The 236,143-nt window shown below is 44.1% G+C and overlaps 3 protein-coding genes, 3 non-coding genes and 1 pseudogene across 9 annotated transcripts; 3 read left to right on the forward strand and 4 right to left on the reverse strand.

Moving 5' to 3' along the window:
* Positions 1 to 24,628: 24,628 nt before the first annotated feature.
* Positions 24,629 to 120,106, reverse strand: NOL10 (nucleolar protein 10). Of its 2 annotated transcripts, XM_045549036.1 has the most exons (21): positions 119,947 to 120,106; positions 115,002 to 115,047; positions 111,030 to 111,128; positions 110,201 to 110,278; positions 108,627 to 108,664; positions 106,846 to 106,982; positions 105,256 to 105,321; positions 102,597 to 102,657; positions 98,623 to 98,708; positions 93,579 to 93,657; positions 92,289 to 92,438; positions 90,866 to 90,932; positions 83,163 to 83,215; positions 56,134 to 56,260; positions 51,884 to 51,963; positions 51,630 to 51,728; positions 49,952 to 50,041; positions 41,770 to 41,943; positions 41,239 to 41,486; positions 29,828 to 29,930; positions 24,629 to 25,662 (listed from the first exon to the last, which is right to left on the reverse strand). In XM_045549036.1, exons 1-21 carry the CDS (start codon positions 120,010 to 120,012, stop codon positions 25,543 to 25,545), a joined length of 2,067 nt encoding a protein of 688 aa, XP_045404992.1. In that variant the 5' UTR covers positions 120,013 to 120,106; the 3' UTR covers positions 24,629 to 25,542. The 2 variants fall into 2 exon arrangements, with proteins under 2 accessions (XP_045404992.1, XP_045404994.1); XM_045549038.1 differs by lacking the exon at positions 115,002 to 115,047 and having other exon boundaries at positions 119,947 to 119,963.
* LOC123636423 lies at positions 54,218 to 55,022 on the forward strand (annotated as a pseudogene).
* An 11,446-nt stretch (positions 120,107 to 131,552) lies between the features above and the next one.
* On the forward strand, positions 131,553 to 131,688 carry LOC123637630. Its single transcript, XR_006734985.1, has one exon. It is a non-coding gene; the product is annotated as a small nucleolar RNA SNORA21 (small nucleolar RNA).
* Positions 131,689 to 135,793: 4,105 nt separating this feature from the next.
* Positions 135,794 to 135,897, reverse strand: LOC123637655. Its single transcript, XR_006735004.1, has one exon. It is a non-coding gene; the product is annotated as a small nucleolar RNA U13 (small nucleolar RNA).
* Positions 135,898 to 138,404: 2,507 nt separating this feature from the next.
* ATP6V1C2 (ATPase H+ transporting V1 subunit C2) lies at positions 138,405 to 185,219 on the forward strand. Of its 3 annotated transcripts, XM_045549040.1 has the most exons (14): positions 138,405 to 138,541; positions 139,138 to 139,292; positions 141,140 to 141,207; positions 158,660 to 158,745; positions 166,093 to 166,187; positions 170,218 to 170,309; positions 172,846 to 172,944; positions 173,186 to 173,254; positions 175,082 to 175,174; positions 175,281 to 175,374; positions 177,798 to 177,935; positions 178,769 to 178,866; positions 184,518 to 184,650; positions 184,940 to 185,219. In XM_045549040.1, the coding sequence occupies exons 2-14, from the start codon at positions 139,164 to 139,166 to the stop codon at positions 185,027 to 185,029; spliced, it is 1,284 nt and encodes a 427-aa protein (XP_045404996.1). In that variant the 5' UTR covers positions 138,405 to 138,541; positions 139,138 to 139,163; the 3' UTR covers positions 185,030 to 185,219. The 3 variants fall into 3 exon arrangements, with proteins under 3 accessions (XP_045404996.1, XP_045404995.1, XP_045404997.1); XM_045549041.1 differs by lacking the exon at positions 177,798 to 177,935 and having other exon boundaries at positions 138,406 to 138,541; XM_045549039.1 differs by lacking the exons at positions 184,518 to 184,650; positions 184,940 to 185,219 and having other exon boundaries at positions 177,798 to 178,860.
* Positions 185,220 to 185,629: 410 nt separating this feature from the next.
* PDIA6 (protein disulfide isomerase family A member 6) lies at positions 185,630 to 208,713 on the reverse strand. Its single transcript, XM_045549042.1, has 13 exons — positions 208,578 to 208,713; positions 202,776 to 202,917; positions 198,985 to 199,042; positions 198,079 to 198,205; positions 194,916 to 195,022; positions 193,498 to 193,628; positions 193,005 to 193,119; positions 192,354 to 192,494; positions 191,768 to 191,852; positions 191,563 to 191,635; positions 189,432 to 189,590; positions 186,703 to 186,799; positions 185,630 to 186,100 (listed from the first exon to the last, which is right to left on the reverse strand). Exons 1-13 carry the CDS (start codon positions 208,594 to 208,596, stop codon positions 186,032 to 186,034), a joined length of 1,323 nt encoding a protein of 440 aa, XP_045404998.1. The 5' UTR covers positions 208,597 to 208,713; the 3' UTR covers positions 185,630 to 186,031.
* A 2,564-nt stretch (positions 208,714 to 211,277) lies between these two features.
* On the reverse strand, positions 211,278 to 211,337 carry LOC123637615. Its single transcript, XR_006734969.1, has one exon. It is a non-coding gene; the product is annotated as a U7 small nuclear RNA (small nuclear RNA).
* Positions 211,338 to 236,143: the final 24,806 nt, after the last annotated feature.

A 236,143-nucleotide genomic window follows, 5' to 3' on the forward strand; every position in this document is an offset into this window, starting at 1 on the left:
TTCAGAGAAAGTTGACCTTACGGCTCCCAGAGCTACTGTCCTGTTTTATTCCTATCCCTATGCATTTCCTCGAGAAGGGTGGTTTCTTTCTGCTCTGAAGAGAGGGGGCTTCTTGCAGCTGTGGTTTCCCCCACGTCGGCCAACCTCAGTGCCCGAGGCCTGACCGTGTCGGCCACTCCGCCAGGACGGCCCCGTCCCGCGGACACAGAGGCCCTAGTCGGAGGCCTGCTCTGCCCACCCTGGGCTGCCCGGCCACTGGCGGCCAACCCCAGCCCTTCCCTCCTGGACGGCCTTCCTCTCCCAAACTGCGGGACTCTGCCCCGCCACGTGGCTTCGCTCAGATGCCTGATGTGCAAGGAATGCTTCAAGCAGCAGCGGCTTCGGGGGACTTCCTATCTGGGCAGATTAGATCTGAGAGGTGATGTAAGCCTGACCTGTGACCAGCAGAAATCAGGTCAAAAGTGAGCTCGGCATCCCTCAGAAAAGGCCTGTCTGGAACCTAAAAGAGGGAGTTTTCAGAGTGAAAAAAAGGAAGTATTGTTGGAGACAGCGGGAAATCACTGTATGGATTTTGTCACTCTCTGGGTAACAGGACTTTAAAAAGCTAGATCGAATCAAACCAAAACCCTTACTATCGTGCTAGATGCTAAAAAGAATACAAAGAAATGTGAACTGCGGACTCTCCCTGCAAGGCTATGTGAGGTCACGGATGGTGCTGTCATTGGACACATGAATTACCAGATTGGGCGTCCTGTCGTGCCCAAGGCGTTCAGGCCATGGCCTCCTGGCACTGGCCCCAAATCCCCAGGTCGGGCTCCTCCCGGCTTTCAGCGCCTCCTCCTTGGGGTGCAGGCCCCACCCTCGTGGCCCGAGGTGGCTGCTGGCACGTGGGCCATCACGTCGACATGCTCCCTCCTGCAGGAACAGTGACTCCCAGAGGTGGCACAGGCCGCTCCCGCTCACACGTCCTGGTCCGGAACTGCGTGCGTTCAAGGGAGGCGCCATTCGGGACAGGTGCTTCCACTCGCGATTTCAGTCGGAAGAAGGGAGAAGAGAAGCTGGGACACAGTGCGCATCCTGGAGTAGCAAACAGCGCACTGCAGTCAGCCTAAGGGAGACGTCGAGGTTTTGGAGGCAGCCGGCATCGGGGAGAAACTGTGCCGCGTCCAGGTTCCTTGATTGGACCCGTGTGCCCCACTTCCAAAGACGCGTAGGACCTCAGCTCTGAAGCCGTCCAAGTCCACGTGTCCCTGCACCTTCTGTCTGAGCAGACCCGGCCACAGGCGCTCATCCCCCTCCCAGGCAGTTTTACATTTCTGTGACGGAGATGGTTCTTCTCTAGCTTGAACTTCAACCTGCTCTCAACTTCTACCCAGTATTAATTTTTTTAATTTTTTTTTTCTTTTGAGACAGTCTTGCTCTGCCACCCTGGCTAGAGTGCAGTGGTATCATCATAGCTCACTGCAACCTCCAACTCCTGGGCTCAAGCGATCCTCCTGCCTCAGCCTCCTGAGTAGCTGGGACTACAGGCATGCGCCACCACACCCAGCTGATTTTTCCATATTTTGTAGACATGGGGTCTTGCTCTTGCTCAGGCTGGTCTCAAACTCCTGACCTCAAGGGATCCTCCCGCCTCAGCCTCCCAAAGTGCCGGGATTACAGGACACCACGTCCAGCCTACCCAGTAATTAAATGCAGCAACTCTGGTGCCCCACTCTGTGCCAGGTGGGGAGGATTAAGAAGGGAATTCCCATCCTAATGCCCTGCTAAATTGGGTTGCAGCAGATGATGGCGAACAGCAAACCAACAGGTCGTTATGATCCACCAGGTGTGCATGAAGTGTGCACAAATAGGTTGTTATACAATCCGTGCTGGACTGCGTGTGCTGTGGTGAGGGGCAGGCGCCCCAAGACGTGGAGGACAGGCCAGGGACTGTGGGGGTGAAGCCGCTGAGAGGCTGGGGCTGGATCCTAAGGCTCCAAACACCTTTAGCAATAGACCCCCTTGCCCAGCACCCAGGAGGGCAGCTCTGTTGGGGGGCCCATCTCTGCCCAGCCTCCTGGCGCCACAGTCCCCTGCCCCCACGCTGCCCGGGCCTAGGGCACAGCTCGGCACAGGCTGCTGCTGGCAGCGGGGGCCCCACAGCCCCCTCGAGTGCTGCCGCCCTGTGTGCTGTCAGACCCAACAGCACTCCAGGCCCCCTGACCCCCAGTGTCGCTGCAGAGAGGAGGCCCTGACCCCCGGCTGCACCTGAGGCCCAGCCACGCACTGCAGGCAGGCGGTTTGCCCGCACCCTGCCGGCTTTTTCCATATTTACTCCTGAACTTTCCTTCAAACAATTCAGAGGAAATACTCGACCCCAGCTGGCCAGGATGCACGTGTCTGCAGCCTTTTTCCAGGGAGGGAGCCCCTCGAGGGCTGCTGGTCACGGGAAGGGAACCCCACCCCGGCGATCAAGGAAGCAATAATCCGCATCACTGGCTCCACGGCTGATCCACTCTCCGGGTCGTGAAAGGGAGACGTCGCAGGCCTCCTTCACGTCGGGGGGCCGCGGGTGCCGGGGCTGCCCCTGCTCTGTCCAGCGAACAGGCTCCAAAGTGGTCTGTGCCCAGGCCAGGCCCACGGCATGGGCGTCCCTTGGGCACATGCACGGCTCCCCTTGCCCCCGTCTCTGGGTGGGGTTTGGGCTCTCGTGCAGGGACCTTCTTTTCTAGCCCGATCTATAAGGCCAGCTCCATCAGCCAGGCAGGGCTTTCCCTCCACCACGCCCCGCGAGCCCCTGGGCCCAGCGGGGAAGGTGGGCAGAGCAGAAGCCCCTGCTCCACCGCCCAGCACCACCCCGACAAGCCAGGCGGCTCTGCCGGAACACTGGAGGGCTGAAAGCACAGAAATTAATCATCTCACAGTCCTGGAGGCCGGAGATCCAGGTGTGGCAGGGCTGGTTCCTCCTGGGGCCCTGAGGGAGAATCCGCTCCAGGCCTCCCCCAGCTTCAGTGGTTTGCGGCCATCCTCTGCCTCCCTTGGCTCCTAGAGGCATCTCTCTAAGCCTTCACCTTCACGCGGCCACGTCCCTGCGTGCTTGTGTCCAAATTCACACTGCTTGTGAGGATACCAGTGTTGTTGGATTAGGGCCACCCTATAACCTTGTCTAACCTGATTACTCTACAAAGACCCCATCTCCAAATCAGGTCACATTCTGAGGTCCTGGGGCTTAGGACTCAAGGTGTGGCAGGGACACAGTCCAACCCTCCACACCAGCCCAGCTCTGGGCTCCCACTACCGTGGCTTCCCCTGCCATAATTAGGACGCATTTAATAAAAAGTATTCTTTACCTGAAATTCAGAACTAACTACCATCTGTGTTTTTTTTCAAACTGGCAACTCCACTCTAAGCAAATTCCTCCTGAACGGAAAGACGATGATGAAAGATTAATCACAGGATGTCCTTACATAGCACATTCCTCCCAAGGCAAGGACAAAACTCTGCCACACAAAGGTGGCCAGCCCATGTCTGTTCTAAACTTAGGACCAGAGCAGTGAGGGTCAGTTTGGAGAGAGTTCCAGAAACACCAGAACCCCCTCTGGGTTTGGGATGAGCCAGGGGTGAGCAAGAGGGTCCTAGTGCGACGGCCCCACCTCCGAGCGCCGTCCCAGCACTTTCTGTGAAGCAGGACAACGTGGGCAAGTCATCGCCCTCCCTGAGCCTCCGTTTCCTCACCTGCAAACCTGGTGTCTGGGCAGCGCTGTGTGCCCCAGGACCCCTCCCGCTACCCCCCTGCCTGGGACAGGGTCCTGAGCTTTAGGGCCAGAGACGTCCGTGTTCTGGGGTTAGCAGGAGGTCAGGCCTGCTCATCCGCAGCCAGGCAACAGGGAGGGACTGTGGGGACGCAGAGAAGAGGGACGAGTGGCGTGAGTGTTGGGGGGCCAGGCTTGCTCCAGCCAGAGTGTGAGAGGGGCCCTTGGGTGCACCCGCCAGGCCCGCCTGGGGCCTCCCACACCTCCCACGGCTCCACAGGCGAGAAGGCGCCGTGGGCCGCCGTGGCCCCGCCGGCATGTGGAGCTTTGTCTACTGAGAGAGTCGGAGGGAACCTGAAGACCAGATCCATGACTTTATTCCATGTTCTTGAAATCGGCTTTCTGTTGTGGTGAACACCCCTGGGGATAATGGCAGGAAAGTCATTCAGAGTATCAGATGCAGCTAAAATCCACCCATAAAATCTTCTACGTCAAAGACCTGCGCTCCCCACAGCTGGGATGTTAAACTGTGCTGTGTGTCTCACGGACTCTGCACCAATTAGACCAGGGGCAAGTAGCAGGTCCAAGCAGAAGCTCACGGAAGGACACCATCTGGGCACCTGTGTCCCATGCCCAGGTCTCCTCTGCCCTGGTCTGCTAGTGACTCGGGGCTGAACGGGACAGAGCTGGCATTCGCTGCTGGTGGCCACAGTGCCCTCATGGTACCCTCGTGCTGGACCGGGCCCTTCACGTCTGGCTTGTGTCTGCCCTCAGACGTGCAGCTCATTACCTCACCCTGCTCAGCTCCTGCCAGTCTAAAGTGTTCACCCACAGAATAGCTCAAACCCAAGCAGTGACAATGAAGTTCAAAATTCCTAGAGCTTGACTGGGTGGCAAACACTCACTCGGTGAGGAATTGGGATGTGTGCATGATTTGCAGAATCTGACGAAGTCAGTTGTGTGTGACTCAGTGGGCAAGTCTGCTGTGTCCTTCAAATGCATCACACGCTGTGTAACAACGCCAGCGTGAGTCTCTTTCTCCTTCAAGAACTCTGGTTTAGAGAACTCACTGCCTCCCTAATGCAACTGCATCCCCAGAGCTCATGAAGCATCACAGGCAAAATTCCCAGCCCTAGACCCAGCCCACTAGTAGGGGCTTCGGGAGTCTTCTGGAATGTTCCTTTGGGAATGGAAGAAAGAGGAACCTCCTCAGAGGCTGGTTTTGTTATATTTTTGTTTCCAAGCTTTTCATGTGGTGCTGCAAAGAAGGTCTTCTGTTATTCAAGCACATTGCAACTAACTGAAGTAAGCAGTACTAAAATCGTAGGCCACACCGAATCAGAACTCCCCACTAATAGGGATTTGACACCTGCACACAGTTCTTAGGAGGGAAATGGCCTTGCACAGCGAAGAAAGCCGTGTTCAGAAGGGCAGCCTCCAGCAGCCAGAGCAGCAAGTCCTTGCAGGAGGCAGCCAGCTGCCTAATTAATTCCTCAGGGATCTGCCACACTGTCCTCAGGTCAGGGAAGTGCCACCTGCTGCCAGGCCCGGGGCCAGGGAGCCCGCTGGGACTTCACTGCTGAATGAGCAGGTCCCAGACTTGAGGACTCAACTTGCTTTCCCATGGGGAGACAGAGGAGCCCATGACCCCCGGCACAGGCCTCTGTGAACACGGGAGGGCAGTTCTAGGCACTGGGGGGACAGCTGTCCTCAGCATCCTCCTAGAGTCCCATCCAGTGACTCCTGAGTTCAGAATGAGAACCCAGGGCACCAGCCACGCCCAGCCCGTTTCTACTCCCAGACAGGACTCACCACAGCCAAGGAACTCACGACTTTTCAAAAGATTTTGCCAGAAGGAGAAAGGGTGACTTTCCCCTTGGCTGGCTGGCATCCTGCTGCAGTGACGACACCCTGCTGGAATCACTCTGACACGTCCGGATGGAGCGTGGAGTTGGCATGACGTGGCATGGCGTAGTCACTGGTGACGCTATGAGGATGTCAGCTTCCCATTACAATGATCAGGGAGGCTTTGGGCAAAGCCACAGTAACGAAAAGCCTGGAGATCACAGTGGCGTAAAGGAGCGTTTTGTTCTCTCACATAACAATCTGTGAGGAAGTAGTGCGAGCTCGTGTGTGGCTAAGCTCCGGGCAGTCACTCAGGGGCCCAGACTCCTTCCATCCTGTGGCTCTGCTATGTCCCGCAGTGCTGTCTGCGTGGGCACCATGTGTGCGGTCCAGATCTCAGGAGGGAAAGTGGGTGGGATGGCACAGTGACTGACCTTCAATCCGTTCACATAGATTCTGCCACGTGCCATTGGCGGGAAGTTGTCACACCTGACTGCTGGGGGGCTCCAGGATGCAGCCTTGGGGTGCGTTGTGCACCCAACTACACCAGGGGTGCTCTGTTGCTCCACAGAATAAGAAGAGGAAGGCTCCGCACATCTAGTGGTCACCCCCACACCGGGCAGCGTGGGGTGGAGTCAAACATGAGCAGACCCCACACTGGCCTGACCAACCCAGCTCTGACCCTGACTCTGACAACCTGGACGAATAGCCTCTGAGCCCCCACTTCTGCAAAGCTAGGGGTGACGCCGTCTGCCCTAAGGGCCGAGGAGGGTTCTACATGTGGGAAAGCGCTGTCACACTGCCTGGAATATTCTAGATGCTCCACAGTGATACAACTTATTATGGAGCCTGCGGTTGATCCTCACAGCCTCTTAAATTGTGCAGTGAGTCCAACCGAAAGAAGACGTATCGAGTGCACGTGAACGCCTGAACCCTAGGATCCTCCATAAGCCTCAGACCACTTGGAAAGACGGCGCCATGGCTGCAAGATTGTCTGTGATCACGTAGTTTAGAAGTGCTTTTATACATGTGTCTCATCACCCCATATTATCCCGTTTTTGGAGGTGCAGAAGCAGGCTCTGCAAGGTTGTGTGACCTGCCTAGGGTCACAGAGCGGAACATCTGACTCCAAGTCCAGGGCCTTTTCCCTCCCTCAAGGCTGCCTGCGAAGTCCACACCCAAATCCAGCAAATGCTTCTGCCCAGGGGGACTCTCTCCACACTGGCATCAATCTCAGGCCCCCTGAATCAGTAGCTTTGGCCCTGAGGTATGAATGGCTGTGTAGCAGCCTCAGCCCTTGCTTGTGGGTGCAGGGCAGTGGCAGCCCCCCGTGCCCAGAGCCAGCGAGAGGTCCCGGCTGGGAGAAGAGAGCTTCTCACTTACTGGGGAGCTCTCCCTTGTGCCATCAAGTCCAGCTCGGCCTTCTGAAATTACTGGGGTCACCAGAAGATAACTGTGGGCAGAGTTTCCTTGGCTGGAGCAAAGAGTCCTGGTCAGACAGCCCGAGGGTCTGCTGGCTTTGGTGGCATGCCTACACCTCTGGCATGGCCAGTGGAGCCTGTCCCTTGGGCTGTGAGGTCCAACTCAGGCCCTGGCATGTGGCTGTAGATGCCTCCAGATCCTGCTTCGCAGGGAGCAGGCGTTAGAGGCCAGAGATGTGAGAGACCCTGGATGAAGGACTTCCCCCCTCTCACCTGTTACTTCATCCCCCTCCATTTCCAGTCTAGTCTCGAGACCCCTGGTTAACCCTGGTAAGGGACACCCCCTTTCCTGGAGCATGGAGTGACAAAGAAGAGCCCTTCCTGGCCCAGCCCACACACTTGAATTTCTACTTCCAGACATGTATGCACAGACACATAAAAATCAAATGGGAGAATAAGATGTTATTATCCAGAATATGTAAAGAGCTCCTGTAACTCAACAACAACAAAAACAACCCAATTAAAAAATGACCAAAGGGCTTAAATGAACATTTCTGCAAAGATGATATACAAGTGGCCAATAGGCACATGAACAGATACTCCCTGGCAACACTTATTAGGGAAACGCACATCAAAGCCACTGAGGGATACCACTTCACGCCCGCTAGGATGCTATTATCAAAAATGATAATGATAATGATAATAATTTTTAAAAAGCAAAAAGTAACCAAGTATCAGCAAGGATATGGAGAAATTGGACCCTCTGTGCATTGCTGGTGGGATGGAAGATGGAGTGGCCGAGGTGGAAGGCGGTTAGGTGGTTCCTCAAAAAAGTTACACAGAGAATCACCAACTAACATAGCAATGTCACTCCCAGGTGTAGATCCCAAAGAACTGAAAAGGGGGACTCCAACAGACAGGGCACAGCCATGCTCACAGCAGCATTATTCACAACAGCCAAAAGGTGGAAACGACCCAAGTTTCCGTTGACAGATGAGTGGATAAACAGAGTGGCACCTACACACAGCAGAACATTATTCAGTCATAGAAAAGACTGGACTTCTAATACCTGGCACCACACTGATGAGCCTTAAAGCACTATGTTAAATGAAATAACCCAGACACAAAAGGACATTTTGTGACTCCACTTTACACGAGGTACCTAGAACAGGCAAATTCAAAGAGACGGAAAGAACAACAGAGGTTACCAGGGGCTGCGGGAGGGGAATGGGGAGTTCAGGGTTAACGGTAGGGAGTTTCAGTCGGGGAAGATGAAAAAGCTCTGGAGAGGGACAGTGACGATGGCTGCACAGCAATGTGAAAGTGATTAATGCCACCAAATTGTACCCTTGAAACTGGTTACAAGAGCAGGGGAGTTCTCCCCGTGGAAGGGACAGGCCACTGTCCCTGGTCTAATGGAAGGCCATTTCAGCTATGCCGACGCCCCGTGGGCAGTGTGGAGCTTGCCGGGGCCTGGGCTGGGTCCCGGTGTCGTGATGGGGCCGGAGGCTGGTGCCCGGGCCTCTCGGGGCACCCACTGCTCTGACAGCTGCCGCTCCCTTAGGTGCTGGCTTCACGCATGGAAACCACATACGGGCCGGGGAGGGAAATGCAAGTTGAGTCATGTGCAGGATGTGCAAACCCGGGCAGGACCTCCAAACTTGGCAACCTCGGTGGAAATGATTTTCTTTTTTTTAGACTCTCATGTAACCTAGACACTCAGCTGGGACTCCGTTTCCTATTTCAAGACTTTTCCAAACAGTCGTGCCTTGGAGGACCTTCGTGAACACACGTTCAGGGAAGGAACAGGCTGCCCGGGCCTGCCGCTCCAATTCCCCGGGCTCCCAACGCTGGAGTGTTTGGACAGGAAAACGGTAGCGCAGCACAACAGACGGCAGGAAGCGGCGTGGGCCGCAGAAGCTGCTCTCGGGATTTGACCTCTGGCAGTTAAAAAATAGCAAAGGAGAACGTGAATGGAGGGGGTCTTCTGGGCCGCTAGACCCATGAGGCTCCGCTGGCAGCGCAGTGAGGCAGCCGGGGCAGCCTCCCGCTCACTCGGGCCTGAGGCCTCCACTGCCCTTCTGCCACCACCTGGGGACAAGCACTACAGGCTCCTTCGCGCCTTCACACTCCCCCGGGCACGTGGGGACCCAGGGAGCCCCCCTCGGGGAGGCCCGGAGCCGGAGCCGCAAGGCCCGCACGTCCACTCAGAGCTCTCAGTGCCCGTTTTCCTCCTGCCCCCTTTCCCGTGCAGCACTGCCGAGGCTCAGATGCCACTTGTCTGCCCAGGGCCATCTCCAGATGGGACATCTGATCGCTCTGTCTGGAGACATCTGCGTTTCCTTCACCCTGTGTGGTTGGGAGGCCGCCCCCCGCCCTTCTTCCCGGGTCTCCCTGTGTGAGTGCTGGGACCCCCACCTGGGACGGAGGCCTTGGGCTTCCTTCACCTCAGCAAACCATGCACCGTTTGGCCTTATCTCGTGTCCTTTTGTTTTAATGGACTTCATTTTTTCCAACACTTTTAGATTTACAGAAAAATTGAGACGATAGTACAGGGAGTTCCCATAAACCCCACGTCCAGCTTCCCTTGTAGTAACAGCACAGTTGGGTTGGCACACCGGTGACAATTAGCAAACCAAAGTCGATATGTTGCCAAGCCCACTGTTTGCCTCCGATTTCCTTGGCTTTTACCTCGGGTCCTCCTTCTGCTCCAGGACCCCCTGCTGGCTACCACATCCCATTTAGGGTTGTGGCTCCTCAGGCTACTTGGGCTGGGACAGTTCCTCATTTTTTTTGTCACCCTCTTTAGACTGGGGATTCTTCAAGGGCACAAGTAAGTCTCATCACCCCCTCAAGTCTTCTCATCGCACCTGAAATAGTGCTTTGCCCATCCCCGCTGCTCGGAGGGGATGAGGGAATTGAGTTCGGCCATCGGCTCCAATAAACTGTGACATTGAGCAATCAAACAGGGCCGTCTCCAGAGAGAGGGGTTCTGGGGGAATTTCACTTTCTTTTGTTACATTTCTGTAATTCTGTTTAAGTCTTTTTAAATAATCAGCATGTATTTCTCTTCTAGTTAGAAAAATCAAACCAGATCAAGCTGTGGGCTGGGGCCTGACAGCTCCATGAGCATTAACACCCCCTGGGCTTCCCTCAGCCCTGGAGCTGGCAAATTGTCACCCCCGACATGTGAAGAGGCTGGTGCCCGGTGAGATGAAGTGACCTCAGATGACACAGTGGCACAGGACAGGCCGGAGGACGGGTTCGCTGGCTCCTTCCTGTCTGGACTCATCAAGGTATCAGAGAAGATCAAGGACTTCAAAGCCATCTGGCGTAAGTGCAAGCAACACACGCACGTGACCAGGTTCCTCCCGTGGCATTTCAGGCACACGGGCCAGGCCGAGGCTGTGGAGGGAGCTGCTGTTGGAAGGAGCAGCTCTCCCGGGCAGTCAAGAGGGTGCGGCAAGCCGGGGGGAGGAGGCTTAACTCTTCAGACAGCTGCTGGACCCCGTCAGTCGGCAAAGGGGAAAGAGACAGATCCAGCTCAAGGTGTCTAACCCGTGCCACACCTGCTCCGTGCCGGGTCTCCGGGGACATCGCCCAGAGGATCCACCATGTTGCCCACAGTCACAGGCTGGTACCCGATGCCCCAGGAATCCCAGGTCTGCTGACCCCAAAGCCCCTGCCCCTTCCTCTGCACCGCCTGCCTCTAGAGAACACTTAGCTCCCAGGCTGTGATTTCATTGCACGGAAGCTAAAGCAGAAGTTGGAGGCAGGAAATACCCGGGATGCAGAGAGCCGGGGGGTGGCGGGTGTGGGGGGACCCTCTGCCATCCAGGGCAGAGCTGCCTCCAGCCGTCTGGGGCTGGGGCTCCCATGTCTTCCAATTTTTCAAGAGATGCTGGCAATTTGGACTCTCATGTGAAGTACCTCAATTTTAAAATTTTAGCAACTGAGACAAAAACCAGTGCATGGGCCAAGCCAAACAGGTCTGTGCCTGGCTTTGCCCACTTGCGAGCTCCCAGCTGGACACAGTAAGGCCAGCTGCTGCCTTGAACTAATTCTGAGCGACAAGGAGGAGCCTGGGGGAGGCCTGGGACACACGGGTAGGCCCTGCAGACCAAGGGAACCACGGAGACCCGAGGGCCTGGAGCCTGGGGAGGTGGCCGTAGGTCAGCAGACCACGGTGGGCCGAGGAGCTGACCTGCGGGTCTTCCCAGAACACTCCACGTGCAGGGTAACTCCCGCCTCCCACACAGATTTTGGGGTGGCTGCTGTCACCTTCCAGAGGAAGATAAATGGCCTAAGATAAAAAGGAAGCTGGTCCAGGAACAATATCCAACGATGACATCACAAGTGGTCTTGTGGGCAAGAGACGATGACCACACCAAGCCAACCCGCCCAGCAGTCCCGGGGACTTCCTGGTGCTCCTGCTTCGAAGGGACTGCGGAAATGCACAGAGACAAGATGTGGGTTGGGCCTGACCTCAAAGTGTAACGTGAATTTAGGAAACTGGAGTAGAAAAGTTAAAGCCCCACATGAGGAAGGATGAAGGAATAATGTTACTTTTTTTGTTACACACAAAGCAAGAAAGGAACTGGAATCGCGCCCATGTCTGGGAATGGGTGGTTTGCGCTAATGAGGAAGAAAAAGCAAACGCCCCCACACCCATGGCTCTGGCTCCTGCCCTCTCCCGGGGAGGTGGCAGGTATGAGCAGGGGCCAGTAGGGAGTGGGTGCTCGGTCCTGCCTCAGGGAGGCAGGCGGTGCCTGCTGGGTGCTGGCGTGTCCAAGGCTCCCCTGTCCTGTGTCATCCTAGAGGCCCTCCCTCCCCACCCACCTGCTCCACTCCGGAGGCCGTCGACCTCACTGGGCAGGTCCTTCCTCAGTGGACAGAGGGGCTTGCTCCTGGAGCCATGGAAAGCTGGGGTGGCGGTGGGGGGCCATTCCTGGGACCCAGTGTGCTGATGAGGGCTGGGACACGCCGGCTGTGTCTTAGTGGCCACCTGAGGACTCCCCAGGCCGAGGGCAAACCGCGTGGCCTGCCTGCCGCTCACCAATCCTTGAGGAAAAGCGGATATGCTGGTTTTTCTTTGCGTGGTGCTTTACCCGACTGCGTTAGAGGTGAAGACCCTACTTGCTAGGCCCAACCCTGAGGGAAAATAATTATTTTCCAGCAGAAATGTCTTAAATGATTCTCCAAAGATCCCTCCTGCTCCCTCTCTGCAAGAGGGACGCCCTCCAGGGGAAGAGGAGCCGGCAGGTCTGGGACAAGAGACGATGAGCGCTGGGGCCTCCCGATCCCGCTGCCCCCAACTGCGCTGTCTCCCCTCTCAGCACCTTCTTCAGGCCTCTCGCTGCTGCCTCAGTTTCTTCTCAGCGGCAAGAAGCCTCTGCTGGGACTGCGGGCTGGCCTCAGCCAGTTTTCTCCCCTGCTCCAGGGCAGCCCAGAGTCTGGTTGAGGGGCCCTGCTGCCACCGCTGTGCCCAAGCTGGAACGTGCTCCACGGGGAGGGCCAGGGCCGGCCGTCAGCCTCTCTGCCTCAATCCTGGTCTGCACTCCCCACCAGTTGTCCCCACTGGGACTCGGTTTCCTTGGCCATAACCCCCTCCGTAGGCTGGTGTCAGGTTTCCAGCACACGACTTCCTGCTTGGTGCCCAACGACTTTGGTCCCGAGCTGCCTTGTCCCTCCTGTGCCCCCTGTGTCCCCTCAGTAGCTGCTCCGTATTTTATCATTCAAAGCCCAATCCTCCTGAGTGGAGTCCCTCCTAACAATGCGTGGCAGGTCCCTAAGAGCTTGGTTGTCCAGCTAGTGGAAGTGAGGCTGTACCTCCACATATGGGTCTGTGGTTCCCAGTGCCTGCCCTGTGCGAGCACCTTGCGGGGGACTCCGGAGCCCCTCTTCTGGAGAGAATAGCAGAGGGGGCGAGCTGGCCACACGCAGGGCTCCCCGGCTGGCCCCGCCCCCACGCCTGTGGCCACGTGCCTGGCATCAGCGCACCATGGCGTCAAAGAGGAGCGTGCATTAGCCGCCTGGTTGGCGAGAACTGTGGGTCTCGGGTTACGGAGAGAGGAGTGACCACCTCAGGTGAGGCTCTGAGTCTCTGGATCTGAGGCTGATGATGCCAACGAACTTTAAGATGCCTCATCTGATGCCACTGTTCTGGAACGTTCCACATAGTGGCTCATTTAATTCCCCCAACAACCTGGGAGGCAGGAACTGTTGTTACTCCCATCCTCTCATCCTACTGTCAGGAGGCTGAGGCCCAACGGGGGAAGAACTCTGCCCTGGGTCAGGGAGCCAGCAAGCAGGACCTCGATCTGCACCCGAGGGTCAGGTGGGGTGTGGGGAACATCGGTGTGACTGGGCCACGTCTGCAGACTAATGCAGCTGGTGGCCTCATCCGACCCACTGAAGGCCTGATCATGACGAGAGGCGGAGAAGACAGGATTCTGTCTGTTGTCCCGCTGCGACATTGGTCTTTCCCACCTTCAGACATCAGCCTTCTCGGGCCTCAAACCTCCTGCCTTCGGACTGGAACTCACCCTGCCAGCTCACCTGGGTCTCCACCTGCCAGCTGCAGATCTGGAGACTCCTCAGCCCCCGTAACTGTGTGAGCCAATTCCTTATAACAAGTTTCTTTCTATACCGTGTACCCCACTGGTCCCGTGTCTCTGGAGAACCCTGGTTCAATCCGCGCTGCCAGTGCCGCTGCTGGGCCTCCCTTCCACGCAGCCATCAAGCACCCAGAGCCTGCGGGGGCCAGGCACTGCGAGCTTATTAATTCGACAGCTTATTAAGTGCTCACTGTGTGCCCAGGAGGAGCGGCCATCCGGCTCTTGCCAGGGCCGCGTATGAGAGGCAGAAGGTCAGGGTCGCAGCAGTGGTCACCGCCCTGCTGGTGAGGTGCCGGGCAGCTCTCGATGACAACGAAAACCAGCAAAATCAAATTGACTTGTTATTGTGAGATCTACTGTGAGATTATGGCCGCACCTTTTACACATGTGCTTTTCAAACAAACCTGTTGTCATGGTAACCCTCTTAAAACAAGATGTGACCTGGCTTAAAGACCCTGAGAGCTCATTCCAGTGGTGCTTGGTATTAGCTACGCCTGAGGAGTCGAAAGGAGCTCACTCATTAAGCTCCACAAACATTCTCTGAAGTCTTTAGGGGACAGCCACTATTAAACCCATTTTACAGACGTAGACACCAAGGCACAGATGGGCTACGTGACTTGGCTACTAACTGGCAGCTTTGCCACAAGCAAGTCCGGGCCAGACCCAGGTCTCCTCTTGTTTCCTTCTGTTGTCTTTACTAATGGGACTCTCTCCTGCGTTTTGGAAGCCCTTCGTCATTAAAGCCTTAGAGTTTCCCACTGCTGGGTCTGGGAGCCCAGATTCTGCCGCTGTCCCCGTGCAGCAGAGGTGAGCGGAAGGCACAGAGGCGGCGGCTATCGGGTTCAGGGAGTGGGAAGGTCTGCGCAGAGTGCTCCAGAGACTTGGATGTCAAGAACCAAGACCGCAGAGCCACATGAAGGGCCCAGGTGGCCCACAGCTCGCTCTGACGCCACTGACACCAAGCCGCACCTGTCCCCATCACAGGAGAATCGTATGCTCCGTGCCGGCCACGGTAGCCGACAGCACCTTCCTGAGCACCCAGGTGAACCTGCCTGTGCTGCAGCCCCACGGTTCTCAGATGGGGGCCCCAGACCAGTAGCAGCATCTGTGACGTTAGAGATGCAAATCTTCTGGCCCTGCTTCAGACTCACTGAATCAGAAACTCTGCTTTGCAAGCCCTCCAGGGCCTTCGGATGCACCTCTAGTATCTCTGTCTAGAACCTTCCTCCAATATCCTAGTCATTCTCTTCCCTCCTCCAGGCTTTTCTCAAGCAAGTCTCACCTTCTCATGGGCCTCTCCTGACCCAGCCGATTCCGTCCAGTCCCGGCCCCACCCTCCCTGCTCCCCTTCCTGTCCACATGGCACTCATCCCCCCATGTTTACTGGAACTTTCTGTCTGCCCTACGAAACGGAAACGTAAGCTCCACAAGCGCAGGGCCCTTTGCTTAGTCGCATGCACAGATAAACAGCGGCTGAACGAACCACAACTTGTGGGTAGGGGGTGGCGGGGACAGGCTTTGTTCTGAGCACTTGGAACTCCGCCAGCGACACACAGATGGCACAGGCTGTTTGGGAGGTGGCTCTGGAACGCCGGAGACAGAGGATAGCCCGTAGGGAAGAAGAGTGAACGGTTTAAAGACGGAATCCTAGAGCATGTTCGCACCTGCATGGGTGAGGGTGAGTAGCCGGCAGAGACCAAGGATGCCAAGGACAGGAAGGAAATGGAGAGTGTCAAGTGCCACCGCGGAGGCTAGTGAGCTGGAGTCTGAGAGTTGGCAAGACTGGGAGATGAGCTTCCTGTCCCAAGAGCGGAGTGGAGGAGGGGCCTGGAGGTGGGTCCCAATAAGGCCAGGAGTGACCGTGCACGTGGCCGGACAGGGAGTGGGGCACCAGGAGAAAAAGCAAACCTGCTCTGCAGAACCCGGGAAGGCAGAGCTAGCAAGGGCGGGAGGCAGAGAGCGGAGGGGTGGGGAGGAAGGTCTCGGCGCCCCAAACCTCTCTCACAGGTCATCTGAGATGGGACAGAAGACCCTGAGTGCCGGCGCTGGCCAGGGAGCTGAAACGGATGTGATGGGGCAAGTCCAACCAGGCAGGTGTCTCAGCCAGCTGAACTCCAAGACCCCTTCCCATCCCAAGAGGCTGGGACGCACGGCTTTGTGCCGCATTGGAAAGAAACCCAAGGCTGCTAGAAAAAACAGTTGTCCTTGCTTCCGCCCTACAACTTTGAAGTTCCATCTGGGTTTACAAAATAGTCACAAACGGTCTGGAACCGACGACAGTCAGAGAATAATAATTTCCTCTCGCACTAAGATGTGAGTATGGGAACTCCCGCTGGGCAGGAAGCCCGGTGGGGACCGGGGCGTTGCCCCACCTGCAGGGGAGGTGCGCACCAGGACACCATGCCAGCACGGCCACTGGTGACCGTGGCCCTCCTGAAATGCTTGCTTTAGGCCACCCCATCTCCACGGGCAAGGACTGAACATTTTCTAATAAATTTCCATTCACCGAGTATGTGCTCGAGATGAACATCAGATGTTTTGAGTACCAGTTCCCTAAATAGAATAGTCCCTTCAAATATTAACTGCTAGGTTTTTTATTGCATTCAATTTGGAAAATTTACATGTGAATAAAAAATTAATTTTAAAAATAAAAATTATTAGGACTGGAATTTTCCCCATGAGTTCAAAGAGATGTATAGTGTCCTAAACCAAGTACCATAGAAGCCTAAATATAGGGAAACTCCAAATATAACGCAAGTCCATGTTTTCCCAAGGGGAAGAAAAAAGATTATGCCAGCTTCATGTATAATCTCTTCTAGGGATGTCAAAGAAATATTTCCTCATAGTGTTTATGATTTATACTTTAAAAATTACTTATTCTAACACCTTGCTGTCTTCTCCCAAAGTTTTGAGAATTCAGTCACTTCAAGACATAACATATTCATTTACTTAGGAATTTTTTTTTTTTTTACTAAAATACATTTACTTTTAGTATCTCAAATGCAAAAGAGAGATGTCTTGTGCTGGATATGAAAAGTAGACTAGTCTTTTATCAAGAGTAAAATAAAGTTATGTAATGGCCATCATCTAAATTGCTTAAAAATAATGACAGCATAAATTCTAGGATTTTGTTTTAACTTTGTGGCTATATGGGTAAAACTAGGTTTGAAAATCATTTCAAAAACCAAATTAATGAAATAAAAAATCCAGTTTTAAAAAATTCATTAGTTAATTAATTAATTGAGAGATGGAGGTCTGCCTGTTGCCCAGGCTGGAGTGAGTGCAGTAGCACAATCAGAGCTCACTGCAGCCTCAAATTCCTGGGCTCAAGTGATTCACCTGCCTTGGCCTCCTGAGTAGCTGGCACTACAGGTACCTACCAACATGCTAGGCTAATTAAAAAAAAAAAATTTAAAGACAGGGTCTTGCTATGTTGCCCAGGCTGATGAACTCCTAGCCTCAGGGGATCCTCCTGCCTCAGCCTCCTGAGTAACTAGGATGACAGGTGCGAGCCACTGTGCCTGGCTCCAGACAGGATTTTAATGCATTGAAAGTACACCTAAGAAAGAACCACAAAATCTTTTAAATTTTCCTACAAATACAACTATTCTTCCATAAAACCTATTTTACATTTAATTTATATTGAAGATAGAGCTTTGAAAAAAAGAGTAAAAAACTCGTGTGTTCAGTGAAAAAAAAATTCTCATGAAACTCCAGCAAAATGTTTCACTGCACAATTTATCACATTACAAGGAATAGCAACAATTATATGTTTGGGGGACAAATTTCAGTGGGCTTTGTGAACATACTCCTGGTGAGCAAGAGCACCACCAATACGTTAGCCTAGTGGGCAGTGGCTCTAACTCAGGTGGGAGCCATTATTAGTGGCAGTGAAACCAATTTAATGGGTGTGAACTTTATTGGGGGCAGGGCTGAGGAGTAAGAACCGGAGGATAGAAGAGAAAATTCCAGAGCACTTTATATGCTGCAAGGTACCATTTTCTAACACCTTTGATACACCTGTGTTCTGGGTCACGATGCCACATGTGGGACAAAGTAAAATACAATGGAAAACACTAAGGTAGAATTTTGGAACCCAGAGAGGCCATAAAACCAGGAGAAAAGAAAAAGCAGAACCCAGGCTTCTCACCTGCATGTCCTGTGCTTTTTGACGCAAAGGCAGCAACGAGGTACCTCCCGGGATGGTCACAGGGCGGGGAGGTGACGCAACCAGGACGCAGGCTCGCGGCCAAGAGCGAGCCCCGCGTGTAAGAACGTTCAGGGGAAGCTGCGTGGGGGAAGGAGGCTCACCTGCCCATGGCCCTGCTGCCCGCGTCAGCGAGAAACCAGAAGCAATGAGAAGAGAACGCCCACCCACTTCCCTCACCGCATTTGCCCACCTACCACCCACCTATCTGAATTCGCCTGTGTGCTCCGCCTCCCCCTCTGCGCTCTGCCCCCGTGTCCATGTGAGGCCATCTGTGCAACGCATCCCCTCCCTCTTTGGCTAGTGTGTTCGTTTAAAAATACGTCCACAGATTCTTTCTGGGGTTGCCAACCTAGCAAATAATACAGGTCATCCACTAAATTTGCATTTCAGATAAACAATAATAATTTTTTAGTCTAAGTATATCCCATGTAATATTGGGACATAGCTACACAAATAAGCTATTTGTGAATCTTTATCTGGGTGTCCTGTGTTTTATCTGGCTACCCTACTCTGACATGCTACTCAAGCGATGGCACCTAAGTCCCCTCTCTGTAATCCCAGTGTTTTGGGAGGCCGAGTCAGGGGATCGCTTGAGGACAGGAGTTTGAGACCAGCCTGGCAACCTAGTAAGACCCTGTCTCTACCAAAAAAAATTTTTTTTAACTTTACCAAAAAAAAAAAAAAGGAAAAGGTAAGTTATGATGCGCAGCTTCCGATACTAGGTCATAAAAGACACTGTGAGGCCGGGCGCGGTGGCTCACGCCTGTAATCCTAGCACTCTGGGAGGCCGAGCCGGGCGGATCGCTTGAGGTCAGAAGTTTGAGACCAGCCTGAGCGAGACCCCGTCTCTACTAAAAATAGAAATAAAAATTATCTGGACAACTAAAAATATATATAGAAAAAATTAGCTGGGCATGGTGGCGCATGCCTGTAGTCCCAGCTACTTGGGAGGCTGAGGCAGTAGGATCGCTTAAGCCCAGGGGTTTGAGGTTGCTGTGAGCTAGGCTGACGCCACGGCACTCACTCTAGCCCGGGCAACAGAGCGAGACTCTGTCTCAAAAAAAAAAAAAAAAAGACACTGTGGCTTCCATCTTAGCCTCTCTCACTGTCTGGATGGATTGCTCGGGGGGAAGTCAGCTGCCATGTCATGAAGACACTTAAGCAGCCCCATGGAGGGTCTCATGTGGCAAGGAACTGAGACCTCCTGCCGGCAGGCACATGTGGGAACTCGGAAGGGGGATCTTCCTTTAGACAACTGTATCCTTGGCCAGTGTCTTGCTTGTACCCTCAGGAGAGGACTTGAGTCAGAATCACGCAGCTAAACTGCTCCTGAGCTCCTGGTCCACTGCAACTGCCAGGTAACTCCACTTGTCGTGGGGCGATGGATGACTACAGCACCCACCTGTGGCTACCACTGCAGTGACTGTCCTCCCCTCTCCGGCATCAGCACCTCTCCCCTTTCCTGATCAAGTGAGAACCACCCCTCTGGTATAAAGTTTAATATCCTCTGGTATCAAATCCAAAACTCAATCTCCAGTCCCCATCTAACATGATTCAATTATCCATTTAATAAATAAATACTTATTAAGTAGCTTCCATGTGCCAGGCATTGTCTCAGATGTTGGATATCCAGCCGTGAACAAAACAGACCGTAAAACCACATCCTGGCAATGCCTGAGTTATACTCAGTGTGGCACAGGGCTGGGGGACTGCACCAAACAAGGAAGTAAGCCACCGTGACTATTTATGGGTGAAACAACATGATGTCTGGGATCAAATATTTTAAAATAATGGGAGGCACTTAAAAGAGGGAACCACATTAGCTGCTGGTAATTATTGAAGCTGGTGCTGGGTACACGGATGCTCATTAAAATCTTCTCTACTTTGTTGTATGTTTGACAGTTTTCGTAACAACTTGTTTTTTAAAAAGCACATTGTTGAGCACCACTTGCAATCCAGGTGACAGAGCCTGTTGGGTGTGGGCCGTGACAATTTAAACAGGGTGGGCAGACGAAGTGAGAGTGACAGGCTAGGGAAGAGCAGTCCACACAGAGGGAAGTGCAACTGCAAAGGCCTTGGCTCAGAGTGTTCTAGAAACAGCAAAGGGAGTGTGCAGATGATGGGCAGGAAAGGGGAGAGCGCTAGAAGGGGCTGGCTGGGTCACACTGTGCCTCGTAGTCTGTTGGCAGGATGTGGCTGTTACTCTTGAGAGAGAACGCATGCCCCTGGAGGGTGCTGAGAAGAGGAACATTCCCTAAATCCAATCTAAAATAAGCTTGCTCTAGTCAAATGGGTCCCTGAACCCCTGAACCTGCTTCTGCCGTGGTCTTCCAGGTGCCAGTCAAGGACAACTCCATCCCTGCACTGCTAAGGCCAGCACGCCAAGCCACGCTGGACTCTGCTCCTTCCCGCCTCCTCACCTGTCACTCTCACCTGCAAAACCTGCTGGGCCCAACCCTGTGACCCCCGGGGCCAGCCCACCACCTTGCCAGGATGCGAGGACACTTCCTAAGTGCTTTCCTGCTTTGCCCAGGCCCCACACAGCCTCCTTCTCCCAGCAGGTGGAGAATAAATGAGGCGGGTCATTCACAAGAGATCGGAAACCCACACAAGAGTCTTAGGAACTTTAATAATTTCAATTGCAGGCAAAATAAAATACTCAATAATGGTCCTTAAAAGAATGTTATTAAGATTAGCTCAAGAACGTTATATTTCTTTCTCCTGACAAATGATAACACAGAAGCCAAATCTCTATTCTAACTAGAATTGCATTTCTCTCTCAAACTCCGTGTAACAAAGATGAAAGAAAATATGTTTCCACCATTTTACTACATACAGATGTTTTATAAAGTTACTATGTTCATTTTAAAAACCACCTGGGTTATACTTATTATAGAAATGATTTTTAAAAGATTCTTTTCTTTGATTTTTAGGTCAAACCATAAATAGGCAAAGAGTTAAATTACAGGTCAGCCATATAATGAAATACTCTGAAGTTTCTATTAGGTTATTAAGTAAGAAATGTCCAATGTCCTAAAGTACTAAGTTTGACAATTGATATCGCTGACATTTCATTTTGACACTTCTTGTCTTATGTTTATTGTGACGGCACATCCTCAGACTTTTGAATAAACGTTTTGGTTTGTGATTATCTTCCAAAATTTTTTAGTGCAATTTTTGTGAAACCATGGATGTCAAATATTCATGTTATTTTCGAATATGAGTTCCATCGGGGAACCGATGCAGCACAGCAAGCTCAAAATGTCAACGAAGTGTTTGGGAACGATGTGGCTAATGAACACACAGCACATCGATGGTTTGAGAAGTTGCAGTGTGGTGATTTTAATCTTGAAAATGAGCCACGTGGGCAACCTGAGACCAAGGTGGATAATGATGAGCTGAAAGCTGTGGAGGAAGTGCATCCATCTCAGCCTACACATGAATTAGCAGCAAGGTTTGATGTTACTATTCCAAAAATATCAGACCATTTGAAACAAATCGGCAAGGTGAAGAAGCTGGATAGATGGGTACCGCATGGATTAAATGAGCATCAGAACAGAAATCTTCTCGAAGTTGCCTTTCTTTGCTGTCGTGACATAAAGGTGAACCATTTCTACACTGTATTGTTATGTGTGATGAAAAATGGATTCTTTTTGACAAAAGCAAGCAGTCAGCACAATGGTTGGATAAAGACGGAGTGCTGAAACCAGTCCAAAACCGAATATTCATCAAAAAAAGCTAATGCTGTCTGTTTGGTGGTCCAGCGCTGGTATTATCCACTACGGCTTCATGAAACTTGGTAAATCGATTACAGCAGATGTCTGCGGCAACCAGTTGGATGACATGATGAAGATGCTTGAGATTAAGCAGCCGAGATAGGTCAATAGAGACAGTCGAATCCTCCTGGAAGACAACACTCGACCACATGTCACAAAAACTACGTTGCTCAAACTACAGAGGCTAAAGGTGGAAACTCTGCCATCCACTGTATTCACCAGACCTTGCACCAACTGACTACCACTTTTTCCAGGCTTTGAACCACTTCTTGTAAGGAAAATATTCAATTCTCAACAAGCTGTAGAAAATACTTTTTGTGATTTCATTGCCACCCGCTCTCCAGGCTTCTTTGCAGCTGGCATAAACAAGCTATCGTTAAGACGGCAAAACTGTGTCGACAGTTTAGTTGTGTACTTTGATTAATTGCTCTGCTTCTTGTTTGAGATATAATAAACTACACTTTTGATGCAAAACTGGATGTTTCATATTTAATGACCTAATACAAAACAATGAGGTAGGCCGGGCATGCTGGCTCATGCCTGTAACCCTAACACTCTGGGAGGCCAAGGCAGGAGGATCCCTCGAGCCCAGGAGTTGGAGGTTGTAGTGAGCTATGATGACGCCACTGCATCACTGCTCTAGCTGGGGCGACAGAGCGAGACTTTGCTTAAAAAAAAAAAAAAAAAAAAAGGAGGGGGTAGATCTTCCTATATATGTACAGACTTGGGGAAATGTCTATTATATTATTAATTATAAAAATCAAGTTCAGAACAGAATAGTGTAATCCCATTTGCATGATCAAAACAGATGTGTATATTGTCCACAGAAGAGAAAAATATTTGAAAAGATATGCCTTATACTGTTATGAGTTATCTTAGGGAAGCAGATGGGAATGGTTTTGTTATGATGGGTACATGTCATTTTGATAAAACAATTCTTTTTCAGTGACACTTTCTATTCAAGTGTCACATGCACACAGGTGTATGAGTCACGAGCAGTGCAGGCGCGGTCAGAGTGCGCCTGTCGGTGGAACCACTGCCAGGCGGGATCCTAAATTCCATCACATCTCTCCCAACCAGGTTTCCCTCTCTCCAAAAGCCACCACTAGCCTAACTGCCAAAAACTACTTCAGAAAACAAATACCTGAGCATTAGGTCTGGGCTGTCAGAGCCCAGGGCATGTGGGCAGGAGAAGCGAAGCGGAAAACGGTAACTCAGCAACCCCCAGCACGTCCCGACGTAAGTCCCCGTCCCCACCAGCTGGGGCTGTGCTGCTCACACTGGTCCATGAACACCCTGGGGGCACATTCCGGTAGAGACCCAGGAGAACCAAGGCCGTTTCCTATGGCTAGGGAGTAATAAATATATTACGCAAACAAAAATCATGGAGTATGAAACTTGTATAAAAATTTAAAGCAGGAAACTTCAAAGAAATCTGGGCATTGTAGCAGATGCTTCAGAATCATCGCCCTGAAGGCGTGGGTCTGTTTTAAGGGCTAAACAGAAAAATCGTGGCCAGGAGAGAGACCAGCGGAGTCTGGAAGATTTGTGCAGCTGTCTGGTCAGCAAATTTTCTTCACTGTCGATCACAGACTCAGCACAGTCCCTCCATCTGCCCTTTTAGGAATTCTCCAGAAGAAAACAGAGGGGAAGCTCTGTTCTTGAAAAACTTCAATTAAAGAAGCTTCATTGAGTATTCATGAGCCTCACACAGCGCTAGGTGCTGTACCAGACGTAAGTGCTTCATTTAATCCTCACACAAACCAAGTATTAGGTTGACTTTACAGGAGGAAACGAGACTCAAAGAGGTAGGTAGTCAAAAGATACAGAACTGGTAGGAAATAGAGCCGGGATTCAACCCTGGGTCAGCGTGGCTCCAAACCCAAGCCCTTTCCACCATATCCCCATCCCCTGGTGTCCAGAACTGATCCTGTCTCTCCTCCTCCACCTGTTGATGGTCTGGCTTCCTGCTTTTTTAAGACCCCAGTTTCACAGAGCAAATGAACTCCCTCCCCTAACCTGGAGCGCTGCCTGTGGAATCTGACACCATGGCATCCCGGCTCCCCCTAGAATGAGGTGGTCCCCCAAAGGAAGGAAGGAAAAGAGGGGCCTGGGAAAGCCAGGTGCAACTGTGGAAGAGCCTGACCTCAGGAAACGGGTCTAAGGCATAATCACTCAAGCCCTGGGGACAAATTCTAGCCAGCGGAGTGTCCCTCTCTGGCTTCTAAAACTCTCCATGCCTGAAGGCGGCAGCATGGAAACAGAAGGGGATGCAACAGGAAGCCAAAGCCCCTTCCTTTGAGAAGTGGTGGTCAATGAACAGGAGTTTAGGGGTAAGGAGCTGAAAAGGGAAAGCTCTTGGTAGCGGGGACCGAAACAGTTGGGGACTCTCTGGTACCACAGCACAAGTGCGGCGGCTGCCCAAGTAACAGGAGCTCTCTGTGATGTCTGAACCACACAGACATGCCCCCCCCCATCCTACATGCCGCACACGCTTTGTTCCTAGAAGCAGCCTTCACCTCTCAGACCACAGAAGTGGACACGTGGCCAGCGCTGTTCTCTGCCTGGGGTGCAAGCCAGTCTGCACAGAAGCAGGGCAGGAAAGATATCAAGAAAAAAGAGAAGGGGAGACTAGAAGAGATAAGGAACAATACTGAAACAGGAAGAAGAAAGCAAAAGAGAGTCAGAGAGAGAGGGAGGGAGAGAGGGGGAGGGGGAGGGGCAGGGAGATTGGGGGAGGGAGAGGGATATCTCACTATATTTGGAACCCCTGATCTGGCTGTTCCTAAGGCCAGTCACATGTTCCAAAGCACAGTTATGTTACCTAATGCATTCTGCCTTTTGGCTCACAGCACTCCAAATTAGATTCTATCATTTATAGTCCAAAGCCTTACTATTCCAATTATACATAAAGTAACTTAAAAAATCTGTAAAAGTGCCTCCAAAACCACGTTAATGTCCAAAAAAGTAAGGGGACCAAAGTTATTTTTCAAATTCAAGGAATGGGTCTTTTTCAAAGAAGCCATTCAAATGGAAGTATTTATTTATTTTAATAAATGTTTTTTCTACCAGTTTATCTCTAATTGCACTTAAGAAACAGAACGAAGCCCTGTATTTAACCTTGGGCCAAGCCAGAGGCTGCCTTCCATTCCTTGTTTCTTGTTAGTACAGGTTGGGTATCCCTTATCCAAAATATCTGAGACCAGAATTGTTTCAGGCTTCAGAATTTTTTGGATTTGGGAATATTTAATTTTATTTACTGGCTGAGCACCCCGAATCTGAAAATCTGAAATCTGAAATGCTACAATGAGCATTTGCTTTCAGTGTCACGTCAGCACTCAAAAAGTTTTACATGTTCGGATTTGGGATGCTCAGTCTGTTCCATTAAATTATATTCTCTTGGTATAAAAATATTTTTTAAAAAATCCCAAACTAATACATAAACAAGCTGACACATGTATCAACATATACTTATAAATACAAACATGGCCAATACATAGACACCAAATAAAATAGAGATGATATTTTTGGGTGGCTTAATCGTGAATGGGAGCAGGCATTGCAAGAAGAAAGTTCTCAGAACATGATAAATCTTCATTTTTAGCACAGGATAAACCTTTCATTTCATGGTGCACATTTCACAATATTAAACAGACAACAACCACCTGGTTTACTTGATTAAAATTGGGAGAAAAAGGACAATGCTTATAGAGAGCAACAACTTACAACAGCACCCCTGGGGCCATGTTGGCAGATGCCCAGTTTCAAAGTCCAATCCATACGGCGTGGGGACAGGTTACTAACTCTTTACCTCTGTGTGCAAGAATTTACGTGGGACTTTAAAAATGTGCATTCCCTTGTTAGTGCTTAATACCCTAATGATGACCAATCTGGGGGAGATGTGCTCCTTCCTAATCACATGTGGGATCTCGTCCACGTTCAATGAAATGGTCGTCCTCTTCTATGTCTTGATTTCAGGTGACCAGCTGAACGACGGAGTTTTTTCCTTTCTTGTCGATGTAGTTTCTCGGCCTCCTGTTGCTTCTTCTGCTGTTCAGACTAAAAGAGAAAATTAAATGAGTACAAGGAAAGAGACAGAAAATTCCAGTATCTGTTTTCTTGGTAATGCCAACAGTACTACCACCAATCTCAGGCTTGCTGCTCGGAGAAATGCTACCCACAGGCCCCAGGGCACATGGTCGGGCCGCCTGGACTCTGCTATGACAAATGCTGCCCTGGCAGAAACAGGAGGACAGAGACCAACTTTCGTCATCAGTTTAAAAGTAGAAACTCTAAACCCCTGGGCAAGCAAGGGGAGAAGTGCCCTGATAGACCAGTCTGACTACAAAGTAGGAGACTGGTTTTTCAACCAACACACCAACTCCTGGGCTCCAGCGATACTGCTACCCTCAGCCTCCTGAGTAGCTGGGGCTGCAGGCACGCACCACCACACCTGGCTTAGTTTTTAAAACACATCTGATGGTTTTGAAAATGCAAACTCCTGAATGTGAAGCTCAAAAGAAACTCTTAGCTGGAGGAACTGCAGACGGTCAGCTGAGAAAGCGTTGTCAGGGGCCTGCGTGTAAACAGCTGGAACCACCCGGATGGGCGTCTGTGGAACCTGCTGCACGGCCCTCTGCACTCCGACACACCTGAAAATATGCATTTGTGTTTTACTCTTGAAGAAAAAGTCTCCACATGCACCCCCTGTGGGTATTACCCAATCTTTTTTAAAAATAAAGACTTGGGGGTGAAGAATAGTGGGAAAGGAAAGCAATTTGTAACGCCAAAAAAGGATGAATTCCTCCTCTAGGAAGCCAGCATGCAGCACAGAGCAGGCATTCAACATGCATGTATTAATGAAAAACTCAGAGGAGAAATACAGCCCCCCCCCCCGCCCCCGGCTGACCAAATGACATCAAGGTCCGTGTAGAGGGAACCAATATTGGTTGTTTAATATTTGCTTTCTTCATGTTACCAAGGATCCCTAAAAAAGTGTTTCTTCACGTAATTTTGGAAAATGATATGCTAAATTAAGATAAAAAGGGTGCCCTGGAGCTTTTAAGTTGAAGTACTTCAGTGAGCCTTTGATATGGACATCAGTCCAAGCTATTTCCCTTGCCTATCTGATGGCAAAAGCAATCTTCCCTGGTCTTTATGTACACCTCCTGCCACACACTTTGGGAAGCTCTGTCAGGCCTTCTTCCAAGGTAGGAGCTCAGGGAAGAGCGTGTAAGCAGCAGCTACCGTTCTGCAAACAAACCTCCAGGCAGAGAAAGCGCCACCATTAGCCTCTCTCCAAAGGTTGCATTTGGAAGACCTGCCACCATGTGACTGGTTCATTACAATTTATGGGCCCATTAGCTCTTCTCCAAGTCCTTCCTGCCTCCTTGCTGTCCCTATTCCTGGCCACCTTTACTGCAGTCTACAGCAATCCCATCACAGAGACGGAGGACAGACGCAAGCTAGTACGCTGCATCAGCAGCACCCTCGATGAGGAACTGTACTCAATGATATTTTAAAATCAGATTTGGAACCTAATCCAGTTTTACCAGTACATGATTTTAAATAATATTAAAGCATTGATATTTTTCCCCTGTGAATTTTATTGAAATTTTATTAATAGAAGGTACATAGGAAAATATAGGAAAAACTCAAGATTTTACCTGAATATAACACACAGTATAAAAAGAAATTTCTATAAGCAAATAAACAAGTCCCTAAATAAGTAAAACTTACTTAAAACTTACTTAAGTAAAACTGAGATTTGTTAAGTAAAAGTCTTAGTCAAGTGATAAAATACATAAATCAAACATTAATTGATACATTCCCCAAAACAGTTTCAAAGCCTCTGCTTGATTCAGCTATAAGGCCATTTTAAGCAATTCTTAGTGCTTTTTCTTTAAACAAAAATACAATTTCAGAGCCTTCTTATTTTCATTTTACCACAAATTATAAACTGATATTCAATCAGTACCTTGCAATTTAAAAAACAGCACGAAGAGGCTGTGTGTACTTTCACACGACTGCAGAGCAGACGCCCACCCCTAGCAGGGAGAGGGGCTCTCAGGCTGAGGCAGTCACTGGGCTGCCGACCTGGCGACCCCTCAGGGCTGTGTTGCTCCTGCCTCACACTTGACAGGACTTGGATTTCAGAGGGAATCCAGGAATGTTTTAAGGTACACAGAGAATTTATAAGAAACTAGAAATAGGCATACTAAGTTCCTCTGAATGCATATCCAGTTTTGGCTGATTTAAATGATAAATTTAAGAGGGCACATCTGCTCTAAACAGAGACAGATTTAACTGAAAAGCTTTTTGCACTAAGAATAAAAAAATTTGTATCATTTGATAAGCCTCCTGGATGCAGGTAGGGAAAATTTTTGAAGAATCAGAGATGAATGGGCAAAGGATATGAATAAATATTTCTCCAAAGAAGATATCCAAATGTCATGTGATAAGCACATGACAAGATGCTCAACATTAGGGAACTGCAAATCAGAACCATAATGAAATACCACTTTACAGCCACCAGAATAGCTATAATAAAAAAGACAAACAATAACAAGTGTTGGTGAGGATGTAGAAAGATTGAAACCTTCATACACTGCTGGTGGGAATATAAATAAATGGTGCCTCTGCTTTGGAAAATAGTCTGACAGTTCCTTAAAAAGTTAAACAGTTACCATAGGACCCAGCAATTCTATTTTCAGGTATATACCCAAGAGAAATGAAAGCATACGTGCATGCAAAAACTCACACATGAATTTTCATGCAGTGTTATTCTTCTTAGTGCCCCCACAAAAGGAAACAATGCAAGTGCCCATCAGCAAATGAACACATAAACAAAATACAGTCTATATCCATACAATGGAGTATATTGAGCCATAAAAAGGAATGTGGTTCGGAACACGAATAAACCTTGAAAACATGCTAAGTGAAAGAAGCTAGTTGCAAAAGAAACACATTGTATGACTCCATTTATATAAAATGACCAGAATAGGCAAAACTATAGAGACAGAAAGCAGATTACTGGCTGCCAGGGGATAGGAGGACGAGAGTAGCAGATGACTGCTAATGGATACAGGGGTTTTTTTTTCAGGTGATGAAAATATTCTGGAATTAATGTGATGGCTATACCTCTTAATGAATATACTAAAATCTGAATTGCATACTTTAAAAGGGTAAACTTTATGGTATGTGAATTATATCTCAATTTTAAAAAGGAATCAGAGATGAAATTTTTGTCATTCTTTTTTACCTGCTGACTATATTGAAGAGGATCAATTGTGAAGAGAAAAATTTTTTGCAAAATAAAACCATACTGTTTAACTCATTAGTTAATAACAAATATTTAAGTAGCTTATTCCTCTTACAATGTGCAATAGGCATTATTACAGGTAGTTAAAGAAATGGATATTATAAATCTGCAGTCCCCAGCCCCCGGTCTGCAGACTGGTACTGGTCCGCAACCTGTTAGGGACTGGGCCACAGAGCTCCACACCAGCCACCACCCACCCCTTGCCCTGTTCCGTGGAAAAATTGTCTTCCATGAAACTTAGGAACTGGGGGGCCACACAGCAGGAGGTGAGCAGCAGGCGAGCGAGTGAGGCTTCATCTGTATTTATAGCTGCTCCCCACTGCTCGCATCACTGCCTGGCCCCCACAACCCCCGCCCCGGATAAACTGTCTTCCATGAAACTGGTTCCTGCTACCAAAAAGGTTGGGGACCACTGTTATAAATCAATTTAGAATAGGATGACCACTGGCAGAGTAATTTGCCTTCCTGAAAGAATAGGGTCCGGGCAAGCTGGATATGAATGTCATGAGTTATTAGAACTTGCCGATTTCTGGCTTCCAAGTCCATATAAGCGTGAGCTATTCTTTTCTATCCTGAGATGGTCAGGACTTCTGCTTTACAGGGCTGTACCTCAGGCCACACAGTGACCCAGAAACCACAGTTGCTGGTTTATCAACAGTAGAGCCAACTCTAGGGTCACTGAGGCCCTGCCTGCCTGGGGACACCAATAACATTCCGGGCTCTGCTCTGGTCAAGCACTGTACTCCCAACCCAGCAGGGGCTCAGGCTGCAGGGAAGATGCTAGAATAGGGAACATAGCATCCTCAAAAGGAGAAAAGCTTGGAAAGGCGACTCTGAGGCTAGACACACACACAACACTAATTGAAAGCCTATTTTTCTTTTGTGAATTAAAAAACAACTTACCTTCTTTAACGTGAATGTCAATTGTTTGCTGCCAACAGTGGTGTCTGATACACTCAATGTACCATTTTTTGCTTCAATTTTCAAACGATCTTCAAGGGTTTTGCTGTAGAAAATTTAAAAGAATAACACATTAATTAGTATTATGTTTTAATCTAACCATTTGAAACAAGTTTTTTTTTTTTTTTGAGACAGAGTCTTACTCTGTTCCCCCAGGTAGAATGCGGTGGCATCATCATAGCTCACTGCAGCCTCAAACTCCTGGGCTCAAGCAATCTTCCTGCCTCAGTGTCCCGAGTAGTTGGGACTATAGGAATGCGCCATGACATCTGGCTAATTTTTCTATTTTTAGTAGAGATGGGGTCTCGCTCTTGCTCAGGCTGGTCTTGAACTCCTGAGCTCAAGTGATCCTCCCACCTTGGCCTCCCAGAGTGCTAGGATTATAGCTGTGAGCCACTACACCTGGCCTGAAACAAGTTTTAAATATTAATAGAAATGATCACATGAAGAAAAACTGTTTACATGTGTGGTAAACAGAAAATACTCCTTTAACACAAAGAACGAGGTGCACTCAAGTAGTCATTACTCATACTCAATAGACATACTGCAAAAACAATGACTGGCAAAACACCCACTAATTTAACATTTTAAGTGGCAGTACCAAAGATTTCGATAGTTGCTATTTATCTTTCTAAATCACATTTCTGAAGGCAAATGCTAGAAACAATATATTTCTGAAGCCTGTCATTCATCGTAATGGTCAGTGGCATTGATGGTTCTAAAGCATTTTGTAGTTTAACTATGTACAAGTCAGGTAGGTGAGTATTTTAGCAATTCATCCACCTTCTACAAAGGAATGAATACAAATTAAGTCCTGGTCAAGCCACAGAGAAGAGCTACGATAATTCCGATTTTTCCTTCACTCAGCCTTAACTCTGTTGACTACAAGTCACTATCCCACAGTGAGAACAACCTGAAACATGAATCCACCTGATTACACTGAGAGGAAACAAAAGCAACTACATACTTCGGTTAAATTCTAACTGATTCAGCCCTAGTCACTGCTATCTCTCCAGGTGTCCTTCCCTCCAATTTCTTACTTGAATTACTCTTTCTGACATACTTTATCCCAAATTTAAATCCATTTTTTTTTTTTTTTCTTTTTTTGACACAGAGTTCTTACTCTGTCTCCCGGGCTAGAGTGCAGTGGCATCATCATAGCTCACTGCAACCTCAAACTTTTGGGCTCAAGTGATCCTCCTGCCTCAGCCTCGAGAGTAGCTGGGACTACAGGCACTCACCACCACTCCCAGCTGATTTTTCTATTTTTTGTAGAGAAGGGGTTTTGCTCTTGCTCAGGCTGGTCTTGAACTCCTGGGTTCAAGCAATCCTCCCACCTTGGCCTCCAGAGTGTTAGGACTGTAGGTATGAGCCACCGCACCTGACCCATTTCATTCTTTGATCATACTTTTTCTAGGGTCTCTTTATATAATCTGTGTCTACATTAGTAGTTTGCTGTGCCCTGGCAATTCATTATCATTAAGATTGTGTACAATTAACACAATCTTGCCCCTGCTTTCCAATAATTTGAATTTTGTATCAGTTAGATAATAATTCATTGCATGTTGTTATAATGTTTTATTATAGATCAGAACTTTGGCCCTTTTTGTTAACTTGGTTTAGAGGTAAATAAACTAAATTAAGCCTAAAGGTATATACTTTCAGTAAGTTTACATAATTACTCTAACTTTTCTAGAAATAGCTAAAGCAACAGATTTATAGCCCTGTGGTGAGACTGAGAGGGGAGAGGAGAGGGAAGAAAAAAAGAAAGAATATGATTGTCTCTTATATTCTGCTCCCTTCTCAAAAAACAAAAAACAAAAAAAGAGTACTTCCATCTCCTACTTTCCTTGTATTATACCAAGACAAATTCAGTGTACTCTTTTAAAGTTAGTATTAAAAAATCTGACTGAAGAAAAAGGCTGAATTGTGTGAAAGGATCTTCTTTTCCCTGAAATATGATTTTTGTAAGTAATTACTGATTAGAACATAGCTCCTAAATGATCCCTAAGACAAAGTGATGCTCCTTTGAACTTCTGAAGCTCATGTTTGATGTTCACAGCATGAGAGATTTATCTCCAGTTCATAACTACTAGTAATGTACTAAATAAATATACCTTCTTTATATAATTTGAGACATAAAGTGGTTAGCATAAATGTGGCACTCTTTTCTAAGCAATAACGTTATTAAGAAGCACTTTTAAAGTACTTTCCATCTTCAAAGTTCTTTACAGACCAACTAATTAATCCTTTTAACATCCCTGAGACAGAAGTATTTATCCTCCATAGATGGCAAAAGGGGAGGCAGGATGTTAAATGACCTGCCTCAGGCCACATAAGGATTCAAGTCTAAAACCAGGATTCCAATTTAAGAATTTTTGGGTTCCAGGCGGGTGTCAGACCATACTTGACTTAGAAAGTTTTATTCAGGAAACTTGTCCATTAAGTATTCTAAATGACAAGCTTCCAAATGATGAACCAAATGAAATTAAAATTTAGTTTAGCTTTTTTTAAAAATAAGAATTCAAAAGTGAAATGCAGACTGTCTCTAGCCTGTATGTAAATTATGTTACCCTAAGCAAATTCCTCAACCTGTTCATTTCATTCTTGTTCTTTCCTTTCATAGCTATAAACTCTGAGGTTTTACAGTTAACAGGAATTCTGAATAACTATGGAGCCACTGAGACAAGATGGTACACAGAAAATACTAATTTGGGAAGAAAAAGACTTTTCAAGTAAATTGTGGGAAATTACTACTCTTTTAAGAATGACCTTATTTCCTCCATGATAGGGCATATAAATCCTGGTTTTCTCTCAATGTACTTTCCACGTGCACTTGTAAAAACTTGTTCTGTCTAGGTTACTTGGAAAGACAAGCTGAGTTTGAGAACGAGCCATGGCAGGAGATCAGACACAGACAGGGACTGTGTGTAGAGATTTCTACATTAAAGAAGTTCCACTTCCCTCCCTTTGAAAGTGAGTTTACTGAACATGGCTGCTACCCAGCAGCTCCACAGCCTGATTCTCGAGTGTGACTGTGGTCAGAGATGACTTAAGAAGTAGACGTTGCCTGAGATCACCTGAAAACTCCTACTGAACAGAAAAGCAAAATGCAGAAAGCCACGCTGCACGTCCCTCTCAGTGTGTTTCCTCCAGGATGCTGGCCTGCGGCAGGGAAGACAGAGGAGGACGGCTCCCCCTCCTGCCCTGTCCTACTTCTCATCTTTTCCCCATCTAGGGTTTAGGTCTGTTGGCTGTGGGGAACCTTCTCAATGATAGTAGAGTTAGGAATTTTTGGGAAAAATCTAATTGGGACAAGACAGACCAAAAAAGTCCCCAAATTTGTGGTGATTGCTATGAAAATAAACTTTTAAAAAGTTGAAAAGTGAGTGGAATTACTAAGTATAGGATGGAGAGGGCTCTCAAAGGAAGAACCTTACTATAAAAAAGAAAAGTAGGCATACACTGTAGGGGGAAAGATCAAATTAGATATTTATTAGATGCCCCAGGAAAGCTGATCAATTTACTTCTTTGAGGTTTTAAAATATATCCACATGTACACTTCTTTAAATAAAAATATTAAATATTTAAATAAAATAAATGCTCCTCAAATGATAGTTTTTTTAATCACTTCACATGGAAGGGGAAGTAGGAGAGTGAAAGAAATATACATAAAGGTATGTGCTTTAGTACAGAATTTAGAAGAAATTAACTCTAAAGGAGTCGCCCTTCCGTAGTCTATGCCAAAGGGAATAAATATAAAGAAAATGGAAAAATAGAATCCACAGATGAATGATGAATTTTAAATATCTTTAAAATTTAATTTTAAGCACTTTGTTTTAAATAACTTTGACAAATATTTACATATACCGTGAAGGTTATTTAAAACTTTATTTTAATGCTCTCAGTTTGTATATGTTGCTTCAAAGGCCCTATTTCAGGAGAGAGAAAAATTCAAGCAACTGTGAAATCTGATACCTCATCTATCAGCAAAACTAGGATTTAGAAAGACTCCTAATATCCGCTGTTGATGCAAATGTGGGGAAACAGGAGCTCTGTTCAGAGCGCAAAGTGCTCAAGCCCTTTTGGAGGGCAAGTTTACACACCGTTGATCCAGCCAATTTCTTTACTAGGAGTATATTCTAAAGAAATACTTGCACATTTGTACACATTTGTACTGTGAAAAAGGTAAGAGAAAAACAAGAAACAAACTTAACATGCACAATTAGGGGAATAGTTACATAAATTATTGTACATCCACCTTATGAAATATTTATGTGACCATAAGGTAGACCTATTGTACTTACAAAGAAAAACTTCCATGACTTACTACTATTAAATGAAAAGAGCAAGTTAAGCAATGTGATTAGTATGATTCATTCATGTTAGAGAAAGGAAAGCTACAACTTTAGGTATGTCAGTATGGACACATACAGGAGAGAACGCATGTCTAAAAGGCTGGAAATCTGGTGCACGCACAGCCACGAGCTCAGGAAGGGAATGTGGGGGCCTGGATACCTAAGCATTGCAATGACATGACTACACAGCATTGAGCACATATTACTTGAGAAATAAAAGATTCTACTTTTTTAAAGTGTATATGTGGACTTAAATTACTTTCGAAATTAGATTTTTAACATGTTTGTATTAAAACACAGTCGCATTACTTCAGCTCTTATCCATTATTGGTGAAGAAAATGAACTGAAGAGTAAAAATGTGCCGCATTAATTCACAAAGTGGATAATGTTGTAGACATTAGAAGAGCTACTAAACTGCTGGTGAGGAAGATGAGTTCCTCAAAGGCAGGAGCTGTCTTAGAAATCTTTGAATTTCCAGGACCTACCACAGGGTAGGCACTTCAAAGGATGCTTTCATAAAGTGAACTGAAGGGGCCACCCAGCAGCTAGTATTTATTACCCAAGAAGAGAAGATATTTTCGTCTGCTGAAATTTAGAGAGTTCTCATTCTAAGGACTCTCTTCCTCCACTGTTCACCAACACAGACACCTCCAACACTGTGCCTTGCGGGCCACGCTGCCCCAGATACCAGCGGAGGCTGACGTGCCTAGATGCCTAACTGAGGCCAGCAAGCTTGAACATCCCGATCTTTCTACCTATAAACATAATTATCTCCATGCATCCTGACTTTCTTCTCTCAGGTCTTTGAAGGTGTGTACCTCGTCCTTTCTGAGGCTATCTCCTTAGCTTGTCTCTGGACCCCACTGCCACTTGATTCCTTACCAAATTCTACTTTGTCAACTGACTTGATTCTCCCATTTCCTTACTGCCCCCTTTCTGCAGTTCACTCTGCCTCGTAACAAATCACATCTCCAAAACCTTTCCCATCAAGTTATTGGAATCAACCACTTCCTTTCACTGCAGAACTTCTTAAAAGAATCATCTACACTAGTTGTTCACAATATTTTTTATCTCCTATTCATGCATCTATGTATTGCGGCCAGACATTTGGTCGGATTGTCTGGAAAACTAGTCCCAATAAGACAATCCTCACATCGGCCTTTTTCCAACCTTCATGCCTGGACCTCTCTGCTCCCATGGAGGCTGGCACCACTCCATTCTCTGAGACCCTCTCCACGTTTGGCTCTTTCCGGTCCCCCAACTCTGACAACTCTGTAGCATTTTGACTACCCATCTTCTCCTGTGTCTGCCCTTTAACTCAGAATTCTTAGCCCTAGGTGATCAGTAGATCTGTGACATTTCTAAAATTCTGTGCATGACTTTGTAGGCATTTGTATTTTTCTAAAGAGAGGTATATGGTTCTTGTTCAAAGACTCAAGAAAGATATTTTTCTCCATGGTTCCATTCTTAGTCCTCACCTTACTTTATATAATCATGGTAAATATCATGGTAAATCTCGTTTTATTTCATGGTTTCAGCTGTGCAATAAAAGCTGGTACCTCTCAGAGCCACATCTCTGGCCTCCTCTTCATGGGCCCCAATCGGCACGCCATTGGTCTACCGAACATGACCAAGACGACATGTAGGCTCTCGATTTAATGTGCTCAAAATGCAGCTCATTATTTTTAGCCTTCAACCTATTTTTCACTCTGTATTTTTACCTCCAACATTGCTAAACATCTGAACATCATCCCTGATGGTTCCTTTCTCCCTTTGAGATTACTAGCCACCATTTTCCTTTCTCACTCTTAGGCTAGTGGATAGTTTGGCTCCAAGTCTGTTTGCCTCTCTACCCGCCGTCCAGCCTCCCAGCCCTTTGACCTGGGCTACTGCAACCGTTTGTGAGCTGCTCTCTGGGTGTCCAGTTTCGCCCCACATTGTCTTTCTAGAACGGAGATGTTTTGTTAACAGGTTTCTGGGAAACAGGGACTTTTAATGCCTATGTGTCCTTATTTTTATTTTCTACAACAAATGTACTACTTTCATTACAAAAGTATTTCCAATATTGGGGGAGAGATTGGAATAGATTTGATAGTGTTAATCTTAGCTTTAAAATCTTCTGTGGCTTTCGGGTGCTTGCTTGGGGGATGCACCTCTCAAGCCACGCCTGCCACTGTCCCTGCTGTAGAAGGGCACACCCCTACCCCACGGCCTTCCTCCTGTGCTCACACCGCACCTCTGCCAAGAGTGCCATCCTTCCCACTCTGCTCTCAGTGCTCAGCTCTGCATCTTTCCAATGACCAGTTTTCAGATGACCCCTACGAAAACTGCCTTAAATTCCCCCCAATGAGCCCCTTCCTTCTTACGTTCCTTTCCCACAAGTGCCGCAGGCACGTGGGCTGCGCCTTTCCCTCCCAAACCTGGGGTCTAGAATGGCACTCTCCTCACACCAGGCACTCAGTGCATGCTTTATGAATGAATGGGTGGGTGGAAAGATGATAAGTGGAAGAATAAATTCACAAATAAAGTTAGCATGCTGTAAAACTTGAAAACACATGTTGACAGACACACGTTTATCTAAAACCACATGACCATGCCAAGCAAAGACGACAACTCACTCAAGTATTATGCTTCCATTCACTATTTACTTTTCCCTTCATAGAAACAGTTTTAAAGCTGGGCAAGTCCACCAAGTGAACATTTAAACATAATACACTCAATTTTGATGTTGTCTTTTGTTGATTGCTTTGTGGTAACTTGCAGAACAAACATAAAAAGTCACTTTAGTTCTCTCAAGGATAATGGTTCGATGCTTTATTAAATAATATTAAGATACTGCAAGTTCAGGATTTGCCAAAATAATTTAGTCATGACTGGAATACGCAGTTTATGCCAAAATGCTAGCAAACTGTAGGCTATTCATACCAAAGGGTTATTATTTTAAACAACAGGATTCTTATTTTAAGCTCATATAAGTATTATCACTTATATAGTTCTTCTCAAAAAGTATGATTAACTTAGCGGTGTTTAACTCAGAATATTTAACTGCAGTTGTATTAGCCTTGCTACTGTTTATTCTTAAACATAAATTTTTATCCCTTCTGTTTCATACTTCCATTTGCTGCTACAGCCCTCAGGCAGAAGGAAGAATGTTAGTGAGATTAGTCAGACCTCCCAGCCACAAACCATGGCCTCCTATTACCATGGTTATACTCAAAGCAGCTGCTCCCAGATTTTCTTGATCAATGGGTTATGGGGGAAATGAGTTCTTTATCAGCAGACCTTGAAGGAGTAACTTCCTGAGTTGACTGATGTGTAGTCATGGCAGAGAAGATTCTCACTTTCAACAAGTATTTATCAAGTACCTACTCTGTTCCAAGTACTCTTCAGGAGCTAAAGTAGCAAATAAAGCAAGACAAAAACAGCAGATACTCTAACAAAAAAACTCATTCCACAGAACCAGAACACTGGAAACAAGTAGACTTCTCTCTACTTCTGAGTAGGACTCCGAATAAAATATCTAAGCATATGAGCAGTATAAAAAGTGAGATGGCACCCACTGCTGATGGGAAAGGAAAATCATCCCGCCTCTTTGGAAATAGCCAGTTTGCAAGTTTCTGAAAAGGCTGACCAGCAATTCCCTCCTAGATATATAGCCAGAATAAATGAACACACATGCCTGGGCAAAAATGTATAAACAAATGTTCATAGCAGCATTATTCATAATAGACAAAAAGTGGAAACAATCCAGATGTCCATCAACTGATAAATGGATAAATCAACTGTGGTATCTCCATACACTGGAATATTATTTGGCAATAAAAACAAATAAAATAGGTTGGTCTGAGTGCAGGGGTGTTTACAACTAATTGATCACAACCAGTTGCAGATTCCTTTGTTCCTTTTCCACCCCCACTGCTGGGAAGGGAAGGGAAGGGAAAGGAAGGGAAGGGGAGGGGAGGGGGAGGGAAAGGGGGAAGGGGGGAAGGGGACGAAGGAAGGGAGGAGAGGAGAGGAGAGAAGAGAGAAAAGAGAAAAGAAAAACCATAACTGTCCCTCAGTATCTGTAGGGATTGATTCCAGGACCTCTGTTGGATACCAAAATCCATGGATGCTCAAGTCCCTTATATAAAATGGTGTAATATTTCTATATAACCTGCGCTCATCCTCCCATATACTTTAAAACATCCCTACATTACTTTTAATATCTAATACATGTAAATGCTTGTAAATAGTTGTTATACTGTATTGTTTAGGGAATAATGACAAGAAAAAAGTCTGTACTTGTTCAATACAGTTACAATTTTTTAAAAAATATTTTCAATCCATATTGGTTGAATCCATGGATGAGGAACTCACAGATACAGAGGGCCAACCGTACTGATATGTGCTACAATGTGGATGAACATTGCCAGGTGTGGTAGCTCATGCCTGCAATCCCAACACTTTGGGAGGCCAAGGGGGGAGGACTACTTGAGGCCAGGAGTTCAAGACCAGCCTGAGCAACACGGTGAGACCACTATCTCTTCAAAAAATAGAAAAATCAGCCAGGTGTGGTGATACATACCTGTAGTCCCACCTACTTGGGAGGCTGAAGCAGGAGGATCATTTGAGCCCAGGAGTTTGAGGTTGCAGTGAGCTATGCTGATGCCACTGCACTCTAACAGGGGCAACAGAGTAAGATTCTATCTCAAAAACAAACAAAAAAACCCCAAAACCCCACAAAAAATAACAAAAAACATGGATAAACATTAAAAACTCTGTGCTAAGTAAAAGAAGCCAGACGCAAAAGGCCACACATTGTATAATTCTACTTAGATGTCAGAAGAGGCAAATCTATACATAGAGAAAAGTAGATTAGTGGTCGCCTTAGGCTGGGAGATGGGGTGGGGTAAATGGAGAGTGGCTGCTAATGATGGGGTTTCTTTTTGGTGTGATCAAAATGTTAGCAAATTGTGGTAATGCTTGCACAACTCTGAGAATATAATAAAAGCCAATAAATTATATGCTATAAGTAGGTGAATTGTATGTTATATGAATTATCTCAAGAAAAGTCATTTTAAAAAAGTAAGATTGGTAGGTAAAGAAAACATCTTCAAAAGATATCAAGAATATTATAGCTGACTCTTGAACAATAGTTTAAACTGCATGAGTTCACTTATATGCAGATTATATGACAGTGACACGGAATATGCCCACCTTTCCTGCCTCCCTTTCCACTTCCCCTGCCTCCTCCTCCTCCTCTGCCAGCCCTGAGACAGCAAGACCCACCCCTCCTCTTCCTCCTCGTCCTCAGACTACTCAAGGTGAGAACAAGGATGAAGACCTTTATGATGACCCACTTCCACTTAATGAAAAGTAAATATATTTTCTCTTCCTTATGATTTTCTTAATAATATTCCCTTTTCTCTAACTTACTTTACTGTATGACTATAGTAGATAATACATATAACTTACAAAATGTGTTAATTGAATGTTGACTGTTAAGACTTCCAGTCAACCACAGGCTATTTGTAGTTAACTTTCTGGGGAGTCAAGTTATACGAGGACTTTTGACTGCTTAGAGGGGGCAAGTGTCAGTGCCCCAACCCCTGAGTTGTTCAAGGGTCAACTGTTCTAGCTTCTTTACTAACATCTCTTTTGTTAGTGAATGAGAACCAGAATTTTGAGATGCTTCTGGATTCTAAACTGAAGGATTCACTCTTCATCTGCTGTCCCACGTATTCGCTAGAAGCTGGTGAAATAAAGATGAGTAAGAACATATCCCGACTCCAGAAACAATTCAGCTTGTTCACTGATGTCCTCCCAACCTTCTTCCTCCCCCTACTTCTGAAAAAACACCTTTTCTTGAATGGAAAGTGGGGGCTGGAGAAGCACAAGGTACAGAAATGGTACTGACCCCAGCCTAAGCCCTCATCTGTCCTGCCTGCTCCTCCCCTCCACCCCCAGTCCGCTCCCCTTGGCTCCACAGACATTCAAGCTATTCTCTCAAGACATCTCCTGTGACCACCTACCACATTCAAATCTTGCACACCAATACTTTGCCTGGAAATTCTCAAAGCAGAAACTTAAATAATTTAGAGCTTATACACAATTTGGACTTGAATATCTAGTTTGCTCCTTACTCAGATGCTTGACAACTGAAAATTGTTGAAATAATATCACTTTTTTTTGCGGAAGGTTGATGTTTTTGGTGGTAAATATTTATGATATAAAATTTACCACTTTAACCATTTTTACATGGACAGTTCAATAGCATTAAGTACATTCACATAGTTGTGCAACCATCACTACCAACTACCACCAGAATATTTTCATAACTCCAAACTGAAACTGTATCCATTAAACACTAACTCCTTACTCCCTCTCCTCCAGCCCCTGGCAACCACTACGCTACTTCCTGTCTCTCTATATCTGACTAATCTAAAATACCACTCTTTTTGTTGCTGAATGATCCTTGAGTCAATGACAAAAAGGCTTAACATTTCTGGCAAATTTTCCAAGTGATTTTTTCAATAATCAGGTAAATTGAGATGGGGTAAACATAACAGAGATCCTAATTTTTAAAAATAACTTTTTGTGACAAGACAAAGAGTTTGTTATCTCTTAACTACCATTGTCCAAAAGGCTTCAAACCACTGATCTGTTGGGCACAGAATAAAATAAATATGTATAGGTTAGGGAGCTCCATGGGGAAAAATCCAGGACAACAGAAAAGCGTGTGGCCTTTGCAGTTTCAAAGCGTTCTAAAGTATACTCACCACACTCACAGGACTACACCTGTATTTTTCTGCATGTAAACTCTACCTCAGGCCTGCTGGGTGCTTGCCTTGCACCACCTCCTGCATGGCCTTCCCTGCCCCTTCCCTCTTCCACTTCTTCCCTGCAGCCCCTACCATCCAAAGATGACAGAAATGTCATCTTTAGGGCCATGTGCCAACAAGAAGCACGGGCTCAACCACATGCCAACTTGTCACTAAGGCAGTGCTACTCACTTCATCAGCTTCTGCTTCATGGCAGAATCTTTGAAGCTTCTGAACTCTTCTCCTGCTTTGATCTCATAAAACTGGGGTGTTAGGACCGTCTGCTGGTCCTCCTTGAGTCGTTCCTGTCGCTTCACTTTTTCCTCCTGCTGGATAAGTCTGCGCTGCTTCCTGACCTCTTCAACCCAGTCTTTTTCATCATCTGAACTCTCTGAACTTTCCGCATCACTTGGTTTTCCTTCCAGTTCTTCCTCTTCTTCCTGAAAATAAAAATAGTAAGAAGCAGCTCCTTTCCCCCAACCAAACACTGGCTCATTATTTTCTTTTAAGTAGCATTAGCCATGAGAGTACGTGACAGCTGCTCCATCCCACTGCGTGCACTAGAAGGAATGCCCTTAGTTAAATACAACATACTCCTAAGCTGAATGACAATAATATGCAGTTATTACATCTCAAGTAAAATCAAAGATTCTTCTAAATTACACAGAAAACTTAATATTGAAGAAAACAGCAGTAAATTCTAAACAATAAGGAGTACATTACTTTTTCACGAAGTTCTTGTTGCTCTAAGAGTCTTAGTTTCTTCTTCCTTTTCTCACTAATTTTTGAAACAAGTGGATTCAAAAGCCTAAATTCTTCACTCTCTTCATCTACTTGGAAGTCAGGGTTCTCAAACATAACTTTAAATCGATCATCGGTGAGAATATTAGGAAGACTCTACAAGAAAAAGAGGAAAAAATATGTAAAAATTTAAGTTAATATCTGAATAAAATCTGACCAGAAAGATGGCTTAAAAACTTTCATCCTATTATAAATTAATAAGCTGCATCAGGCATAAATTAACAATTCATTATGAAATTTCTTTAGAACCAGTTTCTAGAACTTTCTAATTGCCCCTGGGTTTTGTCTCCCACCAACAAAACAAATCTACTAGTCTACTTTGCAGATGAACTACATTACTTGGTCATTACACACACTGAGCTAAGGATGAGCCTTTTTGGCTAACTTTATGCTTAACACATTAGAAAGAATTTTCTTTAACATATTTAATGCAAAAAACACATTTCAAGAATATATCTGAAGGTATGATGACGTTAACAAAAACACAAAACAAAACAAAAAAACCCATAATTTTTTCAAACATGGCTTTTAAAGCATAGCTATTATACTAAATTAAAATAAGTGATTCTTTTAACTTTGTACCCCAAAACTGGGAGCAGCATAGATAGATAATAAGTCAATAATTAACATGGTAGGGTAGAGAGGAGCTGGTGGTATAAGTTTATTGACTTCAACTGAGTTATTTGGAAACATAAGGGATGTTTCCATCCATTATGACAGCTTCATCAATTTTTTTCCCCAGGCCATTTAATTGTTCTCAAAGGACATAGTGTATCCTTCATGTAATAAAACTCTGGCTATTGGGACCCATTTGGATAGCTCAGGACTGACACCAAATTCCTTTTTACTTGTACCATTTTTGAACAGAAAGTTTACTAAAAATGTATTGTAAAGTTATCTGTTCACTTAAACAGATGACAGAGAATCTTACATACTTAGGACTCTCTATTGTTCCTTATCTGCTACTGGCTTGGACACCAGACAAAACAACCTACTTAGAATGGTTTATAAATCAAAGTAAACAGCCTGAACATAGCTGGAAAAAGCTAACACGTTTGTGATGGACTCTGGCTCTACTGAACAGACCTGATTTTACTGTTTCTCCACTACTGAAAGTAAATAAGGTTGCAGACAGTTGACTTCTGAATACTGTATTTGTGTGACAGATCTATACAAAAATTTAGTAAATCTTAAGACATTAAGGAACTTGGCCTGTTTATTACTTATTTGTACCTAAAAATCAATTAACCTGTAACTAAAATTCTATGAAATATTGAACTCAACAGGTCTTCTCTGATTAAATATCACTTCTAAGACAGACTCAGAACCAAAGAAGAAAGAAAGATAAGATCTAGTTGTTGATCTTCATCTAGTAAGGAAGGAAAAAAACACTGCAATCAAGCAGGCTACCAGGAACCTTGTGAAGGCTGCTCGACAAAGTTTAAGGTGCCACAAGAGCAGAGGCAAAGTCATCCCAATAAGGGACATCCCAGGAAGGGCATGTGGACACAGCATATGGGATGAAGCTTGAAAGATGTGTAGGTTTCAACAGGTAGAAATCCGAAGAAAGAACATTTCCAGCTGACTAGGGAGTGGTGAACAATCTAATGGCATAAGAATAATGGTGTATTTAATAATTTGCAAAATCATTTTTTGATCAGGCCAGATTGCAAAGGATTTTAAATGCCCTGACTGTCATTCTGAAGGCAAAGGGAAACCACTAGAGGGTGGTGGGAGGGAGAAGGGGAGATGGATGATGAACAGAAGTGGGCTTCAAGGCTTTCCAGTGACAAGAGCTGTGGCTAGTGATCTGGCCCATAAATACACACAAACACATGCTCAACACTTACCATTAAAATGTGGAAAACATCTTTAAGCACTGTTCATACCATAGCCCTTCCTCAAAGAATCATATGTTTATCTGAGTGAGATGCTTATTAATATTAATATTGTCCCAACATAGTAACATACATGAGGAATGCTTGCCATTTTAAACAAATTAATTCTTTCAATGTAGTGGTACCTGTGAATTAAGTTGGTACAGTCTTCTGAGTAAAGATGGTGGCCTGAACATAAGCATTTCCTTCTCATCTCTCTTTAAACCACCACAACAATAGAAAAGGGGCTTTTAAAAAAGGACACAAACCCTTAAGAATGAGGAAGAAGGGAAAGAGGCAATAAAAATTTGGAAGCAAGAAAGGAAGTCTACATAAAATTCCACCCCAGCTCTAGAAAGCCCAGCCCCCTGCCCTTTCCCACTGGAGGAGGGAGACGGGGAGGCGCCCGGCAGGGGACCCCGTCCTGCAAAGCAAGGGAAGTGTGTGGTAGCAAGGAGAGGAAGCGGAGGCTGGCACTCGAGGCTCAGGTGCACCCCACTGTTCCTCGGACCCCCAAGCTCTTGTGACCTAGAGAGGTCAGTTCTCAGAATGCTGGTAGCCAGGCCTTCACCTAACTAGCCAGGTGATGGCCTGAAAGATAAATGATATCTGGAGCTTCCCCAAATAGACAGTTTGGCCAAGTCACCACACAGACACTGAGGGACCCTGTCCCTCCCTACCTCAGTTTTCATTCAGCTTTTTAACATCTGTACTCTTTACTATGAATAAATAACCAAGGATCACGGCAAGAAAAACTTATTAAAGTTTTTTTCAAGAAAATTCCCTAGCACCAAGACCTAAGTTTCTAGACCAAAAGGAGCCACCAGCACAGGGGCCAGCGTTCCAGACTGAAAATGGACCCACAGCACAGCACAGCCATCCCACGTAAGATTGCCCCGGACACTTCCTCTTTCTGGGCTTACTCTCCTATTTTAGAGGAGCAAATCCTCTGGTAACTTCCTGAGGAAGAACAGCATGTAATGGTAACTGGCTGTTGTTGAGAACTAGCACGTTTGAAAATATCTTTACCAAGCCTTCGCACTGCCTGACTGCTTGTCTAGATTGCAAAATACTAGGTTAGAAACAATATTCCTTTAAGAAACTGAAGGTTCTTAAAATTCTTTGTCCAACTTGGGGTGAAGTGCAGTGAATCCTCGGGATAATGGTAATGGGAGACTCCAGGATTTGAAGGTGACCAGTTCAGAAGGGAACAGGGCAGAAAGGTCTAGAATCAACTTCTTCAGGAAGGCAAATAAGTATAAAGTCTGATCTATATAAATATCTCAAAACAAGACTTAGACAACTGGTAAAGAATAGGGGGTTGGTTAGTGATAACTACATGGAAAACAAAAGAGACAATTATTAACTCGAGGGGAAACAAAAGGTTGTGCATGAAATGCAGTCACAGATTACTACTGACTCTGACTTGGCCGTAAACAGCATTCGCCTGGTCATAACCATGTAAATGTTGAATACTGACTTAACCAAAATTACAATATAGCTTTCTTGGGAGTGAATGTTATCAAAAGACAATGCCTAACACTAAAACGTCACGAAGAAGTACTACAGGCAATATTAAGAAAGAGTTTTATAACAATCAGCTAAAAAGGCAAAAGTAGTTGTCTCAGAAGAGGTAAAAATGGGGTAAGAGGTAGGAGGAAAAGAAGGACTATGGGATAGCCTACATTCCTAACAAACCTTGAAGAAATGTTTAGTTTTTAAAACTAGGTATGTATAACTATAATTTTTAGAAGCCCAAATTTTTAATTGGTACTAAAAAAGCTTTAAAAATAATATTTTGGACATTAAAACTGATCTAATGCAACCCAGAGTATCTGTATATAATTATACCCTTTCCCTAAAGAGATGACTGATAATTTAAAATAAGCTCTTACTAGTATTTAATAATTCTCTTCCATGTTATTCTAGTCACAGAATACCCATGGCCTAGAGATTGCACACACAGTCCTGCCTGAGCTGCTGCAGAATCCAAGAGAAGTACATTCATACAAGACTTTAAGGCAACAGTGAAAAACTAGCAGGAACGACTAATGCAGAAAATGATATGGCTCTAACTAAAACTTAAATCCTTACAAGTCAAATGGATCACAGGTGCCTGTGCCTCTCAAAGCTGTTTGTGTACACTGGGAGCTCAATATGTATTTTTTTGAAAAAATAAATGAAATAATCCTCAATTAGAATTAATACCACCAAATTTCTGAGTTTGAATAATGTCCAGATAATACTTGTTGACATTATGTGATGGCTCACTTCCCATTGCAAGTTCCACTTCAACTGTACAGTAAACATCTTATTAGACTTTTACTATGTTATCAGTGGTAGCAATATTTAGGAACACATTTCACTGTCTGTCTCCACTAATTTTAGTTGCTGCCAAAGCAGAACATAACTGCAAGATACTAACTTTCAAATCAGGAGATATCAAAGCTAGTAAAGCTCCTGAGGTTTTGAGGAGCTCAGTTCAAAGGCAAGACTAATGACCTGTTGATGACTATAACAATTCTTTCAAGTATTCTTTACAATTATAATGAAGGATTCTTTCATTAATTCATGAATGATTTTTAAGGTCTTCATTTTATATAAGCTAAAACTGTTAAGCAACAAATTATACACATTTTTTCTAAGAACAACCTCAGATTTTCAGAAGACCATCTATAAGTATTTCTGGAATGAAATGGAACTCAGAATACGGCCTGATTTGAGCCACCAAAAAGCAACGTAGGGGCACATTTTACATATACTACTCTCTAGCAGAATTCTGTTATCAGGTGACATGGCTACAAAGATAGCACTTCCAGCTATGAACAGCTGGAGAGAAACTGCTGTTTGATGGAAGACGACAAGAATTTCCACAGTTCTTATTCCTGCACTTGCAGAACAGAACGCGGCCTGGAAGTTCTGTACAGGATGACCCACAAATAGGTTCTAAAATAAATAAATAAATACTATCTTGATAATTAGAGACTATGTAGCAGGCAAAAACGAATGTCAATGGAACACAGAATTGACTGGAGATAACAAAGGCAAGTCCTTGATTTGTTCAGAGCCAACAGGAATGAGGAACTATGGTGTAGTTAAGTAACACCAGATGCCCTAATAACACAGTTCAAATTTCAGTTACCTCTGTTCATGAACTGTTGAGTATTTGCATAAAGTACAACTCTGTTGCTAGCTCTTCAGTCCACAAATACCTAGGTAAATAACATCACGGTCAGTGGCCAATCATATCACTTCTTTCAAAGCCTGTCACTGACTGGTCACTGTGCATGATGCAGTGTGATATCCATCCTGTTCGGTTCACACAGACAGGAAGCATGTCTGTGTTGTGTTGCCTCTTTATATCCCAAAGATAAACTTGTGACATTTAACAAAAAATGGACAATTAACAAAGATCTAGCCAATAAGGATGAAACTGCATTAAAAAAAATCAATCAAATTTAAAGAGAGTTATAGAAGCAAGAGCTGACTGTGGGACTGTGGATGTTGCCACTGGCTGGGACTCTAGATCTGCAGTCAGAAGATTATGTGACAGTAAATATTTTGAAATAAGTGAGGAAAGCAGTTATGACAAAAAGGAGGACAATGTCCCAGTAGAAGTGGCACTGGCAAAAAACCTCACTTTAAAGCAACTCCAAGACATTTCATGATATCAAAAGGGCAAAGGATAATACACCGGAAGCTCATCCAAACTTAGGAAGGAGTAAGACATTTTGCTGGGGCAAAGAAAAATGTTGGCTCCTTATCTTCAGTTTAGGGTAAGAAGAAAGTGGGTACTGTTCCAAATACTCTTACATGTCCCTCCCCCCCACCAAAAAAGCACTCGATTATGCTTTGCTTCTAATATTTTGAATTACAGTATATGAAATAGATACTAGTTTTTCTATTTTTTCATTTCATTACATTTATAATGGACAGTAAGAGAGCTTTTAATGTTTAACAAAAATGTTTAAAGGCACGGAACGATGGCAATTTTTCCCACAGACTATGCCGATCACTTTGCATTTGTTTAGCTTGCAAGGTCATCTGTACCACCCTGTACTACCGTGTACTCTACATCTTCTCTGGCTGCCCCCAACCTCAACAAAAGTCTATTAAAGAAAAGGGGGTCAAGGAAAAGAGACTTCTGCATCTTTATTATAATCATCTTTATAATCTGGCATACCATGCTGCACAAAGTACCAAAATTAAATTTTAACTTCAGTGCCCTACCCTCTATGCTAGATGATAAGGACTCATGCATGAAGCACAGCTGGGAATTCATATACCTGCAGCCTAAATTAACTCTGTTCTCTACCTATGGAAGCTTTAAGGCATGTAAATCCGAAGATCACTTCCAATTACTCTGTAAAGTGACATTATGAAGCTGAAAAGTTACTTCCCTAATCATCCTTAGCCTTGGCTAACAAGAAGATCAATGTGAGTAGTCTGAGGAGAAAGTCAACATAGCAGGGGCACTTGCATTTTACATATTTGGAGATATACAGTGGTGTAAATTAGTACAGTGCACAGCCATAGCACACAGATATAAATTCAAATATTAATAAGCTTAAGTAATTATTTCAACATTGGCATACTATTCATGTCACAAAAATGGAAACATAAAAACCATCTATCCATTTACTTAAGGAAGGCTTCCAAAAATTAAGATTTAAATAATATATTAAAAGAATGTAATAGAGCAGGACAAGGGAATGCACAGGCTGAAGAAGCAGAGGACAGCAAGAGGGAGCAGCGAGTCTGACGCCATTCAGAAATCACAGCATGGAGTGCCCACATCCAGTCTTTGCATGTTATAGATGAGAAAACTGTGACCCAGTGAAGCTGATGAATCACCCAAGATTACACAACCAGTGAGCAGAAGAGCCAGAAACAAGATTCTTTAGCTGAAGTCCCTGAGTATTGATGAAGAGAGCAAAACAAAAGTAAGCACAAAAAGAGCTCAATTATCTCATATTCACTTACCTGGCTAAAATCCAGAGGACACAAAAAGAATGAGCAAACAAAAAGCCTCCCGAGAGCACCGCATGACTGACCCAAAGCTACACGGTTTGCCCCTTACTCAAAGAGTTAGGTCTCGCAGGCTCCCGCAGAGAGATCAGATAGTTACAATGCATTCCAGTATATAATCAAGCTAGGCTATCTGTCTGCATGCCCGATCTAAGCAGATGGGAAAACAGGATTGGGAAGGACCCAGGAAGTCTTCACATACCTGGAAGAATTAGAAAAATCTCATCTCTGGATGATATCAGCTAAACAAAGCGCTAACCCTTATTTATCTTATGACTGATCTTTGTTTATTTCCAAACTGGTAAAGGACAAGCAGCAGTTACATCAGCCTACGCACTCTCTGTAACACCAAGTCTAAATAAAGATAGGTTACTTCTGGAGTTACAAACAAATCTTGTTAGTACCAAGAGAAACAATAATCTAGATATTTAACAATGAAAGATTAAGTAAATTATAATATATCCATAAGATAGAACATGCAGCGATAAAAAATATTTACAAAGACTTTTTAGTGGCCGGACATGGTGGCTCACGCCTGTAATCCTAGCACTCTGGGAGGCTGAGGGGGGAGGATCACTCAAGGTCAGGAATTCGAGATCAGCCTAAACAAGAGCGAGACCCCGTCTCTACTAAAAATAGAAAAAAATTAGCTGGACAACTAAAAATATACAGAAAATATTAGCTGGGCACGGTGGTGCATGCCTGTAGTCCCAGCTACTCTGGAGGCTGAGGGAGAAGGATCGCTTGAGCCCAGGAGTTTGAGGTTGCTGTGAGCTAGGCTGACGCCACGGCACTCTATTCTGGGCAACAGAGTGAGATTCTGTCTCCAAAAAAAAAAAGACTTTTTAACAAAATGGGAAACCACCCTTGTTACTGTCTAGAACCAGAATAAATATTTTACATATATAAGACTATCTTGCCATTATAGTTTTTAACTTTAAGAGAAAGAAGACAGAAAGGAAATTCATTAAAATATTAATGATGTTTTCTCTGGGTATAGGAGTCATATAGGTGGCTTTCTTCTTGATATTCTTTTCTATTTTCCAAACTTCCCATATTGAGCATATACTACCTTATAAACAGAAAAAACAAACAAAAAACAAAACTACCTGTGTTTTTAAAGTAAAAAGAAACAATCAGATACAAGTTACTACCGAGCAAATTTATCAATATTTTCTGAGGTATTTATAAAATCTTACCTTAACTTTCTTTTTCCATGTAGATTTTTGCTTCTCCTCTTCTTCCTCAATTAATTTAAGTGCCAGCTCTTTGTTAACTTTTGGCAATTTCTAATACAGAGAGAGGGAAAAAAAGCTGTACTAAGAATCTACATTTTACTTTTAAAAGTTAACAGCTCTGTAAGGAGTATAATTTCATAAATAAGATATAGCTAATTCTTATTTTTTAAACTTCATTATTCCCAGAGTAGGAAATACAGGTGATGCTATCCGGTGGACCTCGTGGCAATTGTGGCTTACTGCTGGGGAGGACGTGCCCCGACCCAGGCAGTCCCAGCGTACTGACAGGCAAGTTGGGAAAGGCTGTATTTGGGCCACATCAGCCACGGAGGGTCTAGGACCCTCTCTCTAATTGACAGGAGACAAATGAGTCTGGTATTGTAGCTTCTGACTGGGGTTACAGGGAACTGCTAAAATGTGACCAATAATGCTAACCACACTATTTCCTGCGCCTGAACACTAAATTTCTAAAGGGAATCCTAGCTGTGAGTTTGACAACTCTCAGGATAAAGTTATAAGCTATCTGTTGTCCTTTTCCACTTAAGTATTTTATGTCCCACGGTACAGTAAGTAAAATACAACTTTGACAAGCACCATAAAGCACTGGGGCAAAAGGGTTCCACAGCCCAGCCTAGCCCAGCCCTTCCTTGGCAACACATACATATTCATTACTTTTAAGAACTTTTAAGAGTTAGTCCAGAAAAGGGAAAAAGTACTGAGGGTAATTGCTGAAAACCATCACTAGTCTTCTGTACCGAAACAGTATACACATATACATATAAAACATATATATATATACATATATATATAAATTTTTTTAAACTAATGTTCAGTTATAAATATTGGCATCATTTGGTGATTAAACTTAATCAACAGGGGCAGCCAGGGAGAGACAGCAGGCAGGAGAAGGGGCGGGACTAGCTCTTCCCTGTTTGATCACTGCTTGGGTCGGCATCACATAGCACCAGTTCTTCGCCCTGAAGCAACAGGTGGTCCTGGTACACTGGTGGATGCTGGTTTGCAGTTTCCAGCACTTCCAGGAACACCCTCGTTATGCCTCAAAGTCCGCAGCACCAGCCTGTGGCCTCCCCTCAGAAGTCTGGGTCCCAGCTCCATCGGTTCCCCCTCATTTCCATTCCCCTGCCCTGAAGTGGTGGCTGCTTCCTGCAGTTAACCTCTCTTACCCACTGGTTTTGTTTTTTCAGTTCTCCATAGCGGGTTAATAATTCTTTACACTGAATTCTCTCTACTAATGCAACTGGTATAGTTTGTTTCCTGACAGTCTAATGACCATTTCCCATGATCCAAACAGAGAGCCTGAGATACGTGCAAAGGTCAGTAAGAAATGCAGATTAGCAAAGCCCTAACACTCCCAAAACTGAAAACCCATTTAAAATGCCATCATGTTTTCTTGGTGGTAGTGATCATATCAGTCATTGTAGCCTAATTTCCAACAATACCATTACCATAAAGTTCATAGTGATAAAGCTAACAAACAAAATATACCAAAAATATTAGTAAAAGACATAAATTAAAAATGGAAAGCCAAGAAATGAATGGTAGATTTCTTTGGAATAATACACAAAATGAAAATCAAGTACTCTTCTTTGGTAAATTCACTGGTAAGTATAATATTTACCTTTAATTGGACTCTCTGTGCACGTGTTTCTTCTATCTTCTGCCGTATTTTATCTTTCCTATATTCTTCATAAGCAAATGGATTTACCATCAATTTCACCTTTTCAAAATGAAAAAAATAAAAAAAGAATGGTATTTATCAAAATCATTTTCATATACACCGTGACTATTATGCCAAAGAATAGACAGATCCCTTACAAATCGTAAGTATGTTTTATGAAAGTGCAAATAGAGAAGAAATGGCTTTGTATTTACCTTGTGATAGAGTCTTATGTCCATGAAAAATCCATGCATATATGCCCTGAGAAAAGGTGATCCAATGAGATGTGTGAGCCCTGGGAAAAGTTAATCAGAAGAGGCAGGTCCTTATGGAATCTTAATTAACATTTAAGAGTTTTTCTTAGACAAAAATTTGATTTTAATAAGATTTCACTTCTGAGTAAAACTTTAAGGATTAGAAGACTTACTAATCTTCAACATCTATGGAGAATATTTAAACTACTTCAGCAGTATCATCCTTACTTATTTTAAATGTAATACTAAGCATAAAAACGATGAAAAAGTCTTTAGGAATTATGACAGACTGGTAAAGAGAGCTCCTTATATCCTTTGAGTGGTTCTCAGATTTTTGGTTTCCACAAACCAATTCCATTTAAAAAATAATACTGAGGATCAATAATAAATTGCCAAATTTTATATTGCCAAGTAGGAATAGGGAGAAAGGCAGGAGGAGAAACACTGTTATAGCCCATAATCTCCAAAAACAAAGGACACTGTCAGAACAATAATGTAGTTAAGAACACAGTCTTTTTTAGAAAGAGCAGCTGACAAATTTCTACCAACATAGATAAACATACCCAGGCACATGAACACCAACATTATACACACATATACTCTTCATCGTGGACTAATGAAAGGTTCACTGCCAATCAGGGTAATACCTTTCATAGGGTTTCCTAGTCTTAATAGATTACACTTAGAATTTGTGGTGCTGGTGGTCACATGAGAATGCTCTGCCTACATCACAGGAATTATATAATAATTGCAAATATTTACATTGGAAAAAATTATGAATCATGTGATATATTCCCATGAAGAGCATTTATGGTATAATATTAAGTGACTGTCTTCCTAAGGAAAACATTACTCTGATTTCCAAATTTTAGAAATATGTATCCATCTAGACCAGAAAATCAGATATTAGGCAAAAATCACATAGTAGTACAAAATAGTACATACATTATAGAAAAACATAAAAAACGCAAAATTAAGTTTAGGATAACCTCATAATTAAAAGACTCGGTCAGAAATATACTTTCATAGAATTCGTTAGGTTAATCAAACCATAGGGTTTGGGCTTTCACAGTGGGGTCTCAAGGAGGGCTGACCCTTAATGAAACCTACCAATACACAACAATCCAAATTTATGAACTCACACATGTTTATTATCTAATCATCCCTCAAAATAATTGGTCTGATTAACTATCAAATTATAAAATACATATACTGGTGATAGCAAAAATAATTTTTGTTTCCTCTACTAATGTCACAGAATTATTCCCAGTTAGGTCATAAATAAAGACCAAGCAGAAAGCTTTTCACAGCAAAATAATCCTAAACAAAAATCTGACCACAGCAGCAGTTCCCACAGTTAGTTCCACAAAACACCTGTGCCCAGAGATCTTCTGAGGAAAAAAAGGTTCTATGGTCAAGTAAGTTTGGGAAATGTTTCATCCTTTCCTCCTCTACCTGGAGATTCATAATATATGGTTATAGTAAAGGCTCCAAAAAGTCCATAAGTAAACAAATTGATTTAACTTTGCTTAACCTAGAATTTCCCAAACTTATTTGCCACAAATCTCTTAAAATAATAGTTAACATTCACTTGCTCCAATTTAGACACTGTACAATTTTTCAGGTGTTATCTGGTTCATTCTCTAAGCAACTCTATGAGTAGGTACCAATATTATTCCCATTTTACAGATGAGGAAACCAAGGCTTAAAGAGGTTAAGTAAATTTGCAGTCACGCAGATATTAAGAGGCAGAGGTAGGATGTAAACCCGTGCCAGTCTACCGCTAATGCCCACGATACTAGACACTGCGCCATCCACGCGGTCCTTCCACAGAAGGAACATTCCAAGGAACACATTGCGGGAAACACAAAGCCACAAAATCTGTGAAAGGCCACACCTGGGAAGAGTCAGAACTTGCAAATATTCAATACTACTAATCCTGCACTAAAAATAATCTCACTTCTACTTCTAAGATAACCTATTTAGGTTTTATATAAGATGGGGAAATGATAACCAATGGCTTATTTAATATTAAAAGACATTAACAATACACATAAAAATGTTTTCTAACATAACTGGTATTTTGTTGAATATTACATCTACTTCTACAGTTTTAAAAGTGAATGGTATATTTTAACAAGATGTATCTTAAATTCTATACCTGCTTTCCTCACCTAAAATAAACATAGTAAAGAGACTGAAAAAGCACCCACAATGTACTAAACATGGTAATTTTTTAAAAATCCGCAAAATAACAACTTTTTCTATTCAATTTAAGAATGTAGGCTCCAGCCGCCCAAGATGCTGAAAGGAAAGGCAGCCAAGGGCAATAAGGTGGCTCCGGCCCCTGCCGTTGTGAAGATGGAGGAGGCCAAGAAGGTGGTGAATCCCCTGTTTGAGAAAAGGCCGAAGAACTTTGGCACTGGACAGGACATCCAGCCTAAAAGGGACATCACCTGCTTTGTCAAATGGCCCCCACTACATCCAGCTGTGGTGGCAAAGAGCTACCCTCTATAAGCAGCTGAAAGTGCCTCCTGTGATTAACCAGTTCACCCAGGCCTTGGACCACCAAACAGCTACTCAGATGCTTAGGCTGGCCCACAAGTACAGACCAGAGACAAAGCAAGAGAAGCAGCAGCAACTGCTGCTGGCCCAGGCTCAGAAGAAAGCTGCCAGCAAAGGGGATGTCCCGACTAAGAGATCACCTGTCCTTGGAGCAGGGGTTAACACTGTCACCACCTTGGTGGAGAACAAGAAGGCTCAGCTGGTGGTGACTGCACATGACGTGGATCCCACTGAGCTGGTGGTCTTCCTGCCTTCTCTGTGTCGGAAGATGGGGGTCCCTTACTGCATTATCAAGGGGAAGGCCAGGCGGGGGTGTCCAGTCCACAGGAAGACCTGCACCACTGTCACCTTCACGCAGGTTAACTTGGAAGACAAAGGAGCTCTGGCTAAGCTGGTGGAAGTTATCAGGACCAATTACAACGACAGATAGGATGAGATCTGTCCTCACTGGGGAGACGATGTCCTGGGTCCGCCATCTGTGGCTCACATTGCCAAGCTGGAAAAGGCAAATGCTAAAGAACTTATTTGCCACTAAACTGGGCTAAATGTACGCTGTTAAGTTTTCTGTACATAAAAATAAAAATTATCCTTCAAAAAAAAAAAAAGAATGTAGGTGAGTGTGACACAAGCATATTATAAAAATTACGTTGGAGATGTTTAAGAAGGCACTCAGTAGGAAGCTCCTACTTCACTCTATTTCATTCACAAGTCATCTTTTAAAGGCTAAATTCAGTTCCTTTCTTTATAAACACATTAAAATTTAAATGACTGTTCTGGTGGTAAATGGCAGAAAATAATTCTGCCTGGATTAACTGCTATGAGACAGATATATGTTAAAAATAAAGTTTAAGAACCACTCAATCTATTACATGATTCTATTTTCCTTTAATATTCAACTGCTGTTACATATCTATTTGTTCCATACTCTGTTTATCCTACAGAAGAGTGCTAGGCCAGCAGGATAGATGTGCTCTTCCCAGGGGCTAGTATGGCTGGGGAAGCGCTTGAACTCTGGGTTTAAATCCCAGCTTTCAAGTTTACTACCATTGAAGCCTTTGGCAAGTTACTTTCATCTTTCTGTGCCTCAGTTTCCTTATCTATAAAATAGAATCACAGTAGTACCCACTCCATAGGGATGTGAGAATTAAATGAGTTATATGTAGAATGCTTAGAAGATCGCCTGCACACATAAGTTTTTGCTATTCTTATAAGACATTTCTTGGCTTGTGACCTTTAAACATAAAGTAACTATTATATTTGAAGACTCAACCGATGGGTTCTAAGTTTTGGATTGGGTCTTCTATAAGCAAACTGGTCTCTGAGGTATTTTCAAAACCTGATTATACTTAAACAGCATTTGAAAAAAAAAATCAATGCTTTGTTGACAAATATTTTTTCTATACATAGCTAGCATTCTAAAAGAAATTATTTCTCATTTAAAATACAAAAAACTTCAGTAGGTTAAATTTACCTGAACCTTTCTCTAAGCAGAGATTACAAATCTGACAATTTATAGTATGTTTAATATCTGATTTGGCATAAAGGGAAGTCTGGAATATCAGATAAACATGGCATAGCCCATTCTAATGTTCAAAACTCCAAAAAAAGTAGAAATAATTTTATAAACATTTTATTATATTTTTTACCTAAATTTTCAAGGTCTTTCTTGGTGACAAATTTGTAATCATCATAAACTGTGCTTTCTGGATTCTCTTCTAATTCTTCTGTCAAGTTGTCCAAGAAAGAACACCACCTAGGAGCAGGACCCAAAACCTGTTGGTGTTTATTAAAAGGTTAGCAAATGTACATTCTCACCATGTCATCTAAATCTTAGTTATCTTACAACCAGATTTCCTTAAATATAACTTTTAAATCCTTGTTTCTGTTATAAGTATTAAAAAATAAATGCAATATGTATAATGAACAAATATAAAATGCAAGGGAATAAACAAAGTAGGAAGAATTTAGGCTTGTTAGAGAATATTATCTCACTTAGTCTGCGATACAAAAGAATTAAAGTTCTTAGATTAGAACTATCAAAATACAGATAAAAAATTCAGGTACTTATAATAACATTCATCCATTAACTCCCTTATATAGCACTAGAATTCTACAAAAGCATATCTGGTCCATGAGATTGCTATCCATAACGAACAATAGCCCAAAATAATAAAAGTTACCTTCTTTCAAGGTTTTCCAACTAATTACTTGATAATTACATCCCATTCTATATGGTCTACTTAATTCATCTAACTTATTAAAAATTAAAATTCTATAGTTAAGAATATTATATTATATTATTGAAAATAGTTAAGAGTAGATTTCAAGTACTCCCACCATAAAATATAACTACTATGTAAGATAATGCAAATGTTAATTAGCACGATTTAGCAATTCCACAATGTATGCATATTTTAAAACATCATGTTGTACAAGATAAGAATATACAATTTTTATTTGTCCATTTAAAACTATTAATTTTTTAAACTTCTGTGTATAGAATTCTTCAGACTTAACCTAAAATGGGTGGCCAGGACCCACAAGTTATCCCAATGAAAGACTGAGGAATAGAAGACTGAACAGAATTTATAATCAACTAATAAAATATGAACAGTTAAGTTTATAATCCAAAATATTGTGGTTGCTTTGTACTTTTTTGCTGTTGATACAAATCTTTCCCAACATGATGCCACACCCACTGAGGTCAGTGCTAATTCCAGAGGAAACCTGCCCATTCAGTGGAGAAGATACGCTACTGAAACTCTCCTGTAAGCTGGAGGCTTTCCGACATGAAAACACTGAGCTCAGACAAAATGGAACTTCCAATGACGACTTAACCTGTTTATTTCAGTAGCAATTAACTATACAGGGAAAAAAGAACCCAAATCATAATGGAAATTATTAGGTATAGCTTAAACTTTTTGGAGAAGGGAAGGTAGGAGGAAAAGAGTTATGACAAAGAAAAACAGCCCCTGTTAACACCCTCTTCAATTAAAAAAACAAAGTAGATGTTATATATTGCCATACTAATTCAGTTATATTATTTTGCCTGATTGAATAAAAAAGGGTGATTTCCTTCCCCCCTCCAACAAAGCTATGGGGCTCATAAACATCAAAAACAATTCTTAATGAGCATAAAATGAGTCTTATAGCCAAGTTTCATATTAGCACAATCTATATAACTTTTAAAAAGCAAAAGTAAAGGTTTTGATATACTAAGTGGTTTGACTAACCATAAGATACAAACTTTCAAGAAATGCAAGGTATTTTTAAAAATTCAATGTAGAATACTTTTTAAAGGAACTGCTATGATTTTAAGCAACTTCAGGACAGCAGCTTGAAGTCAGCAAATATTTATATTAAATACTACTACATAGAAAGCACTGTGCTAAAACCAAAGCCATTGACCATGATCTCCCTGAAGAAGTTCAAAATCTAGCTGGAGCAGAAAGGCATGTACACACACATGGTCATGTAAAGCAATGAACTCAGGTTGTGCTGAGTTCAAAGGGAAGATGGATGGAAAAACAGGGAAGGCTGAGACACTGAATAAGCATATTTGAAAGGACTTTCCGTTTGGAATGAACACATGAGCAACCTAGGAAAATCATGGGGCATTTTCTGAGGCTGAGAGTTTAGGCGCTTGAGTCACAAATCTGCGAATGCACAGCTCTACCTTATAATGGTGTGCTACCTAAAACAGCAATCTTTTCTTCTTTTAGTCAAGATGGAAAGCACACTACTACTGCTTTTCTAGAATATAACATCTAAGGTATTGTCCTCTTGGGAGGGGAGGGACTTCATCTGTTTTGTTAATTGCTTAATTTCCAACCTAGAACAGTCCCTGCCACGTAGTCAATGGTATGTAAATAAACCTATTCACACATAAAACACATACAAATTTCATGTGCACAAGCTACTAAAACTTAAAGTTTCTCTTTGGCAAAAGTATTTTTTAAATGGTCTGATTTCCCTTATTCAAATAAAAAACACTCAAATTCCTTACCATAAAACTATTGTATATAAGAATATTTTTTGGCAAAAGTCAGATCTATTTTGACTCCTATGCAAGGGGGCCCTGGTTACCCAAAAGACCTCAAAATAAAGTACTTCCATCTTTAAATCAATCATAAACATGGGCTTCAAAGACAATAAAAAGATTATACTGTGCACACTAACTTTTGAAGGTGAGGGACAGGAATACGAAAATATCAGGCCAGATCTTAATGTACTTTCACACAGTCCACTTGTATAATACAATATTCCACAACACTCTTTTTGATTATCTGGATTCTAATTTAGTTGTTTTAAATTACCTCTCAGGGGATGGAACTAGCTATGGTAAACAATCTCTGCAATCAGATTCACGGCCATTAAATTTTATAGTAGAAAATATTTCCATCAAAAACAAAATTAAATCTAGTGGTTGACTTTATTAATCACATTTCCCCAGTTGCTTTTTGGAGAAAAAAACATGAGAACCATCATAACAAAGTTGAAATTACTGATTTACACTGGTATGAATTGCAGGTTTCATCCACATTAGAGCTTTTCTCAGAGGCTGAACATTAAGTTGCAAAAACAATGGTTGGTTTAAACAAGAAAGGGGGCTTAACCATGTGCCACAGCTCTGTGACATACCTACAATAACCATAATTTGATGTAGCAAATTTCCTTGCTGCCTTTGTAGCCATAACATATGTTAAACCCCACCTAATCCTTAAAAATATATTATTTCCTAAATTTCAGGTTTTACAACTTGAAGAAAACATCCTTTTTAACCACAGATGGACTATTACTACTAAATCGGGTTTTCTGTATTGTTGTCATACTGCTATATTCTGTACTTTAATCAAAACGGATTATTGCTTGTTTATCTACTTTCATGCAAGTTTTGAGTTTTGTTTCAGAAAACTGGTGAAGGCTGTTCTACTTTAAACTTTTAGTATCTGTTAATGACTTTTCGCTTTTAATTTATAAGAATTTCTTAAAGTCACAGGTCAGTAAAAGTAGAAAACTGAAATGTGATTTACCAGATTGCTAGAAAGAAATAATGTGGATCCCTTAGCAACTTCAATGATAATCAGCCAATCTAATTGGATACTTGGTCCTCCAAAATATGAAAGAATCTTTATCTATCAACATGTTTCGAGAAGGCCTCAACTCCAATGCAGCCAAGTATCCTGCCTGTTCCAATCCATTTGGTCAGAAGAACCAGTTTTAAAGGATATGAAAATACATGCCACACGCCCCAAGACTATCACTGCTTCTGTGATTACAACCTGCCTTTAAGATATTAATTATAAATGCTTAATTTTAAAACTCAAAATTCTTATATATTCCAGTAATGGACTACAAGTTGAGAAGAAAATGGATGAATATTAAAATTCTTAAAGAGCTGACAGATATTCCTTCCCCAACTCCACTTTTGCAAAATCACTGTGATACATCCCAAAGCTCTGTTAACACAGAAAAAGGATTGAGGATTACTGGATGGATGGTTTTAACAGAACAAGGATGACTAAAAAAACACAGTACTATTAATATCATAGACAAAGAACCAAGATGTACTAACTCAGTATAAATGCCACCATTTTTTCCACTTATAATACAATTGAGTATGACAAAATAATTTCATTATTTTACCTACTATTGATATGAAAGAAAATAACTGATAACATAGAACAGGCACAGAGTTTGAAATTATTATCTTGACTTTTCAACTAATGATTTAAAAGATAATTTAAAAAGTTTTAGCAACTGAGAAAATTCTTAATTACTCCACTTGTTAAAACTGTATAAACAAATAAAAAATAACTCTGAACCAAAATGGGTTTATGTATGCATGGGAAACTATAACTGATATATACATATAGAAATATATAATATAGAGCACAAATAGAAAATATATAATATATCCAAGCACATGCAGTCAATTTTTAAAATACTCTTTTATAAAATGCTCAGAATGCATTACAGTACACAGTGAGAAATAAGATATATTTTTAAAATGATAATTGGAAAGAAAATGATGATAGTGTAAGAAAGTATCCAGAGCTGAGTGTGGTGGCACACACCTATAGTCCCAGCACTTTGGGAGGCTGAGGAGGGAGGATCACTTGAGCCCAGGAGTTAGAGACTAGCCTGGGCAACATAGCAAGACCCCGTCTCACAAAAAAGAACAAAGAAAGAAAGTGTTGCATGGAAAAAGGACATAAGTATATTCTTTTCAATTTCAGGAGATAAAACTTGAACCATTAAATTAAGGACTTAGATTTTACTTTCATTTTCATTCATCACATATTTATTATGTTCCAGGTACAGTATACCCTATAAAAATAGGTAGCATAATGAAACCAAAAGGAAAAGAGTTGTTTCAAATACAGCAATACTTATGTCAAAGGACGAGATAATGCTTAATTTCTTCAACCTCTTTTTATTCAAAAAGTTAAGTGAGTATTTACTAAAAGTTAAGTGTTAAATGTCAAACATAAGTAAAATAAAGTGTGGAAAGCAATCAAGTACTGTTGTACAACAGGATTAGTGCCATAATAGGAAAATTTTTTAATGGTTCTGGGAAGCCCTGTATCTGCCGAGGCAGATCAAGACAGCTTTAGGAGCATCTGAGCTAGGCCTTGAAAAACTCTGAGACGTTACGATTTTATAATTAGTGAAGCTTAACTGCCATATTAAATAGGCAGAACTTAATGCTATACAAAATTAATATATTTCACTCATTATTAATTACTCAGAAAATGCTCGGTTAGAAGATTTATCAATTTTACCTTTTAGTAATGTTATACTATTACAATCCTAACAACCCAAGCTAAATTTTTTTCTATGTTATAACGACACCATTAAACAGGTAAGAACTACATTTACTGACTAGCAACAATGGGAAGTTTGAATATAAAATAGTTTTAAAACCTAGCAACCATATAAATTATCTAGTTATATTGCTATACAACTCTTCTCAGGACATTCTAAAAGCAGATATAAATATTAGTTCTGGAACTAGAGCAATAAAAACAGTAACAACAACAACAACAACAATAATAATAATAATAGCACTAGCAATGAGTACTCTAAGAGGTAGAGGGTTTTATACTCCATTAGAATTTAAACCCAGGTCTAACCAGAAATCTGTTATTCTTATTGTGAAGCCATTAAGTCTTTAACAGACAAAACTGGGGCCAGAGTGTGGAACACAGAATTTTTTGCATTTTAAAAAGGTAATATAGTATGTATACTGTGTATTATGTAAAATCTTTATTGAGGTCTGGGTCAGCAGCCTACGATCAAATATATTAACACATCTGCAGCAAAACCCACACATATTCACACCAGTGATCTGGGATAAATAGACTAGGAAGAGTATCATTTCACCACAGGTTTGAGTCCTAATGAATCAGGCCAGCCAAGGTTCGCCAACAATGAGTGATAAACAAATTTTCAAGGCTTTTTTGATTTTAAAATTGCAGATAAGAGATGACAGAGCTATACTATAATGTAAATATACATACTATATGTAGCTATATACAGTAAATATATACTAAATATAGCTATACTATAATGTAAATATCACTGACTACTATTATGATTAAGGATAATTTTTCAAACTGTATAACCTGCATCTCTAGTGGGAGAACAGGATTTTGCTAATTAATAAGACCAACTCTGCAATCATAAATTCAAAGAAAATTTCCTTTTCCAACTTTTCCTCCATTACTGGTTGAAAGGCCCCACTAGTACCAGCATACATTTTCAGATTCTGACAGCTGAGGCTTAATAATAAACAATCATAAGCCTAAAATAAGAGAAACAACTGGGTGAGCCAAAGGGAGTGGCCATGTCTTTAAGTATGTAATTGCATTTGCAACATAATGAGCTGCCTAATTGCATATCCAAGTTTACATGCATTTGCGTGAGTAATTATGAGTCATTTAAAGGTACTCTACTTGTAGTGTTTTGTTCCTAAAAATCAGATTAGCAAAGGAGCAATTTAATTTCAACATTTTAAAAGATTTATTTTTCAAAAATTATCTGCCATGATTCAAGGGCTAAGGTAGATAGCACACCCTAAGCAAACATTTAAATGCAAAATTAAAACAAATATTAAGAACTACAGAGAGCTTTCAGTTAATAATGGCACCCCATCCTCTCTCAAGCTGTGGGAACCTCAGCTCCCTTTCCTTGGCTCCCAGAATGCCAGAAGCCAAACGTATGTTGTTGGGCTTCTACTCTAGCCAGCTTGAGCCCCTAACACCTCAGAAAGAAATCAGGGGGGTTCTCTGGAGAAAATGAAAGGTGCCAGAAGACAGACTTCAAGATATTATTATCTGGGAATAGTCATTAGCTGAAAAAACTACCAGTGGACAAGACCATCTTAGTGCCTCATTACTAAACAAGAGTAGGTTGCCAAAGTCCACCATTCACATACGCAATTAAGATATTGTCAGGCACTTTCCCCTTTACTGTGGATACACAGTGAACAAAACAAACAAGAATCCCTACCCTCAAAGAGCTTACCTTCCAGAAAGGGGAAACAACAAACACAGGAAGGGCATATAGAGTAGACAGATGGAAACAATGCTGTGGGGAAACAAGCTGAGAAGGGTAACGGGGAATAGAGGGGAAGGGGAGAAGGGATGGACACAGTCCTGAAGGAAAGGAGGGAGTGACTCACGAAAATACCCACCAACTGCACAGGCCTTGAGGGCAGAACTGCTTGGCATGTTTGGGGATCAATGAAAAGACCAGCCCAGTATGGCCTGAACAGATGGAGTAGGGAAGAGCAGGGGGATGGGTCACGCAGGGTCTTACAGGGCACTGCAGGACTTCTCCTTGAAGCCACTGGAGAACTTTGAGCAAAGGAATGACATGATCTGACATGCGTTGTTTATAAGGATCACTCTGGCAAAGGCTGGGAGATTTACTTGTTCCAAGAATTTAAGGAAATCTCTGTTCAACCATCGGCTGACAATTAAGCAAACCAAGCAGGGACTTCGGGGCCACACATAACAAAGAATCAGATTTTAAAGAATTAGTCCCGGAAGAGTCACTAAACAAACCAACAACAGCAAACGCTGAGGGTGGGGGTCGGGAAGGGACTGAGTTCCACAATTTCCAAACTACGACATTTAAAGCATCCAGTTTTCAACAAAAAGTTACAAGACATGCAAAGAAACAAGAAAAGCATGGACCATACACAGGGAGAAAAAGCAGTCAACAGAACCCATCTTTAAGAGAAAGGTTCTTTTAGTAACTCTAAACCTACTAGATAATGACATTCATCAACTGATGAATGATGAACAAGATGTGATATATCCATACAATGGAATATCACTCAGCAACAAAAAGGAATAAAGTACTAATACACAATACAACAGGGATGAACCATGGACACTTGCTAAGTGAAAAACAGACCACATATGGTATGACTCTGTTTATATGAAATGTCCAGAAAAGGCAAAGCTATAGAGACAGAAAGTGGATCAGAGGTTGCCTGGGACTGGGGGGAAGGGAGGAGAAAGGAGAATAACTGCTATGGGGCTTCCCCTTAGCGTGATGAAATAAATATCTTGGAATTAAATCGTGGTGATCATTGTATAACTCTGAATATACTAAAATCCACTGAATACACACTAAAAGGATAAACTTCATGGTAATGTGAACTGTATCTTAATAAAGCTATTATTTTTAAAAAACCTAATTAAGGATCACACACAGCATTAGATTATTATGTCTCTTGAGTTTCCTTTAATCTAGAAGAGTCCCTGCCACCTTTATGCCTTTCAGGATGTGGACGTTTTCTAAGAGTTCAGGCTGCAGATTTGTAGAGGTCCCACCGCCTTCCTCTGCTGACTGTTTCTCATAATGAGATCCAGTCAAATGTCTGTGGTAAGAGTCACAGGGTGATGCTGTGCCACAACAACACAAAACTGTTTCTACATTAAGCATTTAGCTTTGCAATGATTAGTATTTGTGAAGTCATGTGTTTATAGCATTTTATTTTCATGCATCTTTATACTTTTATATTTTTTCATTATTTTTTGAATTTGGAGTATAAAATAAGGTTCCAGAAAAGGAGGCCCCCAAAAAATTTGTCTAGGAACCATCTCCCAGGAGCCATTTCTTAAATGGGCTTAAATTCCTGATGAAAGCTACCCTGGTCTATAGGAAGAGAGACCTGAAAAATGAAGAAATATTTCTCACCCTCCACCAATACACCCACAAATAAATTGTAAAGACAAATTTGAGGATGGGGCACACTTCACTTCTTTTCAAAAGGAAATGACAGAAAATTACCTTTTAGCAAACTTATCTGAAAAGAACATGTATATGGATGTACTATCTTGTTTTCTTATTTTCACTAAATGAAAAGATATACAAAATCAATTCATTTCTTTTCCCTTTTAAACTTTTAACTTGTTTCCTTATTTCACCAAATGAAAAGCTATACAAAATCAATTCACTTCCTTTTTAAACTTTTCTTTGAAGAGCAACTTAGCAGCATTCAGAACATGCAAGCTTGGTGAAAAACAGATATTCCTACTAAATTTAGGAATAAAGGAAATGAAACTACTCTCAAAAGAATCACTGTAGTTTGAGCAAAAATTTTATTCAAAACCATGAAATTCCTTCATAAAACAAATCTCTTAAGGTTCTCTCTTAAGTTTTCAAAACTGGATTTACTTAACCTAAGTTATTCTAATTTGAGGTAGAATGAAAAGCTTTACATTTCTGTCTGCTTTTCATGAAAAATTACAAATGGTATTTTAACAACAGCATGAAAAAAATTCTCAGCTTACATTTTCCTTTAATTCTCAAGGAAATAAAAAAAAGAAAATCTTAACAGTGCCTCAATCTTCTTCAAAGTCCACTGGTAACTCAATGAGAAAAACAGATGTTTCTTTTAAGGCTTCCCATTCATTTTTTCCTGAAGAGCCTGGCCTTGCACCCTGGCTACAAACTGACATTTGATGTTTATCAACTACTACACTTGAAATTCTAGTGCAGTTTCCTCGCGTTCACATACAGAATTTGCAATAACAATGACTATAAGTAACGTTAAAGTCCTCTACTTTCAGCCTTTTCCTCTCTCAATTTCCTAACTATGCTAAAACGTTAACCTTGCACACATGCACACACACCCCCTCCATGGGTGCTAAGGGCACCAGGCCAATTTTATTACATGAGAATGTATTTATCTCTTTGATCACACACCTGGTAATGAGCACTCCTCAAGAACGTGTTTTGTCATTTTATTCCTGCCAAGAGTTACACAGATGGTTCAGTGTGTTATCCTTGGTTAGCACATCAGTGGTTTCCTGGTTCTACCCTATTTCCTTGCAGGCAAAGGTGTTTATTAACAATTTTCAACATATTCTTAATTCTGAAGTCTACATAAAAACTAAGGGTACCAAAATATTTAAAAATACCCAGGAAGGAAAACTTGGCAGAAACAAAGGAAGAGTAAAACTTTAAAAAATTATATGGACGTATTTTCTCAAGGTTCTACACCTTAACAGTGCTATTCTAGCAAGGTCAAAAAATATTTTGACACTGTTTCACAGTTACTGATTACCTCCAGAGCGGTCATGCATGGAAAAGGAAATCCTGACGCACACATTTTAAATACGATTTCCCATATGTCCCTCAAGTAAAGCCCAAGGAGAGCACGATACAGGCACAGCAAAAGGGCATAAAAGAATTCAATTTGGACTCAACTGAATAAAATGGAGCACCATAAAAGTACTTAAGTCATTTTTTAAAGTCCTAGATGGAATGTCTATTTCAGAGTCTTAAATATGCACATTTCCCTCTGAGGTGATAAACAGCATTCCCAGACACATCACAATATTACTGTTTTCATTAAGATACATGACTTGTGGGTATACAGGGCTGGGGGAGGAAACTGGTGTATGTATACTATTAATCTTCTTTTAGTGAAGTCTTAACTAGATCCCAAAGACTTCATGTAAAATCTAACCATCTTCAAAAAGACTATGAAGAGATTTAGAAGAAAAACCATATACATAACGAAATCTTTAAACTCAGGATGAAAGGAAAGTGATGACATTTGATGGGGATGGTGATAAAAGATAAAGACCAACTGCTATAGCTGAAACAAAAATTTAACTTTGGGCTAAGTGGCAACCAAGGCAAAACGAGATGCACAATCAGGCAGAAGGATACCATTTACTTGATAAAGGGAAATACACTGATATGTCTAGAAGGAGAAATTCTCTCTTGGAGCTAAACTCAAGGAGCTCATAGACCTTCAAAGGAATTCAGCAATGAAAAATATTTCTTTGAGACGTTTACAAAAGAAACTTTAGGCCAGGCACAGTGGTTCACGCCTGTAATCCTAGCACTCTGGGAGGCCGAGGTGGGAGGATTACTTGCGCTCAGGAATTGGAGCCTGAGCAAGAAGAGAGACCCGTATCTACTAAAAATAGAAAAATTAGCCCGGTGTCATGGCACTTGCCTTGAGCCCAGGAGTTTGAGGTTGCAGTGAGCTATGATGATGCCACTGCACTCTACCCAGAGCGACAGAGTGAGACTCCATGGTAAAAAAAAAAAAAGAAAAGAAAGAAACTTCATATCAGTGCTCAACATCAAAGAAACACCATTAAACTGTAATTTATGAAGGCCAAAGTAACGTGGTCGAAGGAAGTAGCTTGATGACCTCATTTAGCTCTGGAATAATTTAGAGCTATGCTGTCCAATAAGTTAGCCACTAGCTATATGTGGCTATTTAAATTGAAATTAAATTAAATTAAAAATTCAATCCCTTAAGTACACTAACCACATTTCAAGTGCTCAAAAACTACACATGGCTAGTGGCTACCGTATAGGACACAGCAGATCCAGAACATTTCCATCATCACAGAAATGCAGGTGGTATGCTTTGGTTTACAGCAGCGGTCCCCCCAACCTTTTTGGTACCAGGGATCGGTTTCATGGAAGACAATTTTTCCACAGATGGGTGCAGGTGGAGCGGGGAGGTGGAGCTCAGGCAGTGATGCAAGCAATGAGGAGTAGGGGGAACAGAGTGGCTATAAATACAGATGAAGCTTTGCTTGCTGTGTGGGAAACCCCCCCTTTCATGGAAGACACTTTTTCCATGGACCAGGAGAGGGCTGGAGCTCAGGTGGTGGTGCATGGCCAGATTCCTAACAGGCCACGGACCAAGGGTTAGGGACCTCAGGTTTATAGAACTGGACAGCACTAGTTTAAAGAATTGAAAAATATGGGTGGTAAATATCTGTGATAGGAAACTATGTAAATAAATTATGATATGTCTATACAACAAAACACTACACATCTATTATAAAAGAATGAGTTTGATTTACAGATGTATATGTGCTGACCAGAATGATATATTGTTAAGTGGCAAAAAATACCTTTCAGAATAGTATCATAATGAGACCTTGATTCTGTTCAAATAAACAGACACACTAGTGTGTGTGTCCATTGTATGTGACTTGACTGCAAAGACTGTGCACTGATGTGTTAGCAATGGTAATGGGAGGGGTGCTTATAAAGGAATTTTCTAGGTTATGCATTTTTACAATGCTTAATTTTTTTTAATTAGAGCATGTTTTTCTAAAGCAAAAAAATAAATAAATAAGTAACACCCCCCAAAGGATACAAGCACACATAAAGATATAGATACCAAGTGGTTATCAAATCCCTACACTATCAAACTGAAACATCTATTATTTCAAATACTCTTTGTTGAAGAAGCAGAGACCCAGTCTGTAATTCAGGATTGAGGCTATCAGTACTTGTACTGCTGACTGAAAAGAGACCTTCAGAGTGTAGATAATAAAGATGATTTTTTTTTTCTCCAGAAAATTCAAGAACCTAACTCTCAATCTTTGCTCCTTTCCACGGAGATGAACAAAAAAAACAAAAGATTAAGACTCCCTCCCAGGAAGCAGTTTAACTCATATCTATGGGAGAGAGAATTTCAAGAATGTTCAACATTCCCAAAACTGAATTTAGCATCAATCTGCCTTATCTCTGTGAATGGTGTCACTGTTCATACTGCCCACTTCCTCCCTCCTTGCCTACTGTCTAATACAGACTCTCATTATTTTTCTTAATCAATTACAATATATCCTATCCCCTGCTTCCAAAGCCACCCCCCACTCTACAGGCAGAATAATCTGACACATATACCTGATCTCACTCTTTCCAAAGGTATGCCACTCCACTTAAAATTAAAAGCAAAAATTTTAACGTGGTACAAAAGGTTTGGTTTTAGGCCCCGATACCTCTCCAATCTTATCTCTTGCCCCTCACCAACCCCTGAAAAACCCAGGCTCCTCTCAAACAGACTGAACTGATGAAGGCTCATGTCTTCTTTCAATTCCCTCTCATAGAATGATCTCCCTTTCTTTCCACCTTCATTGGCTAATTCCTACATGCCCTTCAAAATTCAACTCGAACTTCATTACCCCCTCTGTTGCTCTTACTTAAGGCAAGGTGACTTTTTTAATCTCTTATAAGATCTTGTATAGATCTTATTACCTGTATTATCTGTTCCCTGGCTAGACTATAAATTCCTAGGCAGCAAGGTCAACATCTTAAAGTGTCTTTGCTATCCCAGGCCTTAGTGCAGGTACATGAAATATACCTACTAAGTGTTTGTGTAATGAACACTTCTGCCCCTCAAAATACTCGGAACTAATAACTAATTAACACAGACTATCTAGTTAAGCCCGCAATGACAAAAAACACAGGGTGTCATTTTCCTGATTGGCCAATACAAAAATAAATGATACTTGCAAATTAAAACAACAATGAGATACTGTATCACTATATACCTATTAGAATGGCTAAAATGCAAAACAATGGTAACACCAAATGCCAACAAGGATATGGAACAAAAAGAACTCTCTCATTCATGACTGCTGGAAATACAAAATGGTATAGACACTTTAGAGGGCAGCTTGGCAATTTCTCACAAAACTAAACATATTGTTACCATATGATACAGCAATCAGACTCCTTAGCATTTACCCAAACAAGGTGAAAACTTATGTGCACACAAAAACATGCAATGAAAGTTTAGAGCAGCTTTATTCATAACTGCCCAAGCTGGAAATAACCAAGATGTCCTTCAATAGGTGAATGGATAAACAAACATGTGGTACAGTAAACAAACTTGTGGGCAGTAAAAAGGCCAGTGATTGCCAGGTGCCTGGGGGACAGAGGGAGGGAGGAATGAATAGGTGCAGCACAGGAGATTTTTAGGGCAGGGAAACTATTCTGTATGACATTATAATGGTGGATACCAGTCATTATACATTTGTCAAAAACCATAGAATGTACAACACCAAGAGTGAACCTTAATACAAATTATCGACTTTGGGTGATAATGATGTATCAATGTGGGTTCATGGTACATATCACTCTGTTGTAAAATGCTGATGGTGGGGGAGGGTGAAGGGGAGGGTCTTGGGCACTCTGTACTTTCCACTCAACTTTGCTGTAAACCAAAAACTGCTCTAAAAATCACGCCTGTAATCCTAGCACTCTGGGAGGCCGAGGTGCATGGATCTTCTGAGCTCAGGAGTTCGAGACCAGCCTGAGCAAGAGCCAGACCCTGTCTCTACTGAAAAATAGAAAGAAATTATCTGGCCAACTAAAATATATATAGAAAAAATTAGCCAGGCATGGTGGCGCATGCCTGTAGTCCCAGCTACTCAGGAGGCTGAGGCAGTTAAGATTGCTTAAGCTCAGGAGTTTGAGGTTGCTGTGAGCTAGGCTGATGCCACGGCACTCACTCTAGCCCAGGCAACAAAGCGAGACTCTGTCTCAAAAAAAAAAAAGTCCACTGAATGATCGGATGATGTAACCCCGTGCAAACATGTAAGAAACATGGATAGGCGTACCTAACCTTTCTTTCAACATGTCTCACTACTGTCATTTATATATTATTTGTTTTCCAACCAAGAATCAAAAAAAGCATGGGGGAAAAGCTGATAACATGGAAGCAAAGAGATGGGTAGATAAAGAATTTGTTATATTTCTCTCTATTTTTATGTATATTTTGAAATTTTTTCATAATATATTTTTTAAAATAAAGAATCAATAATATTCATTCCTTTAAACCAGAATAAATTTAATGAGAGCCTATTAAGTATGAGACACAGTTCCAGGCATTAAGGATACAGCAAAAAGTGCAACATATAAAGTTCCTGCCTCATGGAGTTTATATCCTAGTAAATGGGGATCAGAAGACAAACTTTCCTGGGATTTGAGAACACTGAAGCAAAGAAAAGACAATGTAAGCCTAGAATTTTCTCATCATTGTCTATATAAGCTGGGCATTTAAAAAAGAACTTAGGCCAAACTCCTTGTATAACCTGTCTTCTATTTTTAAGGAAAAAACTAAAACAAAAAACCACATGACTCAAACATCATTGGTATGAACACTATATTCTATCACTGCCACCTAAGTGACCACACCACCAGGACACTGAAAAAACAGCTTTACTTCCCACTCTATCTTGTGCAAAACAAGGATGGCAAAGAGATCAACTTGGTAAAAGCACCAAGGAGGGAAGAGCCAGAACTGGTAGACAAGGCCTTTGGTCAATACTGGATTCAAACCAGCATCTGAATAGGAAGTCATCATTTATTTTCAAGAAAATGGGCATGCCAGATGTGTAACTGTTTAAGCAAAAACAAGTAGCAATGTATGTCATATGTTCATCAAATATTTCCGTGTGGAAATTACATGAATTTTTACCCAATCAGAATTGAAATCAACTTTTGAAAATGTGACAGGATGCTCAAAAAATTACTTCCTGATTGTCACACATTAATGCTTCTGTATCTCTGCTATTCTTGTGACCCAATAAATTGTGATGGGAAATGGAGAGGATGTCCTTTGTTGAGAAAAATGCACAGATACTGTTACTACCTGAAAGTGTTTAGATTAAAATAGGAAGTCCAGATTTCCCCTTTGTAAAGGCACAAACAACCTGTTTGTGCTACAAAAGAATATGTATTAGCCACCTGACATTTGTGCCTTACTTCCCATTTCAGTAATGAATATAACTCTTCCACTGACCTGCTGGGTTCTGCCCATAAATGTGTCACATTTTCCCCATAAAATTAGGTCTTTCACCTTTTCTTATAGGCTTTATCATTAAAATACCTTTCTTGGAGACTAAAATTAGGCATATGCCCCATTTATATTATTATGAATCAAGACATCTAAAAAATATTTATCCTTGAACCCAAGTTTGAACTCAAAGTTAATCATGTTTTTCATTCAAACTGGTCTTTTTCTTCCTTTTAGCAGCTCTGAAAGGTGAGTGCTTCACTTCCTCACACAGTCTGATAGCTCTTCCCACACTCTCAATAATGAAAAATTTCTTCTTCAGCCCAATACCCCATTGTTTCTGTATCTCACATTAGGTACCTTTCTTTCAAGAGCTTATTCTTTTCCTAGATCCTAAAAACATGCCTTCTCTAGATGGTGCCTGAAAACACAATTCCTAAACTCTTTTCTGAGCTTTCTCCAACTCATTATCACTAACAATATTTCTGATGAACACACTAGAAATCCTAAGACAGCCCCACCTCATTGTATCTCCTTGTATTTCTCTCCCCGTTCACGTGTGGAACCACTGCCAACATTCTAAATATTTATTCCTCTTAGAGTTGACCAAAACCTACAGAACTTTTTTTTTTTTTTAGAAATGCTGCTGCTAATCCCTGTCTCATCCATTCTGAACTTGCTGTATTTTAAAAACCTTTCCCTTCTCCTACTCCATCCATTGCATTTAATGTTTCTGAAGTCGAACTTCATTGGTTTAACCTCTTACATAGAGATCAGGTTCTAAAGTTAAGCAGACAGGACTAAATGGAATACAATCAAAATTAAACTTGAAAAGCCCTTAATATTTTCCTCTGATGTCTAAATAGGACCAGATATAGTGAATGGCTGGCATCTAGTGGCTGCGTTGTACAAAAAAATCCCGTATCTTAAATTACCAGAATCATACTCAGTGTGGCATCTCTATGAGAGGTATTCAGACACAACAGATTTAAGCAGCCTTTTTCAAACAGCATTCCTCATTTCAACCACAGAACACAAAAAATAATTAACTATTTTCTCAAACTTCCAACAATGACACACAACTAACACCATCCTAAATGCATAGGAGAGAAGGTAATTGATCACATACAGTGGATGCTTTCTGGAATCAGGGATGAGTTCTCTCAGTCAAGAAAGGCTCTTTCATCTCAAGTGCAGTCTGGGGAATATGCCCACGGAATGGAATGGATGACCACGTAACTGAACCTGCTCAGGAGCATGAGCATGCACTCCCATCCCCACATACACCTCCCTCTCTCCTCCCCACTTGGTCTTCAGCCCCCAACATTTTAAAGGGCTTTTATTTAAATTTATGTAAGGTAAATGAGCTCCTTATAGAATTTCATTATAAATCCAATCAATAGCTGCTAAAGTATTCCCAAATGCAAAGGAAATGTAACAAAAATGTTGGCAAGAATGTCTCTGGTGAGACTGTAATTGGTTTTTTCACATTTTTTCTTACACATTTAAAAAAATAATTATATATTACCTATATATTCATAGATAAAATCTACTTCTTAATAATTTCTAAGAGTTTAAAATAACACAGGGAAATATTAAGTGGAAAAAAAGCAACATATAAAACCATATCAACGATGTTTCCGATTAAACGTTGAAAAAAAAATAGCAAAATGTTTGTCTTTAGGTAGTGGAGAGGTGTTTGAGTTTTCTTCTGCTTGTCTTTACTTCCCATTATTTTCTATAAAGAGTGCTCTTTGATGATATCACTTGGGGAAATGGACTTCACTTTTAAAAATCAGATTTCTTATTTTAGCAACCAGATGTTATCATTGCTTTCTGTTTCAATAGTTAACAGCAAAACCAACGGCATCAATAGTTTTGTCTCAACTTGTATTTTATATGATCTATTAACAGACTGAACAATCCTAAATCGTATTTCTGAAATCATTTTCCTTGCTCACATTTAAGATTTTGTCACAACCTTTTCAGTGTATCTTTATTTTGCTAAACACGATATTCCTTCTAAAAGCTACATAACACTAAAAGCCCAGACTTTATCAACCACAACATATATCCATGTAACACAACTCCACCTATACCACCTAAATCTACTGAAATAAAAGAAAAAAAAGCTAAATAAAAGTCCATGCCCATGTAACGCCATAATTTTTATTCAAATACTTTGCCACTGGACTCCTTGGATTCTGCTCATTGCAAGAAATAGGCTGAACATGAGAAATGATTGAATAAGTATGTCCATTCCATACAACTAACTTACAATATCATTCTTCTTTTGTTGTTCAAGAAACTAGGGCTCAGAGAAAACAACTCACTCACATTCAAGGTAACAAAATTTGTAAGTGGCAAAGCTACTATTCAAACTCAAGTCCAACAAATTCCAAAGTCTAAATTCTTTCTACTATGCAATGTGGAACGAAGAAATGCCTTCTAGCACCACCTCTGCCACTAATTTGTCATTTCACCTTGAACAATAACTGGATTCCTCAGCTATAAATTAAAGGCTGGACTAGATAACCTCAAAGATCCCTTCCAGCTCTAATGGCCTATGCTCCAAAGCTTCCCCCCCCCTTCCTTTAAAGCACACTGAAAAATCCTTCAGTGAGGACAAGATTTTAGCAACTACTGTCCTGTTTATGTTCTGTCTTGAACATCCTTTGTATGCTGGCAAATTCTCTGGGATAGTTTTCTTTGCATCTGGCACTATCTTCCCAAACCAAGAGAATATACTGCTGCCAGAACTATAAAATGGCAATTTCTAACAAAATTATTTGTTGTTATGTCTAATGGCTCTCCCTTAAATGTGCATTTTAGATGAAAATATGATCAATCATTTTTAGGATTCCACATGGACACTAATATTATATATTCAGGGCCATTTCAACATATACTAGGGGGCCAAAGAGATCTCTCATCTGGGGAATTCTCTAGAATATCAAATTAGTAAACATAAATGAGCCTCTAGTGTTGGCTTTGAATTGAAATAGATCAACTGGACCAGTCCCAGTCCACATTCAAACCCAAATCTTAGGGAGAAGCATATATAGCATTTCCAGCAACTCTAGTTAAAAAGCACAGGTACACATAGGAAGAAAAATAAAAGGCATTACTTCCAACCTTTAAAACAGGTAAGTCCATTGTACCCTATTTGCAAAGCCAACTTTTGCACAAATCCCAAAAAGCTACAAAAAAGCTAAATGCCCCTGTATTCATATTCTCCTTTCAAGTTTAATTAATCTATCCTCATAAAAGAATCACTATTAAATCTTTTGGACAAGGCATTACTTTTAGAAATCTGTCAGTACTCCCAAACACAATTATTACATCATACCAAGATTTTCAGATTAGAAGGCACTGTAAGAGCCAAAGAACTGATGCTAATACTACTGTATAAAAATTACATTCTGGCAGTTACGAACCATATTCTCTGCTTTTGCATTTCAATAGTGACAACAACAAAAGGCAAATGCAAAATTCCAATCTGGTATAAGGACAGTTAAAAGGTAATGCAAACCAGCCATTGTCAAAGTATATAACCATTGGCTGGGTGCAGTGGCTCATGCCTGTAATCTTAACACTTTGGGAGGCTGAGGGGGGAAGATTGCTTGAGGCCAAGAGTTTGAGACCGGCCTGGGCAACATAGTGATACCCTCATCTCTACAAAAATTAAAATTAAAACACTAGCTAGGCATGGTGTCATGCACCTGTAGTGCTAGCTACGAGGGAGGCAGAGGTAGGAGGATCCCTTGGCCCAGGAGTTTGAAACCACAGTGAACTATGATCATACTATTGTACTCCACCCTGAGCAAGAGAGAACGATCCTGTACCTCCACCCCCTCAAAAAAGTATACAACCATTTCTAAGATTCCCCAAATTACAGTAATCAGGATACTCACACATATCTGCTCGTAAGTTTTCAACTTCTATTCAGTGGGTGCCTACAGTGTGATGGGCACTGTTTTTAGGTAGGGAGACATAACAGGGAAAAAGAAAAAATAATGTCCCTGTGTCCATGTCTTATATTATGATGGGGAAAGATTCACATAAAGAAGTAAATAAATAAATGTAGGGAAAATATTTTAGGGCTGGCAGGCCATATGGTCTCTGTCGCTGCCACTCAATTCTGCCATTATAGTCAGGAAGCTGCCATAGACAATACATAAGTGAACGGGCACACTGTGTTCAAATAAAATTTTATTTACAAAAACAGGCAGCTAGTGTTTAGTTTGCCAAACCCCTGGTCTACAGCACATCCTTCAAGATTATCTGATTTTGACTTTATGGAATCTATTTTACAACTCTGCGATTTGTAGGTAACCAAAAACAATGCAAAATAATTGCCAGTTGACATACAAATGAATTTTGTCTGGTAGACAGTTAAACCTTCATACCTTTGGAAAAGCCCATTTTGTATCCATTTGCACATTCTCAATTCAACACAACTTTATTCCATGTAAATTTATGCTTTTTTAGACTTCTCCTGCGATCTGGTTATATATAACATGTACCTGGTTCCCTTATTTAATTAATGGGTTAAATTACAATTTTTAACATGTATTCATTCTGTATCTATATGAAAGTCATGATTTGGCTGTTTTGGAAAATTATTCTTTAACAGTTTTGGAGGTCTCACTAAGATATCCGATGGATTCACATGCACAGCCAAGAAAACTTCCTCACCAGAGTGCATTGCACTTGGGATGCTCAAATCCAGGCAGTTTTCCTTGGCTGCCAGAGGTGAATCCAAGGGGCAGTAGAATTTGGCTGTCTCTGTTTAATATTAAATTTCTTCTGATAATTTTGTGTTTTGGTTAACATACAGCTGATAAGTTATTCCCCATTTATGGAAGCCATGGCTGGGAATTTGGTTTTATGGTCTGACCATTTGCTGACCTCTGTAAATGGATTAATGGTTTGTAGAGATCCATTCTCTGTTGGGTGAGAGAAAACAGAGAATCTGGTTCTTTAGTCTTTTTTTGCTTGTCCATCTCGTAGGAATTATTAAGCTAGGAGAAGATGTGCCACTAGACATCTAAGCGGAGAAGCCACGTAGACTGATGGATACACAACTCTGTAGCTCAGAGGGAAGGCAGGAGAGAGAAAACTGGACGTCATCAACACACAGCTGTCTATAAAGGTGAGGGATAAATGAGCTCTCTAGGGAGAGAATATAGACTGGGAAGAGACAAGGACTAAGCCCCAGGGCTCACTAACATGGGGTAGGGGGAGCCACGCCCCAAGCCATGGGACACACCATCAGAAGGAGTCAGCAAAGACTGAGAAAGGCCAACTAGACGACAAGAGGAAAACCAGGAAGATGTGTGTGCTAGAAGCTGGGCACAGAGTTGTGAGGAGGCCTGATTAACTGTGTTTCTAAATGGTAGCATTTAGATAAAGTAGAGTAATCTACTTGGGAGATAAAGTAGAGTAATCTGTACACGAAATGGAAGTTAAAGGAGAAAAGGATCCTATTTGTACAACTGACTGTCCAGGAAAGGCAGTACAGGTTGAGTATCCCTTTTCCAAAATGCTTGAGACCAGAAGTGTTTTAGATTTTGGAATATTTGCATAAACATAATGAGAATCGTGGGAATGAGACCCAAATCTAAACATGAAGTTCATTTATGTTTCCTCTGTACCTTATACACATAGCCTGAAGGTAATTTTATACCTTTAAAATTCTTATATGTTTTATAATTTTTTGCATGAAATAAAGTTTGTATAATATCCTTACTGAATAAATAAAAGCGCTTTTTGGTCTCCTACATTTACTTTTACAACATAGGAAAGACAAAATAAAAATATTAATAGACAAAAGAGCAAAGAAGTCATCCACCTAAGAAATTTAGGCAGCTATTTCTAAGATATTGTCAAATCTAATGTTAAACTAAAACAAGATATAATTTGGATAGCTGATAAAATGTAATATCTGCTTAATGTAGGTAAAGAGTAAGGCTATATTCTTAAGCCTTTGGAAAATTATGCCAAAACACACCAGAACAGTAATATTTAAAATAACTGAACTTGACTGAAAAAGGATATCATTTATGAAGAAGGCCACACAGGGATGATCAAAAAGTATCCATAAATACCTCTATAACAGACAATCTGACACAGTAGTTGAGTTTAGAATTAGACTAACAAATTCAATTCACCACAGAGAGACCAGTAAAAGTTGTACATAAATTTCTTTGTTTTTATCAGAAAAGCCCCTAGAGAAAAAAATACTGATAAAAAGACTAGAAATCTACTTTTATTTCTTTAGTGAACAAAAAAATCTGACAGACTGCAGATATCCATATATTTACTGCAAAATTTTTCATGCCCCTTCTCTAAAACTGACTTCCAAATGCTGCAATTATTTAAAAAGTGCCTCCTTGACCACCCCCAAAACTGCAGCACTTGCTGGCCAGTGGTCTCCGCAGGTACTGCAGCACAGACATGTGCCATAAACTGGTGGCTAAACCCCGTGGGAGGCAGAAGTAAATGAACACAATGGTATCAGAAGATCCTGGCTCAGCCATAAACCTTCTGGGGTGATGTGATAACTCACTGCAGTTGAGAGACTTAAAGACATTCACTAAACTGAACTTTTTACTATATTCCACAAAATTTGGCTACTAATAAAACGTCTGTGCATTTTCTTTGGCTCTGCATGCCTCTGTGAGGATGTGTTATGTGTTTTATAACTAAGTGAAGCAAGTACTCTTAAGGTTTTATGCTTCTTAACATGTAGTCTTCTCTATTTGCAAAGACAGAGTTTTGCGGGTTTTATGAATTACGCTGGATAAGTTAAGTGATATTTCCTAATAGAAACAGAAGCCCTAGCTCTTTCTGCCATCTTTCCGTGTCGCCATAATGGTGCCCATAAACGTCCTGGCTGATGCTCTTAAGAGCATCAACAATGCCGAAAAGAGAGGCAAACGTCAGGTTCTTATAAGGCCGTGCTCCAAAGTCATCGTCCGGTTTCTAACTGTGATGATGAAGCATGATTACATTGGCGAATTTGAAATCACTGATGATCACAGAGCTGAGAAAATTGTTGTGAACCTCACAGGCCGGTTAAACAAGTGTGGAGTGATCAGCCCCAGATCTGATGTGCAACTCAAAGATCTAGAAAAATGGCAGAATAATCTGCTCCCATCCCGCCAGTTTGGTTTCATTGTACTGACAACTTCAGCTGGCATCATGGACCATGAAGAAGCAAGACGAAAACACACAGGAGGGAAAATTCTGGGATTCTTTTTCTAGGGATGTAATACATACTTATAAATAAAATGTCTTGGTGGAAAAAAAAAAAAGAAACAGAAGCCCTAGTGCGGGGTAGATATGATCCTTTGTGTTTTTAACTCTGCCCCATTTGCAGGCTCCTAGAGTACCTCCCAAATTTAAATTAAATAGCAATGTTAAAATACTTAACCAATGTGTTTTGATTTTAAATAATCAAAACATTTTGATAGAAATAATATAGGAGTTTTTTCCTAGAAAATGTTTTAAAATAAAATACCTAACTGCCAATATTGAAAGCTGAGTTCAGTGACACTGTATATAATCTTTACAACAACTTCAATCTACATGTTAAAAGAAACAATACAAACAAAACACACACCCTTAAGTAACTGAATCAATTTTATTCTTCTATATCAAATAGCTTCCTAAATGAATAATATATTTTCCTCCTTCACTTTTCCTCAAGTTTACACATCCATATTACAAAGCATGCAGGCAACCAACTACCCAGTAGTGAGCGGCTGCAGGAGCTCACCATACACTAGGGGCTTGGTGCTCAGGAACGTTTCCAACAGAAACAATATTAACCACACTGGCTGGGTTTCGGGTTGGGTGCCATAGGGGACTTGGATTCCCTCTGGAGTCTACACAGTTGCCAAGGGTGTTAATTATAAAGAACTAACCTAAGATTAAATTACGTTTCAGAGGAAAACCAAACTTGAAAAATTATTCCTGGCATTAGTCTCTGAAGCTGCAGATGAATTAGACCCTGAAGCAAGCAAACAAACATATAATAGAACTGGGTTTCTGAGAGGGAACAAAAGGCAAGTACTGAGAAAATGGGACAAAGACTAGAGAAAACCCACCTGGTCTCAAAGGATGAGAGAGCTACAGAGATATCTAAGTGGCAGAGGGTGGTGTAAATCAGGAACTAAAGATTTCAAGTATTCAAGAAAGATGGTATCAAACAGAAAGGCAAAAATTAATAAGCTAAAAGAATATTAAGCTGTCTTCATCTTCGGAACAGCCCCAAAGGGAGGAAAAAAGAATTTTCATACTTGATTTATAAGAAATTAATACAAGTCACAGTCTAGACCTCCTAAACTTGGTACGGATCACATATTAAACACACCCATCTCTAGTTCTATAGGCCTCAAATGAACCTGCCAAATATTAGCTTAGTAAGTTTGATAAAATCTTATGAAAAAATGGCAGGCTTTCAGATGTGTGGGCTCTCTTTGCTTTGAAGAAGTATTACCAAGAGCAGGTTCCACGTAAAGGCAGGTGGCACTATAAAATATCACTCATGGGAAGGCAGCAGGGCAGAAAGGTCAGGAAGGAACTAAACGCTTAGCTTAGCAAGAGTAACTGCTCACACCGTCCCCACATGCAGTCACCTGGCGAAAGGCTCTGTGGATTTTTTTCACAGCTTTCTGTTAGATCTCAGTTACAAAGTTGAAATTAAACAGATCTTCTTAAAGATAAGCTAATATTTGTCAAGAAAGCAATTCCTCATGACCTGGCTATCATCTGGCTCCTCTTGCTCATGCTAATTAAAGCCCCCATTATTTAGAACAAAAAAGCCCACCCTAAGAAATAAAGACCCCTGAGAATCAGAAGTGAATAATGGGTCTCCTATAGTTCTAAGATAATACAAATGTCATAAACCAGACAGTGAAATATAACGAAGGTAACTAAAAATATCTTAGGTAATTTTTAATACCTTGTAATTAACAGTCCTAAGGTTAATTGAAGAAAACAGGATATAAATTCATATATAAAATGACTTCACATTCATAATATTATAAATATAACTGAAAGACAAAACATCCCAATATTAACAGTAGTTATAATATTATCAAGAAGGGATAGGTGGTTTTTTATTTTCTTATACTTTGTAACACACTTAGAATACAAATTTGTGTACATTGTATACATAATCAAAAAAGTTGTGAGTCTGTTTCTTTAAAAGGCCATTTTATAAAATGCAGAAAATACCAAAGGGAAAATAATTTCTAACATTTCCCACCTCTTCCCGGACTTGGAATGACATCGTCATCCATAGTTGCCTAAGCAGAAACCAGGGGTGTCATCCTGGGTTCTTTCTTCTTCCTTCCTCCTCACATCCAAGCAGTTACCAAGTCTGTCTCACAACTTAACCACCCTCCATCCTCACTGCCACCATCTTCACACCAGCCCCTACAACAGCCTTACTGCAATAGTCTTCAGAACTGCTCCCACCCCACGATGAAGCTCTCCGGCCTGCAGTTCCTTCTCTATTTCCTCCTCCGTCTGCACTCCATCTCAGAGTGTTTCTCACCCTTCCACTAGTTGGTTCTATCTACTTTTGACATGGGGAAGGGATCTAAGATCCAAGGCATCAATGGGCAGTTGCTGAAGATCAAAACACAGTAAGTAATCCCAAGAGGAAGATGAAAGAGACCTCTCTCGGGACATAAAGGTTAGGGAGGCAAGGTAAGCTGATTTGTTCTGCTCTTTTGACAACGTTCCCCAAAGGGGCAGAAACTGGGAGAAGCCTATACAGTGCTGCTCTGAGGGAAGATACTTCTGGTGTTCTATACCAGTCTTTCCCAGTGAACACCTCTGAGACACACCACTGGGCAGTTGGAGGATAACAAACTCGCTGAAACTACTGCCTGCCAGATTGGATGATCCCAGAACTCAAAAGAGGAGGCCTGGCACAGGCAACGCAGGCACTATCATCTATCTGTAGAGTGCCACAGTCTGTTCTTGTTGATTCTGGATTAGATCCTACCTAATCCAATCGCCTTGTGGCAGCAAAAAGAATCTTTCCAAAATGTAAACCTGATCCTATCACTCTCCTGGCTATGGCTCTGCCAGGACTCCCTGTCCTACATTCCCATACCTGACTCATGAGACCCTTCCTGATCTGGCTCTTAAACCCCAGACCCCATACTCAGCCACCTGAGTTGATTTCTCCCTAGGCTCTGCACACGCTGTTCCCTTTACTGTCAAGATCCTTTTCCCATTCTGCACGCCACCCCACCCCACCCCGTCATCCAGGCTACATAACCACTGCTCAGGCCCCTCCTTGGAAGTCACTCTCTCAGCACCCCTCACACTTCCCACCAGCTCTCAGCCACACTGGGTGCAAGGTGTTCCCTCCTATGTGCTCTCAAAGTTCCCTTCCCTACTCCTGTCATGGCATTCACCACATTGAATTGAAATCACCTACTTTCTTGTTTTATTCCCTAACGGTAACTCCTCGCAGCAAGGGGTAGTGCCCTGGACACTTATACTGCCAGCATACAGCACAGTGCCTGACATACAGTTGATACAATCCGTAATATTTATTCAACAAATGAATACAAGGAAAGATGGATGAACTGAAAGGAATATAGAAGCAGCATCTGTGAGAGTCTGGAACAAGGACTGGAAAAGGAACAAATGGCAACTTAGGAAAACTACAATGATTCCTACTTGAATGGCCTTCATTTCACTATCAATCAAAAGAAATATCTCAAAGCAGTTTCAACAACATACCAGTTTCCTGACACCACAGAAAGTCAACAGTGAGCAGAACCCTTTGTTTTGGAAATACACACATAGCTGAGCTATTTCAAAAGGACTATCATAAATAGGAAGAATTTTCATAACTGGAGGCTGACAGTGGTTATGGAGAGTTCACCTCCCTCAAGCTCTTATCTTCAATGCCCCTCACCTGACTCTCCTCCTCAAAGCTCAGATAAGGGAGATGTTTACTGATTATAAAGTAATCCAATGCCAACTGTACACTATGTATTTTTCTGTTTAGGAGATTACATTTCTCTGTTTCTTTCCTGTTATAAACTAAAAGGCAAAGGTGGTGAAGCTTCTGGCTATATAAGAAAAGAAGAATTCTCTAAGGAGGAAAAAAAAGAATAGATTGTAAACTACACGTCATACTGATCATGTAGATCTGAAATGGTTTCTTTCATATGTAACTTAAAAGAAACAAACTACAGTGAGATGACTGGAAGAGAGCATCAGACTTCTATTTTAGAATCAGACTGCTTGATCACTAATAGCTGAAAGTTTAAGATTCTGAAACACTTGGAAACAAAAAACAAACGTAAATCTGAAGAATAAATACTAATTTCTAACACCTATTTTAACAATGGTACTAAATAGTTACCAATAAAACATTGCCATAAAAGAAAGCATTATTTTACTGGCTCCAGGACTCAACCTATAAGTGAGTCCACTGTGTATAATTTACATAGCCACATGTAGACCCAAAGTCTCTAAATACACCCAGTTTAAAAACAAAGTATCTCTGCTTGTCCTATTTTTATTATAACTCTTATTTGTATTACTTACTGGAATGTAATAGATGCCCATCTTGGGGGTTTCATTGGCAGTAAGAAGCATTCCTAAAAATAAAACACAATGAAAAAGGTAAACACATAGGGGGGAAAAAGTATCCTTTCTATTTGTTTTACATTTTGAAATGCCTGAGGTACTCAGTACATGGTGTACAGGAGAAGAGCCCAGCCTGGAAGCTGGGCGCCCCAGGAGGCAGGTCCTGAGCTCTGGTCCGTGACTCTCTAGATGGGGGACCTCAAGCTTGAGAAAGGCCAACCTCCCCACCTGTGAAATGACCAGGTTGTACTAGTTAAGTAAATGAGCAGGCAGTTTCCACCATAAGGTGCTCAGGTCTACGTAAAGTTTGCCATCATTTTTAGGGGGAAAGTTTTAATCTTCAAACACATAGATAAAATGTAGTTTCAGTGCATAATTTATTAGAATAATAATGAAGAAGTTAAGAAAGGCTTCCTTCTGTTAATCAGGAATCAGAGAAACAAGTTAAAGCATTTCCCACAAAATGTCACAGCAAATTCCTTACTTTGGCATTAAACATAAATGACTATGGGAAATGCTATGTGGAGCTACACCAGAAAGATCTACGGGGACCGACCATAAGAGCCCTGACTATACCATTCGCTCTCCCACAAAGGAATTTTTAACTAACTGAACCAACGGGGTGAGTAATAATGTAGTCTCCTTGGGACGGGCATTATAAGAAAGCAAAACTGAAGGAAGCAGTAACTCTCTGGCATTCAATACAGGATCCCCTTTAACCCCAGGAGCAACAGTAACCTCTCCTTGGGACCGGCATTATAAGAAAGCAAAACTGAAGGAAGCAGTAACTCTCTGGCATTCAATACAGGATCCCCTTTTAACCCCAGGAGCAACAGTAACCTATAAATTCATTATTCTTTGGTACTAAATAATTTAGTCCCAAAGCATTCAAATATCGCAATCTTGTTCTCTTTTCTTTGCCACTTTTGCAACACACTCCCCCTTCAAGTTTTCAGAAGCAGCTCCAATGTGGCAATACGCAGCTACCAAGACTCCTCATAGCTTCTCTCCAGATTGCTGTACCTCAAATAAAACTGAGGTCAGCAAACATTTAGCTAGTCCTTTGTAATACACATTATCTTAGTGAAAGTGTGACAACCTTCTAAAATAAGAAATATTATCTCTATTTTACTGATCAGAAAAACAAAGCTCAAAGGGACGAGTGAGAGAATGTTACAGCTAAAAGTCAAACTCAAGAGCTCTTATTTTTAAAGACTGTTGCAGACCAACCAAATTATATTCATTTTAAAAATCTATTTCCAAAATACAGTAAAGGAACCCACAGAGGGAAGACATTTAGATTATCAGATCACATAATCATAATTAAATACACCAAATGTTAAGGACAATGATTTGATTGTTTAAGGAAAACAATTTTTGTTGCCCTTCCTTTTATACAAAAGCTTCTAAAAGTGGTAATATTTGATGCTGTTACAGAAATGAAATGCTGAGTGAATAAAGCGAATTACCCCTCAAGCAGAAAGCAGAGATTCAATGATATCTTACCAAAACCACGCCTTGCCTATAACTCAAAAGCATGAGCTAGCCCTGAACTGGGACCAACGGGTCACCAAAAATACATATACACCCCTGCCCCATAAAAACATCTAAAAGTACTTAATGAAGCCTTAAAAAAGCAAGAATACAAGTCTAAATTAAATCAAAACAAAAATCAGAGCTATTTTTCATAGCTTGTAGCCCATAAAACCTTTCCTCTCAGCACTTTCCCTGACCCTGGGCACAGCATGTTCACTGAGGTCTACATGGGAGGAAATGACATCTACTGATTGTGCCTCCCAGGCTTCTGCTAACAGCACTGCCCAACTTTCTCCAAGAGCCTTCAGACATTATTAAGGAAGAAGTTTTGGGGATAAATGCAACATGTTACAACTAAAAAGAAGGTTCCTGAAGACATCTCCTAAGCCTGTCTCCACTGGTTCAGTGCTGAACACTGAATATTCAACAATGAACCACAACCACACCTACCAAAGGAACCGTAGAAAGGGCTCGAATCTAATTACACAAAAGAATTCAAACTGGACCCAGCTCGATTGTTTCCTACAATGGAGTAGGACCTCACTTGGCCATATATGGCCAATGATACAAGCTGATCTGCTACCATACTAAAGTGGGGAGGGTTAGGGCTGAAAACAATTATAAATGAGAAAAATAACAAACCTCACAAAGCCCAACGAGTATCAGAAGTTTCTAACAAGTAGAAACAGAAAAGTCAAACCAGTGAAAGAAAGACTTAGTTCAGCAGAAATATATAGGCAAGAGAAGAACACAGTGTGAGCACTGCACCAGGTACTTTATAGCCTCAGAAAGTTAACTCATTTGCTCAAGGTCACCACACAGCCAATAACGAGAGTAGCTGACAGTGTATTGACTCCAAAGCCCATGTAATATGGGACACTAAGACTCCAATAACTAAGATAAAATCAGAAGACTTCTTGCACAATCAAATAGTAAACCACTAAAAAGGGTCAGTATAAATACCATATAGCAACATTAAAATGATTTTAATATAATGTCAAACTTAAAAGCAAAAGACAATTGTATGCATAGCGTGAGGACAATTTAAAACATATGAACACAGGATGAATACAATAAGAATTTCTCTAATAAAAATAGTAATAGTTCTTGTAAAGAGATTGTGGCATGATGGAAGGTTTTGTCCTTTAAATTTCCTTTAATATTGGTGTTTATTATTGTTTCCACAATAAAAATGCAAATTTTTAAAGAGATAGAAAAGATAGCACCTAGAGTCAAAAGAACGTGCCTCCAAAATAAAACAGTACCGTACAATGTGCAGTATACAGTGTGCTATGTAGTATAATAATACAGTGAGAGAATTTGATAAAACACTACCTTCCCTAGAAACATGCACCTATCACTACTCGTCTGCGTGTGCTTCAGGGGGGTAAAGGACTCACTGAAGCTCACAACACAAAATCAGTGCTCTGCAGCAGTACTACTCAAAGCGTGCTCCCAGGGCCAGTCTGCAAAACCAGGCCAGGAAATAAGTGCAACAATTGAAAGGAAGCATTTTAGAAACCTGTATAGTAATTCAACATTGCAGTGACATCCAAATATGTGATCATTTTTATGGTATTTTACAAAAGTATCAATCTGCAGTGGATCAGAAATTTAAAAACAAAGAAAAAAAACAAAACAAAATCCTGGTCCTTCACCAGACACGTTTGAGAAGCACTGCACTAAAACGTATAGTATCAGTCAGTGCCTTGAACAGCTCAGGAGACAGGCTGTGTGCACAGAACTGTGCCAGAGGGGACTGGCAGGGACGCTCCTGCTCTATGTTGAACTTTGGACAGAAGTATGGGGCATGTGAGCTTACTACACAAGGCACCAAGGACATTTACAGATGACTCCAACAGTTGTTTTCCGTGTCTTTGGAGGATACTGATAAAGAAAAGGCTGCTTCACACTGAACAGCACAGGCAATCTCCAATCACCGACAACGGAGGTGAGAAAGCTGAGGCTGGATAATTGCCCTCATTAAGCCTCAATTAGGTCTTTCTGAAGCCCAATGCCCACCTTCTTTTCTTTCTATCAATGGTTCTGAAACCACTGATGCTGATTCCACATGTCTGGAGTGGGACTCAGACACACGTAAGCTTTACAAGCTCCCTGTGCCGTGACTCTGATGCACACCAGTCATAGAGTCACGCCGCCTCTGCAGGTGCCCCGACCTGCACGGGAGCAGCTGCTCGACGTACAGATGCTATACAGGCAGCAGGATGAGCAACAGGAGCAGGGCCGGGAAATAAGCCAGAAAGGCGGGACCATTTCTCAATATTCTGAGCAGTCTTAGTATTAGAAAAACATTACAAAACAAAAATCATGATTAGACTTTAATTACTACAAAATGAGTAAGTGAGAAGAAAAAGAAAGTAGAAGGTTTCAGCTTTTCTAAAATATGATTAAGCCCATAATGATTAAGCACAAAACATAAAGAAGAGAGTTGAGGGAAAAAGGTGTGGGAAAGCAAAGAAAAGAGCACATGAACGCACCACACTCAGATCCAAGCCACAGAGAAGCAGCAAGATATTTGTCTCACTGTGCTTGCTATATTATGAGATAAATTATTGGGCTATCTTTTGTATGTTTGATTAACCTCTTCTAAGTTATTTGACAGTAACAGTCATTCCTCTGTCCAAAAAATTGCTCTTAAAATTGTTATTTTTCAGAAAACTGTACTTTGTAATGAAGACTTTACTTTGTAATGATCTGATGAGATGAGATCCGAGAACCCAGCAGCTGACACATTACTCTTGTCCGAAATATTTAACCTAAACCAAATTAAGACTTTAGACTTAACTTCTATTTTAGGAAAAATACAATGTGGAGGAACAAGTTAAACACCACCATGAGAAACAATCACACAGATCCAGGATGAGGGACATTCTACAAGACTACTGGCCTGATCTTAGAAAAGTCAATGTTGTAGAGAAAGAAAAAAACAGATGGGGGAACTACTTTGGATTGAAAGAAACTAAAGATATACAATAGCTAAATATAACAGCCTTAATTATATCCTCGTTCAAAAAAACAGGCTAAAAAAAGGCCTTTGGGGGACAATTGGGGAAATCTGAAAATGGATGGGATACAAAATAATACTAGGAAAAGGTTGCAATTTTTATTAGGTGCAATAAGGGTCTCTGGTTAAGAGAAGAATGTCTTTCTTCTCACAAGTGCTACACTCGGTGCAGGAGAAGTGCTACCATGTCTACAGCTGGCAGTGCAGCCTGGTATGAACAGCAGCCCACAGGGTTGGCACCTGCTTCAGCGGGTGTCTCTTCGTTCTTGGTGACAATGAAGACTGAGGCAGCCAACTAGCCTCAGTAATCCCTACTCCACTGAACCAGGCCCAAGCACTATTAACACCTTGTATCTTACCAGCATCCTAAACCACTACAGATTCTCCGGTACTGTCCAACGAAAATATGTGAGCCACATACGTGGTTTAAAATATTTTAGTAGCCACATTAAAAAAATTAAAAGAAACAGGTGAAATTAATTTTAATATATTTTATTAACCCAATATATCCAAAATATTTTCATTTCAACATGTAATTGATATAAAAAAATTATTAATGATCTACTTCACATTAACAATGGCAATGAAATCCAGTGTGTATCTCATACTTACAGTACACCTCAATGGCCATGTGTGGCTAGTGGCACCAAATTGGACAGCACCAGACAAGAAAGTATTTCGCCACCACTGCACCTTCACTCCTACCTCAACTCTACCTGCTTCACTCACCTTTCTACTTAGCCCAGACCCCAATGTAGGTCATTTCAATACCTCAACTAGGACCCAATCTAAAATTTATTCATGAACTCAACAGAATTTGACCTCACCCCCATGATTACGATAAAATCCTCTCAACTATCACAGGTGAAATGTGAATTACAAGGTTCAGATCTTCTCATCTTCCTCGGGAGAGTAGCATGTAACTAGAATGAGCAAGGGCTCCTGAGTCAGGAAGGCTGGATTCCAACTGTGGCTCTGCCACACAGCTGGGTCACCAACCCTGAACAAATTGCCCAGTTTTTCTGACCTCTTATGAGGTAAGAAAGGCCGGGCACAGAGGTTCACACCTGTTATCCTAGCACTTTGGGAGGCTGAGGCAGGAGGATCACTTGAGGTTAGGAGTTTGAGACCAGCCTAAGCAAGAGTGAGACCCCGTCTCTACATAAATAGAAAAAATAGCCAGCAGTGGTGGCGCATGCCTGTAGTCTCAGCTACTCTGGAGGCTGAGGCAGAAGAATCGATTGAGCCCAGGAGTTTGAGGCTGCAGTGAGCTATGATGACACCATTGCACTCTAGCTCAGGTGACAGAGTGAGACACTGCCTCAAAAAAAAAAAAAGTTAAGGAAAAAAACAGAGAGAAAGGAAAAAGAAAAAAATGGTGGGCCACTGACTACACAGAGTAACAAAAAGATTAAATGATAAATTTATATTACAGCATCCATCATCCAGATTGATAACACAGTGGCATTCAACAAATCTTAGTTCTTTCCTGCCCTAACTTCTACAACACTTAATACTTGCTGAGTAATGCCCACCGAATCTCTCCTGTACTTCAAAAACTGTGGGTCCTTTTACTGTTGTTCCGTCCATTCCCATGGGGTTTCTCAGCTCCTCCCCCACACTCTCCCCCAAAAGGAACCAGCTCTTGCTTACTTCTTGTCTCACTCCAAGCTTTCCCCATTGGTAATCTCATTCACTCCCACTGTTTATGGGATAATCTCTGTTTACAAGTCTCAAAACCTTCTATCTGCATACCTGCTTATCTCGAGACCACATTTCTACTGTATACAAGACAGGGCTCCCAAGTGCAAGTATGTGGGCCAGTTCAGGGCTTGCTACACGAGAATCCCTTGAGCAGCGTATTAAAATACACACTTCTGGGTCCTCTCCACAGAAACTCTGAGTCAGTATACCTGGGATGAGGTCAAGGAATCTGGCCTTTAAAAGCTGTCCAGGTGATTCTGATGGGCAGCCAGGTGAGACCCTCTGCTGCACACTGCCACTGTCCCATCACCTCCTAATACTCAAATGTTAGAAAAAGAATAATCTTTCATCTCTTGCTTGTGCTCCCATCTCAACTCAGAATATCAATCGGTTCCTAGTCATTTTACTTCAAAACCAACCTAGCCTTTCCACAGTAGATAAACCCGCCTTCTGGAAAACAGTCTGGACTTGTCCTCTCTGACCACAAACGGAGCCCAGAGGAGCCAGCACATCATGCCCAGACCTCCCTCAGCTGCCACTCTCTGCACCCCAGCCAGCCTCCCCAGAGCCACCGGAGCACAGGAACATGAGGGTCCTCCCCGTCCCCAAACAAATCCTACATGCCCATCCTTTCTACTAGTCTGACACTGTTCTCTCATGCGAATCACCTCAGACCCCAACTCCGTTTAGCCAAATCTCACTCAGCACTCCATGCACGATGCAAATCAGTCCTCTTGACACTATCCTCTGGGTGCTCCAGGTGAAACCACTCCAACATGTTGCCACAGTGCTGTCTGTATATATATGACAAGACTCTTCATGCTTTGCCTTGTATCCTTCTATCAAAATGATCTGTGTACGTCTGTCCTCAGGGTACACTGCTTGAGCATAGGAACTGTTCTCATCCTTATCTCATACCTTGAAATTCTTCATAGATTTGCCTTGAATGTATCGTTAAATTCGGAAATCTATCATGTAATTTGCTGAACAGCATATACCACAGAATATACCAAAACCCATGGCTTCATGAGCCAACTGTGTACCATCAGGCAACTCCAGCCTTTTCCAAATCCTTATCCTTAATTTCCACACACTATTACTAACCACATAAAAGAGCACACTAAAATAGCATTTTGCCTGCCACCTACCTGTATATTGTTACCAGTTTCTACTAATAGCTGGGTGGGCTGAGGACTGACTGAGTCACTAAGAGTGCCATTTTCTGAATCATCCACACGACTTCCTGCTCTTAATTCTTCCAAGTAAGTAAAATACCCAAGAATTGTCCTGACCAAGCCAAACTCTATCTTAAGAAATAAAATGAACTTAAAACCCAAAAACGTATAGCCTAGATTTGTCTCACTGAATGATCATTCACTACAGAATGCATGCATACCTGAGTTGGGGTAGAGACAAACATCATTAAGGTCATGTTCTGGCTCCAAAGAAGTAAATATTTTCCCCTAAAATAGTAAGCAAAAATGAATTATTGAAATAGTTAAAGGACAACAACTTTTGGCAATGTCATATAAAGAAAATAAACTGGAAACAACTCAATAACCAACTGCTGTGTAAAGACCCTGTCTCCATAAAAAAAAAAAAAAAAATTTAGCTGGGCTTGGTGCAGTAAACTATAATGACACCATACAGTCTAGCCTGGGTGACAGAGTGAGACTCTGTCTCTAAAACAAACAAACAAACAAACAAAAAGTAATGGTCCAGGAAGCCAGAGATTACGACAGGTGGCTGAACTATGACGGGGCTGTCTGGGCACCTGTGCCCACAGCACAAGCAGCCCCTGTGGAAAAGACTAGTGTTTGCCCTTAAGCAATTAACACTGAGGCCAGTGGATCTTCCATTCAACTTCACCTCAAATATGAATTTTTTTAAAAGTGACCCTTTTTTAAAAAAAAATGAAAGATGCTGAGTTTCTAATTAACTAAACGCAAAGAACTCTTAAAAGTAGTTCGTAAGTCTTAAATGCCATCCTGGATGCAATCTTCCCATTCATCTGATGAACTCATCTTTTACTGTTCTCTCAAAATACTTGGGTTTTAAAGTGAAAAATGAAAAGCAGAAGGCAAATTAAAATCAGCAATAGAGGATTTTATTACCTTTCAAATATCACTTGGAGTTGAGGGGAGAAAATATCAAAAAATATTCTTAGGAAAATATTGCTTAAAAAAATTGTTAGAAATTATTATAAAGGTATCATTCCTGAAATCTAGTTGTTTGAGGTGGGGAAAAGGTATGAAATTGAGAAGTATACTACTGATATGGAAATGTAGTTAGTAACTCATAACTTTTCTAGAGTTGTGAGAGAGCCTCAAAATCTAGGGGAATTTCTCATGGATCAACTTTTTTTAACAATTTTTTTTTTAAGAGACAGAGTCTTGTGGTGTTGCCCAGACTGGATGGAGAACAGTGGCTACTCACAGGTGTGATCATGGTGCATTGCAGCCTTGAACTGCTGGGCTCAAGTGAGAATTGACTTTTCTAAACGGTGATTTTTCTCTCTCCCTAACTTAACATCTAAAATGCATGCCAGCTGTAGCAAATCAGGGAAACATTTTAACAAAGAAAGTAATAATGACACTTTAACTAAATATGGATATTATCTATACTGAAGTAACTGACCTCCTACTAAGTTCCCAAATGGACACTCAGTTTCTTTCTCAAGAACCCCCATAATCCAAAAAAGGCAACAAAAAGAAACGGAATATATGAAAGAAAAATGAAAAAAAATGAAGAAAAAAGAAAAGGAACATTAGGAACATATTCAGATAAAGAAAGAAATAATTTCCACAAAAAATACATACTGAGTTCTTATTCCACATTTTGATAATTCGAGAGTCTGCAGACAAAATCAAATCTAAGGAATCCTGGAAATGAACTGATTTAATGGGTAGCTCGTACTGGTGATCCTTAACTAGCAATGGCTTATCAGATCGAAGGTCATATAATAAAACCTAAAAGAAAAAAAAAAAGTTATTTCCGTTTAAACAATATAAATAGAAACATTTAAAAGTTAGAATGACGACAGCCATTTGCTTCATTACCTTTTTATGAACACAATGAATACCCTTACTCAGGGTGCTAAGATCCTAAAGTAGGCCAGCAGTACTCTAGAAAAATCTCTCAAATTACCCTTAGAGTGCAAAGTTTTATGAATTCACCCTGACAGTAATTAATTTTTAAGCACACTAAGTTTGAGAAGTACTGAGCTATACTAAGAAAAGAACAAAAAGAAAGCCCATAAGAATTTGTTTCATTTGTAAATTTAACAAATATATACTGAGGCCTATTACATACCAGGCCTGTCATAGCAGATGATGGAAATGAGAATGAAAGGCATAATGAGGAACAGTCCTGGCAGGTTCAAAACAAAAGGTGGTGGCAAGGCTACGACATCTCGGGAGAAGGAGGAATCTCTTCTGTCCCTGTCACTGGAGGCAAGGAAGCTGGGGAAGTTGGGTCTCAGTCTCAGGTGACAGATGTAGTAAATGATTACGAAGTAGTCAATCTACTAGAGGCAGAGTCTCAGACCTCTTGAGACTGAGAAACATGTGGACTCTGCCTTGAAGGAAAGAAGGGAAGAAAGAAGTACTCCTAGGCCAGCATCACTAATGCTGGCCACTCACTGCATGGGATGGGGTTAATGGTACTATGTCAAAAAAGGTTCCTCAAATACATAAATTTTTGAAAACATTTACTAAACACATTTCTTGTCTGCAGGAATTCCTCAGAGCCTTCAATATGTACCGAAACCCACTGTGAATCTGTAAGAGTAGGAGTCTGACAGAATTACAAACTTGCCTGATGACAGAATTCTGTTCCATACACAAAGAAAAATGTTCCAAACCACTATCAAGAGAACGCCTGAGGCCTACCTCACTGTAGCTCCAGCTCCAAAGCATCTCAGACCAACCACTAAGATAAGAGTCAAGATTTCTCAAGGTGCCAGAAGAATCCAGCAGTCTGGAGTACCCTCCCCACTCTGACCCAAACTGTAATGCCTCATTTTCTGTTTTCACAGTATGTTTCTCACGACACATACATGCCTCTCAACAGCAACTTACATGTGAAGTTTCCAAATTAAACATATTTACCTGCCCTGTGGATGTTCCAACTGCCATGGTCAAGGCACCATTAAATTTCAAAGCAGAGATTGTTGGTAAACTGTTTATCCTGAAAGGCAAAATATTCATGCTCTATGAATATATGGCCAAATCTCCTTTCAAGTAACAAGTTCATTACTAATCTTCACTTCAAATCTAACAGGAAAAATCATATTTGTAGCCTTCTAGAATGTTTAAAAGGTAATTATATTCAAACTTTCATAATCAAAATTTTAAAATGTTTTATACACAAATATAATCTACCTTTATCTTCCATTTTAATTAAGCTAGGATAAAACATTTACAGAAACACCTGCTTTTTTACTTAAGAGGAAACAATTTTATATTTGTACATGGGTATATTCATTTCCATTTTAAAATCAGCCATTCCCAGCTAAAATAAAAGACTAATCTCCAAATGAGGACCCTAGAACCTTTCAAAGTACCAAAGGCAGAACGAATGGTATGGCCATGACATTAGAATATGCCCCTCATCTACCAACCAAGAGCAGCAGCATGGGGTAGGGAACCTGCAGCCTCTGATTTCAAGATTGTTCTTTTTTAAGCACCAAAGGAGGCAAGACAAGCTTCATCTTTCTCTGCTGCGCCCCTTTTAATAAAGGATTTGTTACGTAAAATTTGGATTTAGTCAAAAAGCCCCATTTAAGGATCAGGAAGGCCACATGTTTCCCTACGGCCTGAGGTTCCCACCCCTCTGTTGGCATCATCAGGTCTCTTCTGCCACCTAAAGCCTCAACCTGTAACTACCCCGAAGCATCGGTCCTGAACCCGGAGACCTCATATCCACATCATTTTTAGTCATTTAATCTTCAAAATGAACTTTATAATCATTTTTCAATAGTGATATATCAGGACTGTCCGGAAAGTATCCATCCATTGTTAACATAACGAGAACGGTTACATGGCTGGATACTTTCCCAACAGCCCTCATATTTTTTCTACTTATTCAAATTTTGTTTCTTAATAAAATTTTGTCATTTTCTTCATATATGTACTTACTAAGTTTATCCCTCAGTATTTTACAATTTTTGTTGTTATGAGAACTGTTTTCCATTGGATCTTTCTAACTGGATATTGCTGGTAAATGCCAAAGCCATTGGTTTTTGCACATTTTGTAACCCATTTATTTAACTCTCATATTAATTCTTAGAGGTTAACAGTTGATTCTACTGAGTTTCTTGGGCAGACAATCATGTCATCTCCAAATAATGAGGGCTTGCCTGCCCTACTCAATATTTACACTTAATTCTTTCCCATATTGTATTGGCCCCACCTTCCTGAACTTTGTAAAATAACAGAAGTGACAGCTTATAAGTTATGTAGGAAAAAAAATAAAGCTAAGCATAAAAAAGTGAACAAGTAAAATCACCTGAAATTGAATTAGTAAGAAAAACTATGTTTAACATTTTGGTATACATCCAAATTTTTTCCTACAACTGCTTACATGTTCATTGTTTTTCTTACAAAAATGTGATAAAACTCTACAGGCAACAGTATGATTTGCTATTCCACTTAAAGGCATATGTGCAGGGGAGATAAAATGGCAGGGAGGGCAGGGGAAGGTATATTTGGAATATCTTTCCTGAGTAATAAATAAGCTTCTGCAACATAATTCTTAAAGGCTGAACAGTATGTATGCCATTAATGGATATGTTTTCGTCTGTAAAATATAATACAATAACAGTTCCTACAGCAAGGGGTTGTTATATTAAATAAGTTAGTGTATGTAAAGTATTATCTGTTAGCTACTATTTCTACTAAGCTTTATTAGACAATATCCTCAGGCTCTAACACTTTAATTGTTATTATATTTTAGAGATGGGGTCTTGTTATGATGCCCCAGCTATTCTTGAACTCAGGGCCTGAAGTGATTCTCCCATCTCAGCCTCCTGAGTAGCTGGGATTACAGATGTGAGCCACCACACCCAGCTTACTTTAATACTATTATTTTTGGGGCCTGGCACGGTGGCTCACGCCTATAATCCTAGCACTCTGGGAGGCCACGGCGGGAGGATCGCTCGACATCAGGAGTTCGAGACCAGCCTGAGCAAGAGTGAGACCCCATCTCTACTAAAAAATAGAAAGAAATTATCTGGACAATTAAAAATATATAGAAAAAATTAGCCGGGCATGGTGGCAGATGCCTGTAGTCCCAGCGACTCAGGAGGCTGAGGCAGAAGGATTGCTTAAGCCCAGGAGTTTGAGGTTGCTGTGAGCTCGGCTGATGCCATGGCACTCTAGCCAGGGCAAAAGAGCAAGACTCTGTACCAAAAAAAAAAAATACTATTATTTTTTAATTTCTCTTTTTTTAAGGTACCCATCATGAATGAATGAATGAATGAATTTATTTATTTTTTTAGAGACAGGGTCTCACTCTGTCGCCTGGGCTGAAGTGCAGTGGCACAATCATAGCTCACTGCAACCTCAAGCTCCTGAGCTCAAGCAATCCTCCCACCTGAGCCTCCCAAATAGCTAGTACCACAGGCGTGAGCTATCACACCTGGCTCTGACTTTAAGATTATTAACAATGCTGTGATGGATGGCCTGGGCTGAGGACAGTTGAGAGAATGTACACTCTAAGCATGTGGGTAGCCATTTAAACTGATGTTAGTTTTCTGTAAGACAATTTAGCAATGTAACAAAAGCCTTAAAAACATGTATGCTGCTTAACATAGAAATTCAGGTTCTAAAAATTTTTCCTCAGAATATAATCATAAAATTTTAAATGGACATCTAATAATGAAAACTACAACTCCTTCAAGCACCAATAGGGGTCTGGTTACCTAAATTACATCTTGTTTGTACACAGAAGCCATTTTTACTCGCTTTTGTATTTCTGAAACTGCTGAGCATCTTTTCTATACTAAGTATAAATCATTATTTTAAAATAATAAAATCATTTTTTAAAAAATAAACAAAATAAATACCATCATGACAGCTGGAAAATGACCCACCTCCAAGGACAGAAGAGCCACTAAAAAATGTTTGTGAATCAATATTCTATTTAAAAAAATTCAATAGAATAAAAAGTCTCAAGTTTCTAAAGACCACAGTTGAAATTATTTTTTTCACATTTCTTCCTTAAATTTTCTACAATGTCACTTCTATTGTAGTAACTAAATTTAAAGTAGAAGTAGCCTTAAAACATACTGCAAATGACTCCTGCCAGCCTGTTTTTCCTAAGTGACTTCTCCAAGATGAGAAAATTAATGACGGAACTTGTACCAGACCCAAGTCTATTTTAATTCAAAGACAAGTCAATGTTTAAGAATAGAAGAAAATTAACCTCTCTGCTTCCTAGGAAGTGGATAAATATCTTTCACTTACAACTGATTTCCTACTTTATAAAAATAAGCAGGCTTCTGATTCATTTTCTTTCATGCCAATATGATATTGATATATGATATGCATTTTCCATTGGCTTATTCTATTAGCAAATGTAGAATGAGTGAAATTTACAATTTAAAATTTTAATTTTAATTAAAAGTTTAATATACTACCATGACTAATGAAGTTGTTTGTTAGTATTACTTTAATAAAACTCAGTACTAGGCCAGTCACAATGGCTCATACCTATAATCCCAGCACTCTGGGGGGACTGAGGCGAGTGAATTGCTTTAGCCTAAAGAGTTTGAGCCTAGCTTGGGCAACTTTGCAAGAATCTGTCTCTACAAAAAAAATTTAAAAACTTAGCCAGGAGTGGTGGTGTGTACCTGTAGTCCTACCTACTTAGGAGGCTGAGCCAGGAGGATCACTTAGGCCCAGGAGTTTTAAGTTATAGTGAGCTATGATCATACCACTGTACTCCAGCCTGGGTGACAGAGCAAGACCCTGTCTAAAAAAATCAAAACAAACTCAGTAATAATCAGGAGAAAAACTGTCCTCTGTTCACATTAAATATCATGATTAAAAGATGAAAAAACCATATTTATTCTTTATTTACCACATAGAAAAAAATGCAGACATCTTTCTAATTCAGTGATTCTTAATTTTTTTTCTAGGTCAAGGATGCTTCACATAAACTATTTTTTAAAGGAAAGAACTATGAATTCCTCTCTCCCCCACAAAAATACACACAAAATTTTATAATGATTCACGGAAGAAGGTTCACAGCCTGTTAGCCATTAAACATTCCATCTCATCTATGATAAGACTATGACCAACTGCAATGAGTACATGCTGATAAAATCACAGTACTATGAATATCCAGAGTCCGGAGAGAAGACATTCCAGAACTGACTGCAGCAAATAATCCCATATCAAGGATTTATCTAAGAGACTGGTATGTCCGTCTATGTGTCAACAAGAGCACAGAAAAATTTCTGAAGGAGATGTACAAAATTGTGAAATAACAACCACTCTGGTGAATGGGAAAGAGTGGACTTTTACTTAATTCAAGCCTCTACTTTGTTTCAGAGGTTTTCATACCCCAACTAGTATTATTTTTCTAATTGTTAGGCAAACAGGAATAAGAAAAAAATCAAAAACACTTGCTTCATTCAGCCTTAGAATTCAAAGCACACCTTTCTGCCTGTTAACTGGAGTGGTGGACTCCTGGTTCTACCACCAGATCCTACAAAATTGGAATACAAATTCCTGCAGTGCATTTGTTTTAACAAAATTCCACAGCAAGTAAAGAAATAAGGCATTCTATATAGCATACTTTAGAAAGAAATTCTACCTGGCTTACCTACTAGAGAGCTTTTACAGAAGATTTTTATGTGAAACAATCACAGAAAGTATAACTTCAATATAAACCTTAAGAGTTTTATCCTTTAGCAATTTATTTTAATTGAGTATTGATACATTTACTTAAATTAAAAGTTGATGAACTTAGCCAGGCATGGCGGCACACATCTGTGGTCCCAGAGAACTTGGGTGCTTAAGGCAGGAGGATCGCTTGAGCCCAGGAGGTTGCAGTAAGCTATGATTGCTCCACTGCATTCCAGCCCAGGAGATACAGCGATACTCTGACTCTAAAAAAGAAAAAAGTTGATGAACAATTTCTACTTACTCTGAATCTGCTGTGACACTACTTAATGCGCAGTCTAGTAAGCCAACTCTACTTCGAGTTCTCGGGTCCCAGCACTCCACTCGACCCTAAGCAAACAAAAAATAATTTTAAATAAAAGCTGCTACTAGAAAAATTTCAAACACATACAAAAATAAGCCTTATTGACATTGATTATCTCATAGGAAACAAAAATTTAACTTTTTACCTTATTCCCTCTTTAGTATTGTTTAAGTGTTTTACCATGAGCTAAATTATTTCATAATTAAAAAAAGAAAAAAAAACAAAGTAATAAAAAGGTCCCAAATGCAATGCATGATCCCTCAATGGACTCTGGACCCTGGATTGAAAGATATTTTGATATAACTGGGAAATTTTAAATATTTAAATATTATTGTATCAATATTAGGTATTTAATATATAACATTATTGCTGGGCATGGTGGCTCAAGTGTATAATCCCAGCACTTTGAGAGACCAAGGTAGGAGGATCACTTGAGGCCAGGAGTTGGAGACCAGCCTGAACAACATAGTGAGACCCCCATCTCTACAAAAAAATTAAAAGTTAGCTAGATATGGTGGCGCATGCCTGTAGTCCCAGCTACTTGGGAGGCTGAGGCAGGAGGCTCACTCGAGTCCAGGAGTTGAAGGTTGTAGTGAGCTATAATTACACCACTGCACTCCAGCACAGCCTAGGCGACAGTGAGACCCTGCCACTTAAAAAAAAAAAAAAATTATTGTATCAATATTAAATTTCTTAGTAATGATAATGGTACTAAGATTTAATAGGAGAGAGTCCTTTTTTTTAAGAAATCCATTTTGAAGTATTTAGGGATGAAATGCTATAATATCAGCAACTTATTTTCAAATGTTTCCAAAACACATTTTTTATATATACACACATACACATTTTTATAAAAAAAGAAAGAAAGCAAATGTGCAAAACATATATAAGTGATTATTGAACTCTTCCAACGATGTGAATTTTTTAAAATAAAAGGCTGGGGCAAAATTTTTAAAATGAAAAAAAGAACTGCAAACAACAGAGCAAGGGAACAACTACAGTACATCCATTTAACAGAACATTGGCCATTACAAAGAATGATGCAGACAAATGTGTACTAGAATCATGTCCACAAAAAAGCAATTTATTTTTTTTAAAAAGTATGATACCATTTGTCTTTTTAAAAAAATGTTTGTATAAACAGAGGAAACTCTGAGAGGATACAGAACAAATGATTAATAGTTTTTACCTACGCAAACAGGAGAACAGGGCATAAGGGAATTACACATCTCTCACTTTGTACCCTTCTCTATCATTTGATCTTGTAATGATAAAAGAATTACACAAAGATTTTTAAAATTTGTTTAATATATTAACCACCTTAAAAGCAAAACCTTGAATATATTTATGGAGGTTTTGGTCTCATTAATCTTTTAATATTATTACAAATATGTATGTGGCATAGATGAATAAAGGAAGAGAAATCTTATAAAACGTGCAGTAGGTAATTTCAAATGGCCTCGTCTTCTATGTCTTTTCAAAATAAGTTAATAGACTTTATGGACATAAAAAAGAAAAGTCGCATTCCAAAACCAAAAATGGGTACACAGATAAATCCCAGAGTACACACAAAATAGTTTTTTAAGCACGCTTATTTTTTATTACAGAAATTTGAATGTTTCTACTATTGCAAAACCTCCACTCAATGCACTTCAAAAAGCACAAAATACAAACACTTACTGCCTGAGTTTGACAACAATATTATAACTGTCATAGAAGGAACCAAAATCTGACATATAGTATCAAAATTAATGTGAAAATGAATTTTTTTAAGTCTGATCTGACTATGCTTATCAAATTGCAAGCCCCTGAAAATTAAGGAATTTCAGGAAGCCCAGCCTTTGGATAGCCCTAGCTACTTCCCCCTCAACATGTCCCAGGGTTGGTCTTGAAACAGCTACTAATGCCCATTCTAAACATCACTTCTCTTGGAGAGCACATTTCCAATATCTAGCCTGGACTGCTCTGTAAGGACTCTATTTAAAAACTATTTTCTCACCAGCTGTGGGGCTTACCCCTGTAATCACCACAGTTAGGAAGGCCAAGACAGGAGGATCGCTTGAGGCCAGGAGTTCCAGACCAGCCTGGGCAACATAGCGAGACCTCATCTCTACAAAAAATTTAAAAATTAGCTAAGTACGGTGGTGTGTACTTGTATGTAGTCCCAGCTACTCAGGAGGCTAAACCAAGAGAATCACTTGAACCTAGGAGTTCCAGGCTACAGTGAGCTACGCTTATGCCACTACACTCCAGCCTGGGTGACTATCTTAAAAAAAAAATTTTTTTTTTTCACAAGGAAACTGTTTAGAAATTTCCCCTTGGTAATCTCAAGTAAAATGATTACCAAGGGACTCCTTCATTGGTCTGATGTAGACATAATGATATTATAACACATTCAATATAATTTTATATATGTTAGATCAACCTCATGTGTCCCATTTCAAATCTTAAATCTCTTGACATAAAAATAATGAGTAAAAAAACCTTAATTTCATCCATATGAAATTGGTTTAATAAATTATAGTACATTCAAACAGTAGAATCCTATCCATCAATTAAAAAAATTAGTTTAGGCTGGGCGCGGTGGCTCATGCCTGTAATCCTAGCACTCTGGGAGGCCGAGGCGGGTGGATTGCTCGAGGTCAGGAGTTCGAGACCAGCTTGAGCAAGAGCGAGACCCCATCTCTACTAAAAATAGAAAGAAATTATATGGCCAACTAAAAATCTATATAGAAAAAATTAGCCGGGCATAGTGGCGCATGCCTGTAGTCCCAGCTACTCGGGAGGCTGAGGCAGTAGGATCGCTTAAGCCCAGGAGTCTGAGGTTGCTGTGAGCTAGGCTGACGCCACGGCACTCATTCTAGCCTGGGCAACAAAGCGAGACTCTGTCTCAAAAAAAAAAAAAAAAAATAGTTTAGCAGGGCAAGTAATTATTAGTACCAACATACAAAGATGTACATTATATACTGTTATATTTAAAAAAAAGCAGATGGAGAACTATGGTAGACTATAATTCATTTTTATAAAAAACTTTAAAAAATACATATGTATACATATGTATATTTATATGTAATACTTAGGAAAAAATCTAAAAGGATACTACCGAAACCATTAAAGAGTTACCTCTAAGGTATAGAATTTGGTGACTAGAAGGTACAACAGGACATCTTTTTTTTATCATATGCTTCTGACAAATCTGCATTTTATTTTTACTATGAGTATTAATATAATTATTGTAAGCGGAAAAATGCAAATCTAAAAAAATTCTTGACATGTATAAATGACTGATTCAAAGATATTTTAGTTTAAAAGAAAAATGTGTATGTTCACTTCGACATTTATGGAATGCTACTGCACTGGATGTACAAATCACTATCCTGTACACTATTAGAGTTTATACTGTTTTCATATAGGTGATTTAATGTGATTCTCACCCACACCTCTATAAAGTTGGCAAGGTAAGTAGTATTATCGCCATTTCACCTGTTAGGAAACTAAGCCTCAGGGAAAGTAACTAATTCACAGTCATAAAACTAATCTAATAGGTGAGAGAGTTGAGACTCCGAGGCATATTGCCTCCCATTAAGAACAAGCGGGGCTGTCTGCAGGGGTCCCCTGGATATGGCAATCCAGGAGTAATGGTGGGCTGTGCTCAGCTACTTACATCTTCCTGTCTAGTTCCCGAGGGCAACATAAATGTGTGCCAAATCTGATGCACAGGGGAAACAGTCTGTAGCAGTAGAATAACCAGGTCTTTGTGTGGACAGGTAAGTTTTCCATACAAAAAGCAAACCAGAGACTATCGTCTCCTTATCATCCTGCTTTAAGGAATCAAGCAAACCTATCTTTAAATAAAAACTCCATTATCAAATGTAAAACAAATAATCTTTTTAAAAAAGTCAATGCATACATACCTCTACTGTTCCTGTGGCAAACAAGCCATGAACCGAATTTATGTCACAAACATTATTCTCCCTAATACAGTAAAGCAATAAGAGAGAAAGTATTAGTTAGCATCTAATTTAGGAGGGAATGGGGTATTAAATAAACTTTCTAAGTAAACAGTCAACCCAAATTCTATGGAGAAACAAGACATGCAGATTCTCTCTCACTAATCTGCAAATGAAAAACACCAAAGCATGAAAGGATTAATCATGTGGCTCACAGTCACCAGAGTTTCTGATCCCCAGGGTGACACTCTACCTGCTAGGTGACAAACAAGGAAGTACTTCCTTCTGAAATACTACTCCACCACCATGAGAAGAAAGGGACAGTGCATTTTTTCAATATATTGTCTTCCAAGGAAATGAAACATTCTTAAAAGAATGCAGGCTATAGCTATGACCATCTTGAGACTTGACAAGCTTGAGCTGAATAGCTGATCTCAGTTTTCTTTCTCTGTAAAATAGATATTTCACTTACCTCTTGGGGTTATTGTGAGGATTAAATGAAAAAAACTGCAAAATGTTCAGCAGTGTCCAGAGTATAGAAGACACTTGATAAATAATAGCTGTTATTATAAATAGGAAATTATTCAGCTAAAGAGCAGATTTTATTATGTAATAATGCATTGTGAAGTTACTGCAAGTTTTTTAAAGGAAATAAAAGTATTTCAAGCCAACATGAAACAAAAAAAAATCTCAAGCGTTTCCTTGATTTTTATATGTTCTTCCAACCTTTAAAAATCCTCTCAAAGCAACAAGGAAAATTCAATAAACTTTTTTTTTTTTCTTTTTTTGAGACAGAGTCTCACTCTGTTGCCCAGGCTAGAGTGCCGTGGCATCAGCCTAGCTCACAGCAACCTCAAACTCCTGAGCTCAAGCGATCCTATTGCCTCAGCCTCCCAAGTCGCTGGGACTACAGGCATGTGCCACCATGCCCAGCTAATTTTTTCTATATATTTTTAGTTGTCCAGATAATTTCTTTCTATTTTTTAGTAGAGACGGGGTCTTGCTCTTGCTCAGGCTGATCTCGAATTCCTGACCTTGAATGATCCTCCTGCCTGGGCCTCCCAGAGTGCTAGGATTACAGCTGTGAGCCACCACGCCCAGCCTCAATAAACTTTATCTACACAGATCAGAAGTAATCCAGCTTCCATATTTACGAATTGTATAGCCTTGGGCAAACTACTTCACCAGAGCCTCAGCTGCCCTATGTGTTAAAGGGTATTTAGCACAAAAATCTGTTGTAAGTCTAAAATGAGTTAATAGAAGTAAAATGGCTGAATAATGCCTGGCACACAGTAAGTGCTTTCACTATTATCATTATTATTAATATTTGTTATATGATGGTATTGATGACAAGATACGTTCCTAAAGAATTTCTCGGCGGACCAAAGTGGCTCACATCCATAATCCTAGCTTCAGGATTCCTAATCCTGTTTCATAATCCAGCTTCATAATCCTAATTCAGAGGCTGAGGTGGGGGGATCACTTGAGGCCAGAAGTTCAAGACCAGCCTGAACAACATAGTGAGACACCATTTCTACAAAAAATAGAGAAAAAAAAAAGTAGCTGAGCATGGTGGTACAAGCCTGTAGTCCTAGCTACTCAGGAGGCTGAGGTGGGAGGATTGCTCGAGAGTAGGAATATGAAATTGCAGTGAGCTATGGTGACACCGCTGCACTGTAGCTCAGCAACAGAGCAAGACCCTGTCTCAAAACAAAAACAAAAAGAATTTCTTTTTGAATAAAACATAAATGTAGACCATAATGTAGGTCTAAAAAGGAAAGCAAAAAACCTTAAAGGGGGCTGGGCCCAGTGGCTCAAACCTATATAATCTCAGCAATTTTGGTGGCTGAAGAAGGCAGATGACTAGAGCCCAAGAGTTTGAAGCTGCAGTAAGCTATGATTTCACCACTGCACTCCAGCCTGGGTAACAAAGTGAGACCCCATCTCAAAAACAAAACAAAACCTTAAAGATCTGCTAGCACAAACATAAAAAATAAACATTTAAAAATGGCACTCAGGCCAGGCATAATGGCTCACGTCTGTAATCCTACCACTCTGGGAGGCTGAGGTGGGAGGACTGCTTGAGCTCAGGAGTTCAAGACCAGCCTGAGCAACATCAAGACCCCATCTCTACTAAAAATAGAAAAAATTAGCCAGGCGTGGTGATGCGTGCCTGTAGTCCCAGCTGCTCAAGAGGATTGCTTGAGCGTAGGAGTTTGAGGTTGCTATGAGCTAGGCTGATGCCACAGCACTCTAGTCTGGGCAACAGAACAAGACTGTGTCTCAAAAAAACATAAAAAATAAAAATGGCACTCCAAGTTAATTCAAAATTTCTCCACAGGAGAAAATATCATAAAACAAGACCATGAATAAAATTTAATGAACATTGCAAATAATAAACTGAGTATTTTTAAAGTGACTTTTAAAAATTTGGGGTATTTTTTTAATTTTTAAGAAATAACCAGGTCTTTCATTGAATTTTTTTGCTTAAGAAAAAATTTAACAGTATTCTTTTTAACTAAGTTGCCCAGAGTTCTGCTTAAATGCAATACTGTATGCTATATCGTAACAAATTGAGCATCTGGCTCCATCTCCTGGTCAAAATAAATACAGCAATACTCACGCAGCATCAGTCTGTAGAGGATTCAGGTATCGTCCTTGTTCCAAATTTAACCTATAAACTTCAGAACTGAAAAGTAATAAAGAAAGTTAAAAATTTGATAAACTGGCCAGGCGAGGTGGCTCACACCTGTAATCTTAGCACTCTGGGATGCCAAGGCGGGAAGATGGCTTGAGGTAAGGAGTTTGAAACCAGCCTGAGCAACAGCAAGACCCCGTCTCTACCAAAAATAGAAAAAATTAGCCAGGCGCGGTGATGTGCACCTGTAGTTCCAGCTACTCAGGAGCCTGAGGCTGGAGGATTGCTTGACCCCAAGAATTGGAGGTTGCAGTGAGCTATGATGACTCCACTGCACTCCAGACTGTGTGACAGAGTGAGACTGTGAGACTCTGTCTCAAAAAAAAAAAAAAAAAAAAAACTGGCAAATACAATGAAATTTTAAATAAATATAAATTTTAGAAATATATATATATATATATATATATCACTCATACGCCATTACTTCCCTTTGTAAAACTGATGCAAAAATTTATTCTAAACCTAAAAAATATTCTCCTTATTTGTGAATTTATTCATACATAAAAGTGATTTAAATCACTCATGTGCCAAGGAAATACTATGAAGTCATTAAGCAATTATTTACAAATAACATGGAGAATGTGAGATCCAAAAGCATATATAACACATCTACATATGTATATAAGACTACAAGGAAATAATAAAATGCTAATAAGGATTCTCTCTGGGTGGCATAATGATGGATGAATTTTTTCTTCTTTATATTTTTCTATATTTTCCCAATTTTCTAAAATGAATATGTATTATTTTTATAATCATAAAAAAGGTAGCATTTAAGAATAAAAAGTTTTAGAATACCATGCAACTGGGCTAAGAAACTGACATCACCACCAATATTCCCCTACTAGGTTATCTGTGTATCTCTCCAGATTTAGAGCACCATGCTAACAGAAGCCAGAGATGTAATCCCTACATGAGTCAACCACTTAGGAACTATACCCTTTAAGCAACTTAAAGGCAGGGATCATGTATTACTCTTTAAAGCCCTCTCCCCAATTTTTTTTTAACTAGAGTCCATAACCACATATGACCTTAATCACAAAATGATCCAGATAAAAATTCATCACTGATATTGAACAAACTTAAAGCAGGAGCTATAAGTTATGGGATGTAAACAGAAATCTGGGAAATAACAGGAAAATAAAATAATGTTATGTCCCATACATTGTGGCAACTGGGCTATACTGAACAGGCTGATACATTCCCCATCAGTATTTCCTGATTTAAGCACTGTGACACGTAACTATCACAAATATTTTTAACATCAGAAAAGATTTTATTAAACAAGTGTTAAAATAGTACAATAATACCACTTAGAAATAAAATACATCGATATGTAGAAAATAGGAAATTTATCCCTTGTTGTCTAAGGTTTTTTTTTTATAATAGCCACATATCAGCTTTTTATTAAAGCAAGCTATCTAAATAGACAAAATGTACAAGAAATTTAAGAATAGAACCTGATTGTTTTAGGAGGATGGGAAGGAGAAAGCAAAAAGTAATTAGATCCAATACCTTGCACCAACGAAGTACAAGTCACAGGATGGATAGTGGTAAGAGAAATCTCTCCCAAACTTGGGTATTCTGGTTTTGTAGTAAAAACCTGATTGTGAGTGAAATTCAATATATCTATCATTATGTAAGAAGACAATCTGAAAACAAAACAAAAAATTTGTTTGTTTGGATTTCTAGATAAAGGGTTTATTTCATCATCACTAGAACAGGCAAAGCAAGAAAAACTCTGATCTCACCTTCACTTTCTCTCAACACACATACTCTCCACCGTGATTAAGAATCAAAACTCTTCATTGGTTCCTTAACACCTCCTTGCATCCTGATAGCTTTTCTGCAAATCTTACCTTCTAACTGGAAGACTTGAAGCAAACCTTTCATTTACCTGGCACCAATACTTCATAAATAGAGCCGTGTACAGGTGTACAGTAACCTCAATGAGCAATTTCCTATTTCACTTAGAAACACATTTTAATAACCCCACAACTATACAAGGTTTGATAAACTCCTTGTATAAATCTAACTTTAAGCCAGGCACAGTAGCACATGCCTGTAGTCCCAGCTACTTGAAAGGTTGAGGTGGGAGGATCACTTGAGCCTAAGAGTTTGAGATCAGCCTGGGCAACATAGCAAGACCCCATCTCTATGAATAAATAAATAAAATTAACTTTACTGTACCTGCAAAAAGTATCTTAAAAATTTACAGATGCTATTTAAAGGCAAATTTATCAATATTTAGAGAAAATACATTCTAAAATTACATTGTCCCCAAACAGATGATAAATGACCACCATAGGCAAAAGGATAAACTGTAACTTATAGTTTCCAAAACTGAGGACGATATATATAGCCATGTTAGCTATGAAAATTCAATTTTCCTTCCTGTCAAAGATATTTGACATCACTAAAAACTTTTCATTTTAAATTGAATAAAGATTTTACTGACAATTTTATAGCTACTGAAAACAACCATAAAAGTTGAAAGTTGAACTAATGACATTAAGAAAAGAAACATATCTATTTAACTGTATTTTGAACTGATTCAAAACATGCCACAACCCCTTCCAGGGTTAAGAAAATTAAATAAGTTGGGCACAGCAGCTCACGGCTGTAATCCTAGCACTTTGGGAGGCTGAAGTGGGAGGACTGCTTGAGGCCAAGAGTTTAAGACCAGCCTGGGCAACATAGCGATACCCCATATTGTAAAAAATAGAAAAATTAGCTTGGTGTTGTGACACACACACCTGTAGTCCCAGTTAATTAGGAGGCTGAGATAAGAGGATCACTTCAGTCTAGGAGTTTGAGGTTGCAGTGAGCAATGATGACATCACTGCACTCTACCCAGGGCGACAAAGTAAGACTCTGTCTCAAAAAGAAAAAAAAAAAAGAAAGAAAGAAAGAAAGAAAGAAAATGAAAGCAATCTGGCAAATAAATCTAGGTTAAATGTAATAATCAGAAAAACAAATCTAGACTTTAAGATGGTGTAAAAAAGATGACTGTTGCTAATTCTTGAAAATATAAATAGTTTTACATGTGATAGGAAAACTAATTTTGAGATTAGATTAGACTGGCCAAAGGCTATCTCTATTACTGTTGTTTTAAAATCATATATGTACCGAACTAAAAATATTAATATTTTAATAGAAAATGATGGGTTATATTTTACTACACAGCCATTTGTAATTTAACAATGGGAACATAATAAAAATGCTTATCATAAATATAAATTCCACTCACTCATTTCTTGGGTGTAGCCGGTAAAAACCAACACTATGGAACATACCTTTGAGTAGTCATCAGACAGAATTTCAAAGGTGACAACTGAAAAACAAGAAATAGTAGGAAAAAATAAGAATATTAATGTTCTTAATAAAAATGCAAACGATGTAAAGATTCTAATTCAACACAGAAATTATACACAAATACCAGTTTTTCTTTTCTGCCCCTGTGTAAAACAAGAATAAAATTGCTGTGATCTAAATATATAATTTTATGAGTTTATACTTCAAAATTTGACATTCCTGTAAATAACCTCATAGAATTTTTTGCTAAAATTCAGAGATACAAGAAGTTCACAATCTACCTTTACTGTAGACATGAAATGTGAACACTTATTTAGATATCAGTATTAACTAAACTTTAGTGACCTAGACTGGGTGCATTAATGCTCACAGTTGGGTCTCCATGTTTCCCAGTAGAAAAAAATCACTAACCTTTTTTGAGAAAAATATTTAATATTTCACAATTTCAGTATTGTAATTGTCAATGTAAAGTATACTTGAATGCTTATTAATTAACATTTTACCAATTAATTTTAAAAAAATAAAATTATCATGTTCCCAAAACACCAAACGAAAAATCAAAAGCTTTACAATTTCTCAATACACATCAACTAGATTTCTCATAGAACTGAAGCGAATCCACAAAATATAATGACTTCTAAGTTTTGCCACTATTTTTCTGAGATGTTCAAAACAAAATAACTTTTATAATTTCCAAACATTAAAGAACATTAAAAAATTGTTGCTTAAAAAAAACTAACTTTTTACCCATTCATAGTTTACATCCTAAACAAAAATAGTGAAAACAGCTATTATTAGTGACACACAGAGTTTCTACTGTTTTCAAAAAACAAAGGGTGAAATAAATTAGGAAAATAGGTATATATAATTTCATAGAACACATATCCCATTAACTTCTTTTCCCTTGATCCCAAACACCAGACCAATGGATAAAAGTACTTGAACTTTACCATTTTAATCTGCCCTCAGTGCCAGTCAGAATTCTAATGACCCCAGTGACTCATACAATCCCCCTTCTTAAGAGCGTGGGTGGAACCTGTGAATTGATGAGATACCACTCCCATGATTATATCACACTATAAGGCAAAGGGAGAGATTTATAATCATATGAGCCCTCTGAAAGAGTTTTCTCCAGGGGAAGTCAGAGAAACTCGAAGCACAAGACGGATGTGATGAGAAATGCATGCAGCCTCCAGAGCTGCAAGTGGCCCCCAGCTGGCAGCCAGCAGGAAACGGGGATGCCAGTCCCACAACCACAACAAACTGAATTCTGCCAACAACCTGAATGAGTGTGGAAGTATTAACAGATTCTTGATCAGCATCTCCAGATAAGAGCTCACCCCGGCCAATACCCTGACTTTAGCGCTGAGCATAGCATCTGTAGCAACAGCCACAGAACTGTGAGCTATTACAATGGATACTTTAAGCCACCATGATTGTAGTACGGTAATTGGTTATATATTAATAGAAAACTAATTATACACTATTCCCATTATAAAACCAGAAGACAAATATAAAAGCTATTTCCATGAGTTTAAGTTTAGCTCTTACTCACCTTCAGAATCTAAACACCTTTCAAACTTCAAGGACAATTGATAGGTATCATAACATCGGACCCGAGGTTTATATGTTCCTATAAAAAAAATTAATGTGATATAAAACCTAGTCAATATCCTGCAAATATGTTTAGTGTGCTTTTTCTTCAGAGATAGGCAGGATTAATTATAAACAAATCAAAGGAAAGGAATTTAAAAGCAGCCCCTCCCAAACATCCCAGGGAGGAAAATGAACAAAGTTAGATAAGCAAGTTGTAAAAAATAAAATACAAATAACTAATAAACTTTACAATAATCTAACAAAAATAGATTAAAACAATGAAATAGTTTTTGGCAATCAAAATGGCAAAGATGAAAAAGACAGTTAATATCTATGTTGGTGAAAGTGTTAAAAGTATGCTCATACGATGTTGTTGACGGGCATAAAATTAACACAGATTTTTTTGGAGGACAATCTGGCAATATCTGTAAAATACGTGGTGTTTACATACCTTGAATCTATATTTTAACTTATACAAATTGAACCTACAGAAACATATCCATCCACAAGTATACCAAACATATGAAGAGTGTTCATTGCAGCATTGTTTAAAAATGGCCAGAGACTGAAAGCAAATAACATATCCACTGATAGGGAAATGGTTAAATAAATGATGGTAAGAATTTGGGTTAGTGGATACATAGGTATTTATGGTGCAGTTTTTTCAATATTTCTGTATGTTTGAAATTTTTTATAATGAAACGGTAGGGTTAAAATAAAAGTGACTTTTCTTACCACAGCAGTTCCTGCTATGAAATGTATTTAAATCATAACAAAAAGATGCTTACCAGTTGCTAAAATATACTGTCCATCTTTTGACACCTTAATAGTGGTGCAAACAGTAGGCATTTCAAAATCCTGAATAAGTTCAATTCTCCTACGGATATCTAAAAAGACAGAAAAAATAACTAGTTTAACTGACATGCGTTTATTCTCTAGCACAGACAAAGTGTGCTGAGCAGTCACAGCAACTACAAACAATAAAATACACCCCAGATGCTTCCAGTACAGCCCATCCTTAAACAGCGAAGGTTTTTTTCTTAGCTCATACATTATTTTTCTAGGCTAAGTATTCTATTTTTACTTTTCAAAAAGTATCATCATTAATTTAAAAAATTTCCCACCAAGCATGGTGATTCCACAGTGCTGTAAACCTAGCACTCTGGGAGGCTGAGGCAGGAAGACCGCTTGACCTCAGGAGTTTGACACCAGCCTGAGGAAGAGCAAGACCCTGTCTCTACTAAAAATAGAAAAAATAAAAAATAGAAAAAATTAGCCAGGCGTCATGGCATGCACCTATAATCCCAGCTACTTGGGAGGCTGAGGCAGGAGGATCGCTTGAGTCCAGGAGTTTAAGGTTGCAGTGAGCTATGATGATGCCACTGCACTCTACCCCGGTAACAGACTCTGTCTCAAAAATAAAAAATTGAACGACAGTATATGAAACATCCAGTTTTAAGGAGATATGGATGAATGAGAATAAACATTAAATCATTATCATTACCCAAGCATGGCAAAGACAAAAATCTTACAATTTTTTCTCCTAAATAATAACAGATTTAAGACTCTAATATCTGAAGTTTACATAAGAAACTGCTGCCACACTGACTTTTGCCTCTGTTGGCACCCCTGATCTGCAGTCAAGAGGACCCAGGCTAGAGGAAGACTTAGTGCAGTCTCTCTGGAGCAGAGCAATAACACTGACTCTCACAAAACCTGTTCCTTCCTACAGGAAAGTGGATTCTTGCTGGTTGCTATCATAAAAATGTGCCTATTGCAAAGACACTATGGAACATTACTGCCTTGTTTATTGAAGCCAAATATAAGACTCAAACCAACCGAGTAGGAGTAGTGCACTCAATTAGAAAGACACATAAGTTCCAAAGTGGGTTGGGAGAAATAATTAACATTTTTTCCCCCAAAAAATCTGAATTTGTTTTGTTACACACAAGAATACTAGAATGGGAGAATCAGATAAAATCGGGATCAGTAAACAGTACTAAAGCGCAATTTTTGTTTTCCTTTAATTTAAAATTTTAATTTTCTAACTTTACTACTGTATTTTCCAAGATGCTTGCCTTGGGGTATTTATTTCACATCCAGAAACCCCTTCAATATCTTAGGTCTTTGATTTTTAAAGAATAAGTTAAACAAAATATATGCAAAATAAACTTTCTTTCATACATAACAAGTTATTGTTTTTTTTACCATAGGTGAGTAGTCACATACATGACAAACTGTAATAGGGAAATAAAATGAAATTTGGTCACCAAAATGATTTAAGTAATAAATTGATCTTGCACTCCTATCTTCCCTGTTGCCGTAAGTTAAAAGAATCAAACTCTTCTGATCTTTATAGTTCATGTTCATACATCCTATGTGTAAAATTGCTTTCTTCAGAAAGAAAATGCTCACTATATCTCAAAAACTGACAAATCGATTTACCTAACAGAATAAGATTTTTAAATTTTTTCATTTTTTATTTTTAATTATTATGGGTACACAATAGTTGTAAATCTTTACAGGGCACATGTGATGTTTTGATATAGGCATATAATATGAATTAGTCAAATCAGGGTAAATGGGGTATCTATCACTTCAGGCATTTAACATTTCTTTGTGTTAGGAACATTCCAATTTCACTCTTTTAGCTGTTTTAAAGCATACCCTAACTTATTGCTAATTATAGCAATAATCAGCAATTATAGCTGATAATTACAATAATCCGTAATTACAGCTGATAATTGCTGATAGCACAACTACTTTGCTGTGCTATCAAATATTATTCATTCTAACTTATTTTTGCATCCATTAACCATCCCCACTTTATTCCCTCTCCCCACTACCCTTCCCATCCTCTGGTAACCATCATTCTACTGTCTGTCTCAATGAGATCAATTGTTTTTAATAGTCAGCTTCCACATATGAGTGAGAACATGTGAGATTTGTCTTTCTGTGCTTGGCTTATTTTGCTTAACATAATGTTCTCCAGTTCCATCCATGTTGTTGTAAATGGCAGGAATTCATTCTTTTTGTGGCTATATAATATTTCACTGTGTATTAACATTTGTATCACAATTTCCTTACCCATTCGTCTGTGGATGGACACTTAAGTTGATTCCAAACCTTGGCTATTGCAAATAGTACTGCAATAAACATGGGAGTGCAGATATTTTTTCGATATATTTAATTCCCTTCTTTTGCATATATACCTAACAGTGGGATTGCTGGGTCATATAGTAGTTCTATTTTCAGTTTTTTGAGGAACCTCCATACTGTTCTCCATAGTGGTTGCACTAATTTACATTCCCACCAACAGCATATGAAGGTCCCCCTTTCTCCATATCCTCAAAAGCATTTGTTATTGCTCATCTTATTGATAAAAGCCATTTTAACTGGGGTGAGATGATATCTCACTGTAGTTTTGACTTGCATTTCTCTGGTAACTAATGGTGTTGAGCATTTCTTTGTATACCTGTTGGCCATCTGTATATCTTCTTTTGAGAAATGTCTTCAGATCCTCTGCCCATTTTTTAATCAGATTATTTATTTTTTTCCTATTGAGTTGTTGGAGCTCTTTATATATTCTAGTTATTAATCCCTTGTTAGATGGGTAGTTTGGAAATATTTTCTCCCATTCTACGCATCTCTCTTCCCTTTGTTGATTATTTCCTTTGCGGTGTGGACGCTTTTTAGCTTGATGTGATCCCATTTGTCCAATTTTGTTTTGGCTGCCTGCGCTTTGGGGATATTACTCAAGAAGTTTTTGCCCAGCAGAATAAGATTTTGATACACCAGAGAACAAAGAAATTATGGAACTATTAGGATAGGCTATCCTCCTTGGGCCTCTTTTGTTTCTACAAACTCACTGAATACAGCAACACCGCAAGGCCCTGACCACACTTACCTAACCCATTTCTCATGGTTATTTATGCAGCTGGGAACCTTGAGAGACAAGGTAACATGTCCCCTACGGACAAAGAGTGGGCTTGCTTACTGTTGGCTATAAAAGCAGTGGACTTCCCAAGCTATATTCCTCAGCTACAACACAAATCCACTGTGTGCCAAGCATCTATCTGGACTGTGCTAAGTGGTGTCCTGGGACTCAAGAGGGTAACTGGCACCAATATGCTGATGCTCATGGTATTTGCTATGCTGTGAGTACTGATGTCCTTGTCACTGACCAGGAGTCTTGTGTTTTCTGCTATTATCCATGAGACAGTAACAGGTTAACTTATTAGCTTGTAAATAGGGTAAAATCAAATCCCATATCCAACAGGAACATATCAACCACAACCATAGGTTTCTTAAGAAGGACAAAGGACTGGGTACAGTGGCTCACACCTATTATCCTAGCACTTGGGAAGGTTGAGGCAGGAGGATCACTTGAGGCCAGGAGTTGGAGACCAGCCTGGACAACACAGTGAGATCCCATCCCTACAAAAACTTAAAAAAAAAAAAAAATGGACCAAGTGTGGTGGCAACTGACTGTAGGCTCAGCTACTTGGGAGGCTGAGGTGAGAGAATCGCTTGAGCCCAGGAGTCTGAGGCTGCAGTGAGCTATGATTGGGCCACTGCACTCCAACCTGGGTGACAGAGCAAGTCTCCATCTCTTAAAAAAAAAAAGGAAAGGGCAAAAATGTTTATTTTCCACTAAATTAATTCCACTGCATTTTTGTAAATGTATTTATATATGACAATAAATGAGTGAAAGCATTACGGCTCACCAATGTAGTTGTAGTGGGAAAAACAATACTCACCTACATCTTTCTTCTGTAATGCTCTCTTCTTCCTGTCAGAAAGCCACTTAAAGAAAATGAAGAGACTTTATTTTAAAACAATATTACCTAAATTGCCTTTCAGCTTGCAAAAATAGTACATGCTCATATTAAAAAATTCAAGTCTTACAGCAATATGTAACATAGAAAGTAGAAATATTTTGTAATCTTAACCTTCCTGTTAACATTTCTTCTGGACTTTTTTTTTGTATATACTTAAATACATATACATATCAGACAGCAAATTTTTTGAACTAGTATGTTTTACACAAAAGAAAACTAATTCATCTAAATAATCTAATGGAAAACAGTAAGCCTCAAATATTATGGATTATAACTAATATATGGAAGAATTTCATCTGTAATATTTAAGTGAAATTTTAAAAAGAAAAAACATTAAACAGAGAAATGTTTCTTATAGGAATAAATTTTTTACAAAGAATAAAACCAGATAAATAACTGACCAAATAGCTGAAATACGATAATAAAGAAATGATACTTTTTACCATCATATTCACTGACACCAGATTTTGCTCTGTAATTAATGTACCTCAATTTAGCAAGCAGGATAATTCCACTGCATGAATAGGTGCCAGTGATAAAGCACTTGTCAATTATGATTATCCTAAAGCAGTGGTTCTCAACCAGGGGCAATTTTATGGCCTAAAGGGCATTTGGCAATTCCTGAAAACATATTTGGTTGTCACAACTGGGGAGTATGCTCCTGGCATCCGGTCGATAGAAGTCAGGCATGCTGCCACCAAACATCCTACAATGCATAAGACAACACCCATAACAAAGAATTGTCCAGCCCATAATGTCAATAATGGTGAGATTAAGAAACCCTACCCCTAAAGAAATAAAAGAGGAAAATTGTGATGTCATTTCTAAAAGCACAAACCCAATGTACAGCCCTTATCAGACACGTGACATCATAACCTTTAGGACTCTGGTCAGGCAGACACACCAAGCAAGACCCTAAGTAAGACGCCTGAGGCAGTGCCCACGTATGAAGAGGGATAACACTTTTGAGGAGCCTGAGTTTGAGCCACAGCTTTCCTCTTGGCTCTGTATTTAGTGCATTGATTTATAGATTTATAGGCCTTTTTGATTATATTGCTCTGATTTTGTTTTAGGCAGTAATCTTTCGATTAAAGCTGATGTTGACGTATATTTCTGGGTACTCGATATGTTCTTTTATATCAACCTAATACAAACACAACAAAGGTATATTGCCAGGGCTTCCCCCTAATAACCAGGATTCAGTTTCCTCTTCTCAGGAAGTTATGAGCAAGGAAGGAGGCCATTCACACAATAACTAGTCTCCTACATCTTGAGCATGTGGCAAAGAGGGGCCTAAGATTTCCTCCTAAGTGGGACCCTGAAACCTGAAAGGGCCAAAAGTTCTCACAACAGTGATGGTGGGAAGAAAGGAAGGTTCATTCAGGAGTTTCTGTACAGGTTGATTTTTTTTTTTAAGTGTCTTTTTCAAGCTCACCGAAGATGTGAAAGCTGTCACTAAATTCAGCCATCCTCTCCATATTCTATAAACTCATAACTAATAAAGAACTGTACATTATCAATGTCAAAAAATTTCATCAGAAACCTAGTTTTAAAAAAAAGCTCTAGAAATGCTGATGACTTAATTCTCTCACTGGACAGGTGCCTCACTGCTGCTGAAAAGAAAAAATAGATCCCATGTGATCTCACATTTAAACTAAGGTAAAGCAAAATAGGCAATCTGTTGATAAGTTAGGATTGCTTTATTATTTTTTACTTATTTATTTTTTTCTGGCTCATCACTGACAGAGGATTACTTTAAAGGAAGATGCAAGACAGAGACACAGAGAGAGACAAAGAGAAAGCAGCAGTTCTCAAACTTTTTGGTCTCAGAATCCCTGAACACTCTTTATGGAGGATCCCAAAAGGGCTTTTGTTTATGTGGGTTGTATCTATTAATATTTAATATATGAGAAGTTAAAACTGAGAAACTATTTAAATATTTATGTATTTAGTTAAAAACAACCACCTCACTACATGTTCACCTAAATAAATAATATACCTTTATGAAAAACAGTTATAGTCTTAAAAAATCTCCTTAATAGGAAACACTTACAGATTCTCATACCTGCTTCTGTAACCAACTTGTGATTTTAGTTGAAATGTAAGAAGGATAATAGGCCTCACACAGACGTGCAGCTGGAAAAAGAAGGGGACTTTAATAGTCCTTTCAGATAATTTTGGCTATTTTTCTTTGGTATAACACTAAAACTCAACAAGTGGCAGTTTCTTCAAAGTTAGCTGCAATGTGGAATGTGAAGCCTATTGATGTATTTTTGGTACTCTGGTATGTTAAAATTCATTGGTATATCTTGCTTTCTGAATGAGTCTTTTACCCACGCATGATTTTACATCAGACACTGGTCAATTTGGAAAGTATCTGGTTTACTGGGTTATAAGATCTATCCAATGTTGATGCATTTCATCAAATGATATCAAAAATTCACATTCATTAATATCACCACCAATCTCACCAGAAAAGTCTTTAAGGTTTAGAAACTATCAAGCTTATGGTGGTGGATACAAGTTTTCCAAAATTTTGTTTTTCACATGAAAGCACAAATTTTATCAATGTCATCAAATACTGTCAGTTGTTTTCCTCTGAAGTGAACTTCGTTCATCTTCAAGAAATGCCTGCCAAATACTGAAGTCTGAAAAACAATGGTTGGTCTGTAAGTCATTTTTTCAGTAAAAACTGTTTCATGTAAAAACGCAGCTTCTTCAGCTCACAACTGAAACACGTGCACAAGTGCTTTTTCCCCAGACAACTGTGGTACGTGCTGTGACATACAGAACTGCTTGGCAAGTAAATGTAAAGACTTTCTCTACAGTAATGGAACATATGGCCCAGAAGGAGAGAAGCACTATTTACACAGAATAGACAACAACTGGAGTTCCATGTGTAGTTTAAGTATCACACCTCAAAGGAATGACCAGAAAACATTAATAAGGACAAGCAAAGGTTTCCAAATCCATTCGTCTCAAGCTACTCTCCCTACCACTCCAGTGGAACTACTCACCAACGCCAGCAGCTTGCTCCTTTACCCCAAAGTCCATGGTCTGTCTCTGTGCTCATCTTCCCCCGCCCACCAGGTATACATAACCAGAAGAAAACAGTTACTTTTTAAACCCTTCATTATTATTTTTTTAAGAGATGTGTCTTGCTATGTTGCCCAGGCTGGTCTCCAACTCCTGAGCTCAAGTGATCCTCCCACCTCAGCCTCCTGCATAGGTGGGATTACAGATGAGTGGCACAACTGTAAAACTCTTTCCAGTTTCTCTCTCTTGATCTGCATCTGGGCTCACCATACCATACCTCACTCAAGACGATATGATTAAAGCACGAGTCTATAACCTTTCATGATTAAAAAAAACACAAAAAACCAAAAACCTCTAAGACTAACTGCAGGTGATGCTGGAAGGAACGTATGAAAAACATGAGCACTGTTACGGTGCTAATCTCTGCACTCATCTTACTGGAGCTCTCTGCAGCAGCTCACACCGCTGATCACTCCCTCCTTAAAACACTTGCTTCCACAAAACCACACACTTCTGATTCTCTTCTCTCGTCAGTGCCGCCTTCTCTTTCTTCTTTGCTGGGTTCTCCTCCTCTTCTTGGGTGATAAACATTTGACTACCTCAGGTCCTCAGCCCAGTTGTCCTCTCTATTTGGTCTCACATGGTATGATTTTACCTACTCTCAGGTATGGCTCCTTTCCATTATTCAAATTTCTGCTCAAATGTCACCTCTTATAGAGAGGCCTTCCCTGAAAGCTTTATCCAAAACACTTTCTCTGAACACTTCATACACAACAGCTCTCTTCTAGTCATTCATAACTCAAAGCATTTTTTAATATCTGAAATTGCCTTCTCACTTCTTCACTTGTTTATTATCATATTGCCCAACAGGAAACTTTATCTGAGATGTTCACTATGTATTCCAGCACTTAAAATAGAGCTGCTTGCACACAGTAACTTCTCAGTAAGTGTGCAGAATGAATGAACAAAATGAAAAAGATCATGCGGTGTGAAGAACTTGAAAACAAGGAGTTATTTAAACCTGAATTTTGAGAACAAAGGAAAAATACAATCACTGACTCCAAATTTTTCAGAGGCAGACACATGGAAGGAGAACTGTATTTATTCTGTTTTCCAAGGGCAGGACTCAGACTAACAGTGGCATGCTATTAAGTGGCATGTTTTAAAACCACTTCCTAACAAGTGCAGAGTCTCAAATTGGAAATGAGCATCCACGGTTTGCTCTTACTGGAAGTGCTTGGACAAAGGCTAGATCATCATTTAAAGAAATACAAAGCTTTTGTACAAGCCCCTTCCAATTCTGATGTTCTAAGACTATGGAATCAAGTTAAGTTCGGCATGGTTCAAACACACTGTCCATAAATTCTGCAGATGCAAACTCTGCATCTCTCTTGTTCGCTGCTGTAACCCTATGACCTGGCATTTGACAGGAACTCAAATAGCTGATGAGCGGGCATGAAAATGGGGAGGGCCGCAATACCGGGGGGAGAGATGTCTGTCAATTTGTCCACTCCTGGGTGTGGCAGCGACTGCGAACAGCCATAGAAGCCCAAAGGGAAGCGTCCTCTGTTCTAGAGAACTTTACATAAGTTCTAGCAAAGCACACCAACCCTGATCACCCCTATGTCCAGCTTCTGAAGCGGTGACAATAGTGTCCTCGTCTAACAGTGTCGACCAGTTCCCCAAGTGCACCGTCAGTCGCCTCGGGGCGCCCCGAATCGAGGGCTGGTCAGGGCCCAGTTAAAATAGACCGGGAAAAGGGGCGGCTGTCCCAAGAGAAGGAGGACGCCGAAGAGTTGGAGAGTGAAGGGGCCTGGAAGTGACTCACCTCAGGAAGCGACTTGCCGCAGCTGAGACTGTAAATCTTCACCTCATTGAGGCTGGAGACCTGCATGGCGGCGCCAAGAAGCGGCAATCCCTGCTATAAACCCTGCTAGTCACCCAACCGCGCGCTAGAGCATCCGAATCCCAGGGCCTCGCGGCGCACAGCAGCTGACGCCGGCTGATGACGCACTTCCGGGCGCCGGAAAGCGCGCACGTTCCCGGAAGAGGGGAGGTTACGGAATCCGGGAATGGAGGCGGCCGCGCGAGAGTTAATGAGGTTCTGGCGAGGGGGCGCAGGCTGGCGGCGACGCTGATGCGGGCAAGGCCGGACACCGCTCTCCCTCCTCTCAGCCTTCGGAGCTTTAGGAGGCGGCCCTCGAGTCCCCACCCAGGCAGAAATGTTGCGGTCCCGGGCGGGGGCCAGGCGGTTCAGCGAGTGAACCCAGCGAGCGAAGGCAGCCAGGGTGCGAATTCGGATTGGAAATGTATTGTTTCTCTCCTTCAGTGTTTCTGCAACATTACGTTAGCAGTAAATGCTTTTAAAAATTGGTGTGTTGACATATAGTAATAACAGTCATCGGGTGTCGGGCAGGTGGAAGCGGGAAGGAGGGGATAGGTATATACACACCTAATGGGTGCGGTGCGCATGGTCTAGGGGATGGACACGCTTGAAGCTCTGATTTGGGTGGGGCAAGGGCAATATACCTAACCTAAACATTTGTACCCCTGTAATATGTTGAAATTTTAAAAAATTTTTTTAAAAATTGGTGTGTTGAAAATAGGTCATTTTCGTAAGTATTTGACATCCGCTAATGAGGGAAATAAAAGAAAATGCAAACTAAGAAAAAGAAAATAGTGAGAGGAGGGGTGAAAATCAGGGAAGAAGTAAAATGGAACTGATGTCTTTTGAGACAGGCGTGTGATGGTAATGACAGCCACAGCCCCTCACATACCTATGGTTTTCAGAATGTTTTTGGAAACTTTCTGTTGATGTTCAGTTACATAGACAACTGCCTTTCCTGTTGTCTAGATCTGAGGACTTGAGAATTCTTGACTTAGCTAGATGAAAACTCATGCGAAAGTGTTGTCCAACTGGGCAGTCACACGCGTCCTTTAGAAATTGGAACATAGTATGTAGTTCTCTTACTGAGAGTGCTGGCATTCTTTCAAACCATAAATTGGTGAATAGAGCCATTAAATTTGCAGTGTCCCAAAATAGCTGTGGTAGTCTTTCTACTTCTACCCTACATTACCTGATTAATTTAGACCTCACTTTAGGGACAATCACATTGCTTCTAATAACTTAGTACATGGTACCTCAAATCAAAAGGAGATTTGAAAGTAATTTTATTTCTTGAATAATAGAGACTTCTCTGGCCTGTAGAGCCTGGTTTCAGCCTATTTGAATATCATCACCATGCTTGCTTACCATCTGCCAGACATGTCTACAACTAAATTTTTTATCTGAACTGTCAATATTCTGTGCTCTTTTTCATGGTTAATAGCATTACTGTCTTCACAGTCACGTAGCTAGAACTGTAGAGTCAGCTTCAACCCATTCCTATTCTGGACCCCACATTCAGTATTTAAACCTTGACATTTCTAATTATAAAATATTCTTTTAAAACTCAATCTGTTTTCATTCTTCCTGCCCAAGTTCAGATGTTCATTATTTTTGAATTATCACATTCCCAACTGATTTTCCTACCTCCTTTCTTTGATTTTTTTTTAAATCAGGACAATATCAGAGAATTTTCTTTGATTTAATGCACAAATCCATTTACTGCTTTACTTTCTAAAGCCCAAGTATTATTTCACTCTTCTACCCAGAAAATTTTGGAGACTCAGATACCAACACCACATTGCATCTGAACTGGGTTGAGAGTTCTTCATGGACTGTATGTCATTTCTTTTTATATTCCCTATACTCTCCATTCACCCCTATCCAGTACCAAACAGTGCCTGGCCTCTCTTAGGCATTGCTGCATAGTTAAATTTTGCCATGTAAATAGGGATAAACTCCTAAACTCTTCTCAAATTCAAAACCCTCCAGGAAATAATTTTCAGTTTTCTGCACTGGATGTGGTTAAGAAAAACAAACCATAAATGTCATTAAGAAAGAGCATGATAAGATGCTTATGATCACAGACTCTGGGGTCAGACTGGCAGGATTCAAATCCTGACTGCCATTTTTACCTGAGCCTGTCTCCCTGACTGTCTCAGAGCATTCTCTTCATGGAGTGAAGAAAATGAAGTTACACTGTTTTCTTGGTTTCCTTGCCTTGGGCCCTTTGCACTTGCTGTTTTCTCTGCGCAGAGTGCTCTGGCCCCAGCTTTTCCATGGCTGACTACCTTGCACCGTCCCAATCCCAGCTAAAATGTCACCACCCAGAGATGTCTTCTCCAACCAAAACAGCCCCTCCCCTAGCCCAGCAGCCTCTGTCATATCCATCAAGGGCAGTATCGTCTTCATGGCACTTGCTGTTTGAAACCACCATACTCTTTGACACCTCTGTTTCCATACCGGTTCCTCTATGCTCCACCAGAATGTGAGCCCCGTGAGGTGATCTGACTGCTACGTGCGCAATGCTGAGAATAGAACAAATACAAATATTTGTTGAATGAATGAATGAAAGAGGAAGGTGCTACTCTAAGTGATCCCCAAAGGTTATGTTTCTGTCCTCCAGATTCTTGCTGCTCTCGTGGTCTCCGTCTTGCCTCTCAGACCTTTATCTGTTTGTCTGCTGTGTCGGAGTTTCCCTGGAGCACTGAAATGCCTGAGCACTAGCCAGGTCCTTCCCAGCCTGGCATGCCATGCCCACCCATCTCCCTGTTACCCTCAATCATCACTTAGGTTTGCCCAAAACCTGCAGAGAAATTTTCCATACCTTAAAAATACCATTTACAACTGGATTAGTTTTCTATTGCTGTGTAACAAATGACCACAAACTTAGTGGCTTAAAATAACACTCAGTTACATTTTACAGTTCTGTAGGCCGGAAGTCTAGGGCAGCATGGCTGGACCCTCTGCTTCGGGTACCACAAGGCAGAAGCCAAGCCAACGTGTCAGCCAGGGGAGTTCTCATCTGGATGCTCAGGGGAAAAAGCAGCAGCTTCCAAGCTCATTCCTGTTGCCAGCAGAATTCAATCTTTCAGGTCCCTATTTTCCTATTGGCTGTAAGCTGGGGGCCACTCTCATCTCCCAGAGCCATGCTCATGTCCTTCCCATGCAGCCCCCCCCCACAGTGCACAGTGTGGATGCGTGTTTGCTTTTAGGCCAGCCAGAGCATGTATCTCTGATTCCCTCTTCTGCACGCCGCAGGAAAAACTCTGCTTTTAAAGGGCTCACGTGACTAGGTTAGGCCCTACCTCGAGGTCAACTGATTAGTAACCTAAATTACACCTGCAAAATCCTCTCTGCCATGTAACCTAACATAAAATCCTGTAACATTCACAGGAGAAGTTATACAAGGGTGAGGGCCATTGATGTCATCTTAGAATTTTGCCTACCACAACCACTTATGTAATCATCCTCATCATCATCCTCCTCCTCCTCATCATCCTAAACAAGTTATGTTTCCCATCATGGTAAAAAGAGAATCACTCCTCCCTCCATGCAGTGACTCCTGGCATACAGCAAGGATTCAAGAAATTAAATCCGTTAAATACATATGTTTACAGCTGCTAATATGTGTAAACACCATGTTTGAATTGAATTGAAATATCTTTAGGAAGGACTGTAAAATTTTTGTGTTTTCATATTATTTTAATGCTTCCTTATTCTTGTTCACATGTACTGCAACCATATCCATTTGTGCACTCATTCAGCCAATAACAAATATTTATCAAGTTTCTATACATGCCAGGCACAATTCAGGCATTTGTCAATATATCTGCTTTAGGCTGTAAGCTTCCTCAAGGCACATTTCAAGTGAAATTACAAATATGAAAATGCTTTGTAGATGACATTGTTATATAAAAATAAGACATTACTATGCAGGTCCTTCTCCATGTGCTAAATCAGCATACAGGTCCCAGGGGTATGTTGGGTAACGTTAACGTTAACATTTTCAGGGATGCATGTACAGTTTCCACTCTTGCTCTTTATTTTTACACAACCTTATTTTAAGCCTTTTGTCCATTTTATGTGGCATGAGCAGAAAAGAGAAAGGAATATACAGTTAATATTTTACTGTTAAAAATATTTAATTTTTACTGTGTTGAAATCCACAAATGGCCAGTGATAAAATAAATTATAAAATGTGTGATCAGGCAGGGTGCAGTGGCTGACGCCTGTAATCCTAGCACTCTGGGAGGCCGAGGCAGGAGGATCGTTTGAGCTCAGGAGTTCAAGACCAGCCTGAGCAAGAGTGAGACCCCTGTGTCTACTAAAAACAGAAAAAATTAGCCCAGCATGGTGGTCCCAGCTTGTAGTCCCAGCTACTCAGGAGGCTGAGGCAGGAGGATCGCTTGAGCCCAGGAGTTTGAGGTTGCTGTGAGCCAGGCTAACTCCACTACACCTAGCTCAGGCAACAGAGCAAGACTCTGTCTCAAACAAATAAAAAATAAAAAAATAAGATAAAATGTGTGATCATGGAAACGTATTCTCTAATTATTACACATTAGCATTCAATGTCTGTTGAATGAATAGATAAATAAATAACTAAATTTTTTAAGTGATTAAGGTTATATGCATGTTATTATGAAAACACTGAACAGAGCAAGATCCTGTCTCAAAGAAAAAACCCAAAACAAAACAAAAAAAGAAAATAATGTTTCATAAATGTTATTGACATAAATTTAGTATTGTTTTCATTAGTATTATTTATATGGGCATTTAACTGCCACAAGTGAACCAAAATGAGTTATCTACATTATGGGGAAAGTTAAACTATACTTTATTTATTTTTTTTTTTTTTGAGACAGAGTGTCACTTTGTTGCCCAGGCTAGAGTGAGTGCCGTGGCGTCAGCCTAGCTCACAGCAACCTCACACTCCTGGGCTTAAGCGATCCTACTGCCTCAGCCTCCCGAGTAGCTGGGACTACAGGCATGTGCCACCATGCCCGGCTAATTTTTTTTGCTATATATATTTTTAGTTGGCCAGATAATTTCTTTCTATTTTTAGTAGAGACGGGGTCTCACTCAGGCTGGTCTCGAACTCCTGACCTCGAGCGATCCACCCGCCTCGGCCTCCCAGAGTGCTAGGATTACAGGCGTGAGCCACCGCGCCCGGCCTAAACTATACTTTAGATTAAGTAAAGCTTTTTGTTTGTTTGTCTTTAGGTGATGGTGATAAAGGGTAATGTTAGTTATCTTATTTCCTCGAGATAAAAGAACCCAACCCTGAGAACTCCCTTCCTTTCCTTCTCTGTTTTTTTTTTTTCCCCCAACTTTCTCTTCCAATTTCCAGGCAAACATTTAGTGACCAACGGTCAGGCCCTGTGCACGTGAGAAATGAAGGGCTGGATAAGACACAGTCCACACTGACAAGCAGTTCTGGAGAGAGAGAAATAAAGCCAGGCAGCTTGGCAATAAGACAGACCAGAAGATTCCTTAGACTTGACCATGAAGACCCTCACTAGGACCCAGGCCCCAAACCACACCACAGTGAACACTCACACCCAGGCAAAAACAGAGAATGCCACCTCATGTGTGTTTCTTCCTTCGGTCACACACCTACACATTGTATAAATAATACCAAATACAAATGTGCATGTATTTCCAGTCTATTTGTGGGGAGATGTTTTGGGTTGTTTAATGTATAGAATCCTTTGAATAAGAACATTGTCAGATATTTACTGAGAATAAGCACAGGCTATTTATACCACACAGAATACAAATTGGCCACAAGGCAACTCCTATGCCTGAATGCTTATCACAACCTCTACCTTGGTGGTGACATTGCTGACCGACATTGTGACCACAAGCAAATTTGTTCCGTCAGAACTCACAATGCCTGATCCCAGGGCGCCTCGCACATTGTCATTGGTTAACTCCAGTTTTAGAACTGAGTAACTGGACTATAATACTAGTGAATGTTCGACCTTCTAAGAACATTTAAAATGTTCAGGTTATAACAAAAGAGAAAAGCCATTGATTTGGGAAGAAAGCAACTCACTTCATGGATGACTCGTCGAGGCCCCAGAGCTCCAGGGCTGCCTGCCCCTCGGAAACAGAGACAATAGCAAGCGTGGGACATGCAAAGGTCCCGTTGGGCCCTTCCTGGTTGGTGAACACATCAGGGTGCCAGGAAGGTGGTGTGTCTGAGAGGACAAGGAAGCTCCAAGCCCCGTATCCCATACCATGCCCTGTGCACCCCTTCCACTTGCCTGTCCCTGAGTTGTATCCTCTGTAATAAACTGATAATAGTAAGTGACTGTTTTCCTGAGTTCTATGAGCTGTTCTAGCAAACTAGCAAACCTGAGGGAGGGGTGATGGGAACGCTGGCTGGTCAGAAGTACAGGCGGAAACCTGGGATTTGCAACCAGGGCAGTAACCGTGGGGCCTGTGCTACTCCAGTCTGACTTGCATTGAATTGTAGGACACCCAGTTGGTGCAGAGAGTTGGAAAATTGGTTTGCATGAGAAAAACCCATACATTTGGTGTCAGAAGTATGGTAAGTAAAAACAATTCAGGCTGGGTGGGGGGGTCCATAGGGTGATAAATGCATAGATTGGTCAAATTAGAAGGGATATGCCATTCGAGGGAACCACTTTTCTTGAAGTAGAAGGGAAGGCCATCTACAGAGTGGAGACTGCACAGCCTAAAGCAGGAACCCCAGCAGAACAGTGAAGCTACACTGGCCAAATTGCCTTGGTCACTATTTACTTACTGCCCCAGGCAGGTAAGTTCCCTGAGATGGGGGCGGGGGGGTGGCCTGTCTGTTGACAGCTCAGTTCCAGAGCCTTCAATAGTCACGGGCTGTGGCAGGTGCTCAACATATATTTGTTGAGCACATGAACGGGCGAGTGGCCAAAGGGAAGGGACAGCGGGGAAAGGATGTCATGCCCAGGAATGGGGCAGGTCAGCGCTGTGGTGAGGCTCTTCCCAGCGCTGCTTCACTGCCAAGATGTAGGTGCAGAGGACATGCTATAAAGCTGACCTAGCACTCTGGGAGGCCGAGGCAGGGGGTTTGCTTGAGGCCAGGAGTTTGAGACTAGCTTGGGCAACATAGCGAAACCCTGTCTCTACAGAAAATTTAAAAACTCAGCTGGATGTGGTGGTACGAGCCTATAGTCCCAGGTAGTTGGGAAACTGAGGCAGGAGGATCGCTTGAGCCCAGAAGTTTGAGGCTGCCGTGAGCTAGGCTTGGGCTACTGCACTCCAGCTTGAGCATGAGAGTGAGAACCTGACCCTTAAAAAAGAAAAATAGCCGGGCGAGGTGGCTCATGCCTGTAATCCTAGCACTCTGGAAGGCCGAGGCGGGAGGATTGCTTGAGCTCAGGAGTTCGAGACCAGCCTGAGCAAGAGCAAGACCCCGTCTCTACTATAAATAGAAAGAAATTAGCCAAACAACTAAAAATAGAAAAAAATTAGCCGGGCATGGTGGCGCATGCCTGTAGTCCCAGCTACTCAGGAGGCTGAGGCAAAAGGATTGCTTGAGCCCAGGAGTTTGAGGTTGCTGTGAGCTAGGCTGACACCATGGCACTCTAGCCCAGGCAAAAGAATGAGACTCTGTCTCAAAAAAATAAATAAATAAATAAACCTAACCCAGGTTGGGGTTCTGCTGAAACAAGGGGAATGTGATTAGTAGCAAGAGAAGGGCACAAGGGAACCAAAGGTGCTGATGAGAGGGAAGCTGAGCCTCGGGTTGGGCGAGACCTGCAGGAGGTGGCGGGTGGCATGGGGAGCAGAGGCAGCCCTGGGTGAGCCAGCAGGAAGGTGTGGTGGGAGGCAGGCCTGCGGGGACAGAGGTTGTGGTAAGAGAGTGGGATATTGGTGTTCAAGGTTTCAGAGGTGGAGCAGGTGCGCACCACCACACCTAATTTTTCTATTTTTAGTAGAGATGGGGTCTTACTCTTGCTCAGGCTGGTCTTGAACTCCTGAGCTCAGGTGATCCTCCCCCCTCAGCCTGCCAGAGTGTAGGATTACAGGCGCAAGCCACCACACGTAGCCAAAGAGAAAAATATCTTGACAGCCTAGACAACCCTAGATCATTTGAGCTCAGGAGTTCCGGACCAGCCTGAGCAAAAGTGAGATCCCGTCTCTACTAAAAATAGAAAGAAATCAGCTGGACAACTAAAAATACATATAGAAAAAATTAGCCGGGCATGGTGGCGCATGCCTGTAGTCCCAGCTACTCCGGAGGCTGAGGCAGGAGGATTGCTTGAGCCCAGGAGTTTGAAGTTGCTGTGAGCTAGGCTGATGCCACAGCACTCCAGTCTAGGCAACAGAGTGAGACTCTGTCTCTGGAAAAAAAAAAAACAAAGGACAAATAAAACTTCTCACAACTCTATGACAAGCAGTGACTGAAAGGAACATGGCACTATCTACCTTGATGTTCACATTTTAAAGAGGTGGTTCCTAGTCCCTGAAAGAAAACAGTTCTGGGTTGTAATGTTGGCAAAAGGCTTTATTTATTAAATAGCTCTTTTTTTTTTTTTTTTTTTAGAGACAAGGTCTTACTCTGTCACCCAGGCTGGAGTACAGGGTGCCATCATAGCTCATTGCAACCTCGCATTCCCAGGGTAAAGCAATCCTCCCACCTCAGCCTCCCAAGTAGCTAGGACTACAGGCGTGCAACACAACACCTGGCTAATTTTTTATTATTTGTTGAGACGAGATCTTACTATGTTGCCCAGGTTGGGCTTCAACTCCTGGCTTCAAGTGATCCTCCTGCTTTAGCTTCCCAGAATACTGGGATTATAGGCATGAGCCACCGTGCCTGGCTTGTGAGGTTATTTTAGAGGCAAAGTTTACATACAGTGAAATATATAAATCTTGAGGGTACAATTTGATGCCTTCTGATAAACACATATGTTCATGTAAGCCACACTCCATCAAGATACGGAAACTTCCAAAAAGTCTAAGATGCATCGACCCCAAAAAGTTCCTTGTGCCCCTTCTTAGTCAATCCAGAAGGGGGAGCCTTGCTCTAGCATGTAGGGCTCCCTCTTGATCACTGTTGATGGAGGCTTTTCAGCAATACCTTACAGGAAATAGGTCGACATAGACTTCTCAGAGCTGCGATGAGAAGATGGCAGGACAATGAAAGCCAAGCCTTAAAGCATGAAGACAGGGTGGTAACGAGCACCGTCTTGTCCACCTGTGGATTCATCACTGGATGACAGTGTGGTCCCCAGGCCCTCTCTGGCTGAAGTTAGGACCCAATCATAGCTGTCTGCAGATGGCCATGATGAGAGCTTTGAAGTTTATTGCGAGAGCAATGGGAATTGTTAGGTAGATAGCGAGGGATTCCGGGTCTCCTAGGGACGAAAGTGGGTGCTGCTGAAATTCACCCCCCAAAAGAGCTTTCAGAGAGGCTCCTGGGAGATCTGCATTTGCAGTGAGACTCCGGTCATGCACCTCCCAATTGTGCAATCACGGTGGTTCCCTGGTGACATCTGAACCTGAGGGAGGTCCCTATGCAGGCACAATAAAACAAGACGTAGACCGTAGCCAACCGCTCTTTTGCGCCCTTCCTTTTGCTCTCCCTTTGCTGTGACAATGGGTCTGGTTGTCATCTGTGGCGTATGTACCATGCTCTGTAAACCTGTGTCTTGCTCTTGCCCTATAATCCCATCTTTCTCTCCTAAATAAACCTCATTTTTGTGTTCACCTTACTTTGGCATGTCTGGTCAATCCTTGGCCATGAGCACGCTAAGAACCGCATTTTCAGATTAAAACTTGACAAAATGATGGGAGGATTTTAAGCAGAGGAGTGGTATGACCTGACACGTGTTACAAACTACAACTCTGGATTGTAGGGAGGTGGATTAGCTACCTGTGGCGGCTTTAACTAGTTACCACAAACCAGGTGACTAAAACAACAGAAATCTATTATGTCGCAGCTCTGGAGTCTGGAAGCCCAAATCATGGTGTCAGCAGGGCGTGCTTGCTCTGAAGGCTCTAGGGAGGACTCCTTCCTTGCCTCTTCCTGGATCCTGATGGCTTCTTGCAATCCTTGGCTTTCCTTGGCTGGTAGCTGCATCACTCTAATCTCTGCCTCTGACATCACATGACCTTGTTCCTTGTGTGTCTCTGAGTCCTTTTCTCCTCCCATAAGGACACCAATAATTGGATTTAGGGCCCACCTTAAATCCAGTAGGACATTATATTAAAAAGTTGAACTAATTACATCTGCAAAGATCCTATTTCCACATAAGGTACATTGTGAAGTTCCAGGTGAACATGAATTTTGGGGGGGTAGTGGGCACTATTCAATCCACAACAAGAAACAAGAGGAAAGAGTATGATCACCTAGAAGTGGGCAATGGTAAGAAGAAAAGTGGGCAAGTTCAAGATGTTCTTTGGAGGTAGAATCAGTAGTGCATGCTTTGGCTGTGCTATTAGGAAGCGACTTAGGGAAGTGGCAAAGAACAGCATAGAACATATGGAAACATTCTTATTGCATATTTTTAAAAGATTGTAATGAAGCTAGGAGAGCCTCATCACAAATATTTATTTGCTTAGCTCAATCTGTAAGCTTTGAATGTTTGCTCTATGCCAGGCCTGTTCTAGGTCCCTCGGGGGTTGGGGGAATAAGGAAAAGTCCAAGCAGGAGAAGGTAATTCAAGACACTTAAAATTTGGCAGGAGAAAAGAGATACATAACTAATCATAATAAAAGATTGAGTAATCAGAACAATACTATGTAGCTGATAAAAAATTCTCCAACATTGCCGTAATACTTGGCTTCCTGGAACAAAGTATTGATCACACTCGTATGCATTTCCGAGAACAGAGGATGGGAATATTCAGATATGCAACTGAGTTTTAGGATGAGGAAAAAGAAACAACAAAAAAGGTGGTCTGTCTCTGACTTTTCTGAGGTTAGGAGTGGCAAGAGTGCACTTAACACAAAACTAGAAGGTAATGAATTAATAAATAAATAATATAAAGAGTGTTACCGGAAGTTCGGCACTTGTTGCTAAAGCTGCATCAGAAGAATGAGGACAAGTAGTTTGAGGAGAAGGAAAGAGAAGTTTGCAAATGAGGCTGGTAGACTCCTGTCTTTTAAAGTACCAGCTTCCTGCTTCTGAACAGAAGTGCAGAGCTTTTAAAAGTTCTGACTCATCCCATCTGCAGCTAAGACAATCTTGTGACCTCCATCCGGACAATTCCCTTGAGCCATCTCTCGGGGCACAGGGAACAAAGGACACTCCCCTGCCCCTCCTGACCACTGGCTGAGGCAGGGATATAGGTTTTAGTTCTCACTAAGGGCGAGGGGGTTTTGAAAAGACAGAAAACATTTTTACCCCTTTAAGGCCATTTTCTCTGTCACAAGAGTGGGAAGGGTAGGAGAAGCAACACAATGAAAGATTTCAGGGCTGGTAACAGAATGGAAAATGCAGAGATGTTATTACCCTTTAGTTACTGGCACCTGGATCTCCTAATGGCTATCAGTTTTAATGCCATTCAGGATTTTTCTTGATTTAAAAAATGACTTGTCCCCATTTTAAAAGCACTCAGTAGGCCTTTTGCTGATGACTCATTGAGCCGTCAAAAAGGGCAGAATAAAAACACAGCTTGTGGATGAAGGGGCAGCATGCTGTGTTGCTTTGCTTCAGTTGGTGGTATGACAAAGTGTTCTTGGAAAAACAAAAAAATTTTAAAAACATGACATTATTGAAGTTGAAAATATAGAAAAGGTCAAAGGAAAAAGAGCATCTATAATCTCATCAGCCAGGAATAGACTCTTTTAACATCTTGATGTATTTCCTCTCAATATATATGTAATATATATGTATGTATTATATTTATTATATTTATGTGTGATTTCTTACAAAATTAGAATCTTGATTTTGGATTTTTCCACTTAAAATTTTGTGACCATATCTTATGTCATTTACTATTCCTCTGAAGTGTTTTTAATGACAGTATGATTAAAACATTATTAATTTGTTCAATCCTCTTATTGGACATATATGTTGTTTCTAATTTTCAGTTTTATAACCCTAATTGAATGACTATAGATGTCGCTCATCCATAACATAGATACCCGAGATTTATCTACACAGTGATAGATCTTCATGACTCTTTCAACCCATTTAAAATTTAGAAAACAGAGAGATGTAAGAAGAGCAAAAACATTCTCACTCAGCTCCCTCTTACTCTCCAGGCATTTCTCAGTATTAAGGTCCTTGCTTCAGGTGCGGTGATCCAAAAGATATTCACGGAGTGTCTACTCAGCTCTAAGAACTTGGCAGTGAACCAAGTACATGAGAATCTCACCGTCCCGGAGCCTAAAATCCCAGGGAAATGACGGGGGCGCTTACCCCGAGTGCACCAGGCTCCAGGATGTGCAGACATTGTGCAGGGTTATCTTGCTCCATTTGCATCACAACTCCCCCATTAGACCTTGAAGTCCTCATTTTATAGGTGAGGGAACTGAGGTGCTGAGAGGTTGGGTAACTAAGAAGGGCGCAGCTAGTAAATGGCAGAACTGACACTCCGTAGGAGGCTCTTCTCTGTAGCCAAAGGCCCTTCCCAGAGCACGAGCTGCCCTGCGTTTCCCTTTTCTCCTCCATCCCCAGCTCAGCACTCTGAATTTCATGGGGCCAGGGACCTCTTCTATTCACCTAAAGGGACTGAATGCAGGAGTGACAAAGGTGCCACATGTTTGCAATAGAGCAGAATCTGTGAGGGGGAAAAGGAACTTGGAAATGAGAAATAAAAGGAGGAAAAGAAAAGAAGTAGAGAAGAACAGAGATTTTTATTTTATTATTATGGTTATTTTTATTTACATCTTTGTATTTTAGCCTTTTTTTTCCTTTCTTTTTTTTTTTTTTTTGGATGGAGTCTCACTCTGTCACCTGGACTAGAGTGCAGTAGTGTCATCATAGCTCACTGCAGCCTCAAATTCCTGGGCTGGGCTCAAGTGATCCTCCTGCCTCAGCCTCCCAAGTAGCTGGGACTACAGGCGTGCACCATTGTGCTTGGCTGATTTTTCTATTTTTTTGTAGAGACAGGGTCTTGCTATGTTGCTCAAGCTGGTTTCGAACTCCTGGCCTCAAGTGATCCTCTTGTGTTGGCCTCCCAAAGTGCTGGGATTATAGGCCTGTGCCACCTCGCCCAGCCTTGTCTTTTCTTTTGTGTGTTCTTTATTTTTTTTTTTTTGCCTTCAGCCAGAAAGAAGGTGATAATGGAGCTTTTTAAAGTAGCTAATACTAATAGCACACCTTGCTTAATATGAACTGGTCACTGTGCCATTTCATTTAATTCCCAGGAAAACCTTGTAAGACGGGTACTGTAATTAACCACATTTTATAGCCTGCTGAAAAGTGTTCTCAAGTTAAGAGACTTGTGTACGTTCACACAGTTAACAAGTGGAAGAGCCAGGACGGTAGCTCTATAGGCAGAGCGCTAGTCACTAGTTCTTTGGATAGGGCAGTAAAGGTCTAGTTTAGATCTTATACTGCAATAGACACTTGGTAGAATAGTGAAGTTCATGTCCTGGTTCTGCCACTAACTGTGCTTTGATCAGATCACTTAATCTCCTTGAGCCTGTTTCTTCATCTGTGAAATGAGGATCATGGGCTTTCTTGCATGTCTACGCCTCATTTCTATGCATGTCTCACATCCTGCTTAGTGTTTTGTACATTAGTGAGTTGGGACTGCTCAGGATTCTGTTTACCAGACATGCTTTGCTCTGCTGCTAGTCTGAAAACTCTGGTTCATTTTTGCATGTCCCATAGTGCCTTGCAGATGTCGGCAGGGGGGTGAGGGACTTGTTAAATGAAGGAAAGAAGAGAGGAGATCTTAACTGTATACACCTGGGCAAATAAACAATGAGAATTTCCTGGCCTTATTTTCTGCAACAAAAAGTGACAATTATAATGACGGCTATCCTACAACCAGAAGGGATTTTTGGCTGAAAGGGAAAGCATGGATCAGAGTTCTCTGGGCCCTTGAAGAAGGATGCTGGATGATTTCAAGACATCATTACAATGTGCCAACTTAAAGTGTAAAAGCCCAAAGAACATCTAAGAAAGCAGGATAATGGGAAGTGAGGAGAAATCTTACTCAGTGGCTCCTGCCAGAAATGCTATTCTCTTATCCTCACAAAAGCCTAAAAAATGGGCGTATTTGTGCTCCTTTTTTTCACATGGGAAACCTGAAGCTCAGCAAATTTAAGCAGCTTATCCGATTGTCTGATTCCAAAGCCTAATCTGCTTCTACAACACCATGTTGACTCTCAAGGGACAATTCCACTTACATTTTTCTGCTCTGTGGAGCTGTTCTTCTAGAAAAACTTCCTTGGGTTCTTCTCACCAAAACCTAGAAAAATCCATATGAGCCAATTGAGAGGCAATTATGTCTGTGCTAATTTGGAAAGGGCATCATCTGATGGCTGTTTCTAGGAGGTTATGAAGAAGTCCAGAAACTACGCCTTCTGGGAGTGGCCAGAGAACAACAGACCAGCTACACCAGCCTCGTCCTTCTGGTTCCCAAACCTGACGGGACTGTTCGATCTTGCACAGACTTCAGCTGGCTCAGTGCACCCCGCCAGTGCCAGCTGCAGAAACATTTTGGAAATATCTAACCAAAGCCAAATTGATAATAAGCCCAAGATGATTCAAGGCTGATGGCATTTCCTCCCCAGCCTTTGTTTGCAGGAAGAGATAGCATTTATTATGACCTAAGTTCTTTATCTTTTGTAACCTGGGGAGTATGTTGAAAGCAGTGAACAAGACACATAAACTCTTAGTCTTTTAGCGGCAGATTTCAGAGACTTTGGGAATGTGTGGGGAGGGGACAGAAAATGGCTTGCTTAATGCTGCTTCAGGCTGATACATGGAACAGAAATGCTTTCCTTGTAGGGTAGGAATGCTAGATCATATTCTTCTAATATAGCAAGGCAGTAGGCTGCACAAACTTTTGATTTATTACTCTGTGTTAAAGACTGATCTCACTTTATTTTACTTATCTTTTTTTTTTTTTCTGAGATAGCGTCTCACTCTGCCGACCAGCCTAGAGTGCAGTGGTGTCATCATAGCTAACTGCAACCTCAAACTCCTAGGCTCAAGCGATCCTCTAGCCTCAGCCTCCTGAGTGGCTGAGACTACATGCACGACCCACCATGCCTGGATAATTTTTGTAGAAACAGGGTCTCACTCTTGCTCAGGACGATCTCCGAATCCTGGCCTCAAGCAATCCTCCTGCCTTGGCCTGCCAAAGTGCTAAGATTACAGGCGAGAGCCACCACGCCTGGCCTGATCACACTTTATAGGGAAACAAGAGAAAAACACAAGTCAGCTCAAAACTAGTGAGTCCATATGTGGTTACCTTTGAGAGATGCAAATCAAAAACTTCTTGGGTAAGATTGTTTCCTCCTCTTTTCTCTGTTTCAAGATGTAATTTGTCCAGCAAGGTGTCTTTATTTGGCTTTGATATCTGACTCAAGTTCTGAGCAGTGGTAAACTGCTGATGACATTGGATTATCCTTTACTGATAAGATACATTTGATAATTTTTTTGCTCTTTAAAAAGCAATCAAGAGCAGGACGCCAAAAATTTAATGTGTAACATATAATCTCAATCATGCCAAAAAGTCCATATCTATATATATGAATATGCATTAAAAACTAACAGAGAATTTGAATGTTAATAGCAGTTATTTTCAGATTATGGAATGACAGGTTATTTTTACTTTCTTCTTTATACTTTTCTGTTTGCCAAATTCTTTTTTTTTGTCAGATGGATAATGTGCTGACACCCTAACAAGCTTTGAGGGAGGCAAATCTCACACACGTGTGTGAAAACCCAATCATCATGCTTATGACCCACAAAAGGATCTGTTTGCCAAATTCTTTATAAAAGACAGAGTTACCTCTACAGACAGAGAAAAAAGTTATTTGAAAAAAAAGTCAAGCTACTCCTGCAGCAATAGACATAATCCATTGTAAATTCAGTTATTTAACAAGAAACTTAAGATGTGAAAGATCACAAAGATTTTAGATTTTGAGTAGGAAGATTTTAAGGAAGACAAGAAACACGGTAGGTCCTTATTGCTTTCTTTCCTATTTTTTAGTAGAGATAGGGTCTCACTCTGTTGCCCAGGCTGGTCTGGAACTCCTGGCCTCAAGCAATCCTCCTGTCTTGGCCTCCCAAAGTGCTGAAATTACAGGCATGAGCCACCTTACCTGGCCTTATCATTTTCTTAATCAGATGTCCTGGAGTTTTTTGTGCCTGACGTGTTTTATTTCGCAAAGCAAACTATTAATAGTTAAAGGAAACCAGCTTTAGAGAAAGAATGGTGCAAAGTCAGAGACACTGCTAAACATGTTGACCAATCTCTGAGAAGCCAAGCCCGTGATTCTGAACTTTGAAGACTAGGAAAATGTTGACTGAAATGGAAAGGATGGGTCCTCTCTGAGTGATGACCCAGTCCTGCAGGCGTGTTGGGAGCAGTGGGAAGGACACGAGACTCGATCTCAAGACTGATTTCCTTTTGTAGCTCTGCCATAACCAGTTGTGTGACACTGGGCAATTCATGCAACTTCTGCGGGCATCCCTATCTTTGTTTGCAAATGAGGTCTGCCCCAGCTCTGTGATTGTTTCTCCTGGCTGGATAAAATGGCATGTCTGGATAAAGTCCAAGATTGGAGACCACCGCGGTTTTAATGTTCAACCAGGCCACTCCTTCCCTGGAATAGCCACTTCCCTGTACACATCGGGTTTCCTCATCCCTCAGTTTCAGGTGTCCTCCCTAAGGAAGATGTTGCAAGGACTGACTAATGCACATTAGTGTCTCAATAACAATGATGCGCACTGCAGGTGCTGGGAGTTCCAAATCCATAATGGGCTCTAAGTATGATCCCATTGTGACCTTAAAGCCACCCTTCTGTTCTGGGTCTGGGGCTTCACATCCCACCCTATGTTGGTTACAGCTGCTTAAGTCTCAGATGATGTCGAAAACTATTCCCAAAGACCCGAAGGCATTCACAAGAATGGGTTGACAGTGCGACTAGTTCTATGTATTAAGGGAGTCCATTCTCAAGGAAGCAATGAACACCTTCTTCAACAGCGCCCCCCCCCCATGATCCTGAGATTTCTGCCTTTCCCAGAAACCACTGAAAACATTGCCCACAGAAAAGGGTGCTTTGAAGTTTCCTCCTTTAGTCCAGAGAAAATGAATTCTCAGAGTTTCCTTTTGATTCTGTCTTGTTTTCAACATCCACATGCTAATCTCTGGGGGTTCCGCCTTTTGATTTCGGACAGTACCTATCAAGAACTCCGATCATGATCCTGGGACGACGGGAGCTTTCAGTCCCCGGGATCCACCGGGCAATTCGGAAGGTGGGTCGGGTGAGGCAGGGGTTTCCCGGGCAGGCAGGGGTAAGCTCGCGCCCACACGGACGGGAAAGGTTTCGCTCCTCTGCCCAGGTGTGTGTTCCAAAACATCTGGGAACCTGTTGCGCTGCTTTTCATAGGTCAGCCCTGTCTCTGTCGTGCGCGGGCCTTGGAAACACCTGCGAGCAGGTGCTTCCCCCAGACCCGCGTGCGTGGTGGCGGTGGTGTTGGGGGGCGACCAGGAGCGGGCAGCGCGGCCGCGGAAGGGCAGGGTCGTCCCGCGCGCGGAATCCTTTCCCGGCTGTGGCCCGCTCAGCGGTCCGCACGTCCTGGCCTGCTCTGCGACATCGCAGGGCCGCAGACCCCGTGGGATGCGCCCCCGAAGCCTAGACCCGCGGGTCCCGCAGCCCTCCCCGCCCGCTCCCCGCTCGGAGCCGGGGCCTGCTCCCCGGGCCCGGTCCCCCGCGGGCGCGACAGCGGGCGGCCCGTATGCAAATGTCCGGCGGGGGCCGGGCCGCCTCCGGCGCGCGGATAAGAGGCGGGGCGGGGCGCTGGGCCGCAGAAGCCGCCGCCTGCCGGGAGCCGGCCGTGCGCTCCGCCCTGCACCGCCGCCCGCCGCCGGCTGCCCCGACAGCGCGGCCCGCGCCCCGCCGGCCCCGGTAAGGACGCGCGGCGCCGCGGGGACCCGGGCGGCGGTGCGGGCAGAGGTGCGGGGCGGCCACGAGAGGGGCAGCGGAGGGCGGCCCGCGTCCTTCCACCCTGGCCGCGCTTTCTCAGTGGGAACGTGGGAAGCCGGCGCCGCCGCGCGGGCCGTGCAGGTGGCATCCCGCAGGTGTTGCACAGGGCCAGCTTGTCGCCAGGCCATGAGCAGTCAGGCGTTGGGTCTGCGCAGGGTTAGGAGGGTCTGGAACGACCTCGGATTTGAGTGAGGCTGAGAGTCAAACAGAAAGGGCTCCTCAAGGAGTCCCTTTGCTTTCCTGAGGTTACTTACTATCCCGTTTCCCCGCAGCGGTGCAGACGCTCTGCGCGGGCAACGCGAGGAGGAGCGGCGGGGAAAGCGTGGGCGCCCCCGGCCCAGCCAGCAGGGCGACTCGGCGCGAGCGGCGGGACGCAGCCGGGGAGCTACCCGCCAGGCCCCGCAAGGAGGTACCCAGCTCTGCTCGGCGCGTTGCACAGTGCAAAAAGACACTTAGTAGTTCTCTCTCTCTCTTCTATTTCAAAAAGCAAACACCAACCTCGAGGTTGGCCAGCTAAGATCTGGGGGTTGTGAAAATTCTCCCTCGTCTCCTTCCTTCCTCCACCCATCCTACACCCCAGAAGATGCCATGTGGAAGGAAGAAACATATCCTCCCAGAAGGCGTCCGGGTCCAGCTTACTGCCCCCACTCCCCATTTTATGATGTCAGCTAGGGGTTCAGAGCAGGGAGAATGAAAGGAACCTTCCCCTCCTCCTCTGCTCCTTAAAACCAGTCAGAACCACCCCAGGGATGGAGGAACTTTGGCCTCTCCTGAGCACCCGGGGGCTTCCCCGTGGAGATAAGCACTTTGCTCTCGCAAACTGGTGTCCTTGGAGCTCTGGAATCTGAACGGGAAGGTGGAGGGGGCAAGAAATAAGAAAGAAAGGAGAAAAGTGACAGATCCTGGAAAGGATTAATTCTGAGAGCAGGGAGTGGTGAAGCAGGGAAAACTGACACATCTCTCCTCCTGTTTCTGTTTGTGTGTGTTTGTGTTGGGTCTGAGCAGTGCCTGGATTAGAGAAGACTGGAAGCATGTCGGAGTTTTGGTTAATTTCTGCCCCTGGCGATAAGGAAAATTTACAAGCTCTGGAGAGGATGAATACCGTAACCTCCAAGTCCAACCTGTCTTATAATACCAAGTTCGCTATTCCGGACTTCAAGGTAAAATCCCTGGGGAGGAGGAAGGAGGTGAAGGATGGGGGGGGCGGGCAAAGGGGAGGGGAGACAGAGATTACTGCCCCAGGAAGCTAAGAAGAAAATAACAGGGCAGAGGCAGGAACGCTGAGGACGGACAGGGAGAGTTGGTGGTCCCGGTGGGACTTCGAGCCACAACTCCAAATTATCTGTGGTACCTGTGGACTTGGAGCCACAGGAAAGAATGAATAGTGGAGAAGGTTGTGGGTAGCAGTGTCTAATGCTTCAAAAGGTGGGAAGGGCATTATACACACGCAACTCCTCTTGAGCTGTTCTCGGGTTCTTGCTGTTTTGACTGGGACATCTAAGAAGACCTACTACACAGTTTAGATGTGCAGGCTTGGAGGGCTTCGGCCTTGATTGTACCCTGACTTAGGGGCAGGGGAGGAATCCGGGGTCCCTCTGGTTCTGCTGGAGGAGAAGGAAGGGGATTTAATGGCTACGAGCCTTGGGATTGTACTTGGCATTTGAGGGCTCTTGTAGTGGAGAGCAAAGTTCAAATGAAACCAGTGTTAAAGAGAATAGAGACACATGCAATCCTTTTACTTCAAAAAGGGTGGCGTTTTTGTGGTGCTTCCTAAGACTGCAGGTTTCCCCAGGGGAGAAGATGCTACAGTGTTCTCCCTGACCACATGGGTGCAAATGCTGGCGAGATGGTGCTAACCGCCCCGAGTTCACTCTTTGAGAAAACTGCCATATATTCCTCTTTCCAACCTCACTTTGTCTCTCTGTCAAAAAGGTTGCACCATCAGCTGCCGTAGTTGTGGATGATGCTACCACATTTGCCAGCATTTATTGAGCAACATGTTGGTGGCCAGGTACTTTAAACACATCATCTGGCTAGATGACTAGCCACAACTCCCACTGCCTAGATCAGGGCAGGCTGAGAGCGGCTGAGTGATTACTAGGGTTGTGGAGCTGGTAAGTGACAGTGGCAGGTTCTGAACCCACATCTTGCCGCTTTTAAAGCCAGCCTCTGTTTGTCCAGCGACAGACTCCGGAGGCTTGTAAATTCTGCATCCACTCATCATTTACAGTGTGTGTGGCACTGTGCTAGACTCTGGAGGGCACAAAGATTTAAAAAAAAAAAAGACATGGCCCCTTTCATGTCTTAAAAAGTTGCTTGAAATTATATTGCTTGAAAAGAAGCAACTTCACTTAGTAGAGATATCCAGGCTTCATCATTTCCTAATTATGTTTTAATGTCCTGTTAGTGGTATCACAGGATAGCAAATCTTTTCTTTCTGATTCTGTGAAAAGATCTTTAAGTACTTAAAGATCCAATTTTTGGACATTGTAATAATTTCCACACTAAGAAAAAGATCCTAAGTAATCTGAAAAGAAAAGAACCTCCACGAATGATGAAATGGGAGGAAAGGTTGCCCCTTCCCCAGCAAGATCAGGTAACAGAGAAAGGAGTTGGTGGGACTGCCTTGGAGCAGAAACGCTTTTAGGAATGATAACTTTTTAAACTTCTTTCTGCTGTATCTCTTTCTCAGCTATGGGAGTTAACGGTGTTACTAACAGACTGCCATTCTAAGAGGAAAATGAGCTAAGGTCAGACCATTACATAATAGTCACTCCTTCCTATGGCAGAAATACCACGGTTTATCCTATTGCCACCCCCTGCAAAAAAAAAAGACACTTTAAAATCCACTGGATTCTCTTAAGAATTCTTCCTACTTTCCAGCTTAGCCATTGACCAGGGGCAACTAACTCAAGAGGAGGTGACAGAGTCCCTGCACTGCTGTTGAACTGGCATCACGCTTTGCCAGAGAGCACATGAGCCTCTGACTTTTTTATGATCTGTCTAGGTGGGGACCTTGGATTCCCTGGTTGGCCTCTCTGATGAGTTGGGGAAACTCGACACCTTTGCTGAAAGGTAAACTATTTCTTATTTACTGCATACAAGTGAGAATTTGACATTGTTGTCAGAGGACACAGTGTTCTTGCTTTGGCTGAATCAAAATGTGGATTTGTCTAAACCTGGTATCAGAAGTCAGCGAAATGAACAGGTCAGTCGGCCTGGGGTGCTGGGTCCATGAGAGCATGCACAGCCCTCACTCACATTGTTTTGTCTGCTGGGGGCAGCATTTTTAAGGGGCTGCCTTCAACATGAAGAAGATGATGATACACAGGTGCTGAAACACTTAGAAAACCATTGGTATGGTTTCCCCCGAAGGCTTTTTGTTTGTTTATTTTTTATTTTATTTTTTTAGAGATGGGGTCTTGCTATGTTGCCCAGGCTGGATTTGAACTCCTGGGCTCCATCGATCCTCCTACCTCAGCCTCCCGAGTAGCTGGGATTTCAAGTGTGCACCACCTCACCCAGCTCTATTTGTTAATTTTTTTCATAATATATGCACACAGTGAAAATTCCAAGTACAAAAGGAAAGATATACAGTGAAAATTAAGTTTTCCTCTCACCTGTTTGCCTTTTACCTTTCCTCTAGCCTCCCATGGCCTCTCTGTGAAGGTGCTGTTACCATAACTTTCTGTTGAGCCTCCCAGAGGTAGCCCATACATGTACAAATAAATATGAATGTAGTCTTAAAATTAATTTCATACGAATGATAGCATATATCCTGCATCTTGCTTTTTTCATTTAATACTGTACCTTAGAGATTCATGTCAATCCACAACTGCACATTCTTTCTGCTGGCTATATTACCTTGAACAGAGATACCCTCATTTCTTTGAATTTCTTCTTCCTAGTGGAATGGTGATATGGCTGCTACTGCCTTTTCTATTGAATATGTATGAAAAATGTGTAATTAGGAATTCTAATGAGCATACTTCGGAGGATTTCTAATCTGAAGGCTGGTGCCATGAGCTAAACATTGAGTATTCTGTGTTCTGTTGCTCTTCACTTACTGATTGCTAAGAATAATAGCAATCCTTCATTAGTGACATTTTGCTGAATGTGGAATGTTGGACTAACTTACGTAAAAGCAGTCCTGGTCACCAAGTAGTTTGAGTTCACAGTCCTTGAGAAAGAAAACTAACCTTGGCTATCTCATCTATGAAATGGGATAACAGTGACCATTTCTCTGTTATCAGACAAGAATGAAGGGAAGTAAAGTCATGTTAAATCAAGTATTATCAAATCCCAGGGCCTGTCCTATGAAAAGCTAACATCCAAGAAAAAGTGGCTGGGTCCCTAAATGCTGGCTCCTTTCTTAGGCTGCTCTGCACCGCAGAGAAGTCTGACTGGCCTCGTAAAATTTACAGGCTGTCTGAGAAGACAGATTAATCAAGTAATCGAATCAAATAATCAAATAATCCCAAGCCTAAGAAAGGCATCTGGCAGATACCATCAAGGCCAGCCCACTGCCTTAGGCTGGTGATTGTCTTAGGTTTTCTGGGGCAGCTCTGACAAACCACAGTGTGAGGCTGTTTGGTCAGGTGCAGTAGGGTGGCTTAAGAAATCAGAATTGCTCCCATGCTTGCTGCAGGAATGACAGTGATTCTAGACCCGTCTTTGCCACCAATGGTCTGCCCTGCTGCAATTCCTTCAACCTCTTTCTTATTCACTGAAGCTCCCTCTGGCTCTGGAATTCTGTGATTCTAGATTATTTATTGTTTCCTTCTTTTAGTCTGCCTTTTTTGTTTGTTTTTTTTTTCTTCAGTAAACAGTGGCGTTTTGTTCTGTAAATATTATACTTGTTGCACAAGTAGCTTGTTATGGTGGTGTAGCATATGTTTAAGAAAAAGTATGAAAATGCATGAACAAGCACAATTATGGCTATCATTGTGAAACAGATAGAACCTGTATGTATCAAAGTGTTTTCAAACCACAGGGACTAGGTGTGGTAAGAATGAAAATCACTGCATTGTTTCAGTTTTCCTTGTGGGTATATATTCTCAAGGGCCTTCCTATCAGGAGGAAAGGAAAACTGGTGTGGTCTGAGCATCTCAAAATTCTTATATTTCTAGCTTTTCGCTAGTCCAGGGGTCAGGATATCTTGTCTTAGAAGTTAACATTGGAGCGTGGGTAACCTAGGATATACATACTAATAAATCTGGAGATTGGCTTCAGTTCTTTGAAATGTCCTCTCTGATTCTTTGAAAAGTCCTCAAGTGTTATTAGGTAAATAAACGCTGGCTGGCTCTGTAATCCAGGTAGCATAAACCTGTCAGCACTGCCTCTGCCCAGGAGAACAGAGAAGGGACAAGAGTTTTCAAGGTGTATTGTTTCCGTACCCTTTTATTATTTATTTACCTGGGGCACTAGAGTGTTTTTCCATGTAGCTGGAAGGCAGCTTTTGCTCACAAGAGCTTTCCCTTTATTTTGGGGTTAATTCCTCCATGCTGCCTTTGTTAATCTACTCTGTATTTACACTATAATTCATGAACATTTGAAAAATGAAATAATTTTATGTTTAGAAAAGTCCCTCCCTCCTGTTTTTTAAAAAATGTTTGAGTGCTTCCCAGTATGGCAGGCTGTTTAGCAGCGCTGGTTGAAATACTGCGTTTCACAGGCGCTTGGGCACGCAGCTGTGCCTCGCGGGTCCCACCGCACGCTGTGACTGTCGCTGTCCCGAGTGCCCTCCCTGTCTGTGGAAGGCTGCTGGCTTTTGCTTTACCCGCACGGTTTCATGAAGTTGACCGAGGGTTGGCTCATCAAGGATTCCATGTCTGCTTAGTGATATGAGTGAGTCAGTTCTTGTAAGCGCATTCTAAAGAGAAGCGAAATAGAATTTTAAAAAGTACCTAGGCTTCTCTTCTCTGTTAGTGCAAGAATATCAGATTGAAGCCTGCGGTCCTCGGTACTCGGGAGCCTGAGACCAGAGGATCACCTTAGCCCAGGAGTTCAAGGCTGCAGTGAGCTATGATCGTGCCACTTCACTCCAGCCTGGGCAACACAGTGAGACCCTACCTCAGAAAAAATAATAGTAATAACAATAAAAGAATATCAGATTAAGATTATCTCTGTGACATTTCATCAGATTCAGTGAATATACAGCAATTGAATGCCTATTAATGCTGCGTGCCTTTTGGTTTCCTCAGAGCTACTTGGCAGTCCTACTGTGTGTGTTTGCTGTTCTCCCACTTTCTATGCTGGTGGTTTCAAACCTCTTCCACCCCTCATCCTCCCACCTGCTCCCACTAATGCTTTCTCCTGCCCAGCTCCCCTGGACGCTCCACCTCTGCCCACCCCACTGCCCTCAGTCTGCAGATTTCCCTCTGCTAACACGGTGTCGGTGCTCCTGCCTTCACAGGACTTGCAGTGGACTTTGACATTTTCTTATGGGATTATTCGGTTAATATTTGTCTTTCCTGTCTTTTGCCCACAATTAGATCCCCAGCACCTGTAACATTGTAGACCCTTAATGACTGACTGAATGAATGAATGGAAGAAAGAAGCTTAGAATCTAAGAGCTGGACAGACCCTTAGAGACCTAATCTAACCCCTTCATTTTCCAAAGGAGGAAACAGGCCCAGAGAGAAACTCCCAGGAAAAGGGTGGGTGGGGCAGCTGAGGAAGGAATGGAGCCCTGATCTGCCAGCTGGCCCCCTGCCACTAACTGGATCCCCCCTGCCGCAGCAGGGCTCCGTGTCCTGGACTTTACACGGTGCTTCAAGCTCTCGGGGGTCACTGGCAGAACTAACCAGAAAAGGGCCTTTTCCTCCTCCCTTCCATACTCCCAGCCTCCACCATCACTCATTATTATTATTTATGATAACACAATAGTATTTTTTAATCTGGACATTTTAAAATGTCTTACTCATGTCTTATTCATTACTCAATAATTGTTGACATTAAGAAAAGAAGGTTAAATATTTACACATTTAGAAAAGTCAAATGGTGCAAAAAGGTGAAAAAGAAAATAGAAAGTTCTACTTTAACCCTACTCCCTCTCCTCATAGGTAATCATTATTAGGGTTTTATGTGTTTTCTTCCCTGGTAAAACAAAACAGAACAAAAAATATGCATATACATATATTCATAATCCAGCCCAAATATTTACAACTCTTGAAGACCTTATTTTGACATATCTACTAAGCGCAAACAATTTTTTTTTAAAAGATATATCTGACTGGGTGTGGGGCTCATGCCTATAATCTCAGTACTTCAGAAGGCTGAGGCAGGAGGATCCCTTGAGGCCAGGAGTTTGAGACCAGCCTGGACAACATAGTGAGAACCTGTCTCTATAAAAAATTAGCCAAGTATGGTGCCATGCGCCTGTAGTCCTAGCTACTTGGGAGGCTGAGGTGGGAGGATCACTGGAGTCCAGGAGTTGGAGCATCAGTAGAGCTATGATGACACCACTGCACTTCAGCCTAGGTGACAGAGGGAGACCCTGTGTCTCCAAAAAAAAGATATATCCCAAGTATCTAGGGCAGAACCTGGCACATAGTTGGTGCAAAGTTTCTACTGAGAATTTGGGATTATATTGAAATTAAAGGGATTAGCATTTTTATAATTTTGACTATTTCTATGAGCATAGTTCATCTTCCATTGACTTAATTCTTTTTTGTTCCTCTAATGGAGCATTAATGTTTTATTCAATAAAGATCCTGCATAATATCTTAATGATTTTTTCCTAAGCATTTTGTTTTTTATTTTGCTGCTGTTATCAATGAGATCTTTTCTTCATTGCATTTCTAAATGCTTATTATTTATAAATAGGGATTTTCATGTGTTAATTTTGTGACTTGCCCAGTTATTGAATTTTCCTATTGTTTCTAATGGTTTTTCGGCTTATTTTCTAAGGTCTTCTAGACATGTGATCATATTTTCTGCAAATAATAATTTTGCTCCCTTTGTTCTCATTTCTCTGTTTTTCTTAATTGCATAGGCTAGTGTTCCAGAAAAATGTTTAACTTGTCAGTGATGGTAGTGGACATGTTAGTCTTGTTCTTGATTTTAAATTGAGTTTTTCTAGTATCTCATCATTAAATATCCCTTGGCTCTTGATTTTGTATACACACACACACACACACACACACACACACACACACACAAGATATATACAATGCAAAGAAAGAATCTTTATTTTACAAAGAATTATTTCTGGAATGAATATTGCATTTTGTTCAGCTTCCTTTCATGGCAGGTAATGAGTTGGTCTTATGTTTTATTCCTTCTCCTCTGATGTATTTATTAATACATATCATAATTATTGAATTATACTTGCATTCCAATGAGAACCCCTATTTGTTATATTGAACTCTGCTAATATTTTGAAATTTTACATCCATATTCATGAATAACATAATACTAACATCATAAACTACACAATTAACATAACAATAATTCACACTCATCAGGTACTTACTCTACCAGCCCAGAGAAATGCAGTATGTGTTGACACGGTGGTTAGTGGCCAGGGAGTCTGGCTCTAGAGTACTCATTCTCAGCTACAATATTAAGATTTGCTATCACACAAAATTAGAGAAAGCCATATTAGTATAAAAAAGATGATGGCTTTGTAGAAAGAGTTTGGAATATTTCCTTTTTTTTAATTTTATTTTTTTTTAATTTTTAATTTTTTTTTTTTTTGAGACAGAGTCTCACTCTGTTGCCCAGGCTAGAGTGCCATGGCATCAGCCTAGCTCACAGCAACCTCAAACTCCTGGGCTCAAGCAATCCTCCTGCCTCAACCTCCCAAGTAGCTGGGACTACAGGCATGCACCACCATGCCTGGCTAATTTTTTCTACATATTTTTAGTTGTCCAGATCATTTCTTTCTATTTATAGTAGAGACGGGGTCTTGCTCTTGCTCAGGCTGGTCTCGAACTCCTGAACTCAAATGATCCACCCACCTCAGCCTCCCAGAGTGCTAGGATTATAGACGTGAGCCACCGCGCCCAGCCTTTTAAACTTTATTTTTAAAAATTTACTTTTTAACTGACAAATAAAAAATGTTTATATTTATCATGTGCAACATGATGTTTTGAAATATGTATACGTTGTGGAATGGCTAAATTAAGCTAATTAAGATATGTATTAGCTCACGTAGTTATTGTTTGGTGTTAGAACACTTAGAATTTACTCCTAATTTATTCTTTTTAAGAATATGATACATTGTTGGCCGGGCGCGGTGGCTCACGCCTGTAATCCTAGCCCTCTGGGAGGCCGAGGTGGGTGGATTGCTCAAGGTCCGGAGTTCGAGACCAGCCTGAGCAAGACCCTGTCTCTACTAAAAATAGAAATAAAAATTATCTGGACAGCTAAAAATATACATAGAAAAAATTAGCCGGGCATGGCGGCACATGCCTGTAGTCCCAGCTGCTTGGGAGGCTGAGGCAGTAGGATTGCTTAAGCCCAGGAGTTTGAGGTTGAGGTTGCTGTGAGCTAGGCTGATGCCACGGCACTCACTCTAGCCGGGGCAACAAAGTGAGACTCTGTCTCAAAAAAAAAAAAAAAAAAAAAAAAAAGAATATGATACATTGTTATTAACAACAGTCACCTTGACTTCATTCATTCTCTAGTACCCCTGTGCACATTACATTCTGTCCTGAGTTCCACCTGATGGTTTATCACATCCCTCTTTTGGTAACTACCACTGATTGATGATGAGAATATTGACAGTCAGAGTCAAGTCATTGACATAAGATCATATGGTGCCTAGTGTCAGGTCTTAATCTGGTCAACCTGACTCCCCACCCTTGCCCTGGCAGAGGCCCTTGGCAGACGGCAGGTAGCTCTCCCCTGCCTCCCCTGCCTTCATCCCTCGGTTCAGGCCCTGCTAGGATCGTCTCTGTATTGCCTTAGGTGACCAGCATCTGCCAGGCTCCTCCCAGCTCCCAGCGGCTCTCACCAAACCAGAAGTCCATCCAGCAGGGGAGGAAGGAATGTAGGCTGGCCACTCTAGGTACAGCATGCATGGAGTAAGGGCCAGCCTGGGGCAATGTTGTGAAATATACAAAATAATTCTTTGGAGGTTAAATTTAGTATAAGGCGCTTCCATCCTGGACCCTGCCCTGGTCCTTCAGGGATCCACGGCTCTGTTCCCAGATCTCAGCCTCATCCTTTATGCTTAGCACACTGTGCTGGTGCTCCTCACAGCTTGAGCCATTTAGGCTCTCTCCCTATTTTTCTTTTTCTTTTTCTTCTGAGATGGGGTCTCACTCTGTTACCCAGGCCAGAGTGCAGTTGTGCTATCATAGCTCACCGCAACCTCAAACACTTAGGCTCAAGTGATCCTCCAGCTTCAGCCTCCCAAATAGCTGGGAACTGCAGGTGTGCACCACCATGCTTGGCTAATTTGTAAAAAAAATTTTTTTTAAAGGTGGGATCTCACTATATTGCCCAGGCTGATCTCAAACTCCTGGGCCTCCCAAAGTGCTGGGATTACAGACGTGAGCCACTGTGCCTGGCCTAGACTTTCCCTATTTTCAAGAGCTTAAGGGGCAGTCTTCAGTGGTCCTTTATATTGGCTTCCAGTCTGAAGTTAGTATCACTCTCAGCTGACAGCATACATTTGTACAGTACCCTGACTGTGGGGTCTTTCCCATCTCTGTCAAGGGCTCCATGGCCCAAGCACCTGGTGCTCAAGCAGACAGTCTGGGCACCACCTGCCTGTCTAACCCTCCACTAGAGACACAGTGGGAAGGACCCAGTCCTTCAGACTCCACCTCCCAAACCTGTCCTGTGTCCACCCACTTCTCAGAAGGTCCATCCAAGCCACCTTCATTGCATTCCTGTAGTTTTGTAATAGAATGAAGTCTCCCTGCTTCCTTTTCATTCACTCTCCACACAGCAGGCAGAACGATCTTTTTAGAAACACCGCAGCACATGACTGTCTTGTGTGAAACCCTCCCGTGGCTTTCCCGTGCCCTCGATACAAAATCCCTACTCTGCACTCTGGCTTCCAGATTCCAGACTGATGGGGCCCCAGGCTTCCCCTTCAAGGCCCGCTGGGCCACCCCTCTCCAGCCACCCTGGTCCATCCTGTCTTGGGTTTGTGCACAGAAGACCCCCCTGCTACCCCAGCCTGGCAGGGCAGCCTCCTGCCGGTCCTCCCCACGTCGGTGTAAATGGCACCTCCGCTGTGGCCTTCTCCAGACTGCCAGCCAGCCTGGTCCCTCTAGGTCACCCTGTTTTAATTCTCTGCATTCCACAGCCCACTATTAATCCTTTCCTTGTTTGTCTATTTTTGTTTATGTCTTCCTGTAGAATATAAATCCCAGGAAAATGGGGACTGTATTTGTATCCCCAGCTCCTGGAATAGTGCCCAGCTCATAGTAGGAGCTGCGTGAATACTTACTGACTGCGTCTCCCTCACCTCACGCCGGGGGGCCTCCACTTTTAGTGCCCCTATGACCTGGGGCACTTTGAAACATTCCTGTCCTTGGGCACCACCTGGGATTCTGACTGAGCAGGTCTGCGGTGGGGCCCAGGAATCTGCATCCTAAGGGAGGGCTGCAGGTGATTTTGAGGCAGGTGGGCTTGAGATGTTCATTGCTGTTGTTCAATAAGCATCTTATATGTCCATAATCCCATTTAGCCCTAAAATGTCTGTAAGAAATCGTCTCAAGGTCAGGGATTCTAAACATATATTCAAAAGCTTATAATAAAACTTTTTTTTTTTCTGAGCAGGGTATTACATCCACATACATCAGAGATGAAAACAATATAAAAGGCTGCACAGTGAGAAGCCTTCCTTACACGACCTCCACCTCTGGCTCCTGCACTATCCTCTTAGGAAACCACTTCGATGAGTTCCTTGGATACATTTCTAGTACTTTTTTATACAAACACAAGAAAATTCCAGTATATCTTTTCATTTCTCCCCCTTTTAAACACAAAGTAGTATTTCACATGCACTGTTTGGATTTTGTTTTTGTTTTTTAAGAGACTGGGTCTTGCTATGTGGCCCGAGCTGGTCTTGAACTACTGGCCTCAAGTGAGCCTCCTGCCTCAGCCTCCTGAGTAGCTGGGACTACAGGTGTACACCACCACACCCGGCTAATATGTTTCTATTTTAGTTGCCCAGCTAATTTATTTCTATTTTTAGTAGAGACAAGGTCTTGCTCTTCTGAGGCTGGTCTTGAACTCCTGACCTCAAGTGATCCTTCTCGGCCTCCCAGAGTGCTAGGATTGTAGGCGTGAGCCACTGCGCCCAGCCGGATACGTTTTCATTTCTCTTCAGTAAACACCTACCCTTCCAGGTAGCTGGGTCCTGGGTACCCAAAGTATGAGTACAAACATCCCCTTAAACCTTTGGGTTGATTCCTTGTCCTGTGGGCTGGACGTGCCTTGGGGGAAAGCAGATCATGCCTGAGATTCCAGGCAGGGCCCCTTGCCGTGGGCTAAGCTTGGTATTGCAGCTGCACTGAATACTATGAGATTTTTTGAAAGGTTCACATTCTGGGAGATGAGGTAGATAGGTAAAGAGACAATCTCAATGCTGGTGACAGGAGATTGAAGCCGAGATGTCTGGGGACTATGGTGGCCTGAGTAACGTTGGACCAATGCCCTGCTCACACCTCAGGCGTCTGTGTAGCTGCTGGGCACTGCTGCACACCTGTGTCTTCTCAGGAGCTGCTGTATTGTTGCAGGAGCAGGTGACAGCACCTTGAATAAATCTTCAGAGAGCTCTTTGTTTAGGGCAGGACCCAGGAGAGGAGACCAGCATATTGGCAGTGTCATAACTGACGTGGTGGAGGGAGGTGTCAGATGTAAGCCCTGTGAGGGCACAACTGAGATCTGGTTTTTTGTTGTTTTTTTTTTGAGACAGAGTCTCACTCTCTTGCCAGGCTAGAGTGCCGTGCTCACAGCAACCTCAAACTCCCGGGCTCAAGCGATCCTCCTGCCTCAGCCTCCCTAGTAGCTGGGACTACAGACATGTGCTACCACGCCTGGCTAATTTTTTCTATTTTTAGTAGAGACGGGGTCTCCCTCTTGCTCAGGCTGGTCTCAAACTCCTGACATCAAGTAATCCTCCCTCCTTGGCCTCCCAGATGCTAGGATTACAGGTGTGAGCCACCTTGCCCAGCCTGAGATCTGTTTTGTTCACCACTATGTCCCTGTGACATCGCCTGGTACCTGATTGGTACCCAATACATTTGTGTCCCAAGTAGCCAATGCTGTAATGTGTTTGTTAGGGATGACTTGCTTAGAGGAGGGGCCGTTGGACTGTCATAAAGGGTGAGTGGCATCCTGGTGGCCCTGGAAGGCTGGTGCAGGAAGGGCAAGGGAGGGGGTGGGCGCCAAAAGATGATGCTGGGGTGGGGGTATCTTGTAATCTCTGCTAAGGAGTTTAAACATTAATATTTGAACTTCTTGGGAAACCATTGACGCAGTTTCAGCGGTGCAATGACATGCTAAGATGTGTATTTTTAGAGAGATGCCTCCAGCTGCGTGGAGGGGATGGACAGGAGGGGTCAGACTGGGGTCGGCAAGGAAGGGAGAATGGAGGCTGTTGAAGGAAACCCAGCTAAGGACGGTGGAGGACGGCAAAGGATGGTGTGGCCTGAGGACACTAATCTTGCCGAGCGGCTGTACAACAGTCTGCCGAGGGGAACCCCACTAAAGATCAGCCGGTATTTGAACGCCCAATTTCTGAGAAGCAAGGTTGGAATGTAAAGCGTGGTGTGTCTGTGGCCAGAGTCCTCCAGAGCGGGGAGCCTTCTAGAAGCCTCACTGAACCTTTGTTTTTATAAAAAGAAAGTCACTTAATTGCTCTCCAGTCACATTTTCCTGATGGCTTTGCTTCAGGGCTCGTAGATTTCATTGTCCCTTGGCAGAGGAGGAAGTAGAGAGACAAAGGATGGGGTGAGGTGCCCAAGGGCTTCATGCGTCACCAGGAGAGGGGTAACATGCTCCCCACTCTGGAGGTTTCTGGGTCCTGCTTCTCGGGCGTGGGGCTCCCCTGTGTGGCACAGGAGGGAGGCTGGGCTTGGTGGCTCCTCCTACGGAGACACCTGGGGACTGTGGGCCCTGGGGGGTAGGCTTGGGGCCAGGGGTTATCCATTAGGGGCCTGTCAGCACATGGTGTGGTGGGTGGAGACTTGCTTTAGAGGCTGACTCTGCCGCCACCAGCCAAGTGACCTGGGCAAGCCCTTCCACCTCTCTGAGCTTCAGTTTCCTCAGCTCAGCTCTAGGACTTTGCCTTGTTTCAAGGATGCAGATAAAAATGCTTTTCCAAGGATTGGGGAAAGCTCCTCAGGTGGAAGAGATTGTTGTTCTTGCTTCAAAACCCTGGAGACACTGTGTCCTGCTGCCGGTTGGGGAGATCTGCCTCTGCCTGGGCCCCGGCCTTGGTGGGCTCAAGGGAATGGGGAGTGAGCTCTCACCTCCAGATTCCTGCAGTGCCCGCGTCTTCCTTCTAGTCCCCTGTGTGGCCTGGGAGAGTCCTGGGGCCGCTGCGTGGAGGCACCTCCTGTCTCGTCACAGAAGAGACAGATCTCAGGAGCCCCCGCCCACTGGGCTCTTAGCTCCTGAGCCATCCTGCTCCCCAAGGGCAGGGGCGCTCTGTGTCCCCTCAGAGCTCAGGGCTCAGAAATCGGCGGGGCTGAGAGATGCCCCCATCGTGTCTGCAGAAGGGAAAGGCAGCAGTGTCATCGCACACCTGGCCAGGCAGATTTGTGGCGCCGCCTTGGGCAGCCACCTCCCCGCAGGTGACAGATGTCTGGGCCCAGCTGCCGAAGGCCTCCGCTCGCTACCTGCCTGCCTCACACCTGGGTGACGCCCCCAGTCCTCCCAGCCCCCTTTTGCTCAACTTCAGGAATTTATTTTATTACTTTAAAATATATTTTCATTATTTACTTATTTATTATCATTTTAACCGTTTTTAAGTATATAGCGGAGTGGCATTAAGTACATTCACGTTGCGGTACGATCACTACCACCCTCCATCCACAAGGCTTTTTTCATCTTGCAGAACAGAAACTCTGTGCTTACTGAAGAATAATCCCCCCAATTCCTCCTCCCCACCCCCCGAAGCCCCTGACAACCACTTTTCTATTTTCCATCTCTATGAATGTGATGGTTTTAGGTACCTCCTATGAGTGAAATCGTGTGGTGTTTGTCCTTTAGTGACTGGCTTATTTTACTTAGCATAATGCCTTTGAGGTTCATTCATATTGTGGTGTGTGTGAGAATTTCCTTCCTTTGCAAGGCTGAGTAATATTCCATTGTATGGACACGCCACGTTCTATTCATCCATTCATCCATGGATGGATGCTTCAATTGCTCCTACCTTTTGGGTATTGAGAATAATGCCTCCATGTCTATTTTTATTACTTAATATGTATTTTATTATGATTTACTACATTATTGTTATTTTTGAGACAGGGTTTTGCTCTGTCACCCAGTCTAGAGTGCAGTGGTGTGATCATAGCTCACTGTATGTAATCTTGAGCCTCTGGGCTGAAGCAATCCTCCTGCCTTAGCCTCCCAAGTAGCTGGCACTACAGGTGCATGTCACCACGCCTGGCTAATTTTTTTCTTTTTTTCTTTTTGTAGCGACAGGATCTCACTATGTCACCCAGGCTGGTCTTGAACTCCTGGCCTCAAGCGATCCTCCCGCTTTGGCCTCCCAAAGTCTATTTTCATTTAGTTACTTTTATTTTCTACTTGCAAAAGTAATGTTTTAACTAATTCAAATGTAGCTGTACACATAGAGATAATAATCAGTGTTAACAGTTTGGTGCCCTTTTCCTTTTTCTTTCAGGATTCTTATTTAAGTATATGCTTAAACTTTTTATTTTGACCTAATTTCAAAGTTCCAGAAAATTTGCAAGATATTAAAAGAATTCCTATATGCCCTTTACCACATCTGCTTTCTCTGTCTCTATTTCTCTTTTTTTCTGGACTCTGTGACAGTTAAGTTGCATACATGATGTCCCTTTACTTCTAAATACTTTAAAGGTATTTCCTAAAAACAAGGGCATTCTCTTATATAACCTTAGTACAATGATCAAAATCAGGAATAAAAAACTGTTATTCAGTCTACAGATTTCACTTGGATATCACCACAAAAGAAAATGTTGAATTTTCTTAGATAATACAAACATCGAGATGGCGTCCTGCCTTTGCGATGAATTGTCCTGTCTCTTTAGCCTCACTTGAATTGGTGCACTCATTCAAACTTTTTGACTTTCGTAACACTGAGTTTTTTGAAGTGTATGGGTCAGTTATTTTGTAAAATGCTCCTTCATTTGAACCCATCTGATGTTTCCTCGTGGTTGGGTTATGCACCTGTGGCAAGAGCCCCGCACGAGCGATGTTGTGTTCCCGTCAGTGCTTCGTGGCAGGAGACACGTATTGTTGGTCTTTCACACTGTGGGTGGTGGTAACTTTGGTCACTTGATTAAGGCAGTGTCTGCTTTCAAAAAAAAAATTCTTTTTTTTTTTGAGACAGGGTTTGACTCTGTTGCCTGGGCTAGAGTGCCGTGGCGTCAGCCTAGCTCACAGCAACCTCAAACTCCTGGGCTCAAGCAATCCTACTGCCTCAGCCTCCCAAGTAGCTGGGACTACAGGCATGCGCCACCATGCCTGGCTAATTTTTCTATATATATGTATTTAGCTGTCCATGTAATTTCTTTCTATTTTTAGTAGAGATGGGGTCTTGCTCTTGCTCAGGCTGGTCTCGAACTCCTGAGTTCAAATAATCCACCCACCTCGGCCTCCCCCCCCAAAAAATTTTTTTTAATGAGGTAAAAGTTATACACAATGAAGTGTACACATCTTAAGTGAACAGGTTGGTGAACGTTGACAAATCAGTACTGGCTAGCAGTGTAATCGCCATTGCAATTGAGGTCTTTATGTAATGTTCGCAGTTGCCTTTTTAATTAAAAATTATGATGTGTTCATCTTCCCTTATCGGTTAATAGAAGTTTTTGTCAGGGATTTTACAGAAAGCTGCCAGAGTCTACTTTCCACTAGAACGTGGGCTTTCTGCTCTGACGCTCACTTTACTGTGTAGGTGACCTTTAGCTCCCTATGTCTTGATTTTGTCACCTCTGAAATGGGGATGTCACTTAGCTCAAAACATTGCCTCAAGCACTGAGTTCTCCAAAACACCTAAGAGCTCATAAAAATCAAAACAATAAAATTTTTAAAAAGCTGAACAAGCCAGTAGGAAAACCAGCGGAAGATATGAACATGCCATTCACAGAAGAAAAAACAGCCTTTTATAGAGTCAATAAACATGAGAAAAGATGTGCAGCTTCACTGATGATCAAAGAGATGCAAATGAGAGCAACAATGAGACAAAATCTCTCAGCTGTCAGATTGGCAGATTAGAGAGATTCATAATACCTGGGCGGCAAAGGTTAGGGAAGCGGGCCGTCTACACTGTGGATGTGAGTGCACGTTGACTCTGTACATTTGCAGGGTGGTCTGGGATGACTTGTTAAAAGTGTAAATATCCTTTATTCCAGTAGTTGCTCGTTTAGCAACTTGGTCATCACATGTACCTGCACAGGTGGGCGCAATACCTGTGTTACTGTACTATCATATCAAAGTGAAAACAGCCGGTATGTCGGATAGTAGAGAATTAGCTGTGATACAGCCATGCTGTGAACTGCTATGCGGTACGTGAAAGGAATGAGTAAGTTCTATTCTTACGGGAAAGGGTGTTCACGATGAGCTGTACGGTGAAAAACCTAATTTAGAACAGCATATAGGCTCTTAGGTTCCTTTCGGTGAGAAAAATTTTCTCATGCAGTAAGACCACATTTGCTAACAACCGTAGTTAAGTCAGTGCTGGTTCTGTTACGTGGAACAAGTGCTTCTCCCAGCAGTTGAGCTTCGTCAGACCATGTCATCCCGAGACATTCTGGTGTAGCATACATGCCTGAGGGCCACACTTGCTGTAGTTTAAAACTTCTTAGAAGCCAGGATGGGGGAGCAGCAAGGAGCCATAACAAAATGGCAAGTGAGTTCGTTGTTAGGTCAATTAGGGCAGAAGGGAGCACAGGTGTAATTTTAGGTGCTGTGGAGTGCCCGTGCTCGTTTATTCATTCATCAGGCACTGCTGAGCAGCTGCTGGGAGCCAGGCTCTGTGGTAGGGGCTGCAGTTTCTACCACCTTCACGTAAACAAGTAATTATTGAAAGTATTGCAGGGGATATGACAGTAGGAGACAGCAACTTGCATGTGTCACCGTAATGATAAAAGAGGAACTGTCGAAGCATTAGAGTAGAAGCTCCGTGAGAGTGGGGACTTTGTTTTGTCCATAACACCTAGAATAGTGCTTGGCTCACAGTACTTGCTTAATGTGTGGGATTTGCTAAATGAGTAAATGAATGAACGAATGAATTTATTGAGTCAGGGTCCCAACAGATAGGAGACACACTCACATTAGGGTAAGCTGAGGAGGGCCTCCTTATAGAGACACAAAGTTGTGTGGGGGCTTTAGGAGAGTCCGAAGGGACAGCACAGGAACCCAGGCTGGTGGAGAGACATCGTCACATCCCCTAGGCTGGAGGGATGAGGGGATGGAGGTTACTGAACTGGGCGGGAACCAGGCTCTCTCTCCCTCCCTCTGACTCCTGCCAAATCTACCCAGGTGAGACTCAGAGGGCAGAGAACCCAAAACAGTGCACCTGGGTTACCTAGAGCATATGTCAAGGTGTCTCACAAACTCCCAGGGACCTGATTCTTTATATGCATTGCACCAAATCCCATAAAACTCTGTGAGATAGGAAGTATTGTCCCCATTTTACAGCCGAGGACACTGAGATTAGTTAGGCAACTTGCCCAAGGTCATAATCAGTAAAATGCTATTAACTACTATTCTAAGAAATGCCAACACATTGGTGGAAATTGAAGCCCAGGATGGGCCAAAGTAACTGTAAAGATGGCGCTGTGGCCTGATGGCCAAGAGCCTTGCCCTTGGAGTCCACACACAGACTAGATGGTTGGGGAAGGGGCACATTACTTCTCTGGGCCTCAGTTTCTACATCTGTAAAATGGGATAATACCTTTCGGGAATTTTTGTGAGGATTAAATGAGAATGTTTGTCACTTGGTACACACCACTAAATGGTAGTTGCCAACAAAAGAAGGCTTCAACTCACATAATCTGTTTGGGCATTGAGCCATTGGAAATATGCCAGAACGCTAAGTGTGTTTCCTCCTGGGTGGGGAAGTCTGGTTGTTTTTTTGTTAACTACTTTATACTTGCAGTTTTCAGTTTTTGACCATGAACACGTATTCCTTAGATAGTCAGGAAAGGCAGCTGTGACCCTCCTTCCCTCACTACTTCTTTGCTTTTATCAAGCGCTTTCCCCAGCACTCCCTGCCACGGTTTTCTGTGTCGGGCCCTAGGCCCCTGGGCTCCACACTCTGAGCGGCCAGCGTGGCCAGTGCCTGCAACAGCAGAACACCCTGCACTCCATCTGGGATTCAGTGGCCCGGGGCCACTCGTCCTGCAAACACCACCCCCTCCTGGGAGCAGGAGAAAGTGGAGAGAGAGCCCGCGACAGAGATTGGGTCATCAGAACTTTCAGACTTGGATCCTAGTCTGCCGAGATTTCCAGTCGGGTCATGGCTTGATCAGCCGCCTGGAGCAGGCTCTCTCTGCTACTGGGTGATCAGTGCCTGATGAGTTATATTAATATTAATAATAATCCTGCAAAATGGGTATAGTCTGCATTTTATAGATAAGAGAACTGAGGGTCAAAGAAGTTAAATCGGTTTGGCTCAAATCATACATACATTCGGTAGCTGGCAGAGTCATGGCAAATTTGAGCCCTTTTGCTTCCAAATCCTACAATTTCCTTTTCTTTCCCATACTTTCGAAAGCCTTCAGTATGTTTTCTGGAGATAAAAAGTTTTAATTTTCTAATTATACAAGCAAAACCAGATTACACTAGAAAATTTGTAGAGTAGGAAGAACATTTTCACATAGTTGCAGCCAGTGCCCATCCTGTCTGCATAATTTTGTATATTGTTTTCTTCCACGTAACATTATAATACAGGCTTTGTTCCATGGTATTAGAAATTCTCTGAAGCTTTATTTCCAATGGCTGCCTAATAATTACTCAGCTGGATATACCATCATTTACTTAAACAATTCCCTATTGTTGAGTCGTCCAGTGGTTTCAATTTTTTGCTGTCAGCAACAGAGCTGCAGAGAACATCTTTTTATTCAGAGAGCTTTTTCTGTGTGTCCGTTTCCTTAAGATGGTTTCTCAGAAGTGGAATTACTGGTTCGAAGGCTGTGAACATTTTAAGCCTCTTCATGCATATTGCCAAATTATTCCCCTAAAGGTTGTCACCTGTTGCCTTTCCTGCCATTTTAAGCCTCTTCATGCATATTGCCAAATTATTTCCCTAAAGGTTGTCACCTGTTGCCTTTCCTGCCAGCAGTGCGTGAGAACGTTCCACGGGCAGCTTCCTACTCTAACCGGCTTTTTCTCCTCTCTCCATAAGCCTCATAAAGAGGATGGCGCAGAGCGTGGCAGAAGTCATGGAAGACTCAAAGGGGAAGGTCCAGGAGAACCTCCTGGCCAACGGAGGTAGGTGGATGAGGTGCTCTCACTCATGCCGGGTGCTTTCCCTGCTCGTTTGAGACCGTCGCAGCCTCGCTGTGGCCACGCGGTAACCACGGGTGCTCTGGATTGACCGGCTGGGCAGAGGCCGTGCACTCCACTCGTAGCTCTGCGGCACGGCTAGGTTTGGAGGCAGTACCCTCCGTAAGTTCTGGGCTCTGCCGTTCCGTTCCTAAGGCATATGGCGTTGCTTACCCTGCTGCTGAGCTCAGTGCAGTTGGGCATGAACATGAGCTCAAGCGGTCTAAGCCCAGCTCGTGTTGTCGGGCCCATGGCCCTCTCCACGAGCCTCCACTCTCCCCATGTGGGAAATTCTGCTCACCCACCTCACCCCAGCAACTTTATCCCTTTCCACTAACATCTTTCACACTTTTCCACTAACAAGGTGTGAAAAATGCCTTCATCTGCTGAGGAATGCCTCCAACAAGTCTTTAGTTGCTGCCCCATACACGGGAGACAGAGGGCTACGCCGAGTGCTTCATGGGGCGTATTTTGCATTTGGAATTTCTACCTCACATGTGCTGATAGGGTACATCTTTAGATTCCAATGATGTTTGGGACCCATTAATTATGTGCATACTATTTGAATGCATTCAAAATATGCAAGACAAAAACTTTGAGACTTTGGAAACTTTAGAATTAAATATGTTTAAATATGTGTAGAGAGAATTAAACTTACGACACTCTATGCATATATATTGAAAATGGGAGTACAGTCATGTGCTGCATAACGATGGACCGCATATACAATGGTGGTCCCATAAGATAAAAATACTGTATTTTTACTGTACACTTTCTATGTTTAGATATACAAATGCGTACCATTGTGTTACAGTTGCCTACGGTATTCAGTACAGGGACATGCTATACAGGTTTGTAGCCCAGGAGCAATAGGCGAGACCATGTAGCCTCGGTGTGGAGTAGGCTCTACCATCTGGGTTTGTGGAAGTGCACTCTGTCCCGTTCAAACAATGATGAAATCAGCTAACAATGCATTTCTCAAAACCTATCCCCATCATTAAGCGGTGCATGACTGTATTTATCGTATATGTAATATTCATGTCATTTGTTGTAAATATAACGTATATTCATATTTTTTCCCTCCTGGAAACATTAAAAGATTTTTTATTTACTTGTTTAAACTGACAAATGGAAATGTTTATACCCCCAAATGTGATCTTGGCTTTGCATGTCTATGTGGTTTAATAACTCCACCTTATTATATTGCAGGCTTGAAGGAAAAAATGAAATGTTTAAAGAGTAGGTTATGCGTTGTTTGCTGTGTGCGTGCTCAGTGTGATGCCTGCATGTCCCTGGGAAGGTGGAATCTCGGTCTGGTTGTAAGGGTACAGTGATCACGTTGCGACAGTTTCTCAAGTAATAGCCTCGTAGCTTGGTCACGATATCCATATAACACAGACAGCTGCTATTTCGTACTTTTCTCCTCTTTCTCCTGTCACCCCTGCCTTTCCGGGCTGCACTGCTTGCCACCTGGAAACTGGGCCCGCTTGGACTCTGCAGAGTTCAAGGTGGACGTCTGCACCTTTTTGCTTGTGGTCTGCCCCCTGCCTCGATGGCTGTGCCTGGTGTCCTGCCGGCCTGCTCTCGGGCTGCCTGTTTTGTGAACAGTGGAAGCTTAAGTGGCAGGCTTCACGTGGCCTCCGTGGGGGTCACTTGCAAGGAGCCTCCTGGGGTGTTCCCTATGCCCAACAGGCCGTTCCTTGTGTGATTGTTAGAAGGAGCCATTTGCTTTGGGTTTTTTCCAACCTGCGCAAGGCTGGTGGAATTAAAGATAGCAGATATTTTATGGCAAATAAAAATCTTTATAGATTGGAAATGACCAAATACCTTCCTAAATGCAATCTGTCTGACACACTGAGGTTTCTTTCTGATGCTGAGAAAAAATTACTTTGTCAAGCTGACCAGCTGGTCTTACATCCCGGGGGGTGACTCGGGGGTGGGGCTCTGGACTAGACTGCAGAGCTGACCTAAGGGATAGAGCTGCTTTTCTACGTAAACCGGTCTTTGGGGCATGGAGTTTAAGCTCATATTAAAATAATTATCAAAATGTTTACATTTTACTCCAAATTAATGTAACTTAAAGTTAGATGTTATTATTATGTGATGTCCATCCCCAGCCTGATGACACTAACTCTGACAGACAGGCACCTCTCTTCTCAGGAGGAGAAAAATCAGCTTTTTTGTTTAATTTGTTTCATTATCTCTAGGCCTCCTGAGAGTTGGGTCTCAACAACTTCCCAAGACTAGAGCTTCTAAAGCCTGTTCTGTAAACCAGCCCTGCACAAAAGCCCAGGACTGTAGGGCAGGGCCCATGATAGCTTCCGAACCTTGACAAAGAATGTTAGCATATTAAAGGCTCTGAAAAGTCCTGCAATCAAGAGACCTTTTTAAACTTAATTTGACTTAGGCTTTCCCCATATAATATGAATGAGGAAATCTTTTTCTTCTGCGTGGCACTCACAAACTAGTGATTGACAGAAGTATTAGAGGAACTCATTGCATTTTAATCCTATCTCCTCCAGGGGAATTTAGGGCACCTCTTCCAGGAAGGGCCAGTAAGCCGGTCAGACCTGGGCCAAAAGTTGCCTCTTTGGGTCTTACTTTTCTCACCTGTGAATGGACTGGATGATAAGCCCTGCGTAGGTTCTTAGCTTTGCCTGGGCGCCTTTTGTTTTCGTTTACTCTTCACCTGCAGCTGAGTTGGGAGCGTGGAAGGACATAGATAGCTTTGATTGCCGCAGAAGCTGAGCAAACCACACGTGGTCTGGCCTGGGCCCTAGAATGGCCACAGAAGAGAGAAACACCCAAGGGCCTGTCTGGTTAACCAGGCAACGGGCGGCAGCCCATGTGGTCACAGCCCTTCGCTCTGCTGCCTGCTGGGCAGGACTTGTTTTGGTTCTCAGGTGAGATCGTTATTGCTCAAGAGCTGCCGGCCTGTGTTCAGCATGTTTTGATATGGGGCGAGCCCGGCTGGGGCACAGTCTGACCTCACAGGCCCTAAGCCCAGGCCCCACAGGCCCCCCCGGGGACCAGGCTTCTCTGACTTCGCCTGGGCAGAAGAGGTGAGGCGTGTTTCCCCCTGAGCAGCAGCGTGAGTGCAGGAAGGCCGGAGGAATGGCAGAGAGCCGTCCTCAGGTGGTGTTCTTACCCAAGACACTGTGTGAGGACAGGGAAGGGTCCTTGGATGCCTGGTCTGGGACAAGGGTCGGTGTCCAGAGCTAGAGCTAATGTCCGGGACATGGGAGAGGATCCGGGGAAGAGGAAGTCACAGTCATGGACCCAGAGGTTTCTCGAGGCTCCTACTGGGAGACCCCTGTTGACACCCTCTGGGGGTGTCCTTGGCATACACTGGGCATGTGGAGGTGGCCGCCATGGCCCAGAAGCACAGCCTCGCTGGGGGACAGACGCACAGCACCAAGCGTGCTGAGGTGGAAACAGAGACCGAGCCATAGGGAGTGGCTGAGTCTCGAGGAACTGTGAGGTGCTTCAGGTGACAAGGGGGACCTCAGCCCTTTGGTGCCATAAAGTCCTTGGCTTCGGTGAAAATGCACGGAGACCAGCGTGAGCTGAAATGCGTCTCTTCTACGCAGCAGAGAGTGCGGGCTGGACAGGCGGGTCAGCAGGAAGGTTTCTGCTCCGAGCGTGTTTGTGGAACAGGTGCTCTGTGGGGGGCACTGTGACAGGCTCTGGTGGCACAGACACGAGTGAGTCATAATCTCTGCCCTCCAGGAGCCTGAGAGAGCCAGAGGCCCGGGGTGGCCACAGAGTGTCAGGCCAGCAGGGGGAGGGACAGTCAGGGCAGCTTCCAGAAGCTTCCATCCATTCGTCCTGTCCTGCGTTGAAGGACAAAAGCAGCAGTGAGGAGACAGTAGGCGCTGAGCGGGGCTTGGCTGGGGGGAGCTGCCTTGGGTGCGGAGGAGGGTGAGAAGCTGTGAGAGGGCACGTTGCCGGCTGGCCTGGCCTGGGCGCAGGTGAGGTGAGCTTGCCGGGCACCTGCGTGGCGGAGCCCAGGACAGACGTGGGGTCCGCTGCCGCTCCTGCCACAGGAGCCCTTCCCGTCCCCCTGGTCAGCCTCCGACCACTCCCTGCTGTTGTGGGCCGGACCCCTTCACTTCCTGCCCAGGCCTGCGTCCTTTTGACACAGTCGTGTCACCACCATGGTATGGCAACGCCAAAATCTGTGTGAATACCCAAACTAATACCAAAATCTGTCTGACTCAGCTCGGGCTGCCATCGCAGAGTACCCAGACTGGGTGGCTTAAACAACAGAAAGTGGCCGGGCGCGGTGGCTCACGCCTGTAATCCTAGCTCTGGGAGGCCGAGGCGGGTGGATCGCTCGAGGTCAGGAGTTCGAGACCAGCCTGAGCAAGAGTGAGACCCCGTCTCTACTAAAAATAGAAAGAAATTATCTGGCCAACTAAAAAATATATATACAAAAAAATTAGCCGGGCATGGTGGCTCATGCCTGTAGTCCCAGCTACTAGGGAGGCTGAGGCAGTAGGATCGCTTAAGCCCAGGAGTTTGAGGTTGCTGTGAGCTAGGCTGATGCCACGGCACTCACTCTAGCCCGGGCAACAAAGTGACACTCTGTCTCAAAAAAAAAAAAAAAAAAAAAAAAAAAAAAACAACAGAAAGTCCAAGACCAGCCAGTCTGGTGTCTGATGAGGGCTCGGCTGCCTGGCTTGTAGACGGCCGCCCCCTCGCTGTGTCCTCACGGGGCCTTTCCTTGGTGCAGGCGTGTTCAGGGAGAGAGCGCGGGTCAAGCTCTCTACTGCTGGCCCTTCCTATAAGGACAGGAATCCTCTCTTGTCAACAGGCCAGGACTCGCCGTGTTAATTCCAGCGCTGATGCTGGGAATGTATAAAACGAGTTCTCCCTAGGACCTCTCCCAAGTCCCGGTGGTCTAGGAGGTATCCGGGCTTCCCTTTCCCACGTGCAGGGTGGCTGTACTCTGACGGTGACCGCGGTCCCTTCTGTGTGCCAGGCAGGTGATCAGGAGCCTCCTGTGCATCTTCTCAGTTTATAAGAGCGGTCACACAGCTGTGTGTGCCAGTGTTTCCTCATCTGTAAAACGGGGGTGATGATAGTACTTAATAGGGTTAAAGAATAAATTAAATGAAATAATTCGTGCATCCAGGCCCAAGGTAAGCAATCAGTAAATGTCAGCTACTTAATGGTTGTCATTGTCATCCTGCGATTTTAATTCATTTCCTACCTCTTACATGCTGGTAATCTGCCACCAGCCAGTTCCTCCCCTGAGTCTTATTTTGTTCCCATCTGCTTTTGGGGGACTTATCCACCCACACATCAAACTTGGGCTTGTCCTCAGCTGTGCTTGCCACCTCTCCCCTTTGTCCCCTCACTGCCACCTGCGTGGCTCTGTGGCTTAGAGCATATCCCTCCCTCCACCAAGCCACTCAGCTTGAAGTCTGGGTGTCGCCAGGCCTGCCTTGTGCCCGTCCCTGGCCTCGCATGCTGTGCAGCCAGCCCTCGCCCTCCCCGGGCTCCTTCAGCCCCTCTGAACGTGCATCTCCTCAACTTCCGCTGGCGTCTCTCCTAGAGCTGCCCCGCCAGCCACGGAGACGCTCCCGAAGTGCCAGCAATGCAGCCCCCTGCGGGCTTGTCGTGACCCCACTTGGCACTGCCTTCCAAGTCGGAGCGATCTGGGTCCGATTCCCAGCTCATACAGGGGCCGAGTACTCGGGACCTGGTGTGATCGGCATGGGATGCAGAGCAGATGCGACCGCTTGTGACTGCCCTTGTCCTTCCTGCTCGGCCTCCATCCACATTCCCTGTTCCCTCGGCTCTACCCGGTAGCTCCCTGTGCCCCGAGCACATGAGTCTGCCAGTTGTCCTCGCCTGACGCCCAGCACCCTCCTCACTGGCCACACGGCCGCCTCCCTTCCCCCTCAGGCTCTGGTGCGTGTCGCATCCGAAGAAGCCGGCTGCCCCTGCCAGGAGGAGCCGAAGCCAGCTCTTCATCCTCTTTGAGCGTCCTGTGTGCTTGTCACCAGTGCACTGTGGTGTGTCCCTGGTGAACGGCCCGGGGGAGGGTGTCTGGTCTGTGTCCCCAGCAGGGTGGCTGAATGTTGTGAGCTTCCTGGTCCTCTGGTGAGCCTGAGGGTAGACCGGGGGGTGCAGGCACGCGGAGCCCGGGCTGGGGAATGCGCCGGAGGAAGGCGCTCTCGCTGGGGGTGGAGGGGTTCCAGGGTCCACCGTAGCAGCGATGCTTCTGCCAAGTTTCCTGCTTACCATAGACCTGGCGTGTCAAAAGAGGTCACGTACAGGGCACTGGCACAGCTGGTGTTCTTGAAGTGTGTACAGAACTAATCTGAAGAGAGCAGGCACTTGAGGTGTGTGGGCCCCCCATTTCTCAGGTAAGGAAACGGATTCCGTCCCTAACTTGCCGGAGGCCTGGGGCTCTGAGTCAGCGGAGGCGCCTTCGGGTCACTTCTGTCCGGCCTCAGCGCTGGGGCTCTCTCCTCCACCCCGCAGCTGCTTAGGGTACGCCAGAAACAGCCTGAAGGCAGTGGGTTTGTTAGTTTTTGAGAAGGAAAACAAAAAAGGCAATGTGTGCAAACACAGGTGTGTTCCGTTCGCTATGGGCTTTATGTGAAGGGCAGACACTGAACAAGGCACATCCCTGCCAGGTAGTAAAAACCAGTCACAGACCCCAGTATTTTCCTCATGTCTGAAAAATGCCTTCTTTGAAACAGACAATGCGGCTGACAATGCCTTCTCTGGTGCTCGGGCACAGGAGGCAGGAGGTGCTCACCCCGCATCAGGTGGCAGCCAGGACAGGCCCCGGCTGTGTGGTTTTTGGGGTTGGCTTGATGCTGTCTGATGTGCCTTTGGGGCCCTGGAAACAGAGTGATAGCCCAGTGGAGGAGTGTGGCCCAAGCACCCGGAGAAGGTGGAGAATTAGCCCCGTGCCGGCTCAGCACAGCGGCCAGCGTTGCTTCCGCCTCCAGGGAAGCAGGCTGTCCCAGGGCGGGCCCACCCGTCTGCAGGAGAGCGTGGGGCAGAGAAGTGCGTCTGTCACAGCGCCGTTCGCCTGCGGGCGTGTTTTCCAAAGGGATGAGGGGGGACTCAAGTGGCTCTGCCGATATCCCCGACTGGCTCAGAGCTCTGCTCTCACGGGGAGTGTTTGCTTTGAGCCCCAAGCCTGCCCGCCAGTGCTGTCACTAACTGCTTCCTTGGTGTCGGCAGTGACGCTTGGCTTGGGGTTGAGCAGTCTTGATCGTGGATGTGTCGTGCTGGCTCACTTGTTGAAATGTGTTTGTGTCCTTCCAGTCGATTTGACGTCCTTTGTGACCCACTTTGAATGGGACATGGCCAAGTATCCCGCAAAGCAGCCGCTCGTGGGCGTGGTGGACACACTAAGGAAGGTGAGAGGAGGGACTGCTCTTGGGGACACCGGGCCGTCTAAGGCGGATCTACTGGGGTTTCAGAGGGGCGAGATGCTAGGGCTCTGGCCCTGCTGAATGACCCTGGGTGGGGTCCCCTCCTGGGTGGGGTCCCCTCCCCACACTGCCTCCAGCCAGCCCTGACTGGGCCTCCGGGTTTCTGAGGTGTGGCCTCCTTCCACGCCCTGGGCAAGACCGGCACCCTGGGTGTCAGGGCACAGGAGGGGCGGTTGGTCACCTGGCCTCCCAGGCAGTTGGCTGCGGCCTTACGGGCACTCCCCTCGACCGGCCTGAGCCAGACCCCAGCACCCATGCACCTCGTGCCCTCTCCCTCTTTTCTTTTCCCACCCTAATCTACTCTTAGGAACCCGACACCCAGCCCCCCGACCCCGGGTGATGATTTACACGCAGAACTGTTTACTTTAAGTAGAGAGCGTGGCTGAGACACCTCCCTGATGTGCGGGGCCCTCGATGGTCTGCTGTCTTGCTAGGCAGTAGCCTCCGCTTGTATCGGTGGAATAAAGGCCCCGTAGCACAGGTCCGTGGGGACATTGTGGGTGTCTGGCAGCCCGGGTGACTTCTGTGGCACTTCACCGAGGGGGAACACTGACGAAGGTCCTGAGCTCAAGGCTGTTCGTTTCTAATGGCCTGTCCCTCCCTCTTGCACAGCTCACCAAGCCCCCAGCGTGTTGTGTCCGCTGGCCTGGGGGCTTGGGAGGGAGTCTCCTCGGGGGCCAGGAATGAGGCTCCCTGCTGTCTGCTATGAGGAGCAGAGCCACCTGAGTGTGGCAGGAGGGTTGGGAGCAGCGCTGGCCTCGGCCCCCACACCCTGGCAGCTTCTGCAGGTCTCCTGGGAACAAGGGTGGGGCCTGAAGGCTCAGGACTCTGGCTGCGGCTCCTTGGGCACTGCTTACGTCACAGCGGTCCCAGGCTTTCCTGGGACAATTGGCCAGTGGTTCTGGAAGGCTCTTCAAGGAGGGGTTGCCCAGTGTACTTGTGCCAGGTGTGGCTTCCAGGAGGGCGCTGTGCACATCTACCACGGAACTGGAAGCAGGCGGCTGTTTGTGGGCTGTCCACGCCCTGCCCTGCCCTACACCAGCTCTGGATTCTCTGAGTCCCACGGATGCCGGACCCAGTAGGGAAATCCCCCTGGGGCATGTTGTAGAGAAGACCTGGTTTCTCTAGTCCAGGGTACCCGGAGAGTGACTTTTTCAGGAGAGCAGGGAAGGGAGGAGGGCACCGGGTCGGTGGCTCTCCAGGTGTGCTGGGCTCTCCTACTTCCCATATCACCCTGTCAGGCAGGTGTCTCTTTTCTCTGGTTTTGGACGAGGAAGTAGCCGAGAGGTTAGGTGACGTGCCCCAGGACCCGCAGCTGTTGCAGCATTTTACTGGGATGGGGGTGCAGGTCTTGGGGACCAAAGCCCACAAGTTGTGCCACGTGCATGGCACCAGCTCCTAAGGAAGCCCTGGACTGGCTCCAACGCCAGAACCAGCTCTCGGGGGCCAGTGGGGCAGAGACTCTGGGGTACTGGCTTCCTCAGTCCTTCCTGTACAAGGAACACACGTGTGACACCCCCACACCTTATTTTGCCAACAAGAGGTCTGAATCTGCCAACTAGAGACATCTAGTCAAAGGAGTCCCCCATATGATGTCACAGTAATTCTGTGGCGGTGAGCTCAGAAAAGTGAAGGAGCTTCCATCGGTCACACAGCTCGTGAGAGCTGGCACTGGCCTTGACATGTGAGCCTGGCCGGTTCGAAAGCCCTCGTCCTCCTGCTGTGACGGGTCCCAGACCCCCTTAGCAGCTTTTCCTCTGCTCGTGGTGAAACCAGAGAAAGGACAAGCAGTAAATTTTTTTGTTTTTTTCCTTTTAAACTAAATACATAAATCTTATTTTAAAAAGCAAGATCTGTGGCTGTGCCCATGTCAATTTTCTGGTTATGATTCTGTACTATAGTTTTGTAGTAGAGTATCATTGTCCGGTATAGTTGTGTGGTGCAGTCCAGTCCAGTTGTATCATTGTCCAGTATAGTTGTGTGGTCCAATACAGTACAGTTGTATCATTGTCCATCTAGTTATGGGATGCAGTACAGTATAGTTGCATCGTTGTCTGGTATAGTTGTGTGGTGCAGTACAGTACAGCTGTACTGTTGTCCGGTATAGTTGTGCCACTGTGTGGTGCAGTACAGTACAGTTGTATTGTTGTACAGTATAGTTGTATCATTGTCCAGCATAGTTGTGCAGTGCATTACACTATAGTTGTATCATTGTACAGTGCAGATAGTATAGTAGGATAGTGGCATAGTTGTGTAGTGCAGAATAGTGTAGTGGTACAGTTGTACAGTATAGTTATGGTATAATTGTATAGTGTAGTACAGCACAGTATAGTTGTACAGGGGAGCGTAGTATGGTTGTATACTTGTACAGTATAGTTGTATAGCATGGTGTAGTGTAGTTGTGTAGTTGTACAGTATAGAATAGTATAGTGTAGTAGCGTGTTTAGTAGAGTTGCACAGTGCAGAATAGCATAGTTGTAGACTACAGTGTTGTCTAGCATAGTATAGTGCAATCGTGTGGTTGTACAGTAATGTGTTATCAATGAGGGAAAATGCATGAAGGATACTTGGGAATTTTATGTATTATTTTTGCAACTTCCTGTGAATCTATAATCATCTCAAACTAAAACGTTTAAAAAATTGTAAAAAGCAATTAACCTTTTACAAAATGAAACTATCAAAATATTAAAAAAAAAAAGTTAAAGGCCTCCCGTGATCATCACCCCCACCCCCACTCCCTTTATTCTCCCAAAAGATAACCAGTGTTTGAGGTGGATTCTTCCCTATATACAAGACATACCTGTTTAGACGCAGAACGGTTCACATCCTACAGACTGTCCACGTTTTCACCTGGTGACGGAGCTGCTCGCTCAGCGGCGGCCGTGTGCTCCCTGCCGCGTCTGTTGATGGCGGTGGCACTCGTGCTCCCCCGTGCCAGGGCCGGCTGCAGGGAGGTGTCACTGAACCTGGGCTGGGCAGAGAGGGAGGGACTCCCAGGAGCCTCCCCTGCCTGGGCGCCAGTGCGCAGGTGGCCGTATCCTCCGTGGCGACGGCCGCAGGGTTGTGGCCGCATCCTCCGTGGCGACGGCCGCAGGGTGTTCCACAATGTGGGTGCCAGGCTGTTGAACTGATTCCGTGGTGATGGGCCCTGCTGTCAAGTGTCAGCCCGTGGGGGCAGGGCTGGTGGTCTGCAGGTGACAGGGACTCACCTTGGGGAAGAAGTGGTTTCAGGGCACACAAAATGCTCCATGGCAGCAGTCATCTCAGTGGCTACTGCTGTGTCGAGAAGCCAGGCCCTGGGCGCATTTTCTTTCCCTTTGCTCGTTGCCCACCCCTGCTGCGGCCCCTCGGGGTGGGCAGGTGGGAAGCCTGAGGCCGGCCAGCCAGACAGCAGAGGAACCTGGGCCCGTCTCAGCTCTTTGCCCCACACCGCCCTGCTCCTGCCAGCCTGGGAGGGGTGTCCGGAGTGTGCTCCCTCAACCCTGGAGCTCCAGAACAAGGGGTCCCCCTGGGACGTGGGAATGGTGACCTGCCTCTACGCTGAAAGGAGCCAGGAAGTGGGCATGGGCATTTGTGAGTGCTGAGGGTTGGGGGTTGAGGTATCCCAAGCTCCCCCTGCAGAGCTTGAGGAGGTGAGGGGGGGTGGCTGGGCCCCCAGACAGTGCAGGATGGGCTTGAAATCAGGAGGAAGTTGAGCTACTGTGACCCTGCTCACCGCCTCAGGATCTGTAAGGCAGGGACAAGCGCCCCCCCTGCCCTCACGCGTGGGCTCCCCGTAAGGGCCAAATGCCAGCACTCCCGGGCGAGCAGGCGGGTGCACATCGGCCCTCTTGGGCACACGGGCAGCATCGCCATTTCTCTCAAGTGCACCACGAGCTGTATGTGGCCACTGTGGAGAGTCTGACCAACTCTCCCAATACATGGGGTCACCAGGAGCTCTTGCTTTCCCCCATAGCAACTGGCACAGATTGAGACAGACCTGAAGACCCGAACGGCCGCCTACAACACTCTGAAGACCAACCTGGAGAACCTGCAGAAGAAATCCAAGTGTGTATCTGCAAGGCTGTGCTTCTGGCCGGGGGCGGGGGGTGTAGGGGTCCCGGCAGGGGCTTAGCGCGTGTCCTTCCCATCCCCGGGTGACCCGGAGCCTGTCCCCTGCCTGAGAGTGAGAGCGAGTCAGACAAACGCTGCCACCCCCCCAGGAGCTGCCGCTGGGAGAGGAGAGGGCCAGCAGGGGCGATGGCACTGCCCAACGTGTGCCCAGAGAGGAATGTGCCCCCACGTCCTTCACTGTGGAGGCTCCACAGAGGGCGAGGGTGGCAGGAGGCCAGGATGTCAGAGCTTGGCGTTTCGTGAGGGGCAGAGAGGGTGGTGGGCTCTGTGGCCCAGAGCAGAGCAGCCTCAGGGACTCAGGCACCTTCTCCACCCACTCAAAGGGCCACCATGTGGGGGACGGGTGGGCCGCTTGGGCCCAGCAGACGGACTGGTCACTGACATGGTGGAGGTGTCGGGAGAAAAACGTAAGCTCAGTGTCACAATGGTGGGGACTATCTGGTGAGGTGTGTAGGAAAAAGCCACGTGAGCCCCTGCTGGGGAGGCTGCCCCTGAACAGGGTGGCGCTGGTGTGGGGTGGCTGCCTGTCTCCCCAGACTCTGCGCCTGGTCTGTCCTGGCTCTCTGAGACACTCCAGAGCAGGGAAGTGGCCCAGGGGACCCAAAACTGGCTGTTGTCCCCCCGCCCCCTCCCCGACTGCCTCACCACTGTGAACCAAGAGCATGTCGCCTGGGAGGGCCCCCAGTTCTGCTTCCCGCTTCTGAGGGTCACCGGCCAGCCGTCTTCTAGGAAAAAAGCAAACAGAACATTAGTGGCACATGAAAAACCACGGAGGGGAAGGTGCACTTCAGCTAGAAACATGGCTGCTGGTTGCCTGACTTTGTGAGCATGAGCTGCAGAGGGCGGGATGAAGGCAGGTGCCAGGCGGAGAGCCCTAAACGGCGATGAGCTGTCGGTCAGTGCTGGCATGGAGCCTGCTGGGCTGCCCATGCCCACTGCGTCACCAAATTGTAGATTTTCTTTCTATCTAAAAAAAAAAAAAATTATTTATTTATTTATTTGTAGAGACAGGGTCTTGCTCTTTCGCCCAGGCTGGAGTGCAGTGGTGTCATCACAGCTCACTGCAGCCCAAACTCCTGGGTTCAGGCCATCCTCCTGCCTCAGCCTCCCGAGTAGCTGGGACTGTAGGCGCTCACCACCATACCCAGCTAACTTGTTCTAGTTTTGGTAGAGAGGGGGTCTCATTATTTGCCCAGGCTGGTCTCCAACTCCTGGCCTCAGCCTTGCAAAGTGCTGGGATTACACCAATTGTGGATTTTTAAAAACTGGTTGGGACTTGAGTAAACACCCAGTCTTCACTGGATGGATGAAGTTCATTCATTCATTGATCATTCACGGTCACTTCAGGTGACTTACGGAGTGTAGGAGGGGGTGCACAAAGAGGGACGAAAGTCTCTAACTCCCTCCTCTGCTCTTCTCTTTCAACGTACGTTGACTAAGCTATGCCCTCAGGCCGTATACTAGGCCCTAAAGATATCAAGCAGAATAAAATATAATTTCTTTACTTGGCAGAGCTCACAATTATTCATTCAACGAACATTTATGGAAATTCTGCTTCATGCCGGGGGTTCAGGGGTGACCCAGAAAGACAAGTCAGGTAGTGTGAGGGCAGCGCTTCCCAGCTATGACACGGTGGCTCGTGCCTCTGGCACCTCGGGAGGGGGATCCTGAGGGATGTACCCATGGCCACACCGTGGCTCCGTGGTGCTATGAACAGGGGACAGGACAGAGTGCAGGGCAGGTGGGAGAGCCCACGGGGGACAGTATGGTACCTTTGACACCGTGGCCTGGGCTAAACGCTCTGGAGCTGCTTCCTGGGGAAGCCTTGTGTGCCGATGTCATGCCTCTGTGCTGATGCTTTGCGCAGCCTGGGCAGCCAGAGCCGGGCCCGGCTGCTGGTGCAGCCACCTTGATCCATGTGCTAGTCATACCGTGACCTTCATTGAGACCAGGTCCCCTGGACGTGTGCAAAGCTATTTCAGGCAAGTGTGCCCTGGCTGCTGGGCGGAGAGGCCTGTAAAGTGATGCGGAGTGCCGCCGAGGTTGGCCGCACAGCTCGGGGAGCTGGCCGCTGTGTTGACACCTGAGTAACATTAGCTGCCTGCCACCCAGGCTCCCCTCCCAACAGCCGGGGCTCGCACAGGGCAGAGCAGGTCACTGAGGTGTTGGATTCAGCAGCCCCTTGGGTGACTAGTGATAGCACGTGAGGCCCTGCCAGCCTCCCTGTCCCTGGAGGGGAGGAGGCAGCAGCTCTGGCTGCCCAGCACGGAGCCTGGGGGGGCGGGGCACACGGCCCTGGGGCCAGGGGAGAAGGCCACTTAGGAGAGTCACTGCATTCTCCTGGGCTCCAGCGTTCTCTGCGCCTGAGCCTGCCCCCTTCCTGCCCACCCCCAGTCCCAGTGCCTGCGCAGGGGGTGTGGGTCAGCGTGTCCCTTTCTGCTGACCACGCTCTGTTCCACCTGCCTTTCAGGGGGAACCTCTTCACCCGGACACTGAGTGACATTGTGAGCAAAGAAGACTTCGTGCTGGATTCTGAATATCTCGTCACCCTTCTGGTTATCGTCCCCAAGTGAGCAGGCAGGGAGGAGGGGTTTGGTGTCTTGGCCCGTGGGTGATCACTGACGGAGACTGGCCGAGCCCCCCGTGGAGGGAGGAGGGCCTGAGGGTGACTAGGGTGGCCAGAGGAGGATGCCCCCCCCAGCCCCGATTCCCAGGAAGCAGACAGGAAAAGGAGGTGCAGCTGCCTAAGCACTCAGGACCCCTAAGAGACTTTTCTGCAAAAATCATCAAGTGATTCTGTGTTCCTGCAGACCACACTACACACAATGGCAAAAAACCTACGAATCGCTCTCGGACATGGTCGTCCCTCGGTCGACCAAGTAAGTGAGACTTGGCCTGGCCCCAGGTCCCCTGCGGGGCATGTGCGGGTGCTTTGGGGCCCCCAACCACCAAACATGCCCCGAGGGTGTGAGGCCCCTCAACCCTCTCTTGTCCCTTGGCCTGGAATTCCTTCATGGTCACACACCTTGTCACATGCCGACTGCCTTCCTCTTCCAGAACCCTCTGCCCTGCCCCTGCTCTGGGAAGGCCGCCCTGGCTGCGTCCAGCACAGGGGCCCCCCCAGCGCGCCGTGGCCTTCGCTGCGTCCTTGCTGTGCCCTCTCAGCTCAGCGTCAGTTCTTCCCACCTGAGGGGCAGGGCCTGGCCAGAGTGGTGCCCAGTGACCGGCCACAGAGCAGGAGCAGGGGAGGAAGGGAATCCCAGCGTGTGGCCTGCTGGCCTTAGAGTAGGAATGGCCGGGGACATGGTGGGGGCACACTGTGAAAATGGTGGGAGAATGGGTAAAAAACTGTGTCCCTCGCGGAACACTGTGCAGCCGGGAAACCCAGGACCCAGGGCGGCCTGTGTGCGCAGAGTTGAATGACGGCAGCAAGCGCGGAAGGGTTGTGTAGCACGGAGTCCAGACACAGATGGAACTCAAGTACCTGTGACTTGGGCATGTGCAAGTGGACGGTGAATCGTGGGGACAGGAGGGGACAAGAAAGGCCACACTCGGGCTGGTAGTGACCTGGGGCAGAGAGGTGCAGGCCACTGTGTGGAAATTGATATCTTAGCCAGTGGCTGGAACACAGGTGTGTGCTACCCTGCACATCTCTTTGTATGTCTGAAGTGGTTTGCACTTTTAGGAGATTTTAGCATGAGCCTCGGGCAGCCCATTGACCTGTCTCTCCACACGCCACACCACCTCTGCCCGCGAGCGAAGCCCTGCCCACTCCCGGCCCATCCCCAGGCTCTCTCAGGGCTGCCGGCTCACAGGAGATCGCAATCAGGAGCTAAACTGAGGGATGCAGGAACAGGATAGTCACGGCCTGAGGTCACAGGGGAGGCTAGAGGAGGAACAGGGCGTCCAGAGCACCTGGGGTCCCTGCCAGGAGAGGCTGCCTCTGCAGGTGGCTTTACCTGTCAGACCAGAGCCCTGAGGCCCCTCATTGTCACAGGCACCCGAGAGCCTGCATGGATGACCCTGGAGAGGTCTGGAGCCTGGGGCCGCCCCTGTGAGCCTGGAGCGTGGCGGCGGCTCTGGGAAATGAGAGGTGGCCGGGCCGGCAAGCCCGTGAAACCGCGCCTGGGCCGCTGTCAGAGTCTCCTGGCCAGCAGCACTCAGAGACGTTGAGACGACTGGCCCTGAGACTCCCCTTCTTGCTGGGGACAGTGGCCCCAGTAGTCCCACGTTGAGACACGCAGGGGAGGCTGTGTCCAGTTGGGATGTGGTGACACTGGAAGTGACCTGGACCTGTGTGACGGTTTCCACCGTGGGGAGATCCACCCAGCTTCACTGTCACGGGGCACAGCAGAGCCTCAGCCACCCGGCCCAGGGGAGCAGGATCCGAACCCCAGACCTCTGCGCTTCCTGCCCCTCGCAAGCCTTGGGAGCCCCTGGAGGCCCCGAGGCCTCGGCCTGGAGGGACGTGTGGCAGGGGCCGGAGGGCTGGGAAACAGCAGCAGTCAGGAGATCGCAGGGGTGCCCTCGGCTCCCCGCCCTCGGCTGCTGCCAGGGCCCCGAGCGTGGGCTGTGAGGCCCACAGGGACCCGGAGGTCCAGCCCTGCAGTGGCCGGCAGCCTCCGTGCCCAGCTCTGGCACAGGGTCTGGCATGTGGCGACCCTGGCAATCAGTCCAGCAAACAGATGCTTCTTTCTCCCCGGCAGGTTGATTACCGAGGACAGCGAGGGCGGCCTCTTCACAGTGACTCTGTTTCGAAAAGTGATTGATGATTTCAAAACCAAAGCCAAGGAAAACAAGTAAGAGCGTGGGCTCCGTGGGCCTCTCTGGGTTGGGTTTGTCTCCCCTGGGAGGTCTCTTGCCCAGGAAGCGTCTTGGTGAAAGCCCATCTTTGCTTGTTTTAAGGTTCATGGTCCGTGAATTTTACTATGATGAAAAAGAAATTAAGAGGGAGAGGGAAGAGCTGACCAGGCTGCTGTCTGATAAGAAGCAACAGTATGTGAGTGTGGGGTGCAGCCGGGACGGCTTCCTTGGGGTGTTGAGTAGTGCCCTCCTGTCCCTGCCCAGTGGCCTGGGGCAAAAGAGCCCTCCCATGTCCCCACCCCTCCGTCTCACTGAACCTGATCCCCTGGGCTCACACCTTCGGGAACTTCTGTTCTCATGGGACGGCCCAGCAGGGTCTGGGGACAGGGTGATGATGGAGTGGGAGCTGGGAGCCCGGCCGAGCCTTCCGCATCAGACCCGGCCAGTCCCTGGCACTGCCCTTCCGGGAAGGGGTTGCCGCTCCCCTGTGCAGAGAAGCTGAGGTTGCTGAGAGGTCGACTCACGGGCATTTCGCCCAGGTAGGGGACCCTGCCCAACCCTCCGGGGCAAGCTGGGTTCCATGGACGAGCATCTATGCCCAGTGTTGGCCTTGAGGAGTGTTGCCAACGGTCACCCCACTATCCTTGGCCATGTGGTTTGCAGAGCATCCCCAGCACCTGTATTTACCTCCCCTGTGTTCTTAGCAAAGAGCGGGTGCTTATGCTGAGACTTCCAACCGAGCCGCTCAGAAACTGTTCATTGTGAGAGGACAGCTTAGCTCCTGAGGGAAGAAAACTAGACACTCAAATTTGAAACCTGCACAGTGTAGCCTCGGGAAAGTCACTCTACTGCTCTGTGAAATGGGCACATTCCGGACTTGGAGACCTCCAGCAGCCACACTGGGCTGAGCTGGGCGACTCCAGAGGAGCCTGCCCGACTGGAATGTGCTTGGGCGCTTCTCCCATGCCCACCCCGGCGGGGGTGGGGGGGCCGGTTCTAGGGAACACCTTCCGGCCCAGCCTCTAGGGACAGACAGGAAGGGAAGAACGAGTAGAATGTACTTGAGGCCTTTTGGAGGATAGTCGGTGTGCAAACATGAGCTGTGAGTACGTGCTTGGGGACAAGAGCAGTGGCTGCGGGCCAGGCTAGAAGTGCTGCTATCGGGCAGATGGCCTGGGGGACTGACCTCTCTGGGGACTGCAGAGAGCAGCCACGCAGTCAGGAGGGAGCCCAGCCGCCGGCTCTCACAGGACGGGAACAACCACCAATAGTAACACAGAAGTTCATGCTGGGGATTTCTAACCCTCTGCCCCGGAAACACGAACACAGGGATGCTGGCGCGCGTTTGCATGTGGACGTGTGCGCACAGCCAGTGAGCATGCACGCTCCTCCCACCCAGAAGCTGCCAGGCTCCGGCCGAGGCCCCTCCTGAGGACCAAGGGCAGAGCTGGGGCCGTGGACCCCAGGACCAGTGGGTGCTCTGGTCCTCAGGGCAGTGGCCACAGACCCAGCACTCCCAGGCAGGAATGATTTTCACCAGCAAGAGCTGTGAAATCCAAAACGTCTTCATCCTTAACCTCAGCTCACCTGAAACCCTCATCAGCCAGGGACACCCCAGCTGTTCTCTTTGGCTGGGCCCTTCCCTGCTTGCTCCAGTCCTGACCCCAGGCCCCTCCCTACCCAGTGTCCCTGGATGGAGGCCAGATCACGGCAGTTTTCACAAGCATCCAGCTGGGAGGCCCTGCTCGGGGGACAGGTGGTGAAGTAGGGCCTTTGGCACCCACCTGGGTGCTGGCACAGGCCTGCCAGACCCCTTCGGATCAGGGTGACACACATGAGCCTGACACCTGCCATGTGGGGCTCAGGTTGCCAGCTGGCGTTTTTTACGTGGTGTAGACTTCTGCACACCTACACTGCCCTGGGGAGCCCGGCCACGGCCTCCCTGTGGGTGGGGAATGGAGGCCCAAAGAGACTTACTGAGCTAGGGTTAGCTCCGCCCTGGCTTCCTGAGCACCTCTGTGCCCCTTTGGCCTGTGTGGAAGTGGATATGATGTGAGCATCTTGCAGCCTTTTTGTTGCTTGTCACCCAGAAGGGACAGGCAAGGGCCCTGGGGCATCGGTGTTCTTTGAGAGCCGAGAGGGACTTTCTTGTGTTTTCTACCCATGTGCAGAGACAGAAGGATACAGGGTACAGTGTCCCTCAACACACCTGACTAATTTTCTGCCCTTGGCATGCTTAAGTGCTCCATGAGTGCCAAGGGGGCCTCTGTGGCGGGGTGTGGTAGAGACACCATGACTTAGCGAGGACAGACAAATGCCACAGGAGTGCCGTTTCCACCAACACCTCCTGGTGCTGTCCTCGTCTGCCCGTGACTGGGGTCTCGACTGAGGCCAGGTGGGGGTGCGGATGCAGGACTGACCCCTCTGCTAGTGACTGGTTCTGTCCTTGGAATATGGAACCCCAGGACTTTGACAGCCCCTGCACTGCCAGCTGCGGGTCCCGAGGGCGGGCCCGAGTTCCTGAGCTTGTTTTCACATGCTTTGCAGGCCAGGAGAATGATTTGTTTGTTTGTGATGCATGTTTGCTGAAAGATTAATAAATCATTTCTGTGCCTTTAGCAAACTTCCTGTGTTGCTCTTAAAAAGGGATCATCCACCTTCCCGGACCACAAGGTTAAGGTAACCCCGCTAGGTCACCCCGATAGGCCCGCCGCGGGGCAGACCGACAGAGAGAGAGAGAGTGAGGGCGAGGGCGAGGTAAGCATCCCCCTGAATCCCGGGGGTCCCCAGCTCGCATCTCCTCGCCGGCTCAGGCGCCTTCTCAGAAAACAAATCTTGCATTTTCTGATATCTAACTTGGCTTTTGAGGGTTTAAATTTGAGGAGCCCAGAATCATACCTTCCTCCGACTCTGCAGGGCCTCTTTGGAGCTGCCGTGCCCGCAGCCAGGGGTGCTTATGGCCGGGCGGTCTGCCCTGGCTGGAGGTGGCTGGAGCTGGTGATGGGCAGGCCGGGCATGGTGGTGGCAGCTGGGCCCTCTCCCCTCAGCTGCCCTGGCTGGACCCACCCTGACCTTCATGGGCATTGGAGGTACCAGGTGGGAGCTCAGAGCTCTTGCTCCAAGACTCTGAGCTACCCCAGAGGACCAGCCACAGCAGCATTAGTGGCAGCTGCCGTGGCCATGTGAGGTGGGGCTCTGAGGAGGCCCCTTGAGGCCGCAGCCAGTGGGTGACGCCAGGACCAGAGGCAGAGCCTTTGAGAAGGTGGGCTCCCTGGCTGCGCAGTGTCAGGCAGATGCCTGTTAGCTGCCTGCTGAAAGCCCTGAGGTCAGGGGCTGCCCAGCGCCCCACACCCCGGTCTGTGGTGGCCCCAGCATGTGCTGGTGGCTGGCCCCCAGTTCCTCAGCGCCAGGCGCCCAGGACACTGCAGTCCTGAGCCAGCCCCGGGGCTTGTCCGGCCAACTCTCTGCTTCTGCTGGCTCCTGGGCACTTCTCAGCTCGGGGCTTGCTCTGTCAAAACCCGAAGTCCTTTCTTGGCTCGGTGTCTGGTGGCCTGGCCAGGAGGGGTCACCTGGCTCCTCGGTCTTTGCAGGGCCCCCTGCTGCGCTGGCTCAAGGTGAACTTCAGTGAAGCCTTCATTGCCTGGATCCACATAAAGGCCCTGAGAGTGTTCGTGGAGTCTGTGCTCAGGTGCGTGGAGGAGGTGCCCGGGCGGGGCTGTCCTGGGGGTGGGAGGACCTAGAGGAGCCGTCTGGGGCCACCCCAGCCCCTGCCTTTCCTCCCGTCCCACCTTCTCTTTTCTGCATCTGTGGCTCTTGGTGACCTGCGGGACGCCCTGGGTCGGATAGACCCTGTGCTCAGCCCTGTGCCCCTGCCGTCCACTCCCTCCTTTTCCTGCCTCCCCTGCATCCCACGTGGACCCTCCGCTGGTCCCATCCTCGCCCCTGCGTAGTCTGCAGGGCCCAGGGGCTCCTGGAAGGCAGCCCCAGACTGTCTCAGTCCTCTGCCTCCAAGAAAACCAAAACCAAACCAACAACAACAAAACTTAGTGTGCCTTATTAAAAAAAAGTAGGTTCACTGTGGAAAATTTGGAAGCACAAATTTATTACAGGTTTGCACAAAGAATGAATAAAAATCACCCAGAATTCTGGCCAGGAGCGGTGGCTCATGCCTGTAATCCTAGCACTTGGGAGGCCGAGGCGGGTGGATCGTTTGAGCTCAGGAGTTTGAGACCAGCCTGAGCAAGAGCGAGACCCCGTCTCTACTAAAAATAGAAAGAAATGATTTGGACAGCTAAAAATATATATAGAAAAATATTAGCCGGGCATGGTGGCGCATGCCTGTAGTCCCAGCTACTCGGGAGGCTGAGACAGAAAAATTGCTTAAGCCCAGGAGTTTGAGGTTGCTGTGAGTTAGGCTGATGCCACGGCACTCTAGTCGGGGCAATGGAGCGAGACTCTGTCTCAAAAAAGAAAAAAAAAAAAATCACCCAGAATTCTAACACCAGCAGAGAACACTGCTGACATCCTGGCGGGCACCCCTTTAGGTTTTAGGGTTTTTTTTGTTTGTTATTGAGACAGGGTCTCACTGAGGTGAGAGTGCAGTGGGGTCATCATGGCTCCCTGCAGCCTCAAACTCCCGGGCTCCAGTGATCCTCCTGCCTCAGCCTCCCGAGCAGCTGGGACCACGGGTGTGTGCCAGAACCCCGGCTAAAGTTTTTTTTTTTTTTTTAGTGTATAGATGCAAATGATTTTTACTAGATTTTTATGAAGATGGAATCAAACAGGAAACAGTTTTTGAAGCCCACTTTTCTGCTGTATTTTGAGTATGTCGTGGGTCATTAAGTGTTCCCAATCTCATGGCATGGCACACTGTGGCAGCTCTGACTTGCAGGCCCCTATGTTCCTCCGGCCCCTCGGACCCCCTGTCGCTCTCCCGGACCCCTTCCCTGCCTGTGCTGATGGCTGCCTCAGGGTCCCTCCCGGCTGTCCACCAGCCGACTGTTCCTGACTTTTCTTTGTCTCCTGCCGTGTCGCCTGGTGTCCAGGTCCTGTCATTTGCCTGCCAGAGGCTCCACCTGGACACCCGGCTCATCTCCCCCAGCCCTTCCTCGGCTTCCCCATTTCTGCCAGTCCTCCCTGTCCTTCCCAGCCTCAGGGTCAGCTTGGACCCCACCTCCCCACTGTGCCCCTGGTCACCCCTGGTCCACGCTGCCTTTCTGTCTCTTTTCCATTTTTCTCCCAGCCCAGCTTGCCTGGCTGTCAACATACTCTTTCACGGTTCTCGGGCCTCTAGTTCTCCCTCCTTGGGGCTGCACTGTGGGTTTTGCCCAAGTATAGATGTGCCCCTGGCTCCCGGTTCCTCCACCCTACACGTATACCACACCCACACCTCCACACACACACCTCCACCACACCCGCACCACACACACCTACACACACACACACACACACCTATACCACACCCCTACACCACACACACCTACACACACACACCTACACACACCCCTACACTACCCACACCTACACCCACACCTACACACACACCTACACCCACACCTTCACACACACACCTCCACCACACCCCCCCCCACACACACCCCTACACCACACCCACACCACACACACCTACACACACACACCTACACACACCCCTACACTACCCACACCTACACACACATATGTACACCACACCCACACCACACACACCTACACCCCCCCCACACACCTACACACACACACCTACATCACACCCATACCAAACACACCTACACACACACATCTACACCCACACCACACACACCTACACCCCCCGCACACACCTACACACACACACCTACATCACACCCATACCAAACACGCCTACACACACACATCTACACCCACACCCACACCACACACACCTACACCCCCCCACACACCTACACACACACACCTACATCACACCCATACCAAACACACCTACACACACACACCTACACCCACACCCACACCACACACACCTACACCCACACCTACACACACACACCCCTACACACACACTACACACACACACACCCCTACACACACACCTACACACACACACCTACACACACCCCTACACACACACCTACACACACACACACCTACACACACCCCTACACACACACACACCTACACACACCCCTACACACACACACCTACACACACACACACCTACACACACACACACCTACACACACCCCTACACACACACACCTACACCACATATACCCATGCACGCCCGACTCAGAGGCCTGTCATGGCTCTGATGGTGTCCTCGGGTTGGAGGATGTACCTGAGCTAATCTGGAGTGTCCCAGCCATCTGTAGTGTAGACAGGCCCCAGATCAACTCTACTTGTCTCGGAAATCAGTTTCCTCAGGCCCAATACGGTGAAGCCCGTCCACACCTCTCAGGATGCCCGTTTGCTCAAGAGAGAGGTTGAGGCAGACATCCTTAATATCTTAAGTTCGATACAACTGAGTGTTTCCCCTAAAAGCATGTGCAAAAAGAATTCTCAGAACTATCGGGGTGTGACCTCTTTTACTCAATTTTTCCTGAATACGGTTGTCATACCTGAACACAGTAAGAAAAACCAAAGACAACTCAAGTTCAGGAATCTCTACGGTGGGAAGTGAAAGGTCCTTACCGTCCCACGGTGCAGAGATAATCGTGGTCAGTGGCTTTGAGACCCTTGTTACTCCCCCAAAAGGGATTATCTATACTTCCAGTCCTGCACCTTGCTGACTTCATTGCCAGTATGTGCAGAGCTACTTGATCCGTTTAAATGGCTTTTTCATATTCCATCACGTGAAGATATAACCTAAGAAAACTGATGGTGAACGCACCAGTTCATTGGCACGAACCCACCTGCTCCCCTGAGCTCCTGCCTGCGCCCCTTTGGCACTTGTGCCACCTGCCTCGCCTCCCAGCTGCGCGTCTTTCCTCCTGCACTGGGCACTCAGGCCAACGCCTCTTTCCACCTGTCACCCGGAGTCAGAGTAGATGTGAAATGTCTGTTGACTGAATAAAATCGAGGTAAAGTGGGCACAGTCCTCAGGCGAGGAGGTGCTGGTCATAGATGAAGTGTCCCAGGGGCCTAAGTGACCCAAGAGGACAGTGTGTGGGCGGTGGGGCTGCCAGGAGGCTGCCCAGGTGGCTGGTCTGTCAGTTCTGGATGCTGGGAGAGGTCGTGCAGGGAGCAGATAGTAGGAATCATCAGTGGCAGGTGTCCGGGCACATTGCCCGGGAGAGTCACAGAGAGAAGTGCTACAGGGACACCCAGCATTTAAGGAGTGCGTGGGGGCAGGCAGAGGAGGAGGAGGGAGCAGTCATGGATTGGGATGTCAGGTGTCAGGTGTCCCTTGCATTTGGCCATTAGGAGGTCATTGGTGAGAGGCTGGAGGGCAGGGGTTGAAGGAGTGACACAGGACACCAGACACTCAGAGTTGGCTCTCAAGGAGGACAGGGTCGTGTGAGAGCTCTAGGAAGCTGGCGTTTTATGTGAAACAGGAAAGGTGTTGATAAAGGGAAGGGCAGTAATGGAGACAGGCTGAGTCCTGCTTCGGAAGAGTGAGGGTAGGTGGCTCCCTACCAGGTGACTTTGTGACCAAGAGGGCGCGGCAGGGTCCTCCACCGCATCCAGGAGGGAGCAGCCTGGGGTGGGCGTGAGGACAGCGAGTGGGGAGAACTGGCCGCTGCTCCGGGGTCATGTTCTGGGCAGAAAGGAGGAGGCGGTCATCGGAGCTGATCCACAGGGTGCATTAGCGGATGGTGCCACAGAGAGAGGGCAGGGACTGGGAGGGTTTGGAAGAGCCCAGAGGCCCAGGAAGGGTCAAAGGCGGGAGAACCGTGTACCTTCAGTCAACTTTCAGTGAGTGCTCACCTCGGCCTCTTAGTGCCAGCAAGACAGACACAGGCCTCTGCCCTGGAGCTCAGGCTGGGGAGGGAGGGGCGCTTTAAAGATAGGCCCTTGTTCCGAGTGCACAGAAAAACCACCACCAGGCACGATGACAAAGCATGATGGCAAAGGGGAGTGTTTGTGTCTGGGTGGCCAAGTGATGTCTAGCAGTCCCATGGGGAATGAGAATGCCAGTCCCTTAGCGTGCACGTGGCCTGGGGGTACGGGACTGGTGGTCACCTGCCATCGCGGACGGCCGCAAGCATTCGGACAGACGTGCTGGTGCACGGCACGGGGCTCCCCAGTAAGCACCACAGCCTCTCTGCTCATTTCCCCTGGGTGACACCAGAGCTTTGATGACCAGAGATGGGAACAAAAGAGATGAGGCAGTCAGCTGGGCCATTCGTCTCACCTGGGACCTATGCCGGTGCCACTGTCCCACCTGTGAACACCTGCCAGCCTCCTGGGGCACTGCCTCCCAGAGGTGAAGGCAACACGGTTAGGTTGGCCTTGAGCTTGGTCAGTGTAAGCAGAAGCGTCGGTTGTTACAAAAGGCCCCTTCACGTGTTTAGGTTTCTTTCACCTTTCCGCAGTATCGCGGGGAATACTTTGTACCAAATGAGGACTGGGAAAGTTTGTGAGCCAGAGGATAATTTATGGACATTGGAAAATAAAACCTCAGTAATACTAACATATCCTGCCCCTGTGACTCACACGCATGGCAGGCCCCAGTCTGGAAAAACCGGAGTCCTAGCTGAGGGGAAGGGCATCTTAAGGACCGCTTTCCCGCCATGGCTGGGGGCACAGGTGCCAGGGACTGAACATCAAAGCATTTCCTCACTGGTAGAGTATCTTAAATACATCCCCAGTCACGAAATGCATATTTATTACTTATACTCGATACAATAATTGTCTTGGGACAACACTACAGGAGTAGCTCATCCCAACAAGTGGTTCTAAATGTACTCAGGCATATAACCAGGTACATTTAAAATCCTTTCTGTCCATCCGGAAACTCAGCAAAAGGAACTAATAACAATCTTGATAAACCAGATTTTGCATCTCTCCTTTAGTGGAGAAAAACAAAACAGCTGTGCTGGGTTTTAGACAAATGCTTCAGAGAACGTTCAGTCCAACTGCCACCATTCAGCTAGAGCGCTCAGCAGGGAGGGGTCACTCATAGCCAGGGATAACCTCTTTGCTCCATTGTCAACTATCCCTATCAGAAGAGGATTAGCACATTTTAGAGCTTTTTCTACCTGAAGAGATCACTTCTGACCCTAGGCATTTTGCCTGAGTTTGTTGAGCCATGTTGGTTGGAGCTTTTCATTTCCAGAATTTGCTCTTTATTCCCCGTCAGGTTCATTGTGTCCATGTTTGCATTTGGAGGAGCTACTGACACGCTTTCTTCTATCTGCAAAGGTATGGACTACCAGTGAACTTCCAGGCAGTGCTCCTGCAACCACATAAGAAGTCATCCACCAAACGTTTAAGAGAGGTTCTAAACTCTGTCTTCAGACATCTGGATGAAGTAGCTGCTGCAAGTATACTGGATGTAGGTATATGACCCAGAAACAGTGGCATTTCTACAGTAAGGTCAGCGTCCCCCTATGAGATACTTTCAAAAAAAAATGTTATTTGCCAGGCTTCTGAAAAATCTACATGTCACAAATGTTAAAGCACAGCAGGGAAGGGGTTGGGAGTAAAGGACGTGTCGGGGACAGGCCACAGCTAGGCAGGGCACAATGTATGGTCATTGCCTGGAGAGCTTCCTCAAACATAAAAATAAAACTGGAAACTAGTTTATGCACTTAGAACATTATTACCATGTCCTTCTTTTGTAGGCATCTGTGGAGATCCCTGGGTTGCAACTCAATAACCAGGACTACTTTCCTTACGTCTACTTCCACATTGACCTTAGTCTTCTTGACTAGAGAGGTCAGCTGGCACCACCTCCATGTTCACGCAGAGGAACTGATACAGATGCCTCTTTCCCTTAGAAAGAGAAGAATTTTCAATGTCCTACAGAATTTAGACTTCTCAGAGAAATTGCTCACAAAAGTTAGTTACAGTTGTTATTTATTTTTTTTAAGTTACAATTAAATGTTTTCAAGTCCTTTTGAATTGTCTTTTCTTATGTCCTAACGTAATTCAAAAATTTCATTTTTCTGAATGTTTTACATAAATGGGAACTGCCTATAAATTGGCAACCTGCTGCTATATTTCATGTCTTAATATGAGATTAGTAATAAAAAACCTTGAACTATATAACCAGCTATTCCCTAATAATTAGCCACTAGTGATGGTCCAAAGTGAAAATATTGGGCATAAAATGCAGTTCTCACTTGACAACCCAGTTTTTTATGTGAAGTCTACATTGGTGGGCATCCAGGTGGCATCACTTGAATCAAAGAGGTATTTTCCATTTTAAATAGGGAGGAAAGACATCAGTATCATCACTTATCATATTAATTTACTGCCTAAACATCAGACTGTGAGTTTATGATGTGGACACTAATTTCATACATTTATCAGCATTGTCCAAAATATTGTTTAATTCTTTAATGGAAAAAGCCATTAATATTCAAATGAAGGAATCACATTAAAAAACCTATACATAAGAAACAGCCTCCAAGAACATTCATTCAAGCAGCAGTCAGAGGAAGGAAAAAATTTTCAACAGCTGAGTTTTCTTCAAAATATTATGTGACAATACAATACAATTCACTGGCTACAACAATTCATAGAATTTTCAATGTTTTCTTGAGATGCAAAAGTTCACTGTTGCAGTGTTTTCAAATGACCAATCAAGTGCTACTTCTTGGTTTAAAAGGCCACTGGTAGGTTCATCTGATTGTAAAGATTGTTCCTTCACTGCTGGAAAAATCTGCTGGCTCCCAAGAAAAGAAAACAGCTTGAAGCCTCTGCTGTCATTCTCACAACTCGTCTTTCTCCAAGTCATCAAGCTCCACATCACTGAGGTCAATGTCGTCTTCCACGGGAAGCTGGGAGACAGAAAACCACTGTTAGAACCACAGACCAGGGGACACCCTGAAAAGTCAACGCCTCATTTTACAGAAGAGCAAATCAGTTTCTGGAGGTATTCTAGATTCCAAACCAGTTTCTCCTCAGTCTGGTTCCTACTTTTTCCTTTGCCCCTATTACGTAGATGGAAAAGCTGAGAACTCAGATCAAACATGATTTTAACACATCATTTACCTCTTTAAAACTGAGAGTTATTTAACTTGTTCTTTTGAGGAGGGTGGGACAGAACTGTTCACAAATAAATAGTAACTTCAAAGCTACAATTTTACATTTCTCGAAGACAAAGTAAATGAATTCCAGGTTAAATGTTCACTTTAGGGCTAATAATCAGGAAAGCAACCTCGCTATCGCAATTTATCTTGGATGTCTGTCAAGAATATCAAATATGCCATAAAGCACTTTTTCACATAATAGAGAAGATGAAAGTAAAGAACCTCTTAAAAGGCCCACGGGTCAGAATACTTCATGAATGCCAAGGCTTAGGTCCGATGGCAAGGACTTGACTTCCAGGCGCAGAGATTACAGAGACTGAGAAGGCACGACAGCACTGTCCGGCACTCACCTCACCATCCTTGCCGTCCCAGGGCTCTCTCTCGCTGATGCTGGGGAAAGCCCCGCCTCCCACCGGAGCTGTGGAGCCACGCCCAAAAGAGAGCTCCCTGCGGGGAAAATGACAGAAACAAACACACGTTCACACGGCCTGCTGATGCAGACGCCTCAACCACTTCAACCACAGTCTGCTTACTAGCTTTATGTACAGGCATTTCTGGCCCCTTGCTGCAGTATATTCCTGAAAAATAGCTTGAGAACATGATGTTTTTAATCATGGACAATACAACCAGGCGTGACATTCCTAAGTCCTCTGCATCAGATAAAGTCAGTTGCTACCAGCAAGTTTTTAAAAATAGCAAAGCTTTTTGCTGAAATACAAATTAAGTACATACAAATGATCAAAGTCACTGTGGTGTCTTCAGAAAAAAAAATTATCAAAATTGATCTAGACTCGGGCTGCCTATGACTCTTGTTTTCTAAGACTATGAACTTGTACAGAGCACATCACTAGTGAGATGACTGGTTCCAGCAAACCCTGGCTGGGGCTGGTGTACATGTCTGCTTAGTGGTGGGAAGTGTGAATGTATGTGAAAAACACAACAGACCTGTTGTAATCTGGCTATTGGAAAACCAAAGCTAAAAACACTACCAGTGCAAATATGTATAAGTTCAGCAAACAACCTAGAGAAATTTAAGTTAGTAACAATGAAGCTAAACAATCTATAAATGTAGTGGCAGCAATGGGCCAGAATAAGCATATCCACTAGAAAAAATATTACATGAGATAATACTGTATTCAATTTCTAACTTTGTGATTAAATAAACAGAACTCTATGACAATCACAAACTTAAGCAATTCCCAGACTTCTTTATGAAAACACCTCCTTAACCATATTAACCAATCACAGTGTATACTCACACTGGGACCCGACTCTCACAAACCATAGGCATTTGAATCATCTAATTTTTTAGGTGCAATAATGGTATTATGGTATTTTGGAAAGTTGTCTTTTTGAGATACATGTTAAAACATTTGCAGATGAGATGGAACGGGACTTGCTTTAAAATACTGCAGGAGGAAGTGGATAGACAAAATAAGGTTGACCATTTTAGTTGGTAACTGAAGTTGAAAATAACAAATACAAAAGTCCTTTAGCCTAGTCTCTCTACTTTTGTACGTATTTAAAATTTTCCATAATAAAGAAAAACATTAAAAAGAAAACACCTGTTACCTTGGATTCCATTTATTATGACACTTGGGGAAAATACAAACTAAAAAGGTACTCTAAAACTTGTAGTTTGATGTCACATTTTATTGATTCTTATATTTATCTCCCCTTCTTTGTTTAAACCATTTCTATTTTTTTCTTTAAATTTATAAAATTTTTATTTTTATAGAGATGGGGTCTCACTGTCACCCAGGCTGGAGTGCAATGACATGATCATAGCTCACTGCAGTCTCAAATTCCTGGGCTGAAGTGATCCTCCCGTCTCATCCTCCCAAAGTGCTGGGATTACAGGCATAAGCCACTGCACCTGTTTAAACAATTTCTAAATTGAGATGACTTATAACAAATCTTTTAATGTAATACCCTTCCCGAAGTCACAATATACCTCACAATCTATGTGGTCTTAAAAACAGCTAGTATCACTTCTTAGCCTTTTGGCCAAGATCAAGAGTAGTAAAAACCACAGCTGCCATGCAGATGTTTACTCTATCCAAGGCACTATACTGAGCTATCCCTGCTGATTTCTCTTTCAAGTCTCTAATAGCCCAAACTAGAGGTACTATTATAATAGTATCTCATTTAAAAAAACGAGGAAAACAGGGGTGCAGGAAAGCTATGTCATTTGCCCAAAGTTAGACAGGCAGAGGCTGAAGGTGACCTCGCAGGGGCTTCTCCATGCCTCCCACCCCACTCCAGGTCACCACTCAAAGCAGAGCTAAGCTGTGACCCTGGGCACCTGGCTGCAGAGCCTCTACTCTCCACACAGCACACAAGCATATTAATACTTGTGTGTTAAGTAGGAGGGTTGGCAGCAAAAGCAGTGCAGACTTTCAAACGTTATTCTTATTGCTCATTATTCATCATAACCCTCTGAACTACCTTCTGTGTGCTGAGTACCTTTCATACAGCAGCTGAGAAATGAACAAGAAAGCAAGAATTGGGAACAAAATCTCTTTAGGTCAATGCCTTGTATTTGCCTAAAAGATGATTAAGTCAGTTTTAGAATGAGCTGAATGGCAGAGCAAGATAGTGAGCTCTAGAAATTGTTTTTTAAGTTTGAGAACCTGTCACGATGTTTGCACACTGTTGGAGTAACTGAAGTGCACTCATTTTCAAGGAACTACATTCCAAAGCCAAGTGCCCAGAAATGGAAACCACATCATCTGAGGTCAGGAGCACAAAGGGTGGGAATGGGTGAGACACAGCTGCCTCCAGCCCCCTTTATGGGAATCAGAAAGAGCCCAGTGCCAGGTGTACAGATGGCATGCAGGGTGGCCTGCGGGCAGCAAAGCTTTCTCCTCATCCACCATGTAGATTATTTCCATGGAAAAGAGAACAGCATACAGGAAGATGATTTAACAACTTTAATTTATAAACACCCAATTTTCTGGAAATTCAAATGCAAAATAATTCCATTTATTTTGGAATTATACACCTAGTGTTAAACCAAAAAACCAAAACAGAAACAAACAGAAAAAACAATAAACAACTCAAGAAAATAAGAAATTACCTGAGAAACTCGTTAATGCCTTGTTCACTGAAAGACCCTTTCAGCAGAGCAAACTTCATCTTGCGTGCATTAATGGCGGCCATGGCGGGGTACCCAAACCCTCCAATCCCCAACGCATTCTCAAGTTCATTCTGGGCTCCAGCTTCTGTCCACAGCCACCTAGAAAAGCATACTGATTTTTAGGGACAAAAATGTCTTTTAAGTTACTTAGAATCTAACTAGTAGATCTTAATTAAAGAACAAAAGATTACACTTCAAATATTTTATGGAATGAAATGAGTAGTAAGAAATAAACCAAAAACAAAAGATGAGTTTTTCTTTTGACTTTTTTTTTGAGACAGAGTCTCACTCTGTTGCCCGGGCTACAGTGCTGTGGCATCAGTCTAGCTCACAGCAACCTCAAACTCCTGGGCTTAAGCAATCCTTCTGCCTCAGCCTCCCGAGTAGCTGGGACTACAGGCAAGTGCCACCATGCCCGGCTAATTTTTTCTATATATATTTTTAGTTGTCCATATAATTTCTTTCTATTTTTAGTAGAGACGGGGTCTCGCTCTTGCTCAGGCTGGTCTCGAACTCCTGAGCTCAAACGATCCACCCGCCTCGGCCTCCCAGAGTGCTAGGATTACAGGTGTGAGCCACCGCGCCCGGCCAAAAGATGAGTTTTTATAATATGTACTCTGGACGTGCTCTTAAGTAACCACAGTTCCTCACTTGTGTTCCCCACACCTCACTCCAGAAGTCTCTGAATGGGCTGATCTGTCTTTAAGATAGCTTTGTCCTCAGTCCCCAAAATACCATCCACCAAACTACACGAATTTTCCCTGTGTTTTTACCTTAAATGCCACCAGCATATCTGGGTCACTACCCACACTCTTGCATTCTGCAGGCATAACAAACATTGTGGGACTGATGGGGGAGGAGCAAGGTCATGAAGGCTGGCAGGGGCAGTGGGCACAGGGAAAGCAATGGATTCCCAGGATGGGAAGCAGAAAGATCAACGAGAAGAACATACATAAGACATACTTTGTTTTAACACATTAACTGTCATGTGAGTTGTATTTAACTCACGCTAGTTTTGAGCGCGGGCCTCATGAAGCATATGTAACTCACAAGTCTCTTTACCTTGGGAGCCGTGTGGTACACAGGCAACTCATGCTGCCATGCTGTAGCAAACATATTACATGATGGGTGGCCCCCTGGGCAAAACCCTGCAGTTGGTTCGTGAAAATCTTATTTGTTGATGTTCTTATTGTTACAATTTTTTTTTTTTTTAATAACTATAGGGACAGGGTCTCACTGTTGCTCAGGCTGGTGTTGAACTCCTGACCTTGAGCGATCCTCCTACCTACCTCAGCCTTCCAGAGTACTAAGATTACAGGCATGAGCCACCGCACCTGGCCTACTGTTACAATTAATATTGACAATTTAATTCTAAAAATGTGGATTAAATGAAGTCAATAAATTTCATTTTTCTACTTATGTTTACCTTTAAATTACACATAACTCTGACAAGAAACATTTTATCTTTATGAACTATTTTTAAAGTTTTCACCTTACTTTTTACATTACAAATTTTTAAGTTTTTATATTACCTTTTTTACTGAAGTAAACACAGAAAACAATTTAAAAACTAAAATTTTTCATTAAATTATAAAGGATCTTGTTTTTAAGTTTTTATTCTATTTTCATAATATAATACTGTGGCCCCAAAGAGAAAAATTTTCTTTCTAGTGTGGTAGTCAATGTGTTAAAAATATGCCTAGATGCAGCCCTTCCTCAGAAGACAGTGAGGAAATGTGCTTCGTTTCCTCTCTCTTTATCGAGCCTTCAAAGGCCACACTAGGATTCAGCTCCATCCCCGTTTCCTTGCTGGCCTCGATCCCCAAGCACCACTTACAATAAATAAGATTCCCACGACAGTAAGGCACGCTGTGGAGAAAGTACGCATCTTACAGTAAGCGTGCTACGTTACTTCTTTTGCTCCTAGATGATGATAATTTTCATATCTTAAAAAAAAACACATGGAGAGTGAACACAGGACACATCCTACAGAAAACCCGGAGGGAACCTCTCAAGAAGCCCTGTGACTGCCTGTGCAAATGACACTGAGACAACAGGCTTAGTAACTTACCCCCACATTTTCTTTTTGTATTTGTCTGCCAACTTCAGAAGAACTTCCAAGTAAGAATTTCTGCCTGCAGCTCCTGATTTAACCAGAAAAAAAGTTTTAAAGGTAAAAATAAAGGAGTCCATATAGTTAATCAATCCATTTAGGGAAAGTTCTCAGAGCACCTATCACAGAACAACTAATGGGAAATTCTTTCTGTTCATCTTACCAGTATCAAGGATATGAGGCAGCACGGCCACAACACAGAGCTGATGCTCCTCACAGGTCCTCTTGGCGACGTCCCCATTGATTATCTATGGGACCAAGAAGACAAGGGAGAGTTGGAAGTCTGCACAGTACAGCACCCAAAAGGTAAGCTTGGAAACAGACTCAGCACCATCACTGTCCTTAAAGACATGGACAGACTTCTCTCAAGCAATCCTTCCTGGAATAGAAACACCAACAGTGACCCTCCATAAAAGAAGATCTCTGCAATGTAGCAAGACCCCATCTCTACAAAAAATTTAAAAAATTAGCTGGCTGTGAAGGCACAGGCTTATAGTCTGAGCTACTTGGGAGGCTGAGGCAGGAGATCACTTGAGCCCAGGAGTTTGTTGCAGTGAGCTCTGCACTCCAGCCTGGGTGACAGAGTGAGGCCCTGTCTCTAAAAGACAAAAAAAAAAAAAAAAAAAGAAAAGAAAAGAAAAAGGAAAGACCTTAGTGTGAACAGACAAAAACAGTATCATGACTGCTTTAATGTTCTTCACTATCAGACAGAAAAAGCTTTCCTCACTACCAGCACAAGAACAGTTTACCTCAAGCAGCTCAGGAGGTGGGGCATTATCAGAAAACAAATCCAGAGCTCGGGACACTATGTCGGATCTTGTCCGCCCACCGTCATAATCCACAGGAGACTCGCCTTTCTGAAATATCTTGATTGTAGGAAATCCCCTAATCTGTTAAAAAAAAAAAAAAATCAGAGTACGAAATCTCGTTGACATTTAATATAAAATAACACAATCCTTATGTTTCTAAAACCACCTTATAGGCAATTCAATGTGAAAGGGATGACTCACAGAGGTCTATTAATCAATCAGGGGTGGTTAACAGTCTGACCGTGAAGTTTAGTCAAATCATATGCAAGCACTGGGTATACAATTAATACAAAGTATCTGTTCTTAGACAAATGGACCAACTTTCAAAAGCCATATGAACAACTTGAAACAGCTTGGGCAAACTGAAACCTCACATTAAGCACACAGTGGAAGCAATGCAATACTGCAGGAAAAAATCAACAGTCCTGAGCTCCAGACGTGTTAGTTACAACAAAGTGACTTAATCTCTTCATTTACAAAATGGTTAAACACCTCCCCTCTTACCTCATAGGGAGGCCTGGAGTACCGGATGACGTAACAGCTGAAAATACCACATACTTCACAAAGAAATGAGCCTTATAACATACTCACCCCGTATCGGGAGGCCAGAACCTGATTGACTGTAGCGTCCACAGCTGCCAATTTCACTTTTCCTTTTGTTTGTTCTTTCACCTCTGAAGCTGCAGCAGCCCATTCTGGCTCCAGGCTATTGTGAAATATTTGTATTTATTACAAGTGCATTTTAACTCACAGCACAAATACTTCCTAACTGATCTGTGCACCTATGCCCTGGAAAACATTTTGTAGCTTTATGAAAGATATGATGATGCTACCCTCTTCACATTCGCCTCCCAGGCATTCATGACGCTCCCCAAATCTGGACGTTAGCCAGCCCCTGATAATCTCTGAAAACATGAAGAGTGCAAACTCTTGGCATCAGTGTCAATGTTTAACATTCATTTGGAGATTTTCCTGAAGGAGATCTTGGAGGTCACCTACTATCTGGTTCAGCTCTTTCAGAAAGAGCTAGATGAACGCACTGAAAGCGCTGAGCCCGAACAGACTGCTTGGTCCAAGCACTTACTTTTTGCAGTGTCCACACCAAGGAGCGTAAAACTCAACCATCCAAACGTCTTCACTGTCAAGGACATTTTTATCAAAGCTGTCGTCCGTCAGCTCAATCACGTCCTTCTTACTTGAACTATCACCTCTCCCCTGTCATTTATGACATTAAACATCAAACTGTAACTTGGCCAAAAAGAACACTTTTCCAACTTTAAATTCAAAAACAATGACCGCTTCTACATCTTAATGAAGTTTTTGAGTTTTTCTTTAGCAAATAGTGAAAACTGGGATGCATTCCTTAATATTATTATTTTTGCTTGGTAAATAGTCTTTACTTTCAAACAATTACCAACACAAGTCAGCATAGGATATAACCTATACCTGAATTCTACCACCTGCTATTTTTATTAAGAGAAACCTCAACATGGCTCAAAGAGCCACCCTAATAAACACTGTTTTAATTCAGACTCAAGCATAGCTGCTGCTTCAGCCCAGGATGCTATAAGTTAACTACAGTTACCACCTTTTCATAGATAAAGTTCTCACCATTCAAGGAAGCTAAAAACATTTAGTCATTTTCTTTTTCAAAGAACTTTCTTCAGTACTAAACCTACCCAGGAGGCAGTATTGTTACATTGCTTTCTGTTGCCAAGCTAAAAGCCATGGCAGGGGCAGGGGGGCTAGGCAACTGTGCTCTTTAAATGTCTAAGTTTGAGATCAAAGGCAAGAACGTGAAATCTTTGCGTAAGCTCTAAGACTGTATAAAGAAGCTGGTTTTACTGGTCTCTTTTAAGAGTAAAGGCCCACATTATATTTACATGTATCTTTAATTTAATGCCTTTTCACAGGAACATAGGTACATGAGAGTTAAGCTTCACATTTCATACCAGGGCATCTAAAACACCAGCCCAAGGAACAAGAACTTCCTTCCTCTTCTTCCCTATCCTTTTGTGTAGAATTTTCCATGGATTTAGGGCTGATTGCCACAGATTTAGGCCAAGAAGTCACCCGAATTTCATCACTGCTTGCCAAAGTCAATCTAGGAGAGCCTGTCCAACCCTGTCTACTCTGGACTTACGAATGCCATGGGATGCCAGTGCCCGGCTCCTCCAGCCTGGAGAGCTTTCCCACTGTGCCCACACTCTTCTATATCAGCCCTGGGCCTAGGAAGCTATCCAGAGGCCTGGTACTTGGACTGCAGGTGTGGCGAGATGCCCTTGGACTGAATGGCTATTGCAATAGTGGTTCTGGGGAAGCTAAATAGCAGGCTGGGTGTCTGACTCCCTCTGGAATCAGTTGACCCAACTCCTTATTATCTTTAAATTGGAAGTTTATCAGTTAAAAAAAAAAAAAAAAAACCTGTTTTCTATCAGAAGTCCATACCACCCAGGCTTCAAAATTATGACACACATTAAACCTGACATTATACTGCCTTACTTGTTTTCCAGAACTATATCCACCACTCCTTCCCCCGAGGCGATCCTTCACGAGCTGGCGCAGAGCACTGAGTGCAGCATCTACAATGGCCTCACCAGTTCTGCCACCTACAGGAAACAGGACGGGCAGGTGATCGGGTGGCAGGCGGTCTTCAGCCCAGCCTTCGGCACGTCTGCCTGACAGTACCTCAGACTTGTACCTTTACATAATTGTCAGCTTCACCTGGTGTTACACAGATCTGCCAACACGTGTATTTATGGCAGGGCACGCTTCCTCTCCAGAATGCATTTTGCACTAGACTTTACACTTGGAAAACCAACTTCTTGTCTTCAGTTTTACGTTGTTAGTGTGAACAAGAACCCCCTGTTCATCACCTGTAAATACCACCTACTAATGAGAAAAATTCACAAATGTTTTCTGAACATGTAACGTATACAGGCAAACAAGAAGCTTAATATCTAGGTAGGAAAGTAGGGGAAACTTCCAAATACAGAAGGAACTATTTCTATGATATGGAACAGAAAAGACTGGCAAAAATAGGATATGAGGTGTCTTTGAAGTTAAGTAACTGGAAACCAATTCAGGCCTCTTCTTTTTTCACCTAAAACACTGTTAAGCTGAACTTAATCCTAATACAGAAAGTAACAAACCTGTATTGAAACTCAATGAGGCAAGATGATAACAGTCTGGAAGTTTACCAAAAACCACATGCTTAAGAAAGAGTCAGGGGCTCTTAACTGCCACAGAAGCACAGGGATAACATATGCTATGTGCTACCTTCAGAGTTCAAAGGCAAAACTCTAACAGAACCTCTTTAGAAAGTTCCATCTACCTTTGTTTCTTTCTTTTTAAAAAGTTTTCTAATCAAATTGCCCAGGAAGAGAAAGAGCTCTCGAGAACACCTGAGACTTGACAACAGAAAGAAGATACAGTATAGCAACGCTCGGCAGTCCAGATAATCATGCACCGCATTCCCTGGGTGAGACCAAACACGTTACCTCCCAACACGAAAGGGCACGTCTCCACGTACAACAGCCCTCTGCTCCTTTTCTCTGTCAGATGTCCCCATCTTCTGAACCAGTGCCCCCCACCCCCGGCTTTATCTGGACACCTGACAAATCAAGAACTATACTGGAAAAAAGGAGTTTTCTCACTCTAGACCAGCGGTTCGCAAACTTTCTATAAAGGGCCATATGTAAATATTTTCAGCTTTACAGGCCACACTGTCCAGAGCAACTACTCAACTCTGCTGTTCTAGTGCGAAAGCAGCCACCGACAGTACACACATAGGTGGGGCTATGTCCCAAAGCAGCAGCAGGCCAAATGCACCAAACATGCGATTTTTTACAAGTTAGCAAAACTATAACAAATTATTATTCAAAACCAGAAAAAAAGATGTTTACTCAGAAAAACGAAAGAGATCAATTCCCTAGAACTTTAGAGCTGGGGAGTCTAGCAGACACACTGTGTCCAAGGCCACGTCCTCAGGTATCCTGACGGCTGGCTTGGAAATGTGCCAACGACACCGGTATTTACCAAGTGTTTGTCTCACATGCTTTACAGGTACTGTTTCAATTAAGCTTCTGATAGCCTAAGATAGGTTTTCACATCCCCATTTTACAAAGAAGAGACTAAGTACTGTTTCGATACAAGGCTGGAGTGTGGAGAAGCCAGCGTTAACTCAAGATGTGCTGCTTTCCAAGTTCACAACTGACAGACCCTGTACCCTCCCCCGTCCCGTTTTCTATCAGCTGGACCCCACATAAGACACCAAGTACTGATAAAACAGTTACTGTTTGTTTTACTATGATGGTGCTTCTCCTACCCAACCCACAAACTTGTACTGCTGACACAGTGAAACTGAAGATGGTAGATGAACTTCGGTCACTTGTGTCCCATGTAACAAAATTAAAAGAAAAAAAAAAAAAAGTTAGGCTGGGCGTGGTGGCTCACACACCTATAATCCCAGTACTTTGAGAGGCTGAAGCGGGAGGATCAGGCCAGGAATTCAAGGCCAGCATAGGCAACACAGCGAGACCCTATCTCTACAAAATATATAAAAAAAAATTTTTTAGGTAGGTGTGGTGGCACAAACCTACAGTCCCAGCTACTTGGGAGGCTGAGGCAGGAGGATCACTTGAGCCCAGGAGTTCTAGGTTGCAGTGAGCTATGATGGCACCACTGCACTCCAGCCAGGGTGATAAAGTGAAACCCTGTCTCTAAATTTAGGAGAAAAGAATTATCAAATTAGCTATAACTTAAGCTTTGAATATATTATGCCCAATACTTTTATTAGGACCATGGATTCTGGCCCAACCTAGCAATTCTGATGATCTTAAATATGACAATATGTTTATGATATCTTATTAAATAAATTAAATAACAGGACTATTCTATCAAAGAATAGCATGGTGCCTGTAGTCCCAGCCACCCAGGAAGCTGAGGTGGGAGGATTGCTTCAGCCCAGAGGTTTGAGTCCAGCCTGGGCAACACAGCAAGACCCCGGCTATTTAAAAACAAAAAACAATAGTGACTGAAATAACATTTAGCCTTAAAGGTCTGGAGTCAGAATTCTATGTTTAGTTGCTTCAATGATTTACAGCAGATACTAACAATTTATTTGTTTACAAAATGGAGAACTTGTGGTGCCTATTTATTATCCATAGAATATTCAAATGCTATATATGTTTACAAGGCATAAAGTCATGGGCAAAATACTCCCTAGCAGTATCAACAGTTTAAACTGACTTTCAAATCACAGGGTCTTCTTTTTCACATTGATATGTTACATTGATACATTAGACCCTTCTCCTATAGTAAAAGGAAGAGAGATTAGAGCAAAAATAAAAAAAAACACTTGTACATCTTCATTAAATCTTAAGTAATGGTAATGAGAAAGGTAAGAGGGTAGCATAGAACACTATCACCCTATCACTGCTAGGACAGTTGGGCCAAGGTCAGCATAAATGATAACACAAGACTTTTACCTGTATGACACACATTTGTCAGAACAACTCATAGGAGGTAGGAATCACTCTCTACTACTTATAGATAAGGAAATTCAGGTACAAAGAGGTATAAAGACCTCAAGGTAGCAGGACTAACAAGCTACAGAGTCCTAGGTTCCCTCCCACCACGGGAATGGAGCAGTCAAAGCCCTTACCCTGGTAATCTTCTGGTCTATTTTTGTTGGATCCAAAAATCTTGATGGTAGGGAATCCCTGAACACCATACTGACCTCCCAGGGACTGATGTTTATCCACATCAACTGCACCAACTTTTACAACATCCTGTGGGAATATAAAATTTTCTTTCAACTAGAGCAGATTTCACAAGAACCCATCACCTGCTTCATGTAGACTCAGAGACAAGGTATAAGGGCAGGGAGAAGTTTGCAGATAGAGTAAGGGCTTAGCCTTGAATACCAGAAGAGAATCTTAAATGGAACAACAGGTGAAATGTCAGTCAGCCCAGGGAGGGAACTCTGCAGCTCACAGAATTAGCATGGCTGACCATAATTATGTCATTTATCTGGGAAACAAAATGAACAAAAACAAACATAAAAATTAAAATGTGTATTATCCCCTTGTTCTCTACATGATTTTGGCAACAGAACCAGCATTTTGAACTTCGATATGCAAATCAGCTTCCTATTAGACCTTAAATCCATCTACATACTTATTTATTTATTTTTGAGACAGAGTCTTGCTCTGTTGCCCATGGCATCAGCCTAGCTCACAGCAACCTCAAACTCCCATGCTCAAGTGATCCTTCTGCCTCAACCTCCCAGGTAGCTGGGACTACAGGCATGCGCCACCATGCCTGGCTAATTTTTTCTCTCTATATATATTTTTAGTTGTCCAAATCATTTCTTTCTGTTTTTAGTAGAGATGAGGTCTCACTCTTGCTCAGGCTGGTCTTGAACTCCTGACCTCGAGTGATCCACCCACCTCGGCCTCCCAGAGTGCTAGGATTACAGGTGTGAGCCACCGCGCACGGCCAACATACTTATTTAAACACACACAGGTGAATGTTTAAAATTCATACCATGGAAATCTTAAAAACTTACTTTTAATGCAGTTGCTGCTTTCTTCCATTCTGGTGTTAACCTTTGGCAGTGACCACACCTTTTGGGGGGAAGAAAACACAAATAAGGTAACAGTTAAGGCCTTTGATCCTCGATTCAAAGAATTCAAAAATTCAGTAAAAAAAAAAAAAAATACCCATCAATGGTCTACTGAGTGAGACGCCCTGGGGGTGGGGGCTTGCAAAAAGGACAAGTACTCATAAAACAGCATCAGTGACCTGAAGGGGCTCACCATTTTATTACTTAATCATTTTTGATATCATCCTAATAAAAAAACAGCTTCCAAATTACCACTCAGTTAAATCATATTTAAAGAGTTCAAATAATCCCTATTATTTGTAACTCTATACCTGAACAGGCCCTTTAGAACTTATCTGATCCAGTATGCCTCAATGTATTGAGTTATAAGGCTAGGAAAAATGCAGATTCTTGGGCCCCATCAACGCAAAGTTCTTAGAGATGGAAACTGCATTTTAGTAAGTTCTACTTGTGATTCTTAAACCTATTAAGGTTTGATATTCCCTGATCCAGTCCAACCTTTGCATTTTATAGAAGAGGCATCTGGCCTGGATCTCCTGTGCCTATGTCTCAGTGCTCGGCCTCTCACAAACTGCGGCTGGAGTTAGCAATGCAAACATAAACCCAAGTCAGTGAGCCTAACAAGCTGAAAAGTACAGGACGTGACGCAATAAGATGGTGATGTGAGTGAGTAGGGTAGGGGGAAGGAAGGGGAAAGGAAGACAAGAACACAAGAAAAGACAACCTTAACCTTGTAGATACCAGTATTTAGAAAATATTATTGTGAAATGCAACACAGAAAACTGCCTCTAAAAGATTATATGCACCCTAACCTGTTATGCTTTTACCATTTATCGAGATAAGTAGCTATACTGTTTATTTTCACTGCTGCGTAACATCCACTGTATGCAAATACCATAGTTTATTTATCCATAAGTGATTTGACGCTTTTTAAACAAAGTAAATTCTCTTCTAATTAGGTCTCTAAGGAACTAATGAGCGAACACCATGTGGCAGGACCATGATGAAACTTTTTATAGGGGATTTCATTTAATCAGCATAAAGCTAAAGGCAAGTCCTATTGTTATTTTCATCTTCCAGATGATGAAATGGATGCTGAGAAGAAATTTACCCCAAAACATAGCCACAGAGTTCCTGACAAGTTTTTGATTCTAAACATCACATTCTTAATCACCATGTAATATCACCTTCCACAGGGGCCTAAACTCAATCCCAATATTTGAAGTCAGCATCTTTCAGGGGAATGTCCTGAAATGCTACTTCTACATATTTATATATAGTATGTTTTGTTGCTTAGGTGAGATATTCAGAAGTCCATGAGTCAAACTGTTGCAGGGTTTTATGTCTCTTTAATTTCACTTTATCTAAGAAAGGAAGATTCAAATCAGAGAATGTCAGAACCCATACTCCTTCAATTTGAATGTTAGGCAATTTTGATCTACAGATAGATCAAAATGCCACATAAATATAAACATAGCATACATTCTAACCAAGTCTTCACCTGAGGTCCAGGTTCCCAAAGGGCTGCTGTATAAAAACTTGGGGGGGGGTCTATGAACTTGGATGGGGGGGGGAAGTCTCTATTTTCACTAATCTGTAATTGAAATTAAGAATTTTCTTAAATTATCCATAGTTGATAAGTACTTGTGACTTTGTCATGAATAAAAACCACAGCTATTTTCATATCATCACTACACGTGTTTCAGAAACAGTGTGTACCCATCACTATTTGGAATTACGGTAGGTTAGACCTGCTGCTGGATCTTGGTACAGGTTGAGCATCCCTGATCCAAAAAGTGAAATGCTCCAAAACCTGAAATTTTTTGATTGCCAACATGACACCCGAAGGAAATGCTCATTAGACCATTTCAGATTTTGGGTTAGGGATGCTCTTGTGTAATGCAAATATTACAAAATCCAAAAATACCTCATATCTGAAACATTTCTGGTCCCAGGCATTTTGGATAAGGAATACGGCAACCTGTATTTACTGTACTATTAATAAATTACCATATCAAATTTATTTTAATCTTTTGATAACCATATTTCAATCCTTTGTGATCCTAATGGTTTATTTAAAAATGTAAAATCTTTTATTCTAAGAAAGAATTCAAGGCCTTAACTAAGCTGCCAAAGGAGTCCCAGCACAAAGAGGTTAAAAGCACCTGCTCTAATTAACCATTCTCTTACCTACAACAGTATAAAGCAATACTCTGCCAGCGCAATAACAATTAACTACAAATCCAGATCCTGCTTCTCAATTACGCTCAGATAGTTTTAGAACAAGGTATATTTTCTTGTATTGCAGCTCTCAGAAACAAGGTCATTACCCATGCCACAAATGATAAAAAGTCAAATTTGTAAAAACTGCACACAAAGGCATTCAATAATATAACAGTGTGTACAACTCTGTACAATGAACTATTTGTATAACTCTGTACAATGTAGTATTTGTACATTTACTATTAATAATATAATTGAGCCAACTCATACAGAATTAGCATTTTGATTTAACAAACAAAAAACATAGGAGTCTTTAAAAAATAGTAAAGACATTAATGTGAACAGGATTCACAATGTGGTAGCATAAACTTTCAAAATAGAGAGTTTTAGGCTGGTCGAAGAAGCTCACACCTATTATCCCAGCACTCTAGGAGGCTGAGGCAGGAGGACCACTTGAGCTCAGGAGTTAGAGGTTGCAGTGAGCTATGATTGTGCCACTGGACTCCTCTAGCCTGGGTGACAGAGACCTTAAAAAAATGTCTCCTAAAAAAAAATTAAAAAGCGGGAGCGGGGTTTACCTCAATTTGCTACACTAAACATTAAGTGAAAATAGTCCATGAAGACTGGTGTTTAGTTTCCAAAACTCAGTTTCATGGTCTTCCAAAGAAACAAATTAAAGCAATAAAGGAAAAACTTTCATCAGGGAAACACTACAATTCACCCATTCAGGTTATAAGAATTTGAGAATTTCATTTACTATCCCTTACTTAAGGCACTGTTCACATTTAAAAGGACTCCTTGGATTTCATATCACTACACATTTCATCTTTACAGATACGTAGTTGGCTGGGGTTTGGTTCTCCTCTCAGGATACTGTGGCCTGCTAGTTTACAGGAGAGACAGCCTTGTGTACATTTTGCATAGTTTCCACTGATTTGTCTCTTCTATCTGGTGTGGTTTCTTTGCACTAAATGCATTAACTACACAAATAATTAGTGCAATACTGTATTTTGACTACATATAATTTTGTACCATTAATTTCAATGGTGATTACCTCTTTACCCCACAAGGGTTTTTCCAGCAATGAATGTAAGGCAAGAGAAGAATTTTTAAGTTAAACCAGATTTTCTAACTACTTCAGGAAACAATCTCCTTTAAGAAACAAAGTCAGTCAATCACTGGTTCTTCCCTTTCCTTTGCTCAAGATTCTTTCTTACTAGTTTCTCTTCCATTCCCATCAACTCATCAAAGGACAGACCTTCTTAAAATTATAAGGTTTTTTCTTTCTTGCAACAATTAGCTATTTTAAACACTTAAAAAAAAAAGACTCAATCTTTCTGGCCTTTAATAGACTAGACACTTTGTGGAGTTCCCATTTTCCTCTCCTCTACTTCTTTTAAACAAGCAGTAAGCTAGATAAACTAGATGACTTAGCAAAATCAGATTTTTAGAGCATTTTCCCAATTTTACAAACTACTATAAATAATCTACAACTATTTTGTAATACTTACCATGGAGCATAGAATTCTACAAGCCACAAACTATCACTTTGAATGACTTCTTGGTTGAAGTTTGATGGAGTTAATTCGATTACATCATCGCTAGAAGAATACAGACCATTCACCACTAGAAAGAAGGTACAGCTCACCAGACCTAGAGTAACAACAAAAGCACATCAACAGCACTGTTCATGTTTTGACAGGAAAACTTGGTCAACTGGAGTCCTCTTCAGTGGCCTGGCCCCTGGCCCCTCTGCCCTCCCTGCTGCAGTTGGAGCCCCTAGAATTTCACGCCTACTGGAGAGGTACTAGCAAGAAGGGAACAGACAGTCCCCACTCCCATTTCCTGAGGTGCACTGGAAAAAGATTTAATCACTGTTCTTAGTGGCTTTCATGTATTAACACCCTTATCCTTTACAACCACCCTATGAGACAGTACTATTATTATCATGTTACAGGGAGGACGCTGAAAAATTGAGAGGTTACCTGTAGCTGTGGAACCTTGGGCAATCCACACAGGATTTATTCCTCATGTCATTCAGTTGCAATATTTGCACTTATCTTTATTAAAACATTTATTTTTTATTTTTATTAAAACATTTTTGAAGGGAAAAATAATCATTTGTCTCTCCTACTAGACTGTGACTCTGTCAAGGGCAATGATTATTTTCAATAATATTTCAAATAAATATTTTTATTTCTCCTAACACTATCCATAGCACACAGAAAGAATTTTCATGTCAACAATGTTATAAAGGATGTAAAGTTGATTGTATTATTATCATTATAGTTTAGCCACACTGTGGATCTTTTTGTTGGCTACTCTGGGAACTTAAATGGAATTTATAACAATAATAAAGGAAACCAAATTCTGAACTAATATTTTAAGAACCCAAAAGTTTTTTGAATTAGCAATACTATCAAAATTCCACCTCCTTTAAAAGTTATAGTCATGTGCCACACAATGACATTTCCACCAACAAAGGACAGCATATATGACAGTGGTCCCATAAGATCATAATGGAGCTGAAAACTCTTATCTACCTAGTGATGTCCTGATTATCCTGACCTTGTATAGACCTAGATTAACGTGTATGTTTGTGTCTTAGTTTTTAACAAAAAAGCTTAAAAATTAATTCCCCCAAACCAAAACCTTTAAAAATAGAAAAAAGCTGATAGAATAAGGATATAGAGAAAATATTTTTGTACAGCTGTACAATGGGTTTGTGTTTTAAGCTAAGTGTTATTACAAGAGAGTCAAAAAGTTAAAAAAAAATTAACAAGTTAGTTAACAGTAAGATAAGGTTTATTATTGAAATTTTAAAAAATAAATTTAGTGTAACCTACATGTATAGTGCTTATAAAGTCTACAGTAGCATACAGTAATGCCTCAGGCCTTCACATTCATTCATCACTCACTGACACACCCAGAGCAACTTTCAGTCTTGCAAGCTCCATTCATGGTTAAGTGCCCAGTACAAGTGTACCATTTTTTATCTTTTGTATCATATTTTTACTGTACCTTTTCTATGTTTAGATACAGTATTCACTACTGTACCAGGCTGTACAGAGTTGTAGCCTAGGAGCAATGGCCTATGCTCCGTATAGCTTAGACGTGCAGTAGGTCATACCACTTAGGTTTGCATACGTACACTATGACATCTGCACAATGACAAAAATCGCCTGACAAATTTCTCTGAATGTATCCCCGTTGTTAAGCAACACATGACTATATATATAAAATCTGTTTTCTAATCACCTCCAAAACAATGGTAAATAATGGAATATCCTTGGATTATCCTTGACTTTCACAGAAATGTTTTCTCATTTGCATCATGCTAGTTTTTGGACTGAAACAGACATACTTACGATGTTAAAGAAACATCTATTCCTGTCTTTTCAGCGTCTCTGAAGATGATCATATAATTTCTCTTAATCTGTTGATATAGCAAATTATAAGCGAGATTGTTCTGTCTTTTAAAGTAGTATGTGTATGTGCCATCTTAGTCACATTTTCATATGCTTACTTCATAAACAGAAGTTAGAAGATTTCAAGTGGAACTTTTTGGAAAACCCAATGGTAAATTTCTTCTGGAAGGAATGTACACCAATGTTAACCATTCTATTGCTAAATTTCTATCATATAGCACTTTCAATTTTCAAATCACTTTCAAATACATTAGATACTTGATTTTTCACAGTATTACTAACTAGAAAGCAGGAATTATCCCCATTTTGTAAATAAGGAAACAAAGGCAAAAAAAGACTAATGGGCCATCCATGGTGATACATATGATAAGGGGCAGGGCAGTTATTTCCAAGCTTTTCCCATTAAAGTATGTTGTCTTTTTAGTGCTCAAGATAAAATGGTTCAGTGTTTCATAGGCATGAATAAACAATTACATTATTCAAGATTCATGTCACATTTGAATTACAGATATGGCTAATATGGTAGGAACTTATAAAACTGTCGACTTTACTAATAGTAAGGTGAAGCCACTAAAGGGTTATCATGCAGGGGTATAATCAGATTTGCTACCTAGAATGAGCATTCTCGCTGCAATGTGGACAGTGGATGGGGGAATTATCAGGAAAGTGGTGTCACATAAACCAAGGGAAAGTATGGAATGGGCAACAGTAACAAATGCTACTGGGAGATAAAGTAGGGAGGATTCAAAACTATTAGATTTAATGATGGGTCACTAGGAGACCTGGTAGTTGTGGTGCAGTAGTGCAAATAAGCAGCAGCCAGTCTGCAGAGGATTAGAGAGAGCAGGAGGGAACATATTGGCGAGAATATAGATAACGCCCTAAACAAGCTTCATTATAAAGAATGGGAACAAGCAAACATAGGGTACAAGGAAGTTTTCTTTTTAAAGATGGGAGTGATCTGAGCGCGAAAGGAAGACGTATATAGAGTGGGAGAAGCCAGGGAGTATCTGAACAAAATACCTCGAGTCAGCAGGAGAAAAGGGAACCCATAGCAGTGATGGAGTAACCTTTGACAGGACCATCTCCACTTCCATTTCAAGAGGCGGGAAAGGATGAGCATAGATGGAGGTCAGACCAAGCAAAGGGGGGCTGCTCCCCTGAACTGCGCTGTCCAACATGGTAGCCACTAGCCACATGCCGGCCACCCAAAACTGAGAAGTGCTCTAAGTGTAAAAAGCTCACTGAATTTTGAACTTAGCGGAGGGGAAAATGTAAACTAATCTCATCAATATTTTTCATGTTGAAATTACATGTTGAAATGATTTTAGATACACTGGGTAAATACATATTAAAATTAATTTCACTTGCTTCTTGCCTTTTTAAATGTAGCTACTAGAAAATTTAAAATTACATAATTACATATAAAGTTTGCATTACATATTTATAGGAGAGTACTACTCAATAATCTTTTCATTGCTGCAGAAAAAGTTAAGTAATTTGACATGTTTAACAAAGCAAGTAAATCAAAAACATAGAGGCAGTCCTAATACTGAATACGTTTTAATGTAAGATTGGTCCTAGATAATCCTCTATGGAGATCTACTACATTTAAAGAAGTTTATCTTTTTTGTAAAATTGATATGAATTGATACTTGTTTAACACAATGAGCCTATTGTGACATTTTCAAAAATGGAAAAGTGAAAAAGTTAGACATTTTCCATGTAAGTAATTATGGATTACTTACTACCCCCATATAACCATTTTTAATGGCTGAACCATGTTGCAAATCAACTACTCACCAAATTTTGATTGTTTCAAATTTTTCACAATTAACAGCCCAGTACTGAAAATTCTCATATTTTTCCCCTCCCTTTAAATGAATATGACTGTTTCTTCAAAACAAATTCTTACAAGGGAGAATCAAGAAGTATGACTAATATTTTGAGGTATCTGCCTAACCACCCTCCAGAAACTGGGATCGTTTCTTTTCTGAGACAAGGTCTTGCACTGTTGCCTGGGCATGAGAGCAGTGGTGTCATCATAGCTCACTGCAACCTCAAAGTCCTGGGCTCAACTGATCCTCCTGTCTTAGTCTTCTGAGTACCTGGGACTGAGTAAAGACTGCTCTTGAGGCTATTACAAGCAGACTGGAGCCACCAAATGGATGGACCATGATTTTTCACCTCAGGAATGTGTTTCCTTTCCATACAAACATGGTCATGATTACTGATACTCAGTATAACGTGGGCTTGGGTTCCTTCCCGCCCCCAGGAATGGTCTTTTCGTTTGTCTTATTTTGTCTAGTTCTCACAAGAGCCTCCCCTCCTTGTACATGGCTACCCAATGAAAATGTCTTCATGATTAAGGTTTGAGACCTACATTCCTTATAAGGCAACGTGACCTAGTACAGTTATAAGAAATCGAACATACTACTGAGGGAAAAAAAAAGACAAAAGTGTAAATTCTGACAGCATAAAAGTAGCCAAAACTCCCTCCCCTCTAAATCCCCAAGAAAAAAAAATTTCGACTCATTTTAGATGACAAAGTAGGTCAATGGTGCCCAATAATGTTCTATTTCTAAAATTCACATCACCATTCCACTCGGTGATAATGAGCACCAATGGGAAATTGGAACGTCCCAGTGTCTAGAAACTATGTGAGCAGATGGTTTTGCCATCTGTGGCTTTCCATTCCTCCACAGCAGTCAAGGATGTTATAAATTCACATCAGTAGCATCTCTGTCCCACACCTGCTAACAAAAGTATATGGTCCCAAAGCAATCATCTAGAAACCAAGAGTTTCCCAAAAAGGCTGATATTTATTAAAGTAATGAGTTAACCGATACAATCACAGACTCTCGCAGAGCCTAGTCTGAATTCACTCACGGGAAACTAAACAGAGCCTAAAATCTTTTTCCCTCATTTATTCTTTCTACAGTAACACATCAAATATTTGCATTTTGTTTACTCTTTTTTAAACATCTACCAACTCATCAATCCTCAGAACAACATTATGGACTACTATTATCAACCTCTAAAAAAATGAACTCTGTTGAAAAAGCACTGGCAAAGAGTGGTTAAGTAACTTGCTTCGGGTCACACAGCTAGTAATGGGGGGCCAGGAGGGCTGCGATTCAACCCCGGCGGCCTGGATCCAGAGCTGCGGTTAACGACTGTTAGAGGCGAGCCAGGGAAGGACGGGACCCGCATCCTCGCCCACTACAGTCTCTAAAACATAATTCCTAAGAGTCCGGCTTTCATTTCGTTTTTAAGGAGTTCAACCACATCAGTGCTCTTGCGCCGTGAGGCAAGCCCTTGGAAGGCACTGTTTCCTTTCTAAGGCAACTACGGACTCTTATTTCAGGACTAGGTTCCAATATTTTAGTTTTTAAAAGTAGGAACTGCATAAAACAGGTGGCAGAAATAGGCTGCAGTGCGAGGAGCCCGGAACCTTCGGTCCCCACGCACTCGAGTTTGAGAAGAGGCCCAGAACAAGGTCCCCTCTGGCTCGCCCGGAACACTCGACCTCCCCCAGGGACCCAGCGGAGCCGGGTTTCGCCGCTGTCCCCGCCCGGCTCCTCGGACGCTGCGCCCTGGGCTCGAGCCCGCGAACCTCCTGCCCCAGAGTCGCGCACGCTCCCCGCGAGGGCTGCAAGGCCGCCCAGGGCGCCGTCCCCGCCCCACGCCCGCGTGGGGCACCGCGCCCCGACCCGCGCTCCCCAGCCGCCCCCCGGGACGCCAGGCAGCAGCCCGCATGGCCGCGCCGGCGACTCCCGAGCACCGCGGGCCAGATCCGCTCGCGGCCGCCTCCCTCCGAGGGGGGCTTCGGGACTACGGGCCTTCCGGGCCGCCGCCCGCCCTCCGCCGCAGGCCTGCGCCTACCGAGCCCCAGGCGAGCCATGCCGAACGCCAGGCCCCGTGCAGCCGCCGCCGCCGCCGTCTCAGCTCTGCCGCGCACCGCGCCCCCGCGCCCACGTCCCGCCCTCAGCCGGTCCGGCAGGCGGCGGGGCGGCCGCGCGGGGGCGGGCCGGAAGGCACTGGTCGCGCCGTGGCCGCGGCTCATTGGTCCCAGAGCGCTTCGCTCACTTACATAGCCAATGGGAGGCGGCCGGGTAGAGGTTACCGGTTTGGTTTTTTTTCACGGGGGCGGTGGCGAGCGGCGGAAGGAGGGGTTTACTGGGGGCGGGGCCTGCCAGGTCCTCCGCTTCCGTCCACTCCGGTTCTTTGGGTCTTTTCTGGGCTCTCGGTACCTCTCCCTGGCTTGGGGGAGGCGGGTACTGGGGTGTCTTGTCTCCCCCCGCCCACGTGTTCTCTGACGTGCCGCCCCAGCCCTCGCTCATCCACTGTCCGTCCCGTCCTCCCCATCCCGTGGGAGAGTAACTCTCTTTGGTCCCTGGGTGCATCTGCGACCTTACTGGTCGTTCCTCTTGTGCCCAGACAAGTTATTTCGTCTAAACACATTTGCTAAGCACATGCTATACGTAACATAATTCGACAAGTTGAATTACTTGTAAAGTTCCTGCGTCCAGCGCGCATGACTGCAAAGCCTTTTTCATGTGTATCGTCTCTTCCTCTAGAACCCAAGGGGCTTGAGTTGCAGGGCTGCTCACTTACAGGGCTGCCCCTACATCCCGGGGGGAGGGAGAGCTGGCAATGCGTTCACGTGGGCATGTGTTTTGTAAAATTTGTAAAGTAAAATCTTTTAAGCATAAGTTAAGACCACTGTATCTTGCGGCTCTGATTCCCTTTCCTGTGTTTGGAGTGGACGCGGATATTTTGTTTTTGTATTAGTAATTTCTCTGTACTGTGGTGTTTAATGCATAAGACAGCTCTGACTCTGGCTTAAGCATTCATGGACACAGGGGTCCAGGCTGGCTGGCTGGTGGGCTTCCTGAAGAAAATAGCACTGGAGCTGTGGTTGGAAGATTTGTCAGGCAAACCAGATTCAAAGGTACACTCAACCCTCTGAAATCACAGGGGCCTATCCTATAAGCCACATGCCAGCTCTGATTTACTTCAGGGAGGCTGCTTGGCCTGGGATGGGAATTCTCAGCTCTGGTGCCCCAGGCTCCTCCGTATGTGAAAGTGCCTGGGAAGCCCACCCAGTGATCACCGGGCTGTTTGTGGATCAGAGCAAATCGCTGTGACAGAGAAGAGACAGTTCAGCCAGGCCTGTCTGCTCTCCCTGGAGAGCACTTGAGGTGCAACGGGGAGTTTGTTTTTCTAACCCCTTCCCTGCACTTTACATATTTTCTCCCTTAAATATTCTACTGTTGCTGATTGAATTACATGAGGTCCTTTTCCTCTAGCCTAGAAAGGGAGGTCCTTTTCCTGCCAGGACATAGGGATTTAGTTCCTCTTGCTCACAGAGGGCCCTCTGATTTCTTTTCATGCCAAGTTAGTGTGTTACTTCATGTTAAACAGTATTCATCTGAAATACTTCCATTCACTAAAAGAAAAGAGATAATGATGCATCCTATGACAAGTGTTCTTTGGGTCATATATTCAACTTTGCCTGTATACCTATAGGGAAAGAAACAAGTTTTCACAGTAAGTCAGAAACTTTGTCCCCATGGGCCACAGACATCACAGTTTCCATGATGCATTAATGGATGGAATTTGTCGACCCCAATCTCTCCAGGCCTGCTGTGTCAGGACAGCAATACTGCTCAGAATGGAACCTTCTAATCGGGGTGGCTCACACTTCCGGTGCCTTCCATGACCTGTGTGGTTTCTGCACCAATCTGCTTCGGGACTGAACCTCTTGGAGAAACAGAGACAAGACGTGACGCCCTGCTTAATATTCTAGGGCACTGGCTGTTCTCCTGGGCTGTGGTATGGATGTGTAGCTCCATAGGTGCACGCCTCCATGAAGCCTATACACATACAGGCTTCCAAAAATGCACCAGGATAAGTGTCATTCTTTTTTTTTTTTCATTAAAACAAAATGCATAATGTTAAAAGAAAAACTTTAGTTGAATTAAATTTAATAGAGTTTAACTGAGGAAAGAACGATTCTAAAATCTGGCAGCCCCCCAAACCAGAAGAGCTTCAGAAAGACTCCCCAGCTGCCACGTGGTTGGAGAGAATTTATGGACAGAAAAAGGAAAATGATGTATAGAAAACAGAAGTGATGACACATGTGGCCCCGGATTGGCTATGGCTCGGCGTTTGCCTTATTTGACCACAGTTTGGACAGTTGACCACCTGTGATTGGCCAAAACTCAATGATTGATAGAAGAGTAGGTTACAAGTATTTACACATCCAGTTAGGTTACAGTTCACTATGTATGGAGAGACCTTTAGGCAGAACTTAAAATATGTAAAGAGGAAGACTTAGACTAAACGTAATTGAACAACATTAATGACGTAATTATGACAGATACCGTCCCAGGCACAGTCCCTGCCCCAGGGAGCACGACGTCGGCAGAGAGGCACATTGCACTGCAGGAGCCTCGTGTTCTGATAAAGAGAAACCCCTGGTCAAATGGAGCCGAGAGAATAACATCTTTTTTGTCTGTTTCTTCACTGTGGTAAAATACACTTACGATTTGCCATTTTACTCATTTTGTTGTTGTTGGGGGGGGTTCCAGTAAAAACTGGAAAACCTGTTACACAGATTTTAAAAGAACTGTAGCACTCACCCATTTTTAAGTGTACAACTCAGTAGCATTAAATACATTCCCAATGTTGTGCAACTGTCACCACCATCCATCTCCAGAACTTTCCCCAACCAGAAACTCTGTACTCATTTAGCAATAACTCCCCACTCCTCGCTCCACAAGCCTTTGGTCCCTTCTATTCAACTTTCGGTCTTCATGAACTTGACTAATCTAGGTACTTCCTATAAGTGGAATCGTATTTGTCCTTTTGTGTCTGGTTTATTTATTGCACATAACATAATGTATGTGTGTTAACATACATGTTTTCAAGGTTCATCATGTTGTAGCATGTATCAGAATTCCATTCTTTCCTAAGGCTGAACAATATACCGCATCTTGTTTATCCATTCATCTGTTGATGGACAAGGACACGGGTTGTTTCCACCTTTAGGCTGCTGTTGCTAATGCTGCTATGAACATGGGTGTACAAGTATCTGAGTCCCTGAATTCCTTGGTACTATCTAGGAGTGGAATTGCTGGCTCAGATTAAGTCTATGTTTAATTTGGGGGGGAACCACCAAGCAGCTTTCCACAGCAGCTGCTCCGTTTTGTATTCCCACAGCAATGCACGAGCAATATAATTTCTGCACATCCTCGCCGACACTTGTCACTTTGTTTTTTTGATCATAGCCATCCTAATGGGTATGAAGCAAAGAACAATCTATGAGCTGAGCATGGAAGAATGCATAGAACCAGCCAAGCAAAGAATAGGAAAGGAGTATTCCTCCAGAAGAGGCAGCAGTGCCGGCGAAGGCAGGAAGGCCTGAGAGTTCTGGAAACTCCGAGTAGAATGGAGAAGTGGGGAGGCTAGGGAAAAGGCTGGGGTGCCAGAGAGAAGCCAGACACAGAGGGCTATGGAGGTTGCCCAGGCAGTCAGACTCTCCCGACAGCAATGGGGCCCCAGGAGAGGAACAGCAGGGTAGCTTGGAAGAGAACGCGGGGTCTGCAGGCAGCCAGCTTGGGCAGAAATTCCCAGCCCCCTCATCGACTGTGTGTCTTTAGCAAGTTCCTCAACCTTCAAGCTTTGGCCTCCTCAGCTGTCAGGAGGCATACAACTATACTTTGTCACAGGATTGCTAGGAGGTTTCAATGAGGCAATCCATGAAAATCACTTCACACAGCATCTGACCAGGACATGGGCTCCCTGAATGTGAGCCATTGTTATGAAGCGGTGTTACTGGTCATCCTGATAAAATAACAATAGTGCATTCACTTGAGGAAGACTGACTGAGCATGGCCAGGCGTCAGCCGCCACCCAGCCGCCATGAAGGACACAAAGGTAAATGGAGCCTCTCTGCCCAGTGAGCCCCTGCAGAGACTCTGAGGAAGAGCCCACACTGGACTCTGGAGTCAGAGAAGCTGGATTAGAATCCGTGGTAGATTATGTAAATTTTCTGCCAAATGACTGGTGTCATTATAAGAAGAGGAAAAGACATAGGGATGCCTGCGCACAGGGAAGAGGCCACATGAGGGCACAGAAACAGGCAGCTGTCTACAAGCCGAGGAGAGAGACCTCGGGAGAAACCAACTCTGCTGACATGTTGATCCTGGACTTCCAGCCCCTAGAACTGTGAGAAAATAAAGTCCTGCTGTTTAAGCCATCTCATCTGTGGTATTTTGTTGTGGCAGCCCTGGAAAGCTAATATAATCCCCACTAGTTGAACTCACATATGCTGTGTGGTCTAATCAGTGTGAATAGAGGGGAGGTATGTCATTCTAAGCAGGAGATTTAAGAGCCTGCATGCAACTGTGCTGTGGGCTCCTTCTCCCTCTGCCCTGAGGATGGCAGCGTTCCTGATAGAGGCTGCTCCAGTGCCTGGGTCCCCGAGGGAAGCCGGCATTGGGCAGAGCTGAAGCCAGCACATGAGTGAGAAATAAACCTGTGTTGTTGGTGTAAGGTTTTTGGATAGCCGGTGCCAGAGAAAGAAAGACGAGCAGAGTTGAAAGGGATAAGTAAAGAGGCTTTATTGGAGCGCTCCTGGGTGAGGGTAACGGGTCCCAAGAGAGGGCCCTGGGCAAGGTTCTCAGGTCCTGGGAGAGAGAGAGAGACCCAAGAAGTCACATTGCCCAGAAGTCTGAGTGGGTTTATATATGTTTTTAGGGCTGGGGGATGGGGGTTTCTTGGGTGGGAAGATTTCAGCGCGAAGAGTGAGGAATTTCTTTGTTGCAGTTTTAGGGCGGGTATTGAGAAATAGGAGGGGCTGGTGGTATGTGTGGACTCCAGGAACCGTGACTCTTATCAGGGTAACCATCCAGGTGTGGTCATCCTTTAACTTAGCTGGGCCTTGCAGGCATTGTTCTCGGCAGGTCTCGTGGGCTTCTTCTTTTTCCATTAGGGAGGGGAGGGGTGCCCGCCACCAGCCTTACAGTTGTAAACCACTGGGATTAGGGTTGTTTGTTACTGCAGCGCAACCTAGCCCATCCTATTTTAGAATCTAAGCTTCATGGCTGTGATCTTGGGTGTGTTTCTCCCTTTTCTGAGCCTCATTTTCCTTATGTATAAAAGGGGCATGTTAATGCCTACCTTGTAGGGTTCATTCTTTCACTCAGCCATAGTTGCTGAGCACCCACCATGTGTCTGCACTGTGCCAAGCCCCCAGTATAGCCAAAGCGGCAAAGGCATGGTCCCTGCCCTCGCAGACCTTACAGGACACAAGGAAATGAACAAATAGATGATCACAAACTGTGACCAGTACTATGGTAGGCAGAATAATGGGACCTTGAAGATGTCCATGTCCCAGCCCCCAGAATTTGGGACTATGTTACATTCCATGGCAAAGGGGAATTCAGCTGGCAGATGGAATGAAGCATTGATTGCTGATCAGCTGACCTGAAAATAGGGAGATTATCCTGGATTACCTGGGGGGGGGGCCCTGTAATCTCCAGGGTCCCTGACAGTGGAAGAGGAAGGCAGGAGGGAGAGGGCAGAGAGATGGCAGCGGGAGGGGACGCAGCCTGCTGCTGCTGACTCTGAAGATGAGGAGGGACTGTGAGGCAGGAATGCAGATGCCTCTAGAGCTGGGAGAGAAGGAAACAGACACCACACTAGAGCTTCCGGAAGGAACACAGCCCTGCCAGCACCTTGACTGTAGCCCAGTGAGACTCATGTTGGACATCTGACCTACAGAACTGTAAGATAAATTCACATTGTTTTAAGCCATTGAGTTTGTGGTAATTTGTCAAAACATCCGTGAGAAACTAAACTGATAAGAGGGAGAAAAACAAAGCGCTGCAATAGAAAATATGGGAGTCAGGGGAGAGGTGACAGCTTTAGAGGGTGTGGTCAGGGAGGCCTCTGCACACCTGAAACAGGCAGGGCCATAAAGATGGACAGGGCAGGTCGCGTGGTTTTTGTGGAGGTTTAAGAAGTTAATGACGGTGGCAGCTTAGCCTCATGCTCGACGCATAGGAAGTGATTCAGTGCGTAGTAACTGTGATTGTAAGATCTAGGTATAGTTTTAAAAAATAATATAGCAACTGAGAGAAAAAGCCGTGTACCTTCAGGTCTCTGTGCCTTTGACTGTGCTGTGCCACCTGTCTAGGGCCCCTTTTTCCTTTGTCCCTGACAGGTAGAATCCTGTGCTGGTGCAAGGGGAGGCGAGGACAGATGGCCTTCCAGCTCCTCCCTGAGGGCTCTAATTCCATTGGCTTCTGAGCGAATGCAATGAGCATGGAAGGCCCTCCAGTGCTATTACTGTGGGCAGACAGCCTGCCTTCCTCTCCTCTTGGGTACATGCGGTGCGGCAGGAGGCTGGGGGTAAAGGGCAGGGGAGCGGAGCTGCAGCCACGGTCACCCAGTATGGGGGGCTGAAATGACAAAGGAACCAATGGAAAAGAGACCTTCTGGTTTATTCCTCAACAACCCCACCCCCACATAAAAAATTGTGAGGGAAACACATGCAAAGTTACATCATTTATCATCATCATCATTATTAATTATATGAAGTGAGATGGGAATTTGAGTTACTAACTCTGTTCATTGTCCTAGAAAAAAAAAATCAAGGCTTGTGGATTGTTCTTTCCTCCTCTTTAAACCGTCTGGTTTATTCTTTTCTCGTTGGTGATCAAGGCTTTGAGGGAAGAACAGGAAGCACAGTCTGTTATACTTCAGAAAACGTTCTTTCTGTCTTTTGCAGGAGCAATGGCCTGGAGCTAGTGTTGATGGACACAGCTTGCAGCCAAGGCCAATGGAACTTTCTGAAATTGTCTCAAATCCTGGTGACCTAACCTTGCCCACTCCATTCTTATTTATTGAACATCCAAAGAGCCATATCGAACATGTGCCCAAAGTTCTAGAATACAAGGAACTTTGGTCATGTAAAATGTTTTCATTTTCTGCTTCTCAAGCCCACCATGTTGCTAAAAAAAAAAAAAAAAGTGAGTAGCATGGTTTCTGTCTCTCCAGGTTGCTGTGGCTGCTTAACTGGTGGCATCGACCCCTGGGTATGAGCAATTCCCCAGGCACTATGCGCTTTTATGCTTACGTGCTTTGCTCTCCAGCCTGCCCCTGTGGAGCATCGGCCTTCTGCCGCCCACCCGACAGACCCCTTCTCCATCAGACCTCCTCAAGTGGACTGAGTTACTGTTTTACTCTGTGATCTCATAGAAATTTCCATATACACCTTTTAAAACAAATTTTTTTTGAGACAGAGTCTTTCTCTGTTGCCCGGGCTAGAGTGCCATGGCGTCAGCCTAGCTCACAGCAACCTCAAACTCCTGGGGTCAAGCGATCCTCCCACCTCCACCTCCTGAGTAGCTGGGACTACAGGCATGCACCACCACCACGCCTGGCTAATTTTTCTATTTTTAGTAGAGATGGGGTCTCACTCTTGCTCAGGCTGGTCTCAAACTCCTGCCCTCAAGCAATCCTCCCACCTCCGCCTTCCAGGGTGCTAGGATCACAAGCCTGAGCTACCACGCCTGGCCTCCCATGTACAATTTTACTATAGTTTTTTGTTAATTTACCTGCCTCCCTCATTGGACTGTGAGGTCCTATAGGCAGGGAACTTCTCCTAATCATCTTTGTATCCCTGGGACCTAGCACAGTGCCTGAAATCAGTAGATATTCAGTAAATACTTCTCAAATGAAGGAAGGAAGGAGAGAATTAATGAATGAACTGTGGGCCCTTCCACTGTTTGCATTTATAGCCAAAGCCACCTTTATACTTTGGCTTTCAGCTTCAAAGCCCGCCAGACCATTCTAGATTATAGCAAAGTGTACTGACAAACCTAACATTTGATGGTGGAAACTGTGCTTTTTATATTTCTTTTGTGCTCCCACAGCATCTAGGGGACAATAGGCCTTGGGTCCATAGCTGTTGAGGGAGAAACCATCATGTCCAGCTCCGTAGACTAGCCAACCCTTTTGTCATAATTTAACACAATCCTTGTGTTTCGAGTGTCACCTATTAAATGCCCCCGGGCCTGGGATTTACATGTATTTTTTAGTAAGCAGTTTGTGGTCGGGAGGTATTTGCCAGAGCTGGCATTTAAGCTGTAACACAAACAGTCCATCACTCGCTAGGCAACACTTTGAAAATAGCTTGCGGCTGGGCGGTTAGGTGTGTGTACGGGTCTCCCAAAGTGCGCTGTGCCCCCTACTGACACGAAGTGGAGACCACCCAAGTGTCCATCCACAGGAGGACCGCTAGAGTGTGAAAGTCTGCCTTTCTGAGTCTGCCAGGTCAAGCAGCAGGTCTTGCACCGTGAAGAGCCCCCCAGAAGTGGGGTGGGGCAGAGACTGTCCCCTGGAGACAGGCGACTTACCCGAGCTCCTTCTCCTTTTATGTGCCGGTGGCGTCCACTCATTCTGGCCCTACAGACAGCACAGGGGCTCACTGGCCCTGGGTTTCTTCAGTCGTACCGGGAGGGGTTCAGAGCTAATAGTCAGCCCTTGTGAAGGTGAAAAGTACTTGCCTTTGGGGCCCAGGAACCAGGAGAAACCAACGACGCAGTCTGTCTTTTTGGAAGCGAACCAGTTCCAACCAGGGGCCATGTGGAGAAATAGCTCAGTGGGTTCTGCTGCTAGACTACCTGGGCTCAAATCTTGCCCCTGTCACTTGTCAGCTCTGTGACCTCAGGCACCTAGTTAGTCTCTCTGGGCCTCAGTTTCTATATCTGCCAAATGGATATTGTAATAATTGTACCCCATCTCATGAGCTGGTTGAAAAGCTTGAAAGAGTTAATACATACAAGTTCTTCGCAGCGCCTGGCTGGGCATATTGGAGTCTGAGACAAAAGGAAAAATCTGTTATGCTGATCTTGTCTTTATTTAAAAATTTGAGATTTTGTTTATAATGAATTTTGCATTAATTTTTATTTTAAAAAATATTGCATTAATGTATTATTTTTCTTGATGATTGAATCTTTTATACCCCCCTTAAATTTTGCATCTGAAGTGAGAGCCTTAACGTCCCCATCTTGGTCCTGGCCCTGGTTCTTAGAACAATGTTTGGTGGATACCAAGTTCTAGCCACTATCCTTCCATCGAATGCCTTTCCCCGCCCTGATTCTAGAAGTCATTATTGTCATGACAGAAAATACGCGAATGCATAAGAAAGAAATAAACATCACCCATAACATCACTTCCTAGAAAGGACTACCACATACATTGGAGTGCACCTCTTTCCAGTCCTTTTTCTTCTATGAAGAGATATATGTATTTTTAAATTGGGATCATATTTCATGTATGTGCCAGTACTTTTTTTTTTTTTTTTTTTTGAGACAGAGTCTTTCTCTGTTGCCCAGGCTAGAGTGCCGTGGCGTCAGCCTAGCTCACAGCAACCTCAAACTCCTGGGCTCAAGCGATCCTCCTGCCTCAGCCTCCCGAGTAGCTGGGACTACAGGCATGAGCCACCATGCCCGGCTAATTTTTTGATATATATTTTTAGCTGTCCATATAATTTCTTTCTATTTTTAGTAGAGACGGGGTCTCGCTCTTGCTCAGGCTGGTCTCGAACTCCTGAGCTCAAATGATCCACCCACCTTGGCCTCCCAGAGTGCTAGGATTACAGGCGTGAGCCACCACGCCCGGCCTGTGCCAGTATTTTTTAACATAATCATTTATTAAGTGTTTATCCATCATAACATAAGCTTCAATTATGTGATTTCTTTGACAGACTAATTGTCTTGCTCATGAATGTACCATAATTCATGTAAAAGGTCCTCAATTGTCAGACATTTTGTTTCCTTTCTTTTTCTGTTGTAAGTGATTTTGTACTGACCACTGTACCCATTATTAGTATTGATTATAAGCAATATCTGGGTCAATCTTGTTTTTTTTTTTTTTTTAAAGAGACAAGGTCTCACTATGTTGCCCAGGCTGGAGCGTGGTGGTGTAATTATATAGCTCACTGTAGCCTGAAACTCCTGGGCTCCAGTGATCCTCTTGCCTCAGCTTCCCCAGTAGCTGGGACTACAGGTATATATCACTTCGCCCAGCTAATTTTTCTTATTTTTGTGGAGACAGGGTCTTGCTATGTTGCCCAGGCTAGTCTCAAATTCCTAGGCTCAAGTGATCCCACCTCTGCCTCCCAAACTGCTGGGATTACAGGTGTGAGCCACCACGCCCAGCCTCAAGCTCACTTAAATAGAATAAGAGGACTGCGTGGTAAGGACCGGACTGTCTCACAGAGCCCAAGGGCAGGAGTGTAGCCCGTCTTCAGGCACAGACCAGACCAGGAAGTGACAGGTACCAGGAATTGAGATGCCAGCTCACCATCACTCACCTCTCCATCTGTGTCATTCTTTCTTCTACTGAATCCACATGGTGGAAGATGGCCACTGGAGTAGTTTCCTAGGTCTGTCATACAAGGTGTCATATATTGAAAACAGCAGAAATTATCTCACAGTCCTGGAGGCCAGAAGTCTGAAATCTAGGGATCGGCAGACCACACCGTCTCTGAAAGCTAGGGCAATCCTCCCTGGTCTCTTCCAGCTTCTCATGGTTTTCCAGCAGTCCTGGGCGTTCCTCGGCTTGTAGACACAGGTTTCTGATCTCTGCCTGCGTCATCACATGGCTTTCTCCCTGTGTGTCTGTGTGTCCGTGTACCTGTGTCTCTTCTCCTCTTCTTATGAGGATGCCAGACATATGGGAACAAAGGTCTGTCCTACTCCTGTATGATCTCATCTTAATTACATCTGCAATCGTCCTATTTCCAAATAAGGTCACATTCCGAGGTACTGGCGGTTAGGGACACAAGCCAACCCGTAACATATACATGTATACTTGGAATATATTTCCAAGTATGGGAATTTCTGACACTGACCACAGTTTGGGTAGATATTTAAGGACTGGAAAGGAAATTTAAACATAACTTTTTATTTGGAAAGAATTCAAACTTATAGACAAGTTACAAGAATAAAAATAGTACAAAAAAATGCCCATATATCCTTTTCCCAGTTACTGATTACTAACCAATTGCTTTATCATTTGCTCTCTTTCTTTGTGTGAGTGTGTGTGTGTGTGAGTGTGTGTGTATGTGTGTGAGTATGTGAGTGTGTGTGTGGTTATACTCTTACATAACCACAGTGCAGGTGTCAACTTCAATTTAACATTGATACAATACTTCATCTAATTTTGTCAGTTGACCCATTAATGTCCTTTTTTACAAAACATTTTTTCTCCTTCTTTTACAGGATCCAGTCTAGAGTCAGGTGTTGAATTATGATATCATGTCTCTTTAGCTTGTACTAATCTGGAACATTTCTGTGGCCTTTGTTTGCATTTTATGGCATTGGCACTTTGGAAGAATACAGTCTCTTTTTCCCACTTTTTAAAATATAACATTCTTCGTTTGGGCTTATTGGAAGTTTTCTTTCGATTGGACTCATGCTGTGCGCTCTTGCCAGGAAGGGCACATGAGTGACTGTGGCTCTTTCTTCACGAAGCCTTCCTCTGGTCCAGTCATCTCGCTTTCCGAGATCGCAGTGGGCCAGCTTCTCCTCCGCAGGATGGGTTCACGGCAGAGCTGAGGAAGACCTCTGAGGATACGACCTGAACCTTCTATTTTATGGTGGGAGGAGTGGAGGTGGCTCTCCAGGAAGGGAAGTCAGGTGACCTGCCCAAGGACACTTACACAGTGTGTGCTCAGCACATTACAGGCTTTCAAGAAACATCCTCATTCAACTTAGTTCATGGCATATCAAAGACCAGAACCACATTCCTTGATTTCCAGATTCAAGCTCTTTCCCCATAGTCTGCTGCCTCCCACAAGACTTGTGTTATTCCTCCAATCCTCCACATTCACAGTTCTCTGCTGACGTCCACAGGAACACAATTCACATGTGCAAACACGCCCATGGCACCTCCAACCTCCCAGGCATCACTCTAACTTTGTCTTCTGCTCAGGAAGCCCAGCTGGCTTTTCATAAATAAAAGGGATGTTATTAAAAGGCTAACTTTAATTACTCTCTAATTTAGATAAATTAGCCAATGGTTTGCAGATGTGAGTACTTCATATTATTAGCAAAAAGTCACTTGCTTCATACCTCATAGCCGATGGTGACTCTGTTACTACACAGCAGGCAGAGTTGTGGCTGCAAACCTCCTCCATCTAACTCCAAGAGACTCTCAGGTGCCAATTCTGAGTTCTGGTCACCCAGACTATCTTTCCGGATTGGAGCAAAGAACTGTCCCCAACCACCAATGTTGAGAGTGACTCTTGTTTTAGGGCTTGTGGCAGAGACTGTGAACCATCAAAATCCTTTCTCTTCTTCGTCTGCAGTGACAGAATTATAGTCAGGTACACACTGCCTGCTACACGACATCCCCACCTGCCCTGGCAGTTGTCCACGCCTTGGCAATGGAATGAGAGCAGAAGTGATACAACTACTTACCCTGGGTGTCTCCTCCCTCCTCCCACCAGCTGGTGCTTAGACACGGGGCACCTCAGCTTCTACCATGCAGGCCACCACAGTGCCCTCGGGGATGCTGGAGCAGTGACATGGAAGGAACCCAAATCTAGAATGACCAGGAAGATCAGTGTTGTGCACTGACCTGGACCACTCACTGTGTGGCTGTTACGTTAGAGAGAAATAAGATTCTGGAGTTTTAAGCCATCATACTTTAAAATCATTTGCCCTGGCAGTTTAGCTTTACTTTAACTAATACATGCTTAATGTTCCCACAGTGAAGAATTTGGGCTAACAACCAACAAAGAGGACTGGGCAGACCCAACCAGGGGACACGCACGTCTTCCCAGGGGTGCCTGGGAGACAGGCACCACCTCCTCTCCGGACCTTCTGGTCCATTCGGAGGCTCAGGTCACAGGCAGAGTAGGGTCTTGCTCATAACAGGGAACAGGCAGGTGAAGGCTTTTAAAAAAATTGGGAAAATACACATAAAATGAAATTTATCACTTTAGCATTTTTAAGGGTACAGTTCAGTGGCATTAAGTATATTCACCTTGTTGTGCAACCATCAGCACCTTCACCTGCAGAGCTTTTTCATCATCCAAATGGAAACTGTGCCCCATTAAACACGAACCCCCCATTCCCCGCTTCCTCTAGCCCCTGGCAACCACCATCCTACTGTCTGTCTCTGTGAACGTGATGACTCTGGACACCTCAGATTTGTCCTTTTGTGAGTGGCTTATGCCACTTAGCATAATGTTTCTAAGGTTCATCCATGTTGTAGCATGTGCCAGAATTTCTGTCCTTCTTAAGGCTGAATTACATTCCACTGCCTGGAGAGACCACGTTTCTTGATCCATTCTTCTGCTGGTGGACACTTGGGTTGTTCCACCTTTTGGCTCTTGTGAACAGATGGAGGCTTCTACTCTGGGGGTTTCCTCTCCTTTCTGGGTGCGTCAGCTCCGGTGGTTGTTGGGTACCTCGTGGGCCTTCGCCTTGCCAGGGAGTGGGCAGGAGAAGACGCTTAGGCTGAAAGCGAGCGAGAGAAGAGGAGGAGAGAGGGGTGAGGAACGGGAGAAGCCATCACTGAGCGTTCACCATATGCCAGGCCTCACATACGCGAACCTGTTAACACTGCTTTTGTCAACAACAAAACGTTACAGTGCTGAAAATCTTACTCCTTAAAAGCACAGACTGTTAGAAATGTGGCTGCTGGAGATATATAGAATAAGAATGGAATATCCCCCTCTTTTCTGAAGGACCCGAGTCATTTGGACACTGAGAAGAAGCCTCAATTCCCAGCTCAGGGCTTTCTGGACACGACATTGCATGTTCATCTTAACTTCATGGTTCCAAGGAAACCTAAATCCACTTTGTAGCCCAGGGTTGACATTAATGCTGTTATACACAGTCCTGTTTTGCTTTGAGCCTATTAAAACACTACTTCACTTAAATGTTCCCTGTACTCTTCCCTCTCCAAGACTGTCTAGAAATCCTGCTTCTTCCTTTGTGTGGGAGGGTTACTCTGCAGTTCCCTGAGTGCCCCCTCGCTGTGGCAAGCCGAGACGCCTCTCCGTGCCGCCTGCAGCTGTGCCCCTGAGGTCTTTAGCAATGGGCACTCCACGTATCGTGTCACGTTACATATTACTATTGTCATCTTACTGAAGGGGACGCTGGTGTCCGGAGAAGTTCTCTGCGTGGCATTAGTTGGGGTGGCCTGGAGGCTGGAGCCGTTTGCAGCCCAGCTCACTCACACATCTGGAAATTGTTGCTGACATTGGCTGCCGGGACCTCAGCAGGGGCCGGTGGTCAGAACAGCTGCACGTGCCTCTCCCCGAGGTCTCTTCTCGTGGGCCAGTTGGGGTGTCCTCTCTCGCCTGGAAGCTGAGTTCCGAGTGTGAGCATCAGGAAGAGGAAGCTGCCAGCTTGAGGCCTGGGAACCAACATTGGGCAAGGAGGTCATAGGGCCCAGATCCAAGGAAAGGGGACATAGACCCTGCCCCTCAGTGAAGAGTGTCAAAGAGTTTTAAGGTCATGTTTTCAAACAGCCTTTGGAGTTTTACTTTGTTAAGGAGTTGGAAATGTATTCACAGGTTAGAATGCCCTCTTCCCACCTTTCTGATGTTGAAATCCTGCCTGTCCTTTACAGCCTGGCTGAAATCTGTCCCCTTCCTGCTCCTTTCTCTTTCCTCTCAGTTGGCATTAATCACAGCCTCATCGGCTTCCAAAGCCCACCTTTGTCTCCGGCTTCCCGTGTCCCTACTGTGGCACTGTAAGCCAGTGGGAGGCGAGATGGAGTTGATTTTTCCTCCTCCTAGGGACTGACAGAGTGCCCGACACAGGCACCACATACCCATACGTGAGTGTCGAATAAATGAATAACAGCTGGGAAGGCAAGGGGGTAGAGAGAAGAGAAAGAGGAGTCGGGGGGGGGGGGACTGGTCCCCAGTTTCCCCTGGAGGCCTCCGGCTGTGTGGTTGGGTGGTGACTTCCCTCAGCCGTATCTGAGTTCATGCTAAGTAAACATCTAGGAGGAGGAAGCATTGTTGGCGAATTCAGCACATTTCTCTCTGCAGGGTTGTTTCTGTGGCTTTAAAGATCCCAGCCAAGGGCAATCATAAATGATTTTTAATGTAGCACAGCAAACAGAGATAAGTGGGCATATGTTACTTATCAGGAAACTTCCATAAGGAGGCATTTAGTAGGGTAATATCTCCACCCTCTATGTCATCCAATGAATCAATTAGGCAGCTCAAGCACTGACTCCGTAGCATTTGGTTCTATGTTCTGGTCTGGCTTTACGTTCCTAAATAATCTGAAAATTTTCCAGGCAAAGCTAAAACCAGAAAGCTATGGCGGCCACTGCAAAAGTGAGGTCTGAGGCTGAGCCTTTGTTATGGATGTTGCTGCTTTAGCTGTGAGTGCAGCTTCCTGTGGACAGAGGGGACCCCCCATCCCCTTTCTGACTGTCCTGCGATGCCAGCTGTCTAGCTGGACCTTCGCTACAGGTCGTGGAGAGCTTTATGCCCTGTATCCCTGTGACGTGTCCGGGGCTTGTCTTAGAACACTCTCGTGTCCTGGGTTTGTTTGTATCAATCTGGCCTAGGACTAGACTATGCCGGATGATGTGCTGTGGCTCATTTCTCCAGAAGCAGAGATGGTCTGTACAAATCATCTTGCTCAATCTTTCTTGTGTTTCAGAGGTTAAAGGTCTGATGCCAAGGCATCCAAGGAACAAAACCCAAGGGTTTAGTCTAATTGGCGACAGCCAAGCCCACCTGCCACTAAGTAGTTCCCCTCTTCTCATCTGCACTAGCACCATCCTCATTATTTGCCACTCAGGGATATAGCAGGCAATTGCTAATGCTTTATCATGCCTCTAGTCTCTCACTGCCTCTAATGCATGGTCTTCCAGGATGCTAGTTCTAAAGCTTCCTTAAAACCCTGTCCTGGCTCTGCATGATCTTCAGGATAAAGTGGGAGAAGGTTGGGAAGAAGGAAATCTCTATTCAGTACCTCCTTTCCCATCAAACACTTTCTCATTTGCATCACGACACCACCATCCAGTTGCTGGAACCAAAAACCTCATTGGCTGTCTGTCCATCACTCACTTCCAACACTCACTAGCAGGTTCTGACAGTTCTAGCACCAAAACATGTTCAAAATCTGCCAACATTTTCTTCCATTTTCCCACAGCCGTTACCGCGCTGGTTCTGATGGACTTTGCAGTAGCCTCTCAGAGTCCACAGTGACGGCTGCCTGCTGGAGTGGATGCTGTGGCCTGCACCTGGATCCCGTGTCAGGATGCACACTCACTCCCCAGCCGCTGAGAGTGTTGGCTGCTGTCACCTCAAGGCTGTGTCTCTTTGTTGGCTAAAAAGAGTAGCCTCCCCCAAGCTCATGCCCCCTCCCTGGGGGCAGCCCACACTCCATGACTGGTTAATTTGGGGATACAAAGCACTGCCCTTTTTGTCTCAATTTAGGACAACTCTGAAGGGCTACCCCAGCTTTCAGCCCCTTGTGGGGTCCACTGAGGCCCTCGTAGCCACCATGTCACAATTCAACTTCTGCCTAGTCTTATTTTTGACACATCCTCACTGGTGGTGCTGACACAAGCACACTCCAGTAACTTCCCTGCAGCCAGACAGCCACTGCAGAGTCCCTTCCAATGGGCCACAAAAGTAAAAATAACCAATTTGGACTTCATCAGATTAAAACCTTTGTGCTCCAAAGAACACCAAAAAGGAAGTGACAACCCACAGAATGGAAGAAAATATTTGCAAATCGTATACCTGGGAATGGACTTGTATCTAGAATGTATAAGGAACGATTAAAGCTCAATAATAAAAATAGTCCAATTTAAAAATAAGTAAAAGATCTGAATAGACATTTCTCCAAGGAATATATACAGATGGCAGAGAAGCACATGAATATATGCTCAATGTCATTAATTATTAGAGAAATGTCAATCAAAACCACAATGAGAGACAATTTCATTCCCTCCAGCATGGCTAGAATCAGAAAGTCAGAGAATAACAAGTGTTGGCGAAGACGTGGAGAAATTGGAACCCTCCTACTCTGGCTGGAGGGATGTAAAATGTTGCAGCTGCTTTGGAGAACATTCTAGCAGCTCCTCAAACCACTAAACAGAGTGACCGTAGGACCCAGCAATTATACTCCTAGGTGTATACGCAAGAAAAATGAAAGGACACGTCCCCAGGAAACATGTGCATGAATGTTTATAGAAACGTTACTCATAATTATCAAAAGGTGAAAACAAATATTCATCAACTGACGGATGGATAAACAAAACGTGTCATATCCACACAGTGGGATTATTATTCAGCCATTAAGAGGAATGAACCACTGTCACATGCTACAATATGGATCACCCTGAAAACAGTGAAAGAAGACAGACACAAAAGACCTCGTATTATATGATTACGTTCATATGAGAGTTCGGACTAAGGAAATCTATAGAGATAGAAAGTAGATTAGTGGGTGCTTAGGGCCAGGGTCGGGAGGACAAAGGGACAGGAGGTGATAGATAAAGGGTATGGGGCTTCTCTGTGGCGTGATGAAAATGTTCTAAAATTTGCTGTGGTGATGGTTGCACCAATCTGTGAATATACTAAAAACCGCTGAATTGTACTGTACTTTAATTGAGTGAATTGTGTGGCGTGTGGATTATATCTCAACAAAGCTGTTAAACAAACACCTCTCCAACAGCCTCCCATAAAACAGAAGGAAATTGACCCTCCTGAGCAGACCTATAGCATCCTGCCTCTGACATCATCTCAAAGGCCTCTCCCTCACTCTTCCCCACCATTCACACTGGCTCCTAGCCCCAGGGCCTTTGCACTAATTGCTCCTTCTTGTCACTGCAGCCTTAGCTACTGCCAGCCCCCCAGGCCTCTCAGATCAAGCAATATTCAGTGGGAGTGCCCCCAGCTGGCCTGTCATTCAACTCAGTGTTTGTTTTCTCCATAGAACTTACCAATTTGTAATTACCTCAATTATTTACAAATTTATTTATCTTCTCTTCTCCACTAGAATGAAAGCTCCACAAGGGAAAAGAGGAGGGCCTTTGTCTCAGTCCATTTTGTGTTGCTATAAAGGAATACGTGAGGTGAGGTAATTTATAAAGAAAAGAGGTTTATTTGGCTCATAGTTCTGCAGGCTGTACAGGAAACATGGCACCAGCATGGGCTTCTGGTGGGGGCTCAGGGAGCTTTTACTCATGGCAGAAGGCAAGGAGGGAGCCGGTACGTCACACCACAAGAGAGGGAGCAAAAGAGAAGGGAGGTGATGCTACACTCTTTGAAACAACCAGCTCGGCTGGGCGAGTTGGCTCACACCTATAATCCTAGCACTCTGGGAGGTTGAGGTGGGAGGATTGTTTGAGGTCAAGAGTATGAGACCAGCCTGAGCAAGAGTGAGACCTTGTCTCTACCAAAAATAGAAAAATTAGGCAGGCACGTTGGCACATGCCTGTAGTCCCCGCTACTTGGGAGGCTGAGGCAGGAGGATCACTTGAGCCCAGGAGTTTGTGGTTGCAGTGAGCTATGATGATGCCATTGTACTCTAGCCAAGGCAACAGAGCGAGACTCTGTCTCAAAAAAAATAAAAATAAAAATAAATAAACAACCAGCTCTCCTGTGAACTAAGAGCGAGAACTCACTCCTTACCTCTAATGTCACCAAGCCATTCATGAGGGATCCACCCCCATGCCCCATGACCTAAACACCTCCCGCCAGGCCCCATCTCCAACACTGGGTATCAAATTTCAACATGAGATTTGGGGGGACAAACATCCAAATTACCTCAGACTTCCTGTGTACTGATGAAATCTCAGAGTCTACAACAGTGCCTTGCAGTTTAGTTATTAATTGAAAATTTAATGAAAATGTAGGTTTTTTAAATAAATATAAGACAAAAATTTTTTCTTGCAATTCTTTAGAGCTAGAGTAAAAAACCAATGTTTATGAAAGTTCAATCTTTTGATTTTTACTTTAAAATCTTTAATGCAATTTTAAAAAAATTAATAGACTTTATTATCTTAAGCTGTTTTGGGTTCACAGCAAAATTGAATGGAAAGAACAGAATTCCCCACAAAACTCATCATCCGCACCACACACACACAATCTCCCCAACTATCAACATTCCCCACCAGAGTGGTGGTACATTGTGACAATGGATGAACCTACATCGACACATCATTATCACTCATAGTCCATAGCTGACACCAGGGTTCACTCTTGGTGTTGCGCATCCTGTGGGTTTGGACAGGTGTAAGATGACATGCAGCCACCATTGTAGTATCATACAGAATAGTTTCACTGTCCTAAACATCCTCCATGCTCCAACTATTCATTCCTCCCTACTTCCAATTTACTTTATTTTTATATCCATTTTTCAATTAAAAATGCCTCAGAAATTCACTGGGCAGAGAGGGGCTGTGGAGGGGGAGGGGAGACGGCACAGGTAAGCTGCACTTAGTCAAGTTTCGCCTTTAACAAGTGCAGCGTGTCAAGGCCACAGGCATAGGCTTGAGCGCTCAGTTCTAGCATCTACCCAAGTCAATGTCGCCAAGGAGACCAGAGGAGTACAAGGGCTTATCTCTTCTCCTCCCTGCACCAACCGGGGCCCAGGACGCCCTCCTGTCTGTGCAGATGGCAGCCAGGCTAAGAGGGGCAGGCACAACACCACGTTTGCACCTGGTCTATGCCGGGAGGCCACGCTGGGCATGGCACAGCCACGCTGTCTCAGGTTTCCCCTGCCTGCCCCTGTGGACTCACGTTTGATTCCTTGGAGGAGGACAGGGGGCTGGGAGACTTTGGGGCACAAGCAGGCTACTAGGAAACTCCCCCTTTGGAGGTGGCACAAAGGAAAATGACCCCTGGCGCTGGCTCTCTGGGAGCCGTGGAGTGATTCCCCAGCAGCAGGCCATAAGACACGCAGGCACCCTGGGGACGTCCAGAAATTCTCCGGGCACTCAGGGAGCCTGGGCGCCCGGTCGGTGAAGCAGGACTCACTCCTCCCTGCCTATTAAGGTGCTCACTTCACTTTCCCCGACACTGGCATGGTCTGGGACAGCTGATGTGTCTTGGCATTCCCAGTGTCATCCCTGACACTGTCTCCAGTGACCCAGGACATCCTCTCCCCCAGGGCTGGGTCCCCAGGCAGCTTTTGTCATTGCACCAACCTCAGCAGGTCTCCACGCTCTCCTCATTCCTGAGAGAGAACCTGCTTTACCTCGTGCCGCAGAAAGAGGGATGTCTGGCCTGGACAGATGCGGGGCTGGGAGAAAGGTCTGTGTTGTGCCCGGCCCCCGCAGCTTCTTGTCCCACGGAATGTCCTCTCTCCCAGGGTATCTTCTGGGCCGTCCACACCCAGAGCACTGGCTCGTGGAGACCCCTGCCGGCAGCCCCGCAGCACAGCTGGCTCCTGCAGCCTCTGGAACCCCCCCTGACTCATGTCCGTCTCCCCTCCCTTGGTTGAGCAGTTTGGCTCTGCCCTGCTTCTCCAAACACCCGTTCTCCCGCCTTCCATCCCTGCCAGTGCCTATAACTTTGCCAAAAGCAGAACACCAAGCATGTTGACTTTATGCTCTCCAAACAAAAGATGCTGTCGTTACCAGATCTGCCCTTGTTAGAAGGCATAGTGGGGATTCTAAACAACTTTTTTCCCCTTTCACAAAATCAATCACCAAATCTTACCAAATTTGAATCCTAAATGACATTTTCTCCTCTCCAGCCAAAATAAATCCTGGCTCAGGTTCCAGCATGTCAGGCCTGGGCTACTGCAGCAGCCTCCTGTTGTTCCTTCCATGTCTTCCTTCCCCAGAGCTTTCCGGAGGCTGAGAGGCCCAGGCCCCCTCTTTATTTTATTTTTTTTAATACTGAAAAACAAAGACATGTTAAAGCAGGGTTACAAGGTCATGATAGATTTTAAATGTTTACTTTTTTTTTTTTTTGAGACAGAGTCTCACTCTGTTGCCCAAGCTAGAGTGCCGTGGTGTCAGCCTAGCTCACAGCAACCTCAAACTCCTGGGCTCAAGCGATCCTCCTGCCTCAGCCTCCCAAGCAGCTGGGACTACAGGCATGAGCCATCATGCCCAGCTAATTTTTCTATATTTAGTAGAGGCGGGGGTCTCGCTCTTGCTCAGGCTGGTCTCGAACTCCTGAGCTCAAGCAATCCTCCCGCATCAGCCTCCCAGAGTGCTGGGATTACAGGCCTGAGCCACCACGCCCCTTAAATGTTTACTTTTAACAGAATTGATGCTTTAAATTAAAAACTATAATTTTATCTATTGTGCTAGTCACAAAGTAATAGAAGATTTTGTTGTTGTTGTTATTATAGGACTCTACAAGCCATGTGACTTGGTCCAAGTCCAAAAAAGGTTTATGAACAGCACATCTTCCTACCCTGCTGCACATCCTTGTGATTACATTTTGAATCTCATTTGGAGATGACCTGCAAAGTCCAACCGTGGATTCCTTTGAGAATGAGAAGCCAGGCCAAAGGGTCCCTCCGGCCATGTATGATGGCACAAATCAAACTTTGCTGGCTCCATGGCTGCACCATGAAGTCCAAATGCCTTCCCCAGGCCGCTGGGCTCGCCCTCTGAGCTCCGGCCATCCCAAGGTGCTTCAGGTGTCTTGTATGAAGCTTTTCTCTCTGTTTGTCTTCGCCTAGAACGCCTGCTCCCACCCTGCCTGGCTGACACTTGCCCTTTAAGTCTAAGACTACATGTCACCCCTTCTGGGAAGCTTCCCAGCCACTGGCACCCAGGGAGGGTGAGAGGCTGCTCCTTCTCCAAGCTCCCTGGCATCCTGTGGTGCTGCCTTCTTACCATGTGTGGAATGGATGTCCCGAGTCTGCCGCTCCACGTTGGTGCACCACTCAAAGACAAGGTCCATGTCTGGGTCTTGTCTCCATTTCCAGCTCCTAGCATGGCCCGGGAAGACAAATGAATGAACACTGCAATGAATAAATGTGCAAGTTTGTGAAATGCCACGGACCTCTGTGCCTATCAGTTCTTTGTTTGTTTGGGGCTGGCTGATTTTGTTTGAGCTGGTGGAACGCTGTGAATTTGCAAGACCGCTCCTGCCAAGTTCCGGCCCAAGGGTCAAGGTTCCCTAGGGTAACTTCCTGGGGGGCGTGGTTATGGTGCAGGAGGGACAACCCCAGGGACCAGCAGGTGGCGCCAGGTCCCTTTGCTGGAAAGTTGCGATGCATCTCCTCTGCAGGGGCTGGGGAGCACCTTCCATTTCCAAGCACAATTCTTCTAGATCGTTTTGTGGAGCTCACTTAAAAAAAAAATCGCAAATCCCAAGTCAAGGCCATGGGGACAAAGCAATACAAAGCAATTTCATAAGAGAGATCTAAATTCAGTTAAAGGGAGAAACTAGTCCAAGTAAATATGCAGAATGTAGCCTCAAACTTGGAGCTGAACTGAACTACTCTCGCATGTCCTCTCTGAGAGGTCTCACAGGTCACCCCTGCTCCGGCAGCCGAGGTCCCTGAGAGGGCGTGGTTGTGTCTCTGAACACACGGAGTCCACCTGCATAGAACAGGTATCTCTTTGACCCCCAAGGCCAGGGTGGCAGAGCTGCCCTACTCCAGGCCCGTTCACACTGCAGTCTATGTGGATGGTGCCTCTGAACTCAGGAAGCACCTGGACTGGCTCATCTCTGAGGGCCGTCCCAGCTGTGCAAAGTCACTCAGCTTATAAGAATCAACTGCCCTGGTCCCATCGCTTCTCGGGGTCCCTCCTGACCGTACACCTCTCCTGGCACTGTGGCTATAGCCCCTCAACTTCCACCTGCAAACACTGCGTGTTGTCTGACAGTCCTACGTCTCAGGGCAACGATGGATCATTTGTCAGACCTCTCCATAGCCGGGACGGGCTGTGTCACCAGGTGCTGATTCAGGTACAACAAGCAGCCCTCGGACTGCATCGTGATGTCTCAACCCCTTCAGTGCCTGGAAAGGGTGCCCTGTCTGGCAGACATAGGTAGTCTTGTCACCGGACAGGTTGACCTTCGCTGAACACGAGATGATTGACACCATTATCCCCTTCACTAAGTGACTCTCTCTGTGTCCAACAGAGTCCAGGGCCTGAAACCATGGAGCTTCTGAGCTGGTTCCCTCCTTCTCACTGCCACCACCTTCCTGGCCTTCTGCTGTCCTTTGCTGGGCAGCCAGTCACGGGGGGTGAACGTCCTCTCACTCCTCTGCCCCCAAACCTCACTCTCTCCCATGTGCCAGGAAGTTCTTTGCTGGGTGTTGGGGTCATCCCCAGGCCTCTGAGACACTGGCAGATCGTCCACCGTCCCGGTGCAGCAAGATCAGAGCGAGACTGCTCAGGCGGCACAGGGACGGGAGCCTCGAGGGCATCACGGAGGACAGATGTTCTCTGTGGCTTACGGGAAGCGAGGGCATTGGCACCCACTTCTGTGTTCATGACCCTATCCAGGCAATAAGAGGCTTGGCCCCCTGGACTGCCAGGGCCCTGAGTGGGGCCACACCCTGTGGTTGCAGAGAGAGTGGGTGGAGCTGAGGCCAGAGGCGTGTGGACCTGAAGTCCCAGGCTATGCCGCAATGCCTGCAGAGGGCAAATGCTAGGCAGAGTGTTCCTGTTGGTTCCTTGGGGCCAGTAGATTTACCAGTGGGCCCAGGAGGGCTGTGCAGGCATTTTCTGCAGGAAGGTTGGGCATGCAATGGCATCTCAGTGCTCCGCTGGCATCCTAGGATCCAACACCACCCAACACCTCCAAAACCAAAGGAAGGGACTGGGTGAATCATCAATATCATTCCCCCCATGAGGATCCAAAACTGCAACATCAGATTCAGGAAAAAGCACAAACTCCTGAAAAACCAAACTTTATCCTTTTTTTTGGTCATATGGAGGAAAAAGGAGTTATATATATTTTTCAGATTATAAATTAGCGTAGTATGTTATAAATATTTTTGAAGATATGTAAGACAATAATTCGTATTATTCTACTCCCCCAGCCCAACCCAGTTAAAATTCATTTCAACAGATATTTACAGAGCACCTGCTATATCCCAGGCACAATTCTAGGTGCTGGGGATATGGCAGGTAATGAAACAGATGACAATCCTACCATCAATGGCGTCACAATAAAGCACACCCACCCCACGGCCCAGCACCTCAACCCCAGGCACACACTCCGCATGCAGGTACATATGTTCACCAAAAGGCAGACGCCGGAATGCCCAGAGAGCAGCAGGACTTGTGACCACCCTACTGCCCATCAGCAGTGAAGGACAAATTGTGTCTACAGACACACTCATCATCTACGTCTCACAAACAGAACACGCAGGGGACCATATCTGCGCAAAGTGTAAGCCAGGAGACCTGATCCCCGGTGCCCTAGTGGGTACCCTGGTGGGAGCAGTGACCCCAAGGGGCCACAGGGGGGCGCTTCTGCTCCACTCCTGATCTGCGTGGGTTGTTCCGTGTGATTGTGGAATTTGAGCTGTTTGCTTAGGATTCCTGTACTTTTCTCTGTATGTGTTGTACTTCAGTAAAACGTTTGCATTAAATAATTCGTGCTAAGTGGAGGCTGCAAAGCCTCTGACACACAAGGTGGCCCAGACCTCAGGCCCCTGGGCCGGCTGAATTTTGCTGTCAGGGTCCATCTTCCCCTCTAGCTGGTGGGTCCAGGCAGACGAGGTCATCTGGAAAGGAGGCATTTCCCAAGGGGAGGGATGGTTGGCTTAGAAGGTCAGGCTGTGGGTTGTGCCGGGAACAGGGAAGGGAGGTGGTGAGGACCACCTGGGCCGCTGGGGCAGTCGGAGCACACATGAAAGGCAAGGTCGAGTCCCGCGCTGGTCTGACCCCAGCCACGGAGACACAGACCCCCGGAGCCAGAATCCTGGAGGCTCCCAGAGGACCAGGCTTCAGGGGCACTTTTCTTCCAAGGCCTAGTGGGAGTGGGGGTCGGGCTGGGGGCATGAATATGATGGAGGGGCTCGAAGATCCCAGTGGGGCATGGAAAGAAGCCAGGAGTCTGGTACCCCCAAAGCAGAGCACTTGAAAGCATCCCCTTACCCGCTTGGGGCAGGGGTCTCCTGTGCAGAGCTCTGGCTGTGTGACAGGGACAGCTGAGACTGCGGCCACTCACCCACCCCCTTGGCCAGGCCAGCTTTGCAGAAGGGGAGATGTCAGTTTGGCCTCCATACCTCCCCAGCCCAGGCTGGGCTCCTCTGCCCAGAGGCTGGCGTCCTGCCTGGCTGGGACTTGGGCTTCTCAGGGCCCCTTCGCTGCTGTTTCCCTGAGCGTGAGCACCCCCCCCACCCCCTGGGGTGTTTCAATCAGCGCTACAGGTGGGCAGTAAACCTCACTGACAAGGGGAGAGGCCCCCCGAACCCCCAAAGCTTCACAGGGCTCGTACCCTGACTCCCACCAGGTAAAGGGAGCTGGGCAGTCTTCTCAGGACACGTCTGAGCCCCTTCTCAGAAGTTTCCAGAACACCAGTGTACTCAGCACAGGCCTGTAAGCTCCTGTGAACAGTGACACGTCCCACACTGATGCGGTCGAACTCCCAGTGTGCAGGGTCTGCATTCCGCAGGCAAAGCGCCTGCACACAGTGCACTCCAGTGACGTTCATGAAACAAGAGGGTATGGAAATCGAGGCCGGAAAGGTTAAATGATGTCCCCAAGGCTAGAAGCCACCAAGAGTCTGGAAGCGGAACTGGGGGCACCAGGATCCCGAAGGTGCAGCCAGTGTCTGGCGCTCACTGTGGAGAAACCTTCGCTTCTCCGGGTCCTCGGAGCCTCTGGCCTTCTGGTGATGCTGTAGGGAAACAGGATTCTTCAATAAACGCCTCTCCCTGCCCCCCGCCCCAACTCCTGAAGACTTAAACTGGGCATTAGGCATTTTCTAAATACTGTTGCCAAATCCCAACAGCTGATATAGTGAGCACAATGCAGATCTGAAGAAAAATCCCCAATGAATTTTAATTCTCCTTTGGCAGCGGCAGGACTGCGAAGGGGGGCAGCTCCTCGGTTGCCTTCAGGCTGCGCTTCTGAGCTGAGATTAAAAAGGTAAAACTCGGCCAGATCAAAGGCGAGCTCTCTTTCTCTGCAGGCGTGTGTGCTGCCTGCAGCCTTGTGCTCTGGAGAGAAAAATACTCTCAGTGGAGAGAGAACATTCTGGAACCTTCCAGCGTTGTAAGCCGCCTCCTCTGAGAGGTTTCCCTCCGTGCCTGGGGCCGGTCACCCCTCGCTCCGCCGTGCGTTGCCACTCTGCACAGATCTAGAGCGGGGCCCCCCAGGGACCCCCACCCAGATGGGGGCTCCGGGAGGGGGGCTCGCGGCCCCGAGTGCCTGGCAGACACCGTGGGTGAAGGAGCCAGGCTCCCGTGGCCGGGGGGTGCAGGCCTTTGTTGCAAACACAGAGGTGAGTCCCCTCCCTTCCCCGCTTGGGACACTGAGGCCCAGCACGCAGGGACCCTCCAGCGTTCCTGGGTGGGTCAGTCACGCAGTGTGCATCTGCGAGTGTGGACACGCGGCCGGGCTGGGACACGCGTGTGCTCACTGAGGCTCGTTCTGTGGGGCCACCGAGCTGCGCACGTCACCCGAACCGGCTCCTGTCCGCCTCACAAGCGACCTGTGAGCAGTGGCATTTTTGTTTTCCACCCAAGGTGGAGAGATCCCGGGCTCCCGGGGTCACAGGGCTGGGAGGCGGGCCAGGTGGTCGGATACCCAAGTCACAGTCGGGCCTCTGAGCCCGCCTTCCCGGCTGCGCTGCCCTGCAACGAACCAGCGCGATTCCGCCTCCCGACGCTTCGCTGTGTGGCCTTGTTAACGGGCTCATTTGTCCCAGGTGCGCCCTCGCAGGCCTCTCCAGGAGCCCGGTCCTCGGCCCGGAGGGGACGAGCCCGCCACGTGCACCAGGGGGCGCTGCAGGCAAAGTGGCCTCCGGAGCCCAGAGGGCGGGCGGGGCGGGAAGCCGGGCTCCCACCTGCCTCGCTTAGAGACCGGCCTTGCTCTGTTCCCCGGGCTGGAGTGCAGCCCAGTCCTAGCTCACCGTATCCTCAGACTCCTGGGCTCAAGCCGGCCTCCTGCCTCCGCGTCTCAAGTAACCGGGACTACAGGTACGTTCCATCACACTTGCTTGATTTTTTTTTTTTTTTTTGAAACAGGTTGTGTCACCCAGGCTGGTCTCAAATTCCTGGCTTCAAAGTGATCCTCCCACCTCAGCCTCCCAAAGTGCAGGGATTACTGGCGTGAGCCACTGCACCCGGCCCCTACGTGCGTTTAGATATCCGTTTTTACGTGTGTGAAATCAGGAAAACATTTTAGTAAAAGGAAAGCAAACATCCCTGACCCATGAGGAAGCTGGTGTGGGCCCAGCCTGGGTTTGGGTTCCAGCTCTGAGTTGCACGGGCAGCCTTGGC

This window comes from Lemur catta, chromosome 4 (genome assembly GCF_020740605.2).
Source record: "Lemur catta isolate mLemCat1 chromosome 4, mLemCat1.pri, whole genome shotgun sequence".
In the NCBI taxonomy this organism is placed as follows: Eukaryota; Metazoa; Chordata; class Mammalia; order Primates; family Lemuridae; genus Lemur; species Lemur catta.

Coding starts and splice junctions, on each gene's coding strand:
- NOL10 (XM_045549036.1), bottom strand. CDS start 120,012: ATGCAGGTCTCCAGCCTCAATGAGGTGAAGATTTACAGTCTCAGCTGC. Junction 51,964..56,133: donor GAAAGACCTTGAAAATTTAG/GTAAAAAATATA, acceptor AACTTTTCCCAG/GGCTCACACATCTCATTGGA. Junction 29,931..41,238: donor ATGAAGCAGAAGCTGATGAA/GTGAGTAGCACT, acceptor AATTTTCTACAG/CAAAACCCTTGAAGATCGTT.
- ATP6V1C2 (XM_045549039.1), top strand. CDS start 139,164: ATGTCGGAGTTTTGGTTAATTTCTGCCCCTGGCGATAAGGAAAATTTA. Junction 172,945..173,185: donor CTTCTGGTTATCGTCCCCAA/GTGAGCAGGCAG, acceptor GTGTTCCTGCAG/ACCACACTACACACAATGGC. Junction 173,255..175,081: donor GTCGTCCCTCGGTCGACCAA/GTAAGTGAGACT, acceptor TCTCCCCGGCAG/GTTGATTACCGAGGACAGCG.
- PDIA6 (XM_045549042.1), bottom strand. Junction 193,629..194,915: donor GATATAGTTCTGGAAAACAA/GTAAGGCAGTAT, acceptor CATAAATGACAG/GGGAGAGGTGATAGTTCAAG. Junction 186,101..186,702: donor GGGACGGCAAGGATGGTGAG/GTGAGTGCCGGA, acceptor TCTGTCTCCCAG/CTTCCCGTGGAAGACGACAT.